This window comes from Camarhynchus parvulus, chromosome 2 (assembly GCF_901933205.1).
Source record: "Camarhynchus parvulus chromosome 2, STF_HiC, whole genome shotgun sequence".
In the NCBI taxonomy this organism is placed as follows: domain Eukaryota; kingdom Metazoa; phylum Chordata; class Aves; order Passeriformes; family Thraupidae; genus Camarhynchus; species Camarhynchus parvulus.
Window position 1 is genome coordinate 81878223 of NC_044572.1, and position 288358 is coordinate 82166580.

The 288358-nt window shown below is 36.6% G+C and overlaps 1 protein-coding gene across 1 annotated transcript; it reads left to right on the forward strand.

Annotated features, from left to right (window-relative positions):
- Positions 1–6447: 6447 nt before the first annotated feature.
- On the forward strand, positions 6448–176404 carry ABCA13 (ATP binding cassette subfamily A member 13). Its single transcript, XM_030964165.1, is given in 60 exon segments — positions 6448–6516; positions 10860–10953; positions 12708–12831; positions 12911–12980; positions 13214–13247; positions 21441–21548; positions 22231–22277; positions 23555–23718; positions 25857–25972; positions 27023–27156; positions 28937–29101; positions 30588–30787; positions 32598–34525; positions 35096–36967; positions 40434–40552; positions 41820–41992; positions 43178–43254; positions 43465–43586; positions 46106–46300; positions 48094–48258; positions 53806–53983; positions 56154–56293; positions 60526–60639; positions 61256–61346; positions 67003–67179; positions 69603–69903; positions 70726–70840; positions 72025–72354; positions 73311–73380; positions 74408–74542; positions 75928–76065; positions 78785–78974; positions 79817–80035; positions 82160–82356; positions 83099–83256; positions 83652–83882; positions 89369–89422; positions 97826–97852; positions 99189–99212; positions 103146–103158; positions 105618–105864; positions 106788–106877; positions 107466–107538; positions 109085–109203; positions 110154–110241; positions 116583–116691; positions 126310–126364; positions 126994–127171; positions 129776–129891; positions 134225–134381; positions 135303–135556; positions 135843–136035; positions 137232–137341; positions 147290–147440; positions 155175–155309; positions 157700–157803; positions 160333–160425; positions 173739–173844; positions 174708–174845; positions 176315–176404. Coding segments are annotated over 60 exon segments (11484 nt in total).
- Positions 176405–288358: the final 111954 nt, after the last annotated feature.

Below are 288358 nucleotides of genomic sequence, written 5' to 3' on the forward strand. Positions count from 1 at the left end.
TAATTTTAAAGCCACATTTTCTTATTTATGATCAGGATATACAGAGAAGGTAATTTTTCACAGAAAATATTTTTTTCCCTAAGCTTAAGGCAAGGAAAGAAGTGGGAATGGCTCCACATTTTGTTTGAACAGTTTCTCCTTTATTAAAAAAAAAAATAAAATCTGTGTTTAACTATGCTTGATGCTTGCCTAGGCATTGTGTGAAGTCTGTGAGGCCCTTTGGGAAGCATGCAACAAAGCACAACTTTTCTCTTCAAGGTCCTGTTCTCAAAACAGCAACAAGGAGACAAAAATGAGATCATGTCAGTGCGCGCTGCACTTTATGATGAAGGAAGTCTTACAGCAGATTGACTGGCATGGGTTTGGATGAGACAGTTTGCTGTTGTATAAGAAATTCTTAATAAGAAGTACCTAAAGAGACAAAAAAAGATGCTTTATCTAGAAAACAAACACTTAATGTCACTCTGTGAAGGTCTGGGGAAGCATATTACTACAGTTGTCCTGGAGGTATGAATTTAAAATTATGTGATCTGTCTTTTTAAAGGAAGGACAGAATGAATCTGGAAACTTGTTTAAAAGAATTATTTTAATAGTGTGTGCTGTCAAATGAAACTAAAAAGTTTTTGTATTTACAGTCAAATAATGTAGGCACTTCTATTCTGAGAACTCATATGAAAACTCTTACGTACTAGCTGCTAAAATATAAACGGTGTTGTGGCCTGGCCGAGGTGGAGATAAGGGTCATGCATTCATGGGATGAGGCAACTATTGTATTAAATCAATAGCCAGACCCTGGCAGAAGCCTCTGAAAGATGAGCCATTAACCTTTTGCCTGTATGTCCTTCCTCCTTCCCACTGTTCCTTAGGACACTGTACATTTCTTTCTGCTAAAATATTTACTTCTGGGCTTCCCATCCTGACCAGATGGAGTAAAGGGGCATATGAAAGCTTAAAATTAGAAGTCAAAGGATACCAAGTATCCTCCTGTTCCTGCCGTTTCCCCTCCTCTGATGCTGTGTTCCTAATGCAAGAGGTCACTCTACAGACACATCTGACGTGCAATAAAATACCTTTTCTGACTTCAGAGGAAAGTTTCCTGACTTCTGAATGTTACCCTGATAAGAACAACTGTATTTTCCGTTATGACTGCAACTGGACAGGGAGATAAAGAAGTGAGTCACTTGTGTGCATCCGGCCGAGAAGTTACCTTCCTGTAGGTTTTACAGAGAGTTATGCAATATTTAGAGGTTTTATATGCAAGTCAATTGTTCAATATACCCATTATCATTCTTTCTGTAGAACATGAATCAGGATTCGGAGTGGTGATATTTTAAAAACGTATATGGCATTACATATATGTTCAATATTACATATTGCAGTGTCTCCTAGTAGATTTACAAATCCTGCAAATTCCAGAGACCCATTTCAAATCAAGGGCCTGCTGTGGTTCTCTGTGCCATCCTGTACCTAGCAAAATACTATACAATCCATTTAATCCAGAGGTCAGAAGGCATAAAAGCAAAGAAGGAATGGATAAGATATGAATAGAGTGGAAGCAGGAAGGGAGAAAAAACTGGTTCCTACCAATGGTTTGCTCTGTGATTCATAGTGTTCTGCCCTATTCCTACCATTTTATTAAAGAAATGGATGAGATCATAATGAAGACAGGCTATAATGCAATGGTTTTACATTTGCAAGAGACTGAAAAAGAGCAGGAACTCAGACAGTGACTTGAAGGAGTGGATTTTTATTTTTGGCATCTCGATATATTTCCGAGAAGGATTTTATTTAAAGGAAGGTGTGAGAAATCCTGAAAAGAAACATTATGGAATGACTTATGTCTAGAAGTGGTTAGACAACAAATTTTTTTATCTGTCCTTTAAAAACCAAGTGAAATAATTTGATAATTTCAGTATTTCTTGAAAATATATGTATGTAATAAGCAGCATTTTTTAACATTCTTCTTTGTAAAGGATTTTCAGTGCATTGTGTAACAGAACTGGATTTTTTTCAAGTCGGAATCTCAATAGATACTCCTAAATAAAATGTTATATGGTTGAATCAGGGGTGGTTTTAATTTCCATTGACAAGACAGGTGAAAGAAAACCAAAGCAGCAAATTGGGCTTTGGAGATTGGATCTGCATTCAACAACTGAACACAAGAAGGCACAGTATTGTGATTTGATGTTACTGTTATGGTTTGCTATAAAATGTTGAGGTCTGCTTTTCCTGAAAGTTTCTCAGTCTTTGAGTGACTAAAAATCATGTTTTATCTTTCTAAAATAATTACCATTTAATATTATACTCCAGAGTATGGATTTAATTACAAGTCCAGAAAGTCTTCTGCTGAAGAGGAAGGAGGTTGCTGAGCAGAGCAATATTAAATCTGAAACTCTGTGGTACAATAATAGAAGAAAGAGTAATGCTGACAGGAACAGTGCTTTTGCTTGGGCTACAAACAAAGTGAAGCAGCAGCAAAAGAGACAAGAGCTGGTTTTACACGAGATGTGAGCCTGATTCCAGACGCTTCTTCTTGGTGCTGAGCTCATAGCTGTGAGAAAATTTTCAATTTCCTATCAGTCTGCCATTTTATGAGAGTAAACTTCTTAGCGCTCCCTAGAAGCTCAAACAAACTACCAGCCTCCTTGGGAGATTGGGTCTGTTTTGTTGGTTTAACACATAGCTCCATTTTAATTAGCCCCATTATTTGACCTGGCCCACAACTAACATTTTTCACCAGGCCCTAACTTTGCACACACAAAGCATCTCTCAGGAAAGATGCTACTAATTGATGTCATCCTGCAGGCACTTTGTCTGATCACAGGCCTGGCCCATGTAAATATTTACAAGTAGTACTCCTATTAATGTTAAAAGGAAAGCCTTGTGATCACTTAATAAACCTTGTGAAAGAAGTGGTGGGTGGTTATAGGAAAATAGGTTCATTTGCCAGATTCCCAGCCATCATTCTCACATGATTTGACTGCATTCCTGTCCCTACCAAACAGTATTGTTGGCTCCCAGGCTTCAACCTATTTAACATATAAAATTTTGTTTCTTTGAAAGTGCTTGCCAGCCTACTCTAATTACATTGTATTAAAACTCTAGGCTAGACGTGGTGTGTTGATGGTATGATATAAAGCAGTCAAGTTTTAAAACCAAAGCTGGATGCTGGCAGGAGCTTTTCTGCCTTTTCAGTCCCAGTGATTTTGGATAACTTGTACATTATAAAAGAAAAGTTTTGAGTTAAAACTGAGGCAAAACCTGCTAAAGCTAAGCAGAAGCAAAAAAAAAGGGCAGGTCACCCTGTCTGTCCTTACTCAAAGACCCAGTTCTGAGCCTGTTTTTGTTTCCATTCCAGAAGGAGTGAGTGGAGCACATGATGAAATCCATGCCTTTCTAATTTGCCCTGCAATACTCAAGATGTTGCTGTTGACTACAGCCAATTTGTCAATGAACCCTGAGAACATTCAATTAATTTACCTGTTGTTTATAGCAAAATAATTATATTGTTAATATAGATATTTAAGGCTGGTAGCTGCACAGGATACTGCTTGATGCTCTCCTGATGAAACCTAGGGCCTCAAAAGAGCTTCCAGGATGGCAGCAATGTAGCTGATGCATCTTTCCAAAAATATTCATTACTCCTTTGATTTTCCTGCCTCTGTGTTTCATTTTCATATTATATCTTTTGTGCCAAGGATTTAGTTTGGGGTTGGGGGGTGATGGTTTGATTTAATAATTCTCATATTTCTATGGCATTCAAAATAATACAATCAAGCTCATAGAATCTGTGTCTTCTAAAATTACTTTCAGAAGTAATTTCCCAGAATATCACTGCAGAGATTGTTCTTGGTGGAATGGATATCTTTTACTTTCCTAAATTTAATTCTAGAAAAAACAGCTCTGCCACTGGAGGACACCAAAAGAGGCAAGATTGAATTTCTATAGGAAGTGAGAGACTTCTCTAATGAAGTAAGAGATAAATGAAGTCACCGTAATTTGATGGTGAAAGGTGTTTGTTGAGTGTCTTATATAGCAGAATGGGGAGTCAGTAGTTCATTAGTACTGGATACTAATTGCATACAAAATAGTTGGTTCTGTGAAAATGGTATGTCACATTTATGAGAACGTAATTATATAAAGCATAATAAATTAACACATCACAGTTGGATGGGCAGAGATTTTGCAGAAAGCCTTGTTCAAAATAATCTGGCAGATGGTTCATGCGAGCTGCTTTAGCTCACACACAGACAGGAATTTTCTTCCATATCAGGTGCTTTGATAAGTAATTTGCTTGTAATTCATTATGCTGAGTAATTTATAACTTCCTACAAATCACATTGTATAGATTCTGCTCCCTGGCTTCCCAGAATGGCTGTGTGATCCCACACATATAAACAATTAACAGTATTTCAATTTTAGTTTCTGAAAAATATTTGTTTAAAAATGCATACTTCTGCTGTGCACAGAATCTACATCACTGCTATCACAGAATGTCACATTTTATCCTAGCGAGAAGAATGACTGTCCATGGTCTGAAATAGCAGGCATTTTAGCACTGCTTGACTGGAAGCAGAAGTGCCATCCAAGTGTGAAGTGGAGCTCCTTGGTAAGGTATTAGTTAATCCTGACTCAAAGGTACATATGTGCTTAACGTCATTCAGGTAAACATTAAACTATTTAGATTTTTAGTATGTCCTGAGGACTTTCACATTTCTACTTGAACTAAGTTATTACTTCAGTAATTTTTCAGTCTCAGAGCAGAGAATATAAAAGGAAATCCCACCATATTTGAGAAATGAAGATGTTGTATTCTGCCACGACTTCATCTGTGATTTCTGCTTTTTTGGGAGGGGAATTTTACCAGTATGTAAAATTGATGAATTCAGGACACCTACTTTAGTCTGTTTTTTTCTCTATTCCTTGAACCATGGAAAAGGAAAAATTAAACCAGAAATTTGCACCATTTCAAATACAGACATTTTAACAGACTAATCAGTCAGTTTCCCAGGAAGCGGAGTAACTAAGTTTAGAATGTGCTCTGAAAGGCCAAAACTGATGCTGGGTAACCCAAATCCAAAGCCTGGGAAAGGGAAGCTAAGGTACCTAACACTAGCTGATCCTCATCCCATAGAAACTGGCACAACTAATTAGACCTGCAGATGTGCAGTTGTTCATTGCAGAAGTAGCAGATTTATTAACTTTTAAAATTGCTGCCTTGGCTTAAATCTAATGGAAGTTTGTTTCCTCTTTGATGGCTTCTGTATCCAAAAAGTTTTTATATTTTGGGGGATTTTACTCTTAATGGGGAAAAATAGCTGTGGATGTTAGGGTGTGTCTTTCACTCAATAGCAATACATTTGTAGAAAGTGCAATGATGCAATTTATTAAGCAATAATAAGAAATAAAGAATATTTGTTCAGGCATCATGCTGTCCTCTGTGTGTGTGTGTGTGTGAATTGTTACTGAGATTATAGGTGGTTTGAATTACCTTATATAATAGCTGTATTATGTGTCTCTATTGTCCATAAGAGAGAGCTTGTGGGGATCAGATTCTTAGGCAATTCATTTGTGTAGAACAAAAAAACCCCCAAAAGTTTACTCCTCTGCTCACAGTGTCATTCCTGGTGGGTAGGGTGGTCATCCTCTGCACCACCAGATTCCTGGTGGGTCTCCCACTGGCTCTGTTACCACAGGTCTGCACATGCTCCCCTTCTGCAGAAGGAATTGCTCTCCCACCTCTTTGCTGAAGGAACTGCTGCTGTAAGACAGATTTTCATCCCAGGTGGCATGTGGCAATTAATTAACAGAGTTTTATTGTTGGAATATTCCCCCTCTATGTAGGTAAAGGAGAATGACATGTCAGACATACACCCTCCACAAGAATAAATTCAACAGTCATCTGATGATGCACTGGGACCACTACAGTGCTAGATGTGTACTTATAAGGATGTTCTAGAAGCAAACTGACATTTTTAGGGCTACATCATGAAACAGAGATATTTTCCTATTTATTTTCCTCCTATTTTTTTTTCAAAAATACAAGCATCTGCAAACAAGCAGACATAAACACTTTGCAAAAAGATAAATGTGTGTTACATATTCTTTCCCCACCGTTTCATTTTTTGCATCCATTTTTATTCCAGAAAAGTAGAAACAAGTGCAGAATGTATGCTGTGGAGTAAAGCAGCCTGAAGGCATTTCTATGAACCCATCCCCTTACTGTTCATTGCACTGAGAAGAAAAACAGAAAGATGAGATTCCTCAACGAAAGCAAAACAAGAGGCAGAAACATAATCTCATCTTTTTTGAGGAAGCAGGCAAATCTCCTGCACTATTCAGTAGTGGAATTAATCAGCTTCTTAATAACACGTTTGGACTGCTTGGTGAGATGATTCTGAGTTAGAAAGTCCACTCTGCAAGTGGGTGAAGGAAAGAAAAGAAGATATGGGGCACGCTCTACATCAATTTAAGGCTCTGTTCTGGAAAAATTGGCTCTGCCGTGTGAGGCAACCGGTGAGTGCTTGGAAATAATTAAAAAAGGAATATTTAAATTTTTTAGTACCTGGAAATATTATTATTAGTATTTAGTATTGGAGAGAGTGTGTCTATTGATTTTCCTTTTTCACTGCAGATTGTTAAGGACAGGCTGGCTGCAAGTGGTTCTTGTTTTGCCTTTTGTCACCTAAAAACCCAAGTAGAGAATGTGTTGTTTTAGTTCTAAAATGGCTGAATACAGCAATGCTCCAATTTAAAAATGAGACAAATGTCATAAAAGTTTTGAAGAGCCACTTCTTATCTTTTAATTAACATTAGATACTAGCAGGGCTGGTTAGCAATGGCAAGGGAGAAAATCAATTTTCTTCACACTACAGGCGCTTATAGGTAATGTAAGAAAGCTTGCATGACTGTGATCAAAGCTTAGATACAGGGAATGCATTGTGTATTAAAAATTGTATAAAATTCTTCATTTCCTTTCTTATCCACTCTCCAAAGCCTAATTTAACCTTTCAAATTCCAACATGCAAAATAATCTGGCAGCTGCTTCAACAGAAGTAAAAATTAAAATTATGAAAATTAGATATGTCTTTTACCTTTACTGTGATGGAAACTATTTTTTAGGATAGAAGGAAGTGAATTTTCTCAAGTGAGAGAACATTTTTGTGGGGAAAAAAGGTCACTTCAATTAATAGTTTCGCACAGATTTCACTTGTCTATAATGATCTGGGGATTTGCAGTGAAGCATGTTGGCTGCTTTGAATAGGATTATTTCAATTAAATAAGCACACAGCTTTCAGTTTCAGAAATATTTAGCCTTAATAAAATAGTGATTTGGAGAGGAATTTCTTCCCCAAATTAAAGAAAGTGATGTTTTCTAATATAAAATATACTTTTGGGGGAAGGATGCTGTTGGTCATATTCTTCTCCATGCCTGAAGAGTTCTTATGTTCAGTCAGGGTGCATCAAGTAGCTTCTCTGTATCTCCTGTTTTCCTGCATGTGGATCTATTTCTTCTCTTGCTCTGTGTGGTGTTCCCTCATATATTTCTGAAAGGAAAAAAAATCTTAATTTATGTAAATTGTAAGTTTGTCTAATTGGTAGATTTCCTGAATAGAGAACTCACTGAGAAGCAGACTTCTCCAAGCCAGGAGTTACAAAGGTGATCCAAAGCAAACTTTGTTCTGCCTGTTGGAAGGCAGAAGCTGCCCTGGGGAACTTGCAAAACCTCCTTGTGCGCTGTTGTGCAAGCACTGAGCTGTGAAGGAGCTCCATCTGCAGTACGGGAGGAGAAATCCAGGTGCATGGTCCACCTGTGCAGAGGTGGTAATACCCTTGTGAATCTGAAGAGAGAAGCACCTCCTGAAAGATCTGATGTGCTTCAGCTCTGTTCCATATCATGTAGATCTGTCTGTATAAGACAATTTTCTCCTCATGGCTATTTATCAGCAGTTAGGGCTAGAAGAAAAGAGAGGGGTGTTGAACCAGCAAAGTCCCCTGAGTGCCATGTGACATAAGTCAATATTACACAGTGAAGGGTGCAGGGGCTGTGACAGATGTGAGAGTTCTGTAAGGAACATGTCTTGTGACTGAAATTCAGGTTGGCATCCACCTTCTATCAACATGATTCAAAGGCGGGACAGGTTCTTTTGTACATTTTCACTTGCTGGAGTTTGAAACTGCAGTTGTGCCATAGACATTCTCATTTCTTTTTTCAGAGTTTTTACTTCAGGACTACAGATTCTAGATGCTTAGGATATACACACTACCAGGCTACTTTAGTTTTCCATCACTGCATTTCTTAACTATCATTTAAATAATGTTTATTACCATTCAAATTTGTAGCTAAGTAAAGGATGAAATGTGATTCCCAAATTCTGATGTCCTAATTTAGAGGACAATTGGAATTAAAATCAGCTGATTTTAATCAGCTCTGTTACCAAAACTCACCACTCCTGCAAGGTGCATCTCCCAAGAATGTCATGAGCTCTCAGGCTCCAGCTCCCCTCAGGGCCTGGGCAAAGCAGCGGTGCAAGGACTGCAATCCTGCAATGTTGCAAATACTCTTTCCTTGGACCTTCTGTGGGTACTTGTTCTATTTGAACACAAGTAAGCTTTATACAGCAGCACTATTTTGCCATGTTTGCAACAAATAACTTAATTGTTAAGATCAGTTTTGCATGCTTAATGCCTGCAGCACGCTATCCTTCAACCTGTTGTTTCCTCTGCAGCAGTCTTCTCAGTTCTTATCCCAAATTCCTGTCAGCAGGAGCAGCAGTCCCTATCCAAGCTGAACCCTCCTCACATGGACTACGCCAGAGATGGCAGGGCTGTGTTTGACCCTCATTCCTGGCTCAGCCTTAGCCGTGGCTCACCTGGAGATCTGGATCCCAGCAGAACCTGCTGCCTTCCCGGGGCACTGCCGGCCAGGCCCTTCCTGACAGGGGCCCTGCTGCCCTGGCACCCTCCTGGCTCCCTGCCCTTCAGGGAGCAGCTGGCTCCTGCTGTGCCCTGCCAGCTGGGCTTGTCCTCAGCCCTGAGGTGGCACCAGGGAGCCCAGCCTGGGCTGGGCCCTTCCCCTATAAACCGAACTTCTTGTGGGACCTTCCCCTGCCCACTGACTGTGGGCTCTTATGGTGGTGGTGTGTGCCCCCAGTCACAGCTGGACCCTTTCCAGCCCCTCCTGGGCAGCCTGGTGACATTCCCTCCCAAGTCTCCTCTGCAGTGCCCCTTACCTCAGCAGCTGCAGCTGGCTCCATTCCCCACAGAGAGCCCAGAGATACTCTGCAGCAATGGCTCTGCTCCACAGCAAGGCCCTCCATCTGACCCCAGGCAGGAGGAATGGGGATCAATATGCCAAGGAGGAGAGGATGCTGTCAGGCTTCTGGGCCTCTGCTAAGTTTAATGACTCTGAGCAGCCCAAGCCAAAATTGGGTTTCTGTGCCCTCCTGCCTGGGAGAAGTCAGAGTCATACTGCTCTCTGGCTCAGCCCTTGTGCTTGGCCACTCTTTGGCTTGACCTGCTGTGACTTTGACCAAGGATCTGGGCTCCTGGCTGAGGCTGGCTGTGATAGCAGGCCTTGCCCTGCTCCCCTTCTGGGCTCCCTGGGATGGGTCCCCTGCCCTGCTGGGTGGCACTGTTACACACAGATCACTGCACCCTGGGGAGCAGCTGGCCCTTGATGATCCCTAAAAGATTGAAATAACCATCCCCACTTTTTATTAGATTGGCTTCTGTACTGTTTTGAGTGTGATCAGTTTAAATAAATGGCGATTTCCCTAAATTTCAGGAAACCTTTAGTTCCTTGTCTCATGTCCAGCACAGATGTCCTGCTGCACAGGGAAGACTGGATTTTGTTCTTATGTTATGGTTCTTAGGCATTTTTCTGACATGCCCAAGTTTACTTCTGTGATGGATTTGGTTCAATTGACAGTTTAGAAATAAAATCCCCTGTATGCTCCAGAGAAGTTAACAGCCCCTAGTGGGAGACCTTCAGTGTGCCTGTAATTTCTACTGTGTTTCTGTCCCTATTCACACTTTCCTAATGCTGTTATCAGTGAGTCTAGGAGCCTTTTGAAACTTGGATGAATGGCTTTTGCTTCCTTTCTGCTGCTGAAAACTGTCACAATTGCTTTTCTTGGTGTTTCTTTTTCTTCCTTCCAACCCATTTGAGAGTTTGTGCCCTCTGCAGAGGCATGAATGTGCTCTGTGTATGTGCAATCTGCTCAGAGAAGACATACTCAAAATCTGAGTCCCACTGCATGTTAGCTTGTGTGTCTGGTCCTTGTGGCCCTGGAAATGGGAACACTGGGATATGAGAAGTGTGGCTGGGGGCAGCCTCAGGCCTGTTAGCTTGGTCTCACTAGGTCTTCCCTCCTGGAGATGGCAAGGGTGGCTTTTGGAGAGCATTTGAGTGCAGGTGACAGAAAGGGTGTAATGGCAGCAGCCAGGGAGTCAGGGAAGGACAAGGAGGTGTGCCACCAGGAAGGGCTCAGGGGAGCATGAAGAATTTCACCAAGGTGCAGAATGCTGCTGGCTTCTTAGGAGGCTCAGGTATGGGAAAGTTGAAGGTCACTATCATTACCTTGTCAGTCTTTGTCTTGACCTGAGGAAAATATCTACAAACAGTAGAAATTGAAATGAAAACTACTTTTCTGTTCTGAAAGAAGTGTATTTCACAAAGTTATAAGGATTTAAAATAGAAGCATCAGTTGTTAGCTTGCTTTAACGGTCTTGTTTTTCCTTAAATAGTTGTAGGGAGGATACTTAATATTTTTATTTTAAATTAAAAGACATATGAATTTTAATGGTTTTTTCCCAAACCCTATGTTCTAGACTGATGTTCTGATTTCCTTTTTCAGGTCCTCTCTCTCACTGAAATACTGTGGCCATGTGTACTTTTCTTGATTCTAGCTGCCATCCGCTTCCAGGAGCCCCCAAAATACAAGGAAAACTGTATGTTTTGGGGTTTTTTTTGTGTTCTATTTTGGTTGCCTCTACTTGTAGAAGTATTTAGCAAACACTAAACACATCCTAGAAGGGGGGACTTAAATGTAGTGGAGTCAATGGAAAGAGTCCTACAGTAGGATTCAATCTTGTCCAGCTACAGATCTGAGGAAGCTGTATTTATGTGGGAAAGAAATGCTAAGTTTGGCAAGACAACTTTTAAACATAAGCTTTGGAGTAAGGGAGATTATTTGGGTTTTAGTTGTATTTATTGCTTTCTATTGAGTAATGGAGTTTAGATGACTGCCTCAGAGGTGGATATTTACAATTAGACAAGATGAAGCTTACCCCTACTCACTTCCTGGGATTGAGAATTTATATTTTGTTAAATTCTTACATTTCTTTTAACACTTCAAAACTTATGACTCCCTCTACCTTATAAAGCTATTTTTGCTTTTATCTTGTCAAAATATAACTTCATTTAGAAAAGAATTATTTATGATATTATAATCTATTCAGTTTATTATTATGTTATTCACCAATGCCAGTAAAATGGGGATAAACCAGCTTTAGCTATATTAAAAATCAGTTTGGTAAAACAATTCTAGATCTGTAGAGTGAACTACCTGGAGAGAATGTAGCCTGCATTATATCTATTTACTTTATGGAGAGCTGTGGATAATTCCAGAGATATGGAAAAACGGCTGTTTAAAGAGTCTTGATTGAGGTGTGTCCAGACATTGCTGAACACCAGTTCCTTCATTTTTTGAAAGCCTGTGAGAAAAGAGGAAATGTGGGAACTCTGCACATCACTCCGGATGTGAGGAGTCCCCTGAGACCACGTCGAGAGCCGAAACCCCGTCAGGGGGCTCGGAGATCTTGGCATGATGCCCAGAACACTTGGTGGCTAGATTTCGATCCTGCAAATGAATTGCCAGTTTGGTATGAGGGCTGGAAAGTGTCACAGGTTTAAAGGGTGTTTTTATAAGGTGTACACAAGGTGAAAATATAAGTTTTAAAAATTTTTGTATAAAGGTAATGGGGACAAGATAGAAGGAACAGAGCGTGTCTCATCCTTCTTCCTTCTTCTTCTTGTTCTCCATCTTCTGCTGTGGTGTTGGCACTCAGGGATTAGTTTGGAGAAGGAGTGCACTGTCCAACATAAGTGATAGATATTGGAAGGTAAAGTAAATATGATATACGTAATTTGTAGTATAAGAGACAGAGCAGCCTTGGGGGCAGTCGGAGAGCGTCGTAGCTGCCTTGCTAGTCAGACCTCTGTCTGCCAGAGAGAAAATTTTGTAGATAAGACTTAATAAACAACCTGAAGACCAAACAACAGAGAGTCCAGTCTCATTCTTCAGAGCCTGGGGTCGTTCCCTAGACCACCCAACTCACCTCGGGGGCAGAGAACAAGCAGCCGACCCCGACAAGGAAATACCACTTTGTGCAGAAGTCGATATTTCAATCCAGGTCGCATGATTTTGGGGCTAGCAACCACATGATACTGCAATAATGTTACTACCAGGAAAATCAGCTTTTCAAAGATTGCTCTCAAATATCACATGTATGTTGTTGTCACAATCTGACGCAGAGGCTACTCATTTTCTGTGATGACTGAGTTTTTCTTAAATGAGACACTTGATACAACTTCATTGCTTGCAGGTGACAAAGAGGCTTTTTAGGATAAGGGAGCACAATGTGATGGTACAGTTTGCAAATGCGATATTACTGGTCCTATTTCTGCTGCTGCTTGGTTTCAGGTTACTTAGAAGCTCGTGATTTACCGAGTCGGGGCCTTTATCCCTTCCTGCGGAGCCTCTTCTGTAACGCTGGCTCGAGGTGCAGGAATGCCAGTTACACAGCACAGAGACACGGCCGCTCTGGGTGAGTTATGTGAGTTTGACAGAGATGTCACCACCACAATGCTTCTTCTTTTACAGAAAAGGTTCTTGTTGCCTTGTAGACTGGAAAAATATAAGCAATGTTACTCTGTGCTAAAAGTTTCCTTCAGTGTTCTTATGATTGCAAAAGGTGTAAGGCCTTAGTTGTACCTCTTGCTAATTTTTGTTTACATTTCTTGGGCATTTCATGCTGGTTTTGGATACTGAATGCTCTGTGGGGTGAAATTGTAGAGGTACCTTGGCATATTACTTCCCTTTGGCCGCTACCATGTCAGAGCATACTTTTATCCTTTACCAGAGGGTCTTTTATTACATGTGAGTGAAGCAGAGCACTGAAATTATATGCAGATTTAAACATTGAATAGTTTGGGAGTGTAAGTGAACCCAGAAAAGTGAACAAGAGTAACTTTTGTGTAAGACCCACAAAGAGCCAACAAGGAATAGCAGAAGTTCTGTAATAAGAAAGAAGTAATAAGAACTTGGAAGGAATAAGAACTTGGAAGAAGTTGCCCATTAGAGGCCCTTGTCACAGGATCCTAGCATGCAGAAAGAAAAAAGATTGACTTGAATTTGGAATTTTTCTTTAAGAAATTAAGTAATTTCATCTACTCCAAAAATGGTTGAGATGCAAAGACGCTTATGCAAACTGGCTGAAGGGTATAGTCATAAACAGACTTTTGAAATATATAACAATAAAGTCAAATTAGGATCAGCTAATCAGAATATATACATTTACATCTGTATGTTTATTCCTAGAAATTTGATAATATCTACCGAAAGATCTTAGAAGGCTGAGCCAAGTGTGTCAGATCATTAAATATTTATGGTTTATTATTGTAGAGGTTTATAGGTAGCAATAAATTCAGCATACAGCAATTTGGAAAGCTTCAGTATCACAGTAACAGGCCCTAATGCTCATCTATTGATCTATATGGTCCGCTTCAGTTATTTGTACATTACAGAACTGTTCATTGAACATAAGACCGTACAAAATAAACTCTGTTTATGGGCAAACATGTTGTACATAAAGTAGAATTTGTTTCTAGAATTGAAATCTTAACAATTTAAGCCAGCATTAGTCAAGATGCATTATTACACAAGATACTTACAGACAAAAATACCCCTATTAAAAGTCTCTTCCACCTCCTCCTCCTCCCACTAATACAGTTAAAACTGTTACATGACCACTGAGTTTCCAGTCTTTTCTCTGGGGTTATGCTCACCTTTCCACTGGCACTCTGGGTCATGTAAACAGCTGCAGATGGATGAAGATGGGGTTATTATGGCTAGTCATGATATACACTACTTTACCTGGAGGAATGTGGTGTTGATGGCTTCTTTTTTCACTTGAGGGTGCACTTGGGGTCACTTGTGTTTGCTAGTGTGCTTTTATACTTTTCTTGTTTCCATTGGTCTGCAGCTCTGGGATACATTCAAATTTATGTGGTACACCAGAATGTATATGGTATATTTTACAAACGTTAGCTACGTGCTGTTTTTTCTCAGTGCTTAGAAATTGGCTTTGTCCAGCTACAGTTCTAAAAATTTGTGAGTGCCAACCTGTGCCCCACCTCTTATCAACTCAGATACTTCAGTATTATATTTCAGCGCAGTTCATCTCTGTCCCCACATCTCAAGGCCTCACCTATCATACTGGGCCTGTGTTGTTCTGCACTGCCTTGTTAGCCATAAATATCTCATTTTGCCCTGAATGGTCAATTGCTAGTTCTATCTGTATAAAACTATGATGGTATTATGCAATCACAAGTGAAAATATAGCAAATTGCCAGAGTTGTCTGGCCAGGAAAATTAAACAAAGCTAAAGTGAACCCATGTCAAAATGAAAACAAGTTCAGGCAAAGCAAAGGTGGCAAGCCCCTGTGGTCTTTCAAACACAGTATAAAACCTGTAGCCTCTTACTTGCAGTAGAAATTCTATATTACTGGGTTAGAGAGTTACCATAACTGTAGCCTTTAAAAAAAATCCCTAGAAGTATAGCTTTTATTTACATCACTAGTTCAGATGCCATCTAAATGTGTTAAATCTCTAGAAACTATGAACTATATTGACTGCTCTGCTTGATTATTTACACTGTTTTGACTGAACTGCCCAAATTATGTTCCAGCTCAATAGAAAATCAGGAAAGAATTTCCTAGAGGCAATCTTAGACCTACTTAAGAATCGGGGAAATGATTCAGTGGCTTTCAATTATTCAACTGAAAAATAAAATGCATGCATGTATCCATATTTATGCACTCAATGGGCTGCACTGAGTAGCATATAGCCTTGGTAAGGAAAAAGACTAAAAAGGTAGGATGAAGTTCGTTCTGAGGTCAGCCTGCTCCACCAGGTCCATCAGTATAAATTACATCAACCTCAGGGCTGCTCTGACTTATGCTGGCTGCCAACAGCCTTAGGAATATAGACTGTCAGTCTGATCAGTCAAACATAACTGAATCCAGTCCCTGTTGACTGGAGAGATGGGGTATCATAGGAACAGTAATAGCAATTATCTTCCCTTCAAGGATTTATATCAATCCATAAGTCTGATAAATGAATAGTTTTTATGTCAATAATATTGTGTTTATTAAGAGTGAGTCAGAGACAGCATAGTTTGCATGGACACTTGACCATTTTTTTCACAGTATGTAACATTTTGGTGCTATCACTTTGAAATGTAGTAGCTGTCTTTGGGAGGAAGTAGTTCTATGACTACTGTTGGAACCTCCATGGAATCCATAAGCCACAAATAGCCATTTGTCAGTGAGTAGCATCCCCCATGGGGGGGCTGAGCCCAGGGTGAGGTTATTCTGGCACAGGCTGTGCCCTCACAGATGTGTCCCTGTCCCTTCAGACAACAGCCTGTGATATGGTGAGAAGATGAGCCTACAACCACATTAAATTTGATTTGCAGCAAGGTCTTCCACCTCCTCTGATGCTTTGGACAGCATCCAGTTGCAAGAGCTCTGTGGCTTCCTCCTTGATCCTCTTTTCAATCCACTGCAAAAGCTGCTGGCTGGCAACAGCTGATGAGGTTCCCTAGCTTGATACACCCACTGGTATCTCAGAGCAGAGGAACAAGGAAGTGTTCAGGAGCTCTCATGGCAAAGGACATTTTTCCCTGCTCTTCCCAGAGTGTTCCACTCCCCACCTCATCTTAGTGGAGCACAGCGTAAAACTGAGAGCATGAAAATAAGATAAAAGCCACACAGCTCAGGAGTCCTGTAGCCTTATACCCACACATCCTATGAATGCGCGTGGAAACATCATGATTTCCTGGTACTCTGGGATTCCCTGGCAAATCTTGCAGAACATGGTGGGATTTGCCCTTGCAGTCTAGACTCCTAGATCTATGTTAGTTAGACCTAAAAGAAAATTAAGCCATTCTCAGACTTAGAATCACAAATATCATTAAAGCAAGACTCTAAAATGACATTTCTAAGCACATTAGTTTATTTCTCTTTATTAGTTTATTTCTCTAAGCACATTAGTGTATTTGGCTACAAGTGGGAGCAGCCTGAACAGCCTCATCCTGTAGACCTCACCGGGGTCTGTCTCTGGCACTTCTGCTGGATGTGCCACTCATACCCATGTGATAGCTCTGTCTCCTTTTGCATCTGACTGGACTCCTGGGCTCCCTGCCTTGTTGGGGCTGTCCCTGGAGCCTGTAACACACCCCTGTGTCTGCCTGAATGCTGGGGTCCTGGGGGACACTGTCCCATTGGTGAGGGCATGGCCTGTTCCATGGTTGTCCCAGCTCCTAGATTGGCCTCCTCCTGGAGCAGCCCTGCTCATGCCAGCCCCTTTCCTCTTACTGTTCTAAACCTTTTGCTTTATCAATACCTGGCTTGGGCTCTCCAGTGGAGGAGCATCAGAAGAACTTACATACAACAGCAGGTGTGGAAGAATAAAATCAAGTAAGGTCTAAGCACCAGCAGAAGTCCTTGTGTAAGGATTGCTTAAAGGGTCAGATTTTTCTTTAGTGGCATATATCTTCAAATGAGAAATAATTCTTCAAGAGAGCTTATGGCTGCAGCAACCTTCTGCAATATTAACTCTGTGGTCTGGGCCAACTTTTGTAGTTGCAGGTTGTGTAGCTGAAGAGCAGAAGCAGTTTTTGTGACCTTGCTTATAGATTGCCAGAGTTGGGGAGAAAAGGAAAATTAAACATGGGTTTTCTTAATTTAAGAGCAAATTAAGAAGAATATCTATTTTTTTAGTTTGTTATATATTTTAGTCCATTGCATTTTAGGAAGGTTATAATTGTATCAACATGGAAGAGAAAGATCTTTCTGTGAGAGACACACGGTATGTTATTGTCCAGCATGTGTATTGGTATTGATGTCTCCAGGCTTATAATCCTGATATAGTGCAGAATGGAAGCCAGCTGGGGCTTTGCAATTTTAGAGAGAAATTATTAATGTGGTGACAGGGGTGAGGTTGAGACGAGTTTGCTGAGATGCTTATGAAAATCACGAGTCTAAAAGGCATTTCACATCATAGCTGAGTTCTCAGATGAACTCTGAAATGTTCTTATTGTTATCCTGAGTAACTGAGTAAATTGGACAGAATTAATGTTTCTGAGTCATGGCTTTAGGAAATGACAATTGCTTTTCCATGCTCAAAGAGATGCAAGCTTTTTGCTCTTTTGCAGTATTTTGTCACAATCAAAGCTTGCACCAATGTGTGTCTTTAGTTTAATTTCTGTTGTCATGAACTTTGTGGAAACGTACAGTTGAGAGAAGAGCTACCATGGACAAAAATGCAATTTTATATATACATTCCCCAACACTTCTTCTAACACCCCAGTTCTAATTATGTATGTCCTCTCCTACAAATTACTGGCTTCCTCCTTTTGTCCTTTTTATTATCCCTTGCTTCCTCTCTTTTCTGTTCCTAGCAACTGCTGCTAGGAATTTCCTTGGAATGACTGCTGGGCTTCCTGTACACATTCACACACAAATGAGTTAGTGCTGCCTTCTGCTCCAGAAAGCACACTTTGAAGGCTCTTTGGGAGAGTAGCAGTAACACAATTAAGTACTTTTATTGGCACACTCACTGAAAATTGTTTGCTTTGACTGTCTCTGTAGCTGGTTTTAAAGTGTAGTTTTCTTATCTTTCTGGCAAGATGCTGACATCTTCCTGCAATTTTGTGTAACCTGTGCTGAATTAAGAGCTCAGTAGTAACTTGTAGCACTCTTATTAGGAGCTAAATGTAGTCCTCTATTACCATGCTGAAAATATATAAAATCCTTTAATCTTAGCACAGATATTCAGCAATTAAGACCTCTGTAACAATTTAATCTGTTTCGTAGAACTGAGGCTGATAACCAGTGTCATGCCTGTTGCCATTTCCACTTCAAAAAGAGTCTGTGCTCAGATCCAAGAATGATGAGAGGCAGGTCTGTGGCGATGATGGCAAAAGAGTGTCACAAATGGCAGCTGACCTGGAAATCCCCACAAAGCTAATAGTTCACACAGCTCACAGCCAGCATGTCCAAACAGCTGCTCTTGGACTGCTGAGAGGCTTGTGCTTAGGAAAGTGGCGTTTCTGTGGGTCTTTCGTGTGCTTGAGAAGGCACATGTGCCTTCTCTTCTCTAAAAGCTGGCCCTTATGCCTTGGATTTGCTCCTTTTGCCATGCCCCAAATATCTACATCCCCCTGAAGTTTCCCAGCTCCCTCTCCACTTTCACCATCAACATGATTTCCCTGCACTTTGCCCTGTAGCTCTTCAGAGCTGCCATGCTCCAAGTGCTGTCTGCTGTTTTCTTTAATATTTCTAGCCTGTATCTTCCTAGTCTCCTTTCCCTGGCCCCATGTGCTCTGTGGGACCTTGTGGGGGTACCAGTTTTCAGTTTTTCTGGGTCTGGATTGAAGGCACTTGAGACAATGATTTGTGTTCAGACTCAGGTGTTTATTATTTTTTATCAGTAAAACAGTCTCAGTACTGTGAGTTCAGCAGCTTTTCATTAGAAGGCACAAAATGGCTAACAATGTCTTGTTACAAGGTCTTTTAAGACTAAACTATCCAATTAAGAACTGACACCTAGATTATTTTCCCTTTTAACCCAATAACTGATCCCACAGAGCCCACAATGCGGACGTTTCTGCCCAATTACAAAATGCCACCCAAACCAATGAAGAAGAAGGAAGAAGGAGCAGGAAGAAGAAACCCAGGACAACACCCCATGCCCTCCATCTTGCTTCCATCCAGAACATACTAAAAATCCCAAAACATAAATTTCTCACCAAGTGATATGTCTGTGTTATCCAATGTACTTTTGCTGTGCATCAAACAAGCGGCTTATGCACACAAAATTACGTGCCAAGAGGATGCTTTCATATTGTTTCCCTGCTGTTTATCAACCCAAGCTTTGCAGATCCAAGGTGCAGCAGAGTTGGTGATGGGGATAGAGTGGAAAGAATTACTGATTGCTTCCATCACTGCTATCTGGGCCCCCTGCAGCTGGCAGGGAGGCCAGGCAGCCCCTGGAGACAACATTGAGTCCTGCTATGTGCTCCTATGTGATTAAGGCCTTTTTCCCCAGTGCATTTTTGTTTGCAATGTTTCTAAAACCAGGAGGTTTGTGCATGGGGATGCAAGGCTTGGGTCTAGTTTGGAGGGCAAACAATGTGGGTTGAAATACTGCGCTCCTCTGAACACCTTTTATTTTAAATGATCTTCTTTGGAGAGTTTAGTTTTCAATTTTATGTTCAGCAACTATTGGGAAAAAACCCAACAAAACCCAACACCACTGCTCTCTCCAAACCCCACCAAAAAACCCAAAGACAACTAAAACCTGCGAAAAATCCCATGGAAACTGAGCTAGAGTTTTGGGTTTTTTTTAATGTTCTGACTGTGGCTGCTGTTATTCTGGTCAAGTGCTGGCTTCTTGTTCATCTCAAAAAGCAGAATGCTAGGAAAATTTCAGTATGTAGATAACGTTTCAGTTCTTTGCCAAACACGAGTATTCTCAGCTGTCTGAAATTTTGGGCACTGGGAGTTTCAGTAATATTGAAATTTATGAGGTGGTTTTCAGAGACAACAGCTAAAGTGCAACTTCTAGTCACCCAAAAAGCTACCTTCTGAACAACAGAAAGCTCCTTTTTACAACTCCATTTAAAAGGGAAATATATATGTTGAGGAATTGTTCTGCCTTTAGCCCATGGAAGTTTGAGGATGGTGAAAGAGTTTTTCAAAACCCTGCTGTCTGTTGGCCAATTTGGGATCAAAATAAGCTGTACTGAAACAATTAAGAACTTGATTGTTTTAAGATGAAATTTTCTTTGTTTCCCTTAATCTGAAGTTGCAGACAGCTCTGTGAGTGTCTGAACAAATGAGGATCAGGGAGGGATTGAAAGAGAAATAAGAGAATGAGAAAGTGGTGACTGATAGCTTTCTTTGGTTTGTGAATTGATCTCATTAGTCTTTTTTTTCAACAAGTAAAAATTGTGCTGAAAGCAAGTATTGGCATATAAGGTCGATGGGAAAGGAATGTAACTATCATGTTTTTGTAAATGGGACAGGACAAGAGGCAATGGGCAGAACCGACAGACAAGAAGTTGCACCGGAATATGAGGAAGAACTTCTTTACTCTTTGCAGGGCACTGAGCACTGGGACAGGTTGCCCAGAGAGGGTGTGGAGTCTCCCTCACTGGAGATATTCAAGAACCATCTGGACATAGTCCTGGGCCATGTGCTCTAGGATGATCCTGCTTGAGTAGGGAAGTTGGACCAGATGACCGCTGTGGTCTCTTCCAGCTTGACCCATTCTGTGATTCTGTGACAGCTAAGTGTGTTTTTGATGCAAAATAGCAATGTTTTTGCTAGAGAGGTTGTAGCTCTTAAAATAATTTGAATCTCCTATTAAAAAAAACAGAATGCAATTGCCTAGTAACATGCTAAATATAATTATTCCCTTGTTTATGGTGTTTCAGGAGGGTCTAAGTAATTTTGTCCTGAAAAGAGGCATTTAATGACTCTGGCTCCTGGTTTCATTTAAAAGTATTGTTAGAAAATTGTGTTGTTGATTAGTCACCAGATAGCAATGCGATAGAGATAACAGAGATAACATTTGATTTTCTGACCAGGGGTATGTCTGCCAGGTAAAATAAGGAAAAAGCCAGTAGTAAGAATAAAATACTCTTCTTATCCATTGCTGTGTGTATTTGAGAAAACAAATTGTTACTTTAGATGCAATAGGAAAGCTTGAACTTTCTCATCAAAGAGCTGCCACCAGGACATGATTATCCAGGGGAGAAAAGTTGAGTGTGTTCAGAAATATTAAAGACATTTTGGACGTGTCTGTTGTTGGCTGCTGCCAGAATTGGCATAGATGACCTCAGCAATTTTTCATTGTCCACTTTCCTGAGGTTTTGAGACCCAGTGCTGCAACTTTCATGTTAAAGAATTGAACTAAATAGAAATTGTATAAATACGCAATTGTTAAAAAATTTATCAGAATACTGCTGTGAATATATACATATTTTTCAGCTATTTGATTTCAATGTGTTACCTCACCTGTCCCTCTTTTTTCTGTCAAAAAATAGTGCAAGCCCCCAAAATGGTCCAGAGAGAGCCACTGGACCTGATCTGGACTTCATGGAAGAGATAGAAGAACTTGCGAAGGAATTTATTGATACTACAGAGAAAGCCATGGCCTTAGAAAAGCTATGGGAAGAAAACTCAAGGCTCTCAGGTAAGCTGTGATTTTTCTAAAAATTAATTTCTTTGCCTATTGGTTATTGACAGCCATCAAACAAAAGGATAGCTTGATCTTAAAAATAAGACTAGATAACTAAAATTTTAGCTGATCTAAAAAAAGCCACTTTTATCATTACCAACACTGTGGCCACCAAAATTATCATAGAAAAAAATTAGCTTTCTAGAACTGTGCCACTTGAGAGTTACGAAAACACTGAGAGGAAAGCTTAAAAAATAAGGATTATAATCAGGGAACAAGGTTACTTGTTCTAACATGCATTCAAAAGAATTTTATGAGGATTTAGCTCTCCCTCTCTATATTTTTCTGTTGTACTAAAGAGTATAGGAATGGAAAACAGCAGTATCTCACATCTGGTGGCCTTAGGTGACCTTCAGTCTTGCACAGAAAGAGTGAGACTGGAAATAGCAGGGTCTGAGTCTCCTGTTCCATTTCCACCCACACTGCACAGCCTTGTTGCTGTACTAGGGGGCACTGAGCACCTCCCACTATGCTGTGTCTCTGGCTGAGTGTTCAAGCATAAAGATTTAGGCGAAATCACAGTTTGCATGCCTGGCTTCTGATAGCTAGGACATTCATGTAGTATTGGCATGATGCTTTTGCCTCATAAAAAATTGAACTGTAAGAAATGTCTTTTAAATTGTTTTTGTGATTTCAGTAAAAGTATTGGGAAGCACAGAAAATCAAATGGACCACTATCTTTGGGTATTAATTTCTTCATGTGCCTTTACTTTTCTAGAAACTTCTTTGTGAACTGCTTGCTCTTGCTTATAATATTGATCTTTCTAAAGCTAATAATGTTTCTATTTAAAGGAAAATATTTAATTTTACAGGGCTCCATAACATCACCACTTTTCTTACTGTAAGTATTTTTACAGTCTATTTCTAGATTACAGTTCTGGGATTTGAGGATTTTTATTATAATGGTTAGAAATTAGTCTACTTAAACTTGACAGGATACAATCTTATAAAAAAAAGTGTTTGAAGGGAAAACTGGTGTCTTGTAAATTTGATAGATGTTCAATGGTTTCTAGATTACTTATTTAAACCAGTCTAGGTTGTTAGTAGCTAAAATCCACAACTATTTGAAGGGTCTTTGTTTATTAGGAGCAATTTAAAAGTACATCTATCAGATGTATTTTTTTCCGTATTTGATTGATTGTTACTGCTACTTCATGAAACAGATTTCCAGTTTATAACTTGAAATGAGATGGCAATTTTTAATTGCTCATAAGATCTTATTGATTGAAAGGAGCCATATAAATATGAAATTTCATTTCTGGAATGCAATATAGAATAGAAAGAATGTATTTCTCAACATTAAGAAAATATTAGACTTGCTAGTGGATGATCCTTGTTAGAAACAGAGCTTGTTTATACACAAGATTCTGTTTGTATAAGTCATGCCCATGTCACCATTGGGCAAAAAAGACCTAGTGAGACATTAATTTAGAGTAGCAAAGACCACATAATAAAAAAATGTGATAAAAGCCTGTTTTGCATAGGCATCATATTGTGTAGTCCTATGAAAGAAGTTGTTTTACCCCAGGCAATTCACCTTTAAAGAGCCATTCTTATAAGTTGTTATTTGAGACCCCCAGAAGCCCTGCAAAGAGCTGTGAGGCAAGAATGGCAAGGCCTGGGCAGTCCCATTCATTGCAGAGCTTAAGAGCTCCAAGATAACCCTTCCCTTGGTTACACCCCTGAGCAGAAAGAGATGCCTTAGCTTTACTTCCAGCTCCATTTTTCCATCAGAGCAGAGAGACATATCAGAAACAAGGTTTCTGTGAGTTCAAAATATCACCAAAATAATGTGGTATATTGCCAAATCTAGAGGTATGTTTCTATTTCAGAAAAATATAATGAATGTTTTAAACTTCAAGAGGGTCAGAGAAATAACAGGCGCCTGATTTTTTTTCTTTTTATTTTTCCCTCTGTTATTGGAAGTGTTGCATGTAATTTTTCTTTTTTTCCACCTAAAGATGGATTTGAATGAAGCAGAGAAAATTATTTCTAGAGCAGAAAATCTGTACAAGCAACCATATTTCTGGAACTTTCTGCATTCACTCCCTCATCTTGAACTGAACAGCTTTTATACAGAAGATGAGTTAGCTACCATAACACAGTTTCTAAAAGTTGTTCAAAAGTAAGTACTTTCACAGTCTTGAAAGTGCTCTGTTTTAAAATTTTATGTGCAATTCTTGTTCTTCTCACTGTCTACTTAATAAAATAGGCATCCTTTAAAGTGTAAAGAGGCTAAAATTTTCTTCTCCTTATCAGATTTTGCTTTTATAAAGCTGTGTTAGGATTTTTCACCCACACTTATTCCTTTGTAACCGTATTTTATATCTCTGCTAAACTCAACAGAGATGCCCTAGGAGTCTTTGTTAAGCAGCTCTATGTTAGCAATGCCTGAAATTAGCCCATCGCATAACATGGCTTTGAACTTTGTAATGTATTTTGGGGGTCTTTGAAAGACAGAACATATACATATGAATATAAGAAAATAATAGTTTTGATTCTAATCAGATCTGAATGTATGTAGCACTTGGTCAGTATCAGGAAAATTATTCAATTTTGTTTCTTCAGCCTCTTGCTATCAAAATAGCTTTAGGTGCTCTTTTGCAAGAAATTAAGCAGAAAGGAAAACATCCCAGAGACTGTGTTCTGAATCAGGTAAAGGGAAGTTGGATTCAGAGGAAGACACAGAATTAAAGCATAGACCAAGACATATATCTGCAGAAATTTTCAGTAAAATAAGGTAATTATTAGGTGACAGTTAGATATGTGTTTGCCAGAGTAAGCAGTTTGCTGTAGTAGGTTGATATGCAATTGTCACTGTAGTCAAATAACACAGTCATAAAGCAAGAGAAGCCCTCTGAACCTGGGTGCCTGTGCTAGACTGGCCATGTACCTCGCCAGCCTTAGGCCATGGGGAAGCAGGAGCCCAAATATCATGAATGAGAAATTACTGTGCTGTTCTGCAATCCTTTATCATCCCACTGTCCTTTTATTAAATTAAAAACAAACCCAAATCAAAGAAAATCCACAAAAACAGCTCTCCGCCCAGATAAGAAGGATATGTTGACATAACTTTTTTCAAACTGGGAAATAAGCTTCTCTTACAATATGTGGATTGCACCTATGTTGCTGCTTGATTTTTAAAATTTATTTATTTTTCCCTTATGCCTGGGTAGTTTGTAACCTTATTTCAGCTTGTTCTCTGAGCTATTAACATGCAAAACTACATAGGAGACTCAGATGTTTACATATAGGCTTTGGTGTTTTCATTTGCTTAGGGTTTTTTAAGATTTCTGCGCTTTTCAGTGACCAAATTTACCCTCATTAATGCAATTTGGAAAGCAAACCACAAAACCAAATGCTTGTTTCTTGACTAGTTTTATAATACTATAGTGCATTCTAGTGGTCCTTTCTAAGGAAGAATTAAGCCAGTAGAAAGGTTCTGAATTTACATTTCCCACTTTCAGGTCTGTACCATGTTTTGCTGTGTCTCTCAGAGGTACTTAACAAAACTTTTCACATCTATGTGACTGGCTTTGGGTTTTTGTGGTAGGGGTGGTTTTTTTTTTTTTTTTTTGTTTGTTTGTTTGTTTTCTTCTTTTCATGGATGCTGGAAATTGATGATCCACTCTGGAAAACTGGATTCTTATTTGCATAATAAGAAAGGATTACTTGGTAGGAAATAACTGGCAAATTCAACATAAATTTTAAGTTATATTAATGGAGAAATTTTTTTCACAGCTAAGGTGACAGAGACTTGTTAGAAATTCAATAGATATATTTTTATCAATGCATTCTGTAACACGCTTTGTTTAACTTCTTCTTAGAATAAGTATTATGTTGCTTTAATTTTTTCTTTTCCCTGCAAATTGATGGGAAGTAAAATGTAAGTATTCTGTGTTGATTCTACCTTCTTGTGAGGATAACAGAGAATGTTTGCAGTAGTTCTGCTTTTATTTTTTCTTTTTTTTTTTTTTTTTTTACAGGGCATTGGTCCTCTCAGGACACATTTCCTTAATTCCTTAATGGAAATTGACTGATACACTAACTGTAGAATTTCAATTTGTGTTTGAGATACTCTAAATGTAAAATCTCAATTGGTTAATTGTTCAATTAAACTCTAATTTCATAAAGCATCAATTTTTCAACAGTAAAAAAGTGTTTTATTATTCAGTTGCTTGAAGGTTATCTCTTTCCAGCAAATCCTTTCAGGTTTTTGGGTGTATAGAGACCTTGACTTTTTGTTTTATTTTCCACTTTCAGTACCTTAGCATCACTGAAGGATTTAGCTATGATGCCACTGGGCAAAAGTTTCTATGAAGTGATGAAAATGGCACTGAATTTGACTGCTGCATCAGTACAGGATAGGAGCTTCGAAGGTAAGAAATTTGCTTCAGATTTTCTTTGAACTACCTAATAAGCATGCTGGAAATATATGACAGTAACTGCTGCACCTTCTGCTGAGTTCCTGATGTGCACAGACTAAACTATATTGCTGTACTGCTAACCTACTTTACTGATCTGCTTTTTAAATACCAATACCGATTACTACATTTTATCAGACTCTGGCAATTATCAGATAAACAAAGTGTCAGATAAACTGGTCTAATACATAGTGTTTAGAATGGTCATGGTTTAGCAATGAATTTTGGAGACGGACAAAACCAATTCAAGGGACAATTTCTTCCATTTGATAGAAGGACAGCAATTTTTTTTGGACATGCATGTTAAGCATTATGACTGGTTTACTTTAAGCTTTATTCTTCTGTTCTCATAAATTCTGCTGTCAGTTGAATGGTTACATTTCTCCATCTGTTGCTTCACCATGGAAGATGAGTTTAATTGGAGAAGGTAGGCTGGCCCCAGGAAAACCAGAAAAGTTCAGGAGCAAGTTTCACTGGCAAACTGAAGCACACATGGTATAGGTGCAGCTGTCTGCTTGGTGAGAAAGAACAGGCTAAGAGTAATATGCAGTCTAAATCCCACTTCACCTGCAAAAGTGAAGGCTGATGTGGGACAAAGCTGATGTGCTGGAGCCCTTGTACAGAGGATGAACTTAATTTCTCTGGAATTTCTGCTGTTCTTCCATTGCTCTCACTCTGACTAGTGATTCACATCCAGTCCATACACACACCTTGCATGCCTCTGTGCAGTTCAGAATGGCACTCTACTGAGTTTGCTGACAATTGCTATGCAGGGGCATCCCACCATCAGCATATCAACTGCTAAAATGCCATCACACTAATTGGCTTTACCACTAGTGCAGTCATGGGTTTTATCCTCTGTAAATTTGTGTTCAGGTGCACACATCCTGCTGTCCCCAAAAAGGCTGGAGACATGGTACTTGGATCTCAACAAGTGAGATCCACCAAGAAACAACATGAATAAAAAGAATTAATTACATAAACATAAGCTTTCATTTCCTTCAGGTTTTCAATACAATCTTTCTTTTGGGGATGTTTTGTGGAATCCGCTTGCTGTGAAAGCAGAACTTCAATCCCGGTTTGGTTTTGATGGCCCTCATGTTGAGAAGCTGCTAAGTTATACAGCACAATTAACAGAGGTAAATCAGTTGAAAATTTCAGTGTCTAACTCTTCAATATTTTTTTATTTGTACCCTGAATGTATTTTCCTGGTTACAGAAGCTTAGTTTTGTGAAGCAGTTACAAGGTTGTTAAATATCCTGGCTTCACTCCCATCAAACAAATGTCTAGCTTTAGCTGAAAACTCTGCACATAAAGATACTAATAGGTCTTGTTTTATACACTAATGAATTTATGCCTCTCTGAAGTCATAACTGTGTATGGTAGAGCCCTGTGTTTATTATCCTGTAGAGAATTCTGAGGGTTGCTCCACTAAGCTTTTAAACCAAATCCTTGATTTGAATGTGACAGGATTATCTTGTCTGGGAGCACTTTTCATCTCATTTGCTGGATCAAGAATGCCTGTCTCTTCTGTGCATAAATTAAGGGAGACCAAGAGTCCTTTCTTCTCAGTTGTGGAATCTTGATATGAATATACTAGAATGAGTTTTCTCAGTGGTGCTTAATCAAATGTCCTGGAGAGGCATCACATCTAGAAGAAAATCTCTTTCTTCAGACAGAGCATTCTAACCTATCCGCTAGACCAAAGTTGTGGTGGTTTGGTTTGACTGCTGAAAACTGGAAACAACTTTTGAATTTGTGCTTAAGTCCACAGTTGCTTTAATAGAACATGTTGGCATTTATGTGAAATATGTTTGTTCTTTGTAGAGCAGTACAGTTTAGAGTTATACCCCAGAAGAGCTCATTGTAAAAATAGCTTATTTAAACAAGTGGATAAATTATATTTAAAAAAACCCAAAACCTTGAGTTTTGAATGGCCTTTTAATGAAATATCAGTGATGGCCTGTTTAACCAAATGAACTGCATTCAACTGCAGCTTGGTAGCTGTGGTTGACTGTGAAATCCCAGGCTACTCATTTGGTAACTATTTAAACTAGTATCTCAATATTTTGTGCTTGTGTTAGAACATTGAAAACCATCAAAAACTATGAAAGAAGAAGCCTGGATGGAAGCCTGGATAATGTTTGTTTGGAGCCCTTCAATTCTGTATCTAATGCCCCGTTTTGTTTGGTGTCAAAACACCTGCAAAACTTTTTATGAATTCTCTGGTTAAAGTTGAAAGGAGCAAGGGTATAAAGTATCTCAGAAAAGCAATACCAGAATTAAAATGTGTGGCATTATTTTTGTAAGCTTTAATAATTATTGGCTTAGGAATATTTAATTATTCATCACAATTTATTGGCTTGGGAATATTAAATCATTCATCACAGAATTTAAAAATTAGTCTATGAGGTAAAAATTCTGTTGTCTTGGCCACTCTCTTGAAACCCACCAACATCTATTTAAAACTAGTCTGCTGTATGTAATGACTGGTTGAGACCCATCATTGTACTACGTGCTTTTTATATCAGTAATTTTTATACTTGTGACGTTGTTTGAATATAGTTATTCTACTGTAAGGGTACTGTATCATAATCCAGTTATTTCAGTGCCAGCCGGCAAATTACTGTAGAAGTAGCAATACAAGTGTAGCTACAAGGTGAAAATTCCTTGCATATACAAGTCTCATCATTCTGCATGCTGTATGAGCACCTTAATGGGGCCACTGGTTTTTTATGCAGCAACCTGCAAGGGGAGTACTTTGATGTGCCTGGGAATGGGAGGCTGGGCTAAATGGGCTTGGTTCTTGCTCAAGAGGCTATGTGTTATTCTTGTTTTCACTAGATAAGTAAGTTGATAGGAGAGCTAACACTCAGCAATGCTCCTGAAATACTCATCAATTCCTTGTGTCCTTGCCAGATTCCCACAGGAGAGACACTGGAGCAGTTTGTGTGCTCTGCTCTGGCTATTGTCCCAGAAGATGAAGCAAACAAGGAGAATAATGGAGAGGGCTGTAATTCTGCCCAGCATGAGGCCAAACTGTATCTTGTTCATGCTGTCAGCAAGTTCAAACTCTATGCACAGGTAACTTTAATAAGTTAATAGTTTGAATTCCTAATTTTTGGATGTAGGTTGTCAGCAGTAACTCAGTTAAAAAATCTAAGTTATCTATAAAATTGTTTTATTGAAATTTCTTGCTAATAAAATGAAATAATCCTTATAAAGGATCATTATAGTGGAAGTGTAATCTATCATCATGTGTCCACTTAATCAGATTTTCTCATTAATGGAGATTCAGATTTGAAATGCAATAGGGAATGTGATGAAATATGCTGCAATGCAGAGACCTGTCTGAGGAAACTGTTTACTGTTCCACTTGAGATTGAATGTTGAACAAAACTGAAAATTGACTTGACACCTACACTGGTATATAATTAATTAATTTATTTTTTCCCCTCACTGACTCTGGCAATGGTGGCTGAAGCAAGATAAAAGTAAACCTCCAGTAAAGCATCTTAAATTTCTCATCTGGCAGAATAGCTTGCCATGCATTCTCTGTAATGATGTATATGTAGTTGCATGGACAAAAGAATTAAATATCAGATGTTTCCTAAGAAAAACACCTAGCTACCGTAACACTGGTATTTGTTTTTATACTGAAACATCATATTTTTCTCCATTCAAAAAAGAAGAAGAATGTATCAAGCTGCTCTGGAGATGTTTGCAATATTATGTAAAGAAAAAATGTCGATCTTCCTGTGTATTTCCTCAAAAATGTGATCTTTGAGGTTTCCCTGCTATATGATGAAGTATGAAGTAGGAGGTAATAATTCAATGTGACTGCCAAAACTAATGCACTAATTTCTGTGTAGGAAAACCCAGTAATAATTGCAGTCATGATTTTAAAACTCTTAGCATGGGTTGATGTTCTTATTATGGGAAACAGAAATATGTAAGCTGCTGGCCACTGTGAATTATCTTGGTGAAGAGAATATCTCAGAATATCTCTTAGAGTAAATCAGTTATATTCACTTGACATTGAAAAGAAAGGTAATGGTGAAGGAAAGGAGAGCAGTCAGTAGTTTTGGCCAGGCCTTTTTACGCTTATTTCTGGACCATGCATTGGGAGCATGCAGGCTTCTTCATCATCATTGTGTTATGGGGCTCCAAAAATGTTAAGGCTGCTGTCTTCCATCTTATTGGCAGTGTAGGCAGAAGTCTGGTAAAAGAAGACTGAGTAATCAGCTGTGGAGGTCAGCTTTTGGTTGATTTCAGCCTCAGTCCATCTTTTTTCCTTTCCTGGGTCTTTAGGCAAGGTCAGCACCACATAGGATGTCAGTTGTTTGTGTGCTGTAGCCCTTTACATTGCCAACTTGCATGTCAGTCAAAACTGTATTGAAAATCAACCTTTGTCACATCAGTAATTTCAGAGTCTAGACAGGTTGTAAGGGAGAAATTTTGGTATCGTTGTTGATTGTGTGAATTTTTTAAAGACATGCAAATGTTGTGTACTGCCTAAGTAAGAAAGCTTTGATTAATGAGATGTTCTGTTTTGCATTCAATGCACTAGGTACTTGAGCAATGGCTTGACAGCAGCAATCTCTCTCAAAATTTCCTTTTGGAACTTAGAAGAATTGTGGCTGGTTTAATGTCTCAATTTTTAGATGACAGGGAAGACAGGAAACTTTTTTCAGAGATAAATACCCTGATCCAGCAATGGAATGAGAAATCAGATGCCTATTTTTCAGAAGGATATGTTCCATCTCATTGGTAAGTTATACTTATCTTTCTGAAACTTGTCTTATAAAATTAGATCGACCTGAATATTGGTTTTACTTTAATTGATTTCTGTTTTTGTCTGTTTTGCAATTTTCTTTTTATTCTGTAGTTCAAAACCTTGTATACAGTCAAATAATTGTGCTGATGCTTACATATTCTGGAAAAGAAATTAAGTTCATGCTTCAGAATATAGCTTCCTACAGGTTCAACAGAGGACATGACTACTACATGATCAGGACTCACAGGAATCAGCAGCTGTGGATAATTGGCATTTTGAACTAGGACATGAATTCGTTATCTTGTTCTGCAAACAAAGTTGAATTCCCACAAGTAGTTGGTGTGAGTCAGTAATACTTCTCATGTATAGCAAGTCCAGAGCATGTGAAATATTTAGAATTTTTATTGTAGAGGTTAGCTCAGTTGCACAGGAGATCTTGTAACAGATGCCTTCATCAACAGCTACAGCCTATATGAAACAGATTTTTAAACACATAGAATTAGTTGTACATATGAAATTTGCAATCTCATCTACGGCACTCTGAGTCTGTGATTTCTTTTGATGTTTTTGAGCTTTCATTACAGTTTCAAGTTCTCTGTTTGGTTCATGACTTAATGCAAATGTAGACACTTTATGTGAAGATTTGACTATAAGCCCTGGACTTATTAAGAATGATATGTTTTGTCAAGCTGTTCAAATATTCCTGCTCTGGAAGGTTCTACAGAAGAGTTAAGCTGTACATAAAGGGATTTAATATTTGTCAGAGGAAGACTTGCATCGCTTCTGGGAGATGTAGTATTGGCCTCAGTTTCTCATTACTTGTAATTACTTGTCAACTAGTAAGAGAGTGATTCCATTATCAACTAGTAAGAGGGAGATTGCAGTCAAATTGTTTAAAAATTTAGTAGTGTGTTTTGAAATTTGGTTCTAATTTATAAAAGGAAACTGCTGTGCTGCTGCAGTTGTAAGCAACAACAAAGTAATTTTTTAGCAGTTTTATCCTTTTGTTTGCAACGCACAATATTTTTGTGCTCTACCTCTGTTGATTGCAGAGTCTGGAGAGAAAGAAAATATATTTAAGGTGAAGATATTTTTCAGCTTGAGGCCTCTACATTCAAAGACTCTTTTTTCCATGCACCTCCTGTTGACCAATCTTACAGAGCTAGTAGTTGTTTTTTCTTTTGATAAATAATACTGACACAATAGAAACATCAGAGGGTGCATTCCAATTTTCACTGTGATTTCATGTTTTTGTAGATACTGAAATAGCAGTGTTCAGTTATCAGGCAGTCAATTAGAATGTTTTAACTTTCAATAATTATGAGAAAGCAAAAAATTCTTTAGAATTCATGGAAAATTAGATGTTTTGATCAATTTTATTGCTACATTCCTTTCTGTAAAATAGTTAGTCTGTGGAACATAAAATATTTGTTCTTTTAAGCAGCTGAAAATGTTATGTACTCAAAGGTGTTGTACTCTGTGGCTTCCAAGCTTGATTATAAGTACTGATAAATGCACAATTCTTTAACTGCTGTCTACATTCAGGTTTTGATTTGAATGAGGTTGTGACTTTCCAGTAGGGTTTTTTTTCCACATTTTTTGAAACCCAAAACAATTGTCAAGTTTTGCTAATTCAGATTTTGTGGTGATTAATTTGCGACTGCTATTTAAATTATATTTGGAATTTCCTTGAATTAAGTAAATAAACCTAGATTCTAAAATTTAAATAGTATATAGTTAGAAATTCTTGCTGCCTGCTAGATGACTAACAAGAAAATAACTTACGATTGATTAATTTTTCAGGATTTTGAAGTCTTTCAAAGAGTTTTTGAAGACAGAAGAAAACTTAAGGATTTCTGGTGAAAACAAAATGGATCATCTTTTTCACCTTGTAGAAGTCATAGAAAAAATTATAACGTTTGATTTCTCAGTTTCTTCAAACAAGTCTCTAATTGAAAATGCCTTGAATAATGCAATTATATGGATAAAAAATTTTGCTGAGGGGGAGGAATCTGCCACCAATTTCTTACTTGCAGTTTCTGAACTCCATAATGACCTACAAAAAAATTTCCAGCCTCTTCAGAGCATCTGGACAAAAAAGAAGGCAGAACTTTTCTGGCGTATAGTGGAAATTGCATTCCATGAGCTAGATTCTAAGCTTTCTCTCTTGAGTCAAGTAGAGCAGGAAGAGGTAATTGAGACCTTATCTAGAATTTTATCTTCCATTACAGAAAATAAAATCTATAACAGAAGTATGGTGTTGCTCAAAAAGATCCTGACTGATTGGCCAGAGTTAAATATTACTGCTTTGGACCGTTTAAAACATTTTAGTGAACACTTCCAAAGAAATCTCTATGAAGTTGGATCATTGTCTGGTGATCATGTCAATGTCTCATTTAGCACAATACCTGGAGTGAGTAATACCTCTTCTTTATTGCTCTCCAATGCAACTTTTATGTATAAGGTACAAGAATTAGGAGAAATTGTGCATGATTTCCTCAAAAATATTCAAAAATTAAACAGTACTATTGTGGCCTCACTTGTTCCAAAAATTTTCTCTCTGTACCAGAATGATGATCTGGTTTTAAATATTAAGAGCAATAACACTGTGTTAAAACTTCTTTATGAGGCTTCAAAAAGTATGTCATCTTCTCAAGTATGGCATGATTTGCAAAATAAGGAACTAGTTTTTGATTTTCTGTTTGAAACTTTTGATCTTCTCTGGAATCTCACCAGTAAGTCTCTCTGTGAAAAATTACTATTAATTTACAACTATACAGAGTTTCAAGCACAGTTTCTTGCACAGAATGGAAAAAAAGATATACAAATTGTTTATGACATTCTGAGCAGCCTTAAAACTTTATTTATAGATGAAGAGCTCCAAACAGCTGTCTTATGTTATTTGGAAGAGTTTCTTGATCTCCCTCCAGAATGCCTCGTAAATAATGGGTGCACTGATTTCTATCTAGCAAACACGAGTTCAGTAGAGTATTCAGTAGAGGTTTATGACTTACTTCTACTTCCATTGGACAGTGTCCTGTCTGATGTAACAAACTGGGGAGATGAGGTAAGTGTGCCTTCTGCTTTGCACTGCACTTTTACATGGCTTCAGGCATGGACAGAGATTTTTGAAGAAGCATCGGAAATCTTAAATTTGAATTCAACCTTTTTTGTCTGCCTAAGAGATGATTTGGCATATCTCTCTGAAAACCTTTTAAATGTAACTCAAGATGAACTGTGCAATAATACAGCTATGGCTATTGTTGAAGCTACAGGAGCAGCAATGAAGCTTTTGAGAGCTGTTTTTCAGGAACATGGCAATTTAAATGACTTGAAAGATTTTGAGGCTTTACTTGTTAATTTTCAAAGTGTAATTAACAATGCATTTGAAGTCACAAACTTGCTTAAAGATAGCAGTTTAGAAAGTGTTTTAGAGATAATAGGAGATGTGATAACTAAAATGCAGAAATCTATACTGAAAATTGTTAATGAAGAGTTTTTGAATTCTCAGCTTGATGCTTTCATCTCAGGAGCATCTGAGGGAGAAGATAAGGGTCCTGGTGTATTTTCCATTGAAAATTCCCTTTCTACTATTCTTAAGCTCTCCCAAGAGGAACTTGAAATTATTCTCACTGAGATAAATGCCACATCTGCTTCTTTAAAAGGTGTACCTCGAGACAAATATATGGTTTGTATCAGCATTTTCCAGAATATTACCAAACTAATTTTGGGTAATAGTCTGAAAGACATAAGAGACTTGCAAACAAATTTTTCATCTCATCTTAACTCCTTTCTAAACTTTCATAGTACAATGGATGAAGCAGAGGATTGTAACACGTGGTTATATGGATTAAGTAATCCCACTGAAAAAAACAAGTCACCTTCCCACCTTGAAAGTGCAAAACATATTTTATTTCTTCTGCAGTCGCTGGGAAATGCTGAGACAGATGCTAAGCTAATGAATGTGATGGACTTCATTAATTTGGTTTTTAATTTGACACTCCCTGAATGTTCCCTAGGTGGTTCTAATGTGATTTGTGCAAGTGTTTATTTCAATATCATAGCAAAAACTTTTAAATTTGTTCTCCCTGAACTTTATGTCAAACATGACATAAATGTGCTTGAATTTATTTTTAAACTTTTAAATAATTCTGGAGACCAAATGCGAACCATTATTAGTGATTTAGTTGGGAGCTCATTGTATATGTCAAATAAGACCCATTTTAGTCAGTTGACCCCTGGTTTCAACAGAACTTCAAGAATGCTCCTTAATCCTTTTCACCACGTTTCTCTTATATCAGTGGAACTCTTGTCAGAAATCCAAAGTCTTCTGAAAAATAAAACTTTTGACTTCCAAGAAAACAGCTCCTCTCATTTGGACAATGAGAATGAACCTTTCTTGCATGGGAAAAATATCAGTTTGCTGATGGAATTCTTTCAATATATGATTGGAAAACTTGACTCAAACTTGCAGAATGAACATAAAACATTTCCTCAGAAACTGATAGAAACAGCAGGTCTGAATATTGAACTGGTAAGGATGGCACTTGAACTTTTCAAGTCTCCTACTTATGTTGACTTTCCATTAAGAGATGAAAATGAGCTTCTAAATCATATGATTGCCTTGGTGCAAATCGTGAGAAACATGGATGTTGAGTTTTTGATAAGTAGATTCAAACAGGTCCAGGAGAACCTAGAAAGTTTCTTTAAAAATATCAAACCTTTTAACCTTGAGAACTCTGGGTTAGGTACCTTAACAGACTGGTGGGATGCATTTGAGAACATATCATGTTACTGGAACCTGACTGGTGTACGCCAAATAACACAACTTTTTGAACACGATGAGCTCTACAATACAGAAGATGTGTTCAACCTCCTTTTTGATGTCATCAGCCTTACAGAAAGATTGGCTCATGGAAATGTTACAGAAGCACTAGCTGAAATATATGCTTTCATACTGACTCAGGAAGAAAAAATGCCAATGTTTACTGATGAGGAGTTCTCTAACCAAGTAGAAGATCTTCTAACGTTGCTGGAGATGTTGGCAGACATCTCTGATGAACCTGGAGATGCTTTTGTTTGTTTTTCTGCAGCATTCTGCTGGACTCTCACAACAGCAACACCTCAGAGTGATGCCACTGTTAAACCTTGTGATTTGGTGCACACCAATTCTACTCTTCATTACAACGCAGTCATTGAAGTCATTAAGGAGCTTAAACTCATCACTTTGGATGACAGTTTCGCTTGTTCTATGGAGGACATTCAGATGGATATAATTCGTAATCTGACTTGCTTTTTTCATCAGATTAAAGAATGGAACTCTATAATTTTGAAGTTTTCTGAGCTCCATCATATAAATAGCTCAGTTCTTGAAGAGCTGCTTGATTTTTGGAATGAGCTATCCCTTTATGCTGTGCCACTGCAGGTGAATAATACACATGCAATCAATTGTTCGTCCACACCAAAGAGCCAAATGGCTTTACAAATCATCGAAACTCTGGGCAGCATTTCAGTGTCAGAAATGGAGATGGCCAAAAGACTTCTTGAACAGCTGGATAATCTTTATGGTGGCCTAAGCTGGAACAGAGAGTCAAGAACATCACTTAAGAGTGTTCTTACTAATGTTAAGAATATGACCAGTGAAGTTTCCGGACTTCTGAATGCTGAAGCTGTTCTTTCTTTTCTTTCTGTAATTCAGCCTTTAATGACGCTCTCATCTGTTGGAAACCAGACACACGCAATGCTTATGAAAATCTCAGCTTTAAGTGGGAACATCAATATAACTGATAACTTTGAGAACTTCTTGTTTCCTGTAGTTACAAGCATAGAAAATTTATTCGTGAATTTTAGTGTTAGACACTTACTTGTGGTGATAGATCAAGAGTTTCAATTACTAAAGTTGGCCACTGGACAGTCCTCTTCAATGGCTCCTGATGTTTTACTAGAGCAGTTTAAGACATCATCTGTAGATGCCATATCAAGAAATTTTGAAGATCTACAAGACATTGTGAATATTATATGCAAGTGTAATGATAAAAATGATTCTAAAATAATGCATGCTCTAATTCTCCTTATGACTAATGAAAATCCATCAAATGACCTACTGCTGGCTGTCAAAAATATTATTGCCTTTCTGGAGCTATTCCAAAATAAGTCTAAGAAGGACTATACTGGTATGTGGTTTGGGGACAGTCATTTTAGCAGAGAGAAATTGAATGATACTCACCCTGCTTTTTCAGTTTTGCTAAACAGCCTCCTTCACATAATTGCTGATCATGATGTTGTAGAAGAAGCTTTGCATACAAACAATACTGAGCTTCATAAAGTTGACTTTATTGATTCATTTTTTTATAATGCACCATATAGAGACACTTCTACTCAGTCCCAAAGCAGAACTCTGGAGATCATGGAAGAGATTTTGCAAGTATTATTTCAGTCCACTGCAGAACATGACAGGAATAAAATAAAACTCTTACTAATGAATTTGCATAAGGATGTAATGGCAGAACTGAGGTAAGTGTTTTCCATGTACTCGTTTTGGGAAGTGTGCTGACAATGACAGAAGGGCTATCTGTTTATGAACAGCTCAATCAAAACTTTTATTAAGTTAATTAGTGTTTCATTTCAGATTTGTTCCAACTTATGTTGTTCGGACTAGCTGTATTTGGTATCAGAACATTTGTATGGATAGATTATTGTGGTTAATTTATGTTTACAATACGTGTTTAGTCATATGTATTGATACTTGAATTGGTTTCTTTGGAACTATTATAGAAATAATTATTTGAAGATACTTGTGTTTTAAAATCCTTGCAAGTCTGAATACTGAGCCCCCACTAATTGGCAGGCAACAGTCATTTTTGCCTTTGGAGCTAAATGTTAAGGAATGCTTGGGCCTAATTCTTTGTAGCGTGAGTGGAGGTTTTTTTCTATATCCAAATGCAGCTATACAAAATTTCTTTAACTCAAATTTGTTGATGTCTAATGGCTATTGAGTTAAGTTGGTCAGTTTAATAAATGCAGTGTCTGAAGGAATCTTGAGCCCACAATCATATTTGCCTGATTGATCAGATGTAATTCAGAAGCAGAGGAAACTGCTTCAGATTTACTGATGGTTTACTTAATAAAAAGGCTGCTGGTCTGGAGTTGCTGCATTTAAACAAAATTGAATGAGACACAGGTTGGTTGCTCCAAACAGCTCTAGGGTATCTTGCTGGTGGATCTACTGGCCCTACTGACATAAACCAGCTGAGAAATGGTGTTGTAAAGTTGATGCTGTGATGTGGCATTTTGACCTTTATGATTAATTTTATGTAAATACATGAAACCATTGTCTATCAGGGCCAAGTATTAACCTAATCTGTTGAAAAATATCAAAAACAAGTACTAGAAAAGTGGTTTATTTTCCCTACATGCTGATTATCTGCTCTTTACCATCAAGGCAACATATTCTGTGGCCTCTTAGTATTTCTGAAGCTATTATAATTTTGTTTATTTTGTGAAGGTATTTTCTAGTACTTCTACGGTATATTTTTTAACATGGAAGTATTCTGACTTTGAAATAGTTCAAACAAATGTAATAACTGTTAATACTGAAATCCTTGTGTGGTTCATTGAAGACTGTATTTGTGCATTGTCACTTGAAATTTTTCTGTGGTACCCTTGGAATGAAAATAATGTTTTCTTATTGATATTTCTACAGAGCATCTAAAATCTGCAACATTCTTCAGGAACGTTTATACCCTGATAGTGTCATACTATTGCAGAAATTGCAATTTACCATTTTGAATACTCTCAAAATCTTTTCAGGTTGGTTATCACAGTAGTGACTCTGGGACCCATGTGTTAGTGCTGTTAAGTTAAGGCTTTACTCTGAGCAAACTTTTGTTCAAATAAGGTAATTTGGGTGATGCCAAGCACAGCAAGCATACTGATGCCTGGAAATTAAACCAACAGAGGCATACGAAGAAATCTGATACAGATCACACAAAGGAATTATTTCTTTCTGGAGTGTTCATGTGGACTTAAAATCCCAGGGAAAGCAGGAGACCTTGTTGCCCCTCCTCAGCTAGTGAGCTGAGTCAGGTCACAGGTTTTTTTTAATGAGCCAGACTTGCCACAGGGCAGTGTGTATTTGACAATAAGGAAAAACAGGGCAAGTATTTAAAGGAAGTAGCATCTCTCACTTCTGGCCTTCTCACACCAGTGAATTGACTACCTGTAGCTGAAAAACTTCACATTCAACAAATTGTTCAAATTTTAATGTGTTACCTTGTTTTATTCCTTATGTATATGCTCCCAAGTTGTGCACTTTAAGAAAGGCTAAAACCTTTCAATATAGATATTGACCTGAGTATTAATTCATATTATTATTTCTTTGGGAAACAAAAGCCAGTGCTTTTCAGAGCTCATATTTTAGCCAACTATGCCCAGAATTGTTTGCAAAGAGCAATCAGGAGACATTAACCTGCTCTTCTAGGGCAAGGGACAAAATCTGTAGTGTCTTATGCCTAATTAATTTCCAAAAGAGTGTAAGATGTGATTACAACCCAGTTTTGACTGTCTTCTCCACTCCCCTGTGAGGGATGTAGTTCCAAAGAGTAAAACAGTAGTGCTGTTGAGCTAGGCTAAGTGATACTGCAATTGTGTAGCCAGGTACCTGTGTTCTGTCCTTGACCTCTGAAGAACAGTCTGTTTATTGAGAGAACTGAGATTAGGCAACTAAATTTCTGTCATTCTCAATTCAATCCTCTTTTGTGGGAATGTTTCATAATGTTTCATTTGTTACAGAAAATATTATGAAACCTAATGAGAAAAAATGAAAACTGCTGGATTTGGTTTGATTTGAGGAATAGTAATATTACTTCTATGAGCAAGATCAAGGTTTGCTTGTTTTAGAAGCAGTGTTTAATGTTTATTATTCTTCCTATTTGACTTAAGAAACAAACTTAAGGAAAACAAAACATAGTTCAAAAAATTGCCTTGATACTGAATGAGAGTACAGCAGTCAAGTCAAATTCCTTCACTACTATCCCATGTACAAACCCACTGCAGACAGCAGAAAGGAGGCTTTTTCCAAGGATATGGTGGCTGCAAGCTTGGGCAGAAACAGTTTCCATGGATGACCAGGGGGATAATACTATCACCCTATATGGGTTCATTATCCCAAGATATGGAAAATACCTATGTAATGCTGTTTTCCTCCACTAGTAGTTTGGGTTTGAGAGTTACTGCTCACTGGAGGGTTACTCACACCCAGGTGTTCCTAGAGGGAAATAGCATCAGGGGAGGCTGCCTGAGGAAAAGGTAGATGTGGTTAATATACTCAGCTTCTCACAGTTATGTGCTGTTGCTCATGAAGAACAAAAAGGAAATGGTCCTCTCTGGTTCTGTAGCAGGTAGGGATGCTCTTATTACTGATCATAAAAATGTAATGGAGAAGAGTAACTGAAATTGAACCAAACCAGCCTTTCTTGTCCTCTGAAATGATACATAAATTTAGTTAGAAATATTTCTCTGTGCCTGAACACATGAGATGTTCCTTCATTTTAAAAATGTTCCCTTACTTGTTGGCTAACTTTAAATTTGATTTCAAGTTGGTTTTTTTATCTGATTAAATCTGGACATTTTCTCTTACAGAAGAACCCATTGTCTTTAGCAACATTTTCTGTGCCATTACTAAGTGTAAAGAGGGATTAATGAGTCACTTGCTCTTCGCTGTCTTTGAAGGGATTGCTGTGGTTCAAGATCATTATCAGGTCTGAATGATTCCCTCACCTACAAGTGTACTTTACAGCGTGCATTAAACTTTGGAAGCTAATGAAAGTTTCCTTTTTTTCCCCACTGTCTGAATGACAAGTCTCCACAATGGCTATACAAACCTGAAGTTTAAATAGGTATAGATCTGATAATTCTGATAGAGGTACCCAGAAGAAATTCCTTAAATAAACATTGGTGAGCTTCACAAGCTGAAAGTATGACTTTGAATTATTAGAAATCCTATAACTAAGATAATTGGATTGTCAACCAATGTCAAAAAGCAGCCCATTTTTAATTTCTTTAAATTCCATCATTCTGCGAATTTAATGAGTTATAGTACATTTATACCTTAAAATCTTCACAGGAACATTTGTGAAATTAAAGTAGGAACAAATAAACTTCTTAGCCAGAATAATTAAGGCTAAAATAACAGTTATGATTACCGGTTGGGTTCAGTCTGTTTTTCTTTAACATGAAATTGCCAGCAGATGAGGGTAATATTTGGCATATAGAGATTCATCCAGAGATGGAAGCAGGCCTTTGGATAGCACACATGTGTGTACACAGAAAAAATACTACAGTAATTTAGTTTTTAGTATAGAATCTGTCTTCTCTTTATTAAATAGCTCTGCTGCTTTGGCTACCTGGACAATTTTCTGATACTAACAGCAATGTGTTAAACAAATGACAAGTGGCATCACTCAAAGCAGACTTTTGCAGGCTAAATACATTGTGTAGTCACCACCCTTCTATGACCTACTTCTGCAAATATTAAAATCTTTGCAAAATTAAAATTGTAAATATTCAGGAGAAAACATAGAAGCGCATACTATACTGAGCATAATACATGAAAAAGTTTGGATATGAGGATCCAGGTATTTTGGTTTGTTGAATCAAAACAGATGTTCAAAACAAGCTTTTTGGAAAAAGATAAAATGGTCAGACTAAAAAAAAAAGGGAAAAGAACAGCTCATTTAATTTTGAAACAAATTTTTAAAGGTTGGCATTTCTATCAGTGGATGACTGTCCTTGACAGGCTAGTTCAAATTCCCAATCTGATTGTTTCCAAAACTCAAATATTTGAAAATTCCTCGCTTCTTGAAAACATTTATTCCAGTTTCAGTTAATCATACAATGACTACGAGAATGTTATCTTACCCAAATTCTCATTTGAAGCTACAAATCATCTAGTTGCTGAGAACTGCTACTTCTAGCTGTAACACAGTTTCATGAATTTACTAACCATGTGATCACTGTGTTCTGCAGGATGTTGGAAGATACTTGACCACTTTCAACAAGGGAGATTGTGAGAGTATGGCATATATAAACCAAAAACTTTCCAATGCTTTGGAGAGCTTTGTGGGAGCCTTGCAGAATACCAGCAGTGACAGCTGTGAATGCCAGCTGATGTTGGGGAATGTCCAGAGACGACTGCAAATGTAAAGCATTTCACATTTTGGTACCTCAAATGGTTCCTCATCATTAATGATGTTATTCTGTGCATATGCCTGTGTTCTAAACTAAGTGATTACAGGAGAGATACTGTCTTTTTAAGCTTTGTTCATTTAACTTCAAACTGAGTAGATAAAATATAGAAATCATTTAAGTAATTTAGAATAACTGAATACTCCTAAAAACCTTCAATTTTTTGCCAAGCACTTGCAGCAGATCTTGCTGCTCTGCCAGCTGAGTGCTTTGGATCACATCTAAGAAAATTTTCAATTTCCTCTGACTCAAGTTAGGTCAAAATTTTGATATCCAATTTTTTAATTTATAGCTCTTTTGATATGTCTTTTCCTCTCAATAGCTGAATATCTTTTTGTGAAATATTAAGCATTCAAATCAGTTCAGCAGTTCTAAGAGTTAGAAACACAGTAGGCTGATCGCAAACTGATGGGATTCAAGTCATCCAAACAAATTCTGATAGTTATTTGCATGGGGAAAGCTATTAGATTTTAAGTAAAGCTGCTACTACAGAGTGTTTCAAATTTGCAATCAGCTAGATGTAGACATTGTTATAATTGTTGCTATACTGGTTTGACTGTTGGATTGTTTTCATAACAGGCTTGAATGGTGTCTGTGAATTACAGTAATAATACAGAAGAACTTGAGCCTAGATTCTGTTCCTAACCACCATGGGCTCATGTCCATTTTTGAGGAGAAAATAATATCTAATGTGTGCATAATCTTTATTACTTAAATTATAATTAGATGGACTTATTTTCATCTCGAACTTCAGTGATTTGTTTTAAAAATGTGTGTTCAGTGAGAAACATGGAAGTGAGATATTGCTAGACTGGTCCTTCTCTATAAGTTGCTGTTTGCTAGGGCCCTTAGTCATTATGGGAATCTATCTCTACATATGTATATATGTAGAGTTGCACATGTGTATCTCTTCATATGCAGTCTCATTTAGGCATGAAATATGATGACCACTGCACCAGGTAAATACTGCATGAGAAGGTCTGTAGAGGTGCTGACTGTGTGCGCAGTGTGTGCACACAGAGCACAGTGGGACACTGTTGCCTCTTTTAGTCCTGTTTCACTGTTCATGTTTGTCTTTATACATCGAAGTGCCAATGACTTGGTTCTGATAACTTGTGACACTAAGGCTATCATTCCAGGGTGACTGAATATTTGGAGCTACAATTGTCGGAAAACCCAGCGGCAGCTTTCCTCAACAATTTTAATCCTGTGAATGGTGGGTTCCAGTTTTCTTCACTTTTACTATAAGTGCAATTTTGTAGGACAATAACAGTTTCTTTGTTCTTTCAACTTCAAAGGGCCACTGTTAATTACTACACTACTACTATTGACATAAGGCAATTTTGTGAATTGAATGAAAAGGATACCATCTGTTCTAAATCTAATTAATAAATTTGGTGCGGTTGGTATTTTCTTTCTCTTCCAGATATGAAAGTCAAAGATTTTGTGCAGAATATTACTCAGTTGAGGCTGGACATTGGTTCTTCTGTCAATATTTCTGAAGAAACTGTCAATACTCTTTTGGAAGCCAGTGTCTCTCATTCAGAGGTAAAAAAAATCAAAAAGAGGTGTCAAATTAGTGGGTTAATCTATAGCATGGTGTGCCAGCTGAAGCAAAACAAATCATGTTTGTGTGGAATCTTATATTTCCACATGAAATACTTTGGGAGTTTTAGGACTTTAAAGTAATAATGTGATGCATTAAGAGATCAGTTTATAGTAGCACTATTCCTCTGGTCTAAATGGCACTGCTTCCATTACTTCCAGCAATGTTTTACCCTCTTGTGCTGATGCAGAATTGAAGCTTTACTGTCTTGGTATTGTAGAAAAGATGAGGGTTTCTGGAGATATCATTTTGTATCTTACCACTCTGCTCCTTGTGATATGGAGTTGTCTTATGTATATATTTTTTTAAAATTTCTTTGTCTGTTTCTCACTGTTCTTACATTATCTTACCACTGTCTTGCTTTACTTTCCCTTTGAGGTGTTGACTTTTGAGTAAGTTTTCTGAGGGAAAGTCTGTGTGTTACCATTGCTTTTTCCTGTGATCCCAGTGATCAGTCCAAATCATGAGAAATGCCAGCTGCCTAAAAGGTTCTCTCTGCTGCAAGTGTCTGTTGAAGAGCTGAGGGTGCATTTGGTGAAAATTGATCAGCTCAGTCAAGCAGCCACTGGGTGTCAGTGATGCTCCGCTTGCAGAAACTGCCGCAAGCTCTGTTTTTGAAAAGTGCAGCATTAAAAAGGCATTTCAGACCATCATAACTGCTTATAGATGATTTGTTCTTCTGCTTCTGTGGCAGCGTGACTGCCTTTATTGTTAGCTTGTTATTGTGATACCACTAAATGGTAATGAGAAAAATCATCTGAAAGCAATTCAGTTAAATGGGATTCAGTGCACCTTTGATCCTTTGGAATAATAATGCTAATTGGCTGAATTGTCAAATTACTTTTCCATCATTACTTTTTGCCAGTCTTATGTAGAGCTTAGATATATACACACATCTCACATTTGGATAATGATACAGAACTTTTTGTTTGCTTAGTGCTTAAATCCTCCCCCGGTCCAGCTGGAGCATTAAAGGCCCGTGTCTCTTACTAATTATGAAAGCTGCACAAGTACTTTCTAGAGCTATATTTTAGGCGTGCCCATTATATTTATTGTCTATAAAGCCACTGTCTGATAACCTAATGATAGCTATAGGCCCATTGTACCCAATATTTCTGTGATTATATACTACTACTGTGCTTTCCTCTGGAACAGTAAGAAGTAACCCTGGGAATTGTTTGTGCTTATTTTATTTACCCATAATTTCTGCCACGATGTTTTGTGCTGGTCATGCTCATTGCCAAGTGATGAAATGACTTGAAATCATTTAAAACCTGTAACCTGAAGACTATAAGCATTCATTTACTGAGTGTGGATTAGCACTGGCACTCAGAAAGCTGCAAGGAAATTTCAGAGGAACTTAACCTCAGGGATAAAACATAGAATGTGTTAAAACTGCACTGAAATGGTGATATACATTTGAGGCACATTTGAAATAAATTTCCAAGTGCATCACAGTCAAATTTCCTCCCTAGCAAGAAGTCCAAATCAGTATCATCTTACACTGCTCACAGAATTATACTTTCATTCTCTTCCTGGAATGCACACACAAAAAAGTGAATCTTTAAATATGTAGAAAACCTTGTAGAATCACAAAGGAAAAATTCTGTTTCAGAATAAAAATCAAAAAAATCTAATCATTAAGTTGAAAAATAAAATGTTTGTGGCAATTAAAGAGTTGAATTGTGTATCCTGTCTGTCTTGCAGATCCTCTCCCTGACTGGGTACTATTAGCAGCAAGAGATGCATTCAATGGAGGCAGTAGAGGCAGATTTTGTCCTAAGCAGTACAATGGAGCCTTTTTCTTTGGCTCCTACAAAACTTGTATTTTTTCTGGACTTGTTGAATGGGTAGCTAAGAGCTCCTGAGACACCTGGGCTTCAAGCACTTCAAACCATTATCCGAGAATGTTTTATTATAGCCTCACCCAGGGTCTACTTAGGCATTTGTCCCTTTATCTGCTATTAAATAATACTTTGAAGCAGTGTTTAACTGAGAAATATGAGCTGGCTCAGAGTAGACATTATGCCATATAGGCATCCCAAGTGTTAATTTGTGTCCTTTGAAAGAAGGAAGGACCATATTGTTTGATGTTAGTGATTTACACACCCAGATTTTGATCCTCAGGTGTTCCTGCGGCAGAGGTGTATATCTGCTAGAAGGAGTATGCTCAGCATTGTAAATATGCCTGCTTATGGTATGAATGCTCAAGAATGAATGATTGACCTGTGAAAAATGAAAGCAAATCCTTATAAGAAATATACTTCATCTTTTTATATGTACAAGAAGTATAAAGTAGGAACATAGCAATCTGATATAAAGCTGTATGGTTTATTATTTCAGGTCTGTTGGTGCCTGTAAATTGTCAAGTTACTGTGGTACAAATTTTCACCTTATTGACTATAAAAAAAGGTGATGCATTTCAGAGAGAAAAATTTCTAATACACATATATTGTGATAGGTTCTTTACAGTGCCTTTGTGGTAGCTTTAACTGGAAGATGTGATGAAGAAGTACTTAGCCTGCTGCTAAAGCTCCCTGAAAACAATAGAACTTCCCTGGAAGTGGAAGAATTATGCTCTTTACCAGCACTGGACTTGTATACCATGTTTGTATTGACTATACAAAATTTGAATGTCCGTCACATCATTTACAAGGTAAGATGTTTTATTGGAAGGTAATATGACACACAGGTAGATAGATTAATAATTATGTTTTTTCTTCAGATGTTCTTTCTCCATGAAAGCAAACAGAAGACATACAGCATTTTTTGTCTTTGGCTCCCCAAATAGAATAGTTGAAAAATGGGGCTGATAGATTGTTCCTTAAGAAAATTATCACTGAGGAGTAATTACAAAAGCTTTGCAGAAAACACAGGAGGTCAATGATGTATTTTTAATAATCTTTAGCAGAGTTTGCAGTTCATGCAATTAGTCACTTCATTATTTGTAAGAGTGGAAGACTTGATCTAACAATATTTGAACTAAAAGCAGTATAGGTACTCACATCACAAGAATGACAAAACTATTTTCTAGGAAGAATTTATAGCACTGTGGATGCAAATGTCTACGGCACAACTGTATTTTCTGTATAACTGTAGATAATCTGGAATCTAGTGTGGGTATTCAGTGAGATAATGGTTTTATCTGTAAGAGCAGAACTATTGAATGGGATAGTTAGAAGAAATTTAGTTCAGTTCTTTTGGGGGTAATTGATTGACAGAACATAAAATGTGAGCATGAATATCTGAAATATCCTTATAACATTGTGAGGAGCAATAGTTTGTTCTAAAGCCATAGGACTCTGGTTGTATTCTGGATGGTTCATGTTTTATTCTGGATGCTGCATGCTCAGTTAAGCAGATAAATATAGAATTTTAAAAACAAGACAATTTCCCACTGTGGGTAAAGATGGCTGAGGGGAAAGAAAAGACTTTACTTCCTGAATTGTCTGCAAACCTAGGGAAAAAATAATAGAATAAAATAAACCAGTGCTTATTCTGATAAGTGTTTCTACTGAACTCTACAGAAACCTAATAAAATTCTAGCAAAGAGTAAAAAATGTTGTCACCTCATCCTAAATTATAATGGAAGTTCACTACTTTTTTAGCAAAAAAAGATTTTTTTAATGGGTGTCTTTCAATTTTATTTTTTCTAACTGTGTAAGGCTGAGAAAAAAATCAAGCACAGACATTATAGTAGGAAGACAAAGGTGGATAAAATAGATAATCAGAGGAAGCACTGAAACTATATAATGAGATTATAGTGGTTTTATTATTTTGCATAGACAGGTAACAATGAATTAGTTTGTATTATCATATCATCTAACTAATCCCCAAAAGCAAAGGGAACAGAGAGAAAATCCATAATGACAAATTTGCATGGTGGAAATAGTAAACAGCCAATTGAACTTAGGTCAAGTAGGTAATAAAATGCACACAATTATTTTCAGTGTGAAAAATTCAAAGAGAAAGAGTGTGGCAGGAAAGTTAGTTACTTTAGGGGTCATATGAAGCAATTAAAGTGGTTTCTAAATTTAATTTAACTTACAAATTATTTTTAATATATGAAATCATTGCATTGAACATTTTTAAAGTGGTGAAGAAAAAGTTTATATTTACACTGAATTCTAAAAGGATAGAATGTTGCAGATCCCATTAGCATCTTGGGTTGGAAAGCTCTCTTCAACTTGGCAGTTGTAAATATGTTTTGAATATTAATTTCTGTTTTGTCATAAACCAGATCTAACATGAAATTATGGAGAGCTTCTCTTCAGCTTAATCTGAGAGTAACCAGGGTTATATCAAAAGGAGTTTTGTTAAACATGCTTGTAGGATCATTGTAGAATCAGTTTTAGAAAAAGACTGAATAATTTTGCATGCTTCATTGGAAGGTTAACATTTATTTCTAACTGGAATTTCCTGTTGTGTTTTTTTTCCTCCTTTTCCAAGGTCCAGATACCACCTGAGGTAGGCAATGTATTAAATCTGCTGCTGGATGTGGTTTCTAGTATCAGTTCACTTCTCAATAAAGTCCAACATGTCATGGAAAAGCTTCCAGTGTTCCTCCAAGGAATTCAAAATATTGGTGTGCTTGACATCTCTACATTGCAGCAGGTATGTGTAGGATTTCAATATGAAAAATTAATTCCCCTTGTGAGGTGATTAGGTAAGGATATGTGCTTAGTAAGAAGGCACGCTACTAGAAATGATTTCCTAGAAAGTAGGGAATGCTGAGAAGAGTCCATAAACCCTAGGAAGGTTCATTTGGTCTCTTTCAAGCAGTCTGGTAATTCTAAAACTAGTGTTGTGTTGTTTCTGTCATCTCTTTTTTCATTAAATTATGAGATTATGTCTAAGTTACCTCAGTGTTTGTCAGCTGACTAACATTTTCTATCATCTGTGATTTGGAGATGGCTAGCCAGGATAGTGTGTTTTTGTTTGTTTTTTTAAGAGCAGACCATTACTTTTTAAACAAGAAATATCTTTGCTTTTTTAAGGAATATGAGTTCAAGACAGCCTATGCAGTTCTTCTTTCTGCCTTGTGTTTCTGTTCGTGTCACCTAAGGGGTTTGCGTGATAATTCTGGTTGACATTATAAAAAAGTGGCATGAGGTGTGAGTGAGGGTATTTCTTTTGTCTCTGCCTTTAAGGGCAATTGCTGAATGCATATCTGCACAGCTAGCTCAGTGGTGGATCTAGTGTTAAATGAATCATCAGCAAGTTCCAATTCCATAGGAAGACATGCTGACCCTCATGGCATTACTTTTTGGGTTTGTTGTCCTTTGTGGAAACCTGAGGATTGAATCTGTTTTAAAATTGCAAACCTCTGAAAGATCCCACAGTGATAGATGGTGCAATCTGGTTTATTGCTAGAGTACAGAGTAAACACTGCCTAAGTACTATTTTCCTTAGTGATGCATTTTTCAATATCTTCTAATCTGTGTGATAGAGACATGTTGAAAAATGCTGTTCTGGTGCATCTAGCAGTTTTGAGCCTCTCTTTTTGGGGTAACTCTTTGGCTGCTGCAATTAATGGTGACTTTCACCAGACATTTCACATTTTTTCCTGCTTTCCTTAAACTAGCTCCATTTGGGTCAGACTTTCCTTCCAGCAAATGAAATATTCCTTATGGACTAAAATCCCAAGGTTCCTTATTTGATAGAAGAACCTCTCAAAAGGTGCTGCTTAAAAAGTGTTTGCAAATGAACAAATGGGACAGCAGAGGGCCATCTGCTCACAGTTTTAAGCTTTGCTCGATGGCTGCCCCTATTATCCCATAATTTACCATAGATTTAACCTTGGAATTTTTTTTATTTTTTCACTTCTAACCTTTTTTGATCACATTGTTCCCACAATCTTTATTTTCTAATGTTTTGCTAAATCCCTTTTACTTTTGAAATTGCTGGGGCTTATTGGTCACCTAATAATTTGTGGACGATTAAAATAATCAGTGCCTATTTCTTTTATTAATAAGTTACCTTTTTAGATTTCAAGGGCTCTTCTGTCTCCATAACGTTTTTTTTTTCATTTTGAAGACTAATAAAAGTATAAGTTTCCTTTTTCTTTGGTTTAAATTGATTTTTTTATCCTTTCCAATGAGTTTTAATTATTGATTATTTTTGTTTCTTTTCTGTGGTGGCCAAACTTGTACTACTGAATAAATGCTCCACTGAAGTGCATATATTGCTTATACACTTCCCTCCTTAAATGTTTTCTTCAATTTCCAAAAGAGCCCATCCTTATGGATTTTTGTTTTCATGATTACCAAGAGCAAAGTAGTTCAGTGACATTGAAAGGTTATCACATAAAGAATGTAAATGTTTTTGGGGTAAAATGTGTGGACCTTTGTCAGAAAGACGTTGAAATTAATTAAAAAAAAACACTTTATAAAGAAAAAGATAATAAAGTAATTGTCAACTATGCATACTTATCAACATGGATTTCTGTCTGAAAGAAAAACTGGAAAGCAAGAAATAGCTTTAATATATCTGTAAAATGTGAAGTTGAATTGAAAAGGTACATGTATTTTAATAAAAGATGATGTAAAACCTATCAGAATTAACTGGAATATGGTGCCAGATTCTACTGTTAAAAACATTGAGTGAGTGGATAACTCCCTGAAGAAAAACACTGCTGATTTCAATAATGATTTTTGCTTGTGTTTTGCTGTTTGAAATTATTCTGTTATATTTTCATACACATTTTTTTGCATGCTTGTCGCTCATCAATAGGTAAGCTGCAGGGGACTTCCTGAGTTGCTAAATGCTGTTAATTGTGAGAGGTGGCCTCACTCTGTAATCCTTCCACTAACTTGAACAAATTCTCTGTTAAACCTCATTGTAGAACAACCTGTTGGGGTTTTAAATAAATAAATTCTAACTTATGTTTATTTGTGGCTACTATGTTTATTCATGTATCAAAAATGTTCTGTAGCATTTCTAACTTCTCTGGCTTGCCCATATATGTGTGGAAGGCCATTTGCAGTCCTTTTCTGTTTTGATAGTTGAAGTGACCTTTATTCTAGCATTTGGTTTTTGCTTTAGCTTTTTCTATCAGACTCTGAGCTGCTTAAGACAGTCTAGCATTATTTTATTGTTTTTGCATGCTGGTTTAAGGCTAATCCTGAATGTCTGGAAGAAGAAATGTGTGCATTGTTTGAGGGGAATTACAACTGATGACCCTTGTAGCCTGCTTATTCTTGTTTATGCCTACTAAAATGACTTTCCTAAACTTGTATTCAACTTTTTCATAAACTGCACACAGTTTTGTGTCTTAGATGATTAAGGATGAGTGATATACTGAGATGACCTCCATTTTATAGCAACATCTTATGATTTCAGTTGATAAATAAGATTTTGCACTTGTTATCTTTCTATTCAACTTGCTTAGAATTAGGCATTTGTTTTTTTGCCATATTGGGTTCTCATCTTCTTTTCTCTTGCAATGCCTTCCAATATTAAATGATAGGCAAATTTAGGCAATTTGCTTCTTTCAGGGCTCACAGGAAAAACACTAACTTCTTTGTAATCCTGTGCTTTCTTTCCTGTTAACAGGCTCCCTGCAATATTGTCTTAATGCCATTTTCTTCACCACTTTTAATAAGCAATTGGATTAATTGATGATTAATATTTTCTGGAGCATGAACATTAATTGGTCGCTAGAGTTCACCTAAACTTGAGTCAACTTGTAACATTTTATTGAGAAAGGAATTGCCCTCCCACGTAAACATGTAATGTTGGTCAGGCATGATAACTTGAGAATGCATTAAATTTTACTTCTCAAATACTTTTTTGTCTTTAATGTTCTCCCCTTAAATTTCACTGTATATCTTGCTCTAATAAACATCAGAACCAAATATCCATTATTTCCTGGATCATTATACTTCTCATTCTTGAGTATACATGATTTTTCTACTTTTCAAATAGCTCCATCTAAATTTGAAAGGCTACTGAAAACTGTTTAATCAAATCAGCAATCTTGCTATTATTCCCCTGATTCTGTCAATTTCAGGATGAAAAAGGCTTTGTTCTGTTTATGTTTTTTCCCAAGAATTAGGATTATCCATTTGTCTGAATTTATTGCCTTTACCCCTATGGTTTCATCAAATTTTGAATTATCTTTAGGCTCCTTGTAGTTTTCCAGGAAAATTGCATTATTTTTCTCTCTCATTCTTTCTCTCTAATGTAATGATTCAGAATGTATTTTAGATTTATTTTTTGCAAGCTCTGTAGCCCAGTATGACTTTGAAGTCTCTTTTTATGAATCATTGGTATTTCTATTCCATGTGAATTTGTTTTTATTAATAACATTTTTTGGCATACAGCTGTTCTGTTGGGTCAGAAGCTCCTATGCTATGAGGTTTTTGCCTCCATTTGAAAATCCAGTTCCAGATAACCTTTTAATCTTCCATACCAGCTTTCCTCTTCCATGACTTTGCTACAGTGGCTTGCTGAACTGATTAGTTAGTAGGAGGCTGGTTGTTTGGATTCATCAGTCTTGATTACAACCCTAATTTATACAGTTTAAACTAGATCAAAGATAACTCTTTTTTTTTTTTTTTTTTTTTTGGTGAGAGCCATACTATATATTCCTCATACTTTATCAAAGCCAAATTTTAAGAAACATATCTTTTTGAGTCAGTGGATATTTAGTTGAAAGACAGTAAGTAGATTCAGCCTGTTAGTGGCAGCTTACCACATAAATATTCATTATTTCAATTTCAAATTATTTTGATTGGAACTGGAATTAATTAGCACGTTTGTGCTCTTTGACTGAAATAAGCCCCATTTATCCCTCTAGTGCAAATAGTCACTAATAAAGATTCATAACCAATTTTAAACAGCATTGTGCATAAATAAAGTTTATTTCTCCAGTGAAGTCCATGCCAGCAGATTTATTCAAGGGCTGTGGATGATTTTATTATGAAATAGGGGTATTACTTATTTACTTTTTTCTGTGCTGAAACTGTATGCTAAAAGTAAGATTTTGGGAGCAGCTATCACTGAGTTTTAAATGACGCTTACTAATATTCCTCCAGGATTACTAAAGAAGCACCTGGCACTTCAATAAATGCATTGATCAGGATAAACTGTTTCTAACAGCACAATTTCCAAACTGTCTGTGATTATGTCTTTATGTAAAGTGCTGTATTACTTTGAAAATTGACTCTTCTGTTTAAAAAAATTCCAGCAATAAAATGCTAATTTTTTCTTGTGCTGAATGCGTGTGTTTGACATACCACAGGTTTTTTTCTACTTGCCAGTTGTGAAGTCTTCAAATGATGTCTGATAGTCTAGTTATGCCTTTCTTGATGAGCATCTGCTACAGTAATGAGTATCAGGCAAGCCAGTGCACTCTTCATTTGCACCACAGCATCAAGATGCCTTGCAGTTGTGTCCTCTTAGAGCTGTGCACCTGTACAGACTTCCATGAGATATCACTTACAATCCAAGCCCATTATTTGAAAAGTGGAGCTGCACATAGGATGAGACTATTGTTGTTCTTCTTCCTTTTTGAATGTGGTGAATGATGGTGCTTAAGCCATAAAAGCAGTCAGATTGCTCTCTCTCCTGATTAGATGTATGCTAGTCATGAACAAATGGCAATAATAAATGCTGGTATGACTCAAGATGTGCAAAAACTGTAAGCACATCTAACAAGTTAAAAGATGCACTTGAAAAATAGACTTTTAGGGCATCTGAAATTTTTTTTTATTAGCAACTGTCTTCACTGTAAATGTTCATAGCAAAATGGCTTTGGTTGTTTCTGCTGCCTTTGTGACACAAGAATAATCTACCAGAGGAGCACATTTTGTGAAAACTGGCATTGGAATCAGATTATCTGTCATCTACTTGTCTCAATGCTTTCAGTCCTTTTCTGCCTAACTGCTACACAGCATTTTTCCTATTTTCAGTGTGGTACATTATGCTGCTGTCTGTCATTGAGTATCCTGACAATTAAAACTACATTACCTTTCCCCACAATAATGGTGATCAGAAGAATAGAAATGAACGCAGCAGGACCTCATCCTAACAGGCTCTTTCAACAGCCTAATTTTGTCAATCTCCTTAGACGCCAATATTGACAGAACGGCAGGGCTACTCCTTGAAGCTATTTAAAGCAACTTTGATTCATCTGTGTTTTTTGTTCATTTGTTCTAGTTTTTGCAGGGTGGGCAGTTCAGAAGTTCAGCTGTCGGATCCCTGGGTTCTGTAATCAAGGCAGTATGTAAAGAAGAATCTTCATTTTTCAACAATGCAAACCTGTTCATAGACATGCCCAGAATCATGGGACTTTTAGAAGAAAATATGGCAAAATATGGAATTCCTGAAGACTCAAGTAAGAAAAAAAAAATCTGACAAGTTGTAGAATTCAGGTTAAGAGTGGTTTTATCCACTTAAGTGGAAATGTATATAAAGTGTTGATCAATAAAATTTAAGTGGATATGAGATAATTGTGGGTGAGACAGAAGAGATTCTGTTTTTTCTATCTTTGCAGATAGTAAATAAGAGTGTTCCTGTCTTTGAGACATTTTTATTATCATTTTTAAAGCACTTGGTATTAAAAACATATCTTTGAGATACAGGATTGAGAATTTATTGCTGCTTACCTTTCCTTGGCAAACACAAAGCTGTGGTATTATTGAGCAGTAAAATATACAAACCTTCTGGATAGAATGAGTTTTTTAATGGTTGATATTCCTATTCTGTTTGTCAAGTGCTCAGAAAAATCCCTTAGCTCTCATATAGTTTCACCTTTGCTCCCTTTCTTCAATACACATTTGACTGATCCTGATTAATTTTAATATTGTTAATAACCTTGTTAGTGCCTCAGGTGGCCCTGTGCAAGAGAAGAATACAGTGATAGAGGGTCACTAGGGAAGCCTCTGTCATCTATTGGTTTCTACAGGCAGAAATTGCTCTTGGCTTGGCTGAGACCCTTGGGAGGGAGCCAGAGCTCTGCTTTGGCCTTTTCACTTACATGTGTGGCATGTAGTGGTAAGCAGGCAGCTCTGCTTTTCTTTCCTGTTGGGAGAATGAAGTCAGCTGGATGGCTGATTAGACAGATTGTTGGAATTTAGTCTCTTTAAAAGATGTTTAGGCCAGAAGCACTCTTTTTTGATTTTTTTTTTCAAGTTGTCACAACTCTTCTGTGCTTTTTACCATGGGATTCTGCAATATTTAAGGCATCAGTTAGTTCCAGCTTTTCCATAAGTGAATTAATACTGTTGCCCATATTTTACCAATTTGTAAATGGGACAATGGAAAATGAAAATTAAAAAAAAAAAATGAAGCCACAGAAACTTGTTTCATACTGCCTCACAGTGATTAACAGTGATGTATTTTGTATATACTAAACATTTCCTAATGGCTTTCTGAAGATCACAGCAAACCCAGATTCGCAAATGTTCTGTGTCCTTAGTCTATTGACATTTACATCTGGCCAACTTCCAGCTTCTTAACCCTTTGCTATTATTTAGCAAGGATCATGTTTACTAATGATTGCTTCATTCAAGAAAGTAAAAATTTTGGCAAAGAACTGTTTCTTGATGATAGGAAACTTTCTTGATGAAACATTTCTGACACTTCTCTCTTTAAACTTTGTCAGGAGTTTAAATGGTTTTGGCCTAGGTTTTCCATCACGTAGAAAGATTTGTCTTCCTTGAGAATTTTATTGGTATTATTTAATATTTCTTCAGAGCACTAGAAACAGGATATTTTGAAAACATTTGTAATAAGTATTAAAACCCCCAAAAACATGGGTTGGGCATGAAAATCTAAATGTTTCTTATAGGAACTCATTGCCTTTATATGAGTACAAATGCAGTGGGACATCTTGGAAACTACTCCTTAGATCTTAATGCCCTAATGTATTAGTAGCCCCATGTGATGTTGGAATATGGTTTTTTTATTAAGGAATGGAAAAGACAATTGATTAGATTTTTCAAATCAAGAAGTTAAGTGTCATGATAATTTTTTGCCTGTTTTTTGGGCAGGTTCTTGTAAGATTATACAAAAATGAAAGTCTGTATTTCTGAAGGATTTTGTATATTCCTACTTCTTTCTTATATAGGAATCCAAAGCTGCAGAACAATGGAGGGTGTGGAAGGATTTTTTTTTTCTCTTTTAAGGTGACTTTTCCCTCTGAATTCACTTGTATGGGCAGAGGTTTTGCATATGTCCTTCTGCTCTAAAATGCACTAATGTAACACTTAGGACAAATGGGATTCACAGGCGGCTTTTGAGAAATGTGAGGAACTCTTTAGATTCTGCTTTTTTTCATATTCAGTGTTTAGAGTTCTGCATCCTCAACACTGTCATAGACTGTGTTTAAACAATTTCTATAGGAACCTCTAATGATTACTTAGTGGCAGTTGTATGGTGTTGTTACCAAAACACTCATAACAGTTTTTGGCATGGTGCTGTGGTAGACTCTAAAACAAGACTCAAGCTTTAATTTGAAAAAAAAAAAGTCAATCTTAAATGTGAATCTGTCTTTGTTTTTGCAGCTCCTTTTTGCTTGAAGCTTTATCAAGAGATTTTGCAGGCTCCTAATGGGGCTTTGCTATGGACTTTCCTGAAACCTTTACTACATGGGAAGATACTGTACAATTCAAACATCAGCATGATTGACCTGGTGATGGAGAAGGTGAGTAACAAAAAATGCCACTATTTCTGTGTATTGATTTTGTCTTTGCAATTCATTTTAAAGGTCCACTTCTTTCAGGGTAGGCAGAAGCAATTGGATAATTGCCTTTCAGAAAAATAGATCCAGCCTGCCCCCTGAGCCCTCACCTGTTTCCCACTTTAAACTTAATGCTTCTCTTAACTTTTATCCTACTTGTTACAGTGGTTCAAACTCAGTGTGAGAAGCACACTTTTGTTCAAAGTTCTTTAAAGCACGTGTAGAAAGATTAAAAAGAACACCGTAGCAGAAGTGTGATGTGAGTCATGCTGAATCGAGGTGTAGGGTGCACATATTCTGGGAAAGCTTTTGCCTTTAACATTTTCTTATCATGGGAACTGTAATGGGGCTGCATAAAGACCTGTGGGAAGGGATAGCCCCAGGGGGAAAAAAAGCTTGTCCTTGGGGAATCACTGAGCTGAATTAAAAAGAAAAAAACTTAAGTAATCAGTAGTTCATCCTCATTGTTTCTAGCACCAGTAGTTGAGTGACCAGTCTTAACTGAGGTGCTGTGTATGTGGATGCTGATAATGGTATTCAAGAGTTTTACTATCTCTGCAGTTTTGCTATGGTTGGCATTCTTTCTTGAGTGGGATTATTGACAATGACATGTTTCTACATGCCTAGCTTAGAGGAACTTCTGTAAGAGAAGGGTTTATGACTCGTTTTAGATTTCTCTGCAGATTTTGCATTGATCTTCTGAATATATGATTTTAACCTGCAATATTAGTTATTGCAAGAATAGGAATTTGGAAAAAAAATGCTGCTTGTAAGTGGTACACAAAAAGACCATAATAACTTTAAACTGAAAACTTTGTGGTATTATGAATTGCATTTTAAAAATATAGCAAAAAACTAAGCCAAAAACCCCACTGTAGATAGCAGATACTATGTAGCTTTATAGTTTCTGCTCTGAATTGGAAAAAAGGATTGAGTGATTTCATGCTTTGCAGTTAAATAACTTAATTTGGGGAGCATAAGTTATCGCTCTGGAGCACAGTATAATCAATTTAAAATTTCTAGTCAGTTAAAATAAAGCTGTTCTTGATGTTTCTAGATGGAAATTCTGTAAAGAATGAGTTGTGAAAAATGATAAATATTACTTATATTTTTGAACTTATATTCTATGTTACAATGACATTTAGAATATACCACTTAAAATATTTCCACATTATTTTGCCAATTAATATGCTAAACCTCCATTCTTAAAAACATCTGTAGGAAAGATGAATGTCATCACATACAGTATATTTCCCCACAGACATTTTAGTGGAATCAGGACTGAGTAATACAGTTCAGAAAAAAGCTGGCTTTGGGGTTGGTTTTTTGTTTTTTTTTTGGTTGATTGGGTTTTTTTGTGGGGGTGGGATTTAGTGCGCTGGAACAATACAAAGATTCTGGTAGAAACTCTTATTCTGCTCATATATTCTTAGGCTTGCAGGTTTCATGAGCTTATTCAGAAATCTCTGTAAATACACTCTTGCCCCTCTTTCCAGTCCTGTAAATCTAACATGCTGTTATGAATGGGTATCTGTTTATGTGTAAATATGAAACTAGTAGAAAATTTTCTTGTTTTTATTACAGAAATCTCTCAGCTATTGCTTGAACACAAGCAAAATCTAAATTCAAAATACTGTCCCCAGTGTCTCAAATGCTCAATTGTTGCTACTAAACCCCAGCCCTGTAGCCCTTACAAGCCTGATCTCCTACTGAAATGGAATAGTTCTGGCTTCCTTTATACTGTGTGGCCACATGTCATCTATTCACTAGAAGAAAAAAGTATCAGATTACAGCTTTGAAGAATACTGATGTTTGTATATTCTGACATATTCTCTAAGTTTTCCACATGGACTATTAAATTTGAGAGCATGTAATTGACCATTCATTGATTAATTGTGAGGTTGCTGGATTTGAGTTTCAGAGAAGGCAGCAATTCTACTGTGTGGAGTGATGGTGGTGACAGCCACAGAAGCAGGCTGTGGTGATGACTGAGGGTAAAGCAGTTCAGTGCTAACTGGCATCCAGGAGTTCAAAGGCCTCGTGTGATGTGTTTGATCTTCGCTTTCACAACTAAGTTTTTTTGCCACTGATGAACTGATCTTATGGAAGTATTTCTTGTTTCATAAGATTTTCAGAGTTGATCTTATATTCAACAATCATTTTTAATAATTTTTTGCTGCTTCCAAAAAATGTTGGGGGGCTTGCCAGGACTTTGCTACTATAATTTGCCTACTTGCTTTTTGGGTTATATGAATTCCTAGTATTTATTGTGCGTATGGTGAGTTCTTCATCAACCACTTCTTGCCAACTTGCTTGCTCTTCTGCTTCAGACTGTGGCACCTTCTATTTTAATACTCTATGTTTTTATCTCCCAGCTGTAGTTATTTCTATTCTTTATTTACCACTACTCTTTATGGTAATTTATTATTAGTATAAAAAATTAAAACTTACTTAGATTTCAGAATTATTAGTCTGCATTAGTAGCATCTTTATAAATAACTTTGCATTTGTTATTTTCCACTTCCCTCATAAAAAGGGAATTTTAATCAGGAGGTTACACTACAGTGAGTAGTTCAGCTGTTTAATCCTCGAGTGCTTTTGAAATTCTTGGCTGGACATTATCTTTTCCTGGAAACTTCTTATGGTTCACTTTGTAAAGTTGTAGGACTTTATTTCTTATTGCTGCTTTGATAAGAGACAGATTCTCCAAAGTGTTCTGTGTGGGGAAGGCTTCTGACGCAAGAACTTCCCAAATGCCTATGATCATCAATGAATGAATGAAAAAGCAAAACTACTTTAAAGTGAACTCCTATTATTATTATTATTATTATTATTATTATTATTATTATTATTATTATTATTATTATTATTATTATTATTATTATTATTATATTCCTTTGTGCTGTTCAGAATCAAGTTAAGAAGCACTAAGCTCTACTGAGCCCAGTTCTTTCAAGCTGCTTGGTACAATAATTTCTAGTAGTGTCTGAAAGTTTGATTTCCTTGTGTTCTGGTGAGAACTGTAGTTGCTCTCTCCTGGGGAGAAAACAATCTCCCAGACTGCCTGTTTGCCACCCTTGCAGCCTTCCTGGTCTCCTTGATCTTGTCACCAGCGTGCCTGGTCTTGGGGTTTCAATCTATGAGGTTTCTGTGTTACTTCTGATCAGAAGAACTTATTTAGCCTGCTTGTCAGCAGGATTAATTTTAACATTTAGGATCGCTTTGTCTTTAAAGTGGAATAGGGATTCTCATAGAATTTAAATGCATAATGTTTTTCAAGTAAACAAAATTATGTGCAAGGTCTCTTTAGGGTGTTCTGTGTTACAAAGAGGAAGAAAGAGCCACCAGAAATTGTTTTCTCATGTTGTGCTAAGAGTGAGCTTTTGAAAAAGGCACTTAAAATAATATGGTAGAAATTGTATGCTTTCAACAGGAATTATTGCAAAAAGTGTGGTCCCAAATTGGAGTTTACAACTCACTGCAGACATTCTTTGCTGGAAAATGTCACAATTTTTATCATAACAACTATGCTGGATTGTTCTTAAATGCACTTCTGTGACTGATAACACCAATTTAAACAAAAAGATACTGCAATATTTTCTAGTCTTGAGTATACTTATGATCTGTTTAAAACAGGCTGGTAAAAAATTGCTGGTTGTTTACTAAGAGAGAAATTGTAACCTGTGTTTGACTGGGACAGAAAATATTTTGCTTTACTCAAGTCTTTCCCTGTGAGAGTATTTTTAAAGAGATTGATTGATCAGTTATATTTATTGTCCAAACTGTGCTTCCAAATTTCAGTTTTATTATGTACTCAGTCAAACTAGTTTGAATAAAAGATCCACAACTGAGAGGCTTTCTTTTGAATATGTCCCAACTTTATTTATTTTTTCTGTCTTTCTCAAGCACCCCCATGATACTCTCTATGAAAGAGGCACTATAAAATAGTCTCTGTTGATGCTTCAGGTGGGAAACCTACAAAGCACAGGAAAACTTTGATTTGCTTGGTATAGAAAAAAATATGTTTGATTTCTTAGGTAAAAAAAAAGAAAACATGGATATTCTTACTGCTGACTATCAAAATGGAATGGAAAGGAGTTGCACAAGATCTAAAGCATGACAGTTTTTTCTGTTTCTTAAAATTTACTATGCACATGTTTCACTTCATCTGTTTCCATGTATTTTTTTTTTCCTAGGCTAATTTCACTTTTGGTTTTGTGGAAAACTTGAAGAGTTATTCTGAGACATGGCTTAGAATGTCTGAGGTTTTCAAAACCAGTGGAAATGTCCTCACAGTCTCACGACTGCAGGTTGGTGAACTGTGAGGGATCTTTCAATTTTCCAACTTCTTGCAGTTTGATCTAGACAGTATTTCTATACATGCAAAACCACCCATATATCTGACTTCAGATTTAAAAAGAGCTGAAAAAGAGGCAGATTAGCTTTAGGTTATGAACCTAGAAACTGATGCTGAGAAACTTCTGACATGAAAATACATAAAAGGACTGTTGCCTCACTATCTCCAGTATTGCTCCAGTACCAATGAAAAACAGGGGAAATAAAATGGTCTTGGTACTTGTTTGTTCATTGCTTATGTTTGCCAGGAAGATGTCAAACCGATGAAAAAAACTGATGAGGGAAATATGAACTTTAAAAGAAAAGCATTCTTCTTACTGAGGTTTTTCCATTGTACATGTTTGTGCCTTCCTCTGTCACCTCTCCTAAATCTCTTCCCTGTCCCCCTGCCATTTATTTGAAATGTGTGGTGTTAACCTGTTAAGAGGGAAAGACATGGACGAGCTAAATGACTTCTGCAGTGTCATGCAGGAAATCTTGGTAATGGAATTGAACATTAATACAAATGTATATTTTGTATTTTCTTAGAGAAGATAAGCCTGAGGTAACATCTATCACTTTTCATTTCAGGAAGCACTGCAAAACAATTTTGTAAAGCATTTCATCGAAAGTAATTTGGATATCAACATGGAAAAACTCCTCAAAAAAATGAAAGCGTATGGTGCGTATATGAAAGTACATGTAATGGTTAGCCTTGTTAGACTTCAAGTTAGAACTACATTTAGTTGAAATTGAATATTTTACTTACATCAGTGATACTTGAGTAAAGTAATAAGAGACTTTACCCTCTTGAGTTAGTCTCAAATGTAATTGTCTGTTTTCTTTTGAGTGACTGGATAATTTGAATTTCAAATACTGAAACAATATTAGTAACAAGTCAGAAGTGGAAAAGTGTCACGGGAGAGTCTCAAACATATCATCCATACTTAAAAGGCCATACTAGCCACAGTTCCATTAGGTAGAAGTATATTTTTGTAGTACATTTTGAAGGAAATAAATAGAAAATGAGATTGGATACAGAGTGTTTGATAAACAACTCTCCATATTTATGTTTTCTGTTTATTCACGATCAGTTGCATGGGGTGTCCTTTGAGCCTCAGAAAAGCTCCCTGGGTTATAACCAGGGAGCCACCCTGTCAGTAGGAAGCAACCTGGGTCAGTGTCAGCCCTGGGATAGCCCAGTGGGGCTGTGGGGATGATGCTGAGGGCAGAACATCTCTCTGTGGGAAGCAGTGTGGGCCCAGGTCCACAACCAGCTGTGAAATGGTGGGAGCTGCAGCCTGGAGCAGGACCAGGCCCAGTGCCAGCTCTGTGCAGCTCTGGTGGGAAAGGGTGGCCCTGGTTCATTGGTCTGCTTGGCAGCCTTCCCCTGGGCACAGCCATCCCTGGCTGCTCCCTTTCTGCCTCGGTAGTGACCCCTGGCAGGCAAACAGAGAGCCTCCAGGGTTAGATAGACAGCCCAAGGGGGATGACTCCCAATGGAGGAGAAGGAGAATTATTATTTTTGGCTAATTTGGGATATTCAAGGATTTAAGTAGGAGAAGAGAAAGGATTATGTTGTAAATTTATGTTACTTAATGATTTTACAAGAATTTGATAACTGAAAAAAAATCAGTATATCCAGGTTTTAGCAAAGTAGGTGCATGATCATTAAAATGCTCGCCAGCATGTTCCAGAAGGAAAACTCTGTACTGAAGCAGATTCCAGTGTCATTTGAGAAAAGTTCATGATTTTGAGAATCAGAATGAGACAAAAGTGGGATAAAATGCAATAACAGACAGTGTGACATCACAGATAAAGGGAGTAGAGTACTTCCCAGGGGAGGATTGTGGTAGAAAGGACAGATCTGTGTGGTTTCAGGTCAGTGCCTGGATCATTATGAGCCAGACAGAAATCTGTACCAGTCGCTTTCTGGAGGAGGGCAGTGATGAGCCCTCAGGTACCCTCACAGAGGAACTTTGTGACACTCATTGCTTTGAAAAAACTGACTTTACAGAAATATAAGTCATTAAGTCTACTTTACAGTCAAAAAGACTACAGCTAAAATAAATAAATGCACCTGAAATACACTTTTATTGGTTTCCAGAATCTGCCTCTAGGCAGGAGATGGACAAAATCCATGGAGGCTCCTGAGAGCTTGTAAATGAAGTGTGCTCTCAGTCTTGTACTACTGCCCTGAGCTGGTGCAGCCACAGTTGGTGTGAGCTGGTGTGGCTTTTCTTTAGCAGACAGGTTGTGAGATTTAGTAGAAATTGGCCTTGGTTTGAAGGCTTTCTTTGAAGACTGGGACTTCCTGTGAACTCTTTCAGTAAGAAAAATGGCAAATGGCATCTGGAATTCAAACTGGAAAGAATCTGGGCTCTGTGTCCTCCTTAGGCAAGGAACTCGAATTCAAATCTGCTTTCTCTTCAGATGGTTTTCTTGACCAGTGAACAGCTGGCTAGTCTGAGTTGGGCACAGCTCACCACTTGAGGTGAAGATGGACCATAATACAGCTAAAAACCAAGCTCACACTATCACGATGTTGGAAAGATAGGATGGAGGAAGGAACAAGTCTCTTAAGCTTCAGGGAGCGCTGGAAACATAGCTATCTAAATCTATTAGTTCAATAATAGCTGGATTGTGTTTGTGTGGACCTAACACTGAGAACTGCAAGATAGGTTATGGACAAACAATATTCATTAAATAGATATCATGATATCTGGAATTATCAGATCCGTTTTCACTGATGCAGACAACACCAAAGAAATCTGTACCTGTGTTTCTCAAACTATAGTTTTTTTAACAGAACTAAGGACATTTAATAATATGTAATAAATGGTTAATAGTTTGGATGGTCAAGACGAAGTATGGTTTGAGTGGCTTGTGAAACTAGGATTTCCTTATTTTAAGGGACTACAGTTGGTAAAATTAGCATCATATAAAAACTGAAAATCAATAGGGGCTATAGATCACAAGAGCATATATGCCTCTGTGAAACTGATCTCTGCAAAGCACCAGAGCACTCCTCTGCATTTATTATGCCTCTTTGTATAGATTCATTTGGTTGTTTTACTTCTTGAAAAATGATATGCACTCTTATTTTTATCTTAGCTTGTGTACTCTTTGTTTATTTTATTGGACCATAATCATGTGTAACTTAACTGTAAACCTGTTCTTATGTTTGTTTTTTAAAATTTTCATTAATCTTATATTGCATCAGCTGTTCAGTCCTGTAATTACCTTGCTTGCATCCAATTAAAGCCTTGAATATATCCATGTTAATGGTTTTACCACTCACAATCTTTTTAATTTTCATCCAAAGCTCCAGCTTTCTAAAATCTCCTGATCTCTGTGATTATGTCTTCTAACTAAATCAAATATCTTTTATCACATCTATGCTCACATAGAGATGACTTTTCATTATCCTCAAATACAAGGTGCTTGTCTTGGTATAGTTTTTTATTTCTCTACAATGATATAAAAAATGTTAACAGACTTAGTGATGTTTTTTTCTGTGCTACTCCTGCTGTAAAGTGTCATGGACAGAGTGGATAGATGTAGACCTCTTCAAATGTCTCTATAAAATCATCATGCTGCAAGACCTCACAAGGTTATCAATTTCTAAAACTGTTTAGCAGGAGTACTGTGTCATATTTACTCAGGTGGAGCAAGGTAAATATTTAGGCTGAGGACTAAAAAGCTTGTAGCTTTGTTTTTAATCCCTTTACTTTTCAAACTAGCTGAGTGTGGGCAAAGCAATTGTTCTCCTCTATGCTTACTTTGCAGCCCAGCAACTTGGAATAATTTCCTACTGATCTTATAGAAACCCTGACCCACTAGTGCTTGTGAGCTCCTTGTTGGGCACAAACCCACAGGAAGCACTGGAGACGATTGTGCTGCAAGCTCCTCTTTTAAATTCTTACTTGCTGAGTCCCTCTCTTGTCCTTCTTCTGCGATTTCTTCCAGATATGAATTTTCTTTTTTCACTATCAAGGGCTCTGCTTACAGAGGGCTACATGAGACGCTGTGTGTAACAGCCAGGGCAATAAAAAACAAGGCCAAAACAAGCAGCTTTCCTTTGTGCTTATTCCCTCTGCTGCCCTCATTGTAATGATATGTTTGTATCTATAAGGCAGGGAACAAATAGCTGCAGTGCCATTACTGAAGACCATGTCACTGCCCAAATCTTCTGATTAGAAACTTTCTTCTAATTTCTGACCTAAATTTATTTATTCCTGATTTAATCTAATTTATTCTTCCGGCAACTTTTTATTTTTACTTAAACAGCACTTTTACCCAATGGTTTTACATAAATAATTTGTATTTTCTTCCAGTTACTTAATGATAGGTTAAACAAGCTGAGTGGAAGATGAGTGCTGACTTGATATTTTTAATGAAATATGAAGATAATAGTGAACACAGATTTACTAAGTTTTTCATTCATAATTGCTACATTTATAAATGGGAAAAAACAAGGTCTTCAACTCTATAGATCTTGATTTTAAAATGTTCATGTAGATTGCATTTTTTCATATATGTGGTATTTCTATGATGGAGTACAGAAGTTCATTAAGACAATTAAGCACATTAAGACAGTATTTTTTCCAGATATATTTATGTATACCACACTCCAAGTCAACAGCAATATAGATGTTATTTCCTATGCTAAACTATTCAACAATTTAACTCATGAGAGAAGCTTTTCTTAGCTAATTATTGATTTCAAATTAGTGTCTTGTGTTTGCATATATATATCAATGTTAGAATGCTTTCAGTAGGAGGGAACCTTAAGGATGATACAGTTCCAATCCCTCTGCCATGGGGCCACCTTCTGCTTGACCAGGTTGATCCAGCCTTACCTTGAACACTTCCAGGCTTGGGGCATTCACAGCTTCTCTGGTCAACCTGTTCCAATCTGAACCTATTCTCTTACAGTTTAAAGCCATTCCCTCTTGTCCGACTAGTATTTGCCCTTGTAAAAAGCCTTTTTTGTAGGCCCCTTCAGGCCTCAATAAGATCTGTCTGGAGTTTTCACTTCTCCAGGTTGAGCAACCCCAACCCTCTCAGCTTGTCTTCATACAAAATAATGCATATAGGGTTCTGTATAAATACATACACATATATAAAGATGTATATGAAAACCCTGCCACTCAGGCTTAATGTTAGAAATATTCTCTTCTCTCTTAGGCTGTAAAAAAAAAAAAAAAAAGGGGGAGCAGCATGGGTGTTTCCTTTCTTGTCCTGCTCAAGGACAGCCATAAATAAGACATTTATTATCTCTATTCTGTTATGGTTTCTCTCAACCTATGAATTCACCTTGTCATTGTTTGCCTATCTTTTGAATTCTAGACTGTCAGTTCCTCTGCTTTTTCTCCTGGTACACTTTACCCTTCTCACTGTTAATCATGCTTCTTCTTCAGACTGCTTCATACATTTTCCACTTATCTGCCTTCCTCTTGTAATATTTCCTGTGCTGATGCTGAGTAATGTCTATGATCCAGGATTTGTCTGTCACCACTCTTATCACAAGAGGTCATCGCCTATCCTTTTTTAAAGATTATATTATCAGGCGAGTGTTGAAAAAATTAAGATGGAAAATTGTGTTGAATGTTTTATAGCCTTGTTTATTACCTGAGAAATTCAGATGTTTTATTAAATCTAGATAGCACGTTTCTAGCTCATTGCTATCGTTTCTGATTGTTCTCTCAAACATAAGGATATAGCATTATCCCTACATTCTCTACCAATGGATGAAGATCTGAATTCCTCCAAAGGTTGAGTTTTTTAGAAACCAGATTTTGATTGAGGTATATGTTGCTCCTGGATCCATAGATAAAGTAAAAATTAAGAGACTAGTAGGCTTTTTTCAGATTCTTTTAAATGTAGGACTCCTGTCAAAATGCTTACGCTCTATTTAATATGGTTCTTGAAATATTCACGCTATCAAGGAGAAAAGAACTGGATAATATGTTGCTAAATGAGAGATTAATATCTATTATGATATCTGAAGTACAGTAATTCCCTTGTATTTGTGGAAGTAGTTATGGAAACATAAGAAAAAGTCCAAGGGTGTGGGCTCTTTCTAGAACTTTGCTAGAATTTGTTACATTTTTATTCCCCTGAAATGGAAGAAAAGAGTAGCTGAGGGCTTGTAAAAGCCACTGGAATATGAACTGCACTTCCCCAAGTTCACACTAAAATTTATATGTCTTTTAAAATTCTTTTTTTCTTTTAAATACAATGAGGATTTACTCTTATAGGATGTGCAAGTGACAACACACCTTTCTGTTCTGATCATTAAAACTAAGCAAGTCCAATTTGTTTCCTCATCTTAGAAACTATGACGAACAAGATGCTTAACAGCTCAGCAAGTAAACAGATTGACCTGTTGACACAGCTTGTTGTAAATATCTCTTCCTGTGTGTTACTGGACCGTTTCCAACCTTTTGACTCTATAGAGAAATTGGAGAAGAGGGCTCATGAGCTCATGCAGGAAAATAATCTTTTAGCTAGTAAGTACCTTATGTAAAATGTATTTTTACAGAAAATTTCAGACTTTGTATTTGTTGTCTGTGTTTATGATAAGGTAGGTAAAGGTTACACAGTTTCAAAGTGTGCATTAAATACAGTCAACATAAAGCACACTTGAATGCTCTAATGTAAGCTGGAAAGACTGTTTTAACTGTGGAATGGTCAAATGAATGAGTCCTTGGAGTCTCTTATTTCTATCAAAATGTTTAAAAGAATGGTCATAACTATTTAAAGAAAAAGATAAAAAATGTGGAATACTGAGGAAACTTAACAAGATGACAAGGTCATCTAGTTTACATCCTTTCAAAATTTATCTTTTATATCCTGGACTTTTCAAAAAGGAGGAAAGAAAGGGGATTTTTTAAGATTTACTCTTAAACCCCTCAGAGAAATTAGCTTGTTTATTAAGAGTAAATAAGTTCTTAAGGAATTTATTTTCTTCCTTGGGATTACACTTTTTCTCTTTTTCCTGCATTATATGCTTATTGCTGAGAATCAATTAATTTTACAAAAGATTAAAAGGCAAGAATATTTTCCCTTAACATACACACTTATCTTGCAGAAAATGCTGTAGGTTGCATGCAGTGTTTCCAAGAAAGGCCCTTAAGTCTATAAAAAATGCTCCACAATATTTTCCCTCTGTCTTTTTGGGTTTTTTTGTCACCCTTATGCCTCAAAGTGTATAACAGAAGATACGAGAAAGCAGTTAAGAAGGAAACTGCTCAGTCTGGAATCTCATGCTTGTTTGTGATCTGCACGGTACCCTGGCAATTGCCACCCTCTATCAATATGAAACAAACATGCTATACCTTGAGACAAGGAAAATTGTCTCAAGGTATAGCTTTGTACCTCAAGGTATTGTCAGGAGTACTTTGGAGAAGGCTAACCGTTTGTCTCTTTAAGGAAAGAAAAGGACAGATAAGTCTTGGCCCTCAGAAAACTGGATGATCAAATTATAGTTTCATTTTTCTTCCACTTACCAGGGAAGGGTCATATGCTAATATAAATCAAGACATTTTGTGTGAGTATTTTTCAGTACTTTGGCCTTATTATCTCCTCACGTTATTAGAGAGCAAGAAGATGACGTTCTAAGGAATGTAGTGTGTCCAACATGTCAACGTTACATGCTCTGATGTAGGCATACATTCCTTTTTATAGAAAGATGTTAAACTGGAATAGAATTTTCCTTTCTTTTTTTGTGGTCTTCAGAGCCTTCATATCTTCATGGAATGTCTTAGAAAATCAACTGTTTGTGTAAATGAAAAAATGAGATTGGCCAGTTGAAAGAAATCAGGTTTGCAGTAAAGTATTCTGTTGAATTTGCAGGCAACCCCGACATGGGAAGAGATGAGAATTTTGACTTCATTTTTCAGAAGGCTGATTTATTATTTTATGATATATATTAAATTAAAAGAAAATTATATATTAAAACTAACTAAAAGAATAGAAGAAAAGATTTCAGCAGAAGGCTAGCAAGGAATAGAAAGGAATGATAATAAAATCTAGTGACTGCTCACAGCCTCAACACAGGTGGCTGTCATTGGTCATCAAGTAAAAACAATTTCACATGCTGGGTGAACAATTCTCCAAATCACATTCCAAAACAGCAAAACATGGAGAAGCTGAAGCTTCTCAGCTTCTCAGGAGAAAAGGTCCTAACGAAAGGATTTTTCATAAAATATGTCTGTGACAGTATTCTGTATTTTATTATCTTTCAGAGAACCACCTGGTAGGTAAGGTATCTTCTTTTCCCAAGGAAGTAACATTTAGCATTTATCTGGAATTCCTAAAAAGTCTGGATCACACAAAAAGAGAACACAAGCAGTTTCATGTATTTGGCTTCACCTTTATAGCTACATATTAAGCTTTCATCTGTTTGGTTGGGGTTTCTTTTCCTTTATACAGAGCTCAAGAAAACAAACATGCAAATTCTGCTGTGCTAAACTAGAACTTCTGCAACTGACTTGAAGATTAACATCAGAATAAATTTTAGTGGGTTTGGCGCTGTTTACTTTGTCATCTGCTTATGAAAGCTGTTGATGCTTTGATGGAGAAATTTTATGGCTGCTGCTTTTACTGTGAAACTGATATCAGTCCCCCAAAAAGGTCTCAATGTGGATGCAAAGAGAAAACTGCAGCTCAAAAAAAGAGAAATCACCTCAGATAAAAATGTTTTTTACGAACCCATTTATCATGTGAATCATCTTTTACATTTCATATTCATGAACGTGAAAAATGTGTCTCTGAAACCTGCCATTTTTGGGCTTGGAATCAAGAAAGTTTGGAGGCCTGCCCTGACAGATTAATGCATCCTATATCATATGGTAATTAGCCATGAGTTAGCTATGGAAGTAGCATAAATTATATAAGCTTAGTTATGAAGCTTCCTTTCTTCTTGTGTCAGGTATCATCTTCAGTACACCAGAGGACAAGAAACAAGATTCTAGCAATCTCCTTCCAAGGCACATTTCATATACAATTAGAACCAGTGTTCTCTACAGCATGAGAACAGATCTGATTAAAAATCCAACATGGAAATCCCATCCCCACAAGTTGCCAGCTGATGGGTTTAAATACAACCATGTCTTTATTCCTCTTCAAGATATGATTGAAAGGGCAATTATTTCAGCACAGACTGGGACAGACACCTCAGAGACAGCAATTCAGGTGCAGGCCATGCCTTACCCTTGCCATACCAGTGATCTGTAAGTAAAATTTCAGCTTTTTCATTTGATGTATTATCCTTGTTAGATTAGTTCTAGAGAACAAATCTAACAAGGGAAATTTTTAGTGGGTGAATGTATATCTCTGCACAGTCTTGAACAAGTACATCCCATACCAGAGTATTACAGCATAGCAATTATTGCCCAGCAGCTGTGTTTAACATAACATGTTGCGCAACATTTGTCTGGCAAACAACCCCTTACAAAATGTTTGCAGCCATAGTGTGGTGTAGTCTGCTGGACAGTGGCTGTGTCAACATAGTATGCAATTAGCTTAAATTATTGTAAGAAATCTCTTTTAAATCTTTAGTTGTCTTGTACACAAACTGTTAATTGGTCACTTGAAGGGTGAAGTTGATGAAGCAAAAGTGTAGGGTTGTTCTCTGTAAAACCATCAAAACATCCCAACTATTAGATTTTAAAATTAGTCAGTGGTAACAAATTTGTTGGAGTGGAGTGAAAATTGACTGGGTCACATTATTCCTCGTTGTCCAAATATATTAATTTGCCATTGACACAAATCTGAATTTTGTTTGGCTTTGAATGGAGCCCTAAAGAGTAATTATATCAGCTGTTTGGTTTAAAATACTATAATATATAAAATTAGTATAATAATATTGTAATAGTATATACATTTAGCTTGTTACATAAAAAATAAGTAATTCTAACCAGATCAGGAATAAATCTTATTGTTCATGTCAGATCTTATTTTGAGAACAGTTCCAGTATTAGCCTATTAACATTCTGCTAGAAAATAGTTTACCTTTGTGGGCTGACAAATCTTCATATTTTGTTCTTTCATAGATTCTTGAACAACATAGGTTTTTTTTTCCCACTTATGATGATGTTAACATGGATGGTTTCAGTTGCTGGTATGGTTCGCAAGCTGGTTTATGAAAGAGAAATTCATCTTGAAGAGGTAAGAGGCAGATTAACCTCTGAAAAGAAAATGTATTAATTTAGGTGCACTGAAATACAAAAGTTATGAGGTACTTTTAAGTACTCATAATCCAGATGGCTTTGTTTTCACTTGTTTCCTCTGGGCAGTAGGCTCTAGCTCTAGCTGCCAACTGAGTTTCAAAACATTGTTTGAGCATCAGTATGCAAATATTGTCCATGAGACAAAAAGCAATAAGCAAAAGTTGAAGCTAGAAAGTGTTATTTGGGAAGGCTGTGTGATTAGAATGATTTTTGTTTTGGATTCTTTTTCATATTTTGCTCTATGTAGTCAGCAATGATAAAACTACCTAAAATAAGTTAAGAATTTGTTATGAACCGTGTAATTATCAGAAATAAAAGGGAAATTGCATACCAAAAAAAAGGAGCCAATTATTTGCTTCTTTCAACAGCTAGTCTTCGCAGGTGCTAAGCATTTGGAAGGACAAAGTCTTTGTGATACATTTTCTGTATGGATAAATACATTTTTTAAAGAATTACACTGATTTCATTGTATCAGCACAATTACTGCTTGAGTACAATTTTTAATTTGGGGAATTATTAAGGAATTATCTAATTTCTCTAATCATTCTGTTGTAAAGTAAACTTTTTTAATGCTCCAAAATATTAAATCACCTTTATTTTGAAGGTCTTATGAGAACTGCTTCAAAAGTTTTATTAGCTTGTATCCAAAAGCATATTTTTAGAAAAAGAGAGATGTACTTCATACCTGGCTAAATTGTTATTTGCCTGGTAATACATAAAGGTTATAAATTCTTTCAGAAGGGCAACAGGCTGAGAAAAAAATATTTGTTTATATATTGCTGTGGATATTCTCAGTACTTTTTAAAGTATAAAAAGGCAAAATCCTAGCTGGAAGAACCAGTAATCTGACATCTGTTTTTGAAACCCTATGCAAAAGAGAGTTTTGCTGAGCATGGTGATTCCTTGTGCTCATGCGTGATCTCAGAGCCTGCCCTGCTCAATAACATGTCTGATCCAGGAGAGAGCACAGCACAAGGGCAAAGAAACAAGAAATTTAAGGGGAAGATGACATCCTTTGGCAAGTTGGTAGTGTCTTGGTGACAAAATGCTTTGCTTAAAAAGGAAAAGGGAAAAGAAAAATTGTTTCCTGACTTTAACTCTCTTTGTTCTGTTGTCTTGCAGTATATGAAGACAATGGGTGTGTATCCAGCCATTCACTTCTTTGCTTGGTTTTTGGAGAACGTCATTGTGCTCACAGTAAGCAGCTGTGCTCTGGCCATCATTTTAAAAGCAAGTGGTATCTTTGCTTATAGCAATGGCTTCCTTATCTTCCTTTTTCTCCTGCTATTTGGAGTTACAGTCATCATGTTAAGCTACTTTTTGGGAGCATTTTTCAGCAGTGCCGATACAGCAGCTCTGTGTGCCAGCCTTGTCTACATGATCAGCTTTTTACCCTACATAGTTTTGTTGGTCTTGCAGAACCAGCTGAGTTTCACCAACCAGATTATAATGGTAAATATTTGTTCTTTTCTAATTTTTCTCCTCCAACTATGCTGTGAATTTCTATAGTTTCAAATCTTCAGACCATAATGTATTTCTTTTTTCCCATGTTTCTGTTTGCTTTTGTGATTATTGGCAATAAATCACACTAATAAATCTCCAACTGAGAAAATATTTAGAAGGTAGAAAGGAATGAAAAATAATGTGCCAGGGCAATTTTGTAAATCTACAGAAAATATCAGGAAGTTGCATTCCTCATACTCATGAGTTCTCTTAATGTCTTGACTTCAAAATATTTGTAACATTAGGGAATTTTCAAGATCAGCTGATGACATTTCACTTCTCAAAGTCATTATTTGTTTGGAAAAAACTAGTGATTGATTTTCTGTTATTATAACTGGAGAATAGATCAGAAATTTGTCCAACCATATAATCTGAGATATGTGTTTCTTTGGTGTAAGTTCTTTCAGGTCCTTTCCTGTTCTATGTATTCCATAGTCTGTTTTATGTCTTTGTACTGTCCTAAAATATCGCATCCCTGAATGTGACATCAAGTATCACCATCATATAAAGAAAACCATATTTCACACATTATGGCTTCACTATTTCAAAATAACTCACTAAATTAGGCTGGTGGAATAATTCATACATTGTTAAAAAATGCTCATTTTTTCAGTGTCAGTTGGTCAGATAAAATAACACTTTCCAGTAATAATAACTAGGTCAGTGGAGCTCTGTTCGGTGGAGCAAATACTACTAAGGTTTGTGGGGAAGTATGGTTAAAACATAAATGAAATAGCAACCATTAGCCGGTGTGGAGGGAAAAAAAGGTCTATTTAGTTTGTGCTTGATTTTAGTTTCACAGTATATTTTATTTCATGGAACTTGTTAAGAGCATGTTTTGATTTCACATGTTTTTATTTTCATTTTATTTATTATGTTCACATATTCTTTCTCTGATATTGCAGTGTCTTCTTTCTACAACTGCCTTTGGGCAAGGAATATTTTTCATTACATATTTTGAGGGCCAAGAAATAGGTAAGGTCTTTGGCTAGGAGAAAAGCTTTGTAATTATTATTTCAAAAACTACAGTTGGAAATGTTTTTCAATCTGTTCTGAAAAAATCTCTAATAAATTAATAAGCTGGATCAAGTTCAGGTATATTAATGGATGTAATCCTTTTTTTTTGACTATTATGGCTAGAACAATATTCATGACAGTGGATGTTTCAAATTATTGAAAAATTTTCATAATGGTACCACAGTTTGTAAGAGTGGAAGAGACAATTGCAGAATATATTACTTAAGTTTCCCACCAGACGCTTCATCAAAATGACTCATCTTTATTGAAGGAAGGGCAAAATGTGTTTTGGGAGAAGCTACTTTCCTTGACAATTGTGGAAAAAGAATTGTAGAAGCAATTTCATGATCCACTGTACTGCAAACAAAGTGGCATTTGCAGTTTAAAAAATACAATATTTTTAATAAATTTACTACTTTCTTACTTTTGTTTTCCATTTAGCAGTATGGTAGCTTTCTGTAGCACTAGTGTTCACACCTTCTTTTTTCCTTTCTGCAATGTAATAATTTTATGAAGCAATTATTCAGTGAGTTCATTCATGTTTAAATTCAGTCAATATACACAATGCTTCTTAGTTAGAATTCACAGACTTAAATCTTCAGATTTAGCATTATAGAAATGATATTAAACTTTATGTAATCGTTTTCTTTATATCAGCAGAGTGGCTTAAAGCCTGATTCATTTTGCCAGTGTTGTAGTTCTTTTTCTTTTTCCAAATTAAGGGCCAGCTAAAACTTCATAAACACCCTTTTCTACAACATCTTCTCTACATTTTCCCAGCAGCAGTGTCACCTGCTGTTCTAAACACAGGCTTGTAGAGGCATAGAAATTTTTTTCTGTTCATTAGGATTACTATTAATAACTATGGCTTGTCTTGTGCCAGTGCTTAAATGCCCAGAAGTGTGTGATGTTGATGTGTTTGTGATCTTTAATGCTGTGTTGATCTAGCTTTGACCTTTAAAAAAATCATTATTATTACTACCAGGAATTCAATGGGATAATGTGCACCAGTCAATGGCACAAGGAGGATACATGACCTTTGGATGGATGTGCTGGATGATGTTCTTTGACTCCATTTTATATTTTGTTGGCGGCTGGTATTTCAGCAATATTATTCCTGGTAAGACCGTGAGCTTGTTCTTATTTCATGTTTTTGAAGTTATTTAATATTATTCATCCATTAATATCTTCACAATGTAAACATTCAGTCACCATAGGAAACATTTATTGTGGCATTGTCTTTCTTGGTTTTATGCAAATAAAACAAAAATATGTATTTTTCTGAGTTATGGTTCTGTTGTGCAAAACTGTCTGACTTTCTTTAGGGACTGGGAAACAACATCTTCCTAAATACATAAATACTAACTAGTGCTAACACATGGACTAGAATTTGTAGCCAGGGATGAAATATCTTTTGTTTGATGATGGGTATGACAAATATTTGATAGAATTAGGAATTTATTGGATCTTCGCGGTAAGAGAGCTTAGTCTACAAGCAAAATTTCCTGGAAAAAGGGTGAATCTCCTCTCAGTATCTGGGCTGAAACCCATGGACAACAGCATGTTTTCAGATCAAAAAATCTTCAGACAGCACAGTAACTGTATCTTGTTCCCAATCAGTCCACAATCCAGTGTATAGAGAAAACAAATTGATTTTCAAGTATATTTTCAGAAAGTAGTGGTGAGTTTATTTAAATTTTTTCATGAACCAAGTTTTATAATTCTTATTGAGTTGGTTGATGTATTTTTAATCATGGCCTCACGCCTCACTGTATGTTTTACCTTTCCTCTGATGATTTACCTTTCCTCTGATTTGCGTATGTTGCTTTTTCTTCTGGCTACTTTGTATTTCTTTGTTTAATAAATTAAAATTAATTTTGCCTTGAAAGATAGGGGTGGGTGGAATATGCAACTGAATTTAAAAATCTTTATTTTCAATTGGCACTTACCCTTCAGAGTCAACGTAAGGACACTCCAAACAGAGAGAGTGTGTATTGTGTGATGGGTAAGTAATGCCTGAAAAGATCAGGCACTGCCAAAGATTAGTTTGTACATAGGACTGTGGTTTTGCCCTTTTTGTTTATGTGCCATAGTAAGTGTTTCTTTTGGTGGCTGATTTGTTTGCATTTTGCCGATATTAATGGAAGAACTGGTGAAATGGACTATTTTTATGATAAAAAAATACGCTCTTCCTCTTGGCAGGCTATTTGGTGCATTTTCTTCCCTATGGGCTGCAAGATTGTGTTAGATCTATGATTCTGTTACACTTTGAAGCTGATTTGGAGACAGGGTAAAGCATCACTGAGGCTTGATTATTTTATGGAAGGACCTGGTTTATGAGCAAATGACATTCTTTACACTTTATTAAAATTTTTAAGTAAAGTATTTGGGCTAATTAAATGGTGTAACCAACTCATTGTAAGCAATAAAAGGACATTTTAGTCTACAAACAGATGCAAAATGACTATAAATTTTTCAACAGTTTATATCATAATTCTAACATAGGAAAATTTGGATTGAAGAACCGGTGGTACTTTCCCTTTACTGTTTCCTACTGGAAGAACCTGTGTGGTACAGAGAGAAGCAAGAGACATTATCTGAATTCTAATATGTTTTTCTTCAATGAAAACTTCCAAGAAAAAGGTTTGTAGTAATAGAATTTGAACAATGTTTTTTTTTCCTCAGTGGCGTACTAGTCATAGTCAATCTGCTTTTATCATTGTTTGGTTCTGTATTATATGTTTAGATCTTACCCCTTTCTCTCTTTCATAATGTAGTATATACTATGAATATCATATAATAACGGTTTCATTTTGCTACTCTCCATAATGATTGATTAATTCTGTGAAAAGTATTGTACAGAAATACTTAAGAAAACTCTTTGAAAGATGTAAAATAAGTATCTCTTGGGTCTTTGGAAGCCACTGAACCCTTTCATACTCTTAATGAATCTGAAACCTGTTGGGTTTTATTAACTTTTAAAAAATTTGCTTCTTGTTTCAGTGGAAAAATGAACTTTGTTAATTTCTTTCCCTTCTGTTTCTAATTTCCCTCTTCTATAATCACTGTTCTTTCTGTCTCTGCTTCTTAGCCTTTTGTCTAGAAAGCTGTTATTGTAACTAATTTTTTATAGGCCTCCAGATTTCTCTGTTCTTCTATGTATGTTCACTTGCTTACAATTAATTCAGATTTTTTTTACCTTTTTGCCCCTCTTCAGTCCTTTTAAGGACGTTCCCACATTGAGTTTAGGTTTTGGAAATGAAGGAGTAAGTCACTCTCGCTTGTATTCCATCTTGGGCCTCAGAACAACATGATGGGTTGTTGTGCTTATTTTGGGAGTTACAATGTCTTAGAAATGATCCAGTTGTCTGTAGCATAGGTGAAGAAGCTGAACAACTCAGCAGTTTTACATACAGGTGTCTCCTAGATTGGAGCAGACTTCAAAATGTTTTGAGGTTCCTTTCAAACACTCGTGGAAAAATGATTTATATGAGTTTTGTCTGAATTTCTGCGATTTGGAACAACTCCATTTTGTTAAGACAATTGTGTTTGGTCCTTACATAAAATGAAGATTTCCAGCGTTTCCTTCTGGATTCAGCACATAATGTGTGCTGGTCAGGCAGAGAAGACATAAACTTCTCTTCCTGACCAGTTTTAGTGTGTTTTCTGGCTCAAGTTATTTCAGTGATTTCCTCATGTCATGTGGTTGATAGCAAATTGTGTGTGAATAGTAACACTGTCTGCAGCAAAGGATCTTGCTGTCCTTTACAAGAATTGTGTGCCGTTGTACTGACAATGGGATAAATGCAGCCATGAAGAATTTTCTAGGAAGAGCAAAGTGACCTGCTGCTGGGCAATTTCATCACTTGTTCCATACAGCCCAGGTAAGGGCTGGTCTCAGAGGCATGGAGAGCATTTAGGAAATCAGAGGTGTGTGAGGGAGGAGCTGGGAGTGTACGTTGCTGGAACTACAGCTGCAGCAGGGCTGGCAGTGACCCAGGGCACTGTGTACCCACCTGGAGCTCCCCTTTGGAGAAGTCCCAGGGTAATCAGTTTAGTGCTTGCAAGTAACTTGGAGCTCTCCCTCCGAGTCTTTCCTGAGCTACATTGTCTGAGGCCCCTCTGCACTTGAATGCTTTTTTGTTAATTTAAAGGATGCAAATTTAGGAAACAGCAGAAAGGTTCCTAGAAGAGAGGTGCATGGGTAGGAGATCTCAGTAGTGTCACAACTGCTGGTAGTATCTTGCTAGCGAATGACCTCAAGTTTAGAATGGATTTTTGACAGGAGCTAAAAATTGAGTGTGAAAACAGCAAAACAACTTCTTCATTCGCAGTGTAAACACACCAATCTTTGAAATAATTATATATTTTTTAAATTTATAATTTGATTTATATTATTCAAGCTTTTTATGTAGAGAATAATTCTCTGTTCTTGTAATGTTTGCATTTTATTTACGTAAAATGATTGCAAAGAATATAACTATAAACCATAAATATCTTATGTGTATGTATATGCATAGAATAATTCTCTCTTCTCATAATTCTCAGGCATAAAAGTTTGTTTCTTTGGACTAACATTCCAATCTGGTTTGCCTTTCCTTAAAAATAAAATAAACCGGAGAATAAATAAATAAAAATAGAGATCTCACTGCCAGATCTCTAACTAGTAAAGAGTCAATAAAATATTGCACATGAATAATGTAATGGGGCTGCTGGTAGACTCTGCTCATGTTTGGAAAGTAGTGCAAACCTGACATGGAAAGGAAGGCAACTTCGTTGGTGTCATACGGCATTTCAATTTCCTGAGGATGTTACCTCACAGCAAGAAGACTGCTGGATATCTGCTTGCCTTGAGCACCTTGAATTATGCTTGGGCTGGGCTGCTGCTCTGAATCGTTTCAGAGATCTGCTTTGCTTAGTTGACTGAGGGGAATTGAGAAGATTAACTGCCTGTGCCTGTGAATGTTATGTCAATATTGTGTGCCTGAAACTGGATGACATATATGAAGCGGCTTACACAGTTAGAATATTCTAATGCTTATGGGCATAAAAAATGATTCAAGTAGTGTTATTATAAGTATTTTTTACTAGAAAAAAATATAGCAACTATTTTATGACTTTATCAAGACATATGTAGACATGCACATAACTCAGCGTAACAAATGGGCCAAATTCTTAGCGAATATTAATTGGTATGGTATCTTTCATTTCAGTGTAGTTTGTGTCAGTTCAGTCAATTTGAACGTCTGTTCTAGGCCTTGGTAAATGGTGGGAGAAATTAAGTTATTTTGTTATTCTTTTTATGCATAAACACATGTTGAGATTTAGCAACATGCTCATTCTGCTACTCTTCCCCACACAGACCCAGCATCTCAGGGCTGGAAAGTCCCTTGCACTGAAGGAACCACCACCATTGGTGTTGTGCTGCTGTCCCTCACCAAGGAGCACGTGAATGGTCAGAAGGCCGCTGTTAAAGATCTCAACCTCACTTTCCATAAGGGCCAGATAACAGCACTCCTGGGACCTAATGGAGCTGGAAAGACAACAGTTATGTAAGCCTGACTTTTAATGCTATTACTGTCCCCTCTGATCTCTGCTATGCTTTTTCAGTTTAAAATTTTGTGAACTGTTTGCTATGCTTTTTTTTTCCCCTCAAATAAATATTTGATAAACTCCCCAAAGAACATGGAAAGTGAAGGTTGTATATCTATGACAAAAGGAATGTAATGAGTAGAGAACTGAGTCCTCTGTGCCACTAGAACCATAATGTGATATCCCAGGAACTTTTAAGTAGGGCTTCGGCATGTCTGGTTGGGGAGTTGAACACATCTTGAAGGAGTGTTCTTTTTTGGCATTTTATGGTATTTTTGTCCCTAGAAGTTGCAGGGGACTTTTTTCTTGGCAGTTGACCAAAAATGAAAGTAATAAAATGAAAAATGACCTTAAAAAAAGTCTCAACTAAGAAGCTTATGTTTCTACCTTTCTGTTAGCTATAATCAGCTTTCATCAAGCCAGTGACACAGGATGGGACCTAACTGGGAAATACTCCTCACAGAATACCCATGTGGGGAAGGAAACAACCACCTGTTAGATTTGGTTGGGGAAAAAAAAATCTTTCTCTGGAAGAAGGGAAATTAAGAACTCTTGAGATCATGTTGAAAAAACAAAAAACACACCAACAAACAAACCAACCAAAAAATCCCCAAACCCAAACAGCCACCACAAGAAAAAAGTAGTTAAATCCAAACCCAAAACATTAGTGATATCTCTATAACTATACTTGACTGAATTGGTGTTACTCTGAGGATGTTAAAACATGCCTCAGGATATCTAAGCGATGAGCTCATTGCATGTTATCTTGCCAAATTTTTTTTTTTTTCTTTTCTTATATCAGATCCCTCTTGACTGGTCTCTATCCACCGAGCTCTGGCACCATTATTGTTGATGGGAAGGACATACGGACGGAGCTGGCTGCCATCAGGACAGAGCTGGGTGTTTGTCCCCAGTACGACGTCCTGTTCAACACGCTGACAGTGAGAGAGCATCTCCTGCTTTATGGGTCAGTGAAGGCACCCGGGTGGACAAAAGAACAGTTGGATGAGCAAGTCAGTGGGTGAGTTTTCCTTCCTTTTCTTGAAAGCTGTCAAGTAAATTGGTAATGACTGTTGCAAGCCACCCAAATAAAAAAGAGAAAATGCAAAACTTACAAGGGATAAACAATGGAAACTGCAGGGTTTTGTGAGGTTTTGTCACATTTCATGTTCTGAAATCATGACTTGAAAATAAATTTCCTAGTGTCTAACTATTACTTGAAAATATTTGTAGAGGGAACTGTCACTCTTTAAAAACCTGGTATACAGAACCATCAAATAATGATGTTTGCACTGGAGTGGAGGTGCTTAGCCTAGTGAAAGTTGCAGGGGTTCCACCACATGCTGTCTGCCTTACCTCTATCCTTGATGGAGAAGCAGATAGAAAGAAAACTGCTATGCTTACACCGAGTTTTTAAATAAATCAACAAAATTACTTTATACATTTCTTATCCTGTATTCCTTCACTTGCAGCAGAAGGAAGGTTAGAAAACCAGGAAATCCAGGTAAAGGCAGTGACGGCTACAATATTTTTACATAAGCCACCTCATTTTCCTTTGCCAAATACAGCCTTGAAATGTTTTTAATAAATGACGAGGTTTAAAAATGAAAAATACAATGGCAAAAATAGGTCAGAGTTCTGATGTGAACTCAGAGGATTTGCCACTTGTCAGGTAAAAAACATTTGCTAGTGTTTTTGTGCTGATACTTCTTCAATATAGGACTAGATCTTAATTTTTCCTAGTGTATATTAAACTAACTAGAAAACTCTACAAGCTGAGATCTGATTCATTAATAGCAAACTGCATTTATTCTACTTCAGAAATAAAAGGTATGCTTTTCAAACAATGTGGCAGTGTAAATAGTTTGTGTTTACCTTCTGATTCATGCTAGACTCTGTGAAGGCCTGGGCATTTCCATGCTTCAATGGAAAAAAATGTCAAGTTGATGAGACTCTTCCTTAAGTGCACAATCAGGCATATGCAGAGGCATTTGTGACAAAGTGTCTTTCCTTTTTGGTAGCAGTCATAAAAGCCTGTTACTTTTAAATTTGGATCTGAACAAACTCAGGTGTGGACACCCTGTTCTCTCCAGAAACAACAGAAGGAATTCTCTAGAACTACAGAGACAAAACAAACTCAGTAAATGGTTTAAAATTGATGCAAAGTAATATTCTGTGTCTTAATGTACTTAGACTGCTGAATTGTAATTCTAACAGCAGCCTGTCATACTAATGACACATGAGAACACTCAGAACTCTGCAGGCCTTGCTACTAAGAAAAATTATTTTTAAAGGAAACAAATGCTTTAAAAGACTTCAGAGAAATTAGGAAAGCAACAAAAGAATTAAGCAAAAGCTTTTTATTAACTAAAAAAGCAGGCTTCTAAAGAGATTAAGAACAATTTTTCTCACTATATATCTATAGAACAGCAATTGAAATGTATTTTCTTAAAAATGAGAAATTCTGTCAGGGTAAATGGCGTTGCTTAGAGATTGCATATTCACTGAAATTAGTCAGGAGTTTAGCTTAGGACTGTTGAGCCTCCTATCAGCTTGCCAAGCTAATAGCAGCTGAAAGCTCTTAGGTCAGTGACTGTATTCTCAGTGTGATGAAAAATAAGTTAAAGGTCTTACAGGGTTGCCTTTATTAATCATGTTTCCATACCATGCCAGATGCAAGACCAGCATCTGAGCATCTTGCAAGGGCAAGGGCTGAATTGGAAAGATCTATAAGGTATCTCCCAGTTCTTAACATAGGAATTAGAATAACTTTGATTAGATAGTATTATTCCACCCAAGGATCTCTAATCAGTTTATTTCCCAAAACTAGCAGTCTTTGTCATTATTTAGAGGGGCTGTAATCTGTAGTTTGCTGAAGTTGTTGGACAAATTATTATTAATTTTATTATCTTTAATTTAAAAATTTCCTTTACAATATTATTTAAAATCTGTGCATCTGAGGATGATAAGCATTTATGCTTTGTAGGTAGAGATTTTTTTTTTCTATTTGTTTTTGATACCAGACTATATAGTGATTTTATTGCTTTCCATTTACAATGAATTTTCAGTACTTGTTCTCTGAGTGAACAGAATGTAACTAGAAAAGCATTTTCAAATTGGTCCTGTTTCTGTATTCCTATTTCAGAGCTCTGGAAGATGTGGATTTATCCCAGCATCAGTACAAACCTGTTGGGGCCCTTTCTGGGGGAATGAAAAGGAGATTGTCGATTGCCATCTCCTTTATTGGAAACTCAAAGACAGTTGTTCTAGATGAGCCCACCAGTGGAGTAGATCCGTGTTCTCGCCGTAGTATCTGGGATGTTCTTCTGAAGTACAAAGCCGGTACAAAGTTTATGCGCATAGTTTGCTTCTTATTTTCTTTTCTGTTTTTTTTTTTTCCAATAAATTTAAACTGGTTAGTCAAAAGTATGGTCAAAACATTATCAGAAGCTAAATAAATTAATTTTTGAGGAAACATTAAGTTGATCTTGGTAGCTTTAAGGCAAGTCAAATGATATTACAATAATTATCCACTATTGCACAGAAAGATACCCAATCTTAAAAAAGACTGAGCTTAGTCCTAAGTCCTGTCCTGAAGCTTCTCCCCTTTCTTCAGCTTCCCAAAATTACTTTCTGGTTTCCATTTCCTATTTTGCATATACCTGTACATAGATGCTTATATATTTCTAATTAAAATATATTCATCGTGAGTCTGCTACACTAATTCTAAAATTGATTGTGGGAAGCAAACTCTTCAGCTAGTGAGCACTCAATTAGCTGTAATAACTCGCATTGAGTGATCCATTGAAAGACACACTGCTGTTGTATCATTTTAAGGAATTTCTTAAGCTTTTAAAACAGCTGGAAGTTCTAAAGCCTTAATACTCTTTGCTATGGATAAAAGAGGGCAAAGTAAGTTTAGAACTGAATCTAACTCAATTTCTAGTTCTGAGAGCACATTTTGTTTGTGTAGTTAAGATTTCAAAGAGTCCTGAAAAGATGTTTCCCTATGGCTAAAGGACCCTTGTGAGGGGTTGCTCTAGAAACCAGGTTTTGTGGACATGTACCAATCTTTGTCATGCAGGTTGCACTCTGATCTTTACCACTCACCATCTTGATGAGGCTGAGGTGCTCAGTGATCGCATTGCCATCCTGCAACGAGGCCAGCTGAGGTGCTGTGGCTCTCCCTCTTATCTGAGGGAGACTTATGGCCAGGGACACAGTCTAACACTCATAAAAAAGGTAAGTTAAAAATGTGCTGTGCTGAACTGGAGAGTGTCTGCCAAGTACATTTTAAGGGAGATGTGTGTCCCTGCCAGGAAGTAATATGTTTAGTAATATGATTATTAGAGAACCGGTAAAACATGTTTTTATTGGCTTCCTTGGTTGTTTTGGGTGGATGGTATTATTATTATTGCTATTTAGCTGAACACAATGGCATCTTTGAAATTGGTGAGTATCAGTATTTAGCTGAAAATGGACTTGTCTCACTGTCCTTTATTCCTGGGAGGTAGTCTCTGTATCCCAGCTTTGATGCAGTTTCATCAGTGGAATTTTTCCTGCATGAATTCTAATTTAAGACTATCACGTCTGGTACTATTAATTTTTTCTGCATTATTATCTTTCTTTCTTCATAGCCCTCTGTGTTTGAAATCCAGGACCCTAAGCATATTGTTCAGGTCACTTCTCTGGTACAGACCCACATTCCAGAAGCCTTCTTGAAAGATAACAGTGGAACTGAGCTGACCTATGTGATCCCAGAAAGGGCAGATAAGACCTCTTTTAAAGGTCTTTTCCAAGCTTTAGATCAAAGCCTTCAGCATCTACATGTGACTGGCTATGGCATTTCTGACACAACTTTGGAAGAGGTACTTGTAGTTTTTCTGTGTAATGACATTTTCTTGGTTAGAGAATCTTGATTGTATCTTTTATGTTGCATAATTTCTTGTGAGAAGCATGTTTTCAAAAAAAACCCAAAAACAAGTACAAGTAAGCAAACAAACAAAACCTCTCAAATCAGGTAAAATCTATACTGTATAATTTTGCTTTGTTGTTAATTTCAGCACCCACTCTACTATGTAATATTTTTTTTTCTTTTAAGAATCTAATGTGAGGACTGATGAACTGTGTAACCCTGAAATGTTTTTTTCTGCATTAACTTAAGGGAAATGTAATGTGTCATTGACTTTGAGAAGCAGTGTTGTCCTAAGCTCATAACATTGGAACAAACTTTGGGCTTTCAAGTCTGGTGATTCAGCTCAGGTGGATCTTTGGACTGAAAAAAAAATATTAAGAATACATTTCTACTTACTAGTTCTGAAGCTTAGGACTAAGCCAAACTGTGTGATGAAATACCTAAAGAATATTTTCTGTATGTACCGGTGGACTAAGTCTTTGATATATGTATACATCAACATATATACAGACATACATGTACACGTATGTGTGTGTATATGCACTAAATGGATCAGAGGAAGTGAGTCTGTTATGCATCTTCATAATTCTGAACTTAGCTCTGTGTAAATAGCCATGTCAGCAAGAGGTTGTTTCCCTTGGACTCTTTACCCCATCTATAATTTCTAAATTACAAGATTCCCTAAACCACCACTATCCAGGTACTGTACTATAGATCATTTAGAAATAATTTTTTTTCACTTCAAGTGATGCTAGGAGACTAATGTCTCCTATCATACATAATTTACAAGTTTAATAAACATTTTATTTAATGTTATGAAGTAAATTAGATTCCTGTGATACAATTCTATGTGGCAAGTAAAAAAAAATATTGAAAAGTTTTTATTTTCTTATAGAAGATAGATGATTAAGATGGTATAAGTAATAATATTGTTCACTGCTAAACATTCTAGATTTGGAGGTAATGTATATTAAGAAGACTTTTGGGTTACATCCCCATGAGATAACACAGGACTTTCCAGAACTGACATGTATAAAGTAAATGTGAAGTTTTCATGATATGAGGAAGATTCCTCAGTAAGCTGAATCTGTGACTCAGTGGAGTGCTTGCTTTTGGCTGTTTTGTGAAGGGGAAGTTTAAAACATCTTTAAATGTGGTATTAGATATTAATTCTTCATTCTTCAGCTTGAAGATTTAATGCATTAATTTGGGTTGATTTCTGTCATCTCTGCATCTCATCATTAGTTGTCATTACAACCTCAATTCTCTATTATCTTATCAAAAGCCACTTTGCATTGGTAGCTAAAAGGACAGCACGTAATAGCACTATTTAATCTATTCAAGCAATTCAATCTGGAAACAAAGAACCTTGGCCGTAAAGGAAGAAATGTATTGTCATTTTTTTTGTCCTTTCTTTTTGTTCTCTTATACACTCACCATTATTGTTTTTAATTCTGAGGGACACTCACACTCTCTAAAAATTGTATTCACTCAGGGAAAATGAACTTCCATTCATATTTCAAAGGAATCTTGAAGTGCTAACAAATCAGTTTCTGACACTTTTAAATCTCACTAATATTAAATTTACTCAAATTTAGGCTTTAGATGTCTTTTCCAACCATTTGTATATTTTATAATATTTGTATTCCAAAGTGTTGATAGAACCACAAGGAGAGTAGAACAGTAGTTAATTAAATTAAGCTTATACTAAGAGCTCTCTAGAGGATGCTGTTTCACTTTCTGGCAACTCTGGCGATTTCAAAGCTTATTGCTTTCTTGTTTTTCTTTGAGGGGAGAACAAAACAATTGTAACATCTTTTCAAAATAAGATGTGTCAAAATTTGTTAATTGAGTACTGTTTTAAAATTATTTTCTTTGAAGTGACAGGAGAGTTTGCATCAAAACTTTCCAGGGAAAGCCATATACCTCCTTGAAATGATGTGCACCCTCTAGTGAGATGCAGGCTGCTCCAACACATTTTGGCAGTGGCACAATCACAATAATCTATTTCACTGCAATATTGACATTTGGCCACACTTGTCTCCTCAAGGACAAAAAGCACTTTTTGTCCTTGACAAGGACAAGTCCTTAGTCACATATAGATTTGCTAGTCAAAACAGAAATTAAACAGAATTTCACAGAATTACAGAATTTCACAGAATATTTTGAGTTGGAAGAGACCCAGAAGGGTCATAAAATCCAGGTCTTAAGTGAATGGCCCATACAGGGATTGAACCCACATTCTTGCTGTCATTAACACCATGCTCTGAACAAGCAGGAATTGCTAAGGCATATTGGGGAAAAGACGCTCTGCTGAGGTCTAGAATACACCTTCATTTAGATGTAGCAAGAACATACCATCTCTGTCATGGTGCCTAATCCTGCCTTTTCCATACCTGTGCGTTTCAGAAGGTACTCACTCTGTTGATAACATTGTTAGGCTAATACCACTTCTGTTCACAATATCTGATGCAACATGAGATAAATTATCATACCTTCTGTACAATGTAGTCCCTAATGATTCCCATTCTGAAGAGGATGTTTGAAAACTGGATACCCTGGGAAGGACTGGGCAATGCAGGTGGCCTTCTGCCTTTATAGCTGTATGAGAGTATGTGTCAATGAAGCTACAACAGACATAGGATGTATTAGAAAAGCATTTGGTGGGTTTGTTTATTTTTTTTAAGGTATAACTACATCCTCTCTACAGTGACTTAATGAGATTAAATAAGAAAATGTGTCTGCAGCTATTTTGGCACTGAAGTAAACATATGCAGGCAACATTTTGTAGTGTAGGCACTGTCCTAGCCACAGATGTGTAGTTATTTTGTGGTTTCACTAAGTGGTTGACACACCTGAAGGACAGGATGCCATCTGGAGGGAGCTAGACAGGATCAGCAATTGGGTCTGTGGGAATCTCTTGAGGTTTAACAAGACTGAGTTCAAGGTGCTGCCCCTGGGTTGGGGCAACCCCCAGTACCAACACAGGCTGGGGAAGAACAGGTCAGAGCAGCCCTGCCCAGAAGGATTTCAGTGCTGGTGGATGAGAGACTGGACATGGCCCAGTCATGGGCACTCACAGCCCAGAAAGCCAAAGGTGTCCTGGGCTGCATCCAAAGCAGCGTGGCCAGCAGGGCCAGGGAGGGGATTCTGCCCCCCTTCTCTGCTCTGTTGAAACCCCACCTGCAGGGCTACATCCAGCTCTGGGGTCCCCAGCACATGAGGGACAGGAACCTGTTGGAGTGAGTGCAGAGGAGACCACCAAGGTGAATAGATGGACGGAGAACCTCTCCCATAAGGAAAGGCTGAGAGAGTTATATTGTTCAGCTGAGGGAGGAGAGGGCTTTGAGGTGACCTAATTGTGACCTTCTGTACCTAAAGGGAGCCTTTGAGACAGAGGGAGACTTTTCACAAGTGTGTGCGGTGACAGGACAAGGGGGAGTAGGTTTAAATTAGACATTAGGAAGAAGTTCTATTTTGTGAGGGTGGTGAGGCAGTGTATTGGGTTGTCCAGAAAAGCTCTGGATGTCCCATCCTTGGAACTGTTCAAGACTAGGCTGCATGTAGTTCTGAGGAATCTGGTCCAATGGAATACGTTCTTGTCCATGGCAGAAGAGTTGAAAATAGACAATCTTAAAGGTCCCTTCAAACACAGGGCATTCAGTGATGCTATGATTCAGTTGTTGCAGTTTAGTTTGGTTTGCTTGATAGAATTGGTGTTCATAGCCATCAGCAAGCAGGTCCAAGAAAACAAATTAGAATGTGGCTTTAGACTGTCAGGATCTGCCTCCAGGGTCTAATACAGAAATATCAGGCCAGAAATTTCTGGCCTTGCAGTTGTTAATGGCCAAAGTTGTTCCCTGAAAGCTGGCAGGTAACAAATGCAATCAACAGCCATTGTTAAATGGCAATTATATTGACTAAGCAAAATATGGTTTTTGTAACAGTCAGACCTTAGAAAGTCAAGAAATATCTTTCAAGAGCTATAAAGTACTTCACATTGACTGGTTTTTATTGTCTATTGTATGAGCTCCTTGGAAACAAGGAATGTTTTGTTATAGCTGAGATCAGATTCTTTTGTGGGAAGAAATAAATGGTTTCTTAATGATTTCTGAAAGTTGCACTGTGGGTATAATCTGTCTTGCAGCTCAACCCAAACAGAGAGGAAAGAGCAAAAGAAAACTTTCATCAAGACAAAGAAAAAATTTGATTGCTCTTTTTCTGTTTTATTTGAGATGCTCATGGTACCTGTATTTTCTGCAAATTTTTCTTTTTTTTCTTTTTACTTGAGGTTTTAAGATCACTATTTAAATTGCAGTTTAGGTTAAGATAAGAGAATGTTAATTGTGTTTTTAGCTTGAGCTTACAAGAAGTGGGGAGTGTGTGAATAAGGCTCACTATGAAAGCTTCTGCAAGGCTGAGGTACAGATAAATTAAATGTATGTCTGTGAAATTCAAAGGGCTTTATGTGAAACAGGTTTAAGGAAGAAATAGTAGGTTGGACACATATCTGTTAGGGAAAGTGTATATACCATTTAAACAGATCTCATGATTATGAAGTTGGTGAGTCCTGCTGGGTTTTTATAATTTTAACTAGAAGTCCCTTCTGACATGCATTCCCCTACTTTAGGAAAATCAATCCTTTCAATTTCAAGCTAGTGCATATTTTTAGATTGTTGTTTTTATAGAAAAGTAATTTCAGTTTTTCTCATGGCAATTTTAGGTACAGGATCCTATAATCTCTATCCAATTTGGGGTATGCATGCTAATGTTTTGCTACCAAACACACATTGTTGCCCAGTCTCCTCTGCAGTATTAGTTTTACAAGACTTTGTTCACCTTGGCTGTCTCTGATGATTGCCTTGTCCTTTACATGTCTTTCAGTAACGTTATGTCCATGTGCTTGCACATATCTAGGAACGTTTTCTGACTGTCCCTAGACACTGTGAATTCCCTGGAATCTGTAGGTTCTCAGCTCTGTAGGATTTTGTACATTAGATTTAGATGCTCTAGTACAACTAGAACTCTTTGGTAACAGTTCTAGTTGTGCCCATAGATTTCTAGCTGCAGCATCAGAAGAGAGTTAAGCTGTTTCTTTGGTAGAAACTTCAGTAACTGAGTTCCAAAACAGACCAAGGCTTAGGAGCATAAAAAGTCTATCAAGGGCAGACAGTCTATTGAAAAATCTTTGCAGATAGTAGTGTTCATAGGTCAGCAATGTTTTGCATGGATTTTTGCATCTATTGACATTTATTTCATTTTCCTGAAACCCAAGATTTTAACTGGAGAGCTTGACTAATTTTATAGTCATATTCCAGCAAGGTGTTTACAGCAGTCAGTAGTAATTTCTGGCAGTCTGGATGGTTTAGGATATATCTATACATATAAAATAGCTTTAGAAAATTGATTCTAAATTACTTTTTTCTACTTTCATGAAAGGTTTTTCTGAAGCTGCTGCAGGACTCAGAGAAGATGCCCTATGTTCCACAGGCAGTACACCTGGACCATACAAATGGTGCTGAATCAGTCTGTAAGTACAAAACGATGTGCCTTCTGAAGCAACTAGATCTATAAAGATCAAAAACACAAATGTAAGCATGCACGAAGTTCCCAAAGGTGAAGAATGCACAAGCAAATGCAGAATACTTCTTCCTACCATCTGGTAATTTCTTTTTTGTGTGTCTGCCTCAGGAAGTAGTTTTTATATGTCTGCTGTGATTTACCTCTACCCCTTCACAGTCATCTTCCCACCTTTTTGTGTACACATGCATTCTCTCACTGCAGCAGCATTGACTTACTGCTTTGTACCAGTCCCTGAAAACTAATCATCCTCTTTGTCTCATACTGAAAATGGATAAATATTACAGACATATACCACAGATATAAAATCTCTACCCTCTAAGAAAAGTACATTCATGTTCACTCACATACAATTCAAAGGAAGAAATAAAAAGCTGGTTCCCCTTGGAGTAGATAATTCGTATTCTTAAGTGCCATGTTATTTTAGGTTCCTTTACATCTTGTTTTAAGGAAAAACCTTTCATACTTTCTCTTTTTTTGCCCTGCAAGCCTGGAGGAGGTCCTTCCAAATGCTTCTGAAAACGCAGGAAGATTTTTCTCTTTTAAAAATTCCCTTCATTAGAAGAATCACTAATCATCTCTAATGATCATAAGGTGATGCCATTACAAAATCCAAGACTCAGATTTTCTAATGTCAGTGCCCATCAGGTTGATGAATGTTTTCACATAGGTTCTGGGAATTTCATGCTTCTATACTTACAATGTTTCTTTCTAGTTGAAGATTGACATTTAGATTACAGTTTTCTTTGGTTAGCTGTCAAGCACTTTGTTCTATGTGCAGTACTTTTCATTATGTTTTTATAAAGTACAGGCACAGGGAAGTCCTGATCTGTGGACCTTTAATGTTACTGTAACAGAAATAACAATTTTCAGCCAAACTTTCTTTATTTGTTAGGATAAATTCAATTGAATCTGCCAGTAATAAGTAATCATTGCCAATAATGGTGGTCTAAGGTGAGACCTTTTCTCACGAAGTGCAAGCTTGAATAGATGACTTTTTCCAGAGGGTGTGTTTGCTGGGCTATTCCATCTTAAATCAGTGAAGATGTAAGTGTATAAAACTCAAACAACCTCACTAAGCAAATAAAATTGCTGCTTTTTTAGTGGCGAGAATGAGACTTCTATTCAAAACACAGTTTTGAATATCCCTTTTTTTATAGGAGTCAATTTATTTATTCAAGACTCAGCTAGGACATCTAAACTAGTTTCAAATCATAACAATCTGTCTTCTCCACATTGCATTTTCATTAGAGTAAGATTTACAGTTCCTAAAGTAATGAAGACAGTATATTCTACTGAAGAACTTGATATTCTTTCTCATCTGCATCTCAAAATGTATAAAGTAGTATTTGTTTAAGTTATTACGCTAATAAAGAATTGAGTAATTAGAGACTGTATTTTTTCACTATGATAAATTATAGCAAGAATATGTGATGATAATGCCATTTCTTTGGGGATGAGAGTACTGGAAAATTGTCATTCATTGCAGATGACTGTCATTCATCATTAAGGACAGTTGTGAAATGTAGGCATAAGGGATCTGGGAAATGGTCATGAAAGGTATCCATCATTGTCAAAGTTAACCAGAATACTTCATGGGCAATAGCTTGACTTGTATAACTTTGTCTTTGAAAGCAGGTTCAAAGGCAGTCAAACTTTCTTTTTTCAGAGTAGTCAAATGAATTTTCAAAACCCTTTAGAGCAAGCAGCTGGGATTATTGAGGAGATCACAGGATGCTGCTATTTGATTTGTAAAAGAATTTAGTCTAGAGAGATGCTTTCACAAAGCACAGATCTGAGCTCAAGCAGGGGTGTTGTCTATCCTTTAATGCTGCTGAGCTCTTGAGGTGTCAGGATTGTGCAGAAATCCAAATGTTGTCTAATGTCTGCTGGACTGGGGGGCTTAGCAGAGAGGTGTGTATGTCTCTTCTTAAATAAAACCGCAGAAATTCAGTACTTGACTTAGGCTGACCACCAATGCCAAAAACACTCAAAAGCCATTATTTCAGCAAAATATGACAGTATCTCACTAAAGACAGAGACGAGATAATTTCTAGTTATGTTTTACAGTATCTTAGTGTACTGTGTTTGATTGGAATTGAGTTAAATTTCTTCATAGCAGCCTCTATGATGCAGTGTTTTGGATTTGTGGCTGAAACAGTATTGATAACGTGCCAGTGTTTTGGCTGTCACTGAGTAGTATTAGTGGTGCCAAGGCTCTCTTCCTGTGTCCCTGCTATGAGTAAGCTGAGGATGAGAAAGAGGGGACACGAGCTGGACAGAGAAGCTAAACTCACCAGAGAGTTATTTAATGTTGCAGAGTGCCATTCTTGGCAACAAAAGCTTTTTTGGGGAGTTAGTTGTTGCTACCAGTGGCTGAGCATGCCTACTTGTGGGAGGTGGTGAGTGATTGCCTTTGCATTATCTATTATTTTTTTGGTTTTAGCTTGTTTCTTTCTTTTGGGTATATTTTTCTTTCTTTTTCCTTTACTGCTGAAACTGCCTGTGTCCTGACCAATGATTTTTCTTGCTTTCTCTTTTCCTATTCTCTTCCCCATCCTGCTGGAGGAGGGGGAGTATGGGCAAGCAACTGTTTGGTGCTTGGCTGCTGCTTAAGGTCAGCAATGAAAAGAATGTAAAATAAACTCAGTATTATTTGTGCATTTTTAAATGAAAATGTTACAGTTAATTAGCAGTCCATTAATTAAATTAATTGTAACAGCTTTAACATTGGTAATTTTAAAGATGCAAAGCACACTGTAATATATAGTAGTTTGTTTCCATTGTGAATGGTTTTCTCAAAATTTTTAGTTTTATTCCAATGTAAAAACCTTAGGCTAAAACTCACCTTTTTGTGAAAACAGTTAGAATTTTTTTAAATCAGGGATTACTGTGTGTGCAGACATAGTACATGGATATATTATAGTACAGTCATGCATTATTAATTTATACACAGTTGGAACACACAGTAATTATTGTTTTGTAGATGTATACAGAGCATGCAGAAAAATGGTTAGACTGAGCTTGCAATGACTGTTTGACAAGACCATTGAAGCCAAATAGCCTAGAGAAATGGAGAAACCAACTCTATGGAGGCCAATAAAATTATCATAATCCACAGCAGGCAGTATATATACAGAAATAATCAGGAGAGCTTAGAGCAAGTCCAAAAGGTGAGTAGTTAACCATGGATGAATGACAAAAGAATCTGAACATATGCAAAAGCAGGTAATAGGCTAGCGAGAGGTCTCATTGGCTCATTCAGGGACCAATATTGTTGAATTAAGATACTCAGATGTTTTGCTGAAGAGCCAAATTATTTAATTTTGTAGCATTTATTGTCTTAGAAATTTCTGGGAGATACCAACTTTGGATCTAGTCCCTTCTGGCAGTAAACTACAGTTGGAACCCTTGAGGTAAAATGAAACTAAACCGTAGAAAATTCAAAAAAGCCAAAGAATGGTTATTAATGGATGTATAATATGAACAGCTATAGTAACAGGAGTTCTATTAAGGCTTATATGCCTCTGGATTTCTTGGTTAAGTTAGCCTCTGAAAGTGTGGGTGTGGAAGCAGGTTGATGCATAACTACTTTTCAACGTTGCTTAACCCTTTCTCTGAAGCAGCTGGTGTTTTAGCCAGTTTGAACCATATTGGGCCAAATGTGATGTTGCTCCTGTTAGGATTGGTGAGATCAACAGTACTCATAAAACTCAGCTAAAAGCTAATTTACTAAGAAATTGTAGCTAACAAAAATCAGTTGTTAATAGTGAAATATCAAAACGAAGAGCTTTTGTGAATTTCAGCTGGGTTTCAACTCTGCCTTTTAATTATCTTCGTGACTAACGCTGAAGTAAACATAACCTTGCTGATGAAAAAGAAAGACAACCGCTAAAAGGTGATAAGTGAGACCAGTCCTAAGGACTGAGTTAGATCACTTGAAAAGCTGAATCCATTTTAAATAAAGGGTATTTTAATTAAGCCCAATGCTAGGCATGTCTGTGTGATGGGGAGTAGTATTCTGGAAAACACTGACTGAGTTATCTGCTGATCCTGGTTGAGAAGCATTTTAAGACAGCTAAGGTGATTTATATTTGAGCTGAATGTACAAAATGCTGCGAAGAGGTCATTTTGACTATCCATTCAAAATTGATGAGACTGATGCTACAATGCTAGTACAACCTTTTTGTCCACATTTTTAAGTTTTAATGACTTTAGGAAGAAATTGAGAATCAGAAAGTGAGCAGAGAAGAATTAATATTTGGAGGTTGGCAGTGAAGTCCTTATAAAGGCACCATCAGGGCTCCTTTAACATAGTTTATCAAAAATAAGATAGAGATGTGGCTTGCTTAAAGATCCTATTTTTTTTAATGCATGGAGAATACATCTGTTAAAGTATAATTCTACCTTTTATTTAAGCAGAAGAGAGAAATTAAATAAAGGAAGCAAAAAGTAAGCAAATAGCTGTAATCTAAAGACAGGCAAGAGTTAATTAGCAGTTGGAGTTATTCTACCAGGGAAGTGTGTTGCTTCTCCTGGTGCATTTGGCGCAAGACTTGGGTCTTTGCAGAAAATATGCTACAGTAAAGGGTGTTATTGATTTCTGCACATGAACAGCAGAGTGGAATTTGATGTCTTTTGGTAGATGATCAAGTGGTTTCTTCTATTCTTAAACAGGACCTTTTAATCCAATATGACTAATTGAGTTCACTGTAATTAAAAATAAAAAGACTTGACAGTGATTTTTACAATATCCTTGAAGTTATATTTTAACATTCATTTTTAAATGGAGATAACTACTTTCAATTCCCTCTAAAATTTGCATAAAAGAACCTAGGAATTACTTCAGTACTCCATATTGCAAAATGTAATTTGATTTATGAGATGAATATTGTAGACATGAAGCATCAGTGTCTCTGTTTATAACTAACTATTTCAGAGACATGAAGTTAGGTTAACCCTACCTGCCTTCCTCACACCTCAAATTCCACATAAGCTATTATTTCTCTCCCCCGTAATATGGGGCCTATGTGTTGGACAAAATTTTCACTTAGATAATCAACGGAAAGTCAAACATATGGTGTCAGAAAGTATTTGTTGCTAATAGCTAGTCTTAAGGTTTTATATGGAAAGTAAATTCTGATGGTGTCTTGCCTTGCTTGAGCTTACAAGTGGAGTGTATATTTTATAGATCTTTTTGTGTATTTATATTTTTACAGATGAAGAAAGTGTGTGTGTATGTACACACATGCATACAAGTATTTTAAAACAGTTTTGCTTTATTAATGCTGTTGCGCTAGCAACACAGGTATTTTAACTTCAATTATGTAAGTAATGTAAATGACCAATTTTTTAAAGAAATGCTTATCAAGAGTAAGATGCTTACTTTTCATTCTGAAACAGAACATTGCTTAGGGAAGGGGTTTCAGGAAATCTTCCTAACATCTTGCCTCATTTATTGAGTAAATACCGTAGATATGTAGAAGGTGTGCTCTGCATCTTAGTTGTGCTAGTAAGACTCTCTTTGAGGCTGATGCTTCTACATGAAACTAGATTTTCAACTGTCCAGTTCCTTCTCAAAAGTATCTCCTTTGGTGAAATTGTTATCTCTGCTCTATTGCTAAAACATTGCTTTTGTGCACCAAAAGCCCACAAAGACTTCAGCAATATTCACACTTTTTTTTTCAATACTAGCAACATTCTGCAGTACTACATGGGGTTTTTTGTTGTCGGGTTTTTTTTGTTTGTTGTTTTTTTTTTTGCTTTTTTTTTTTTTTTTTTTTTTTTTCCTCAAAACTAAAAAAAAAACTTATTTAGAAGTTACAGGGACAACATGTAAAGTAGCTTCAGTGAAGGGCAGTATGTGGAGCACTTAGGACTACCCTTTTTTTGCCAACTTTTCATATGGTACACTTTTTACAGGGTGATACAAGATGCTTATTACACTGTTGCTAGCCAATTCCTCATTTGAAATATAAGTGGGACGTCATTATAATAGACCTGGTGTTGGACTTCTGTATAGGTGGAAATTTTTAGCCATGTAATTTTTTTCTATCTGTCTCTAAATCTATTTTACAGTTTATTTAGGTTACCATATTCATTGGAGACATTAGAAAAAAATGAAGCTGTCATTTCTGCTAATCCAGATCCTTGAAGTTGTTTAATACTACTATTTATGAGATACCTGAATGCCTGAGGAATGAGATTATTCATCAAACACATTTTTTCAATAGTTTGCTATACCTTCAGGTCTGAATAAAACATGCCTCCTGCAGAACTTTAAGTTCTGAATTGTTTCCCTGCACAAACTTTGATATGATTTTTGTATTAATAGAATAACTCCAGTAGAGATATGGTCTAAAATATTCCTGATAATAAGAGCTGCAGTATTTTAGACCAAGTACTTTGTTTGTATTAAGATAATACTTACAAAAATTATGAAAGTTAAAGTGAGTCAGAATGTCCTTGTCTGTCATGCGAAATCTGAGCCCTGCTGAAGTTGTTTCCTCTGTTTAATGTCTGAGTTTTCTCTGAGCAATTCCAAAAGGCTTCTTCCAGAGTGCTGTACACAGTGTTTTCAAAGGCCACTCATGGCAAACTGAGCAGCTGCATGACAGAAGCCATCTGTAGTACAACAATAGACAATTGCTGTCTAAAAGTTCCCTTTCTGGCAGTAACCAGTGGGAAGTGTTTGAGAACACCTGGTTAGAATACATAGTTGTTTCTTCTGTTGCTCTGTTTAATCTGTCTAGTTGGAAATGCTATGGTACTTAGCATTGAGTCTCACACATAATGTTATGGGAAGTGGTTGAGCAAAGTTCAGATTTTATTGCTGTCCTGCCTTTCCACCAGCTTTTCACCAAACACAGCAAAAGTACCGTGAGTTGTAGCCCTATGGGCTGCATTGGATTCAATCTTGAAATGTTGTAACTTGAGTCTATAGGTTGAATTCAGTGGGTTAAATTCTAACAACTGAGTATTGATTTACAGAAAGAAGAGGAACCAACCTCAATAAGTGTGCTGCTTATAAGGGGGTATATTCTAGTGCACAAGATTTATCTGATGGTTGTTTGCCTGTGCATGCACAAATGTATTCTTTCTCTTGGCCAAGTCTGACATAGATATTATATATATTAAATGGATTGGGATATGTTTTTGCAATTCTAACAGTCTATGCTTCTGTTCTACTGCTGTACCTTCAAAGAGTACAAACAGAAGGTGAAACTAGGCTTCCATGTTGTAGCCACAGTCTGTGCTTGTTTTTCAGCTCTTCCTTTACTTGTCTCCTCCTCCATGTGGCAATTCATTGCAGGTGCATCACGGCAGAGGAGATAGTACTGCAATAAAAGGGTATCTATTTGCAAAATTATGTCCTGGAAATTGAAATTAGCATAGTTGTTAATGTTGCAAGTTAACCATACAGAAACTCAAAATCAGAGACTTCGGGGTTTCAAATCTGTAGTAATTTTCTTTTCCAAGACATGATAGCCTGTCTACCTGACTGAATATTTGGGTTTTTTGTTTTGTGTTTTCATTTTTGGTTTGGTTTGTGGTTTTTTTTTTTTTTCTTTTGTTTTATTTCCAAAGAATATTCCCATCCCATAATGATGAAGTTGTCCTGGCCACAGTAGAGTTCACCACACAAGTCTAATAAAAATACTTGGTGTTTAATTCCAACTTCTTTTTCAGTGTGGTTTAAGATGACAAAAATCCCAACTAGGATGAAGAGATATAAATATGGCAAAGCAGGAAAAAAACATGAAAATGGATCAAAATAGGTCGTTTTAGGCATCAAAAATGTAGAAACAGTTGAAACCCTATATTTATGAATTATTGGAACAGTGCATTCAGTAGTGTGCCCTCCTCTGCCGCCAGCCCAGACTAGCTTAGGTGGCCTAATTCACCAGATTAGCTTGCCTGTCAGTGTACCAACTGTATTTGTCTCTCCACGGCATCTGTAGGGTGATGAATGGGAAGACACCACCATTGTTTCCCATTTCTTTATGCTCATGTACTGTCTGTGTTCTTACGGCTGGAGAGGGCAAAGAAACAAAGTATTCTGCGCTAGAAAATTAATTCCCTTCATTAAAAGTAATGACAGTGCTTTTATAACCTGGAAGTGTTACATTCCCAAATAAATATATGCTCAGTCAAGTTTCTGCTATGGCTACATCCCTGCCCATTTCCACACTAGTAAAAACAACAAGGGGTGTTTTGACACCAGCTCACACTTGAGCAGCAACAAAAAACAACAACACAAGGGTGTTGTTTTTTCCTAGATTTTTCTTAGTGGTACCTATTGTTTATTGTATGAAGCACGGTGCCTTGGAAACCCAATCTAAAGTCATGCCCTGTTGTTCCAGCCGCCCCACAGACTAATAGTAAGAATAAAAAACCCAGGTCCTTACCACCTCTGACAGCTTGCAGTCTAGTTTTAAGACTGAATGCAATGAGTAGATAAAAGAGAAAAATAGGTTTGGGAAGGCATGAGTATAAAGCAGATCTGCAGCAGAGGTCTCAGATCATTGTCTTTCTGACTATTTTATTTATTTGCTAAATTTATTTGCTAAATGCCATTTGGACTTTCTTGCTTCCTCAAATTTACATTTAGAGTGTGATTGTGATGCACATCTGTTTTAAAGTTTTTATCTACTACCCCACATGTGGTGCATGGTGTGGCACTTTTAGAAGATATTCTGCTATTTAATATGAGTGATGACAAAGCTTAATTTTTTTTGCATTGATATGAGATTGAATATTCTTGCATTAAATAGAGGGTTAAAACAGTCAGGAAATTCTGTAGGCATATATTAGTTGTGTATTAATTAAAGAGGCTGGCTAACCTTCTTTCTGTCTTGAATGGGTGTTTCAGATACTTAAATTCACATTTCATATAATAGAATTATAATGTCGACTATAAGTAGTTGTGATTGTGAACATATAAAGGAAGGGAAAACTAGAATCTAATTTTTAGTTTTAATCTACTTTGTATAATTGTGAAGAAATATTTTCCTTGCATTCAGTGGTGCTTCTCTCTTTATCTATTGTTCATACCTCTAGTATGCTCTACCTTTGAGAAAACACAAGTTCTTGAAATTAAAGGATGATATTCATAATGTGAATGAGGCTATGCTATGCCTGGAGACAAAATAAAGACTTTGAGTTGTATTCTTTTTTACACTTAAAATGTGTTCTGACTATTTTGTAGATCCTTTGCAGCAGCATAGTGTGATGGTGGTTGGATGTTGAAAACGTAGATTCAGGTAGGGACTCTGATCAAATTCACTTAGTGCACTCTACAAAAGCTGGAGAGTTTGGGGGATAGGTATAGTCATTTGCTGTATTTAATGAGCTCTTGAGAATCTAGGTGATGTACTCTATTTAGGTTATTTAGAGTTATCTCATTGTATATCCTAATGTATTCTTTTCAATTGGGTTATTCAGTACTCAAAAATTAGTCCTAATTGTAATTATTTCCCAGTCTGCTAGTTACCTATCTGAAAACTATCCCATGGTAGGGTTAAGGTTCAAGAGGAGTATTTTAGATTGGTGCTTGAAGTGTTTGTATGGGTCATGCTTCATGTGAAACTTTAAGCTGAAAATTCCTTGTTTTAGCAGTTCCTCCTCTCCCAACAAAATAGTATGAGTGGAGCTCATGTTTTGGTTAAAAAATTTACAGAATCAGAATCACAGAATCACTTAGGTAGGAAAAGACCTTTGAGATCATGAAATCCAATCTGTGACCTAACACCACCATATCAAATAGACCATGGCTCTGAGTGCCACATCCAGTCTTTTATTAAACACCTCCAGGGCAGTCACTCCACAACCTCCTTGGGCAGCCCATTCCAACGTTGCATCACAATTTTTGAGAAGAAATTCTTACTAGTGTCCAATCTAAACCTCCCCTACTGCAGTTTAGGACTCCTCTTGTCCTGTCACTGGTTTCCTGGGAGAAGAGACTGACCCCAACCTGGCTACAGCCTCCTTTAATGGAGTTGTAGAGAATGATAAGGTCCCCCCTGAGCCTCCTTTTCTGCAGGCTAAGCAACCCCAGATCCCTCAGCCACTTTGCATAAGACTTGTGCTCCAGGCCCTTCATCAGATTCATTGTCCTTCTTTGGACATGTATTTTCCACTGGCACTTAATTGTGTGCCTTATGTTATTTGTACAATGTGTTTACACCCTATGACAAACCTGGATTAAAATCTTGGCTGCAGAGTGATGTCCAGGATCAAATGCTTTTGCTTAGATACACCTCTGTCACTGCTTGAATAACAATGCAGCAAGTCAGAGTAAAGAAAATTATTTTATGGATGAAGGCTCTTTGCTCTCTAACACTTGGATGTTTTAACTTTTCTTTTGCACCAACTCACTTTACACTTCTGTCTTTCATTTAACTAGTGAAAGTCAGATATATCTCCTCTCCAATGTGTCAAGTGTGAGGGTACTGTAAAGCATTTCTCCCTCTCAGATTTAAGTGCAATTGTATCCTACCAGTTCTTCACCCCCTTACACATGGCTGGGAGTAGATCATTCCTACTGTGTTTAGGTCTGATTTTAGGATGCATTTCATTTAAATAAAGTGATCAGTTTGAATGAAGTTTGCCCCATTCTTTTCCTAAGCTTTTTGTGTACAAATGAACTTTTGTTCATATTCCTTATTATTCTAGGAAATAAAAAATAATAAAGAGCTTAAAGAGGTTCCTCTATGAGTTTGCTAGTAGTTTTTCTAGGGACAGGGTTTTAGATTGTGAGATTTGGGTGTTGGGGTTTCTTCAGTGAGAGTATGCAGCACATTTTTCTGGTTATGCTGGTTCTTGATTTTTCAATAGGAACCAGATGTATTGTTCAAGCTATCCTTTCACTGGTCTTCAGTGTGATAAAATATTAAGCGTGTCAGATCTTGAACAAGAATAATATCTTAGATAAAGGAAGGAAATTGTCTAATCAGTCAACTGTCTGGCTTGAGGAAAAGGGCTTGGGAGATCTGAGTTGTGGAGGGAGTTCTTTATAAGATTGGGGAGTGACAGACACCAATTCCTTGGCTTTAAAACATGTTAATTCTACTGATGAACTCTACAGTTGCCTAGATTTCTATTATTCTGTCTCAAAGGTCTTCAGACCTATGGCGAATAGTATTTTTGGATCTGGCACTCAGAATGTAAAGCTAAATTTTAAATTAAAGCCCTACATATTTTGCCTTCAAAAATGTTACCTAATTGGATTAATCAATATGTATGGAGCAGGGAGAAAATCTTCGTCAGGAAATTCTTAAGATGGAAACAATTTGAATCAACGTTTTAGAAAAAATATTCACAATGCCTAAAATTAAAAATAGCCTGAGGGGAGGAATAGGAGGATTTATATCTAAAAATGCCCCAAGGGAACTTCTCTTGTGAAATTCTTCCCCAAAGTAAATATTTTTCTGATCAGCTTTGGATAGAGAGAACTCATTACTCTATTAGATATAAGCGTGGATCTGTCACTGTATGAAAGATGCCTTCCCTTTACACTTTGCACCATCAAAGTGCCTTTTATTCATATTCTCCACATGAAAATTGGTCTTCAAAATCCTCCTGGAAAGAAAATCAATACAATAATAATTTTTTTTGTAACGAGTAAAAAAATGTGCAAGAAGAGGAAGGACATTTTTATATCTTCTAATGAAAGGCTGAGCACAGATTGGTGGGCTAGCATTGCCTCTGGGCCAGTATGGCGTGTGCTGAAATGCAGAGTGATTTCAGTTCACTTGCTCAGCTTAGAACTATTTATTGGCACAAAACTTCTGATAAACCAATAAATACGTGCGGCCTCCGAATGCAACCAGCTTCATGTGAGCTAGCTCACCTGTTTTGCCAGGGTATTGCAGCTCCTGGTATTACTTTCCTAAAATCTGGACCTCCTCTAATTGACTTGCCTAAATGCCAAAGTGACAGAAGTAGAATTGAAAATGTATGCTCCTCGCTATTAATTTATCTATTGCATAGCCCATCTTTCCTTCTGCACCTTGAAAAAACATTAGAATTACATTTTTTTCTAGAAATGAAAAATAAAGGAGAAAAGGATCATCTAATACCAAGTTAGAGACTTTTACAATAATTGTTTCTTCTCCTAATTCTAGAATAGTCTATAGGCAGGGATTTTGATAATTTTTGTTTCTGGATTTAAGGCCTTGTTCTGTTTCCCTGTACCTCATATTAACCTACATATATTGGTAACTAGCATAAGTCTTGTCTGTAATACGAAGGAGAGTCTGGATGAATTGGGAAGTACAAGTTAATTGTGAACATAATTGCACTTCTGGTGGATAATTGCAATTGTAAGTCAAGCAAGACAGCTCCTAACACTTGGGTCAGGTTTTTAATTCTGTGATCTAAATTATTAATGAGGATATTTTCATAAGCTTTCTGCATAAAAATTGACTTCATAACAGAGAGGTCAGCTGGTCTTGTCTTCTAGCCTTTATCATTCTCGGTGATAATCAGAAGCTGTTTTCCCATAAATGTATGCTGTTTTTATGCATCCTGACATACATAGCAGATGTTGGTGGTGAATTACTTAGAAGCTTTATGAAGCAAAAATTAATGCTGTAGGTTCTAGTTGAAAGAGTGATTTAATACCTTGGGAATCTTGAAAGCCATATTGAGTCTATTATGGAAAGCCCAATGCAGGCTACTATTCGCAGTGTGGCTGCAGTCAGATGAAGTGATATGATGCATAAAGAAAACAAGTTGACCAGTACAAGCATATATAATAATAACATATAAATCAGTAGTGTTTCCACATCTGATAGACAGCTGAATTGAACACATTATATCTTCAGACTGACACAGTGTCAATATAAGAGGATTTGAGACAAGCAGCAAGGTTGATTAGGAGTATAAAGATTTTTATTAGAGGAGAATGAAAGGATGGGATTATTTATGCAGAAAATGGATTGAAAACTTCTATAACCTGTCTCCTAAAACAAGATTTAAGAGCCTATCCAGTATCATCAAATAGAAAAAATTCAAAACAAGTATACAAGAATTTTGTTTTGTACCTGAGACACAAAGAAATGATGGAAGTCAAGGTCACAAATATGGAAATTTAAGATATTTCAGAAAGATATTTGACACCCTTTTCAATTCGAATTTTAACCAATAAACATATGATGTTTTAGAAAAGATAAATCACTTTAAAGTGCCTCAGTTAAACGGTCAAACATATACTTCCACTATAATGTTTTATTGCATCTTCTTGGGATGTGTCCTAGCTCATTGGCATTATGAATATTGAGTAAGAGTCAGGATATTGAACAAAATGGACAATTATTTATATTCATGGTGACAGTTTCCGTTCCTTTGGCAATCTGAATTAAGTTGTTATAATTTATCTCTGCTCTGTTTGTCAAGAAAAAAAGAATGGTTGACAGCTTTGATTTCCCTTTCTGTCCCCAGAAAGTAGATGTCATAGTTGCCTTTCAGAGATGCAAAGGGTCAAATATTTTGAAGACTCTTTCATTCACATATCATGTTAGTGTGGTCTGGGACTACAGAAAATATTGAATTCTGTGCTTCTTTTCTGGCATTTTTCTACATAGATGAATGAGAGATGGTATACTTTACAATTTCAGGGATGTTGAGCTGGAAGCACTTACTTGGGTGTGTGCTAGTCTAAAAACACTACTACCTTGAAAATTTTTCTGCCTCTGAGTGTCTCAATTTCTGTATCGTGACAACTATTGAGAGTCTTACCATGATAATATGAAGAACTTAATGCATTTCTAAGAAGTTTTCTTAAAAAAATTCTTAACAAGTGTGTCTCCTACTCCAATTTACAGAACAAAAAATTCCAAGCCTAAAATGTAACCCTTCTTGATCAGAGCACTTGTAAGCTGAATCAGAATCTGAATTCAGAAGCTACTTTTTCTCTCCACAGATTCAAAACCTTAAATCCCATTTGTGTTAGCTGCCAAATTAGCAAGCTATGGCAGTGATTAGAATGTCTTAAAGAGAGAATTTCCGCTCAGTGGGATTTTCTGGGGAAAACAGAAATAAAATTCAGTTGTGGAGTTAAAGGAATAAATACTGGAATTTCCCCCCTTGCCCTCCCCCCAAAATAACTGCCAAATTAATTAATTATAGTCTGTTAAAATCACAGAATATTGTTGTTGAAAATGCAGGTCAAGCATGTTAAGAGCAGGTTACTTAGTGCCATGTCAAGGCCAGTCTTGAGTTTTGATTGTTTTCTTCACAGTGGAATTTCTTTTCCTGACTTATGATATCAGAATTTTCCAGGTACCAGCTGGTGCCTGTTGTAGCTTGTCCTTTCCCTAAGCAGAGATTTTGCTCCCTGATGCCACTAGGGTTCTTAGGCGCTGCCAGAGAGCTGCTCCTGCTGCCAGGAGGCTCTCCTTGTCCCCAGTGCCTCACAGAAAGATGACTCCAAACAGGGTGGATCTCCTCCAGGTGCAGGTATGCACACACATCTGTGTTAAAAGGTACTGTTAGCCAGTGCTTTGTTCATCTTTGCCCATAGAGACACCCCAGCTATCAGCTGCTCCTCAGTTGGATCCAGTATCCCTGTTCCCAACCTGCAGGGTGGTGCCTGTCAGTCCAACCAGTGGGCCTTGTCCTCCACAGCCTATTCAACTATGGGAGACCACATCACAGGCTTTGTTAAATCAAAATAAACAGCATACACTGCTCATCCTTCATTCACCAAACCAGTCCTGTATTCATGCTGAGCTCTCAGGTGACACAGTTCAAATGTATCAAGTTTATTCCTGGTCATTTCTTGTTTTTCATGTCCTGGGAGTAATTTTCTGGAGAATTTGACATATGAGTTCCCAGGCACTGAGGGTGATTAACCTGTATTTACCTAGAGTAATGAGTGCAGAATTTGAGCTGTTTGTTTGATGACCATGGTCAGAAGTTTGGCTTATTATCTGATTAATTTTTCTCCCTCTTTACCTCACTCCTTGGCTAAAAATACTCTGTTAGAACAATGCAAAGGGTCTGGGATTAAAATTCTGTTAACTCGGAAAAAAAAAACTGTTCTAAGGACAATTAATTTGAAGTTATTTGAGAACTTCCATACACGTAACTGTTTAAACATGGAATGTGGAAATGCTGCTTAGAGTGCTGTCAATAAGCAGAAGGGAAGGAAATAAAGAGGCAAATCATAAGTGTTGATAAAATATAGCATGACTTTGAGCGCTGTAATGAACAGGCTATTCAGTCTTGCTACGGTACAAATACCTGTGGTGGTAAATCTGTCAGACACTCTGCTATGCTGTGAGAAGGGAAAGAGGTTGAAGGACATTCAATTGGGCAAGGCCACAGGCAAGAGAGTTTAATAAGAACCTGCACGTATCTAGAAGGCATTAGGGCTAAAATGGATGCAGAGTGATTGGTGTGATTCACAAATGTCTGACAGAGAATGATCAAATAAAATTAAGGGCGAGTCTATCGGGAAACTGATTGATTGAATAAGCTGTGGACACACTCCCATGTGAATCTGAAGGACAGCCCATGAGCTCTGAAAGCTGAATTGACTAACAAATATGAAAATTTTATCAGTCCCATATGAGCAGGGAAATAAAGGGAATGTTTTTATGAGAATCCATATACCTATCAACTGTGATGCTCTGACGAGGATCCATTGAAATTTCTGTGGAAAAGTTGCCGTTGATTCCAGTCAAGGTGGATCAAGACATTAGTGTGAATACAGGCCATGTTTGTCAGAGCAATTTGTCCAGGAACAAAGGTGACAATGCACAAGGAATGGTTGAACCACAGGAAATGGCAGGACCACAGGAAAATTTCCACCTAGGGAAAATAGTATTCAGTAAGCCATTACCTGTGAAGGGAACCTATAAAGATATGTTAACTGAATATCTGTTTTCCCTCACAGGAAGAGTTAATTAGTTAATTGCTTATGCTTGGAAGTGATGTAGTATGGGGCTACACTATTCCACTCAGGAGAGCATGCTAGGCTTATGTAGTTTGATTTCATTAGAGCTAAATTGACTGTCATGTTCTACATTTGACAAGGTAACATGTGAAAGTTCAGTTTGGTTTTCTTTGTTTGTCAAGAGGTTGTTTTCTTTGTCTCACTTAGATATTTCACTTGCGGGAGCCTCGAGCGTGCGTGGAGCCCGCCTTGTTCTCACACAGATTGTTGCCCTTGTGATTAAGAGGTTTCACCACACAAGGCGAGACTGGAGAGGAAGTCTGTCAAATGTGCTGCTGCCCGTCCTCTTTGTTGCACTGGCAATGGCCTTGTTTAGTGTGAAGCCGCTGGCTATTGATTATCCTTCTCTCCAGCTGACACCAAGACTTTATGACAATGCAGAATCCTTCTTTAGGTAAAGGGTTCATCCATCATCATCAATATCCAGGGCTCTGGGACCTTTACCCTTGAGTTCTCCTATTGTAAAGACCTTCTTGTATTCTAGAAGGAATGATAGATTACTTTCTACAATAGTTATGTGGTAGTTTTTAAAGTTGTTTGGTACACTTTTATATATTATTATAAGTGAAAGATAAATTTAGAAAACTTTGTGTGAAGGATTTTCTGGACGAAAGGGCAAAGACTTTGGAGAAGATTGAACTCAAATCAATACCAGACATGACCATTTATATGTAAATGAACAAGCATATTTAAACAAGCCTTTGCATGCTTCATTTTAAAAAAATTGCTTATGTCTGAAGTTATTTTCTTGAAACAATTCTTGGGTGTGAAAATACCACGCAGTATTTACAAAGCTTGCTACTCTACTTACTCAACCTAATTTCTCTATGTTCAGCTTCAAAACCAACTAGATTATTTGTTTATTTATTTATATTTAATGTGCAGTATCTGTAGAATCAATCAATATAGAGTGCTAATCACACATACAGGTGCAAATATACAGATGAAGATAGCAAGATGCTGTTTGAATTTATAGATATAAATTTATTTTATAAGCATAAAAACACTTTAGCAATGCCAATAGTTAGAAATGCATGACTATAAGGTGAAGGACGCCCATGGGTAGTTGCTGAGATTTGTTTAGCCATAATTGTAATGAATTTTCTTTACATGTTCACATAGAGTATTTTGAAATGAGATTATTGTGGTATGTTTCCTGTGCATGGATTTTGTAGTCCTTTAATTTCTTGGAAAATACATAGGACCTTGAGACTGAAGGCTAATAGAGCTAGACATATTAACATGTCTTTATTTCTTTTCTTTTTTTATTTTTCTTTCCCCTTCACTCCTTATACCCCTATGGTCCTCTCTGAACAGCACTGAAGATGATAACCTAGGAAAACTTTCTCAGGTTCTACTGGGATATTTCTCTGATTGGGACCACAGATGCATGCATTCACAACATGGGTAATTGTAACTAATGCAACTATTTCCTTAATTTAAATATCGAACATTTAATTTTTTTTTTTTCTTTCTGTGTAATGGATTATCTTAGCCTTTTTTTTGGCAGCATGGAGTTAGTGACAAATCATTTCTGATAAAGGAGCTGGCATCCAGGTGAAGAACAAAGTAAGCTTTACTGTTAAAGGTCTGATCCATGCATCTTAAAAGTCAGTGGCAGTTTTCCGATTAATTTCAGGATGATTTTGATCAAGCCTGGTGTCCATATGAAGGATGAATAGATAATAAAGAAAATATTTGTTAGGAAGCATTCTAGATTTCCAAATTCAGGAATGAAGTGGTGACAATGCTTTAATAATTGCTGTAAATATGATACATGAAGCTCATTTGATGCCTATATAAATATTTTTAATAAATAAACTTTGATAAAAGTGAGTAAAATTGGAATCACTCTAGACACAGCTGCTGTTGTGATCAAATGCTAAGAAGGTGTTAGCATGCCAGGTCTGCTCATTACTCTCTGGATTTCTTCTGTTAAGTGACATATTCCTCTCATTTCCTAGTTATAATTTTTATTATATTTATTCCTATTAGAAAAAATAATTCATGCTGGCAGACAGAATCTATGTCACCTCAGGATTCATGCAGATGTGTGTCTGAACAAGAGGTATGTAATTTTTTTATTTACTTACATATGTAAAAAATGTATGTGTGTATATTACTTCTAATTCCTTGGCTGCTGTTTTTGAAGGGCTGGTGAAAGTCATGAGGCAATAAATCCTCACAGGTCTGACTTTGTTATGATTGGAGGTTTACTTCTGTTTCACTGAATGAAATTGTACACAATATTCTTGTTTTTATATATATATATGAACACATATGTGTGCTAGAAATGGCTATAGATTGATCTGAAATAACATGATCAGAGACAGCTGAACTATTTTCAGCAGATGTGCAACTTTAAATATGTTATATGATTCTGATTAAGAAAAACCTCCATGTAAAACAGGGTTAAAACATAACACTTCCATAACATCTGGAGGACTACCTACTTTCAAAGGCAATGGTGGGTGAACCTAGCTTGTAGAACCCACCAGGGAATTTACACATGAATGAAGTTTAATTGTTAGAGTTTGCTTGTGGTTTGGATTTTGGATTTCAAAATACAACAGGCTTCAAGAAATGAAGGATTTTGGAAAACATAATGAATTTCTGACCTTCTTAACAAATTATTTTTCCTGCTGACTTGCTCCAAGTTGAGCAATAAACAAAAATATGAAACTGTGTCTGAGGTGACAAATGTATTTCCCCAAAAAGGAATATCTTATGAAAAAAATTCTTTTATTTATAAGAAACTTTATAAGAGTTGCATATGAAATATAGCAATGCAGTTTTGGGAAAAATTGAAGGAGGAAACTTATTTTTTACTTTTCTGGATGAGGAATAAGCTTGCCTCTAATACCCGAGACTTCAAATACAAGTAGGTTGAAAAAAATACAAATGGAAACTTTCACAGTGAGAGGTCTGTTAGCCATGAAAACTGAAAGTCACTTGACAGTGGAGGCAGAACTTCTTTCTGTGAGCTATGTAAGAGCAATCTTTGAGAGTGAATTTTTATTTTTTGTAGGTTTGAGATGTCAAATAAGCATTAAAATTTTTCAGTTGATTGGCATAAAGTACTTTGTAAAGCTTCTGAGATAATTGAGTATAGTATCTGTCACCTTTTCTTTGGTTGTGAGAATGTCCCACTGAATCATTAGAAGACATCTTCCTTTATTCTTCTCTTCAGCTCATCAATGAAATTTTTAGACGCTTATAACATTAATTAGGATTTGGCTTTCATCTCATATTTATCTGGTGCCTATTTTGTGTTTCTTCTCAGGAAAAACAAATAAAAAAGCAGTCTTGCCTTTTTCAGTGCTGTAAACATTCCTAAGCTTATATACAAGTTTTGATGTTTTCAAAACAAACTGACTGACAGGGCTGCAAGAGAAATCAAAGAGATTTCTAATGTGTAGGTGGCACAGTCATTTGAGTTGCCTTATAAACAGAAAAATATTCATGATTTATTGAAAATCTGTTAAAGCTGGGAAAGGCAAATAGAGTTAAAAAGAAATGCTATAAAATCTACATCAAAATCCAAAAATAAGGCTAAATGTAGTGCCACTGCTTTTAAAAAGTGCTTTACTTACTTTAAGTATACTTTTTTTCAGATGTGCCCAACTTTCAATACCCCTGCTCCCTATGTGAAGAATAAGAAAGGACATATTTTGTATAATCTTTCAGGGTTCCCTGTGGAAGAGTATTTAGTGAGGTCTTCCAACAAAACAAGGTAACCTTAAAATGTCTAGCTTTTGTTCATCCTTTGTGTATAAACCCCTCAGTCCTTCTTGATCAAAAGCATAGACATTTGTCACTGAGAATATAAAGGGTCATTGTCTTTATCTGGTGATTGTTATCAAGGTGTAGAGTTAGGCTGCAATTCAAGGTAACATGAAACACCATCAATGGTCACATCTCAGAATTTCCTCCAGCAGCTGCATGATGATCACCTCTAGGCATACTCTGGAGTTTCTTCCAGGTAGTGAGTTATTTCAGCATCTCAGAGATGCATATCTAAACCAGGTGAACAAAATAATTTCCAATCCTCAGAGACTCAATCAAACAGAGGTGGATATGCTCCAATTAATATTTTCTTTGAAGCAAAAAGTGCTGGTGTGCCCCCGGCAATACTTCATATCCTGTGATATCTGCAACAGAAGTTATCTGCTGTATTTTGAAGTTTATTTATGTGCCTGTACAACTCAACCACTGCTGATAATGTAAGTGGAAATATTAGACCATGTATGATTTTATCGAGGGGAAGAAAGTGTTAGCCATTTATATATTAAAAGAAGGTGCATCTGATTTGATATAAATAGAGGTAAGCATCTTTGGATGAAAGATTTGAGCTAATATATGAATGATGTAGGAAGAAATAAAGCTGTTTAAGATGCTTCTCACTTGCTCACAACCCTTGCTGCTGCTCAAAGATTTCAGCTTTCAGAAAGAAAAAATTCTTATCTAAGGGAATACCTTTGCTGGAAAAAAGCCAATAATATTCACCTGATTAAAAACTACATTGTCCCTCTTCTTTTTAAAAAGGAAGGCATTTGTGAGGGATGAAGTTTTACTTTCAGTTGAAAAATAAAGCATTATTGCAGCTATCTCAACTTTACCCTTGCAAGAAAACTGCAGAGCTTAAGGCAGATAACTTTTTGTTACTTTAATTTCTACTATCAGATATGGTGGTTGGTCTTTTGGAGGGATGAAAACATTTGAACTTCAAGATAAAAAATTGAATAACACCAAATCTCAGCCTCTGGCTAAGGTAAGAGTTGCATGTACATGTGCACATCTATATGTATGTATTGATTACTTTTTCAGGCTTCAGACATCATAGCACTTAGCAAATAAAAAATCATTACATGAAATCCTTGCACTTGAATAATTGGGAAAAAAATTCTTTGTCTTTTATCATCTAACTCTGTTCATAATCCTTGAAGTAATCTCCTGTGTTTGATAAACTGTTTTAAATGAGTCAAATGATATACCTTTTTGTTTTCTCCAAGTGAACTCATTTTAGAATCTAAGTTTAAAACTTGCTTTTAGATAGTCAGCCAAATAATATTTTTTTTTGTATTCTGCAAAAAGCCAATGTCAGAATTGGCCAAAGTGCATTGAACTTCACGATAGTGGGTTGCTGTTGATGCTTTTCATGCCTACAAGGGATACTTTACTTTGCTTCATTTCTCTCACCACACTCCTCCTAAGAGTAAAGACATCTTCCAGGACCAGCTCCTTCTGCATAACAAACACACTATTCTTTTCTCAAAAGAACCTTTCTAAAATCTTCTAAGGGAAATAAAATCCCCTGCATTGGTAAGTGCGTGTTAGCCTCCAGGTCTCATCCCAAGTTTTCACAATATGGAGATACTGTACCTCTCATGGCCACTGCATACCAAAAGGCCTTAAGGAAAAGCCCTTTATTCTAATTGTGCTTAGAATAATCCTTCTTTGATTTTTGGGATTCATTCAAATGTAGATGCATTACAAGTAGGGAAGGAGCAGTCTTGGAGAAGTACTGATGCATATCAGTAAGAGGCCTCTGGTTTTGAATTTGAGGCAAAAAGATTTGTTAAGAGGAAGCTGTGCATTTTCCAGATTCTAGATTAGGATATGAAAGAAAGATGTTTCTGCCTTTAAATATTTTAATGTAAATATAGATTTTATTTGGTCTTTAAAAAAAGAAAACAAGGAACAACATAAGTAAGCTCCATCCCAAATTCCATTTTGAGAGAAAGTGTAAGGAAAAAATACAGATTTTCTCCAGTCCAATGTAATTTCATGCTTAGTTTTGCAAAATAACTTCCTGTTTCTAATGCTTTTTCCATGCAATTTGTTAGAAATCTTCCTATTTTATACACAAATCTGAGCATATACAGATTTTCATTTTGGTCATTTGTAATATCTCTTTTATTCCCATATATTTTATAGGTTTGAACTCCAGTTCCATCATTCCTTCATGAGAAAGCTGAAAGTTTTCAGCAGTATTTTTTTTCTGACTTCCAATTTTTCCTGTGTATCTTTAATCATTTTAGATTCTTGTTTTGACATGCTTGCACTGTGGTCCTTTTTTTTTTAGTGTGTTTGGTATAGAGCACCACCTGCCATCAGGACAGGGATAAATTATAGTTATATTCTTAGTAAGTAAGCTTCATATTTCAGACCCAAAGCATATAGTGGAGTAAATTTATAAAGGGCACTGTGTTATCTAAAGCATCTCCTGCAAATGTCTTTCAAGGGATGCAATGTCAAGTTATTGCATTAACCTTTCAGTAACTAATGACCAGATTTTTACTTTGACCTTTCAGGTCTGTTCATGAGACAATGAATGTACCATTTACATAGCCTGGTATGAAAGAAAATGAGAAATTTGCATTTGAAGAGAATTACTGTATGATTCACTTCATTTTAGAAAATTTCTGAATCTTTATACCTTCTTTTCCAGCACTTGAAAAGCCAACAATTTTCCTTGTTCAAATTAAAAATATTTATTTAGTAACAATTTTACTGTACCTAATCATACTGTGCTGTATCTACTACCTTCATGGTATATGCATGCACATGAAGAATGTGTATATGTGCATACAAGAGGGAGAATATATCCACAGCATGACAAATAGGGCTGATTAAATGCCAATTGATTATTGGCATTCATTGATGATCGGTGCTATGTAACAACAGCACAACTTCTCAAATTTTTTGTGTTTTCTCGACTGTATGTTCTTTGGCTTCCTTTGATATTATGGCCAAAAAATTGTTCCATAATAGCTTCAGAGTTGCTGTTTTTTATAGCATAATGAAATGTGGTAATTTTAAATACTGCCAAAAGGCAAATTGTTCTGTTCACATGTCATTTGGAAGTGTATATTTTTCCAATCCCAAAGGTTGGGACTTGGGGCTTTACAGTACAGTAATTGTATAAGTGTCCAGAGGAAAAAATTACAACTTTCTAGTTTAATATCAATCATTAATCTGGTCCAGCAATGCTGAGGGACTTCTCCGCTCCTTCTTATCCTTTTTTCTTGATAGGCCATATGTTATCTGAAATGTCAGTCTAGCTTTATTCTGGAATATTAATGGCAAGTAAAAGATTATGTAATAATGTAAAGCATGAATTCACAGAACTTCAGTCTGATGTGGTGAGAGGTTGTGTTTTTCCTTGGGAAAGTATTTTCCTAACTATGAATAAATTAAAAATTAATTATATTGATGTATATAGTTTTCTATTCCTCAGCTCTTTTCTGCCCTCTGTAAATAATTACCTGTGTGGCACAAAAGAAATATGAAAGGTATTTCAGCTAGAGCTAGTACATTTTCTTTTTTTATATTTTGCCTTTGCTGATAATTTTGAATAAGAAACAAGTCTTTAGCAAAAAGACCTTAAATATAACTTCTGGTGAAATGCACAGCCTTAAATGTCTCTTTTTCCTGTTTATAATAAATTAATATCCATTTGGTTATTTCCTCGTGGTTTGATTCAGTTACATAATGCAGCTTGGAGGGTAATTCCAGTTAACATGTTGGATATTGAAATGTATTGTTACACACAATGCCCTATTGTGGCATTAATTTCAATACTGGTTGCATTAATTTATTTCAGAGGTGCTCTTTGAACATTTGAGGCTTTTCCCTTGCCTAAATTAAATGAGGATGTATTGTCAGAATTTTACTTTGGGTTTTTTTTTTAATTGCCTTTTTTTTCCCAATGCAACAGACACAATTGCAGTGGAGTTTCATTATGTATGTATGTAAAACTTTGTATTCTGTGAAAACCTTTCAAAAAATGATAGAATTGGATATGGGTGTATGGGGCTGCGAAAAAGACAGGTTACCCTTGATCACTTGTTTCTGTCTTTTTGTCCTGATTGCACTGCAGGATCTCCTGTGCAAGTAGCAAAGATTTTCAGTTTTCCTCATGAATCTTAAGTTTTCTTTCACTACCTTTTGTTAAAGAACACTCTTGTTGATTAATGAATGGGAGACTTAGTTTATAGAATAATTTGCATGAACTGAACTGGAGAAGAACAAAGGAATTTCATGACTTTGCAAAGAGGAGAAGACGTTAGGTTTTTGTTCTTTTTTCTTTTCTTTAAATGTGGGGACATAGGGCTTTGAGACATTTGCATACCATGTGCCATTACATTACATGGCACATGGAAGGTATCCAGGGGATAAGGCACAGCCTATGTAGATTTATGAAAGGCAGGTCCTGTGTGACCAACCTGCCCTTCAATGACAAAGTGATCTGCTTACCAGATGAGGGGAAGGCTGTGGATGTTGTCTATCCAGATTTCAGAAAGGCATTTGGCACTCTCTCTTACAGCATGCTCCTTGTAAAACCGGCTTCTTGTGGCTTGGATAACTGACTCTTTGATGGCTAAAAAACTGTCTGTATGTCTGGGCAAGAGAGCTGTGGTCCTGCATCCTCTTGGTGGCTGATCACTAGCCATGTTCCCTGGGACTCCATTTTGGGGCTGGTCCTACTTAGCATCCTTGCTGATGATCTGGATGTGGAGATTGGGCGCATCCTCAGTAAATATGCAGATGACACTAAGCTGTATGGAGGTGCTGATATGCTTGAAGGTAGGAAGGCTTTTCAGAGAGACTTGGACAGACTCAGTCATTGGACGGACGACAGCTGCACAAGGTTCCATAAGGTGAAATGCTGTGTCCAGCACCTGTGTCCCAGAAGCCCCATGCAGTGCTACAGGCGGGAGGAAAAGTGGCTTGAGAGATTTTTGGCAGAAAAGGGACCTGAGGGTCCTGTTTGACCACCAGCTGAATATGAGCCAATGTGTGTCCAGGTAGTGACATCTTGGCCTGTATCAAGAGTAGCATAGCCAGGAGGACCAGGGCAGTGATTTTCACCTTATATTCAGCATTGGTGAGGCTGTACTGCACTTGAAAATCACACTGAGGTGCTGAAGCGTATCCAAAGAAGGGTAGCAAAGCTTGTGAAAAGTCTAGAGAAAATGTCTTATGAGAAATGGGTTTGTTAAGTCTTGAGAACAAGAAGCTCAGGGGGCACCTCATTCCTCTCTACAACTCCCTGAAGGAATGCTGAAGTGAAGTAGTGGCTGGTCTCTTCTGCTGCACCTGCAGAGAGAATGAAAGAAAATTGTCTTGAGCTGAAACAGGTGAGATTGAGATTAGATATCAAAATCTCTGTTATGGGGGTCAGAAATTGGAATCGTTTTCCCAGGGAGTTGGTGGAGTCATCCCTGGAGGTGTTTAAGAAGTGTTTGGATCTGAGGTTGGGTGATGTTGTTTAGTGTTCTAGGAGTTACAGTGGTAGTGCTGGGTTAGTGGTTGGACTTGGTGATGTTAAAGGTCTCTTCCAACCTTGATGATTTGATGATACTGTTGAGATTTCAAGCAGTTGGGAATGCCACATAAAGAAGAGTAGAAAATGTGAAAGATAATTCAGACAAGCATAATGGCAGGTCAAAGTTGTTAATTTTTTACAAAATGGCTAACAGAGCTTGTGGCAAAGAAGATTAAAGAATGAGAGAAGAAATGACAGTGGACCTCAGAGTGGTTCTTGGAATTATGATCTTGGATAGATAGGAGGAAATAAAACAGACTGTGAGGTGAGGTTTACAGAGTACTGTAAACCTCACCTCACAAAAATGTGGAGATTCAAACAAGTAAGTAGTCAGGAGAATTAATCAGAAGAAAATTATTAAGAGAGGGAAACAGAACTGAAGATAAGGCAGCCTACACTGGGAAATATAGAGGAGAGTGTGTCACAAAAACAATCAGAGTCTGGAACTAGGGTCCGAGTAAGGATTGTGGTTGGATAGTATAAGAAAAAAGGAAAAAAAAAGGCAGAATCATCTGCAAGTAAATGATAAAAGCATCAAGGAATGATAAGAGAATCTTTAGGGAAGTTCCTAAGATGTAACTGTATAGATGGCAATTCTAGAAATGATGAAATTAAGAAAACTGCAGCCTTAGAAGAGAAGCGTTAAGTCAAAAAAGATGCATATTAAACCCTGTTTGCTTTGCATTATTATTCAGAGTCCAGAGAGACAATGAGAATTGCCCTACCTAGGATGTACAAAATACAGAGTACAAACAGTTGATATCAAAGACAGAAAGGTTAGGAGGTTTTCAACTGTTTAAAAAAAAGGGGAGAAGAAAGGGTGCTATGATATGAGAAATGGATAGTAATCATATGGTTTTAAATATCACTGAGACTGAAAATAAGCATCCATAATAATTTGACTTAGTTTTCATTATGGATAATATAGATTCTACGATTAACAGTAATGGCTGATAAGAATCAGTTTCTAACTGCAGAGGAAACTCAAACCTCAGTATATTTGGGTTTGGGACACATCAAGCTCTCAGCAATGGTTTTAGCAAGTAGAAGTGTGGATTAAGAGTACTTTATCAAGTCAGGATGAATCTGCATGATCTGAAGATAAAGTATATGTTACAACAGAATTGTTTTCCTGTTCCTCAGATAGACTGGCTTGTCTTGTCTGCCTTAAGGTTTGTCTGCATCAATTTCCTCCATGTTTAACAAGCCACTGATGCTGAATTCTGAATCACAATGCAAAGTGAACAGCTCTGTCTGTGGAACAGCTTCATCCCTTGTAAACAGTGCTTCCTTGATTCTTTCTTTCCCCCTCTTTCTAGAATATTCTGTTCCTAGATACTTTATGCTGTGTGTCATATGTAGGTATTATTTAGAAAAGTCTCTTTGGAATTTCAATTATTCCTCCAACTTAAGCAATACTTTTACTCATCTTTTTGCATTTTTAATCAAAGTAGCAGGTGTTATTTTCACATTTTTATCCCTCTCTTTGTTCAACCACATGTGTGTAGAGGAAGGGAGACATAGTGTTCCATTAAATCAGAGAATCTCAATTTAGTAATAAACATATGTGTACAGCTCCAACAATAGAAAACTACTGCATGCTGTTGAAAGACTTACGCAAATCAACCAATTCTGTTGTGCCTGGTTGACTTTTTCTATAAATAAATGTCATAACAAAAGAATTAGATATCCTTCATGCAATTCTTAAAGGTATGTGAACTTTCAGATCAGCATGAAGATTGAACTAATTTTTGATTGACATTTTCTATTCTTTCTTCCAGGTGTGGTATAACCAAAAAGGTTTCCATTCACTGCCATCCTACTTAAATGAACTCAATAACTTCATTCTGTGGCTGAATTTACCTTCTAATGTGGATTGGAGACAGTATGGTAATAGTTTTTCTTTGTATATATTCGTATGTTTTGGAAAATAGTTTTAAAATAAAGTATAATAATTATAAGTATGAAAATTTTTTGGTTTACAGTAGGATTTCAGAGTTCAATTTCTCTGGAGGACTGTAAAATGAAAATTTTACAAAGAAAGTTTTTGTGGAGAATATAGCACACAGGAAGGTAAAATTTTAATTTAAATCTCAACATGTCATGTGAGTTCCTTACAGAGACATTCCTGCGGAATAAGCAAGTGTAAATTAGTTTGGGATGTTAGTCCCTCTGAAACTGCTGCTAGGGCTTACTTAAATAGCATGACTAAGGCACAACAGATTATGAATTTATAATTTCTTTGACACTTTGCTATATCTCCTTATATAAATATCTAGAGTAAATCCAGATTAGCCTATAAATTCACACAACAATGTGGTGTTTCACATTATTCTGTTACTCAAGGATACTGTATATCATTATTTTACAAAACAAAAGAGCAATTAATATATCTGGCATGTGAATTCTCTGAATCAGATATACTCAACTTTATAAAAATTTGTTAAAGTAAAAATTTTATGAACTGACATCTAAAAAAATGACTGCTCCCAAAGACTCAGCTGTTAACACAGATGATGTGGGTGTGGAAATCTAGTTTGAAATCAGGGCTTGATTAACTTCACAAATTTGTGTTAACTTCTATTAATTCTAGTTCCTTTCATTCTTAAAAATTCTGTTAAATAGGAATTTGGTTTAGGGAAACTTAAAAAGAGCTTTTTACCATTTTTAAGAGTTCTTGTAAAATTAGGATGGTTTTCTGTAGTGGAAAAATGATTTTAAGTGTTTTTGTAATGAAGAAAGAAGACAAAATCAATGAAAATGGGGAAGGAATCCTGAGAATCTAAAACCAGAGATTCATTAAGAAAACTTTCTGGCATGTCCAAGAAAAAAGAGTAATGGCTTGGTTTCACGATGGCTGGGGTTTCATTTTTCTAAAGGAATTATGAGAATGGATCAAAGGTAATATGTTTACACAGAAACTTTGAATGGAATGAAATCAGATATTTTAACGAAAATTTTTAATAGAAATCAATTTTTAATGAACTTTCCCTGCACTTCATGAGTCTTACTGATGCTGGCTTCTTTTTCTATACCATTAGATATCTCATTCTGGAACTTAAATGTTTGTGTACCCTTACTTTTATATCTATCATGGAGAATCAGGGTTTGCTGTCCTGCTTACACTCAGAGAAAATGATAGCTATCCCAAAGATTGTGGGAATGATTTATTTTTTGGTATTGCATGACACAGAAACACAACAAGCACAACTGTGCTTAAGAAATGCAAGTCTGGTACTGGCATCTGTACAAGTATGGGTTCATTGTATAATTGTAGCAGAATATCTTAGCTGCCTGCAGAAGTAGAGCTTAAGAACTAGAAAGTCATTTATTTATTTCTTCATCTATTGGAGAAGTGCAATGAAGATGGACTGATCATGCTCTGGAGGTATAATGCAGAGGGAAGTGTGACAGAAATCTTGGGAAGATAGGTCAAGTTACCTACCTAGATGTCTGTATATATGTATTTGTTTGTGTACTCATGTTTGTGTGTGTACACACATGTATATGTGTGTATTATTTGTGGAGACCAATATATATGTATATTCTATTTCTAAACAACAGTTTTCCAGTGCTGTGTGGATCACCTGAACTCAGTTCACTTTGATGTTTAACTTTCTCTTATTTAAGGATACTGTTCTAACAAAGAAGAGCTATTCATATGCTTTTGTTATTCAAATTGTTATGTGCAGTCCTGTAAGTCAGCAGTCAGAAGACCACATATGTGCTCCAAGACTGAAATCTATTCTTTTTGATTTTTTTTTCTTCTTCCAAACTCTGTTTATTGGCAAGGTCAGTTCTAGAATATTGCTGGAAATTGCTGTGAAGAAGCTTGTTAAGATGTTGCAGAGACATGGCTTTGTAGTTCTGCCTTGCATTAATGACATGTTATTTCACAAAACAAATTTTTTCCTGTCAACAGAATGCTTCTACATTACTTTTAAGTGATATAAAAATAATTTGGTCTTTAAAAGGGACTGCAAGGACAAAGTCCGTTCTTCCTTCACAAAAAAAAAATAATATTACTTTACAGAAAGAAGCTTACTACAGTAGAGTAGAATATTGCTATGGATGCAAACAATAGCAGCAACTATGATATTGAAACAACTTTGAGCAAGGTCAACAAGATCAACCACTTGTTTAAGTGCTCGTACAAAAGCTTTAGAAACCCTTTCACTTTGCAGTGATATCCTGTGCGTATTTCTTGAACATGAACCCAGTAGGAGTTCTCCCAAGATCTTTAGAGGAGGGAAGAGCCATTACAGACCACATGCTGAGTTCTACCTGCTTTGCCCACAAGGACAGATCCAGTAACTTTCAATGGAGATCAGTGGCACTAGTCCAAGTTTGTGAAAGGTTTTGATACAAAGGAGCTGAGCAGGAGGCTAATTGCTTTTATCTAATGTGTTTTCTGCAGTCATGAGGATACAGAGAATATAGACTTATGATTTGGTATGAAAGTTTGAAGGAAAAAATTTACCCAAGAGCATAGAGGACATATGCTGCCTTGCCCTGGTTTATATCTCTAGGGATTTATATATGTTCAAAAAGCTTTGAAAAGATATATTACTTTTTGTTCTGTCAGTCCAAGATACTGAATCTTCAGCATGCAGCAGCAGGAAATTATATCTATTTAGTGATTAAAAATCAGTCTTTTTTGCTATTGTGTAATCTGATCTTCAAATACTTTCTCTGCAAGTATAGAGATTTCTCCCGTCTCTTAACAATTTGGGATTATTGGTAAATTTCTCTGTGAGGATGCTTGGAAAGTTACAATGTTTGTTTCTTGTAGTTTTCATGTAAATAGTGATGTGTCTGTTGAAGAAAATGTGTGTGCCCAGCTGGAGGTGCTCATAACTAGATAGAGAAACAGAAATTGGCCCAATCAGTTTATGTCAGTTTAGTGTCGTAGGTGGATCAGATGTCTCTTTTGGAACAGCAGTTCAGTAATACTTCTTGTATAAAAATATATAATTTTCTCTGTCATGTGGATATTCACCCCTACCTTCATCATCATGAAAGTCTCATCCCATTGTGGGAAAAAGTCATCTGTCTCAACTGTGGAAGAAATCAAATGCATTCTGTTTTCTAGAGGGTTATAAATTCAGTGACAGATGATAAAAATGAATATGTTAATAGACAGTTTTAAAAAAAAATTAGTAAAACTCTTCAACAATGAAAGTAAGATATGCTGGATTTTTGTCCAAACTCTTCACCTTTGACTGTTATTCAAGCTTATATAAATGATGTTTTCTAATCTTTTTCTGAAATGCTGCATTCTTGCAACTAAGTAATGTAATTGTGAGCACATAAAAATGCAATAATGAAGTAAGAAGAATAAAAAACTTAAAGGCAATATTTTTTGCTTAAGCTTAAGAAAGAAATTTTGATCAAGTAAAAATGTTATTTTTCACACCTAGTTGTATAATATTGAGTCAGAATGTGGTTATTATGCTGGAGTATAGGAGAAGGACTATAATCTCACTCTTAGGGTAAGACTATATAAAGAAAAAAGGAGTGGTTGTCATCTATAATTTTGCCTGTAAAGTAGAGCGGTCAAAAAAGTTCTTACATCATTGTTCAAAGAACAAAATATCTCAGTATAGAAGGGCCTTTTGCAATGCAGCTGCCCCGTCATAGGATTCATACCGAAGTCATTGATTTCTTAAAAAAGCTTTCCTACTAGGATTCATTGTAGCTTTCATGTAGCATCCTCATTTATTTCAGATTCAAATCTTCAAAAGAGCAGAAGGGATCAAGGCAGTCATTTTCAACTGAATTTTTGGTGGAAAGTGGCTGTAAAGTTTCCTGAATGCTTTGCAAATTATAACTTTAAACCTTATTACAAAGAAAACTGTGAAATGGCCTTTAGATGTAACCTTCTTAACCATGTCTAGTTAGTGGGGGAAACTAAAATAGAAACCATTAATGATGGTGCTGCCTGTGAAATCCTCCATATCAATTGTAATTTTATATATATATATATATATATATATATATATATATATATATATATACTACCTCAATTTTTCTAATACATAATATTTTATTTAATCTGAAATAAAATGTCTTGAATAAGGAAAGCTAGATTGGTCTTCTATTCAAGTCTGCCACAATCAGGGTATTTAGAATCAGTAGCACAGATCTAAGCTGATTTATGTATGCAAGATTCAGCTTGATGTTACAGACAGTTTACAAAGGAGTGCAAAGAGACACACCCAAAATACATTGCAGAACCAGAAAATATACCTAAGGACAACTCTGACTAATCTACAGTGATGGCATACAAGCTTGAAGACCTTTAAGGTTTTTTCAATCTAGATTTCTCCAACTGATATTGAAAAAGTATTGCTGGGTTCATATCACTTTCCTCATTTTTACTGAAAAAATGCAGATTTTGAAGTATATTTATATGGAAAGTTGCACCCAAGTGGGATGGACTGGACTACCAATGTCTTCTGTTCCTTATCATGTACAGTATGGAAACATCCAACTCTAAAGTTATGCCAAATTGTGCATGCCTTTATTTTCTGACAGAGGCTCAGTGTGTGTAGATGTGAGGTAAAAGATCTGGAGCACTTTCTCTTGAAGGCACAGATTGAAGACTATTAGTAAGATGTTGATATAGGGGAAGGTGTCCTGAGTTGTGCAGCTCCTGAATGGCAACAGGGCAGGATGCAGAATGTTTACAGCAAGCTTGTCGAATGTGAATTCATTTTCCTTTTTCCTATGAGCTTTCCTATCCAGAATGAAGAGGTATAGTATTTTATTGTACAAGATGTTACAATCCTTCTAATATTTTATGACGAATTTATTTCACTAGGTTAGGAATGTCTTTTTAACAAGTTAGAATCTAAAATTTGTTTAATCAAGAACAAGGTAAGGAAAGGAGTAGGATTGTTCCACCTGGAAGAGAGAATACAAAAGGGAAATCATACAGGAGCTAATGGAGGTACAATAAATAGTTTACTGCTTCTTCTACTATTAAGCATGTAGCATGGGGCTCCTAGTGTCATTTTCAAAGTAAATACACTCTCCTGCTTAGGTCCCAGCTGTGCTACTCCTGAAATTTATAGTTAAACTGTAAAGTTCTGACTACCTCCCACCTCTTTTTTCCATAGTAATGTGACTTGCAGGACTGATAAAAATGCCTTTGTTCTCAGTTGTATAAAAAAAACAAAGTCTTTTGTCAAGCAATACAAGAGATGACAACTGAGCCCTTTAATGAATTACAAAAGTGAGGGAGAAAAAAAGACACACCAAAAATGTAGTTAACTATAGGCAAAACAACAGAGAAAAGAAAGAAAGAGAAGCTTCATAGCTGAAAAAAAAGCTGAGAAAATATATTCCCATTCCTGAATTGCTTTTGCTTGGTTTTGGAAAGGTTGGAAGGAGTGTCTGTTACAATTTTTCACCTCTGCCCATAAAAAAGCCTAAGTGATCACTGTAAAAAGAATGTGACCAACTGCATGCTGAGGACATAGATGAAGGATGTTTTAAGGATGATAAAGAAAGTTTTTGTTGTGATTAAGCCAGGAGAATATAAGGGCAATCTGCAGATGTGGAAGACATAATTTTTATACTGAGAAATTTCTGAAAAGGAGCAGAGAGAGTTAGTGCTGAATCATATCATATTTGGTGTTATTGCCTAACTTGCTTTTCCCTAGTGAATACAGATATGGTAAAATTTGCCCTGAGGGCTGTTCACACAAGGCTTGTAAGTACAGTCCTTAAAAAAAATCCTTGCATAAACACCAGAAGCATCTGTTTAATAGTAGCTTTATAATTTAGAACTTCTTAGTTTATCTCTCATTTATAGTTTTTAAGTCCTCAAACGTGGCAGATAGTTTTCAACTTCATGAGCCTCATTATAGCAGCTTTGCATAGTAAGAAGGCATATAAAGGCAAGAAAGTATCAATAAGTACATTTTGCATCATTTTAACTGCTGTATTGGGACAGAGATATGTGTAAAAAAGGATGGTCTAGGTGGTTAGAAGAAATGTAGGAAGGGATAGAGGTTATAAAAGTACATGGAATCGTTTTTTAAATAAAAAAATACATATACTAGCAAATACCATATATTAATTCTGTCGGTTTGTTCTGGCATTTGAAAATAAATTATAACTTATTTCTGGAGTTCAAGGGAACTATTTTCCTCCATGAGTTACAGGCCAGTTTGTTGGCTCTATCCAAAAATCATCTTTTTTTTTGCCAGTGGGGTGAAGAAATCATTATACTAATAAAGTATCAAATTCAGAGATTGTCATGCCCCAGACTAATTGAAGAAACTTAAAATACTGAATGAAAGACAAGAATTACATTTAATGCAGTGGCAGAATTTTGAATTCTAAACACAACTGAACTTATTTTAGCAGTCATACTTTTCTTACTTGTAGCCACAACCTTGTGAAATTTAATTTCAGTTGTGAGTGTAAATTAAAAGAAAATGTAATCCTTTGTTTCATCTACATGATTTGAATGGAAATTGACTGTCAAAAATGTTTGCTGCTCTTAAGATGTGTGATTAGTTTTTGTGATTATTCCATAGAAGGAAGTTAATTCAGTGTAACAGACTTTTGATTTGTATTGTATGATACAATACTGCAAGGAGCATTATACTATTTAATGTCATGAGTTTTTATTTTCCCCTGCAATTATCTTTTTTTCACGGTTTCCCTTTATTCTGCATGTTAATAGAAAAGAAAGTTAAAGCAGTGCAGTTCTGCATATGGAACCCAAGTCAACTGCTGTAGATTTTTGTTTAATAACAATGCAGTAATCTGAAAGTTTTGTTAGCTCCCCCCGAGATCTTGCTGCCAGGCAAGGAAGGGAATTGTCCTGCTCTGCTCTGCACTGGAGTGGCCTCACCTTAAACACTATATACAGTTTTGGATGCCACAATACAAAAAGACATTAAGCTATTAGAGAGCACCCAAAGGAAGTCCACAAGGATGGTGAAGGGCTTGGAGGGGATGTGTTATGAGAACCAGATGAGGTCACTTGGTTTGCTCAGCCTGGAGAAGGAGAAATTAAAGGGAGACCTCATTGCAGTCTTCAGCATACTCACAGGGGGAAGTGGAGAGGCAGGTACTGATTCCTTCACTCTTGTGACCAGTGACAGGACTTGAGGAATTGCCTGAAATTGACCCAGGAGAGGTTTAGGTTTGATATCCTAAAGGAAAATAGGGTGGGTGGGCACTGAAGAGGATCACCAGGGAAGTGGTCAGAGCAGCAGCCTGACAGAGTTCAAGAAGGGTTTGGACAATGCTCTCAGGAACCTGGTGTGGCTCTTGGGGTGCCCTGTACAGGGCCAGGAGTTGGATCTAATGATCCTGGTGGGTCCCATCCAATTCTGCATATTTTATGATTATTTCTTCTAATATGCCCACTTTTATTCAATCATTCGAGAAGCCTAGAAAAACTTTCTGGGAACTAAGCAAAACTTTTTTTCTGTCATGCTACTTCTCCTTTACATAAATGGAAATTCCATGGTTCCAGTGGGGAAAAAATTTTCTTTGATATGCCTGTTTTGCTTCAGAACAAATAGCAGCAATAGTTTAAAAAATTAATGCTTTAAAAGAAAAACAAAGGAAAATTTTAAACAGTCCCTGAAGGTGCATGACATGAAAGACTTCTACAAATAGCAAGGTATCTACTAGTGATACATCAAAATGTTATTGGCTTGAATCTTCTTTTGTTTTTCTAACTACCATTGGGCTTCAGTGTACTGCATTTAGCTGTTATTTGAAAAATCTTTACCTTGTACAAATTTTGTGTGAGCTAATCATCATCCTGTTTTTCAGCTTTTTACCATGCAGTGACTTAGGGATGTTTAGATTACTTTGGCTTGAAGATGAGAAATGAAAAATTAAAAGGGCAAAATAAATGTGTGCTTAGTCAAATTTCACCTGTTACTAGAATGAAGATTTTTTGTCGTCTTTATGCAACTGGACTTTAATAAATTCAATTAAATGGTGCCCCTCAGAGTCAATGTAAGGCTACCAATAATTTATATCTTTTCCAAACTTACTGGAAAAATTATAATTGCTGTTAGGACTAAGCTTTGTTGTTAGGACTTCTTTGTTTTAATTTGGAACAGCATAGATTTATTTAGACACTAATCAAATAATGCTGATGTCATGGTTTAACTTCAGGCCCACTTACACAGCCACATCCTGCCCCAGTGGTGTGTGAGAGAGAATATTAGAAGTGATAAAACTCATGGGTTAGGATAAAGGCAGTTTAATAAGTAGGAAAAAAGCCACACACACACAAGCAAAGCAAAGCAAGGGATTCATTCACCCTTTCCTGTGGTCAGGAAGGTGCTCAGCCATTCCCAGGAGAGCAGAGCCCCATCATGCCTAACACTGATTGAGGAAGGGAAGCATCATCACTCCACACATCCCTCCCATTCCTCATTCTTCCCCTGTGCTACAGGCTGAGCAGGATGCCATATGGTATGGAGTGTCCCTTTGGTCAGTCAGGGTCAGCTGTCCCACTGTGACCCCTCCCGACTCCCTGTGCACCCCTATTCTCCTCACTGGTGGAGTGGCGGAGGAGCAGAAAATATCTTGGCTCCAAGGGCTGCTCAGCAATAGCAGCACAAACATCCCTGTGTTATCTACATTTTTTCCAGCACAAATCTAAAATGTACCCCCACACCAGCTACTGTGGAGAAAATTAATTCCATCCAGCACAAAACCAGCACAGCTGGCACATCTGTCAGGCACACCTGCAGAGATAAGTCACAAACAGCATCAAGTCCGGTGGAATGGCAACTTTTGCAGCAACAATGTTTTTGCATCTTCACCCCCCCACAAATTTTCTTCTTTTGCTTGGAAAGAAAAGAAGCAAAAAGACACAGTGTTTGTTCATAAACTACCTTCCAATTCCAAAGTTAATTTTGCTAGATTGCTACAGGTTGGTTGCACCAAGAACCAAAATAAGCCTAAGATTTCATTGCCTGCTCAGGATTTTTCAAGGTCTCCCAAACTAGGCACATTTTTAATGTAGAGCTCTACAGTTTCAATCAAAGGTGTGACTTTTTTTCCTTTTGTGAGCTTAGCTTAACAGTTTTTCTCAGCAAAACATCTGTTATCTAAAAATTGCTGAAAGATCTAATCTAAAATCTAAATCAAGTGTATAAATTGCAGTAACAATCTACCTTACTCCAGAAGATTAGGTATATGAACAAATTCTACTTTAGGTTTTGTATTTGGTCTCTTCTGTGATGTAGATTCTGTAGCAATATACCGCATTTTTGAATCAATTTCCCAAATTCAGAACACAGAAAAGCACTACTACTTATGTTTATTCATTAGTTTTTAGTGCTTCCAGACTCTGGAAATCACTCAGTGGGAGACAGTGTTTGGTATTTGACCTCTTTCTTTTGATTACTAAATATTTAGCCTTTTTATTCATACATGTAACGAGTGTTAACAGTGTACTCCAGAACTTGAAGTCCTTATTAAGATTTACTATTTCATGATTTATTTTTCTTTTCACAGGGATAACACTCTACAGCCAACCATATGGAGGAGCCTTGTTGGATGAGGACAAAATGTGAGCAAACCCTTGAAAGGTTTCACAGCAGCAATCAGCAGACAATCAAAACCATCAATTAAATAAGACTATATGTTTCCTGGAATAGATGCTGTGAATTGAAAGACACAATTCAGTTGTACTGAGTGAAGCATTTTTTAGCGTGGTCTGTCTGTAAAGTCCACTGTTTATACCAAAAATAGTTGCAGTATTTTGTAAAGAAAAATACTGAATTTATGCTGGTTGTGTCATAAGTTTTAAACAGGGTAGCTTTTTCAAATGATTTTGAGGGTTTAAATTATAGTTTTCTGTAAAGGGGATATATTTGCATAAGCTTCACTTTACAACTCAGACACATGCTGTGCTTTGTAACTCATCTATAGTTTTGTAACTTAACGCATCTTGTTCCTATTCTTTAATTAGATGTTGACAGTGGAGAGACATTGTGTCCCTGCTCATTGCAGGGTGTTGGAACTAGAGGACCTTTAAGGTTCCTTCCAACCCAAACCATTCTGTGATTCTGTGGTGTTTGCCGTCAGGATTAAGGTCCTAATGTCTAGTGTTTGGTGAGAGGTTGGCCTGAAAAATGCTAGCATTTGAGGGGTTTTCCCCATTGTGTTTTCATTGCACTATTTTGCATTTTACCCTAGAATGGAGAATGTTCGTCAGTGTGGGGTAGCACTGTGTATCATGCTGGGTTTCTCCATCCTTACTGCATCCATTGGAACTGCCATAGTGAAGGACAGAGTATCTGGGACAAAACGCTTGCAACACATTACAGGCCTGGGTTACAAAACTTACTGGCTTGCGAACTTCTGCTGTGATATGGTATGTATTGTGTGAGGCAGCATGTGCTCAGGTATGCACTTTAGGATACTTTCTTATAAATGAGCAAAAGGAGTTATGGTCACAAGACAATGAATGAGATTGAATTGTGCACTGACAGCTCTTGGCTGACATGCTGACAAACATTAAGACACCATTCCTACTTTAATGTGGCAGGGATTGTGTTCCTTGCTTCCCAAAGTTGAATTGTAAATTATTTTTTTTATTTGCTGGCTTTAACTATGTGCACTATTTTACAAATAAAAGGAAATTGGCTAATAAGCCTAGACAGAAAGAGGCTTCCACATAGCAGCTCATAGCAGGAAGTTCTATGCTTTGAATTTTGCCATGCACCGGCAAAACCTCACAATTTAGTGGAGAAAACTGACAATACTAGTCATCTTCTTTAAGGGATAATTATGTTATGTGTTGTTGTGAATAATATGAGAGATAGTTATGATTAGTACCTTTTATTTGTGTCAAACACTGGAAGAGGCAGCTGAAGGAAGTGGTGGAGTCACCATCCCTGGAAGTATTTAAAAGCCATATAGATATGGCACTGAGGGACATGGTTTAGTGGTGGACTTGGCAGTGCTGGATTAATGGTTGGACCTGATGTTCTTAAGGTCCTTTCCAACATTTAGGTTGGATTCTATGACACCCTGGTCAGGAACAGAAATTTTTGGAACACCGTTTTCATTTAGACCGTTCTAATTCTGAAGCATTAGATCTTCACCCATCCATGCTTGAAATCAGAATTTTCACACTTGAGCAATCTTGGGGTAAGAGCACATTTTTCCAAACGTTATTTACTTGGGCAGTCAATCTTTTTGCTGCTGCTTCAGATAAGAAGGCTTGGTTAAAAACAGTCCTTCATCATTTGGTTTCTCCTTGTGAGCAAAGTCAACTCCTCATTATTTTCTGCCAATCTCTCAAAATGTTCTTACAAATTCAACACAGTACTGCATGATCAATCATGATGTGGGAAAGAATAGACATTACTTGAAATGCTAATTGTGCTACAGATCATTAAAGGAACACTGAACACATGAATATATGAACTGTCAAATTTTAAATCCCTCCACATATTTTAAATATTACAGGCTGTGTCCTGTATTACTGGTAGCAGAATCTTTACTAGGCCTGCAGAAGTATTTGATTTATGAAATTGCTCTCATGAGAATCAGGCTGTTCTTACTGTATTTATAGGCATGAATGATATTCATTACTATGTTCAACAAATGGAAAAAGTGTAAGTGCTAGGAAAATTCAAAGAGAAATAAAGACATTTTGTTCAGATTAAGCTTGTGTCACTGGGGTGTGGAATTAAAGCTGTTTAAAACTGTTTTGTTGTACATGCACAACTTCTGTAATATACCATGATTTCAGGGTAAGATTTCCAATAGAATTTGATTTTAACATTATTGATTTATTTCTAGACAGAAGCTCCAGGTCTATTGAAAAATACTGGGACTCAAATGCATTGTGACTTTTCTAAAATATTTTTAAACAGCTTCAGGATAACTGAATCATATATCTATAGGTGGTATGCTATGATACTTGTATATGGCAAAGAAAAGGTACACTGTGAATGAGAACATTGCATCCATCTACATTTTACTCCATTGCCCTTCTCTAAAAAAAAAGTATGTTTTCCCAGTAGCAAAGACATGGTGGCCTCTGGTTTAATTTGGAACAGGTTTTCCCTGTACTTCAGTATGAAAGCCTAATTTTAACAGTATGTTGTTCTTCTACACTGAATATTTAGCTAGACCTTGATTTGTAGCCTCTATTGCAGTTGTATCTCAGAATCTCAGTTCTATTAGGTTAAAGCTAAAATTACATAAGCAGAAATGGAGGCAGTCAGCGCCTAGTGAGTGAGCTCAGGTTCAGTGCACAGAGCAGGCAGACACTGAGAATGGAGCTGAGCACAGGTCTCCACATTCTGATGTTGTTATTTGCAAGCAGAACCCCTCTCTCTTAAATACTTGGATATGAATCTCCTGTACCAATCCCACCTTGCAACCCTTAAGTATTGGTTGCCATTATGTCAAGAGACTAAAGAGAGAAACTGCTTTCTCTGTTGCCTAATGGCTGTAATGCTTTTACATATTTTTAATATTTGCAATAAAAGATGTAATTTGCTGCATCAGCACACATGGTCCTTCATTAAAATCTCTTTTAAAATTGCATCATTATTATTCTCCCACATGAATGCCACACCAATCAGTGAAACTGATGTTTCTGAAACCAAGTCTCTGTATTCACAGTGTAATTTGATGTTTTGGAGCAATGGCCCCACACGGACTCATTATCTGGAAGAGTCAGCTTGTTAAATGCATGTATTGGAAAGGTCAATAAAAATAGGATTAAGGGGGATATTCTGTAGTCAGATTTTATCTTGTCAGGTTGTTTCATGTGTAGGGGGCAGTTTCACTGCAAGTGCAGACTATCAAATCTCCAAGCTCTTCTGCCTATTTCCTCCTAATTTATAGTATAATTGTATTGAATGTATGGAGAAGTTAATTTGTAAAACCCTCCTATGCAATTTAGGTAAGACCAGTAAGAGATGCTCACCTGTTCAATTTTTTTCCCTTCTGTTTCTAGCTGTTTTACATGATTCCAGTCACCCTGTGTGTTGGTGTTATTAGTGCCTTCCAGCTATCAGCCTTCACTTTCCGAAAGAACTTGGCAGCCACTGTTCTCCTGCTGATACTCTTTGGGTATGTGATTGGAAATGCTACTATGGAATTACAGGTTCCAAGAAACAAACAGAAATCTTTAGATGTAGCTTGCACCTGCTGCTGGATACATGGTTTTCTGTCTTTGTAACTGATTATGATTCACCAAAGCATAGTGAGAAAACAGGCTGAAATGTGAGTTTGAAAATTAAACACAAAAAGTGGAGGAAGATTTACTCACACATTTAAAAAAGAAAAAGGAGTGCAAACCTCTTAGAAGATACTCAGCCTGTATAACAGTAGTTTACTGTTAGGAATTGATTGTATGTTATCTTCCAGAAAATGAGGGAATATTAACATAGGTCAGAATTTCAGTGCTTAGCTGTGCAGAATGTCATCAAGAAGGTAAGCAACAGCTTTTATTACAGCTCTAACAATTTTCTGTAATTCTACATAGCTCCAGGAGTTTATATTTCCAATGAGAAGTCTGTCCAATGTGAAGTACTGGGGTGGATGGAGTTTTGTCTCCCAATAGTACTGTGAGAGAGGAAAGTTCTACCATGCTTTCTTGCTTAGTTTCACATGAAAAACAACAGCAAGAAAAAAACAAACAAAACAAAAAAAACCACCAAAAAACCACAAAAACCAAAAAACAACAACAGAAAAAACCCTGAAAAAAGCCCCAAGCAAACAAGCAACAAACAGGGATAAAAAAAACAAAAACAAAAAACAACCAAAAGCAATCCTGTAATAGAAGGTTAAAATAATGGGTTCAATAAAAAATTGATATGTCTATAAAAGTAAGTCTGTTCAGCCCTGGGATCAATTATATTAATAGTCTGTTCTGTTGTGTCACTTGAGGGGCAGAATTAAAGTTGTTTTGCTGTACATGTACTGCTTCTGTAATACACCATGATTTCAGGGTAAGATTTCTGACAGAGTTTTGTTTTGAAGTTATTTATTTATATAAAGACAGAAGCCTCAGGTCTGTTGAAACATACTGGAACTCAACTCAGAGTGGGACTCATAACTCTTCCCATGTGCTGACTTAGGTGATGTTAGAAATGCTGAAGATGAATTGTTAAAGGAAAAGGCTTCTGAGAATTTTATTACTTATTTCAAGCAACTGAGTGTTGCTACCCTTGTAGGGAAGAGTGCATATCTTACAGGACAGATGTTTAGACAATGAAGTATAGGTACTTAATGAGAGAATGGTAGGCAAGGAAAGAAGAAAGGACCTTCTACGAGATCAGGTCATGTTCTATTCCAGTAAGAGTCTCAGATGAACCCTTCAAAAAACCCCCCAATTTACTATATTGCTCCTTGAAAACAAGGAGCAATATAGTAAATTTTTCAAGGTTTTCAAGGTTTTGTGCCTCCAGCAACTCATTTTTTAGAAACTGTTTAGGTATCCTCAAATCCTGATGTTTTCTTGGAAATTCTAGCCTAAGTTTATTCAGAACCATACTTCATAATTGTCCTTCATCAAATGCCTTTTGCAAGCCAAAACAAGCCAAATCCTTTCTTGTGAAACCTTAAAACCTCCAAAATTCCTTGCATAATTCTATTTATCATTTTTCCTTATCATTCCCATTTGAGCTCCTATTTCCTGGATGAGAATAGCCAAACTAGCACGAACTATTCTAGAGGTCATGGTGCTAGGATTTTGTAAATAGCTTGTATGAAACATACAAAGTTCATAATTTCCTGCTCTCTGTATCTTTCTTGCATACCACCCTCACTTCCTTCCTTCTGCACTTCCATCAAGTGATTCCTTCAAGTTAAGGGCACAAATTCTAACCAGTCTTAGTGCAAAAATTTCACACTATGAAATCTTACACCTTTTATTAGCTTTACAACCACTGAATCCTTCTTGTGATCCAGTTGCTGTCATATAGCGAGGCATAGGCTTCTATAGAAACCCTAGCCAAGCGGCAATTGAAGCACACAGTACAGAGCTGTATATCTACTGAAGTCATGACAGGTTTTTTTCTGGTGTGCTATGGGCTTTGGCCCTGCCCACAGTGTACTATCAAGTGCCAATTATATTGGCATTATTTTAATCAAAGCATTGAGTTAAACTTTGAAAATTTCAGAAAAAAAAGTCATTGAATGAAAATTGGTCTTATTTTGTTGACTGCAGATGCAGCTCAATCGGCTCAATATAATCCCTCCTGTACTGTTCAGCTTTGGCTGACATAACAGATGTTGCAGTGATTTTTAACAAGAAAATCTGTGTATTCAATGTGCATTAACATATATTAAAGATCCAATAGCTGTCTGTAAGTTTAGAATGTCTCAAGGACATTGATAAACTTCACAGTTTCCACTCTTCCTAATCTATCCTTTATTCAGCCTAACTACACCAAAAATGTGATGAAACCTAATGTGGCCATTTTATTCCCCAGTACTGTGCATATAATCCTCATTCATCTGCAGGCCATCATCATCTCTGTTTTTTTCCTTTAAAATTTTCTTTTTCTCTTCAGGATACACTTGTGTGGATTTTCTGATCTAGAACGAAGATAAAAATAGCCCAGTTATACTAAAAAGTTAAAGAGAAGAGGGTGTGTTCGAAAGAACAATCGAGTTTCTTAGTGTGCTACTTTAAAGATGACTTCCTTTAAAAATAAAATGAAACTGCATCTTTCTCTCTTTTAGATGATTGGAGAGGTGTTTTCTAGTCCAAATGCTTAAGCAGTCCAAACTGTTCTGTCTTTTATACTTAGAAAATACTAAATTGCAACTGCAGCTGAGGGAAGAGAAAGAGGACAGAAATGTAGGTGTAACTGGCCCCAGCTTTAAAGACTGCATTTGAACGTCATATAACTTTAGGAGTCTGAAAGTCTTACTCGTTTCTTAGCAGCTATAAGCAAAAAAATCAAATTTTGCTTTCATTTACAGCAGAGCAGCAGCACTGTAAATCATGTCTCTTTCCTGAGCTGTTTCCAAGGATGAACTTGTATTTATGATATTGTTATTCTGAGAACAGTGATTTTGGTATGTGCATCAAGGGAAGGAAAGATTGTGTGATTAAGACTGGCAAAAGGATGCTGAAAAGTATAGTGGGATCTTGAATACTTACAATTTTATTTGAGACCCAAACATTGAGTCATTTAACCTTTATCTTCTTGTAAACTGAAGATAACATTACATTACTTCCCAGCAGAGTTTGCAAGTTTGTTTTTTAAGGTAAAGGATTTTGGCATTCTTCAATGCAAAAGATTAATCTATAAAGTACAGAATACTGATTTCAAAAGGGAGTGACTTAATTTAGTATTCTAAAATCATTTTATAAAATTACTTTTATGACTTAGTTTAGTAATCTAAACTACACTTTAGGGCAATGAAGAAGTGAATTCACAGACTTTTGGCTAGCTGCACTTGCATTGAGCTCACTATTAAACCAGTTACATATTAATATTATACAGGAAGTATTTATATATACACTACATATATACTTATTGTTGTGCAATAGTGTATGCTGATACATATGCTCCTGCAGTCTATATACTGCTTGTTTGACAGATATATCTTGCACTATGTTGAATGGAAAATAAATTTTCTTTACATGGCATTCACATGCTGATTGCCTAGGCCTTATTTTAATGTTTATAAACATCTCTTTATAAATAAAAAGTGTGTGTGTGCTCCATTCTGGATAGGCATCGTTTGATTTGTCATGATGGAGGTGCCTTCCTCCTTCCTTTAAAGATTGAAGATGATGTAACCATGGACATGCTGTCTTATCCTCATAGTGTTATGCACTCATTTTTGACAGCTATTACTCTACTGACAACATGCTTAATGTAATAACATGGTCTGTAGGATTTTTCAATTCTCACATATCACCAGCACAAATACTAGTTCCAGTTCAAAAATTATTGTTTTTTACTTATTTTTCTTCTTTTTCTTTGCTCACTACTTCCTTCTTTTTTTTTTTCTTCCTGTGAAAGACTCTCAGAAAAGATAACTGCTCAGCATCCACAATTTAAACTTTAAATATTTGGTTTTAATTCTATATCTGTGTAAGAGACTTGGTAAGATGCATGGATTTGCAATTATCCAGAAATCAGGATTGCGAGCTCTCTGGAACAGTCAAAGTAAATATCTACACCTCATATGTGTAAAAATGGATCATATCTGCACATAACATGGCAGTAAATATGTGTACATCTATGGAAGTATAAGCTAGTTTTTTAAAGAATATGTATCCCAAATTTCTCCCTTTTTTAAATCACTTGTTCTGAAGAGTTGTTTACCTGCCTTAAAAATATGGAACAGTAATTATGGTTTTTTTCTAGTGTGATAACTGACTTTTTGGGGATCAAAAGCATAACTTATTTGTGACAGTTTTGTTTCTTTAAACTTTCAGATATGCAACTTTACCTTGGATGTATCTTGCATCCAGATCCTTCTCAACTTCAGATGTAGCTTTTATTTCCTACATCTCCTTAAATTTTGTGTTTGGCCTGTGTACCATGCTGGTGACGCTCTTACCTCGCTTGTTAGCTATAATTTCCAAAGTGCAGGTCAGTATCAAGTCTTTGGTTTGCCTTTTTCAAAACTGACATGTATACACACACATACATGCATATATATATTTGAGAATGTTCATGTGTGTTTATATATTTATACAGATAAGATTTCTCCTGAAGAAAAACATACGGTTCTTATATATATTCATGATTTTTCTATATTGACTGTTACCATCTTGAATTTTAACTTGTCTATAACCCAAAAAAGCATGCTGTAATAATGAAAAACAGTGTTAATTGAAACTTTGACATTTTCAAGACCATTAAGTTGTAATTGGCACATAATGGGAGCTGTTCTGGTCGATTAAATAGATTATATGCATTGTAAAATGTGTTTGAATAATATTGACATAAGAGATAAGCTGCATATCCCTAGGATCACTAATGCAATGTATGAATAGTAATTTATACAGCACATTCTCACTCTATGTATGTATTTTTAATTAGTCATAACGGTATTTAAACAACTTGATGGGAAGGGCTTCTAGAATGAGTATGACTCTATTCATGTACAGGTCAAAAACTTGATGTTTAAAGTCAAATCTGGATAATCTGTCATGCAAGAATGTAAGCAAATTCTGTATTGACTTGGGTTTAAGTTTGTGACGTAAATTTGATATTATTCAAATATTGAAATGTTAAGGAAATAGAAGAATCATGCTTACATGTATTTTGATACTGTCTATGAACTTCAACTAAGATTAGAATGTCATGGCTGTAGAAAGTCTAAAATGCAATATTATATAACCCTGAACCCCAAAATAGTTCACAACATGCACTTTAGAGTTCAGTTTACCATGAGTGAGATTTGAATGCAGTATCCAGTTTTGCAAGTCTGCTCATTAGGCTTTTGGAGGAAACTAATTTTTTCCCTTTTATCTTTATTCTCCTTCATCCTTCCGTGTCTTAATACAGAGTTTTCAGAACATCTACAATATCCTCAAATGGGCATTCATCATATTCCCACAATTCTGCCTAGGCCAGGGCTTAATAGAGCTTTCATACAATCAGATCAAGTTTGACCTGACCAGGAACTTTGGAATAGATTCTTATGTGAGCCCCTTTGAGATGGATTTCCTGGGCTGGATTTTTGTGGCAATGTCCCTCCAGGGAACACTACTACATCTGTTACGTCTTTTCCTTCATTGGGATCTCCTCTGGAAATCAAGGTTTGTTATCAATTGTATTCTGCCACAGTGGGCACCGAACTAATTTTTGGAGAGAGAAAATGGTGTGTTCCTTTGAAAAACTGAGGGTAAATACTTCTGATAACATGGTGTACCTGAATTAATGCAAACTTCAAAAACAGTACAAATAGTTGTTTTTCCCTTGAATTCTGATGAGAATTGGTCACCAAGTGCTAAGGGATTGCAACTAGAAAAATAAGAGTTATGCAGAGTGCAGCAAATTATGACCACTTTTCCATGTATCACTTATTATCATCTTCTGTTGTAGGGGTCATTGCTCAGTTAACAGCACGGACAGCCCTTCAGAGGATGTCGATGTAGAAATGGAGCGACAGAGACTCTTTGGTGGAAGAACTGGTAATGATGTCCTACTTCTGTACAACCTCAGCAAGTGTTATGGAGGTTTCAGTAAGAAGAACACAGCTGTGGAAAACATAAGCTTGGGCATACCAAGGGGAGAGGTAAAGGAGTATTTCTTTTTCCCCTTTTATAAAGTAACACTTTATTCTGAGCAATTGTTGAGACATACTCAGTGTGTCTACAGTGAAGGGTGTGTAGATAGCAGCAGAAAAGATTCAGCTGTAGTATTTCTTAAAATCAGTAACTGGATGAAAGCAGAAACTCTGATGGTGCTAAAGAAGCAACTATTGATTTATTTTTCAGTTAAGCATTCATCAGTATTAATTTTTTTTTACTTCTTGCTTATCTTTACCAAATTACTGTACTTTAGGCTAACATAAAAAGCAAGTAAGGCAGCATAGCAGTTTAATGTTCAAAGAGAAAACAGAATACCCAACTCAAAAACAAACTATGGACTGCATCCTTAACATCCAGCACAATTTTGGTTCCCATGCTTAAATCATCACAGTACATTTGAATACAGTATATATAAATAAACTATTTCAATAAATCAGAATGCAGTGCTGAACATGTTTGTGTTTGGGAGCTTTATTCATTATTTGGATGGTTTGAGGAATTGCAGATATTAATTTCTAAACTACTGAGGAAGAAAATGCTTTTCTTGGCTGCTAATACAAAGTTGGAAGATCTGAGAAACTTGCACTTGGCAGTACAGGCGCAGTGATGTTCCTGCTACTTACTGATCAGCTGTTGGGTAACTGAGGTAACCAGGAGGATAGCATTGATGATTAAAGCCTATAAATCAATAAGAAAGTTCATGAAAAAAGTATTTAGGAATCATAAAGGGCTATGTGTAGGCTTAATATGAATCCTATCCTAGCTTAAGCATTAAGTTATTGCAGCTAGGAGCCTGAAATAAGTGTTCAAAATGAATGTGCCTCTTGGATGTTTGGTGTTCAGCTGTACAGAATGAAGCAGCTCATGACAAGTTTGGAAATATTCACTCTATGGACTGATATCCAGGGTGTGGAAGCAGGACCTAAAATCCTCCTGTTCAAATGTAGCATTTACTGATAATATGGATAAATAATGGGTTTGATTCTTGGGCAGGGTTTTCAAAGGAGGGCTAGAATGCTAAATAAGTCACTTCTGGTAATTAGCACATGCATTATATCCATATATAGTTTCTTACTGACATATAATTGGAAATGTAGAAAAGGGAGAAATTTGAAGTGGTAATATTTCTTATTTTTTCAGTACAGCATATTGATTTTTTTTCCCCCAATATCTCTGATAGTGTTTTGGACTCCTGGGAACAAATGGAGCTGGGAAAAGCACAACATTTAAGATGCTGACTGGAGACATCATCCCATCTGCAGGACGTGCTGTTATCAGGACTCCTACTGGGTAAATAACACAGGGTTTGATCAGAATAGTGCTAATTGATAATGCACATGATCAAAGACTCAGCATGTCTTCAGTCCTTTATACTGTACTCTAGGGACCTATTTTGTTCTCTTTTAAATGTATATTGCTTTGTTGCTGTTAAATCTCTGTGGAAAAGCTTTTTAGCATTATTTAATTCTGTTTGACAGCTGTGTTAATTGAGAATAAACTTGTCTACTAGCAAAAGAGAAACTCTAAGACTTAATATACATCCTTTTAAAACTTTTAAAAAAAGCTTAACATATGTTAAAATCCATGGACATATATCCCCCTACAAGTTCTGCACTTGAGTTTTCCAGGCTTAGGTAGATGACCAGTGCTTCAAGTGGGTAATTTTAAAATATTTTCTTACACTAATGTACTTCAGAGTCATAAATTAATTACTTGATCAATATGCTATATATTAGAATAAGAGGTAGTGTTGGTGAGATTTATCATTCTGATGGACTGATAAAAGAATAATGGACTTTAGGTTAGATGTAACCAATAATTTCATTTTTCCCAGCAAAATTGAAGGGAAAAGAAAGTTATTTTTTTCAGTCAGTAATAAATATGCATATACACATATGTAAATGGCTTTTGGGCTCTTTTCTTTTCCTAAATGATGTAAATTCCAAAATCTTTTTTGGACAAGGACAAGTCAAGAGTTTAATTAAGAAATTTTTAGAGGAAGCATTTTTGAATTTTCAAAATGGCAAGTTACATTTCTTTGGTCTAGAAATCAAATGCTTTCATAGATCAGTGTTTCCTTACTTCTTTACAGAGATAATGATCATCAGATTTAACTTCAAAGATAAGTAGCTTCAGTCATTGCAAATTTTTGTTTTCTGGAAAATTTGCACTTTTGAAATGGACAATATCACCAATATCTAACATAATTTTAATTCAAAGTGTTTTCACATTATCTTTCATAGCAAGTCATACAAAGTGTAGATCATAAAGAAGAAATGTTTTTAAAAACATTTTTAAAATGGATTTTGGGAAAATTATACTTAAGAGAAGAAGTGGTGTGAGTGAGACTTTACAATGGTTAGACAGACTTTTAGATGGTTGTTTTCACTTATAATTTTCCAGACTTTTTTAAAAATAATTTTTTGTCTTAAAAAGAAGACAAAATTTTTCAGAGATTGATCAAAATTAAAAATAAGAGAAGTGATTTAAAATTAGATAAAAATCAACATTTGTTATTCTTTGGAACTGATGAATGGTATTTTACCTCCCGGTACACGATATGATGGAAGCCAGAAGTTTACAGCATGAGTCTGAAGAGGATTTGGGATTTGGAAAAATAAAATTATCTGTAATATATCTTTTTAAAATAAAATATCTCCATTAGGGCATCAGGACATTTAAGCTCCCATGTTTTGTTTTGATTCTGAGCAGTATTTTGCTGTAGATTTTAATGGGACTTGTCTTGGGTCTCACCTGTGCATTCATGGATCACATGTGACTGACTATCCCTGCGCAATGTCGTTGCAGGTCTGTATTTGGGCAAATGATTTGATCCAGCAGGAAAATTCCAAAATTTTAACATCTACTTGCAAGCAAATATAAAGTTATAAGAATACAATTCATTGTTATATATATTGACACTTACAGTATGTTTGCTGACTACTACATGTTTTTTTAGAACCCCCTAAAATAATTTCAAAAAATTACAAAACACTTCACCAATGCCTGGATTCCTTTTATCAGTTGTGTTGCTATGTACCTGTGGTTAAATGGCTAAAAATGCTTCTGAGGTCAGCTAGCCAGCTACTGGCTTTTGACAATAGGCTAAATGGTGTCCCTGGAAACTGTGTGTGTCACTTTCATTTCCCATACTGTGTTTTATAAATCCAACATGAAAGCATGTATTAAGATGCAATGTTATTTACCATATACTAAAACATAGGTAATGAAATTTGACACACTTTAGGAGGCTTGAGAGAAAGCCTCAGACAATTGAATTTCAGTGTACAAAATACCCTTGACAACAATAATTATCGCCTTGTATTATGGTGGTGTCAGTCGAGTTTATGGATTTTTTGTGTTTGCAGGGGCTGAAGTGAGTGTAAATCCTGTATTCCCAAGATTTCAAAACTTAATGCTAATTCAAGAAGGCAACCTTAAGTAAGAGCTGCTATTACACAGTAGCTAAACTTAGAGAAACAAACGATTTGAGGCTGTGAGAAGAAATTAATGTCCCTCCTGACTTTGTTCCTTGCTTCATTATTTTGGAAACTGCTGTTGAGCAGATCATGGTGCATTGTGTTGCTGTACTCCTGAAAATCATGAAGAGGAAAGTTTGCTGGCTCTTCCAGAGATGTGATGGTAACCACAACAGGTCTGGAGAGCTATTCCTCAGCAGCTAAGAATGACCAAAATTACTAATTGCAGGGAATTTTAGGTGGATTAATTTTCATTTATGTCTCAGATAAATGAAGGAAGGTATGGTAAGAAGGCTTCTCCTTTTCTTACTCTGGTAGTGTACTCAGAAACCTGGTGTTCCTGGCACAAAGCCCACAGTCAGCAGAAGAAAGCAGCTGCTGATCACAGCTGCAAAACATTTCTTGGTCAGCAGAATTAGTTTTTGCTTAAAATTTACATCATGAAGGAGATTCCATAAAAACATTATCTCTGATACCTGTTCCTGATGAATAATACAGCTTAGATGTAGATCCCACCTCTTTTGGGTTTGACTGGAAAATACACATCTTTTGTCCTCTGTCACTGTGAGAGGATGAAACATTGTACTTTGATGGATCCTTCACAGAATCATAAAATGGTTTGGGTTGGAAGGCACCTTTAAGGTCATGTAGTTCCAACCCCTCTCCCTGGGCAGGGACACTTTCCGCTAGACCAGCTTGATCAAAGCTACATCTAACCTTGAACACTTCCAGGGATGCAGCATCCATGGCTTCCCAGGGCAACCTGTTCCTGTGACTCACCACCCCCATAGTAAAGAATTTCTTCCTAACATCTAGTCTAACCCTACTTTGATGATGTATTCTTCATGATCAAATAATTAAATGAGTATGTAAAATTACTATCATAAACATTGGAGAACCTAACTAATTTTATTCCATGCAGAAAATCCTTAATTCATAACAGATTTCATTTCCTTGAATGGAATGCTTCAAGGCTTTTGGTTTAAAAACAAATTAAAAAACAAAGAAACCAAATAAAAGCCAAACAAATCCATGCATACCTTTTCCTTCTTGATACTGAATTTGAAATGAAGTCAGGAGTGCCTTTTGAGGCAAGTGCGGTGATAATGACATTGAATTTTATTAGACAGCAGTTGCACCTTGGAAGAACATGAATTCTAGAAACAGAAGATGGGATTTTTCAAAGGTATAAGTTGAACGCAAAGTAGAATTTTTGAAAGGTAGACCTAAAACATCTTGGAAGTATAGGGGTTTATAGAGAAAGAGCCTCAAACACCAGTAATTAACTTATATTCAAGGAATTTCTGCTACAGTCTCAAAGAAATTTTTAAAATATGCTTCTGAGAAATAGCTTCCTTTTTTAACAGGACATAAGAGCAGATTCACAACATCTTTAAGTACTTTCAAAAGATTCATTGTCCTCTAGGTTGGTTGTTTGCTAAATGCTTAATAACACACAAAAAAAAAAAAAAAAAAAGCTTATTCATAAGAATCTGAGAGAGATCTATGTCTGTTTTCATAACAAAAGCTAATAAAATCCATAGAGGATAGGTATTAGGTATGTTATTTTTCAGTACCACTGGGATTCATAAGTCAGGGTGTCATTAAGTGGGAATATTTATGAAATACTAAAGCCAACTTCATCTTTTCTGCAAATTGGTTTTTACAGGGCTTCTTTGGTGGCAAAATGATTTTGAGGGAGGGAAAGGATTCTGATCTGTTTTAATTGGGGTTTTCTCTTTTTGACACACTACAAATTAAGTAGATATTTTAAATGCACTATATGCCTGAACGGTGTATCTTACAATTTGTGTGACCAACGCACGTTTATAGTATACAAGCTGAGCAGTCTACAAAAAACCTGTTTTTTTAAAATGTTCATATGCCTCTGCAGAAAACATTTTTGGCAACTTATATAACCTTTGTAGGTCCATTCTAATTGTTACTGTTATGTGATTAAAATAGTCAGAGAATTAATAGGAATTTATGACCAACCACAGCCAATCATGTGAATATTATGCCTTTCACAGGGGATTTTACTTTTTAATTGTTTTGCATACCTCATTATTATCACTGTTATCAGTGACATATCTGTGGAAAAGAATCAGAAAAGTAATTAGCTTCTAGAGAGTGCGTCTCCATATTCAGGATATTTGCCACCTCAATATTGAAGAGCGACAAAGAAACAAGCAGCATTGAAACAGTTACTTCAGAAGGCTTGGAAACAAAACAATGATAGCAAGGTATCAGGAGTACCTCTCATAAAGGGCAGAAATATCAAAAGCAAAACCAATAATTACTAGAAAGTAGACTATTTGAATAAGGTTTGTTTAATTGTACTTAGAAAGTATGGTTTTATAAGACATTAAGAGACTGACAGGCTTTTAAAGAGTTGCAGAGCTTAAATATGTTTAATAATTAACTGCATGATCTGCTTGACAATTAGAAGAGTTCTTTGTGTTTTCTGTAGCACAGCTGTTGCTCTACAAGAGTAAAAATGGACTAAAATTATCTCATGCTTGGCTCTACTGCCATAACTAGATTGCCACCAGTGCGGGAGCTGTCTAAATGAAAGGTAGTGAATGAAACTGTAAACATTTTTGTAGTTACTTTTTCTGTCAAACTGCTTGAAGAAGTAAGGTCTGCATTAAATATGTACAAAGAAAAGCTGACACTTAACAAAGTGGTATAACAAAGGAGAACAAAGTGAATCTTCATAGTCTTTGAATGTCTGTTGGGCTAATGTATCAGCAGATACTGTACATCTGTTCCACTTTTTTGTGTTTGTGTTCTTTGGCCAAGCTTTATTTTCTTTCCCTTTCTATAATTGTGTTTAAACCCTCCTTAGTGACACTGTCATAAAACCTCGCTAAAGTGAAGAGCACAAAACACAGCTTTGAAGAGAAAGTGTCAAAATCCTTTTAAGTGTCGTGACAAAGTCAATGTAAAATAATGAATAATGTGACTGGTGGTTTGTTTGCGTTTTTGGTGCCCTCTATTTTGCAATCTTTTCTGTTGTACTTTGCTGTATAGAGATGACTTCAAGTTCATACTTAGAGTGCAGTGGGATGCATATGCAAAAAAATAGATAAACCAAGTAACATCTTATTCATAAGTTGCGCCATCAAAGACTGAAGCATTTGACAGTCTTCCTTGTGTAATTAATTTATCTCCCATGAATTTCCATCTTCCTTCTGCACAGAGATCCTCCATGACAGCAATTCCCCATCCTATTTGAATTGTGTCAGTCATCTCAGCTGTTGGATTACAAAGTCATAGGAGCAAAGAACTGCTCTACAAAGAGGGAAAAGTAAAATATTTCTTTATAGCTAGAACTTCAACTCTTTTGATAGGTATGATATTCAGCTTGATAAATAATTAAAATGTAGTTCAAATAGCTTAACTTGAAAGGAAGAATAAATTTACATAAATATAATGGCTGAAATGGCTGTTTTTACACTGTATATCAGTATAATTAGTCTAATTATAATGAAGCTATAGTTACATTAATTATATTTTAACCTTGATTTTCTGTAATGTTAATTGAGCATTAGTATGCACTGAATTGAATGTGCAGTTATGAGTACAATGAAATGTCTAAGTACTTTTGCAATTTGTAAATTTATATTTCATTTTGACTAATTAATGGAATTTATCTCTCTGTAGAAACAGATATATATATGTGGTATTGTAAGTACCAAATATATCACTGCTTTTAATTGCATTGAAAAACTGCAGAAAAGGCATATAAAAGTGAAACAAAGTGCACAGCAGAGCCAAAAGTGAAAGAATTTTTCCAAAACCAGCCATAAGACTGATTTCAGGATACTGAGTTGTCTCTGGAAACCCAACACTGGGGCTTACCTTTGAATTACAGCCCACAACCACCTATAAGCAATGTTAGTAATGGTAGTAACCATTGTAAAAAACAAGATCCAAATCTAGTTCTACAATAGCTACTCCTGCCTTCTCGAAACTGCAGGTCCTGTTTATACAGGAGAAGGAAACAGGTTTTGTCCAAGATCATATTCACTCCTCCCAGTGGTTATGTCTCCTTTCAGTGTCAGCAAAGGCTTTCTGACCGTAGTGCCCCATGCCTCCCCCATATAACCTGTAATCAGATTTCAGGGCTTTCTTTAAGCACTCAGAATAAATAGATCAATGTAAAAAGCCTTGCAATGGTCTGGGGAAGAACAATTTTGAATCAAAAAATTTCTATACTCTGATTTTGGTTTATGATATTCCCAGTATCTTGAAAATCTGGCAAGTTTCTTTCCTCAATAATATAAACCTATAAGGTAAACACTCCATAGTGAGGAAAGTCTTATTGAGTACCGAATATTTTCTCAGGATGTTTTGCACCAAGATATCATGATTCTCACCAAAATACTTAGACAGGGATGGAATAGAAAATCTTCCATGCTTCAAGTGCTAGACTCCACTATATTTCTTGAGTATGCCAGATGTTCTGTTGACCATTTCTAAAGGAGTTCTAGAAATGCAATTCTGCAACTTTAAAACTATATTTAAAATATAAAGATTTCTGGAAATATTCTGGTGATGTAATTTGTTGCAGCTGTTCACTCTAAAGGAAAGCTTAACTAACGAGGGGAAGTATTGACTGAACATAAGGATGTAGTCTAAAAATGAAGAAGAAAAATTAAGAAGAAAATATGTTTTATATCTTAACTTGATCAGCTGATGTAATCAAAATTACTAACAGAATTTATAGATAACAAGTATGCTGTGTTATTATAAAGATACCGAAAATTGTGTAGTAGTGTAAAAGCTTAGTGTAAAAGTGTTTTACTCCCCATAGTTTTAGATATTACATTAGATTTCATTGTGTCTATTGTACTATGGACAAAAGCCTGAGAGGGGTTGGAATTCATACTTGCATGTTCTTTCTCTCTATAAAATGAGCTGTTTTTTTTCCTCCTGTATGTCTTGGTTTTAATGTGAATAGTTTAGTGAAAAATTATGGCATCCTGATAATGGCTGTTTTTCTCTGGCTTGAGAATAAAAAGAATCAGCATTTTTCTGCATGCCAATATATATTTTAGAAAATATTAAAAATATATCTTTTGAATTTGATTCTGATAATAGCATATATGATGATGTTTGTTAAGGAAGAAAAGGATTACAATTAGTTTAATTAATCAAATCAGAAATTTATTGAAAAAAGGGAAAAATATTTACAGTATATAATTTACTGAGAAGATTTTTCTGGTATCAAGCCATATCTACTTGTAATGTTCATTTAATTCAGACCCATAAAAAGGAAATCTGAGAGATTAATTGAATTTCAAGGAAAATCAATTTGCTAAGACAGGAGCTTGTTTTCTGTTGTACAATACCTACTAGAATTAAAAATGATAATGTGTTTTCTTTTCATCTATTTTTTATTTATATTGTTTATACCTTCAGAAAAAATGTAGGACCTGGCTAAACAAAACTGAATGATAATGTCCAGAATTTTGGTTTGGAAATCTACTCTGTGATATTGATGAGGGAAGATGAGGTATTATACTGCACATTAAAAAAAAAAATTATCCTAATATGTCTTTTTTTTTTTTTTGGTCTTCTGGTCGGATTGTTTTTGAGTTGACAGATACAGAGATGAGGGGGAGGAGTGAGGTGGAAAGGTCCACGAGTTCTTTAGTGAATGCCATAGAATCTCTGCATTAATGGGAAGTCTTGAAGCGTTCAGGGTCAGCACTAATGGATAAAGTTGCAAGATAAGGGACCAAACTGAGTAAGAATATTAAATGATGCATTCTCACTTTGCCCTCATTTTATGAAAGCTAAAGGTCAGTGACTGGGATGCTGTTCACCTAAGACTGGGTGCATTAGATGGGCAGAGCACTAGAATCCTGTGTGTACAATTAGCACTGAGGACACTTTTCATTTCCTGATGCAAACTGGGTAAGGATGCTCTAATATAGTTCTGGCTAAAGAACATTAGATGTCTGTTGTTTTTTTGCAGCTGTCCACATTTAACTTTTTGTTCTTCATGGTAGGGGCCCATTGCAGACAAGATGTTTCTATCCAGCTCCAGGGTTCATGCTGAGTAAATGTCCCTGAAATTACCCCGAGTGTGATTTGTTCTCTTCTGACTGAACTTGGCATATTATCAAAAGCCCAGTCTCTTTTTTCTCAAAAGACAGCAGCTGCACCAAAAGAATACCCTGTGCCTGAATCTTCCTAGCAAAACAAACCTCAGACACGTCTCTCTATGTTCAACAGCATCTAGTTAACATTTCACTGTGAATAGTATTTCGCTATGTTAGAATTAACTAAATAAGGAATCCACTGCTTCTGACTGGTTATATAAAATGATCAGCATTATTCAATCCATATATTATGGTAAACATGACTATAGAAAAAGGTTTTAATTTTTCATATGTATGATTGGAAATTGAGACAGTAAAAATTCTGGATATACATCATTGAAAATGTCCTATAGGTGGATATAAGTTAATGAGGAACACTCCTATTATCCTCTTTCCCCTATCACCTTCTATTTTTTGCTCTTTATTTAGAGAGGTGTCTACAGGCAGATACCTTCTGTAGCACCATCCAAAACCAGCCAAGATACCACGATTTTATAATTTTTGCCATTAACAGCAAAGGACCATTCTAATTAGTCTATGGCAAGGTTTGTCATAATCATGTTAATTTATCTTTTGATAGCATTAAAATATATTTTCATGCTGTGGTTCATTATGAAAAATGCAGAATTTTTTTTCTCCCCAGACTCCTGAATCTTGTTAACAGGAGATACATATTTATATTTTCACTAGTGCTAGTATTTGTAGATCCTGCAGTTAACAGATTTACTTTGTGTCTAAATGATTAATCATATATTTAGTTCTTTTAATCAGAAATGTAAAAAACCACTTAGAGGAAAAACATTCTGTTACTCAGAATCTTTTGAAAACTTTTTTCCTTCAAAGCTCAGATTTTTTTATTATTAAGTATCTTCATTTTGATAGGTCTTTCTGTACATGTAAATCAGCATCGTTGAGTGTTGAATTAGATGTTGGAATAAATAGGATAGATTTAGTGTCATTATGGGTAATGAGACACCCTTGCAATCAAGCTTGCTTCTTAGCAATGAATGTAATTTCAAGTAATGCTGTAAATCTACAAAGTGAAGACCAAAGTCTCTTAAATCAGGATAATTTTAAACCTTTTCCTGTATTGTCTTTTAAGTTACAAGGCTTTAATATCCTGTTTTTTGTTTTGCTCTTATTGTTTAGAGAATGCACGCGTGCGTATGTATTGTCACAGACACACAAAGAATACCCAGCAAAATTTCCCTCTCTCTCAAGTCCTTCCTCTTCAATATTCAATGAGATTGATATGAATATGATATTCTATATAGTATAACATCTAGTATGAGCAATGCATGGTTTGAAATTTACTACCAATACTAAATTTGGTAGTATTTGGAGGCAGATACTACCAAAAAGAGAAGTAAAACTGGTGAGCATCAATTCTCATGGATGTGTTGGTCTGTTGACCTTGACACACATGCTCTCACAACAGTCTCAACATGCTGGTGGCAGTGTTAACCCAAAAGGGACAAAAAGTGTGCATCCTGTATGGATGGTGCTGCACTAAGTAACCACGGCAAAGAGACTCAAACTCCTTTATCTGCAGAGTTCAGGTTATGTGTTTTTGTCTTGTATCCCAAGTGTGGAACCCAGGGCCATGGGATTTGTTCAACAACATTCAAATATTTTTCTTTGAACAGGTCTGAAATGGACATACTCTCTGCTAGCTCTGAAGGTATTCTTATTGGATATTGTCCACAACAAGATGCCCTGGATGAACTTTTAACAGGTTGGGAGCATCTTTATTATTACTGCACACTGCGTGGAATTCCAAAGCAAGATATCCATAAGGTAACTATCCAGAACAGATTTGCAGGGGGAGCTATTGCCTGGCTAGTCTGTGGGTTTATAGAACAATTGTACCTTTTGAACATGAGAAACTAGCTAATATTTAATCTTAATGACTTCAGTAATAAGGTTTTTCACTACCACAATTTTATTTAAATAATGTGGATTCTTTCTGTCTGTTATGCCAGTTCAAAACACAATAACATCACTGCAGATAGTAAAATAACATTATTGCAAATGAAATCTCGGACACAAAACCCCTAAAAGAAGTTAAATTTATGAGTGGTTCAATGCCTTCACTATCACACATGAGGAACTGTGAGAGAACACCACGCTTTGAGTCTTGTACGTCTGACAAACTCTTTTCTTCAGAGATACCATTTAACTTTGAAGGAACTAAAAATTGTTGTATGATTCTGTATAAATAAATGAAATACCTGGGTGCTGGGATAGGAGCTGTCAGCATTCTGCTGTCTTAAACTTCACAAGATGGGAGCAGTCTCTTAAAAGCTCCAGCTGCTACACAAAGTTTGGGTTGTTTAGGGAGAAAAGGCCACAGAAAATGCTTAGAGAACTTGCTAGCATACAAGTTGACAATATCTGGGAATATCACTGGGAACTTGGATTTGAAGATGGAGGTGTAGCTGTGTGACAGTGGTCACAAGGGTTTTTGGGTGAAGGAAGAGACGAGATCTTTGACTCTATGATCAGAAAGTTTGATTTATTATTTTATGATATATATATACTACATTATAACTATACTACAAAGAAAAAGCAAAAGAGCTTTTCAGAAGCTTGCTAAGCTAAGAATAAAAAAGTAAAGAATGATAACACACGATCTGGCTTTGACAGACTGCGAGAGCTAGCTCTGCTGTGACTAGTCACTGAACTAAAACATCTACACCAGACCAATCACGAGTCACCCTGTTGCATTCCACAGCAGCAGATAATTATTGTTTACTTTTTGTTTCTAAGGCTTCAGCTTCTCAGAAAGAAAAAATCCTAAAGAAAAATTTTTAGTAAAAAAGATGTCTGTGACATAGCTGTGCTGATCAGCAGACTGAACTTTTTTCTGTAGCGAGGCAACAAATCAGCGGATACCAGAAATTAAGTACGAAACAGATACAGTGTAAAATATGTTTTTTTTTCTGTATCAGAAGATGGAAGTTTACAATATGGCCTCACTTGAGCTGCTCAGTCTTGTTTGCTTAATTGCATCTCTATTAACATGAGAAAACATGTAGTGTGACATGAAATCATTATCTCTCAATTCCTGCTGTATAGATTGGTCCCAAGCACTGGCTAATTGCTGTAGCACTGCCCTCATAACCTCCAAAATAGTGCCTGTTGTTTTCCTTTCGTTTTTCCAGAAGCAAAACTGCATGAACTGAAATGGCTTTTTTTTTCCTACTACTCAGTGCATTTCTGGCTGTTGCCTCAGGGTCTAATAAGTGGTTTGCAACCAGTTCTTTGACTGTATGTGAGAGGGCTGCTTTCTGATTCTCTGAAGCCTGTTTTCTTTTTCCTCAGCAGAAAGGTGCTATTTCAGAAAAAATATCATTCATGTAAAGGACATTAAGCATTCATCAGGACAGCCAATATTTTGAATTTTTCCTGTTTCAAGCTAATAATTTGGTTATTTCTGGGGAAAATAAGTGATTCTTGCAAGTCTTTGCCCCTTGTCTTTGGCAGTATCCATTGTCCAGGACAAAGCCTGGACTTCTACATGTTTTAACATGTTATTTGCAGACTACTCAGAAATTATCATACAGTCTTTGTTTGATTGTTTACCCTTCATATCTTATTGGTGTTAATTTTTACTTCAGACTACTACCAGACTATTGAAAACTTGCATATATTTCCTTCGATTTAAAAGAAATTTATTAAAGGATGGTTGTTATTGCAGTAAAGCCCTCAACTATAATTAATTACCTGCTTTCTCCATGAAGTGTCAGTTCCTCCATAGCAGTTAGGGAAGAGTTCCTCAAGTGGTATGGTACATCACATACGCTTCCCTCTTCAAATGGATGAAAATCATTCATTTAGATATGAGTTATGTTACTATGTGCACTGAAAGAAGACAAACATTAACCTTCCTGGACCTCAGATGATCTAGGATTAGGCTTAGACTATTCTTTATGGTTAGCCTTCTGTGCCTTAGCATCCCATTTGTGAAAGAAAGATCATAGTTCTTTTCAGTTGTCTTAATTTTTTGTCTACATGGATTGCAGAGCAGACTTTGTTGCCATATGCTTGCGATCAAGGCATCAAAGCGCTCCTGCAAATAATATTTAGCTGCTCTGGTTTTCCTCCACCAAAAAATGAAATGCAGCTATCTCAGAGGAAAACAAATGTTTTTGTCAGTGGGCCCTTCTGACTGTGTGGCACGGCTGTCAAGCACTCAACAGCTGCTGTGTTTCAACTCAGAAATGGCTGGTGCCTGGAGAAAGTGAGCATTTTAGCTGCCTATAAAGAAAACAAGGCTTTGGAATGCTTTAGAGGAGCAGCTGTATGGAAACATAAGCTGTTATTTTCTCATCATTCCCTCCTGCCTATGATACAGCACTCCAAACCTGCCTCTGAATATTTACCAGTGACTAATTACACTAATAGGCACAGACACATATAGTCTAGAGAGTACATTGGTTTGATAACGAAAGAAACATATATTCACTTTGTTTTTTAAGAAATTGGTGAGCAGGCAGGTGACTCACAGGTTGTGTTGCTGCTGAAGTTGTCTATTGAAGCACTAACGTCAAGGACCAAATCCTGTGCTAGACAAATTTATCAGCAGCAGGAGTTAAGTGCCTGACATAAAGTTGAGTGCACTTAATGCTCCAAAACAGTAATTAAATTAATGGGAAAGGAGGAGAAAAATGGGTCATTTACTATCAGTGTTAAGCTTCACATGTAATGTGAAGTTTTTATACTTCACAAAACTGCTCTGAAAGTTTCTTTTTGTTCAAAATTGGAAAAATTAGAGTAAAGCTTTTAGGTTATTTAGAAGGATATAGATTAAGCATAGTACTTTTAATTTTTATTTCCTTAATATATCAACTTCCTAGATCTCAATTTATTCCAAAATACAGCATTCATCTTGTTAAAAATTTTAAATTATTAGTATAGCATCAAATGGCATCCCTCATTAGCATTAAAACTTCTGTTGCAAATCTCAAAAGAAGCTTTATCAAGTCTTCTGAGGTAACTTTTTTGGAGTGCCAGTATGCTTTCTCTTTTCATAACTCTCCATGAAGACTTTGCTCTGATTCTAGAATCTCAATGATTTCCTTAGATATTATATTCTATAGGTGCTGGAAATGGGAATCTGTAAATTCGTACATTCTTTGTATGTTTACTTATTTTCGGACCCCAAGCAGAATTAGTGTGTACAGTTTTATGAGATTTTGGGATAAAAAATACTCCTCCCCAGAAACTCGACCATGGATATACACTTTCCAAATGTAAGAAATCGAACAATTCTAAGTTTACTTGAAAGCCAGATAAATACTGTTTTGTGTGGAATTGATGAATGATTGCTGTTTAGGATGTTCAAACTACACTGTATCCACTCACTCAGAACCTCAAACTTTGAATTACTGCTTTGGACATGTAAAGTTATTTTTCAGATGACTCTAGAATTCAATCCATGTTTATTATAATTTCAACTGGGTATGATACACATTTCCAGTATTGGATCAGATTTGCTTTACAAGGATTTGTTTAAATAAAACAAGAAGTTATGCATTTTATTTATTGTGTCAGAAATGATTAAAACTAATACACTGATGGATACAGCCTTTCAAGTCAAGATAGACACACCTTGATGTTTCTTCTAGTCTTTGAATAGATTGATTCTGGTCTTTCAATAGATTGATAACTCCCAGTTTTTCTGGAAGACACACACACTGAAAGTCCTTAGCACCACTTAATATTTTGCTTGAGTATTGGAGGTAATTTTTAAAGGAAGTGGAAGCCCGTAGGCATTAGTGGTTACACAATTACTGCTTTTCAGTGTTATGGATTTCTTAGCTCCCTGGTGGATGGAGAAGGCCATGGCTGTTTTGACCATTACTCCCACAGATATTGGCATGTGTGTAAAAAGCTTTCTTATTGCCTCTTCTGGAATGAATGTTGTCTTTAAGAACTCCACAAAGTATTGGGGGATTTTGTTTAGATGCTACAGATTGAAGGGCTCATTCCAATGCCTGTTCTAAAACTAGGTGGACTAGCCCAAATTAATTTTGGGGAAAATCTTTTGCTAAATATATTATAACTGATGAGAAAAAGAAATGGATAGTTTTAAGAGATATTGGGAAACAGGGAAATAGCTAGCTGATAGATGTGAAGTCTGTCATAATTCTTACTGCTGGTGTGGGGAGGAAGGAAGGAAAATGTTTAAATACATTATTACAGCCATGAATAGACATTAAATATTTTCACGATTCAAGTGTGCTTACAATGTATATATTTGCATATAACTCTGTAGCTTTTGATTTGGCCTCAATGTTACTAGTTTACTAAATAAATTGATGTATTTCCTCACTCTGGTGCTGAAGGTCAATGAAATATTGTTCAAATAGAGCATCATGGTGAATATGACAAGGGGGGAGAGAAGGTGCTTGTGTATATATCTCACATTCACAAGAAGGAAGTCATTAGAACTGTAATTCTCTTGTGTATCTGTATCTGCACATTGATCACATGCTCAATTCTGACTTTCATTTAAAGTCGTTTAAGAGGGATTTTTGTATTTACTTTACAATGTACTATGATCAAAACCACTAGCTACAGAGACAAATGGAGTTCTAATGGAGATATTCAGGCTCCTCTACAATATAGCTAATATATAATATTTCTAATTTCATTCAAATTACTATTTTGTTGTTGCTTAGATATTATGATGAACCTGAAAAAATACTGGAAATCTTATAATATGCTTTAAAGAAAAAAGTCTTGGGGTCATCTCTTGAAAGAAGATTGAGCTCTATATTCTTATATTTGCTGAACCATACCCTGCAGTGCTTTTTGAAATATAAGCGTTTAGGGGAGTAGCAGGAATAGGGGAGTTTTTTAGGTGAAACTGGGAAATATTTAGGAATAAGGAAGTTCACTCTTCCTTCTACCTTTTTGTTGCTGATGTGATTCAGTTCTAAGTCAGTTCTAATTTGATATGTTTTGCACGAAAGAAGTGTATCTAGATATCAGGTCAGATTTTGCTGTGTACTGTGATGATCTGCAAGGTTTGTCTTGGAAGTTCTCCACATTTAAAGCAGCAGCAAAGTGGATACTATGAAATTATTCCCACTCCTCTCCTTTTACCTATTTAGCTTTTAAACCTTGTCTTGAAAATTTCTGTAGCAGGGTGCTTGCCAGGCTTTACCTCCTTGGAGGAAACAGGAGATTGTGAGATTGTGGAGTCATGCTGAATGCTTGAGCACACACCAGAGAGAGGAGAATTCAATGTGAGGAATTACAAATTTTGCAAAGTTAGTTCTTTTTAATGCTGCTCCCTACAAAGAGCTTTATGTTCATACCTGACATGATTGACTCTCCTTGGGGACTGCAGACTACAAGAAGCCCATCTAACTTGAATAGTTACTTTCTTCTCTCTCTGGCACTATTCCTTGACCTTCCAAATTCTTCCCCATGCAGCATTCATTGTCTCTAAAAAAAAAAAAAAAAAAAAAAAAGGCATTTTGCTGACTTTACATGACACTTCAAAGCAGTCAGAAAGAATGATTCTAGTCATAGCTAAAGAATAGTCTTGACTACGTTTCAGCTGCTACCCTTGAAGCTTATTGTAATTTAAAATGTATATTGTAAACATGGGGTTGCATATTTTTTCACTTTCTGGTCTTAAATTCTTATGAGATCTTCTGTGTAATTTGTGTGGCTGTTGGTGAATATGTAGGAGGATAATCCTGTAGTCAGTAATATTCATGCATTCTCAATGATAGTCATCAAGTCAGTTTCATAGACAGGATAAGGTGTCTACCACATAATTTAGAAGACTTCATGTTGTGTGTTGCTTTGGTGTATAATGTGAAAAAAATCCACATAACGAAACAAAGCTCAGCTGTTTTATCTTAGAATACAACTTAGGTGACTAACCATTTTTAAAGCCACAGCTATAACCTCTAATTGGAAGTAAGTTACTGTGAATTAACTTTGATACAGCAGAAGCCTTGAACTTTTCAGTATAATATTACCTGTGACTAATTTAACAGTTGTTATGTTTGTTTTTTTTTTTTTTAAAAACCCTCTCTGCCTCTAAAGTAGACAGAGCAATATTTCTGAAATGTGGGTTTTGTATGAGAACATGCACTACTGTCAGGTTGTACATCCAGGTACCCCAAACACAGTGACTATGGATACCAGTCCGAGGATCATCACAAGAATATTGCAGATTCTCACCTCTGAAGCACTGTTGCTTCTTACAGACAGCTTGCTATCAGAGACGTCTCTTACTTTTATAAGTATCACTTGAAAAATCTTGCTAAAACGGTCATGAATATCTTGATAGTTTCCAAAGGTGCATGCATAAAAATCTTCTATGGAAAGTATTATTATGCTTGTGGCAGTTTGTTTATGATGGATAGTGACTATTAATTCACAATATTTTTTTAAATTTTTTTTTTCAATTGGAATTTTGAATTAAGTGGAGATTGTCCATGTGATATAATTAAGATTTCAAGTCCCACCTTGCTTTTTGCTGAAGGTAATGTAGAGGAAGCAAAGAGAATGAGCCATACTGCTGGGTCTGCTCCAGCAATTAATGTTGGGCAAAAACAGCACCATGCAACTTCTTGTTTTACAAGAATCTTCCAGCTGTCCTACATGCAGGTAGAAGACACGCTTGCTCTGTTACAAAGTTGATCACTCCTTGATGACAGCCTCTCAGGAATCTATGCCAAACACCTGCTGCTTTGCAAGATGCATTTGGCCGCAGCAAGCAGAAAAGTTTCTGCAATGTCCCTCATGGTTTTGAGCTGTATCTCCATGGCCAGTCTAGCAGTAGTAGCTGATACGGCTGGATTAAGATTATTGCTACATTTAATATTCTCTAGCACCAGTATTTTAGGGAACCTTGTATGTCAAGGTTGTATCTGACACGGTAAAGAAAAAGGTCATGGGGACAGCACGAGTGTTGTCTCTAGCTGTGCTCACATGCCTTCCCAGCTTGCTCAGATCATAAATTCTTGTTAAAGCAATTAAAACCAATCCAGCTAGGATCAACTTACCCCTCCCAGTTATTAAAAAGTTATATTAATTTAATCCTGTTACATTTTGTCTTAAAGAAGCTCTAAATCCACAGCTGTGACTTGGTTTTCTGACATTTTCATCTCTTTTTGTAGCTGGTGGAGATCTTCTTTTTCTTGAATTTTCAATTACTCAGGTATTTGATCAAATAAATAGTAGAGAATAAGTTGAAATGAGAGACATTTTAGATCATTGACCCATGAACACAAACCAAATGCAAATGACTGTGCTGAGCAGTCACAAAGCCAGACTTCTATGTGAGCAAATCCTTATCATTTTTGAAGAACGAAAGGGCCTCAGAGCAGTTTTTTGCCTGTGTTTAAGGTTCAAAAGTAATAATGTGCAGCAAGTGTGGATAAATAAGGAAGCAACATGTACATTTTCTTAACATGCATGAACAGAATGTTCTTTTAATCTATGCACAAACGCTATCTAATCTGGCTCATCTTTTTTGGCCTTCAAATTTACAAACTACAGGTTGCAGAGGACCTTGTTAACAGGTTACACCTCAACGCCCATGCTGACAAACTGGTGAGAACGTACAGTGCTGGCACAAAGAGGAAGCTCTCTACTGCTGTGGCTTTAGTTGGTAAACCCCAAATACTTTTACTGGTGAGTAATATTGTGGTTAAGAAAAATGGGCAACATTGAATTTTGTTGCTCTAAATTTGTGCTCAACATACACAGTGCTCTACATTGTGTATGTTGCTCTAAAGAAAATCAGGTGTTTTCCTGATCAGTGGGTGAATAATTGATGTACAACTGTCTTCTTTGTTCTGCTGTATTAATGGCTTTAATTTTATTCTCCAGTGCTCCCAAAAATAGAAAGTGAAATTGTTTTTCTTTTCCTATTTTTTTCTTCCTTGGAGCAATTGGGTGAGCAGAAGAAAAAAAGCCATCAACACAAATACAATTATAGTATTCCATGGTGCAAATACGTGTTTAATTGACCCATGTTCTTTCAGGATACTCCTAATTCTTACTAGGTTGTATTTATTTCATAAATCTGGCTAGTTCTTACATTTTGTTGCATTTACAAGTCACCCAATCAAGCAATACTTCTGAATTATATTAATTTGAATTACTTATCCCAGGTTGTTTTGGTTCTTGCATACTACTGCCCTTTTAGGCCTGACACTGGCCACTCCAGTGTGAACAATGCCTTCTGTATTGAAGATCAGGGAGCTACAAAACTTTGAGAACTGCATCATTACAACACTGCATTCTCTTTCATACCATTGCCTATTGTTTCACTAGAGAATATTGAACCTAACTTTCTTAAAACTTGGCTGGGAAGAGCTAAACCAGTGCAATAAACCTTTCAAAACAGTCAGGGGTAGGAAAGCTGCTCTCCAGAGTTCAGGGGGATTCCTGGGCTTCCAGGAAAAGATCACAGGTAAACCAGAACCAGATAAAATAGTTGTTCTCTAGGGTTTGTGTTTCAGAAGATTAGACATATTTTGCTGCTTCTAACTGCCTATTGTTGCCTCACTTCTAAGAGAAGACATTTTATTTGTGTTTTATGCTTTAACTGGCCCTTGTTCAGCTAGTAAAAGGAGGAGATTATCTTAAATCAGTGGTTTTTTCCTGATCTTAGGAAATGCTCCAACTGGTTTTGAATGTCTTTATGATAGTGTACTACTGCAAGAATCCATTTCAGCCTACTTTTTGCTGCAGGGCACAGACTGTTGCATATAGAATGAAAAGAGGAAAGAAAGATATCTAAACATGTAAAATTCTTTAAAACATTTGCTGGCTTTAGAAAGCTAAAGGAGTTTTTCAGTATTTTAAAAGGAGGATTTTTTTTTTATTATTTTGTCTGAAAGCAAAGACAGCAATATAAACTACTGAATCTGCTTTTAAATTGCACCCAGGATCATAGCTATTAATTTGGGCAACATTGTAGGTTGCTTTATGTTTATCGCATTTTATGTTTTCTTTGTTAGCAATCCACAGATAATGGGAGACTGAACTAAATTCTTTAACCTCTGACATTGGTAGTGAAGCACTAAAATTAGCTTCAAACTGGATGTTTTGTTTGCTTTATTTCTTGAAAACTTTGCTTCCAGGTTTCAGCTGGGATTCCTTGCCAAAAATACTCTGGGCAAAGCAATACTTGTCTAACAGGGGCTGACACTCCCCATGGAATTCTGCTGGATAAAAAGCAACTGGAAGAGTTTCCTTCTTCCTAGTTTTGTAGTGACAGACACTGGATTTATCAATCAAATATAATTCCTTTTGTTTCTATGAATGGATGAAGTTAAAAATTTGATTTAGGGAGGAAAGGGGGAATAGATAAAAAGGGGCAATGTGGATTTTGTAGCAGCATGTCTTTCTCCATGAAAGCCATCCAAGTGGGAAAGGGGTTTGCCAGTTTCTTTGCACTGAGTTAATGTTATTTTATCCTGTGACTTCTCTCCTCTGTGGTTGAAATAGCTCTTAAAAGGGCTGTGGGAGTAACTGGTATAAGACGTCAAATCCAAACATCTTATCAAACACTTCGATATGGGATGGGCAGTGTAAACATCTGGGAGCTATAGGACTTCTCCAGTTGTTTGTGCTCATGGCAGATGTGTATGCAGATCAGAAACAGTCACCAAATCCTTCCAGAGAATGAGAAGAGCCACTTCCAAGTCTCTCTTATCAAAAAGAGTGTATGCATATAATTAAACAGATATAATAAATACTTATAGCTATACATATTTGATATATAAAAATTTATATACAAGAGAAGCATTTATAAGTACACGTAGATTATATTTAAATATTGTTTATATATATATGCTTCTTTACTAAAATGCGCCTTCCATAAATTTAGACATTAAATTGTATGTGTTAAAGCAAAACATTGATCAGGGTGTCACTTAAGGGGCCCTCTGAAAATGTGACATTTAAAGAGAAAAATATACAATTTTATTGTGAATTGTGTTAATTCTTCATGCTGGGCAGAACCCGTGGTATGCTTTTTCCATGCTGCTGTGTCACTTTCATTTTTCCTGTAGGATGAGCCCAGCTCTGGGATGGATCCCTGCTCTAAACGATACCTTTGGAAAGCTATCCTGAAGGAAGTTCAGGATGGCTGTGCAGCTGTGCTGACATCCCACAGGTAAGACCCTTATCCCAGCAGCCAGCATATTCCTGTGCTGCAGAAGAGTATATTCTGAAAACCTGCTCAGTCTGTTGTGAAACACAGATTAATTCTTGGAATTTTATGGTAATTCTTTCCTATTCATGAAAAAGGAACCTATTTAGATCCCAAATATTTTTCATAGTTAATTTTTAAAAAATGGAGTGTTGCTCAAGGGGCTGCAGGCACAGCAAATATGATGTAAGTAATTCTTCTTTTTCCATGCTCTTTTTACTCAGTGTTGTAGTGTCTCTTCCTGCTTGGAACATCAGGTTACTTTTTTGTATTTGGCTACCTTAAAAATCCTTACAAAAGGAGGCGTGAGTGAAAAACCTTCTGATTTTATTAATTTTCTGATTTGCATCAGTATGTCAGAAGAGTAAGCTATGGCATCCTGAAGATGGATGCATCAGCAATTCTCTTATGCATTACTGGAAATGGTAGGAGAGATCCCAACCTCTTAGAAGAGTCCATCTACATTAAATACCTTGTCAGTTCTCTGATATGTTCACTGGTATATTGGTTTAATGGAGGAAACATCAATACTGTTTTGTAACATCTATAGTGAAATGAAATAAATTAAATGTTCCCTCAGGTAATGTATATATATGGTACGTATAATTATATAAAAAATTCCTTTAAATGAGGGAAAGATCATGAAAACATGTCCAGAGAAGAGAAAATTCAATAACCAGAACAGCAATCAAACATTTGACAAATGAGATTTGAAGTACAGATGAATTAATAAAGGAATGTGGCCAAACTTCCTCCAATGTTTTCTATTTTCATAATTTTTTTTAGATATTGTTAAGATGAATTTGTTGTCCCAGTCCATTTTTGATGGAACAATTCTCCAAAAGTTTTTTAGTGTTTTATTTGTGGAAGCTGAATTTTAAAATTCATGTACCTGTGTTTGATGGCCAAGTGCTTACCAGCATGCTCATTTAGGGAAAGTGGGTTATACACTGTGAGTTCAGCTCAGTGATTTTCAGGAAAAAACATGCTTTGACTTTTCAGCCCAGTATAAGAACCTTTAGTTGTCAAATGCCAGCTAAATAGAAGAGACCTGTGATCTCATTACTAATATAATGTAAACAAACAAAATCCATCAAATTGTACTAACCACACATTTAGCTCTACAAATGAATGACTTGAAGAAGACAATAAGTACAGTGTTACTGTTCATATTATTGTGCCAGGGTGAAGAAGGAGAAATTATTTTAAGCTATTTATACTATTTTCTGAAGGCCACTGGGGCTTTGAGATTATTTACTTATACAAGTACAGGAATTTTACATATGAAGTGAACTTTCATACATGTCAGCAAGTACATGTGTAAGGTATGGAGAGGGTTTACTGTGTAAAAAACGGGTTTTGAGGGCTGTTTACCTACTTTCCCGAGACAATTTTTTTACTTACAAATCTGAGACAAAACTTCTGTTTTTACTGGGCAGGAGTGAAGCTTTATCAACTGTCCCTAGAGCCCTAAATTTGTGTAATTTTGCCACAGCTGGGGAGCATTATGCCAAGAGGAGCATTAGGAGTTATTCAGTGAATTTCCTGATTTGTGGGAAGATGTGTCAGCTCTCTCCCTGTCAGTCTCAGACATCACAGTTCTCACCACAGCCCTGTCTCATTATAAAGAAATTGTTCCTAGGGCAGTACTTAATTGCCAATGTTTTTTCAGTCAAAGCACTTTGATTTGGACTGTCCAATGGCTGAGGCACATGAGACATCTCTTGTTTAGCTGTCTCAGAAGGGCTGGGGAGGGCACACAGAGAATTATTGGAACACCAAGCATCTTTGAGTCCTCTTTGGGATGATGGGTGTGTCCTGACTGGTTCCTTATGTCTAAAATGCTCCTGTGAAAGAGCTGCTTACACAATTCTGCATAATATGAAGGGTAACAGCCCATCTGCCATAAGTTTTACAAGTCAAAGCTATTATTTATCATCTGAAGCAGTCACATATAGGAGGACCCTGCTTTTCTATTGAGATGCATTTCCATTTCCTGAATTCTGTTTGGATTGTAGCAGTTTGGATTGGCTTCTGTCCTGCAATCAGGCTAAGGGTAAATTTTTCAAGGCCATGTGCTATACAAAAGAAAGGCTGAGCAAGCTTTTCCTTCTTCTCCCTTTATCCTTTAGCTTAGAATAACCATGAGCACGTATTAAAGAGAATAACAGAGTTCATGACTCCATCAGGGGCATTCCTGAGATTGCTTATGAGGCATTTGCCTGTGGTAATGATACCTTTATATTCTGATCAGAATTGTCCAATAAGGTATGGACTAAAATATAAATGATGGTTTAAGGCTCTCTTCTAGCTGTCATGTGGTAACAGCTTTTGGTTCATACTGATTAGGGTTATAACTTTGACTATCGCCCTTTGAAGCTGAAGGTTTTGCATCTGCCCAGATTATTCCACTTTAACTAAAGCTAGGTATAAATAATGTTCTCTGTTTTCACTACTAATTGTTTGGTTTTTTCCCCTTGATTTATTTCGCAGTATGGAAGAATGTGAAGCTCTCTGCACAAGGCTTGCTATTATGGTCAATGGAGCTTTCAAGTGTCTTGGCTCTCCCCAGCACATTAAAAACAGGTATTATGCATCAACATCAAATCTTCTGCATCTTTATTCAGTCTAAGAGCTGGCTAGATGCTTTAGTAGTGCTAAGGCATAAGCACTTATGACTGCTAGGAACATCTTTTTCCTGCTGTCACTGAATTTAAAAAAGAGCCAATTAGGATAACTTAGCAAGCTAAATTGACATATGACATTGCTGAAATGCTTTGTAGTCTGCATTGATAATTGAAAGAGACAGATCTGCATCTAAAATGAAGCACTTCACATAATCTAAAGAATACATTGTGAGACTACGACATGGCAATGAAATACCATTTGGTTCCTTCTGAGGGTTTTTCATAGCAGAAAGAAGCATTTTTAACGGGTCAGCAGCCAGTACGAACATCTACTTTGAACTCTCTCTGCTCCCTACCAAATTCACTGACAATTGCAGATATTTATGCTGTTTTCTGCATCCTTTTCCTGGTGTGCATAAGCCTCTTTTCTGTTTGAACTCTGCTCATGAGTTGATTTAATATCTATTAATGAGAATGTTTAATTCTGAGGATGTGCTCAAACCACAATAAAGGAAACAGGATTGGAAGCTGAGGGGAAAGTCGCTGCAACTTATAGCTAGGACATTTACATTCAGTTGTAAATGTAATTGTTAGGACACGCAGACAGTCAGCTGTGTAAGATGATACAGCTCATTTACAAGCAGCAAAGCTACACTGCTTTGTACTTGCTCAGCACTTAGCTCTCTTAAGTGCAGATGCACTTGCTATTGGGAACAAGCTCTACAGAAATGCTTTGGAATTGTCTGCCATGCTTATAAGGCAGAAGTTATGTGCTTGGGACAACTTCTTGAGCTGTGGCAACCCTTTTGGTTTTCTGGCCTTCCCTTTGGGTAGAACCATAGATCCTTGCTTCATAGCTGCATTAGCAAGATGGGCCTGACCCACACTAGCTCCCTCCTTACAAGTTTTTTTCATGAAGGTAAACTTTCAGTTAGAGATATTACAATCCAGATAGAGGAAAAAACATTGGTATCTGCATCTCTAATTCTGATGATTCTGTGTGATTGTATCCTTCTTTTCATGTTTGCACACATTTCAGTGCCTATTTGCTTCAGTTTCTGGAGGCATGAGAAGTCAATTGATTGGCAGCAGTTTCTTCGTCTTTCATATCTCGGTCTTTGCCTTTGCCATCTTGTCCCTTCCCAAATTTCCTAGGGCAGAATGGCCGGTTGTCTCGCTGGCTGGAGTAGATTAGTGAGTGTGGAGGCATCCTTTATTTCTTTTTTTATGAGAAACAGATCATATATAAAGGACAGTGTAACTCAGTATGTAGAGGACAGTGCAGATCTTAGACAGGTGAAAATGCTTTTTGAAGATGTGTGTCCCCCCCACTCAGGAAAATTGGTATTACTTGGGCACTTCAGTTGAGTGTATAAAGTTAGCTGGGATGAATGTGAGTCTTCACTTTTTATGTTTCAGATCCTCTGGATTGAGTACATGTCTCTGTCTTGTCAGCTTGACCTTGAGAGGGCAAAATCAGACAGTCCACGAAGGCTACCTTTCCCTTTATCTTATCAGTGACTTTGTAATTTTTTTGACACTTCTGAAGCTTCCTTTAGCAGCATCTTTCTATCTTCCCTCTCATGGAAACAAGACATCAAAAGCATACTCATAAGCATGCACCGTATTCATATAAATAAGGCAGTCATTTCTCAATTTGCTGCAGTGCCTCTGTAGATAAACTTCTTTCAGATCACAGTTAGTAAATCAGTGCAGAAGTATCCTGCTGGAAATGTCATAGTACTTCTTATTGAGATGATACTAGTACTGTTAGGACTATAGAGATAGTCACAGATCAGCCATCCTGGAATCAAGGCTTTATGAATGCCTCTTTCAAACTCTCTAAAGCAAGGTCATAGTAAGAATATTTGACAGTCATGTTCATAACAATTATTTATTTTAATTGTTGTAACTTTGTAAAAAGTGCACCTTTTCTGTATTAAGAATATTTCATACTGTCAGCAGGCTTGTGTTCCATGGCAGTTTTTTAATATATGTCCATCAGTGACCTTCACATGGGAAAATATATTCACTTGAGATCAATATTGCTGAGACTTTCTATACAAACTGTGTAGTTCAAGCTGCATGAAGATTTTTCATTTAAGACAGAACTAAAATCCCTTTAACTCCTAGCTTATTGATTGACTTGGTCTCCAAATTCTCCATGCTAACTGTTCAGGAACCTATTGAATGTTTTTAAAACTTTAGAACCCTCTGTTAAGAAAAAATAGCCATGAGCTTTATCAAAGGATTTAATTAAAATAATACCGTTTTCTGAATTTTCTCTCACTGCTGATACATTTTCTTGGCTGGAAAAACAAAACCACTGTAGAGAGCACAGTCTTAAAGCATGACAGACACACCTGCTAAAGCTTTCAGAAAAGACATTTCAATGTTTTCATTGGAAATCTTTTGACAAGTGCTAGGAAGATGTCAAAAACTGTTCTTGTACTCCTGTTATTTTGTTGCTTAGTCTAGCTTCCAAACATCTCTCCAATGCTTGCCAATATGATCCTTTATCATAAAACCCAGTCTATCACACACCTAACACTTAAAGTAATTGTTAGGAGATTAAAAAGCATTGTAGATTCTGTGCCAATAAAGTTCCAAACTTGCTTGAAGACATTTCCTGGTACACTACCTTGTACCATATGGAGGATGCCTCCATCTACATGAGGCGGGGAAGGGGCAGAGAAGCAGAATTCCAAAGAAATCCATTGAAACAATGAAGCTTTAAATAATTTTAAAATCTTCATCTTCTCACTTTCTGCTCTACCTGTGAACTTCCTGAAAAGATTCCAGGACTTGGAAGAGTATTGAGTGATTCCTTCCTTCCAGTTTTCCTATGATTTAATAGCCCTGTCATTCTCATTGCCATACAGAGCAAAATACTGTTTCTTCTAAAGTGGTAGACCACAAGGATTAGTAAATCTAAGCTGCTATTAAGAAATATCTACCTGGAAGGATGGATGTTTTCCTCAACAGCCACCACTACCGATATAATCAACAATAATTTCCTGATGTTTCAGGGTTTTCCTGCAATTATCTCTCTTTACTATATTCGTCCCATGCACCATCTCACAGTAAAACACTCATCACCTCTTACATTTTGTTTAAAAAAAAATTGTTTCATGAAGTAATATAAGGAAAAGCATAAACAAAATTGATTTTGTTGCATCTGATTTAATCTAAATACCAATACTCTAAAAGTTTGTATTTTTGGATGGTGTTTTTTTTGTGCTGTGTGTGAATGAATCAGGCTAGTAATATACACATTCATATTAAAGGAAAGAATGGTACTAAAATATATTAATGGGGTGATAGTTGTAGATTATCATTGGTTTTTTGTTAGATTTTACAGCTTGTTTTTTAAAAATTGTTCTTATTTATAAGCAGTTCTTGATATCCTTAAGTGTGTTTTCAATTTGTATTTACAAATCAAATTGAACAAATATTTTAAAATCAACAAGTGTCCTGATCTGACTTTGAAGATTGCAAGGAGATAAATCTAACCACTATATGAATACTTAAACCAAAGAAAACTTTCATACAGATTTTATTTATAAAAGACTAAATCCTGTACTGTAAGAAATAGAAGCATATTTACATATGATTTCATATGTAAAATCATACTACATGTGATTTTATTAGTATGTCTCAAGAATTTTCTTCCTCTTCTAAATGTAGGCACCTGTACTAAAATGTCATTCTTTCTTCCCTTCTTGTTGAATTCTGTCTTGATGGAAGTCCTCAAAATTGTTTCATTTGTTTATTCTTCAGTACCACTCCAGCCTATAGAGTCCAGATTATGATCACCTTTTTGATGGATATGTGATGAAGGTTTAATAGGTCTTCTTTGGGGCCCTGTTAAATTTGCTTCTTTGCTGTGCTGGAGAGTTCAAGGATTCAGCTCTTTCTCTCTGGCTACACTTTCAGCCCTTGGCAGATGTGAAAGATCATAATTGTGGACTGAGTACAGCTTTGTCAGATGGCAGGACAAAATTCTGCTGTGAAGGGTATGGGTGAACTCCAGGAAATGCTAATGTGAAACATAAATGCTTCATAGGGATATAAAAAGTGATGCTGCTTCTAACGTGCGAGACTTGTTCCATTTTTCCAGACCTTCTGCAAGCCTGTCAGAAAATGCTGTTCCCAAAATGTCTTCTCACTACAAATGTCAGTGTTTGGGTTTCTGCTCTCAGCTGCTGAACCTTGACTATATTTATATATGTTTAAACAGATTTAAAGTATCTACAGATGTTTATCAGCAGATTAATAACGGTTAAACTTCTATATAAAGACTTTTTTATTGTAGGTGGCAAATTTATAAACAATATCAAGAAATGTATTGGGTAGAAGAACAAACTGAAGGGCAATTTTCAAAAAGTTAGCATCTTAGTTCTAGATGTAGTTTGTCTGAGATTGATGTGTTAACAGTTGTGCCCATTAAAGCCTAATTTCAGACAACTCCTGCCAACGGAGTCAATTACTCTAAATTGTGAATGGATTACATTTAAATGCTCTCTTCAGTATTCTCCATTATACTTAATGCTTTTTTTAAAAATTCACAAAAGCATTTTCATGCGAGATACAGCTGGCCAGTTCTCTGAGAACAACATTTTGAATATTATCCTTCATTCTAGGGCCATCTGGACAGACATCTCATATCAGAAAAACCCATACCAATTTGTCAGGTGCTGGACATCAAGTCTTCTCTCAAATTTTATCAGCAAGCCATCTGATTAAATTACTCAACAATTAATTCATTTGCTATAGCTGGGTAGTGGTTTTGATTTGCCAATTTGAGATTTCCTGGCCAATGCACCAATTAATGTGGTGGGTTCGGTGCTGGCCAAACAACAGTGCACTCACTAGAATACACTTATTCATTTCCTACTGTGAGATAGGATTAGGAAGAAGGCAAAGCAGGACCAAAACTTTAAAAAGATACAAAGAAAACTTTATAAACAGAAATAAGAATTAGAATAAAATCTTCAGAACACTTCCCCTCCTCCCTGGCCCCCAACTTATTTCTTTCCTTCTAATGATGTACAGAAGAAATTCAGTCAGTTTATCATCTCTAGAATAGTTTTTATTCAGCTTGGAGTCCCAAGTGAAGAGGGAGTGGAGTCACTCTTGTCAATTTATGGAGACTTCTCCACAAGAAAACAGTTTTCTCATGGCTTTTAATTTCCATGAATAGCAGCTGCACGGAAATCTGAAATTGTGAAGTTCGTCCCATCTTTCACAGCTTTCCCACAGCTGCATTTATGGGCCATGTCAACTTATGGGGTTCTATTTTAAGTATGAGCTGTTCAAGAGCAAAGGTTCTCTTTATCTATTTCTGAGATCATCTTTATCTCTGAGAACAGAGATCTTTCCCTGGGGGCAAAGGATCTTCAGCACTCTTCTTGCTCTCTCTGTTCAAACTTCTCATGGGATCACAGCTACGTCAACATCAGCTTACTTTAGCACAGATGCCTTTTCTCATATCTACAATTTGAACACTTCATCTCCCCATACTTTCAATGAGTTACAGGGGAAAAGAGTCTGATGTGTCAGTTACATTCTTCTCATAGCTTTACAAGAGGATTTCAGCCCCAAAGTCAAGGCATCTCCTCATCCCTCCTATATGGGACTTGACTCTTTCTTCACTGACCTTGGTGTCTTCATGTTGTTCCTCTATGTATTCTCACTCTGTCCTTTTCTCTCAGCCCAGGGAGGATTAAAGGGGTCTGCAAGTCTTATCTGTGCACTTAAAGATGTATAATGGAAAATATGTTGGTAGACCATTCATATTTTACTCTTTTTTTTAAAGGCTGATTGAGAATATTTTATTGCTTTCCTCAAACCTACATGTGTAGTTTTCTTATATGGAAAAGAGAGGATTAAAATTAAAGTTCTTATCAATATTTCAGCCTTTAGTGGACGCAGTGTTATTAATTGACATACTAGCAATAAGCTCCTTACATGCTATACAATATAAAAAATTTAAATAATTTTCATTCTTCTTGACCAATAGAAAGCCTTCCTTTTGTACATGAAAAATGCATTAAGGCAGTGGATATGTAATCATGTAACATAGCTATTAGTTTGTCTTTCAAGAGGAAAATTTGAAGAAAAAAAGTTCTTAAAACTTAAAAAGCCACACAGATTAAGAGTTCAGGAATGAACAATATCTTTTGACCTCTCCTAAAACTTTGTACAATATTTATTCAGCCCTACTGTGCATGTGCATTAGAATGCCTTTTTTTTGGTCATTTTTATACTGTTTTTGACAGGATGCTGTATTGTATCTCTAAATAAATCATTAAATCAGCAGCAGCTGCTTAATAGTATGTGTTTTACTAGGAGTTTTTCAAACCTGTTCTTAAATATAGTATTATCAGCATTTATTGGATCAGGGCTTCACAAACATCAACATCTTTGTTTTCCACAGCAAGTTCTGGGAAACTTGATTTGAAATAATTACTTCCATTTTATAGAGGAGTAACCAAAGATTGGTGCTAAGTTAAAAAGGTTTGGGTAGTCCATCTGAGCAGTTTATGACTAAATATTTTACATTTGTTCAACATTGCATTCAAAGCAAAACTTCAGTTAACTTCAGCTGTAGCTGTGGGTGTTCCAGAAGGTACTGTGAGTTCCCCCTGCCAACTGGAGCCCTTGGTTTCCAGGCAGGCCCTTAAAAAGACAGGAAAGCACTAAAGAAAGTGAGTCACCACAGACCACACAGGTGTATGAAGATGAAAAGTTAAGATTTGGTTCCCCAGGGTGTTCCAGAATCATGAAGCACTCTCTTCCCTTTCTTGTCCCTTCTCTCATCAATTTGTGGTCTCATTTGCAACATTTTCTAGGCATTGCAGTAAATAAAGCCACTTGTCTGAGCAGGTACATCCAGTGTATCTTGTAAGGCATTCACAATAGGAATTTCATTACAAGGTGCTGTGTGATGATGTAATTGATGTTCATTGCATAAAGCAAATATAACTGTGGTTTAATTTTTAATTTTACATCTTGTCTCTATTAAACACTTTTTAGCTTGAGATTTGACCTTGAGGTGTTGATAAGGTCTTTTAGTAGAGATTTTAGTGTGTAATATATTGATTATTATGCTATTAAAAATCAGTACAGGCAAACCCAGTCATAGTAACACAGTGATAATGTTACTTACTCCTGCTTTTTTCACTGCTGAGCCCAAGAAGTTGATTTGAGGAAATAGTTTGGGTTTTTTATAGGCTGTACCATCAGCTTTACACAGGATTACTGCACGGCTGCTCCTGTTTCTCTGGGAGTGAAATATATAAATAATGCAAGAATAAAAAAAAACCTGATACTTGGCAGTATGTGCAGAAAAACAAGCACAAATATGGAGAGATTTTTATGTGTTACCTGTTTAAACAATTATTGAGATTTTTTTAGGGTTTCACCACATATTTGGAAATCACACCTAAGAATTTACAAGTGCACAGAGAGCAAGGCAAATTTGTACCCTCACTGCTTATAATCTGGGACTGTCTCTGTAATGACAATTAAAATATTGAATACAGAAATTAACTTTAGATGGTTTGATATGAAAGCCTGAGTGTGTGTGAACAAATAGTTCATGTACAATATACCTGAACAAGTGTTAGTCATCATTTTAATAACTGTTTTTTTATTTCTATTATTACCTTGGAAAAGTCATGATTACTTAAAAAATGATGAAACAAACTCTATGAATAGTACATGGAAGAGAGACGTTATAATTTATTTATGTCTGTTTGTTTGCATCTAATCAAGTTTATCTGTTCAGCAAGGTTGAGGTTCTGAATAAATGCAAAAGGAAATCCCATTTAAAAAGTGACAGGGTATTTGCATTTGATTTTAGCATTTAAAAATACAAGTATTAGCATTGTATTCTAAATGAATTGCAAATACAATTTTTAGCATTAAGAATACAAGTTTTTAAAAAAAATTAACTTTTTTTCCTTGGTATTGACTTGCTTTTTTTTAATGGATGAAACAATTAAATACATTGTGTGATTTAAAATTGTCTTAAAGTGTGATTAATTTGTTTTAATAATTTTATTTAAATTTTATTTTCTTTTTTCCCAATGTTTTTCAAAGTGTTTTGTTTTCAACGTTGTTCAGGATTTGTTCTGTTTGTAAATTGTATTTGTGTCTAAAGCTGTGAGAGGAATGACCTGGATCTGTATCCCATGCTTCAGCAATTAAACTGGTGTAACTAAGTTACCTTGCCTAGATGAGGCTTATTTTAGCTTAAATGATTCCGTGATTCTATTCACTTAGGGAAAGTAGAACCATGTCTGCCTGCAAATGAATGTAAACCAAAGCAGAGGGATAAACAGCACAGTACAATATTATTCCCTCTCTTTGATTTATGGCACATATTCTAAAAGATGCAATTCCTTGCAGACATTAAGTGCCAATGTTCTCTTTACTATTTCTATTTTTTTATCCAATAATGTTATTTTGAAGCAGTCTTTTGATTGAACTAGTGCATACACAAAGTATGCACATTATATTTCAATCAGTAAACTTTCTGTGAGCTGCAGTTTTTTGATGTGAATATATGTATAAATATAGCACAACATTGTCCAGGAAATGTACTCTTTAATTAGTGGGGAAGAAAAGCATATGGGTGATTAGATGCTCTTCTTATTCCTCAAAGTTTAGGAAATGGGGCCATGTTCTTCATTTCCTGAGTCTACATTCAGCAAATTTCACTGGGGGATAGAAGAGTTGGTAAATAGGCTTTGGGAAGAGTGTGATTTGATGAGCTGTTTATGCTGGACCTGCTGCAACTTAAAACAGTGGTTTCAAAGTTTAGTTTTGTTCATTTGAGCAAACTCTTAAGCCTTTTAAATGAAAATACAGATTTTTTATTTTTAAGCAAATAGAAGTCTGATGATAATGTACTTTTTCACCCTTCACATAAAACAGGTTTTCATGGCTCAAGCTTAAGAAAATCTATTGGGTTAACTCCTCCAGGGACTCCTTGTGACCAAATGCAGGCTCAGCTGTGTTTCAGCAGGGGCTCCTGTCCCCATTCAAAACTCTGAGCCAGGACCCCCAAGGAATGGGCAGAAGGGAACATTGAGAAGCTACCCTGCCCCAAGTGGCAGCTCCTTTCCTTGGTATTCATGAGAATTTTCAGCCTTTGGGCCACTAAATCCACTTCCATTACACTGCAAGGTTAAAAGAGGATCAGGAAAGTATCCAGAGGACTTCCTCAGTTTAGATTTGGTTACACTTTATTTCAGTGTGTGACTTGGAGCTTGTGTAGACACATATATGAAGTCAATTTACATAAACTATTTTTGTACTGCTGGAAGTGTGGCTGTGGGGCTGCAAAACTTCCAAGAGCTGTGGAACCATTCGGGTGATTTACCCTGGCTGACTTCCTCTTGGGGGTATTTATGCCAAAAGAAGCCTGAGATCAGATCATACACCTGCTAGCACAGTATTCTCTCTCTGAAAGTGATCAAAAGGGAAAAGTACAGGAACAAGATAAACAAGATACTTCACCACATTACTCAACTGCCTCCAGCAGTTTCTTTTTTAGAGGGTTCTTAAGTCAGAAGTGATTTTAGTGGATCCCCACCATGAGTTTTTCTGGTCTCTCATTCAGCTTATGTCAAGTTCTGACATCTAGCACATTCCATGTCAATGCGTTGTACAGGTTCTCTACATAGTGTAAGGAAGATTATTTCATCTTACTGAATTGGCATTTCTTTTCCTGTAATTTAACTCTATGACCCCTGCTCTTGCTTGAGAAACACGTGAGTGAAGAGTTATTTCTTATTTTTGTTGTTAAGTCATGATTCTGGGCTCCCTAAAAATATCTTTTGACTGCCTCATCATCTTTCTTTCATGGTGAAAAGTTTTAGCCTATTTAGTAATTCCTGGCATGGAAATATTTCCATTTCTTGCTACCTTTTTATGTTCCTTTTGCTTCCTTGTTACCCGAGTGCTCAGATACCTTGAGGACCTATGTAAATTAGAAGTGTGGACTTATAGTTTTTGCTAAGCTCCGTCTTCTGCAGCTGTTGCTGTCTTTAAATAGTCAAGTTAATTAGTTTACAGTTAATTTGAGAATTTATATTTTAGCTTCAGTCTCATGTTGGCATTTTAACAGAAAAAACACTCAATAAGATGTACTCCCAGAACCACTAATGAGGTGAAAGTCGAGCATGAACTAGGAGTTTGACTGAGGAAGAAGTGGAAGGATATGGAGAAGAAAAATATTTCATTTTGTTAGAATATTTGGTTTTGTGTGTTTGTTTATACAAAAATAGAAGTGCAGGTGTAGTTAAAGTAACATGGTAGTGCATGAAGTGTTCTCTGTTGAATCGCTATGAAGAAATGAAGAATCTTTTGCAGCAGATGGCTGCTGAATGAGTCTGCTGGCTCAACTTAGGCCATTCTAATGATTATGTCTTCCTCTTTAGGTCTTGAGGTCTCAGGTGCTAAAGGTTTGATGCTAACAGTGCTAATCAAACCAGATTGTGGTTTCCTCTGTAATTCCACTTTGTGTTTCTGAATTAATTGAATTGTCTGAAAGAGAGGAAAACAGAATGAACAAAATGGTCAACTCAGTTTCCATTTCCTCAGTGCACTGCCAAAAGCAGCTTGCTGATTATAGCAGGGGGAAATGTTTATTGTTGATCAGCTCACTCGATATGGGGAACTCTTGTACTAAAATGAAGTATAAAATCAAGGTATAGAAGCATCATAACTCGACTAGCCAAAAGAAGAAAATCTTTTAAAGTTTTTTATTGGTGCTATGCTGGCACTTATGCCATTTACAATTTAGAACTAAACCAAAGCTGCACAGACTCCTCTGTCTTTGCTAATCAGAATTTTGATTCATTTTCTTTGGAAACTTCATTGCATACAGCAATTTCATTTTATGAGACTGTTGAATGTCTCCATAAACCACCATTTTTCAAACTGTAATTCAATGGCCATTGTATAGAAATGCCAAAAAAAATGATCAGAATCAATGATCTCTTGTAAAATGTTGCCTCAGGTTAGCTGTCAACTAAATTGAATACCCTTGTTAACTATATCCATCTTTGTAACAACTTTTTTTATTGTCGCATGTATTTTTTTCAGGGATGATGCTATGCATTTAAAATATTTAATTAGAGATCTATTTAAAACTTAGTAAATCATTGCAAAGCAAATCTGCCAGACACTGCTTTGGATTCCACCTAATTCTGGATCTCTGATGAATCAGCATTGTTTGTCTGTCAGGCTACACTCTCCAGTAAATATTTAGTACCCTGCTGTCTGGACTCAATACAATTTAGTTCATGAGACATCCTTCAGGAACCAACAGACAGGTCACTGCATCAGGACGTTTCTTACACCATTTCAAGTAGTTCAGTGGTTGCATTTGACTACAATAAAAAATAAACAAACCAAAGAAATGAACCCAACCAAAGAAAAAACCCAACAACAGCAACAAAACAAAAAACAACAAACCAACACCCCAAAAACCCCACAAACAACCAAAGGCTAAAAACCTTACTCTCATTTATCTGTGATGGGTTTTTTCATCTTTGTGCAGAAGCTGCCACTGTTTTGTGCTACATAAAAAGTTGGAATTTTTGTTTGAGATCATTGGAAATTGTATTTTGAATTCATGTGAAATTCTTAATAGAATCAAATCTGCAGTCTATTTTTTCCTTGTGGAAACTTGCATTGCTCTTAAATCGATGCCGATTTTTACTTTATAACAACAGAGTTTCTGACTCAATGCAAAATAAAAGTTAAAGCACTTACATTGCTGTATACTTATTATAGGTGAGGAACATGTGGCGTTTCATGTGAAATATTTGGCTGGGAATCATTCATGCACTGGTTAAACTGGACATATATCTCAAAATAGTTCTTTCTAGCTTTTGATTGATAATCTGTAGACTTTTTTAATGTATTGAAATAGGGCAGCATTGTAGAGTGTGCTGTGATATATGCTCTGCTTTGATGACATGAAAATGTGCCTCTCACCAGTCAGACCCAATTAAGCCAGCTGCTGCCCTGAATCATGAGCTGCACACAGGAAAGATACGAGAGAGGAGGGTTTTAGCACAAGGGCTTGTCACAGTGGTAATCACTAGGAACCAAACCACCGGAATAAAGGGTTTGGCAATGAGCAATTGCCACCCTGGAGAAGGAAGAAAAGGGAGTTATGCTGGAATGAAGGATGTGGGACTAGTGGTCAGTGGAAAGAGAGAGGAGGTGACAGATTTCTGAGGAGACATGGGCAGTGCTGTCCAAGCTCCCTGTCCCCCTTTCAGCTCTGTCTTTCCCTTGCTTACTGGCAACAGGGAAGAGCAGTGGCAGTGGAAAGCTCTTCTGATGTGGCTTCCCGCTGGTGTTTTTCCCTAGCAATTAGCCAAGAAGGAGAACCCAAAGGAAGGGGGACATGTAGCTGCAAAGGAGGGAAGGGATGCAGCACAGCGCCTTTGTGTCCCGTGTCTCTGCTGAGCTCTGTCTGCGCACCCCAGTCTGGGGACTGGTGCAACACAACCTCCATTGCTTAAGAGATGTGCATAAGAACATAATTGTTATTTCAATATTCACTGGTTTATTGCAACTTTTCCAAGTAAGCATCAGCAGTGAGTAAAGCTAATAAAAAAGATAGTGTTGGTTAGATTGCCTGTACTTAACTTTTATCACACTTGTGTTGAGAAAGAGAAGTTAATTTCCTAAATTATTCTGAGAGAGATTGCACGGTCATAGCAGTCAAAGAAAATTTGTTAACTTTTCCATCTCCCTAAATATCCCTGCACTTGCCTTTGCATATCTTTAAAACAGGATTGTACTTACACTGCTGAAATCTTCTTTTGAAGGTGCAGCTTTGTTAACAGATTTGAAAAATAGCACTTCATGCCCATTTTTCTCATTAGAAAAGTTGAAGGATTTTTTTTCTTTTTCTGTATATGTGATTGGTAATCTTCATAGTTTTATACTGACCACTCAAAGCAATCTAGCAATTAAAGCATAGTTTACTTAACAAAAGTTCAGGTATATTAAGTAGTGAAACACACTAGTAACTAAAATTTGGCATAACATGTTTATTGTCTCTGTTATTATTAATTTTAAATAATTAATGTTGTTCAATAGCATGATAGTAAAATCACAGTGATAATGCAGTAGGCATGCATGCTATTTCATATAATTATAAGAAAATCAATTGAACCAAGTGTTCTCCTTGTCTTCATGGTGTCTTCATGAATTTATGTTTCTGTGTCTCGTTCCCAGGTTTGGAGAGGGTTATTCTGTCAAGGTTTGGCTTAGCAAAGAAATAAATTGTGCAAGAATGATTTTGGACTGTCTACAAATGCATTTTCCTGGAACACAGTTTAAGGTACAGATAAAACTCCATGTTGTAGTATATGGCAAGATTAATTTGGGGCTTGTAAGAACAGTATGTACATGTTTGAATATTTAAGTGTTCGGATATATTCCTCTTCTTGGGAAAAGTACATATGAATATACCTTTCTTTTTTCTATTAAGAAATTCATAAAAATTTGACTTGTGATGTTGGTTGAATCAACTCCAAACAGGCATTTAGGCAATGTAAATAAAAAGGCCTTTTCTCTGACTGAAAATTTCCTTTTGCTTTTGTTATTGAAGTTGAACTCAAATCTGTGTTCACCTGAAGTAGGACTACAGTGTAGTTACTAAGAGTATTTGCTTTGATTGCTTTCAAAGCCCAGAGTTGATAAGTCTCAGCCTTTACTGCGATTCTTTGATTTAATACAAAGCCGTATAAAAGACTTAGAGCAATTGCATTTCAATAAACACTCTCAAAGGCTTTTACTTTAACTGTGTTTAGGAAAAGAATCATGGGAAACAATGTCTATCTTAGATATGAACCTCTTTGTGGGTATAAGTCTGTATTAGGCTCAGACAGCTGTGTGTCTGTGTATGTTCAGCCTTTTCCCAGACTGCATTGTAACAGCACTAGTCTGCTAGTTTCAAATTGCCCTAAAGTTTTATATCTTTTATGATATTAACAAGCCGTCACCTCACAAAATCTGTACTCTCAGTATGAACTGCTCCTTGTTCTATGAATGTAGACAAAATATGTTATTTTTAAGAGCTCATATTTTCCAGATTAATCTGAAATAAGAGCCTATTGAGGGTAGACTGATTGTAAGCAAGTGTAGTTACATCACAAAGTACGTTCACTTTTATCTGTTTTTATAATTTTTGCTTGTTTTCAGGGACAACATCTTAATCTGCTTGAGTACCATGTACCAAGAAGTCAGGGATGCTTAGCAGAGCTCTTCAGAGTCCTAGAGAATCACAAAACTTTTCTCGAAATCAAACACTACTCCATTAGCCAAACCACATTAGAGCAGGTATTTAATAATTTCTCTTTCTTCTCTTTCCCAGCCTTCTTTTTTTTTTTTTTGCCTAAATGTGCTGTGTATTGTAGTTATTGCTGTAGTAGAATATTCTATCATTTGCTGGGTTACCCGAATGTATGCAATACTTCTGCAGTTCCAGGCCATGTCAGGTCACACAGCAATTCCATGTCCCACACTGCTTTTATGCTGGAGGTGAGCATAGTAAAAACATCACAGCAAGCCACATACTTGTAGTGTGCACAAACATAATCTGTACTTAGATGAATCTGGAACTTTGTGGGATGACAAGGTGGGACTGTGAACCGCCACCTCCGCAGTCCAAAAGTTGGGATCTTACCAATGTCCTTGAAAAGACTGAACTGGTCTCTGTAAATCGTGGTCAACCTTAGACCTTCAGAACATTTTCTTGTGAGAATTTTAAACACACAAACAGACAGAAAAGACCCAAACGCTAAAGACCATGGAATCTTATTGTGAGAAAAAGAAGAACACATTGATGGCAAGCATAGGATTTCTGTGTGATTGTGATGTGTCACAGCATCTTCATATGCAACTGCTTGTTATTCATTCTGCAAACTGAGAGGCACATCTGGTCAAAATATTAATTTTCTGTGATTGATGGTGTGAATTTGTTCTTTTTTCCCATGTGCAAATCATTATTGAAGTATTCTCCTTTGTGCTGGTCTACTAACTACTTGTAAATGATCTATTCACTGAGTGACTGCATATAAGGTAATTTCAGCCTGTTTCTTCAGGCATTGTTCACTCAGGTTTACTTCCTCTTCATTTTTCATGGTGATGCATCACCTCAGTCACCTACCACCACTTCCTCTCCCTGACTGAGTGTCAGTTTTAAACAGGAAAATAGTTCTTCATAGTAAGAAATACACTTTAAATGCACCCCAAGTTTGCTTGCATATGAAGAGGACATTTGGATAAAGAGCCATTTTTCCCTCTACATGCCTTACTGTGAAATAGTTGTGTGGTTAAAAATGAAACAAGCCTTTATATAGTAAGATCTGTGTTTTAAAAAACCCAAACCAATTCAAGGAAGCACATTAGTTTTTGAATCAGGTGTGCTTTCACCTTGAAATATTTGCACCCTCATTTATAATATTTATTGAAACAACAGATTCAGATTCTTTATGTATGTAATTCAAAGACAATTAAAACCATTGTTTCATATTTACTTGTGCGTAAAATGCATTTTTCATATCCTGCTAACTTATTTTACCATAATTTTTATAAGTTATCAACCACTGTCTTAGCTGGATAGGGGAAGAGGATTATTTCTAGAGTTTATAAAATATGTTTTTAGAGGAGTTCCCTCAACATGAGTTACTAATTATTTTGTAAAAAAAAGCTAAGGACAGCAGCTAAGAATGCCATCACCTATATCCCCAAAGTCTGAATTTAAGTAGTTCTATTTTTAAAATCCTACTTTTTATCATGTCTTACAGGTATTCATTAATTTTGCGACACAGCAACAAGGAGTCCCGCATTCTTCACAAGGATCTCCTGTTGTTTATCATGATCGTCTCCCAGTCTAGGGTCAGAGCAGCATACAGCTAAACAGCTTCAACATAACATATGTGTGTGTGTGTTTGCATATATGTACACACAAGCTACATGCAATAACTTTTCAACTGTGAGCAATTGGTGTATGAGAAACAAATAGTAGAAGCAGAGGTGAGTTTTCATCTGTAGGCCAGAAGGAATGATGCCAGTTCTTGGTTAAGCAAGAAACTCATTATGTGGACCAAAAAAAATCTGCCAAAAAGTAAGGTTTTCTTAATTTAACTGAAATTTTAAAATACAGATGGCCTAGTTAAGGTAGGGGAAAAAAAAGGCTGATCTGAAATGTCAGTGTGTAGTAGATTTTTTTTTGTGGTAGCTCTGCATTCATTTGACTATAGTACTTTCTTGCATGCACACTTAAAAGCTAATTTTTACATGATAAGGCAAGAAAGAACAATTGAATTGTAGCAATAGCTTGGCTATCACCCAGCATTTTTATTTAATCGCAAAAATTGAGAGTCTTTCAATTTCCCTGTTAATTCAGTTCTGTGTTGTGACAAGCTAAATTAACCTTTGTATTGAAAAAAGGATGCACTGTATTCCATAAGGCTTTATGTTAAAGAGGTTATTAGTGTACTAGCCTAGTCTGCCTCCCAGTTATCTTAAGTAAATTTAACAAGTTTTCATAAATCATACTTGACAATGAACCTAAGCCTGCGGGTTGCTGCTGGAAGTATTCTCAAGTACATTTTTAATGACCTAGTTTGTTTTTCTCATCTTTTTGTTTCCTTTTTCTTCAAAAAGAATGTCAAAATGCTGTTTAATGGGAATGCTTAATGAAAATAAGATAAAAATTCAGACTGTGATCAATAAACTTCTCAATAAATATGTTATGATGCTAGATACTTCAGACAAGGCCACAGTCTTCAGCCTGTACTTGTGTAAAATTAGTGAACATTTAATGGATAAAAACTCCTTGTATACTGTGCTTGGAGAAAAAACGTGTGAGTTTTTTTTTGTAGTAATTGGCTGCCTCATCCAAAACAAATCTTTGAAGCTTCTATGAATTTAGCTCATGCCAATTTATTGGACTACACTGTCAAATAGCTGAAATTGTAGAACCAGTGACTTAGAAGTTAGTTGCTGCAGTATGATTTGGGTGTGCAGTGGTGAGGGAAGTTCACTTTGAGATGGGAGAATTTGATTTTAAATGGCCAATATTGCAGAGCTGCTGCTATAATCTCCTGCTGTACAATGATAAAATATTAAAAAAATATATATTTGTGTTTTATGCTTTGCAAGCTGACTCAGAAGACTGTTTATTGAGGCTTGATTAGTTCATGTTGCTTTAGCCCATTATGCTTTCTTAAAATCAGGAATTCAGGTTGCCTATTTAAAAAGATGAAATTAGGTCCTTGAAAAATAAATAAAATCCTAAATATTTACAGGCTCTTTCTGCATGTGTATATGGGTCAGAGTGAGTAAGCTTATGAAAGTGCTTTATCATTAGAATGGATTGGTATAATATCAGAACTCTGCCAAGCTACTCAGGACTCAAAGGACCTAGGAGCCATTAAACCCCAACAGCCATCACCCTGGTAGAAGTGCCACAGCACAATGGGATGTCCATATTTGATGTGAAAACAGTTATCTTTAATTCTTCATGAGGCTGGGAGTAGAATGTTTCTAAGGTCCCCAATTAGAACAAAAAACAGTCGATTTTACAAAGCAGAGCATGAGAGAAGTAGTGGACATGAAGGGAAAAGGAAGGCAGATGCAGGAAATTTGGGCAGAAATAGAAATATTTAATCATTGAAGTAGCCTGCTTCATTTCAGCACCTCAGGATGGAAGAAACTGAGCATTCAAGGAACAGCAAAGCATCTCTGAGCCATAGTCTGAAGCCACTCAACAGAATATTTCTGTTGCTCTTAACTGAAAAAAGTAGAAGGGAAAGTATGGCAGTCACGAGCACAGCACTTTTGGCTTTTTTCTTTTATTTTTGTTGGTGTGTCTAGACCTGTAAATCACTGATATTATTACTGATTGATTTGCTTTGGGTTTTTTTGTTTTGTTTTTTTTTTTTAATAAATATCTCTGTCTCAACCACCACAAGTCCCTGAACAAATGATGAAATGTACTGAAGGAAATTTAAGGATTTGGGAAAGTAGATGGTTCCAATCCTCGTAGTGTAAGGCAGTTGAGCCAAAAGATGTGATTTGTATGAAATTGTGAAAAGAGCACTTATTCCTGCTGAGGAAGGGTGTCAGGCATCTGAATTAATAAAACAGTCCTGCAGTTTGCTTTGACCAAGGGAAGCATAAAAGCACAAGACTCACTGTGGTGAGACTGAAAAATGATAGCCTAGCTGAATGCTCAGATAGGGGAGCTTCTTCAAGTCTTAGCTGTGTAACACTAATTAAATGTCACTTTTTTCTGATTAAAATATGAAAGATTATGTTAGTTTAATAGATGAATACAGTAAATAAGGTTTGCTTCAGACCAATGGTTGAGTAAATTCAGTTAACAGTGGTTTTCTTTTTTTAAATTACCTCATATGCATCTCAGGAGACCCAATTTAATTCAGGCAAGTAGCAAACAATGTCTGTCTACCAATCCTTTATGGGTAAAGAAGGTCAAAATCTAATTGAGTGGCAGTGTACCAGGTTCTGTCTCAGAGGATATTTTCCTTTTCTTTGACTTGTGGAATTCCTAATGCATGCAAGTTTCAACAAAAGTATTTTGAAGATTTTTGTTTCATTCATTTATTTATTTATCAAAATAAATCACTAAACTAGGAGTCTGGACAGAAAAGGTCAATTATACATTAATGATGAAAGAATCCTTGAATTCATAATTCATGAAGAAATATCTCTTAACACCTCTGGATTTGGAATCAAACACAGCTGAGGATTTTAACAATACTTCTCTTGTGTGATTCTTGTTAGGAAAGTTTCATTTTATTTCAGCTGGAAATTTCTCTGACTGTGAAAGCAGGCCCTTCACCCTGAGCAATAAACTAGAATTAAGCTCAAAGTTATGAAATCAACTGAATAACTGAAATACTCAACACTAAAACTGGGAAGATGATAGTCATATTTTTAAGGGACTGTTCCACAGCCCAAGTCAAAAGAAGGGCTTTGACCAACCTTTGAGCAGATTGTTTCAGGCCCTCTTTTTATTTTCATACCTTAATAGAATGATGTGACCAAAATAAACAGTAGGTCTGAACTTTAACTCAAATTATCACAAATTCAGTAGGGGTGGGAGGGTTATAGTATTAGTGGACAGGATGTCAAAACTCACAAGTTACCTCTTTGAATATGGCTGTACAGATTTTTTTCTTCTGGAAAGAAAGAACTTATTTTTCTGGTTTGGTTCAGTCATGACTCTCAGGGTCTCTAGTTGGTCAGAGTGACCCTGAGAAAAGTTAGAAAGTCTCTTTTCCCAGCCCAGTAGTCGAAGAAGGAGTCAGAGCTCTTAATTTCTTGGTCTCAAGGTTGTTCATTGTATCTTATCTATAAAATTCTTTCTCCTGTCCAGCTGAGGTCTGCTCAGCAAGACAGTCCAAGGCATTCTGCCTCCCCTGGGGTGGTGTTATGTCTTTAAAAACTATGTGTACAATATTTACAATTACTTTCCAATACCTATCACCTATGTTAGACAGTGAGCTTCTACTAAACCAATCTAAAAATGCCAGCATCACAGCAGAAGATGGAGGCCAAGAAGAAGAAGGAGAAAGGCTGGACATGCCCAGATTCCTCCATCTTGCCCCCTGAACCCTCATTCTAAAAATGCCAAAAATCTCTTTTTCCACTCTGTGATAAATTCATTATCCTTCTACTTAAACTTTCGTGGCTTGTAATTCTTCATAGAAGGCTGGTAATTGTTTTTTCCAAGGGCTAAATCAAAGGCACAGGGGTCTTGGGCTCCGTGCCAAGTTCTCTGAGCCCCCTGACAGGGTCTCGAGTCCTCCAGGGCAGCCAGAGGAATTTCCTGGCTTCCCACACATGACCACGGATGATAAATTTTGCCCAGGGGTAGTGAAAGACATATAACATGATTTTCAGGAAAGGAATTGGGTGCCTTTTGAACTTGCTTGTCCTTGTGAAATTTGAATCACTGGGGTCTGAAATCACATAAATTTGGAAGCAGAATTGAATGTTTACTGGAACTGCTCAACTTCTAGATCTGTCTAAAACCAGTTTAGGTAAGGATATTGCTTTCCTGGTCTTTTCCTAGTAAGTACTAAAGCTGACACTTTCTTTGATTGAGTTTAATATGATCTAATCTTTTTATGTCAGCACTTTCAATTTTTCTTTCTTAAGAATAGGGAGATCAAAGCTAGCAGCAAAAAGATCTTAAAGTGATTGAGAGCTGACTGGCTCAGACCTACAACAGCTAAAGAGAAAATGTTTCCTGAGTTGTGTATTAGATCCTTACATTACAAGTAGAACTGATGCTGTTGCAGGTGCAATGTGGGTGGGCAGCAGGTACAGAGCAGAAATCACAGCTGTCTAATTCTTGCACAGAAAGCAGCAATCTGCTGCTATCAACGGGCCAGCTACTGCTGAATGTTTTAGCAGATGAGTTCTCCATGCTGAATATTGATATGGGTCACTGAAACAAATCAAAGCATCTTTCTTCTTTATTAAATTTTTCTATCACATACTAATATTGTTCCAGCAGTGCTCTCATGCTTACTGCTACATGGAGCTATGTGCTGGGATAAATTCTGACTCCTTTCACCGTGGCCCTGTAAAAGCCATGATCAGAGTCTGCACTGTAGAGGTTTATGCACATCTTTAGCTTAGGCTGATCAAAGCACCATGGTTCATATCCGCTTTCTATGATATACAAGTGGAGAAAGAGGAACTATAAGCTAGATAGGCAAAAGCCAATAAATGAGATTTCCATGTGCAACTGACTTATTCCAGCTATAGAACACCACACATACATAATTTTACTGCCTGTGCATGCCATGGGCAATTTAAAAAAGTGCCTAGGGGTTAATGGTCTATGAGGTGCCCAGCAGAAAAATGTAGGATCCTCTAATGTGCAGTGGTATAAGGTAAGATCGAACAGGAATCTTTTAACTCTCTTATTGAGGCAATAAATGCTGGTTAATGGTAAAGTGTAATGCATGTAATTTGAGAAAAGTATCAGAAACACTTTTATCCTTAGCATGTGCTGAAACAGGGAAAGGCAAACTTTATTCCATATATCATTTTTACATCATTCTTATTTTCTGTTCTACTTATGTTACTATATGCAATAACCAGACCCCCAAAAAACTTCAGTGCTTCCCTCAGACTAAAATATTTTGAAATGTGATTCAACTTCCACAAAATGTGAAAACTTGTGGAGTTTTTTACCTTAGATTTTTATTGAGAACTGGTCTTTAAGATTGATGTAATTATAGCTGAGTGTGTGAGTGAAGGAGCATGTCATTTATGCTGAACCAAATGGAATATGCATGTAATGCTCTTGCTGAGGAGTTGTAGTCCTGATACTTTGTAGCTAATGATAATTGTCTAATAAGAAGAAACTGAAATTGTTTTCTTAGAAGTCTGCTATCATAAATAATTCTGTTAGCAATGTGTGAATACAAAACAGATTGAGTCTAGCTAAAAGAGTATTCGCAGTATGTGAAAGGTAAGAATCAAGGTCATACACAGCATGTTAAAGTGTTTTATTGTTGGGGTTTATTTTCCCTTTCAAAGTTAACTAAGTGATTAGAAGTGGCACTTGTCAGTGGCCAGCTACACGCTGAAAATGCTTATTTGTGGCCCAGAGCTGAGGCTGTTTACATGCTGATCAATTAGTAGTCTCTTATTTTTTTTACTACCTGCATGTTGTAGACTAACTGGCAATTAAATTTAATGCATAAATTATATTCTGAGGTCTTTGCAAGCTGCACAATTAAAAATAGATTTTCTGGGTTTCCAGCAACTGAGTAAAATAGAAGTATTTAAGTATTTCTATATATAAAATGTTAAGTAAATATTGAGAAGAGTCTTTGCAGAAATGTTTGAGAATATTGAAGGGTTTTTTGCATATACTATATAGATTTCTACTTTAAATCTAAGTGCAAATAAAAGTGTCCATAATTATATGCTTCTAATTGTGAAATGGATAGATTTAGCTTTAACCTGCAACCTTGAGCTGAGAAGAGTGGGAGCACTGAAGATCTACTATGTGTCTGAACTCAGGGATGGAGACTGACAACAGACTGTAACTCTGTACCTGGAGGGTGCATGTCTCTACCAAGTGTGAAGGGCCCTCTTTTTAACCACCTCATGCTAGTGACTGCAGGAAGAACTGAAAAATTTCTTGTTGCAAGCCTTGCTTCCTTATAAGTACTTGTGACTGCACATCCATCCATCCCATCTATATGCAGCAGAGAAACTGCCACAAGTTTTCAGGAAGGATGAGATTTTTTTCTGTACCAAGGTTCCATTTGCTATGACTTTGCTCAAGATTATTCTTCTTTTAGTAGATTTTAGTGTTCTTAGTTAGCAATCAGTGTTTTCAGGCTTTGGCTTTTACCCTATGTTGTAAAGTAACAGCTGACTTTGTGGGTTTTTTGATACTGTGGTGTCATACAGGTCTTTAAATAGATCCCAGCAGAAAAAGTTTTAGTGTCTGAGGAAAATGTTTTCCCTTGGTAGATGTTTTGCCTTTTGCTCACTGTATTTGTTGACAGATCTTGGATGTGAAAAGCTTCCCCAAAACTGTCACTTTAGGGAGTACTGAAAAGCTGGGAATTTTTCTGTTTCACTTCTGCTAAAACATCACAGCAATTTCTCTAAATAAATGTACTATTCTCAGAGAGTTCAAAGACACCAACAATGTCTTGCCTCTATTCTGCTCAGTACCAGAACTCACACTTGCACTTACCTGGCATCTTAGAATCATAGAATGGTTTGGAAGAGACCTTAAATATCATCTAGTTCCAGCCTCCCTGCCAAGGACAGGGACACCTTTCACTAGACCAGATGGCTCAGAGCCCTATCCAACCTGGCCTTGAACACTTGCAGGGATCTGTGGCTTTGGGCAATATATTCCAGTGCTTCGCCACCCTCACGGTAAAGAATTTCTTCTGAATATCTAATCTAAACTTATTCTTTCAGTCTGAAAACATTCCCTCTTGGTCCATCATTACACTTCCTGATGAAGAGTAGCCCCTTTTAGGCCCCTTCAGATACTGGAAGGTTGCTATGAGGTCTCCACACAACTTCCTCTACTCCAGGCTGAACAGCTTGTCTTTGTAGGGGAAATTCTCTGGTCCTTTAAACAACTTTGTGAATCTCCTCTGGACTTGGTCCAACAGTTCCATGTCTTCCATCAGAGAATGCATCAGTAGGTGTCAGGTAAAAAACACCTGGTTCAGAGAGACCTTAAGGAAAATAGACACTCTTTACCACTTACAAAAATATGTGTGGGGGGTCTATGTATTAAAGAATGTTTCCTAGCAGCTGTGTTCACAAGAACAACTGCTTAAAACATTAGATAATAATCAAGAAAGCAATTTTTTATTCTATTTGGGCCAACATTCAGAATTCAAGGGTGGGAGTGAGATTTTCTTTATGTGCCTAATCAGTTTTTGAACAGGTTTGAACATCCTTCTTCAATAATTGCAGAAAGTTATGGAGGGCTTTTGGCAACTAATTTTCATTGACTCTACAAATTAGAGGTTTTAGTTGGTTTCATGCTCTAGAGAAAAATATTAGCTTGACTACCACGTCCACTGAAGAAAACTTTACCACTTTCTTCATGTCATTTTGAAAGTGGTGAAAAATATTGACACAATCCTTGTTGACACAATCAAGGGTCCAAAGAGTAAAACTGTCTCAAAAGCAATGGTCAGGTTTTAGGGCTTTTTCAGTGGGTCCAAACTGACTTGGGAAATCTATACATTTATTTTTTTCTGTTCAATGTTTGAATCTTCTGATACTAGTATAGTAAGGCTGCAGTTGCCAGTCTGACTTCTGACTGGTGTCCTCAGGTCCACTCTTTCCTTCTGAACTGAATGGGACATGGAGACATGTACAAAATTCTGCAAGGTGACCCCAGTTGCTGAAGTTCCTGCCTCTGTTGCCGAGAAGCATACAAACCAGTTATGACACTAATTTAGATCACAATAATATAAAGTGACATAAAAGCAGATAGTATGTTTACATCTTGCCCTTTGACATTAATGAAGCCCAGAATGGGTGCAGCAGTCCAAGTCAATTATGTTATGAAAGAAAAGTTGATGGCAAGAGCCATCTCAAAGACAATACCTGCCCAGAAAAGCCACTCTGGTAGGTGTAGCATAGACAGAGGAATGCCTGAGAACAATGGCAGTGTACCAGAGAGCATGAGAAACCAAGGACCTGGCCTTTCATCCAGTTTCTTCCAGCAGAAGCATTTATGTCAGCTGGCAGCATTGCAAAGATAGTACTATAACTGAGGATACAACAGAGCTTTTTGCCTATTGTTTGGTTTGGGGAAACAAAAAATCCTTAGGCGGACTTTCCATCTATTAAAGTAAGTTCTTTTTATAGGGACATCTTGTCTGCCATTGAGGAATTTTATCTACTCAAAAGCATCAACAGTTATCTTTTACTAAGAATAGCAAATAGTCTTTGATAAGAGACCAGGGAAATACAAGCAATTCTTCTTGGTTTTGCTTGTTATTCCTCTTTCCATTTTTTGGGGTTTCTTGAGTGTGTGTGTATTTTTCTTGATCATTTATTTTGTTTTGATTTGTGGTTTTTTAATGTTTGGTGTTTTTTTTTAATTGGGTGGTAGCAAAATATTTTGTTTTGTGTAAGATTTGTGTAGAATTTTTTATCTTCTTTTTTTCATGTGGAAAAGTTAATAGGCAGGAGCAGAAGTGGATGAAGAAAATACTTATGGCTCTGAAATTTTTCAAATTAAATAGTAGATCTTTTAAAATTATCTTAAGACTATACTTTTCTTTTTTCAGCCTCCAAAATGACATTTAGTCACTTAGATTGAATGTAGATTCTTTTGAAAATTTTGTTATTTTTTACCATACAAATCTTGATCAATTAAGTATAAGCATTTATTTTGGTGGCAGATATGTTAATGATTGTTCTAACTTATTTACTTACCTCTGTAGAGATTTTAGATATTTTGATATAAGTGCAGATAAAGGAATTACTAAATTTAAATAAAACTTCATTTTCCTCAAACGTGTTGTATTCCATTTTCTTGCCAAAACACAATAAAACAAAATATATGACATATTATGCAATAGGTAAAAGGAAATATATTTTAATCAGATATGAATAACAGATTAGAAGAATCTTTAATTCACTTTTATCTTGCTTTGATCTGAAACCAAACTCTGAGCAGCCAGAAACATTAAAGTCTTAGAGAAAACAAGGATGACTCATTTTCTTCGTTCACATTGAATTGATTTTCTAAAGTAAGGAATATGACTTTGAATTATATGTACCATTTAAAATGTTTTGAGCTGATTTCTCAAAAAGTACACCTGTGGCAGATGCTCAAATGCATCTGCCATTGTATCAGCATTAGACATGTAACGAACCTTCTCCAGTATTCATTGCTATATTTTATTTTTTTCTTCTACATAGCAGTTGGCTTAAGTCTTCCTTCAAGGACTTGGGCACATTGCATAGTGAAGGAGACAGAACTTCAATTGAAGTGATGCAAGCAAAACATGTTGGCCTCCTGATGTTTAATTAAAGTATATGACAGTTTATTTGACATGGAAACTTGAAGGAATATTTATATATTAAGACCATTGTCGTCTATGGCAAGCTTGACACAGTAATCTGTAGATATTTTAAAAAAAGAAAATGTTTTATTTTAATATAGTTCTGACCCATTCTATTCCTGTGTGTAGCCAAAATATCTTTAAAAATGTCTTTAATAACTAAGAGAATCAAGGCCTTTGCTGTTCCCCATCTCTAATTTACACAGTGGCAGGAGGATTGTGCTGGTGCAGCAGAAGATTTGGTCTCTTTATGCTTTATTGCCATGAGGACATTTCCAGCTTGCTGGCAAAAGTCAGACTGGAAAAACTAGAAGTAGCAGTTTTCTAGGCTCTGCCCATGTCTAGATCACAGAACAATGTTTTCTACAGCAGGTTGTGTAGATGCCTATACTGTAAGTACTTCTACTCCTTTGGAAGATAATTATCTCTGTCTTGTCTTGCTAACCTGGCATTTCAGACTTTAACTTGCTCCACTGAGGTGCCTGGAAGCAGCATTGTCTTAGGCCAATTGCAGTTATGGGCAGTAAGTGTGTTGTGCTGTGCTCATGTTTCAGATCCAAACTTTATAACTTCTCTCTGAAATAAAAAAATAAAAAAGGTGAACTTAAAATGTAGAAGCAGTGGTGTTTGGGGAATAGGATGAATTTGCTGCCTGCTGTCCTGTGCAAATGTAGCAGTGGTGCTTCTCATGTATAATCAAGTAGTTCAGGCTTGTTGCCAGCTCTAGAAGTCTGTAGGGTGGCAAATGTTAATGGTGACAGCTAGTAGAGGCTGGCTTTTCCTTTAAGCATAAAAACTTATTTCACTTGTTTGCTTGAAGCTGAGAGTGGCTACCTTTATGGCTCTGCACCCTGATGCAGATGAGTTCCTAAGTACAACATGCAGACAATTTTTTTCCCTTTCGTTATAGGAAAGTTTAATTGATGATCACAACTTGGGTCTATGCCATCAACATTAAAAAGTGTTCAAAAGCAATTGTAGGGATGTGCATATTTGTACTTCTTGCCTCAAACCTGAATATTGCTTTGTCTGCAAACAATAAACCATAATAATTTGAGCAATGGAAAGGACCTTACAACAATTTGGATTGCATAGCAGCATGCCAAGTGAAGGCTTGTATTTAAAATTATTGCCAAAATAAATTCAATCTTGGTCCTTTCCTATCAAGTTGCTTTGGTTGCTTGTGATGGGAAAGGAAATAATGAGGAAAATATTCTTGTTAGAACTATGTAAAATTATGCAGGGTTTCTTGGAGCACTAGAGGGAGCAAGAAGGTAAAAGTTCTCGAAAAGGCAACTGCTTACTTGGAGGTTGAATCCTTAGGATAGAAGTCTACCCTACCATGCAGATAAATAAAACTAATACACCATTAAAAATCCCACAACAAAGCACAAACCATAATCAAAACTGAAGTGATATTTTACATTGGTTTTAGGAGTTCAGTCTGTTTGTAGTGTTGTGTCCTATTATTGTTTTTTACTCCCACATACACACGCTAACATCATTCTTCTCCTTCCCCTCCCCACCCCCTTCCCTTTTTGTTTGTTGTTTTGAGGCGATGGTTTTGTTTTCATATCTCTGAATGCCGAGTGTGTGTTGATCTAAGCTACTGCTAAGGGCTGGCTCTGACGGAACCACAAGTCCTTGTTTCTCCTCATCAGAGACCCCTTTAGGCAAATGTTAACCTGCCAAGAGCATGTGCCTTCCAAGGAGGATTTGCAAATGAACTAGTTGTTTTCCACGAAAAATATTTCCTGACCTAAATCTTTCTGTCCTAAGGAAAAAAAAAAAAAAAAAAAAAAAAAGAAATTATATGCAATAAGTACTATTGCAGATGAGAGAATATACTCCCTAGTGTCCCCCCTGCCCAGTCATATTAACTATTTCTAGAATAAAATACATTCTGGTGAGCACAGCATTTCATTTTGGTTATTCGCAGAACTGACCCCAAGACAATAAATAGGTGTTTTACCCAAGTGGATTAGCCCACTTGCATGTTTGTCTCAATTATAATCTGCCCGTAGCTTTGGAAAATCAAAGACATTTGGGGGAATATTCTCATCGTATTGTGTTGGATATTACTGGCTGACTCCTCCTGGGATTTGTGAACAACAATGCCAGTACAATGAATTTTAAATACAATTCTACAGTGCTGAAAAAGCCTGTTTTTCATGAGGCACCACAAGCATCACGGTGGTAAATAATTTAAATGCTCTCTTCCCTGCTCTCCTTTGTGTTTCTTGGAAACTTTAAGCACTGCTTTGGATAAATGAAGAGCAGGACAAGTTTGGAGATGCTTGGCCTAGGTCTTGTGCCAACTCATGCACAGTCTGAGGACAGTGTGAGGTGATACCTGCCCCTAAGGCTTAGGGGGAGCTGTGGACGGGCAGGTGGCAGCAGCCCTTGCTAGAGGAATGCTCTTAGAGGCAGAGCATGTGTAGCAGGAGGTTCCCAGTACAGAGAGCTGGACTTCTGTCTCTCCCAGCTTGCCAAGAGAGGCTTTGTTTGCACTTTATAACACTGTCAGCAAGCGGCAGGGCAAGTTCCAATATGCAGTTGCCTCTTCTGAAGGTGAAGTGGGAAGGAACTCAGTGCCTGCTTTCTTTCACCTGGTTTATGTATGCAGGCGTAGCCGCTTCAAGACTTCCATGTTGACTGTTTTGGCCCTTGCCTTGCAATATTTCTTCTAAATATCCAACAAGGTGTCAGGCAGCAGTGGTACCTCCCAACCACAGGTACAATGGTGGCATGAAAAACCAGTGAGATGTGGAGCTTTCTTTAATAGTTCCCTCTTCCAAGTAGATAGCACATTTTACTTCAATATTTGGGCACCTTTTGTAGTTTTGTTATAATATCTTCTGCCTTGCAATAATATTCTCCATTGACAATTAAAGAAGTGCCAACCCTTTGTAAAAAATCAGTTTATTTGTGGATTATATTTGCTGATATCTCTGTTTTATCCCAGTTTTCTTTGCTGTTGTTACAACAACAACAACAACAAAAATAGGTACATTTATACCAGTGCTCTGATTTTTCTGTAGCTCACCCCATTTAGGTGAGCAGTGATATTATGAATAGGGTTCAGACATGTGCTCAGTGACTCCTGCTGCAAAGTGAGAGCGGCTATACTGATAGGACCATCCCTGTAAACAGAGTTTTTCCCTTGAACTGGAAATTCAGTCCGCAGGACTTTTCCTGATGCCCAGACTTGGTGGACATCCTTAACAACTTTCTTCTATTTACACTTCAATATTTATTTCTTAGTACCCTTATATATGAAAACGAAACTTTATTCCAAAATCAAATCTGTGGTATCTGTGGCAGGTTAGGTGCCAAGAAGGTTTTTGAAGCTTAATTTGAGACTTAAACTATTCTGGAATTAGGGTTGTTTTCCTGAGAAGATAAGGTCCAAATAATTACTGGTGCTACTTATCCGAAGTGCGTTACTGTTAACACTTAACAAAAGTTTTGCACAGAAGCATATTCCTCTGCAGTGTATCTAGTAATACAACACTGCCTCCAAAGATTAACTTAGTGTTGTGGTTTAGGAACTGTATTCTCCAATTTAGTGTTCCCACTGAAGCCACTTTAAACCACACACTGCTCGCTCACTCCGCCCCATCCCTCTCACCTCATGCCTCCACACCACTCCCTTGTGGCAGGATGGAGAGGAGAACTGGGGGCACAAAAGGTAAGAGCAATTTACTGGAAACAGCAATGAGATAAGAAAATGAACAGTAACAGCAACAATACTCATGACTGAGTGTAGAAAATAAATATTATTTCTCACTCTGCAGAAACCACTGACAGTACCTGACCACTTGCTCTGCCACGCTGTCCTGAACCAAAGTGACCCTTTCCCTCCTTCCTGGAAAATGAATGAGGGAGGATGGAAAACCCCTGTGTCCTTGCCATGCCCCCATCCTGGTTACTGCAAAAAATTAATCCTCTCCTGGCCAGAACCAGGACACTTGGTCACTTCATATCCCAGGTTAGGAAAATGTCCCTCCTGAAGACAGCACTGAAAGTAATATTCAATAATAATCCTAAATCTCGCTGAGATCAATGAGAATTTCATGCATGCCTGGAATTTAACATGTACTTAAAATGTTTCCATGAATGAGGAAGGCTACCATCCATCTTTGGATGGTTATCTAGCTGGATGCAAGATTCTAGAGATATTAACTCCCATCCTTTGTCTCCTTCTGAAGCCAAACTCTCCTCAGAGTAAGAGACCAAAGCTGCCCCAGGTTTGTAGTCTGTGGGCTGGTTTTTAGACTGTAATCATATCATCTAGCTTCTCTAGGTCAGAGCTCAACTTTCACCCCAAGCCCATAGTAATTCTTTGAGTCAGAGAAGGGCATAGGTTAAAGAAGTTGTCTGACTGTCCCGTGATTAGGAGTAAAGGATCAGCCAAGCTGTTGAGCTTTCTCCATCTTGAATTACCATCTGTGTTCAAACGACCAGCTTAACATAGGCTCTGAATTTGTCTAACTTTTCTGCTGGTTTGGGGGATTTTTTTGCCGCTTTCCATTCTTTCTGGAATGGACAGCAGCAATCTTGATGCAGCTAAAATGATAAGAATTTTCATTTGCAATATTTTTGTTTCTTTTTCACTTTTGTGAAGGTTTCTGGAATTCCAGCCATTCTAGGAGGCAACCTCTATAAATACTTGTATACTGCATATGTTTTTGCTATAAAATATATCTTAGCTTCCCAGAAGTTTTCCAAATGAAATGATTGAAATCATTGGATGAGAAGCAGCCTTAGATGAAATAGGTCTCAATATTTGTGTATTATCCAGGGTAATAATGAATGGCACCCTACTTGAATATACTTACAGACTCATACTTTGTTCAAAGCCAGAGAATACATTTTCTTTATGTGTTTTCATTATAATTTTAATTGCCTATTTTTTCATAACTGCAGAGCTTTTAAAATTATATATTTCTTATATAGGAAAAAAAGAACTACATTTTAATTTCATATGTTCTGATTATAAAAGAAAAACAGAAAAGTTTTCAGTTATCCTGATACGAACTCATAGCTACTAACTCTGGAGTAATTCTGCATTTACATAAAGTTGAAGAATGGAAAAGTCTGAAAATAAAAGAAGAATTGTTGTGAGAAGAATTTTTTTTTATTGAAAGTTGTGGAAATTGCTCACATGCCTTCAATTTATTGCTTCCCTGCTTGGGCTAAGGAGCAATAAGTGAAATGAATCTACTGGGTAAATAACATCTCGATTTTTGTAATCCTTTTATGTACTTACAGAGCACTGATTAAGTGAATGTGGCTTCTTAAAATTGGGTAGTGTTTTAGCTCATCATATTCATATGCCAGATATGCTGCTGTTTTGATAATTATGCATCTATTGTCAGAGACAATCTCCATTTGTATAAAAGCTGCAGGTGTTTAGCACTTATTAAGATCAGGCAATTCATCTGTGGTCAAAAAAAGTACATGCTCAGAGTTTTTACCACTATGTGATATTGAATAAAGTTTTGCAACAGACTTCAAAGATCCAGCCCAGTGCCCTTTCTTTTAACTTATTGAAAGAGAAAGGACTAGCTCTTGATTTCTTTTGTATGAATATAGGTAGCTGTAGATAGCATTAGCTTAGTTCTGCTTGAATATTTGCTGTCAGAAATAGTGCCTTCTTCTGGCAGTTGCTTTTGACAAGCTGGAAAATGGATACATTTTACTTAAGGAAGATCCTCAAGGTAAGTATTCTAGAAGCTCTCTTGTTGTTTGAGGCAACAGCTGAGCATATCTTTTAAAAATTTTACTTTACTTGCTGTCCCTCTTTTTGATATATGAAGGGAGTGAGTAGAAGTGAGTGAGAGGCTGAGGTGTTCAGCATACAGCACCCTGGAGAGAGAGCTTTGCTTCTCATTTGAAATGCAGAGACCTCTCTGGTCAGCTGAGCTCATGGAAATTGAATACATGGCTCATCTGTACCAGTCACAGGATAATGTGGGCTGTAGTGTTTAAGCTATTCACAAAGTGTCAAAAGAACATTTTGTCTATGCAATACCCACATTATAAAGCATGGAACTACTTTGGCTTTCAGATGCTGTGTCAGCCATTACTGCAGATTTGTACTATTTATCATAGGAAACAGTTGAGCTTTGGGGTTATTTGGATCACCTTTCAGGTGTTTTATATATTTTTAAGCCTCTAAGCTCTGCCAGAATGCCCAAGTGGAATGAGATGTTCAAGGCCCAAGTGCAAATGGACATACCCCGGTGAAAAGCTTCTGCAAAGTGGGAGTGAAGTGTTTCAGCTGCACAAGAATAACTTTACCTCCCCAGCTGGACCTCTAAGTGAGTCAGGTCTCGGTGCTGTGTTTTTCCAGTAGCTATGAAGATTTGTAGGTGTAGGCAGGGATTTTGATATATTATACTTCTTTTGCTGTTGTGTAATAGCCTATTATTTATCTAGTGCCAACACAACTCCTTGAAATTTCTGGTAGTGTATATTATATTTTGCATTTTCTCTCTCTCATGATGGTACACTGAACAGTGGAAGCATTGATAAATATTTTGTAAACAATATGTACAAATTACCTTGACAAAAAAGGCAACTAGCAATTTTTTCCTGAACTCTGATTTTGACATCAAATAAGGCACAGTCTGAAGTGTTTTTTACTAAAATAAAAGTTTCAATTCTACCAGGATTGTTAATGGGGTTTTTTCCAATTTTGCTAAAGATAGTTGCTAATACCTTTGATCTGTTAATGTTCATCACAGAGTTCCAAAGCCTCATCAAGTTGGAATAATTTGAGTTTACTTTAATGATTGCAATGAAAATGACAGCCCAGAGTGTGAGGGTTTTTTTAAAATATTTTCATGCATGATTTTAAAAAACGGCCTTCTCAAAAAAGAAGATGCCTGGAATCTTAAGATTATAGTTGAAGGCAAAAGTTTGCTTTGCCTATAATTGATTAGCAGCCCAGCTGTAATTGAAAAAGGATGTCTTTTATAAATTTGCAGAAAAGAATTGATAGTATTGCTGCTTGTAGATAGCTTAAAGTGACATCAGTGTTCTTGGAATGTGATTTTGTGCTTATTTTTACCATAGTTTGTAGTGGACTGCCCTCCAATAGAAAGTGAAACCATATTTTCTTTTTTTTTCCCAGTGGTTTAGTAAATCATATCAGAGTTTCCAATACTGTCTTTTTTCCTCTCTCCAGTTATTCAAGCAAGGGTCGCAGTAGTTACACTGAAGTCACGTGAGTAACTAGAAGAATAAATCCTTCCTGGTTTTTCACCAGCATATCAGAACAAATCTGAAATTCTTTGTGCCCTCACTGACCAGTAGCAACACATTTGCATCTGCTACAATGAAATGTGGGACTTAATTAAAGCTAAAGTGAGCATCTTGAATTTGGATGATGAAATACATGTGAATTTTGATAATCAAGTATCAACTTGCTGCCTAGAGACTGTGCCTAGAAAAGGCTTTTCAGATGGGCTGGAGTGATGAATTTGATAATCACTCCCTGATGATTTTAAGAGCAAGAATCATATTCTGAAGATACTAAACATAACCACAGATTTCAATCAACCTTAAAAAAGTGCCATGGAGTGCCCAGATATGAAGACCAGATTCCTGGCTCCCCTCCTGTAAGCTTTCTCTGACTCACTACTTTATCTGTTAAGGATTTGTACAATTAAGGGTTTTGGTGCATTCAACACGTATGAAGAGGTATGAAGAATTCAGGTCTACGTAGGAGAGATGAGTATGGACTCACAATTACTTATTTTTGCTTGCCTGTGCTTAGAGTTTTAGAGATTAAAAAATGACTTCACACCTTTAAAAGATACATTGATCCCTCTGTTAAATAATCTGCAATAGTTATCGACACAATTCTTTTTTGTGTTTCCGTATGTGAATTAGTTGGATAAAAGACATGAGCTGTTTCTTTGCTTTTATTACCTTTATTTCAGAGAATAGTCATCCTCATACCTAGATATGTCTTGAAACAAAAATATCTTCCTGGGATTAGCAGCGTTTTGAAAAATTTCTACAACATTGTGGAAGTATTCAGATGGGTTAATTCCCTCCAACTAAAACACTTGAATTCAGACTACCTACATACTCCATCCAAGCACCTTCCTTTTCTCTTCAAATCTTAGATTTCACATCTTAGAATCTGAAATGTGCTGAAGTTGCTCAACAATGTATGGCATGGAAATCCCCCATGATTTTTTTATTTTGCAACAGCTATCTGGAATTTGTGAAACTTTGCCATCAAACTTTAACACTTATGCTGTGTAGATGATGAAGATATTTTTGCTGCATCTCTAAAGTCTTTGTCAAGGGTATGATACAGACATAGTGAAGGAGCAACTAAGTGAACTGTATTGCAACATGCAACATAGAAAACACCCTGATCTCAGAGATGATCAAATGAACTATTCTACTTTTAAGAGTATTTTTCTTGTTGTTATTGTAAAAAAAAGAAACCTTAGAAGTGCAATTCAAACTTTTTATAAGAGAACTTTATTGATCATAATTTCAAGACAGAATAATTGAAAAACCTCAGAGATGAATTGAAGAAAAGTGGAGTGGGAGCTTGGAAGAGCTTTTTGGGATAAACCATTACAATTTCAATTTAAAAAGTTATCTGTTTTTATAGTAAACAGAATATTGTGAAGTTTTTTATAGAAGTTGGTATGTAGAAGTGATTTGAAAATAAATAAAGAAATAAACTTTTGAAAGACTAGAAATTAAACCATCCCAGTATAGGAAAGAGAAAATGTAGGATAATACCAAAAAAGATCCAATAACACGAAGATAGTTGCAAGATATGAAATTGCTTTCCCTGTAAAAGTGTTTTTCAAGTATCTTGCCTCCATAATGGGACAAGATGGCTAAGAAAAGAGTAATTTTCTGTCCTTTCTGGAAAGTACTGATTCTGACAGGCATGGATGCACTGTTGCATGTCCATTTCAAGAGGGTTATTGCTGTTCTCTGTAAGCAAAGTATTTTAAGAGAGATGGCACTCACAAAAATTCTATGAAGCCTGACTGATGCTGCATGAGTCCTTGCAGGGTTAAGTCTGATAGCATTGTCCTGTCCTCCAGTGTGTGAGACAGACATGAGCAGGGATGATCCCAAGGGCCATCCTTTCACTTGGGACCTTCATGGCTCCAGCAGAGTCCAGCTCTGCATGCAATGGGGTGCAATAAGAAGAGCATTCCCCACAGGTAAAGAGCAATGATCCTGCCCCTCTTCCCAGCACCCACGAGGCCATATATGGAGCGCTGTGTCCAGTTCTGGGCTCCTCAGGACAAGAGAGGCATGGAGTTCATTGAATCGGTCCAGCAGAGGACTACAAAGACGAATCGGGGACTGGAGGATCCCTTTTCTGAGGAGAGCCTGAGGGAGCTTGGGCTGTGCAGTCTCAAGAAGAGATGACTGTGAGGGGACCTCATCAGTGTCTGTCAGTATCTGAGGGGTAGATAGGTCAAGAGGGTGGATCCAGGCTCTGCTCAGTGGTGCCAAGCAATAGGAAAGGAGGCAACAAGCAGAAAATGATGCACAGGAAGTTTCATCTGAAGATAAGGAAGAATTTTTTTACTGTGCAGATGACCGAGCACTGGAGCAGACTGTCCAGAGAGGTTGTAGAGTCTCCCTCACTGGAGATGTTCAAGAACTGGATCCAATTCTGTGCCACGTGTGTTGGGATGACCCTGCTTGAGCAGGGAGGCTGGACCACAGATCTCATGGTGGTCCTTCCCAACCTGATTGATTCTGTGACTTTGTGTATATTCCACATTTGAAACAGTTTTATGATTGCAAAGCAAAGCACTGAGGATTTAAAGGACAGCTCCTTTGTGACAGCAATTTCACTTGCATGTATGAATTGAGTTAACAGAGATCAAACCTCAAAAAGGTAAGGCTTGGAAGCACTGCTCAGGTCTAATGCCTTAAAGCTGTTTTTCTTATAGTAGCTTTATGTGTAATTGATTTGCTGCCTGTCCTATGCACGATCTTGCAGAATAGTTATGAAGGGATTGTGTAATGAAATATTTGGAAAGACAGTTCCTACTATAATGAGAAACTTAACTTTTGATAAAATTACTGATTTGTGCATATCAGTAGGAAGACTCAATTTTTCAGTAAGAATCACAACTGTTAGGCTCTCTGTAATCCTTTGATTGTCAAGAGGGCATCCCTGATAGTGGAAGAAGGAAGGTTTGGGAGGGGGAAGCCTTTCATGTGTGCAAGAGAGAAACCTTTGAAACATGGCCTATGAAGATGAGAGTCGTATGCCTGACTTCTAAAGAATGTCTAATAAATGCCTTCTTGGCTATATTTTCACTGCTCTAACTTTGCATTATTTTGACATGCAATTCCTCATATCCTGCTTTGTCTATTCTTGTTTTTCTGCATCCATATTTCAGGACCCAATTTGTGTTGAAAAAGACCTCAGGACATCTCCAGCCCAATCTCCTGATCAAAGCACAACCAGGTAGGTTGGGCCAGGTTACTTAAGACTGTTTTGGTCAGGACTTGAAAACCTCCAGGGATGAAGTTTGAAAAGCCTCTCTTTACACCCTGCTCTAACATCTGAGTGTTCTCACTGTGAAAAAGCTTTTCCTTATGGGCAGTTTGAGCCTTTCTTATTTAAATTTGTGCCTGATGTGTCTTTTCCTTGCAGTACACACTGTCATCAAGAGCCTGGGTTCATTTCCTGGATGACCTCCCTGTAGATACTGGGATATCCTCCTCACTGAAGCCAGATGGTGGTTTAACACCAACAGGAAATTAAACTCCAAGTAAGCTGCTTCCTGTTTCCTTCTGATATGGGAGGGACAAAAGCAGAGACTATGGGTTGGGGTAAAAATTTACTGAAAACAAAAACCAGTGGAATAAGAAATGTACAATAACAACAAAAATAATGCCAAAAGTTTGCAATGAGAGGTGTTTTATCCCCAGAAAAGTGTTCACCACTGGGAACAAAAACAATATGGTGTATGGTCCCTGCAGGTCATGTCCAGTGGTTTCCCCAGACAAAGAAAATAGGGTTCCCATGTGTCACCTATGTGACAGTAGAGAGCAAAGGCAAGATGGCAAGGGGGCTTCCATAGATAGTGTTTCCCACCCCAGTAGCCAAAACCAGTGAAAAATCAGTGATAAACAAACTCCACAAATGCTGCTCGTCTGATTGGATCCCATTACCACTCCACTGGGCTCTGGTCTGCACAGTCCTCAGCTGCTGTTTCTATGGCTCTGCTGTGCTGGAGGTCAGTCCTGCTGGTGCTGCTTTCCATTCTGCTGCATTCCTTTTGGTCAGTTCAGCTGAGTTCAGCTGAGCTTCCTTCCGCTGGGATCCACAGTTTTCGCCAGGTTGGTGCCATCCCCAGCTGTTCCTTTCCCCGTGGCAGCGTCTGCATAGGAGCTGTCTGTTCAGCACTGCAGCCAATTCACATTTTCACTGCTTTCCTTTCAGCACCACATCCCATAGCCACAGCCCAGAGCTGTGTGAACATGACCAATACCCTGATGTTATTCTATGCCATCTTACATCATTGCCAGGGACAGGGAAAAGGATTCTTTACTTTTCAGAAAGAAAGGGTGACCCTTTCCCATTGAAGAGAAAGCATGGAGAGCAGAGAGTCTGTCCATCATTATTTTTTATTGTTCTGGGATTGGTGAGCATTTTGCATGCAAATCACCCTCTCTTTGTACACTTTTGCTATTAGTATTGTTGCTGTTACTGTTTGTTCTCTCATCTCATTGCTATTCCAAATAAATTCTTATCTCCACCTGTGATCTTTAACTTTTTGCTTCCAACTGTAGGGCAAATGAAGAGTGAGTGCTGGAGCAGTTTCAGTGGCAGCACTAAGTTGGGAGATACTATTCCTAAACCATGATAACTTTTTTCTGGCCTTCAGGCTCCATATCATCCATTAACCATGGTACTCTAAGTCTGATCACTTAGACATTTTTTTATAGATCCACTAGTTCACTCAGCTGGTTTGAAAGCAAACCAGTGGGAGATATAAAGTTAGAACTATAATTTAATAGGAAGATTAAATTAAAATGCAGAATTACCAAAACACTGACAGAGTCAGAATACAACTTGACACCCTATAGGTGTCAGGGTGTTGGTAGCAGTCCGATTAAATGATGGCTGCAGCGATTTTAACACAGAAGACAACCAGGCTGGTCAGGTGCCATTTGCACTTGGTAAATCCATGGTGCTTGTTTTGAGTCACCTTCTCATTCACAGGCATGAGAATGTACACCTGTAATGATGAAAGTGAACCTTTTGAATCTTTTGAATCCTTTTGAAACTTGGGCTGGCCTTCCACCAAGTCAGTGAAACTGGATGGCATTTTCATTCCTGTGAAGCACAAGATACCAAATGTTTCAAGTCAGTGGGAATTTTAGCAGCTATTTCAGTGGAAACAGCTCCTAGCCATAGACTAGAAATGGGGGATTTTTTTTGTTAATAAAAGGTCTCTCTGAGTTAATCATAGTTTAAGACTGAGGACAGGATTGTTTGTTTCATTGTTTTTTTAGGCAGAACCCATAGACCAAACAATAATAAAGAAGGATGTCTTGCCCTGGGAGCTGCTATCACCCAGACAAATTTGAATTGAAGTTTGTGTGATGTGGAATGCATTATGAACTAACCATAAAGAGCTCTGCCTTTAGTGCATAATAGCTAGGAGGATAGCTCTATCTTGAAACTCAGACTAGGGGATTTTACCTCAGTAGGTAGGAGACAGCTTGAGGGTCAAACCTGACCTAACCTTCAAGATGACTTCAGCAGGAGTCCTGAAAGAATTGTATATGTTTACTCTGTCTTTTTTGTTTTACTGAAATTTTCAGTCCTTGAATAATGAATTTGAGAGTGCATAGCCTAATGCAAGAGCAAAAAGGAGTGTGATACATCAGTAAGGTAAATACGTACTTTGTTTTGTTGACTGATAAAGTAGTCCTTTCTTTTTGTTGTGTATTCTCTTTTCCCTGTTGTTTAAATTTGATTCTCATATGCTGTTTCAAATTAGATTTAAACTTTGTGCTAACACATTCCTAAAAAGACATGCTCCTTCAGTACATGACCGAGGAGTTTTGTGTAATTTTCAGTGCAAAGAAAAGGGTAAATTCACCCTACACAAGCTTATGTATTCCACAACAGGCACAGCTTTAAATCACCAAAAGCTTGCTCATTACCAGGAGCAGAGCCTAGGCTCCACATGACTACACACATCAGAAACATTTGATATGGATTTCTACCTGCCTCTTGATTGTCTACTAATCTGGTGATATTAGAAAACCTGACATCTTCCCTTACTCTGCCACAGATTCCCCTAATCTAATTTGACACACTCAGCTGCAAAACTTGAGTTAGAAGTGTGGTCACCTCAGTGTCTTGCAATTAGTATGAAGAGATATGCACATCCCAGGAATGATTCAGCCCACCTCTGCTTGTCTGTCTGTTGCTAGTATATGGAATTTGGGACAGTTAGGCTCCTACACTGCTGTCTCACTAAAGTAAACGTGTCTGTCCATGTTGTCATCCAATCTTGGGCAAACATTGTTCCAAATAGAGTGTTACAAATTATTTCACCCACTTTCAGACCCTTGAAAAATCCATTCCTTTTAGTGTGTTCATGAAAGAAGTGTGATGGGGGGAGTTATATTTTGATAGGCAAAAGGTTCATTGAGCAAGTTTAAATTTTCTTTTATTTTAATGAATTTCTAGATGGAAGTCATTCAATACTCAAAAATTTCAAAAATATGCAAAACCAAGAGCTATTGCACAGCTATGATTGGCCAAAAAGTGATATCAGGAGCCCCAAAGGTACCACTTCAGCACACCAAATTCAGCAAACCTCCTTGGCTTCCCATTGCTTTGCTTTGGTCTTCAGAGCTGAGTGGAAACAGATAACAACTGAAGATGGACCAATGGACCTTCAGGTATAGTTTGGTTCTGCAGACAGCCAGACTTATTCAGACATAGGCCCTTTTTAGAGGTATATAATTTCTATTTGCATGGCCATTTAATGCAGGAACCAATGACAGCCAGGAATGGGTAAGATATTTATTACAAAAGACTAGTGAATACAACTGGAGGGAAATGCTTTAAGAGGGGGCCTGCAGAAAAAGAAAGTTGTCTTACAACCTGCCCCAGGCAAGGAAAAATCACAGCACTTGCATGCAGAAAATTTTACCTGAGAAGGCTTTAGGTGGAGAGCAAACATCTCCTGAACTGGCAAAGTTATCTTTGGCATGTGTGCTCATCTTTTCATGCTTGGTGTATCGTAGAAGGGCAAGGCTGATATTAACTGCAGTCTCTGGGTGTTACTTGTTTTGCAAGTAATTACAGACAGGACAGGTCTGTTCAAATGTAGGAATAAAGGAAACAGGAGATGTAAAAGAATATCCAGGATTCAGCACATTATCACCCAGCATTCAGCTCTCATATCTTTGTGAGGTACAGAAGTGCTGTTATTTTCAAGATATTGATGGTACATGTATTAAAGTCTAGCAGTATTAAGCTGTTTATGATAAATCCCACACAGAATCTGCAGAAAAGCATGAACAGAATTCATAAGGTCATCTCTGTGCCTTCATTCTCAGATGCTGCGTCTCTTTACTCAACTACTAATAGTGAATTTTTCCCAACCTAATGCAAGGTTTTTTTCCTCTAATTTGGTTCCATTTCTTTTTCCTATCCAGTCCTCCTAATGCTGTGATAAGCTGCGCTTCTGAATTCAAAAGGAATTCAAAAAGAAAGCAAGAGCATGTTAAATGTCGTATACAGTATGCTTTCGTGGGACTGTTAACTGAAATGCAGTAAATAGTTCTCTTTCTCCTCTTGCTAGTTTAAGCCACAGCTATAATGTAATTTGTGATATTTATCTATAGAGTAACTTTTGTTGTCATGTAAAGACAAAATAATGGCTTTTATGGAACAAGATCTGACACTGCCCTATACTTTCATAGAACACAAGTGAATCTAATATACATGCTGTTTCTCTATTTGCTGCTGCATATCTCTGAATTACTTCGACCAAAAAAAAGAAAAATCAAGTCCCTACAGAAACCTTTTGTCATCCTTGCATAAGCCCCAACAATTTTCAGTGCAAGTATACTTGATTAGTAGTCCTTTCAGCAGTGCTATCTTCTTAACAGAATTTCTGTGTTATCCCTTAGTGGAAGAACACAAGAGATGCTGCAAACAGCTGTCCCCTTGCGAACATAGGATAGCTTTTCACAAAAATATTTGTGATAGTAACATACCAGTTGCTACCACTGGGCATTATTAGTTTTTTATACCTGAACTCCAAGATATGCCTAAAAAATTCTAAATTTTAACAAATTCCATAGCACTACTTGAAAGCATAATATTTCTCATAAAGTGCACCAGTAGCGTCAGGCTACATACCCACAACATGACAAAGAAAGTCTCTTAATTTAAAACTGAATGAGTTCAGCTTAGCTTTAGTGGTGGTAATTTTTTTCACTCAGCTAATCATCCTCCCTCTGGGCTAATTTTGAATATTGCTCTTTATTTTCTCTTTACAGCTGTACTTAGGAAAGGAAGAGACACTAAGACATAGTTGTATTTTCCTCATTTATTCCTTTAAATGAAGTTAAAGAAACTCTAATGTTAAGGAGTGAAAAATCTCAGGAAATGTTTTCATTAGAACTCTGCTGGCAGCAGCTATGCCTCTAGCATTAAGGGTTGCCTGTGTGTTCCTCTGTTCTCAGTTGCTCTGTTAAATGGTATAATTTCTTCCTCTTGAAGTGATTCAATGTGAGAAAGCAACTTTTTTTTTTTTTTGCTATATTCTGATGTTAAATAAATTATTATTTTTAAATATAATGCTTTTAAGGCCTTATCCCAGTATTGCCAATAGTGTATTTAGAAACTATGAGAGTACTAAGGCAAGGAAAGAGATGTTGCTAAGACTTTAATTGTAAATTCATTTTGTGCTTGCCTTCCATACTTTTCTGCAAATGGAAATATTTCTGAATCTTTGCTACCTCTGACATGGAGGGATGCTCCTATAATGGAAATTGCTGTTTCCTTTTTGCCTAAGCATCTGATTTTGAAAAGGGCACTTGAGAGGTCATCATAAAAGAGAGGGAAGAAACCATTGACATCAGGTTGGACCACAAAGTTATAAGATAGAATATGGATGAATATCCTATTTCTCCTGCTAGCTTTTCTGACAAATGCATAAATTGATAAACATTTAGCTAGCTTTCTTGTCAGTTTAGGTGCTTTTATATGTTCTCAAGAAACCTCATAGTAACAGAAGAATCCTCCTTTATTTCTCTTATACATCTTTCTTTCAGTCCAGTGAAAAGTCCATCTACATATAATGAGAGCCCTTATCTTTTAGACCATTTCTTCAATTCTTTGTCATATGGCATACAATCCTATCCTACAACTGGCAGGTTTTATTGCATTGGGGTTTTTTGGCATGGTCTATGAGTAATTCTTAGGCATAGGGACATTTTCTACTTCAGATTTTCTGTCTGTTAGTGGAACACTACTTAAGGTAGTTAATAACAGGTTTTTATAAGTTTAATTCTTTGCATATGCAAAAACCAGTGGCAATTAGTTCTGAACATTTAAAGAATACGTTACAGAGCTGTTGGCATATTCAGGGTACACAGTAATTGGCTGAATTTAATCAGATCCATAAAATGCTATTGTGATAGATAACATGGCAAGGGAAACTGTCTCTGTGACTGCAGAGTTTCTGCATGCAGCTTGCTGTTCGCTATAACTTATATTTTTTAGTCAGCAACAGAACAGAAATTCTGTAGTGTGTGCTGGCTTTCTATGGGTTTTTTATCTTGAAACTATGTTTTGAGCAGCAACATCACCATTGGACAAAAGGGGAAGTGGAAAGCTTTTATCCAGTACACAGAGACAAACATCATATTGTCTTGTCTTGTTTGCCAAACAAACAGAGAAGATGTGAAGACTCAGGAAGACAGAACTGATAGTAGGAGGTGAGACCCAAAGAAAACCTGTGAAGGCACAGCAGTTTGAGACCCAGTTTTGATTGATTATTGCTATATTGCTATCTTTACTTTGGGAAAATCTAAAGAAAACTAAAGACAGAATACAAAGACTTTTCAGGAACCTAAAAAGGGAAGGGTCTGAGAATGCTGTTTCTCTTTGCTACTCATTCCTGATGCATTTCATGATCTGTAGAGGTCACAACTCCTCTCTTTCTCTAGGTAGAAGCCTTGCCATGCAGCATGGGGAGCCTAGAGTGAGCAGTACTGTAGGTTGGGGGCTTTTCTTTGTAGGAGAGAACTGTATGTACAAAGCCTTTGTGTAATTTTCATATATATATACATGTTTACACATTACGTAAGTAACGAGCATGAGAAAGGGAAGATATAATAGGTTCTGAAATGTGTCAAGGGAAGTTTAGATTGGATATTAGAAAAAGGTTCTTCCTTCAGAGGATGGTTGGGCACTGGGACAGGCTCTCCAGGGAAGTGGTCACAGCACCAGCCTGACAGAGTTCAATAAACATTTGGACAATGCTCTTGGGCACATGATATGACTTTTGAGGATGGTGCTGTGCAAGGCCAGGAGTTGGACTTTATGATCCTTGAGATTTCAAATCAGCTTATTCTGTGGTTCTGTAATATATTAAAAAGCATAGAGATATGCAAAAATCTTTACCTTCTGTATTGTGGGATTTAATAAGAGGGTCCACGACGGCTTAAATTCAAAGGTTGATAAATACAGCATAACCTGAATACAGCATCTAATTTTAGCATCATAGGCAATATTTCTAACTAATAACAAACAGAAAACCTAAAATTCATTTCAAATATCAAGTCTATTGAGTTTTTCAGAGTTAGACCAGAAAAGTGCTTGTGTAACTATGCCCACATTTGTGCCCCAGACATGCATACATGCATACCACTAAAACTCCTCAGTATTTCAGTGATCCCTTGAAAAGTCTGGTATAATACGCTGATGACAAAGACACTTCTTGTTTGTCAGATATGCATAGCTGTATAAAAACTTTGCTGGTATATCTGAAGAACATTTGACAAGCTGACTGCTGTAATTTACAGCTAAGATGGAAGAGAACAGACTATGTCCCCAGGGAAGCAAAGCACTCTTAATATTTTAACTTTCTTATATGCCTTTCAAAGCAAATTTTCACGCAGAGCTTTGTTAGAGTACACAAAATCACAGCTAGTTGTAAATATGGGTGACAATGCTTTATTCTTGTAAATGCAGTTACAAGTATTTCATGAATGCCAACAGCTGACCATGGAACTATTTCTATTTCCTGATACACAGATTCATACCCTCTTATGTTCTTCAAGTAAAATAGTTCCTACTGTAGAAATTTTATAAGGACAGGTTGAGAGCCAAAATGTTTGCACAGTAATTTGCTTGTAAAGATTATTTGGCAGTGTAGCATTTTGCTTCCTCCAGTTTTAAGGTGCATCATACTGAAGTGTACAATTGTTCTTCAGTAAATATTCCTGGCATTGAAACAGCAACATAAAATTCCAGAGTGTCCCATGAAAGTACAGTAGTAGTCATGCCAGGGTTCAAAAAGGACAGGGAGATTAGGGGTTATGGGAATCAGCTGAAGAAAAGTCTGTACAGATTTGATCAAGTATGAACTTGTACTCTGCATGGCTCCCCGAAGGAAAGTATGCTTTTCTGCTTTTAGGTTTCAGTCTATACCCTTCCTTAGGTTTCAGTCTATACCCTGAGCTCTTTCATGCGACAGTTTACTAATGATGTTGAAACATTTGTCCCTGCTCTTCAGCATTTTCTGAATGAGGTCCATTTGTTTATTTTCCAAGGAATAGACATTGCATCTTCATGTTCTCTACTTTAGTTAAAATCCCTTAGTTTCTGTCTCCCATCTGCTCTAATTTTTCCTTTGATTGTAAATTTTATTAAGCAAACATCCTACTAGTGTAAATTAATGAAGTCTTATTGACTTTAATGGGAAAATGACGGTTTATAACAGCTGATGATTTTGCGTTATGTGTTAAATGAATATGCAAACAAAAATTGGGATGTTGTTATTGGCTATGCCATATTCCAAGAATACTATTAAAGTTATTTATTTTTCCCATGGGTGTTGTTGCATTGGGGCTTTTTTTGTGTGTTTGTTGTTTCAGCCAGTATAATCTATGGATATCTCCCTTTTATTTGCCTTATTTTCTGAATATGCAAATTCTTTTAGTCACATTATTTTTCTCTGTAATAAATTGTATCTCTAGATGCCTTCTTCCCATCATAAAACAGAGAAGATTAATCAACTTCTAGAAAGGTGCAGAGTGTTTCTGTCATCTCCAAAGGCAGCCTAAATGATTAATTTAGACTGGAAAGGGAAAACTGACTTAACCAAATTCTCTCTGTAGTGACTATCTACCTTTATTAACTTTGTAAAATGTTTGGGGTTTTTTGAGCACATATTAAGATTTCTGAACTCTGAAAAAGAAACTCTGTGGTTTAAAATTTCAATGATATGGGAAAGAAAAATAAAAACAAGGCATCCATTATGAAAAGTACCATTCAGCATCTACCACTACTCCTGGCTCTTTAGGCTAATGTCTCTTTTTAGATGCTTCGGGACATTTCACACTATCAGAGGTGTACTGAACAACTTGCCCACAGTATTCCATTTGATTAAGCATTTGGTTATTTGGTTATTCCATTTGGTCCACTCCTTTCCTTTTGAAATAGGATATTAAAGGGAATTATTTCTGTTGTGCCTTGATATCTAAATCTTCAGACTTGTCAGCTGTATATTTTCTGTTCCTGTTTGATAGACTGTTACAGGGCTGTCCTGTTCTGGATTTGCTGTTATTCACTAGCCTAAGCAGCATGATTTTTTGTCATAACAGGTAGGGAAGTGTCAAAGTAATCAAATCTGGAAAGGTCAGTAGTGGAGCATTGTTCCCATAAATGAGGCATTTTCAAACAGGAAATGGAAGGCATCAAGTGGCAGTCCTGTCAATAGGAACATAATCAAAAGTGCAGATGCAAAGAAATAAAGGAAAGTAGGTCAGGGATGATTCTACTGATGCAGCCAGAGAATAACTGATGCATGTACTAAAGGCTCTGTCATTCCCATGAAGAGCTTTATCCTACAAAGCCAACAAAAAATAGAGCTGAAAGTGGAAGAAGCATTGAGTGGTTCGGAGCCTGTTTGTATTTCAGAGAGATAAACAAGGGCAATATGTGCTGCAGTAAAGAGTCTGAAACTGCAACAAGAGGAAATATTCAGAGTATAGCTTGTTGGACCATAGCTTGTTGGACCATTTGTTCCCCTCTAGTCTTTCCCATATATATGATGAAAAAAGTGCAATTGTGTTGGTGTTTGTCCACAAATAGCTGATCTGGTCATCTGTAAAATGAGTTTTATTAGGATGATGCAATTCGTATGGTGTGGTAGTTCTGCTGCAGATTTTGAAAATCTTTTCCTCAAAGCTGCTGGTGGCTTCTGTTTTTAGCTAGAACAGACAGGGATGACTCATGGGTGTTAATTTGGGTTTAAGGCTATATTTTTAAAACTCATTCTCAAGTTTGCAAGCATTTAGAATCTGTGCCAGAACCCAGACCTGCTGCTATGTAGGGATTATTTGTATTCACGGCCTATTGTTTGAAAGGACAACATCAGTCAGAGCATTGTGTTAAGTGGTCATGCATCAGTTTGACAGAAATTGTCCTAATCTGCACATTCACCACTTGAACAGTTTCAGTGATTCTAGTTTAAGCTTCTCTCCATGTGCATTCAGATGTCATTACTTGTTTATATTGTCTCTGATAGATGTTTGCTTAACATACTTATACTTTTTCTTTGGGTATGGAAGTCAAGGCAGTTCCCCCTCTTTATGGTTGCAGTTGCTTAGAGCTACTTCAGTAATGCAAAATGACAGTACATTTTTCTGGGACAGATCTTAGTCCTCAGAGTTCCCTTTGTACAGGAAAATATGTTGGAAGGATGGTGTTTGCCCAATAGGACCAGTGAACTACAGGTGGTCAAAGATATCAAAAAACTCATGAAAATATCACTGAAGAGCTCTAAAGTCTTCTGAGTCTAAAAATATCTAGCTAATGTCTGTATGTATGCACTCTTCTTGGATAATTTACATTCAGACAGAAACTTTCATTAATTCTGAATACATTATTCAGGATGAATAATACCCATTGCCACCCTTCTGTTACAGCACTCATCTAAACTTAATACTTAAAGCTTATTTTTCTAATTAAGCTTTTGTTTATTGTCCATATTTAGTCAGTAATGAACTTGTATTTCCATCACCTAAGAAATAGACATTTCTGAAATTCATGTGCTCTGTCTTTTCTTCTCTGTTTCCCCTTCCAGTCTCCAATCAATACCATGTCTTTCTTCCTGAACTCATTATTTTAACATTTTACTTAATTGTCACTCCAGATAATTTGATAAGTAGGGTTGAAATTGTTCAGAATCGATGAGCACTGTAGCTCTGATTAGCACTTAAAAGTTCAATCATTGATTCTAACCTGTGTCTCTTCAATTACAGTGACTGTCACCTTGAGTTGCCAGTGAAGTTTGTATCTGTTGTAGACAGGCTTGTGGTAGCTTTGAAAGTCCTTTTATATAGGAATTTTTTTCTGTCCAGACTATTATTTTTTTCCTCTCTATATCATGAAGTTGGATTATTATAGGAATCCTATCTTGTTCTTGGGCAAAATATGAAGCCTATCTTCTCAGTAAGCATAGAATTATTGGGCCTAGCTCACTTGGGGAGAAGAAAGTATGCATCATTTTAAATAATTTTAATCATTAGAGCCTCTGAAAGCTACTGGAGACCCTGCTTGTGCCTTCACCATTTCTGTTCACTGTAAGCTTTCTCCTTTTGTCACAAGCCAATTCTGTTTGCTACAAAGAATTTCTCCTGAATGTCCAGTAAAGAACAGCACTTCTTTTCACTGCTATGAATAGTGTCTTTCAATGAGTAGCAACAGCTACTGAGAGAATTTTCTGTTTAAAGTGAAAGTTGAGAACAGTCTTTAAAGTCTTTACTTCCCCTTCTGTCTTCCAGTTAGCAATAGAGCTCACAATGGATGTATGCATGTATGTGCATGCTTGTGTGCATAAATCAAAAATGTTTGTATAATGCTAGAGAGAACAGACAACCTTTAGGGTTTTGACTCAGCATGGCACAATGCTGAAATATAACCTAAAGTTAATAATCAGACTTATTTTTCTGAACAAGGGACATTTTGGTAATCTCTGGCTAATTCATGTATTTCCATTTTAAACAAAACATGGAAGGTGAAAATTATTCACTGGATTCTTTTTCTCACAATTCTTAAATGTTAAGTCCTGAAATCTTGATTTAATATCCATAGGTATCTGAGTTCAAATTGCATTACAGGTAAGTACTGGAGTAAACTATAGAAACAATTTTAATAATCAACCAAATATAATTAATTGATTGATTACTCTTGTTAAGATTAATTCCTAAGGCAAAAAAGTAGCACTGTTTTAATCTAGATCTCGAACATGTGTAAAGCAAAATTATGTGTAAAATTAAAATATATAAAACCCCAAACATGATGAACCACTGTTAAAAATAAGCAGGAAAAAGCAAAATAATTTGTGTGCTTTCTGGAAAATTGCTTACGTACAGTGTATGAAAATTATACAGGCCTAACTTCTCATTAGTGTTCTATTTTTTCTGTAACTAATGGTGTTCCTCTGAAAATTATTGTCATGGGATTGATCTGAAAATTGTAAAGTTTTTCACTGTCTCCCCTAATGTTTGAAATTGAAGTACTAAAGGAATCCTCAACAAAAAAAAAACCAAAACAAAAAACAAACAAACAAAAAAAAAAAAAAACAAACAAAAAACCCCACCAAAACAGTGTTATATGTTGCAAAGATGACCAGCTCCCCACTTCTTCCCCCTTCCCGTTGCACCAGTTTTGGAGAGGAAATATTTCATTTCCTGATGAATACAAAAGAGAGGTGAAAGGTATAATGGAAGCAGTAGAGATATATTTTGAATAGTGGAAAATTTACAAAAGCAAATAGCTTCCGAAGACATGGAGTTAGGTATAAACCTTGTATCTCAGACACTCCTTCCCTAAATGTAATTTTCCCGTACTTTTAAATGCAGGAAAATTAGGTAAACTGACTTGCTGTTGTTCTCACACTACATGTTCAACTCCATGGTACTTGGAGTTGGAATAATAACAAAAAAAGCCCCAAAAACAAAACAAAAAACAAACAAAAAAGCCCCCCAAAAAACCATAGCACAAAAGTGTTCTTTGTTTCCCTTCCATGGCTTGACATCCTCTGAGCTGCATCCTGCTCCCTGCAAGCTCACCTAATCTCCAGGAAGGCATTTGGAGTTGTGAGGCAAAGTGCCTGGCTTTCCCTATGAAAGCTGAGATGGTCATCATCAGAGAATGGAGCACAGTGCAAATTCTGAGCTTGAAACAGGGATCAAACAATAATCCCCTGCACAGTCCTTTCAAATATTCTTTTGGTGTTGATGCCAAAGGGCAGCTTGGAAATTAGATTTGTTGCCAATACAACTGTATATCCCCATCTCTTTTGTTTTAAAATTCAGTTTGTGCTTTGTTCAACACAAGATGAAGACATCTTTTAAGCTCGAAGGCTTTGTTTTTTATTGCATCATCAACGCTGACTTCCCAAACTAGCAGTTCAAAACAATGATATAAAAGAAGGGATTTTTTTGTCATTTTTAAAATAGAAATTTTATCCCCATTGTGCTTCTTATTCCTGAAAATGACAGCTCTTACTCTTTGAATACAAAAGGTACAAAAACAAAACAAAATCAGACATTCCCTATCTTTCTCAAATTAATTCAAAGCAAGCAAAAATGTGCAGTATTGATCAGTGTGTCGTTAGTGTTATCTTTTGAAACACAAAGGGGACAAGTAATGAAATTCCAGTACAAACACTGATGAGTTTCTTCTGAGTTTTGGGGATGAGCAGTTGGGAGGATGTGTCTGAAGACTAGCCATGAACAGGTTGAAAGCTTGTGGATAAGAATCAGGGACTGATACAACAAAGGGAACCTCCTGACTGGTGTCTGCTGCAGGCTGCCGATGAAGGGGACCTATTGACGAAGCCATCCTGCTCCAGCTACAGGAGGTACTGCACTCGCAGGCTCCTGTCCTCCTGGGGGAATACAACCATCCTGATATCCACTGGAAAAGTGTCATGGTAAGCTGTAGGCAGTCCAGGATCCTCCTGATATGTGTGGGGGGTGTAGGAATCCATAAAGTTAGAGGGTTTCAGGTTTGTGGGAAAACAGACAGGCCTCAGTGCAGCAGAGCTATGGATATTGCTGATGCATCTTGTTAAGCTGTAGCGAAGACGTGAGGAATAGAACAATAGAGCTATGTATTAGCGATTCGGAATAACTTTCTAAGTTGCAAAAAGTTTCTATAGCAAGGTTGAAATTATGAATAGGGTTTTATGCTTTGTCTTCTTATAAATGAACAAGCAAGTATTGTTTTAACCCCAGCTACATGTGTTTATGTTGATTGGATAGAATCACTGTCAATATGCTTTCTCTCTGTGTAATTGGCTAGGATGAGTATTTGGTGACTTGTAACAAGTAAGTTTCTTTGGCTTGCTGCCTGGATGCGAACTGTCAGGATCTTTGCATAGACAAAACTATGTATTATAAAGATTCTGGAAAATAAACGGTTCCGACACATCCACAGTAGTCCCGTCCCGTTCGTGCTTGTATATAAACTGCCGGCGCAGGGGGTAAGTTCCTGAGCATCAGTAAGTTCCTAGGGGATCAACAGCAGCCCTGCTGAGAAGGACTCAGGGCTGCTGGTGGATGAGAGGCTGGACATCAGCCAGCAAAGCGCACTTAGAAGCAGTGAGGCCTAGCCTGATTGCCTAAATATACAGGTGCATGGCTTCTCAGGAGGGCTTCACAGCTTCTGCTGTACCACTCTCCTTTCCTTACCCAAAACTGCACATCTAAACGTTCAGACGTGTTATACATGCCCAGGCTGCAGTCCCACCTTGGGCGGCCTAGAGGACAGATGCACTCTTGTGCACAGGGCAATTGGACTCAACCTGTACGAGTTTGGTGCCTAAACATAACGAAAGCAACAGGTAAAAATCAGACTGGTAGGCTGCCATTATGCAAATCATTGGCAGGATTGCCCTCCTGCAGCTGCTGCCTTCTGTAACAGTCCTTCTTAAAAATGAGGGAAAGCATAATAAACAAAAACATTAGTAATACAGGAATTTGAAAACCAGACATTTAAAAAAAAACACCCCAAACCCAGAGGAAACCTACTGTGTTAGAAAAGATTGAAAATCCCAGGACCATGCAGTTAGAGATGAAACATGAATGTCTCCATTGGTGACGAAATCAGGAGTAACGAGTGATATGATACCTAGAAGGGGAATCAGATGTTCTGATTAATCATCTCTCAGGATGATGTTTTATGCCATTACCACCTCTGAAACAGCTTTGGGCTTGCATGTCTCTAGGGATCATGTAACAGGGGATGTTATATGACAAATATATTTTCCAATTTGTAGATATCAACAATTTTTGTATATCTTTATCTCTGTCTGAAGATACCACCTGCTTCAATTTCACAGTAATAAACACTGCAGCTAAAACAGTTTTGAACTCGGACATAGCACAGATCTGACTGTTCAAAACAACCTTCTAAATAATCTCAGGTTTATGTTCCTGATCTGACATTTTATTATTCAATTGAGTCTTTGCTTGCAGACTCATACCTTAGATACAGATGTTCCAGTGCATTAAGAAGCAAAAAGAAAGGCATGATTTGCATTTTTACAAGAACTTTTCTTTCTTTCAATGAAGCAGTTAAAGGGCCTCAGCAAACTGCAACCATTATGCATGCATCAGCTCACTGCAGGTTTCTCTGGTTTTTATTTTGCTTGGTTTATGTCGACTATGGAGCTCATGGCCTTGAATATTCACACCATTGTTTTCTGGAGTGTGTCTAAACTCGATTTTGAGTTTTGAAATTGTGAAAGCAAAGGAGAATCAAACCTCTACATCAAAAGGGAGGGTGGAATAATTTATACACAAAGAAACAGTTTTAACAGCACCTTAGTCTTTCATAAAAGAAGAGTTGCAAGCCTGAAAGTCAGCAATGCACAGCCCCTGTGCTTTCTTTTTGGCAATTATGATCATTATTAACATAGAATTTATGGAGTGTGAGATGAGAGAGAGCTGGCTTATTCTGAGCAGGAACAAATGTCACTGTTGGTTTTTCAGAATTTTGAAGGGTAGTTTGAACTCTGGACATCCTCAGTTTGATGAATTAACAAAACTTTTAAATCTAAAAGAATGTTGGTGAAGCAGTAGAGTTTTATCAGAGCATTTTCACATATTGTGTTCTTGCATAAGTGAGTTACACAGGAAAGAAAACGTTCTTCAATAACTATCAGCAGTTTCCCAAGGGCACATTAAAAAAATTCCACTTTTATAACTTAAAAATTCACAGCTAAATATGGCTCATGTTTTCAACTTGCCCCTATCTCTTTCAGCTGGATGGCTTGACATCTCCATGAAGCTAGATCTGATTTCAGTTCTTTGAAAATTTTCAATAGCTATTAATCTTTTTTCCCACCATGGTTTTGTTTTCAGTGAGAGCATGCCAATTCATGCACAACTGAGCAGATTCATGTCACTAGGGTTTTCTTTTTTATCCTCTGGTGAAATAGAATCTGAGGGTTTCTGAATTTACATGGAATTTGTTGGGGGTTTTGTTGCATTCTCTGTCCTCCAAGTGCAGGTCCAACTGTAGCTGTCTACAGCTTGAAAAGAGAATTTGAGAAGCTTCTTTTGCGATTCTTTGCTTTCTCATGGGAGGGAGTGAGCACTTTGCAGTGGCTTCCTGTTTCTTTTCAGCAACTTTATGAGCTGGTGATTAATTTAAGGCAGACAACCTCTAAGGGCTGTCATACACCACACATAAAGGTTAAGGGGAAGTACTGGATTTTCAACACTTATTGCAATTGAAAGCGGCAGAAATGCTTCTTAAGCTAATGTCCTTCTTGGCTCCTAATCTCTTCAGTGTCCGGGTTGTCTTGAAGTGCCTTATTGCAAGTGTAATGTCAGGTACTACTGGCCTAGAAACTCATACTGAACACTGAATTTTTAGCAGCAGTTATGTTTGATGCTTCTCCCATATATGATTAAAGTAGAAATATTAAATTGGTCACTTGTGCCTTGTGGTTTGTATAACAGAGGTTATGAAAATACTGCATCAAAAGGTATGTAAGGTAATGTAAGGTTCTCTATGTAAAGTCAAAAAAGTTGAAAAAAAAATGCTCCCAACAGAAGAAGGACATGGAACTGCAGGAGGAGATTGAGAGAAGGGCCATGAAGTTGACCAGAGCACTGGAGCACCTCCACTATGAAAACAGGTTGAGAAAGTAGGGCCTCTTCAGCCTGGAGAAGAGAAGGTTTTGTGGAGACCTCATAGCAATCTTTCAGTACTCAAAGAGAGCCTGCAGGGGAGTTGGAGAGAGACACTTCATCAAAAACAGAAGTGAAAGGACAGGGAGTAATGGGTACAAACTAAAAGAGGAGACATTTAGGTTAGATAAGGAAGAAATTTTTTTACTGTGAGGGTGATGGAACACTGGAACAAGTTTCCCTGGTTGTAAATGTCCCAGATCTGGGAGTGATCAAAACCAGATTGGATAAGGCCAAACTGGTCCAGTAAGTGTGTCTCAGTCTATTGCAGGGAATTTGGGACTAAATGATCCTTAAGATCCCTTCCAACCTATTAACATTCTCTGGTTCTGTGAAATTATCCAGGCCAGAGCTTTACTTTCATGTGCCAGAAACAATTCAGCTAATAGTTGAAAAATGTTTTTGTAGACAATTTAAGTGGTTTTTATCCATACAAGATACTTAATCATTTTAGTGGGTTATCTTTAAAGGAAATTTTTATAAGATTTTCACAGGAGGCTATTCAGTCAAAAGAATGCTCTTTTCCACATGGGACAACATTCATGAAAATCACTACATCTCCCAGTAGATGATGTCTGCAAGCAATCAGAGTAGTTGTTAAACTTCACTAGTTGCTGGTTCAAAAATTTGTCATAAAAGTGAACCGGAAAGATCAAATAAAAGTGTTGTTAATTCCAGATTTATGTTCTTGAAGACACTGCTGTTCAATTTTTCAGGCTCTATGTTACAGATTTTTTTTTAACTTTTAAATGGAAGTTATTTCTCTTGTGTCATCTATCAAAAATTATATTGCATTTTTATCTCACTAAAAATATGTCAAAATATACTTTTTTTTGTGGTAGCACAAATTGCAAAGGTTATTTTGTTTAACTGAGATCTGACAGCGATGTTTGAGAATAATCTCCTTGAAAGAGAAAATGCCAGTAATACTTTTCAGTAAAGAAAAGGGATTTCATAGGGATAAGTGGTAAAAGATGACATATATTTCTGTACTAATCCTGTTGTAAGTAGTAGGAGAGGGCACAAATCTCTGAAGTAAAATACTTTGATATCAGATTTGAGAGTACTGAATGAAAGAAGTCTGGACACCTACATGTTTAACATCAGGTAAAAAAAAGAGGAATGATGGAGATGGTGACTATTCTCTCTTAAATCTTTGTCTATAAATATCTGAAAGGAGAGCAACCTAGAAGGTCATCTAGTTCCACCCTCCCTGCTCTTGGCAGGTACAACTTCCACTAGACCAGGCTGCTCAAAGCCCCATCCAGCTTGTTCTTGAGCACTCCCAGGGATTGATATGCAATGTAAAAATTCATGTGAAATCTACAGCAGTAGTGTTTTCAGGATAGTGGTGATATTCAGTGGTATGTTTGCCTTGCATAGAGGATCAGTCCCAGAGTAAATAGCTCAGGTTTATTTACAAAGCTTTTGAAAGGGTTGAGGTTGAGCTGGCTGACTCTGATTCCTACCTGTATGAATTGTTGGAGTCTGCTAGAAGAGGTGACTCTAAATTCAAATGATTAGATGTATCTATCCCTTTAGCCTCCAGTATGTGTTCCTAAAGTAAGGTGGAATGGAGTGATAATGCTGATGTTGGAGATAAGGGAAAGCATGTTCTCATCCAATCAGTTAGGAGTATGCACAAAGTATTTTATTGTTGCCTGACTGGATTGATGATATCTCCAGGAACTTCTTCACCTAACTCATGTCTAAGAATGAGTTTCTTGTTTACTAAACTGCTTTATTAAGCAGTAGATAGTAAAGAGGGGTGTTCAGAAAAGGTAGTAGTTTAAGCTTTAGTGAACTTGTAAAGGGAGGTAACAGGGAACAGTGCATCCTACTATACTGCTGTGTGGGTCTAATAGTATTTCTGTATTTCTCCATTTTTTAAAAAAGAAGAAAAAAGACAAGTAGATCTTCTTCCCCCTAACTAGCAGATAAAGTTAGCCTTTCTCTATGCAGCTGTAGATTTCTATCTAAATATACAAGCATTTTATTTATAATAAAAAGAATAATAAAAGGCCTTGCATGAATATGCATGATTTAATACTATCTGATAAATATGAAAAACTGGATGGATTCATCAATGATGATGGTATGAGAAGTCCCAGTTTTATTTGAGATCAAAATTTATGGCTGATTTTGCTACTAGATAAAAAATTGTGCCTCAAAGCCATGCATTGTCTTCCTATCTTCACTTTGATTTCACTTTATCATGATTTGTTACCATTTTCAGTCAATGTTTTCTTTTGCAAAAAAGTTCTCATGTAGCATGTATAAATCAGGTTTTAACCTAACAGATATTAATCATCCAAAAGGAGGCAGGAGTTCTACTCATGGTATTGGTATCAGATTATACCAATACCCTGGTTATTGGTACGTTTTTTGGTGTAAATTTTTACCATGCTTCTATACCTTCCTACAGCAGCATAGATCAAAGAAGGCTGTGTTGGAGACACTGCAGAGCATTTTGGAATCAGGGCTGCAGGTGTAATCAGAGCAAACAGTAGGTTGTGGTAGTCCTGCAGTTCCTCTAATGGATGACAGCACATAGCTACGGCACAAAAATCTTTGTGATTCCCAACCAAATAAGCACATTACCATCTATCCCTGGGGTACAGTTTCTTCACTGCAACGAAGTTTCTAAGAGGTTGCTGACAGGAACAAACTGTTAAGCAATCAAGATATATCAAAGACATTTTTCTGCTTGTTTTCTTTGTTCCCTATCTAGTAGAACAAATCTGACATCTGGCAATAGCAAGTCAGCAGTATTTCTACATTTGTTGCTCCCTTTTTTTTCTGTATTATTTATATATTGATGTTCAGGAAAGTCAGTACTGCAATCTTCCATCGAAAAGAGAGCAGGGGCTGTTGCAAATATTCTTGAGTCTTTTCTTAGGTTTCTGTGGACAGATACATTCAGTGAAGATTGTTTCTGTAATTGAACTGTGGGAGAGTTTTATTGTTTTCAAAGATCTGTTTATAGAACTTAGAGAGGTATCTGGTTATTACCTTCTCTGCCCTTTTAAGAAGCTATGAGTATACCCTGTAATTCTTTTGCATGATAGCACAGAATAGCTGCAAAGAAAAATTCTAAGTTCTGTTAGTGTGGCTATTATATTTTGTCAGTAGTGTAGCTGACTATGGGACAAGTTAACCACAAAAGCTAATGTCCTGGAGCAGGTGAGATAGAATATTGCAGCTGGGACCAGAACTTGCATATTGTCATTAGTTTATATGGAAATGACAAAGAAAATCATCCTCTCAAAAAAATATTCACTGTTAGGGTGGTCAGGTATTGGAGCAGGTTTCCAGGTAGGTGGTGGAGTTCCTGTTCCTGGTTTAAGAGACATTTGAGGGGCTGGATGATGTGGTTTGGTGATTTAGGGGTAACGGTGCTGGTGCTGGCTTGGTGGTTGGATTTGATGATCTTAAAGGTCTCTTCCAACCTGTACTATTCTTTGATTATACTCTATTATTATATTCTATGATTCTGGGAGCCCACATGTTCTACTGATGCATGGATCCAATATCTGGTACCATTAAAAGCCTTAGTGAGTCCTGTTGCAAATATAGAATGGTATCCATCCCTATGACTCACAGTGTGGCTGGAGCACTGATTTCCTGCTGAATATTCAACACACCTAGCAGCCTTAACTGAAATTGTCAATCAACAGAAATGCTCGATGTTTCCTCCTCTCTCTGTGGTTCAGCCTTTGGCTCAGCAGGAGACTTCTGTTTGCTTTTTTATGCTCTGCCTGTTCTAATCACAAAATTTTCCCAGTTGATGGAAGGCGATAGCATGAAGCCAACTTCCCAAGACCTGTGTTACCAGTGTGTGCTTTGGGTGGGAAAGGGAACAAACTAACTGCAAAAAGGAGACCCTAGTAAGGTACTAGCCTTTCCCAGCCTGAGACATGCAAAGGAAAGACCTTTAGAAGTGCACAATGTGCAGAGGTAAATTAAGGTCCTCCTTGCTCTTCTTTGGGAGCAGAGAAACCCTTACACTGGCTAAGACCAGATACTGACATGTTCGTTTCAATGCAAGATGATTTTAAGCACTTTAAATCATCATCTACATACCCTTTTCTTCTGAATACCCTGCATGAGACAGCAGTGAGTAGCCAGTTCAATTGTCCTTTGTATAGGGTATCCTAAAGGATGTACTAGCTGGGTATTTAAACTGCAAAATCTGTGATAGCTGTAGAAATTAAAAGGGCAAGGGATGGATAAAACCCCAAGAATGGAAGCTTTCATAAACAAAAAAGGTGTACTTGTGTTTATATTGCTAAGAAGTAATAAAATTGCCTGAAATGAAAGCTTATTTGGCAAGAGGAAGTTATGAGGGTCATTACCTACAGATCATTAAAGATCCATAATTTAGGTCTTAAGTTCAGGTCACATGATATTTCAAAAAGACAGAATACAACAGGGAAACAAAGCCTCATAATATTCATTAGATGTGTATAATTAAAACAGCAAAGTGAATGAAACTATTATGGCTCACATTACAGCAGAAAAGGACTAATGGTCAACATCAAATATTAGCCTGAAGGACTCTAAACTGTTATAATTTACAGTTTACATAAAATCTTCCCTCAAGGCCTGATCCATTGTTCTTTTAAAAACCTTTTATTCTGGCTGTGCAGAGAATAATTCTAGACATGGAGCATCTTTGTTGGCTCCAAGTTCCCCATAATCATGCCCGTGGCAGAAAAGGCAGAACAAACATTTGAATTGTTACAAATCTCCTGCTCCCTGCATCCTATATTAGAGATTTGAGCTTATGTCAGAGACACTTCTGAAGGCTACTTGTCCTGCCTGGCTCATCCAAAGGGCACAATATTGCTATTTATCCCTCTTGGAGATGATGCAACAATAAATGTTGAAAAAATTTTAAATTAGTTTAGAGTAGAAAGTGAAATGATGACTACTAAGAAAACAGAATTGGGGTGAGGAAGATGGGACATCTAGATAATTTGCTGGATTCAAGGCATTAGTATTCTTCCTTTACTTCCTTTACATAACAAGCACCTGAAAGTTCTTATTGGTCTGAAATGAACTTGAGTGAAATATGAAGGACTCAGTAATAAATATCCTAGTTTATATAAATATCTATTCAGCATAAGAAAAATCCTGACTAAATATAGTATAAAATCACTAGACCGATTTAGACAAGAATAAAAGTCAACAGCTATGTGAAAAGTGTAAGCAACAACAGAAGACATAAATAATGAAAATAATTTAAACAAAATACTGAATGCTATAAAAAGAAGAATGCATTAGAAGAGAACTATAATTAGACTTAAAGAAACATAGACAAGACTATTTTTTAGGTGAAAAAGCCCTCAGAATTCACTGAAGAAAGAAATTAAAACATCACAGGAGTGAATTAGAAAAGAGGATGGAAGGAATGATAAAATATACCATTACATGGATGCTTCTCCCAGTGTATTTACTTGAGAGATCAGGAAAAGTACACCATATGTCACTTCTGTGTGCAGTCCTGTGAATGATTTTGTGGCCAGTGAGGTGGAAGCATTTAGTAATTTAGTACTAATTAAAAATATCAAGGCTTCAGGACTAAGATGGTATTTCTGCTAAGGTTTTATGAAGGAGGCCATGGTAAAAAAGTAGACAGGGCAGTGAAATCAGCATAGAACAACTGTGAGGGTACAGTGGGTTAAGAGAAAAAAAATTACAGGGAAAACAGGCCAAATATTGTAGACTTAATTTATGGTCCTTTTGCAGGTGTTAATAAGATAGAGCTCTAAACATACATCATACTGGAGTGCTGCTTTAGTTAGGATGTCTAGTGGATTTGATAAGGAGTCTGAACCCATGGTTTACATGTGAGAGTAAGGCTCTAATCTGGTCGTTATAGCAAAGCTTGAGGGTGGCTTTTTGATCTCTCTTGCTGAGAGAATTCCACTGATAAAAATAAATGCATTTTCAGAGGACAAGAAAGGAGAAGAAATAGATTTAGTCAATATCCTGGCTTCATCCTGTGACAAACAAAAAATCCATTTTCCTTATGGAGTAAGTTTAAAAGATTGGTCAGAGTAGGAATGAAGAGGACTGAAATACCTGTTCTTCTGATGAAAAGCACAGAGAGAGAAAGTAAAAGGAAAAAAGCTGCATGATTTACTTGAGGAAGCAGAGCTGACTCGCCTAACCTCTCATGCATTGATCTTGGAAAATGTTTTCTCTTGCTTTCTGTGCACAAAACACCTCCTCATGAGAGAAGATCTCTTTGTGCCCTATGTTGCTCCTGTTCATCAAGCTGATGGAAAACTGTAAGTGTCCTTCACCACCCTAGATTTTAAATCCAAAATGTTCAGAGCATTACCTCTGCTTTACATCAGCTGCTCATTACCCTGTGGCAAATTATACAAAAGGAGAACAGGACCCGAGCTGCTTTTCTTTCAAGCAACTAATAAACAAATACTCACATTTCTCATGTTACTTGGTGTCTCCAGACGACCCTCCATAGACTTCCAACACCTTTCAGATTTGTGGCAGGTATGTATGTTCAAACTGGAGTTTTTGAGGACTAAAAAACTCAGATATATCACTTTCTCTTACTCTTTGACCATCTAAGGTTTTTATTTTCAGGTAAATATTTTCTTGCCAGGTTGAAGCTGACATCTTGTGGTTTGTGACTACACACCTTCACTGATAAAACAGAATGAGCTGTTTTACAGAGGAATTCCTTCAGCACTGTCCAAAGGTAACATGTCTGCTTATAATTTTGTTAATTTAATTTTTACATGTAAAGAGTGCAATTAAGAAAATACAACACTATCTAATACATGTAATTGAGACCAGACAGTCATATATCCATTTTTCTCTCTTGCTTCCATATTTTTCCATGTTCATTCAGTTGAGTAAATGTATTGTTGAGACAATGTATTGGAAACTTTCTCTTTTTCATTCAATTTTTTAACATATTAGCCTGGGAGTGATACTGGAGCAAGAAAAAAGTAGTTTAAATGCCACATCCCAGACTGAATTTGCAGGTCAAACAGCTTCATGGAATCACATTTTGAATTCAAATTAAAGCAGGTTTTTTCACTACTTGAGAGATAATATGCAACTATGTTTTTTATGTGGGCATTCACAGGCAAACATTACCATCTTCCATGGCAAAAGTGAGAAGGAATAAATGTTAAAGGGGACCTATGCCTCTAAATTGCTTAATTTTGTATATGAGTTCTTTTTTTTAAATAAGGCCTGATCTCCTGTCTTTTATTCGTCTTGTATCCTGAGAGTCCAAGATGACTGTGAGGCAGGGGGATATTGCAAATATTCATACAGTATCTTTCTTTTGGGGACTGTACATTATGGGCTGGCAAGAACTGCAGTAATACATATTGCAGCACAGATGAGGTCTCCTTAAGTTCATATAAAAGTGGTAAATATTTTCCAGGCCCTGTGTTTGAGATTGTCAGAATTTAACAAATGTTTCCTTGAGCAGGAGGCCAAGTGGGATGTTGAACTGTGCCAACAACCTAACTTTATGTACAGCTCTAAACCTCTAGACACAATGGTCATGTATTTACTCCTGAGGCAAAGCAGCATTATTTTATAGGTGTATGTCTTTTATTATTATAAAACTCTGATTTATGAATTTCAATATTAAGCAAATCAGTGCTTTCAAGAGAGTTGATCTTAAAATAAGCAAATACATTGTCATTTAACCATATGCTTAATGGTATGCTACTCATAATTGTAATGATTGTTTGCCAAGCATAGTTTCAAATAAAGAAAGAAATGCACAGATGGTTTTCTTATTTAAGTGCATTAAAATGCGTACAGAATGTTTAGAAATGCAAATCCTTTAAATCAACTACTTGACAAAATCAGGCTTTGTTCCAAGTAGTTGTAATAGAGTCTCTTGCATATAAATAAAAGATTGTGTTACAGAAAGAGAGAGAATAAGTCATCTGTAGAACAGCAGTCAAGAACCGACTCTGAAAGGGGTGAAAACACAGGGCTTTTATACTAAGGAGTTAGAAGAGTGGAGAAGTAAATTGTCTGCAGTTATTTCTGTGGGTGATTGTACAGTAGAAGAAAGATTATGTTGATGCATTTGCCCCATTATAGCGACTTACAGGGAATTTACTGCTTTTAATGCCTCAGTGTCAAAGTCAGCATTGCATTATTTTGATTTGTAGCATTATTAGTACAGTTCATATTTCAGTGCCCCCTTTTAATCCTCCTGTTCATAGTGTTCTACCAGTTTCTCTTGGCATTCAGGAGTGTCTTCAGAAATAGTTTTCTAGGGGAATAGATGTTAAACCAACACAAACTGTGGTTTATGATGATCAAAACATGCTGGGGTATATGGGTAGCTGGACCTGTGATGGAAAGCTTGGCACTTACTGTGCTGGAGTTATTATTTTTCTTTGAAATTCAGAACAACATCATGATTGTATCAAAATCTCAGTAACTATGAATGGCAGATAAAAGGAAGATTTAAGGATGCCTGTAAGGAAGGACTCAGCAAAAGTCTGAGAAAATAGTAAGTTCTTCCCTATGATTGTAGAAGTTTAAATTAATCTAGGAAAACTAACGAGCAACTCAGGAAATATTGATGAAGTCAAACAAAAAGAAGATGGGAGTTATAGTTTGGTTTTCATGCAAATGAGACACTTGACACAAAGTATTTTCAGTCATGGTGTGGAAGGATGTATTATTTCCTAGCTCAGTGGCCTGTCTGTGTGAGGTTGTGCTTTAGAAGATTTTGGTTTAATGAGTTTAATGGTTTGGTGGTTTTTTTTGTTTTTTTTGGTTTTTTTTTTTATGCTAAAGATGATTGAACATGTGCATACTCATGGGAAGCAGTGAATTCCTTGATTTGGGTTACTTGTGTAGGGATGTTGCTTTCCCTATTAACCTGTTAGTTATCTGCTGTTATATGTCAGTTCACTGCCATTATCTCAATCCACAAGTTCTCAAACTTTTCCCTTTCTGATTCTCTCCCCAGTGCCACAGGTAGGGGAGTGAGTGAGCAGCTAAGTGGGCCTTGGTTGCTGGCTGGGGTTAAACAACAGTGCTTTGGCTTGTGACCATAATAATATTTGGTGTCAACATTTTGTGCTTCTGCAACCCTTATAGATAATACTATTTACCTAAATATATGGGACCTAGAGACTATAAAAAGCATGCTTGATGTCTCTTTTAGTGACTCATTTATGGGAGTCGCTTATATAGTCAGTAAAATTAAACAATCAGTCTCTGACAGGATAATTGTATCATTGCTGCTATTTAATCCTAAAATAAGAGACAAATAATTTTGCACAAAGCTCATATATTACAATTAAAAAAAAAAAGAGTAGATTTTAACAACTCCTTTCTGATTCATACGGCCTTCAGAGGATCAAATTTCTTTTATTTCCTTCAAAGATCTGAGCTATTGTGTGGAATGCCCAATAGTGTAATAAACACTGATTTTGCTAAATCAGGTGTAGGTTAAATAGGCTCAGGAAGAGAGAAGACAAGTACTGTCACTTGGTTCTATATTCCAGTTTTCTTTTGTCTAGTGATAATAAATTAATTTTAATACAAATGAAAATGACATTTATTTCTGACTGTTTTATTTTTCACCCTCTTTGCTGTCATGGAGTAGGTTTCAGAGGAATAGAAATGGATCAAAATGTCAACAGAATAAGACTTTCTTAAAAACAATTACACATGCCAGAGGTGCATAAACTTATTTCTTTTCTCATTGTGGGCACATCTGTTCCTTCTGAGACCTCTTTTTTGCTTATAGTAATGTATGCATGTATATTTGCAGTCATACTTGAACTGTAGCTTAAAAGCAGACTTCATAAGGTTTAACTTTTTACCCCTTCAGGTTTGAATCATATCTGCTAAGTAGAGGCAATACCCTCTGTGAGGTGAATGATGAAGAACACATAGCAAGTACCTAATTGTGAATAAAATATTCCTCAAATCACAGTTGGAAAAATAGCTCTACTAGACTGCACCAAATGATCATGTCCCTCTGCCCCACTGTTAGAATACTCTACCAGTGTATTCTGAGGTCATGAACATCTCAGAGAGGAAAAGTAAGATTAGGCATGCATGTTTCATTTAATAGGCATCTGGATTGATTACCTTGTTGTAATCTGTATCTATACAGTAGTGATTAATAATTTATTTCTGTGAACATGAGCCTACATATTCTCTATCTAACATCCTGTTGCATTAAGCATTTAATCTTTCTGCTAGATTTGAACCTGGCTGCTAGCTTGCTCTCAATTCTTGTCCTTCAAGAGGGCACAAACAGTTGGCTCATCCTATAGCATGCTTTCTACCTCTTCTGACTGTGCAAAACTCTGTTGTTACTTGTCCAATTTAAAGAGTCCCAATTTACTTCTTTCTCATCCAGCAGCCACTCTGTATCTTGCAGCCCTTATCTAATTTTAACCTTAGATGTGAGTAGGTGTATAAAGCAGCACAAAGATACACTCTGTCCTCATGCCATAATAGGAACAGCCTTTTAAAGATATGGGGTTCCATCACCAGCACAGACTACTCTCTCAATTTTCTTGTACTTTGATTATTTCTGAGTGACAGTGTTTATATTCCACCAAGTTTCCAGCATGCTTATTCATTCTCAGCTTTCCTTTTCTGCTATCTTATTTCCTAGATTTTTAGCAATGCTGTAAAATCGTGTTTTGGTCCCCTGAGCATCCCATTTAGATGTCATTCTCTCATTTCTTAATGGACTGTTTCTTATCCTTCATGAGTCATACGACTTGTATGGTGTTCTGTGTGAAAGACATGCTCCTTTATACATCTCAGCTTTTCCCCAGTCTTCAGTTTAAAAGTTCACTTGTAAAATTTTTGTCTTTAAAGGCCAGCAGTCCAGTTCACTTAAAGTTCAAATTAAATACATCCTTCCTCTTTGGCATTCTTTTAATCCAGAAGCATTCCATCAGAATCATTGGTGAGGAATTAATCTCTGGAATTAATCTCTTAATATGTTTCAACCAAAAGCAGTAAAAATGGTTTCAAAATATAGCAGAAAAAAGAAATTTGATACTACTTTTAAAAACGTTGTTACTAGTTTTTAGATATTCTGGATTATATTGCAAACTTAAATGAGAAAATTAACATACCTTTTATCTAACTAGTTCTGAACAGTTGTAATTTTTCAAGTGAGATCAAGACTGAAGCTAACTGCAAACTCAATTATCTCAAAAAAGAGTCAAGAACATTAGGCTCTAAAATATTCACTACTGCATTTATATATAATAATGTTGTTCTCATGAATCATCCAAATAATATGTTAAAGTTCTGCCTTTTGAAGGAATATAGATTCTAACTATAAGAAGAACTATTTTAATTGAATTGAGTCTGGCAATATTTAAAAAGAATTTTTTAAAATATACTGAATAACCTTCTTTTTATGGAAGAAGCCCATCTTGCATCAATGCTCATGAAAGGTCGCCCAATTTGACAGTGTGCTAGAGTTTACAGAAAGTGTCCACCAAATGTTGTGCTCACACATTTAAAAGCAACGGTTTTTTCCTTGTTTAATGAATTTTCAAAGCTATATTCTCAGAAATGAATGGTTAGTCTTTTGCTTAAAAAAAGACAAACAAAAAGCCCAAAACACAATAAAGTTGAAACTGAACCAGGTTTCAACAAATCTTTCCCCTTAACAGCATTGTTAATTGGATTATTTTCATTGTCTAATCAAAGTAGTACCAGGAATTTTTTTTTTGAGGCTCTAGTTGACAGAGAGAACAAAAACTATACTCATGACTTAGATTAGGAATTGAACATTGTCTGATTTTCTCACTCAAGGCTACTGCTCTTGTGTAAAGAATGAAATTAGAGTGTTGATGTAAGATGTGTAAAGCCAATAACACTATGTTCACAGAAGTTTTTCCTGATGAGCTTTATGAGATTTTCTCAAATATTGTTCACCCTTTGATCTGTATCTGCACTAATAACAGCAATATTTGGACCAAAAAAAATGACTGGGTATAAAGGGTGTTTGAAGTTAGGAAATATGATTTTGTATGTGGAATGAGCATTTCTCAGTGGGGAAATCAATTGGTGGGAGGTAATAAACAAGGAAACCAATAAACAGGATTTATTTTTGATTTTCAAAGGAGAGTTGTAATTAAAATAGATAATCTTTAATTTTATTCTAGAATTACAATGAAAACAAATAATCTTTACTTCTATTAGATAAGATTTATTAATATCTTGTTATCTTATTACATTCTAATTTCTCTAGGAAATATATTCTCTTATCTTTCCCTCATTATGTTCTAGATGTTATTCAGGAACAATCTACAGGACTGTTCCCAGGTAAACAATACATGCTTTCTGCTTTTGTTCTTTTCTTATAATTAATATAAAATCATGTAAGCATAGAAATGAAAATTAACACCATATCTAAATATTCTTTACATCACATGGTCATACTCTTAGAGAAACCTATAAAAAAGTGACTCCAAATGTGAGGTACAATATGCTAAACATAAATTCTGAAAAAATATAGAATCTAAACTGATATATAATAAAAATGCACATAATTTCTATCTAGTTTGGGTTTGCTTTTGACAAGACTTACAAGAAAATTGATCTGTTTTTTCAGAATTGTGAAATCTGAGATTTAGAAAATCTGCAGCACGGTCCTACTCTTCAGTGTTACAAAATAGTAGATAATTTGTTTGAGAATGCAAAATGTGACATATTTTGTTTCTGATTCTAATTTGTTATACTTTGATATCAAGTGTTCTTGAATCAAGCTTCATTTCCCATTTTGTTATAGCGGTAGACAACTGGTAGAATGAATCCTCGAAAATCTGTGTAGTTTGTATATATTATATTGTTTTTTACATGAGAGATAATAAGAGCATAATTGTAATACTCCTTACAATGACTGTTTGGAATAAAAATTAAAAATTATTCTAGCTTTGATGAAATATTTTTTCACTCTGTCCTTAGAAAGAGACACATTTTCCCTGCCCCCAAACTATTCACTCATTTCCCTTCAGATTTCTTCTTGGCATTGCTATACAGCAAGTACATGACAGAAGATCATATAGCTCAGCTATAATACTATTTTTATTATCAAATCCCCTTGCCATTGTTTCTCAGCAGTAATATCTGAAAATTTTTATAACTGTACAAGGAAAATTAAGGTGTTATTAAAGGTAGGTAACACTTTCACAGAATTCCACTGCTTGCTTAAATCATATAAATAGTAACTGTATTTCCTGTTATTCTGTTTAATGAGCTGTATATAAAATAATTGTGTTTTTTGATTCAGGCCCATGAGATCTAAAATATTTAAAGAGTTTGCATAAATGATGACATTATAAGAATCATAAAATATTACTATTTTTAAAAGAACAACAGAGATGTGGTTTCTATTACTTGTTCTGCAGTTTTGGTGAAAAAACATATTTTTAGATTAAAGAAATCTTGACTTTTGACCATGGTAACTTCAAAATGGGAGCTAGGCTTTAATAAAAATATTCACATGTCGTGGCAAATTACCTAATTTAAAGCATATCTCTTGAGTTAGACTTGGCCACTGGTCAGTTTGTTCTGAGTGGGAGTTAGTGACCTGTGAGTTTACAGCAAGGTGTCATATTATTGGATTTCTGGAAGTAGAGTCAGTAATTAAGGTCCTGTTGTATTTACAACTGCTTGAGACTTTTTGTTTATGTAACATGAACAGATGTTTCTCCTTTTTCCAGATGAAAGAACCAGACTTCTTCTGAAGAGACTTGAAGGCACTGGAAGGCAGGAGAGAAAAAAAATGTACATCAGAAACTGAAATGCACAAGATTTTTAATTCACTAAGAGAGCTACTAGACAGGATCTTTGTTGCTGCCCTTGGCAAAAAGACGTCCATCAATACAAAACTGCCAAAAGACCCTGCCTCTGTGGCTTGAAAATGCTCAAGGTACTGCCCATTAGTCCTGTGAAGGCTACACAGGGCAAAGCAGCTTAGGTCCCATTAACAGGAAAACCCCATTAATGTACACTGGCTTAAAAAATTAACAGGTTAATAGATTTACCAGATCACAGATATGTTTAAAGTGTTTTGTCACAGATGGACTGCTATAGTAGCATTGGTCAACCTAAAATTAATGTCTCTGTATCCTGCTGCCACATGGTGGTCACAAGCGTGACTTAAGGACAGCCCCTCGTGAGAACCCTTAGGTTCTCAAACAAACATGCATCTCAGATGCTTCACTGTTTGCCTGTTTTTATAGAACAGTTTTAAAATTCAAAAATCTTAAAATATGTTTTAAATAGCCACTCCTACTCAAAAAGGTATGCTTCCCTTATACTGCTTCAACTGAGTTTATATCATAAACAATACTCATGCAAACTTCTTCCATAAAGAACAGCCTTTCCATCAATATAAGTGATTTTTCCCTGGGCTGTATTTCTACCAAATGTACATCTTACCTCTGAAAGAAACAGATATCCAAGAAGATTTTTTGCTCATTTCTGAGAAAAATGCATGTCAGCCACCCCCGGATGATGGACAACCATGTAGATACAGCACTAGTAAAATGTTGGCAAAGAAAATATTGCAAGAAACCAAGAACTAAAATAATTTGCTTGGGTATTTACACTGCATTGCTTATCTGAATTTTTCAAAGGCAGGTGAACCATGCCTGTGTTTAACAGTAGAAAACGGAGTCAGCATAAAGAAATTCTTGTCACAAAAATTGCAGAAGGCTGATATGGACTGGCACAGCTGTGGAATGGCCCTAGTGACAAGATCCCTATCCATCATAGATGATGTCCCCATGGTTGCTTGAGAAGTCTGGCACAGACTCGTGTCTTGAAACAGAGAACCTCCTGTTTCCTCACCTCATAATCTACTTTTGAACTGAAAAAGGGTATTGCCAACAGTTCTTTATTTGAAAGGCACTATAACACAATATAGATATGTTTCTTTAGTAGAGATTTGTGAAGAGTTTATTGAAATATACAAAGAAAAGTTTGTGAAAAAGAGCAGTATGTATTGACAATAGGTATAATGAAGATGATATTGAATTACAAAATTGTTGTTTCTAAAAATGAACTGCCAATGCCACAGTTGAAACTTCCGTTTTGGTCTGATACGAAATGAAGGTGATGAAGTAAAAGAAGCCCATTTTACCGGGAAAGGAAGCAAAATGTTAAGGTAACTGAACAAATATTTACAGAAGAAAAAATACTTATTTAGTTCTGCCAAGCTGAGGGTCTTCCTCCCTGTAATACAACATTTTGTAAGGAACAAATGGCAGAAGCAAGCCAAAGCTGAATTAGTTTTATACATAACTGTTTCTTGGAGCAATAACCAAACCTATTAAGCAGAAAACTAGGGTGGGCGGAATGTATGTGGAAAGAGAAAATTAGACTAGGTCTTGTATTTTCTGTTATTACTTCCTTTAAGTCACTAAGGTCTTTGTCATTATAACCACTGGTGATAAACTGGAATGCAAATGAGTTGAAGACATAAACATTTTCAGCTTTCCTAAACAGGATACAGGTCTGCTCTCCCTAGATTTTCACTTGTAATTATTATGTGTCCGTGGTTATCATGTCTCTCAGACTAACAATTGATTTACAGTCCTACTTCAAAGCATTTTTCTTTTCCCTAGTAGCAATGAGTAATGACAATGGGCAAGACACCCAGATACAGGATGCTATTTTGCACACCTGAAAAGTATTTCCTTTTTCTGCATTTCTGTGATTGTGTGGGTAGAAAAAGCACTCTGTTATGACTGGTTCACAATATTTTTGATGTTACACCTTTAACATTTTGTTCTAGCAATTGCCATCTATTTTCAAATGCCTAATAAATGTTGATTAAAGTTATATTTCACCGTAATTCTGTTTTCCCGCACACCCTTTATCTCAATAAACATCTCTTCATCTTGTCCCTGGGCATTGGAGATCCTATCACATTGCTGAAGGAAGCACCAATGATAAATGATGGGAATGCTATTCAGCAAGTATTTGCATTTTTCATCTCTCATTAAATAAGAAGAAAAGTCTTATTGAGAGATTTGAGTGTAAGTGCAACTGCCACATGCGATATCTGTTAAAACATGATAAATTAACAGTTTTACCCTGGCCTCTTAACTCTTTGGACTGAACAACTGGAGAAGGGCCTTGGTTTTTTTCATGAATTACCATCACATTCATGAGGTAAAGCGGGCTAACCATAATTCCTTTCGCTGAGGTTTAAGGTAAGGGCAGTGTCAGAAGCCACTATTTAGCGTTTTAGCTCCAGAAGTTTTCTGACAAATCTTCTTAACATTGCACTGGGCTGAAATGAATTTTTGCTCTATGATAAGTAGCATAGCCATTCAATGTATAGAGGGAAATTCCCAGGCATCTGTGTCTCTGCTGTGCTCTGCCCTACAAAGCTTTGCTGACTCCAAATTCTACTGATTTCTCAGGTCTTGCTCAGAATGCATCAGTAAGGAAAATGTATCCCTTATGCTTGTAATTTTCCTCATCTGTGTTAACATTTTGAATGCTTTCCTAAATTGGAGAAAACTGTACTTGATGAATAATCAAATATTTTCAGGTGGAATCTGTTTACTCATGAGGTGTTCAGTCCTTAGAAATGTGTGAATTGCCTGTTTCCCAAATATTGGTTGAAAGAGCTTAAGCGAAGAAGTGAAGATAAATATCAGACATTTGAAACTGCATGGGGAATTGTAGGCAGGGAAAATGAAACAGATTACATAGTTGATTGAGGTGCTGGAGGCCTTTTTTAAGTCTTTATGCTGTATCATTCTTCCATTAAGTGTAATTTATATTTTCTCTCTTGAACCTTTGCAGATAGATTTATTACAACACTGAATCTATTCTGAAATATGTACACATTTAACTGCAGTAAAATTGCATTTGCCATACAGTAGCCCAGGCAGTTAATATAGATGACATAGTCCTGGTTTTTACTTAGACAACCCAAGTAATTTGCAGTGTTGATGTGGTAATTACAATTTTGAAGTTTTAAATTTTTTTGGTGTAAAACTTTTTTTTTACTTATTGAAAATAAGTTAATTCTTTAAAATTACCCCATACATAACTTTCTGTGAAATGGAAGTGGAATAGTTAGGAACTGCATATATGACTCTAACTGCAGTAAGTGGTATAACTTTTAGGAGAGGTTAGTTACCAATAAATATACAGCCTCATGTTAATTGTTTAAATATCCTATGCTAAGCTGGTGATCAGTACCCTATTTTACTCTTGAGGTATCTAAAATTGCAAAATTAAATCTCAGTCTAGTCTTAGCTTCAAAGGGACTGAGAGCTCATCCAAACACATACAGTATCCAGAATGTAAAAAAGTAATACTCTACCCTAACTCAGCCTATGGTGAAAATACCTTCTAGGGAGCACAGAGTCAGTGGAGACTCATGATCAGTAGTAGAGTAGCTAATGATGCTGGCATTTTCCTTCTTCTTAGGGGGCTTTTAATAAAATATATATAAAATACTTTAGGGAATCTGATACTTCAATGAGTTACATATTCACTGCCAGATGAAGTAGGAAATGTGCTATTCATTGAGTCATTAGCCAATTTCTCTAAACTTATTGGAATTTCTGCAGTGAAAAAGGACAGCATGAATTCATCAACTGCTTCCTCCCTTTACTTGCAAGGCCATTCAAGAATCAGACTGCTTTAGATACACCTTGCTAAACTTTTGGATTTTAATTAATATTATGTATTCACATCAAAAAGATGGTATTCTTGCAATATATAAAGCTATTTTATAAATTTTCTTAGAACTAAGTATTCTGAATGTATCCTCCCTCACTTTGCTGTATACAAATGGGATATAGCACTAACACATTCTGCCTTTACAGTGGTTATAGCTGCTGGTAACTGTTATGGGTTGGCTGGAAACACACCAGAGTCTCTAAACTAGCATCATATTTCTCTGGTGCCCCCAGTTCTCTTCAAGATATCAAGATAATCTGCAGAAATACTTCTACTATCCTGACTGACTGAACTTTTGACAGTGAGCTGAAGATGGAGTTCAAATTCAGGCTATATATCTGTGGATTTCTCTGTAATTTCCTTTTATCTTCAATTTATCTTACATTCAATTTAGAATGAAACTATACTTCAGTTTATAAGGCCTGCAAGCTTGTGGTTTAAGCCAATGCTAATTTTGCAGCAGCAGAAATCTGGACAGCAAGACAATGGGAGATCCGAGGATCCTAGATTTATAAAGTACAACCAGATCCTGAACTAGTAAAATATTTGCTAAACTGACTGGTAAGCAGCATAAATTGTCACCCTGGGCACCTATTTGGTGAAATACAACCTAAGATACTTCTGGTTCTGCACCAAAGGTTTGGAACACACATGGTTTTAAAGCAGAATCAACTGTACCTCTTTTATTTCATTAATATAATTTTCTTACATAATTATCAAAATTGTGTGCCCTAATGTTTTACAGATTTTACTTTAAGAACATGTAATTGGAAAGAGTGGCTGCTTAATAAGTTTTTCTTGTCCCGCATACCCTGAGGAGGTAAGAAATGCCTCACTTCATGAGGGAAAATTATTTCTTTGTGAGAGAAATGCTGCTTAGGGAGAGCACATCAGCATCAATGCTTTCTGTGCCCTTGTACTTCACTAGCACCCAGTTCTCTTAGAGTTTACATGCCAAATTCTGCAATCCCTTAAAGAGCTTGGTCCTTTTGTTATCTGCTTGTGGGTTCATATATTTCTCTCATCCTCCTTTCAAAGTGCAGCTGACAGGTGCCTCCTCAGTCTCCTGTGGCATAAAGTTCCAGAAGGTCACTGCCTGTTGTATAAAGTACTTATTTTTATTAATATTGAATTTCTCCTACTAATTTAATCTTATTTTCCCTTTTTCTGCACGATTTTATGGAAAAGCGTTGTGCATTTGCTTTATGATGGATTATTATACTTGTGATAGGTATGATAATTTTAAAGTTTTCTCCCTTTCTTTCCTGTAGTTTGAATGCTTCAGGACTGTAATGACTTGTATATTTATTTTGTCTTTCAAAAATACTGGTGGCAATACTTTCCCTTCTTCTGATTAATTTTTCAGTTCTGTTCTGCTTGTACAAACACAAAGCTTTGTATCTGGCCTGAAACAAAGCCTCCATGCTTGAAGCCATTCCAATGTGGAATGAAGCAGAAGGCTCCCTCCATGCCTCTCCCTCTGTCCTTCTGCCTCAGCCCATTTGCCCGGCCTGTCTTACACTTCAGCTGCCCTGGGAAGTTTGAGTTCCACAATCTAGAAATATCATCAAAATTATTTTTTCAGAAAACCACCTTGAGGCAGTTTCAAAACCTTTAGTTGAGATTTATGGTTTCTCCACTGTCTGCAAAAGAAGCAAATAGTTTGGCTTGACATGAGTTCTTTATTACTGTGATACTTATCACACATTTCTTGCTTTTTTTCCCAAATACTCACAAATTGCTTCAAAATTTTCTCAGATTTATCAAAATGGATAATTTTTATTCAATTAAATAATGACATACTTATGGTTTGGGTTAATTGCCCCAGAATTATAGGTGAGAAAACATGTAAATTTCTTATCATTGCCAGGAAATTAGTCTGTTTTTTCTTCTATTTGCCTACTGGTCTATGTAAAGGAAAGTTTAAGCGCACGCAAAAGTGTGGATTTAATACTGCTTTCCTGGTAGAAATACAGCATCATTCTTCAGCAGTGTCCTGCAGCATCAGCAGATCTGGCTGTATTTGAGCATCATCACAGAGACAAGGACAGAGAGCAAAGACCTCAAATTCACTGGTAGCTATCAGCAGCAGATCCCCACTTTTTCCTCTCCTCAAGAGCAAGGAGGTGCCTCTTCAGAAACACCCCTGTGCCCCTGTTCTCAGTTGCTACTCCACATCTGGTGGTTTGGCATAACTTTCCCATAACTGATGTAAGACTGGAACAAGACACTGCTTAAGGACACAACTGTCCTGTGTTTTTAACAGAGCAAGAAAATCACTGTCTGATTACCAGACACTGTTCTCCCTATTTAAACAGTTTTTTCCATATCAAGGGGAATGGTTCCAAACAAACAACTGGATAAAAAAGGGAGTGAAAAATGATCTCACTAATGCTAAGCTGAAATGTTTTAAGATGGAAAGTTCCATCCTATAAAGTGGAAATATACACATGAAATTTTTATAGTTATATCACTTCTCTTCTAGTTCTCAAAATAAAGCCAATCAGTGCATTTGATGAGAGTCTCAAAGCAAAAAGAAGCATAAGGGAAAAGTGGAAATATTCATGCTGAGCATCATTTGTAAGTGTTATATAAAAGACTGTAATGTTACTGAGATTTTCTTCTAGACTACAGACTAAAGAAAGAAATCAGGACTCAGATGCCATGATGCTCTTCGATCTTTTATCATTGTTCAGTTACAAGTAATTTTTAGAAAATCTTTGAAAACAGCAATGGTCATGTTTCAAATATTCAAATGTATTCAAATAAAATCCTGGTTATTTTTGTAATGCTGAAACAATATTTTTTATGCCATATTTTTGTGGAAAAATTCACTATGAGGTAATGTAATAAAAATCTACAGAAAACAAACAAACAGATCAGCATAAGAAACTTCAAACATCCCAGAACTTCAAGAAGAAAATGCAAATAAATTTTAGCAAAAATCTACTGAGATCAAACTGTGAATGCTTAAATTTATAGCAGCTTACTTGTGGTCCTCTGAAAAGTACTGTCTGGAGGTCAATGCAGAAAAGTGGACAGAAGTGCTGTCTCCTCAGAAATTTTGTCTTGTTTTGAGAGTATTTTTGGGATGAGGGAAATATTCTCTCTGATTGGGCCAAAAAAGATTGTTCTAACAATGTACATTGGTGCAAGTTTATTATTTGAGCTTCTCAGATAAAGATGCTTTTTTGTTGCCAGTTTATGTAAAAGAATACACAATATTTTTACAAAATACCAAGAAAGTAACTTGTCATTTCGCTAAGAAAAGTCTTGTGTTTGCTTTTAAATAAGAACTTGTCTGAACTATCTGAAAGGGACCATCATTGCAAAAACCATTCCTACAAAAATGAACATTAGTTTTCAAATATATCTGTCTTTCTCTGGTATCTCCTTTCCTCTTGCTAAAGGCTATATTACACTGGAATTTATCCAGTGCGCTGTGTCTTAAATTTGTCCATTATCTTCACTAATATTGTTCTTGCAACTCTTTCTGCCATAAGTTGTGCCAAGATTTCAGTACAGAGCAAATGTGTGGCCACAGAGGTTTCTCCCCTGGTGATTTTAACTGGCACAAGTTACAACTTATGCTGTGATTTTTTAATGGTGTGATTTTTAGTTCTGTAAAGATCAAATGTGGGTCTGCTGGAATAACAACTTCTCTCTCTTGTATATTCAGTTTGTAAATTTTGATTCCATACCTTGTGGATTGCCTAAGTGAAATTCCAGTTGGTATTTTATGTGATGGCACCTTTCTCCACAGAACTATAGAAAAACTCTAATGCAACTTCTTCAAAGTAGGTGCAGTTGTGAAATCAGATCAAATTGCTCAGGGTTTTAATCTCTCTTCCCTCATTGAAAAAATTATTTCAATAGATTTCAGTAATTATTTTTTTCATTTCCCAGGAAATCTTAATCTAATTTTTGGCTTTAAAGTTTGAATATTGGGTATCATTAACTGTAATTAACCAATTGTTCAAAAGAGTTTTAGCTAGAAGACTGTTTTCTGATGGACTGTTGCTTACATTGCTCTGTTCACTTATTGCTTAGTCATGTAAGCTCTTTCTGTGTGTGAGTAATCCTATCATTTGGATTGCTTTTTCTGTGCAGAACAGGAAAACTGAAAGGTACCATAGCAAAGTGATTGCAATTTGAAGAGTATGTGACTATTCAAAAGCACAAAATGAAACATGTAAATCAAAAGCTGACGCATGAATGGGCACAAAAATGTCCTGTCTTATAGTATTACACCAAAGAAATTCTCATCTATTTTTCACTATAAAGAGTTGTGCATGTTTAATAAAAGATAATTCCAACCATGAGTTAAATTGGTTATTGTGATCCCACATAAATTATGGATGGAAGAGGTACTGTTCTCAGCAAGAAGGAGAAAGGAGGAAGAAACCTGACTTCTAACCCAGTTGTTGAGTTACTTGCTACTAACAAGGGTCACATTTTTATACAAATGAATGTTTAGCCTATAAGAAGTATAGCAGTCCAGCGTATGAATTGAAGGAAAAAAAATCACTGGTGGGTTGCTTTTTCCTGATCAGATGGCTTTTATTTCATGACAGTAAAGGAAACAAAGACATGTTTCCATCCACTCTGTTCTATCTCATGTAGTTCTGAAAGATAGGAAAAAAAAATTGTCTTCTTTTGTGTTTGGGTTTTTTCCTTTCAGTTTTAGATGGAGTCCTTTATACAGAAAAGCTTTTATTTCCAAGCTGTGTTATGAATCCCTTGGAATGGGTCTTAGTGATGAAAGTGCTGAGCCACATTTGCAGATTGCCAGAATGGCACATCTGTCACTATAAAAGCTGTACTGTGAAGTGGCAAAAGAAAACCAACATATAATATGATTATTTTTTTTAATGGTAACTATAATGCAGAACAAAGACAGGGCATTTGCAAATTAAACTTGTCATGATCTAATCCTGGTTTTGCAGTGTTTAATTTTTAGGTGTCTGAGCTATGTAACACACAAGTTAGGAAGCCCTCTACTAACACAAATTGCAGTAACTGAAGGAGGCATTAGTTCCTGCCCCTTTTAAATTTTGTTTTTCTCTCTTTATGCAGGGCCTCCCTGGATCACTTACAATGCATTATAATTATTGTTTAGTGACATTGCAGGGAGTAAAGCTGTTAGAACAGAAATATGCTTATTCAATCTCTCTCCTTAAGTGGTGCCTCTTGATAGCTCATTTCAAAATGGGAACTGACACCTCATCTCTTTGTCTCTCATAATCAAATTCTCTTCTTCTTTCATAGGCTGCTGTTCAGAGGAAATTGCATTTTGCTGTAGTTTTGATGTTCTGTGAATCTGTGTTACAGGTAAAGGGATAGTTGAAGGTACAGAGTCTCAGTTGTGCCCTCATAAAAAGGCAGTGTCAATTTTGTTTGTATTAAATTGAGCTGAGTAGCAGTTCCATGAGGGCAAATAGAACTGAAGCTGAGCTGATTTTAATTTTAGTTGCTCAGATGTTCAGATGTTGATAGTGATATTTTGTACAAAAAGAAAACTTTTTGCTGCAGATTTGGATAAAACAAAAGTTAATGAGACCTCTTCTAGTGGCATTCTCTCCTTTGTGTCCTGATTTTCCATAGCCCTGCTTATTTTCCAACCCAAATTTAGCACCCCAAAATATGCACCGCAACTTATCATTCCAACTTGAAAAATAATCATACCTCAAAAATTTTAAGCCAAATATATATATAGATATATTCAATGCAGAGAAATGAGCTGTTATTTTAAGTAAGTAAATAAACTGTTTGCATCAGGCCTGCACAGCTGAAGTACTATAGTTAGGTGTGTAGTCACTGTGGGTGTTCTCTCTAGTCAATGGGGAGGAAGTGGCTCATGAGGAAGAGCTTTTCATCCTCTTCATAGTGGAACTTCCTTTGTGTACTTGTCTCCATCTACAGACAAGAGGTGATCCCATTTTCAGTGACATCCCCAAATTTGCAATCCATATGATGAACTTCTGTCACATTTTAGACCTGACTACAGAACTGCAGAGGAAAGGGAGAAAGTGTTTGGCAGAAACAAATACTAACCTGGAAAAAGAGGAATCCAAATTGGGCTAAGGTAATTTCAGTGTGTATTTTCACAAGTGATGTTTTCCTCTCTAGTGTTTGATTCAAACTGTGTGTGAAAGATCTTAGTAAAGATCAGTGTAGATTCTTATCTAGAATGCTTCCCTCTTGATCATATTTACAAATCTCTGTGAAAAGCAGAATAAGGAGCTGCTGGTGTTGGAACACTTATGACCTCCTCTGTGAGGACCTATTCAATGTAGAAGTAAAAATTGGTTATATATTCTGTTCTTTTTGAAACAAGTTTTTTCTTTACCAGTTCTGATATCAGTGGGGGAGGGGGGGTTCAATGCCATGTCCTAGAGCAGCTGCAGAGGTGGGTTTTATTTGTTAGGGTTTTTTTACCTTAATGTTAAATGAAAAAAAAATATTTTAAATACTACATTTGTTTATTATAAAATTTACTCTCATGAAGTTGAAAACAAATAACTCCTTCATTGCCTGTGTAGCCACAAAGCCCTGTGCTGGGTTCAGCGTAAGCTGATACTGATGATATGTGTTTCCAAGGATTTGGATTCTTCAATCAGATATCTGCTTGGTTTAGTATCCTCAGGAAAGGGTCTTTGGTAGGGATAACTGTAGAATAAGTCTGTGAAGGCTGTGACAATTTGAGAGTACTCCCTAACCCTTCCCTATTGCCAATGAACCTTCCTTTCATTCAACTGAATTAGACACTATGCAGGGAAGTACTGATTATACTTCTCTGTCCTACTAAGAAAAAAAAATCTGTTCTCTTTAAACTGGGCAAATAAAAAGGGTGAGTTCTACACAGTGCAAAGCCAAACACAAGTCTCTATCCTGCTATATTTACATTGGGGAAAGAATTCCACTAGAGATAGACTCCACTGAGATTGCAAAAGCCTTCGCCAAACTTGAAAGACACATGCCATTTACAGCAGTATAATTAATATGCATTATTATTTTTAATAGCACAATTACTCCTGTTTCCTTTCAAGGCTGGTTGTTTTTGTCTTCACTATGGCCCACACATGTGTGCGGTTTTGATCTTCAGTACAGAGCAAGATTGTTTCTCACTGCCAGCAGAGATGTAGGATGACTCATCAGATCTCCTGTGTACACAAAGGGACCGATTGCTGCAGACTGTGAAAGCTGAACTCCCTCTGAAGGAAAAGGCTCCCTTTTTATTTACTTTTTCCCCCACATCTTATAGCCAATTTACCTGATCTCTTGCCAGCATGGTTTCTTTTAAGGATGTTGCTTCCAAATATGCATAAAGTGTCCTGTGCTTCCACATTCCCTCCAGCTCAATAAGAGAGGCTCATAAGTTATTATGGACAACTTATAGAGCGTGGTAGGGTGTGGACATCATGTTATGCTCCTATTTTATACAGTGGAACTACTTTTAAGAGATATAATTTTTTCCCCAATTATAATTTTCTGCACTCTTTCATAGTTCAATGGAAGAATCTTTTTTTATCAGAGGAGAGAACAATATATGACTGATGTGAAAAATAGGTGGAGCTCAGATGCTGTGATAATGGTGTCACATTAATATCTGCAGATACAAGACAATATGTCATTATTGCTCTGTCTTTATTTTTCCTTTAAGTTAGATGTTGATATTTAGTTATATTTTTACAGTGTAACAGAGGATTTAGGTATGATTTTTCATCCTACATTTACCAAGAAAATTAAATCTATTTCATTTGCAGAAGTATAAATTAGGGATTTATACTAAAAAAATTCTGCTAAATTCAAACAGAGAATATGTTCAGGAAAATGATCTGTGGAATTGGAGAAAATTGTAATTAGCAGTGGTCAAACAGCATAGGGAGAAAATGCAAGAAACCAATGATGAAATTTCTCATTTGTTGCAGGGATAATACCCTTGTATGCAACAATTTCCTGGAAGGTCAAGAGTTCTGTATTTTTTCTGTAAGACGTGGATTCAGAATAGGCCTGTTGGGACTTTGCTCAGTTTAGATTTTCAATGATTAGTAATTAGCTTTGTGTTGCTTTTTTGACTTATCTCTCTCTGAGACTGATGACTTTTGTTTATATACTAAGAAAGGTGTCCTCCTCCTACAGTTCATGCCTGCTATACTTTTTCTGCTGTAGCTCATAAACCTAAATTGTTTTAGGTTTATCTTCATTCTTGGTTTTCTTTAATTTCTTCCTGTATTACTTTCTATTTTGCAACATAGTGTGTTTGATTTTTATTTCTTCCAAACTCTTTCTTACTGTTTTCTGCAAACTAGGCAACAAAATTTATATTCAACAGATCACACAAAAAGTAATTGAATATCATAGATCCAGCAGTCCTTACACAGATAAAGTACAGTTTGCTTATACTTTCTAGTTTATGTAATTCCACCTAAACACAGCAAAATGAATTGTGTCTAATTTTCCATTTTTTCCTCTTAGAAGAGAGTTGCTGAGCCACAAAACAATGTAGGTCACAAAACCTTGTTTATATACTTAAATTTTAACTCCTAGAGGAGAGAGCAGGAAGGAAAGGGACTCTTCCAGCTGAAATGGCAGCTTTTTCTTTCCTTCTCCCTTGCTAGTCATAGCATCCCTGTGGAATGGAGAGCAACAGCGGCAATGGAGCACTTCCTTATCTACTCAGAGCTTTTCTGCAGTGCTTAGAAAATTCAAACATAAAATCACTGGTTAGAAAATAATAGACAGCACCTCAGCAAAGCAAGTAAATGAACATTTAATAAAGTTATGCCCCAGAATACAGTTACAGTTCAACATTAAAGAATGAAATCTACAATGGATAGATCAATAAATCATAACAAGGAATCTGTAACTTCTTTTAAAATAAGAAGTTTTGGTAGAAATAATTTCCAAGTAATCTAAGATAACATATTCAGCTCTGTAATGTGGAAAACAAGGTCTGATGAAGACCATTGCATGTATTCTGGCTTTATTTTTTCACTAAAGAAATGTTTCAAATATGCTAGAATCTGCTTAGACTCAGTGTTTTAATTTAAATTTTGATAAGAATAGCCTAATCGAAAATGAAAATAAAACTAGTAAAAAAATTAGAGAAAATTACTGGAGGAATTGTGAAAAATTTAAGAAGGCTAAAAAAGCTCAGAAAATATTCTCCTGGCTCAACAGGCTTTTGAAATGTTCATTGCATGCACTCTGACCCAATCACATGTAACACCATAATCATTATTTATTTTGAGACATCTCACAATCATAATCATTGGTTAATTGTGTCATGCCCGTATACAGCTAAGGATGACATCTGCCCAAATTACAGTGTATTAATTGTCAATACCTGCTATGCCTCTTTGAGATCTTCAGTGTGTGGGGCTTATTTTTTCTTAGATTTAATTCTAAAATTTCAGCACAATAAACACTGCTCTAGCTTTGGAACATTTCAGTATGGGAACACTATAATACTCATGCCTTAGGGGTTTCAGTTGCTACTGCAGCAAAGTTTTCTGGTTTTCAATAACTGCCAGAGGCAGAGGGAATAAAGGTCATATTTAGTTTTGATAACCCTCATCATCATCCTCCTATGGCTACAAGGATATTTTTATTTATATGTGCTCCACTTTTTTCTCTCCTCCATGCCAAGTTTTACTCCTCAAAAGAGCCATTTCATTTTCAAAGAGAGATCTCAGGAAATCAAAACCTTTTTTAATAGTTGACCTACAGTGCTTATAAATCACAATCACCCAGGCAATGGAGAAGAAAGAGAAATGTATACATTAAAAATGGAACTATATAAAAATAGAGCTGAGAGCATCTGTCAGTACAAAAAGTCCTTCAAATATGAGAATCATGAATCATGTAATTCTTTATTGGACTCAATATGCCCCAAACAGAGGGCAGGCACATTTTGCCAGTACCACAGGTCAGGAAGCTAGGGAAGAACATAAAAGAAATTATTTCTTCCTTTTCAGTCAGCAAGGCAGTGACAGAACTTGCTCAATTTTGAATTTTTCACATATATCATGATTGATGTAGAGTTGACTGTAAGACAATAAAGTTCAATGGAGAAATTGGTTTAATGGAGAATATTCAAGTCCAGCAAGTCCTGTTTTGTATCCTGGTCTTGCTGCTGATCAACACCCTGCTATGCTTGGAGCATCATACCCTCTTGCTTGTTCTGGCACTTGCTCACCCTGTGGCATTATTTTTTCTCAGTTTAGCAGGTAATAGCACCCACCTTTGCAGAGCTCAACATAGAAATGTGATTTTGTGCTTGAAATCTGTCAATAAACATATGCTTGTTTGAAGGAATTCATCCTATTCCTATAAGCCTACCACACTCCAAGATTCCTTTTCCCTTTTCCTCAGTCCCTAGACAACTGCAGGAGGTGATTTTGGCACTGTGCAGCTGTCCTCATTGGGAGCATTGCTGTGCCATGAGGGTGACTGTGCTTTTTTCTGCTGAGGTTAGGTGTACTTCCCTTCTACAAGATGGATTTATGTCTTGGTCAAGCCAGGCTAGAGTTTGTCCACTTAGCAGATTGGGCTTTAATTGGCTTGGGCTAGGGTCACTGGTGCCACCACAACAGCAAAGGATTCAATCTCTCCTTAGGGTCTGGTGACCTTTTTTCTGAAACTGCTGCAGCTGAGGTGTGCTGTGGCAGTAAGTACAACATGCAACAGGACCGAGTGTTGCTAGCTCTCCTTCTGCAGCTGCCTGGGAGCGAGTGAGAATCGTTCTCTTAACTGGCTTGTCTGTGTCAAACTGGAGAGGAATGCCAGTGTTGCCCAGGACCTGTCATTCCCAACGACTCAATGCTTGGACGCTGCTTCTGAATTCAGAATTACACAATTGTTCTTGGACTCCCTCCCCTTTTAGCATTCCATTACTAGAAGAATAACATCAAGAGTGAGCTCCAAATAATTGCACGGATTTGGTAAGACCTTTAGTGGAGTGGGCTGATTTTGGCTGCAGGAAGACTGCCCTTCCTTCCATTTACATGGCAGTGCCCCTTTTATCACACACTGACTCCAGAGCCAGGACATGCATAGCAGATAATTGAGTTTTGAGAGAGTGTTATGTCTGTAACAGGTATATGATGGCAGGCCAAAAGGTCATATATTTAAGGCTTTCATAGTTGGCAAAAGAAAAAGAACCAAATTTCAAGACTCTCATTTTAGCAGAACCTCTAGAAATTAACTTTGGCAGTAAGTCATTTTATTGGAATAATCAGTGTGAGACTGGATGGCACTAATAATAATATTACCTGTGTGAATTTAAAATCAAGTACTCATGACTTATTTTGAGGAAGACTTAATGCCTAATGCTTCAATTCACTCTCATCAGAAAATGAGATAATTATCTCTAATTCTCTCCTTTGATGTAATGATTTTTTTATTGTGTAGCGACTATGTATTCTTAAAGCAAGTAATTTTTAAGTGCTAATCAGACCACATATGACAGTTTCCATGACAGTCTAATCGAACACTAGCTTTTAAGTCAGAAATATGAAATAATTTAGACTCTTTATTTTGCCTGTATGTTAATTAATCAAATACCTTTCCCAAGGTTGTGATTATTTTACTCAATATTCGTCTTTCATGTAAGCACACACATCCATACAGATTAGCTTTTTAATACAGTTCAACTTCTCCCATGAATATCGTCAGAGTAAAAAAACTCCAACTTTGTCACGCAATATTATTTTGGCCTGAGCATTTAGTTACCCATTTCCACAAAATAGGAATTATTTCTTAAATTATAAGTATCTTCAAGTTATCTTTTATAATGTGTATCCTAATGTGTACCCATTTAAATAATTTTAAAAATTGAATAATTAAAAATAAAAACTTTTAATTTCATAATAACCCTAATATATACCAATTAATTATTATTCATAGTTTTTGGTTCTGAAGTTGACTCCTGCAGTGATATTGCATACTGCAATGATAAGCATGTAGCAAAAAATTGGGGAAAAAGCCATTAATTAAAGAACATTATACATTCTACTCTTAAGTGATTAATGTTTGGTCGCATTCTGGATTTACTGTTGCAATAGACATTATTTAAGGAGAGATTGGATTTATCACTGTTATCACATGATGCAGATTTAAAAAATTAAACCATTTAAAGTCCTTTATTTCTCATAAAGGTGGGGAAAAGGGTTTATGGGAAAAACTTTAAATTTTGTTGACAGCCTAAGGCAAACTTTCTCATAGAGCATCCTGATCTCACATCATATCTTTTTCATAGCTAGTTCACCTCACATAGCAGAACTTGCATCATCATGGGGTCTGGCAGTGGATAAATTGGAATGATGCAGGAAAAAAACAGCCTTCTTTTGCTTACAACAGTTTAAAGAATATCCTTCATAAGTGGGAACATTTAGAGACAGCATAATCCTCTTTGAAGGAAAATTCAGTGTGTTTTGGAAAAGTCTTCATTTCACAACACTCAGAAAGGAAAAATCCATTCAAACTTTACAGAGTACTTCAGGAGGAAGTTTGATGTTGTAAATTAATTCTGAAAGTTTTTGGATCGGGGCTCCAAATCCTTTGATATATACATTGGTTTTTCTTGCTGTCACAGTTTTATGTTTAAGACTCATTGGTGTGATAGACTGCAGCCAAAATGCTGTTAGTTATTCCTGGTTTTTCTTTAAATAACATGGGGTCTAACTGCATGAAGCAAGATCAAATGACAGTCTTCTTTGGCTAGGGATAGCAGAAAGTCTACTGGTGCAAGTAGACTTTATTGCATTGTTTCTGCAGCAGTTTTTGCTGCAGAAACAATGCAATAAAAATAGAAAATAAATTAATAGACTTACAGAATCACTAAGGTTGGAAAAGAACTCTGGAAATCATCTAGTCCAGCTTGCTTTCTCTCTTCAGGCAGTGTCAGCCAGAGCAGATTGCTCAGGACTCTGGTCAGGTTTCGGCTCTTAAATAAAACAGTTATATTAATTTTGGAAGTATCAGATTGTCACAGGAACCTGCATTTTTTGGGAATAAAAAAACAAAATAAACCACAAAAAAGAAACAACAGCAATGTGCAGAAAGATTTTGACATCTTTGTTGCTTTTGCTTTCCATATTTGACTGAATCCTGACTAGTGTCATCCATTGCCACCTACAGAAATTCATTGTTTGACCTATAAATCAAAATTTAATAAGCAAAAAGCTGTGTAGCAGCATTTTATTTTCAATTTTATGCTTTTGTGGTAGGTTGACCCAGGCTGGATGCCAGGTGCCCACCAAAGCTTCTCTGTCTCCCCTCCTCAACTAGAGAGGGATAAGAAAATATAACAAAAGTCTTGTGAACTGGCATACAACAGGGAGAGATCATTCACCAGTTATCACCACAGGCAAAAAAGCCTGACTTCAGCAAAAAAATAGGGGTCTTTTGACAAAAACATCACAGAAATATTCAGTACCTTGGTTACAGAAGTATAACCCTCCATTGAAGTATTTTTCGACTCTGAGAACCACAAAAATTTCTGGTCACTCTCCTGCTGGATATGTGGTTCAATACTTGCAAAGAAACCACACAGTTTTTAGTGCAAGTTCTGAGAGGCAGTCTGGACAGGCTGAAACATTAGAAGGAATGAGTTTAGCAAAGCACAGAATCCCATATTCAGCTCTGTTATGGGTAATGTGTTGCCTCTGGCAGCATTTTCAATAGCTCAATGACTAACACCTTCAGAGCAGATCACTCCTAATTTATACATGCACTCATAACAACAGGTATTCTGCTTCAACCATCTCTGCTTCTGTAGGCAATGAAACGACTTTTTTTTTCCAAAAATACTTTTAAACACAAGACAAATGACCTATTTCAGAGCTAAGTGTCCTCTTTGTACTTGTGTAAGTGTCTTAATATGCATTAAGGCTTACTCAGAAACCATTGATGGTTAGCTCATTCATTGTATTGATTGACAGTAAAACATCAAGAAAAGCATCTATCTGTGACCACTTTGTCAAGAGAAGTACTGTCTGAATGCTGCTGTCACTGTGTATGTTGGCATTTTGGCACAACATCTAAATCACTAACAAACAAAATGCCATTCTAACGAGCACATTTGTTCTGACAAAGAATTTAAAAACAAGCAGAGGATCAGAGAACCCCTGCTCAAGGAGAGCATTGGATCAAGTTTTATCTGCAGAATTTTTCTTTTTTTTGCCTTTGTCATCCCACCCATAGTTTCCATTCTGTATATGTCCTTTCCACTCCCCCCTCTCCCCTCCTTCTCTCTGATATCTCTTTATATTTCAAATCTCTTGGAGAAACAATGACAGAATTAACTTTTTTTTCTTTTTAAATGTGTTGAATATTTATGCATCTAGAAGACTTTCAGAGCTTCATTTTTGTTAAGATTTTTATTTTGATTTGTTTTTCCAGCAGGAACTATAATTAGCCAGGAGCTGTACTCAGAATTGTAGGATTTCAGGTGGGGTGAAGCAGATGATGTTATATAGGATAAGTAACGCTGCAGTGAAACTAGTTAAAAAGCAAACTTGTCAACATGAGGGCTTACAAAATCATATGTGAAGGTATTCAGTTAATAAGATAGAGCAAACAGTTTCTTCACTGGCTTAAGAAAATGAGGCAAAGCAGCTTCCAGAGGATAATTTTCATTTCATTGAAATCTAGAATTGCTCAACTTCACCATTCATTAGGAAAAAACATCATGGCATTATCTATGAAAGCTCTACCAGCCAGATGAATACAGTCCTTTACATTGGGCAATTGACCAAAATTAGAATTGACAATTTAAGTCATGGCTCCATAAATTTGCAAACAATAAGTGGATTGCATGGAACTGTAGAATCACAGAAATTACCTCTATTTGTTGAGTGATCTGGATGGACTATGGTGATCCCTTTATTAAATCTATGATGCATCTGGGTGCACAGTCGATTGACATTATCCTTACATTTCCATTCATGTTGAGAATGATACTTGCCATGGATATCACAGGTCTCATGGGACTCCATGTCAGCTGGTTTTGAACCATTCTTCAATACAAGTAAGTCTTTCTGTAGAGTTTGATGTGATAATTCTGTGACAGTTCAAGAAAGAAATAGCAGCTAACAACCCAGAGAAGTTCAGTGTTGATGTAGATCAATATATGTTACTTGCTTGTACTTGTGAGCCAAATTTTAGAAGGCTATGTGTGCAGGTTCTGGATTTATCTGCATATGCTGTTGTTTCATGTTTATTCATTAAAAAAAAAGTAGAATTTAGGAGAAAACAACATTTGATTTGTACTCAGCCTTGGGGAAGGAAATATTCAAAAATAAAAGAGCAAGTCTTCTGCAAAGGCAATTTTGTACACGGGATTGTAATTTCAAAAGTTGCCAATGAGAGTAATCAAGCTCTTCAGATGAAAGTCAAATTTAATAATAGGCCATAGTTTAAATGATTCTTAATGCACTCATTTCCTAAACGGGAAGATAATCTTTTTTTGGAGGCACTTGTGGATTATTTTTGGAGCCACTTTTTCTGACTTTGTAATTCTTTTGCACAGACATTTAAAATTCTGCCGTACATATATGCTGAGAGACAAAACATTCTGAAAAGAACATCCCAGATGAGAACTTTGAAAAACAGGAGATAAAAAAAAAGCTCCACTACAATGATACAATTCCTTCCTTGCATCCTTGTTTTCTATCTTCCAAAGCTTTTCTTATCCGTGTGTAGTTATTTTTCTATGTATATATACGTATGTATATTTATCTTTCAAAATAAATTCTCTCTCTCTCAGCACTCTTCATAAGCAGTATATGAACTGAATCCAAGTTAATGTCAAATTGAATTTTGGGGTACTTTAAGCCTCTTGTATCTATTTCCATGTAGAATGTTGTCACTCACATCCAGATCAGCTAGACTTCCAAAGTCCCCAGTGGAGATACTCTCCACTTTATTTGTGGTCTCTACTACACAGTGGTGGAAACAGAAAATTACTTGTCTTGGCATCATGCAGGGCTAGCCTAACTCAGAAGAGACATGAGTCAGGCTCAGTGTGATGTATTCAAATCACAGGGAGTCCAAAAACAAGTGCCCATCCCAGAAAACAGTGCAAAGTAGACAAGGTGGCATTGAATTTGTGACCTCCACTACCAATGAACAGACTTTGGAGGCGGAGAAGATCATCTAAAATTTCCATTTAATGGGTTTTGTCAGCCAAGAAACACACAAAATATGTAACCCTCTTGTTCTGCTGCTTGGTTGCTGATGTCAGATGAGGGGAAAAAAAAGGTCTAATTTTTCTTCTGTTATTTTGTACAAAGAAACCAAAAGTTTAAGTGGGAAACAAGATGAAAATTATTCAAGAGTCATTAGTTTAGAAGCCTTTGTTGGCAGTTAAAATTGTAAATATATTATCTGTTTATTACAATGTCATTAGCTCTTTGAAGTTGCAACAGAAGGTTTGAATGAATAAAAGATCACAGTTAAAGCCCTTGATGTGGCATAAAGGAACATACTCTCCCTGAAATATCAATGAGTAGCCATAACTCTTCATACAAACTGAAAAATCACCTGGACATGCTTTGTGCAGAAGAACAAATTAAACACTTCCTGGGCTAGATGCTATATAGAGCACAGTCCATCTGTATCCAAATGTTAGTTAAGGACAACATGGTTAAAAAAAAGGAGAGAGGTAAACTATTTCATATCAGCCAAAATATTTCTTCTGTTCACTGAGGTGTGTTTCAGGACACAGCTCTGGACAGTAGGTAGCAATAAAGCAAAGGACAGTCGAACTTGGTAGTAAAACTCCAGTAGCCCTGATTCCTTGCCTCCAACAATGATTTCAGGCTACATCTTCAGTTGAAGTGATTTGACGTAGTTCTACTGCATAATTCTGTTTAAATTTTGTGATGTATTATTTGCTCTACTGCATAATTCTGTTTAAATCTTGTGATGTATTATTTGCAACTAACATTTTTCATAAGTATAAGCCTTGCCTGTAAACAGGATAAGGTTCCCATGGCACCTGACAAGCCTGTCCTAGCAAAAAATAATTGAAGTGAAGTCAGATGCCATGATACATATAACAATAGCCTGAGGAAATGCTATTGGGATGCAAACTCTTGGATGACAGCCTTCTACTTCCCACCTATGGGCAAGGCACAAATTTAAAGCTTATTTCTCTAAGCTTGGGACTCAAGGCTTATCCAAAGAATTTATTGAAGTTAAAGAATGTAATTTAGAAGAACCCTATGAAATATCTAAGACCAGGACAAAAAGTTGATTTTAGATAGAGACCACATAATAAACATACAGCTAAAATGATATTTTATTAGAGATATGCCAACTCTTCTGCTTTTAATTAAAATTGAAGACACAGTGCTGTCAGAATGGTCAGGAGAATTTCATTGCAAAATATTAAATTTTTATAAGTTCCATCCCTCCAATAACTGATTTGGTGTAAATGCAAAAGTTACCACTGAACTATTTCATAAATAATTGCTTTCATTTTGGTTAACTCTTACTAAAATTTCAGTAGCAGTAAAATAGGAAATCTGACAATTAATCATATACCAGTCAATTATCAATCACATAAAAGCAAATCTTCAACTTCAGAGTTGTCTGTAAGCAGCAAATACAATTGACATTGACTTCTGATCCTCTGTGTATTCCTTAGGTTTCATTAATTTTAATTATGTTTATCTTGCTCTATGAGCAGTTTCAATAAATGCTGAGCAATGAATATAACAAATTATTAATGTCACATCATAATTCAAAGGCAGCTGGAAATGTGCATACATTTGTTCTTTTAATTTTCATGCTCTATTGTCAAAATGTAGATTATGCTAAGTGTTCTTTTGGGAATTATTAATTAGTTCAAATTCCGTCAGTAATAATGAAGTCAAAAGTATCTAATTGTATGAGTACTTTGGGATGATTACATTATACTAAAAATGCAGTGGATTGTGGAGAGTGATAGTGGGGACTGTTGGTTAGGAGCAAAACACTGAAGAACAGACTACCTGAATTCTAATCATGTGTCTTGAAGTGTAATTGATGTACCATCTTTTCTAAGGGTGATGTTTGGTTTTTTGTTGTCTGTCAAATAAGTAAATATTTAGCTTAGAAGGGTATCAAGGTTCTTTAATACTTGCCATTTTACTATCAGCAGCACTTTTATACATGTAGAAGACAAAATCAACAAAGTTTGCCTGAAAACATGAATGTCTGGGACCATTTTATATTATTATTTGAAGCATGTCCTGAAAATAAATTAATATTCTAGAATATTCGCATTCAGCAGAAGTGTGACAGGTAAAAGGCATAAGTCCTGAACTTCATAGTCTCAGTTGTGTGCATCAACATATTCAGTAGTTGTACAAAGTCATGGCCACTGTGCTCTTACACAGACAACAGACTTGCAAGTGCATTTTGCTCAGCTTTTCAAACAAGCCAAAGAAGGGTCTTACACCGAACAGTTTACATCTCAAAATTCAGTTACAAGTCTGAGAAATTTTGTAGGTGAGTCCTTCAGGTCAGTTGTGTTTTCTACCCCTGCTGATTGAGATCTTTTTAGAAAATGAGAAAACTCAAACCTGGAAGCTATTTGCATCCAAAGGAGATGGTGTGACATCTTCCGCAAATGAGGATACCAGACAAAGATAGGACAGGACTAGGTAATTATTGAAAATTTGGATGCTTTTGTACTAGAACAAATAATGTGTTTCTGGTTTTGTTTGGGGCTGGGTGGGGCTGGTTGGGTTTTCTTATGAGTTTTGTTTTGAGGGTATTTGGATTTTTTGTTTTGTTTTTTTAACAAGAGAAAATACTAAGAGCTGTGTAATATTGTGCACAACAACCATAACTGAGGTGTAGTCATAGTAACTGCTGTAGAGAATTCCCCTCACTACTTCTACCTTGTTTCTACTGACCCTTGAGAAAGCAGACCAGCTCCCTATCTTGTCTCATATTGGATTTGGTGGAGGTACAAGTGTTATTCAGTCTGAACATCTGGCCACATATATTTAATCTTAGCCCTTATTTATATTTTCCAAGACTTTGAAAAAATCATGTATGTATACTTTGAGCACATGTTCATTATATATGGAGACATAGCTTGTTATATGTCAGCCTGACCTGCTTTTGACTTAAATGCTAATTGGACCATGTAGAAGCAAAAGAGTAGAAAGCAAAAGAGTAGAAAGAAATGTTTAATTTCCAGAAAGTATATTCAACTTGAGAAGGGGAGGACATTGCTAAAAAAAGCAGCCTCTGTTTCACTGTGTAGCTCTATTTCCTGTTGAAACTCTTAGTCCTTTGGTGTAATGCCAGATTTAGCTCCAGAAATTTATATATTTTCCTCTCTTTATTTTATTTTCAATTTCTTTGTTTGTTCATGCTTTTAGTTGTGATGCCCTCTGGATTTCAAGATGAGATTGCTTTTTGTCTACAGAGATAGTCTCCACAGACTAATGCAAACACAAGAACATTCTGTGAAGCTTCTGTACAATTGAAATCTCAAAGTTTTGAAGGTGGAGTATGAATGAATGCACATCTTCACCACCGCTGTTGCTGCAGCTGTTACAGCAGCACATAAAAAAAAGATTTTTCCCATTACGGTTTCAGTAAGGAAAGGCCACAATCTTCACTTTGAATTGACACTGCAAAGTCTGTCTATGGAGAGATGAAGAACAATAGGCATTTGCTGGTTGATAATAATTTGCAACAAAATTTGAATTTGAATAGATACTTGGCTCTCTGTTAAAACAGAGAAACAAAACAACTTTTCCAACTGAAATGCAACAGGTATAGAAATTACTATATATATATTCTTAAAAAAAAATCAAAAATTGAAAGAAAGCATTAAAAAAGAGACTAAAAAAGACCTAAAAATGAGCTGAGTGTTTTGATAAATAATCTTGCTCCCTGTTATGGCTGTACTTTTTTTTTTCAGGGAATTATTCTATTTCAGGGTAACTTTTTTTCCCTATTTTCAAATATGACTTTTTAGCAATGTCAATGTTTTTCTTTTTTTGTGTAAAAACATATATGGAGAATTAACAATGTGCTAATGAAATGTTTCCAGGTAGCTCTGGTTACTATAAGTCAAATCACAATCCTAATTGGCAAGCTGAGCTACCTAAATTATTGTAGCTACTTGCAGCAGGGCAGATAAAGGTGATACCAGTGATGTTGCAGGGAATTTGTGCAGGAATCAGATCAAGAAACTTCAAATTGACTTTTTTTTTTTAATTTACATTTGATTTTGGATAGAATCTTGAATAAACTTCTGTGGGAATATAATCAGTTTTGCATACTGCTACTGTAATTATTTCCCACCTTCTGAGTAGTCTAATCCAAGTATTTGCCCACTCTTTGATTTGCTTTGTAATTTCTTTTAGATTTTTCTTTGGAAAAAGATAGGATTTGAAATTACTCCCTGTTTTGTCTAAGTATATATCTCATGAGACCTCATCATCTGTTGTTGAATTTCTTATGATTTTTAATTTATTGCTGGAATCATAGAAACATAAAATGGCCTACTGTCAAGGTTTGATGCTGGCTAAATGTCCTAGCACCCACAAAACCCTCTCAGTCACACCTCTCCACAACTGGACAGAGGAGAGAAAATTCAATGAAGGGCTCATGAGTTGATAAGGACAGTCTCAACTTAAAGGTATTAAGTGGATTTATTACTAACAAACTCAGAGCAGGATAATGAGAAACAACATAAGACATTAAAAACACTTTTATTTTCCCTCAACCCCTCCCTGTTTCCCACAGACAGCCCCGGGAGAGAGGCAGTGGGGGGTTTTGTCAGTATTTAGTTCCAATTACAGTTATAATATTGTTTTTTAGAGTTTCCTGAAAAACAAAAGACATTGGGGAATTGTGGTGTGTTCTTCAGTGTTGAGGAAAATTTGTTGAAAAAGTTCTGTCTGATGAGGCAAGACAGTGACAGAATCATAAAACAATTCAGCTCAGGTTGTAAGGACATCCAGTCCAACTTTTGTGGGAAAGGGAGCCAGACAAGCTTGTCTGGCACCCTGTCCAACTACATCTTGAAAGCCTCCTGGTGGGTGCTTCACCATGCCCCTGGGGATGTTGTCTGAGTGGGTGATTGCTCTCATAAACATTTTCATTCTTAAACCAAGGTGAAACCTCTCCTTGTGCCTGTTGTCCCTTGTCGGCTCCTTGTGACTGACTTCCTCTGAAGGGAGAGAGTGCTTCTGTCCTTTAAGCACTGAAATACTGCAATGAGTTTTCTTAGGGGTTTTTTTGCCTGTTTATTATTTGATGCATTTTGGTTTGTCAATAAAAATGTCATGTTATAAAGCCAAACTTTTATGTTTTGTTAATAATCTCAGCAAGGAGTCATTATGAGTCTAACCCTGGTCCTGTAGGAATTGGGGGGTGGTTTGCTCTTTGCACTGAAGAGCTGTCATCTGGGCCCACAGCTGCTGAGCCAAGGTGTTTGGTGCGCAAGCAGCTTCTCTTCAGCAGTGCATGGCTGAGCATTGTCTCTTGCTACGAGTTTTGGAATGTTTGCCTCCAAACAAGATCTCATTTCAGATGAGCCCTTCTTTGCACAGCTACCAGTATGAAAGTGAAATGCTTTCCACATTATTTGGCTTAAGTTCATTTGAAAAGCCTTTTGGTAAGCTGTTCTCAATTGCAAGTTTCCTAATAAAGCCTCAGAGGGTCTGAGTTTTGCTTGACGCAGGATTTTGTGACTTGAAAGCCATACAGGATATTATGACCCGTTTAAATGTGTATCTTCAGTTGAAAAATATCCTGAGATGTGTTTGTGTTCCACAAGGGCGTTAGAGGAACATCTTCAGAAGAAAGATCTGCACAATGCCTCAGTGTGCAAGCCAGGCTTTTAACAGGCTGGACATTAAAGCCTTCTTGCATACTATCCAGCTGGGTCTAGATTATAGAGTACATCAACTGCATTTTAAGGAAAACTTGATCAAAATACAGTTTAGTTGGAAGCTTGTCCTTAGGAAGACTCTTAGTAAAATATATTGAAAATATTTTACTTGATAGGTGGATTTGTATTGGATGCTCCATAAACACTTTTAGTCAGAACTAGGCTTCAAAATATTGCTGTAAGCCATCTTAATTCTTGCCTATAATCTTTATATATATATATATATATATATATATATACAAATATTTATATATTTGTATAACTTGTTTGGAATAGTCTAATTCTGCATGCTTAGCAGTATGTCTTATTTTAGGTAATCTAAATTAAGTTTTAAAAGTCTTTCTATTTGCAAGGGATTCAACTTGCTTCCATATTGATAATTAATTGCATTAATTTTGAATGTTTCTTTCTACTTATCTGTCTGTCTACCTATTTATTGAATCAGGTGAGGGTTTTTTTTTTTTTAATTTTGAATAACTTCTCTCAATAGATACAGACAAATCATCATCTCTGGTTGAGGCAGTTTTCAAGGGCAAAAGTATTTCTTCCATTATGAATTCACTATTAATACTAGAGCAGTTTTTTCTTAATACACAAGAGATACACACATATTTATTAATAGGGAGTTAATTTGCTGCTGTGGTACACTGTGAAAGTATTTAAGTTAGTCTATTATATGTTACTATATTAAAATTATCAAACTCTATAATAATTTTAATTCTTTAATAGTGTTTTCTATGGAAATTAAAAAAAACCCCACCTTTTTATAAACTTGTTTCAAAAACCTGCTTCCAAATATATGGATTACACTAAATTCAGAGACACTGTCCTTATTGAAAATTCAATGACACAGCTCCTATTAAAATAAATACAACTTGCTATAGCCATAATCTGTCCCTTCCCAGAAAAGCCCAACAATACTCTGATGTCTCAGGGTTCTGGGTGAAAAAGGACATTTTTAGATTAAAACCTGTTGATATATTTTCGTCTTCCATTCCTCAAGGCAGTATACTTAAATGTTAAAAAATATTGAATTACAAAAATCATAAATATTGAAACAGCATGGTTATACTACACAGAATTTGCAATGAGGCACTTGTAGATGCAGAATTAATTTCTGCCCTTGATTGATGACCTCACAATCATTCATAGCTGTGCTATGCTCTGTCACTCACAAGTTACACATAAGGTCATCAGTAATGACTAGAAATGAATAATGTATTTACAATCACTTCATTCAATATCCTTTATCCACACACATCTCCTTGAAAACAGGTTTCCAATGAGGTCAAGACCTTAAGAAAGACAAAACAGTCATAAGCAATAAAGTAGATATTTAGACAACTGGATTTTTAGGATTATTTATTGCATCTAGTTTTTAATACTTATTTAGTTATGTCATGTTCAGGCAGATACAGATAGTTCTGACTCAGTAGAAAGTCCAAGACTGAATTTAACAAGCTTTCAGCTGAGTTTAGAATCCAGATTTTGACACTTGTTTGCTTTGCTGAATAGGGGATGTGTAGGACTGGAAGTGACTAAGGAATCCATTTAGTTTTCTGTCACTGGGTCAAAAAGTAACAGTGAAATTCTTTCACAAATATACCATCAACCCAATTAAAAAAAAAAACAACCAAAAAGAAAACCCCCAAACAAAAAAAAAACCATAAAAATCCCAAAAAAACCCCAAACATAAAAAAGGGAAGAAAGAAAGACAAACCTTAATGATTTTGCTCTTGTCCATCAACCCCTTCTTCCTCACCTTCCCCAAGCTTATGGCCTCTCTCAGAAAAGTGAGACATGAGGGGGAAAAAAGGGGCTCCTCAATAACTAAATGTCCTTGCTGACTGCGAAGTCAGACCTGATGGATTCTCCAAGAATGACACAGGACAGAAGGAGTTACCTATAAAGGAGGCCAGATTTAGATTGCATAAGATTCAAAAGTTTTCTCATCACATACTTGTTAGAATTTTTTCTGCTTCATCTCTGACCTTCTCTATTCCCAAGGGCTGCATTGTAACAACATTTTCCTTCTTTCAGTATGATTTACATTCAGTGAGCTGATGCAGCATCTATTTTTCTTCCATACTACTATTGCAAAAAATTCAACTGAAGAGCTCAGTGTGACTAACAGCCTTTCAGCTGCCTTGTTGTACACCACCTCAAAATGGTCTCTCAAGCCTAGCTACAAGTACCATTAGTGAACATAAAGGACGAAAGGACCATCTGTAATCTCTGCTTACCTGCTAATAATGATTGTTCTTTATATGCAGAATAATTCCAGATTTCAGGTTTTTTTGAGTGGGGCTCTGGGGAAGAAGGAGTGTGGTGAAGAAGGGGAGGATTGGCACATACTTAACTCTAGGCAATATAATCAGCATGAAAAAATGTCATCTTATTTCCTTTCAGAAAGTTTGTCACTATCTTAAAACGTATTTGTACAGGGCCAACACACTTATTAAAATTCATAAGGTCTTTACTTACCTGGCTATGCCATTAACTGACAGGCTGTTTTTCTATCTGTCTCCATTTCTAATCTCACTCTCACATGAAAATGGGTTATTTTTAAACGTGGTAAATAGAAAAATGATGTCAATTTGAATTCTCTGTCCTTTGTTTGGCTTATTCTTTGTCAATCACTTAATCAGTGTTAGGTATCTGGAGCCCTTCAATTGCCTCCTTTTGTTCCTCTTATCGTTCCCACCTTGTACATACACGTCCCACCCCTACACCCACGAGCACACACCTATAAAGTCTTGACAAGCAGCACTGACAGGCCCCTTAGATTACCACATGCAGATAAATAGATGTGACACTAAATATGTCATCGCTCCTCTATTCAAATAGTTCTTTAGCTTCAATGCCAAGATAAAATAAAATTTGTCTTTTTATTTTCTCCGGTCTCATTATATGTGCAAGGGACTTGATGCATAAAATCTTTTCATTTCTTAGTCATAGAAACTCCTTTTTATACTCCATAATGAGATGCTTTGTTGTTGTTGTTTTAAAACTTCTTTTCTGTACTCATTTGAAAGGTATGAAGTTAGAAAATATTCAGAAGTTGACAGTAGTGTTAATTTAACCCCCCTTGACATGATAAAAGCATATTACAGGAAAGAACTTATTCTCAGCCATGGCCTAGATCAATACCTGCAAAGCCAACCTTCCTAAATGTAAGCCTTCTCCAGAGCTTAGTAACTTTGAATTTGGTCTTTAAGTACTGATTTCTTCACCTAATTAAAGTCAGTGCAAACTTTGGCATTGACATTATCAGGAACACTATTTGAAAAAAACCCATATTTAGATCATGCCATTTCTGCATACCTCTCTCTCTTTACTTGAAACTGTGGATTGCATTGGTGAGTATCCTGAAAGTATTGCAAGTTGATGAAAACAAACATAGGGAAGATTGTCCTTCAAAAGTAGCTGTACACCGCTATAGACCAAGCTGTAAAACAACGTGGTGAAGCAGGTTTTATAACTTTTTACCTGTAAGTAAAGTTAGCAGGGGTTTATTCTAAAATGTTTGCACAATTCTCGAATATTCTGTTTTGTTTTCTTGTTATTACAGGGGAATCTCTGACATTGTCACCAGACTCATTCCCAGCTGGCCAGCTTTTTCTATAATTTACCTCTGCTCAGATGTTTTGTTGCCTAGGCAGCATACTCCGTTCAATTCTGCTTTTGTTCTAAAACAACCACAAGCCCCTCTTTAGTATATATCTGTGTCCCTGGAGATGGACTAAGGTTGTTTGTTTGTTTGTTTGTTTAAAAGGCCAGGAGTCAGCTTTTTTCCTTACGTGAAACTAATGCTTTTCTAAAGTGACCCAACCAAACTTACCATGGCATACAACTTCCAGTGTAAGCACAGATACTCTTACACTACATTATTTTAGGATTCAGTAAGAAAATGTAGACAAACAGAGGTTTATTTCCTACTTTTTCTGTATACTTAGAAATAAAAAGTGAAACAAATATTTTCAATAGCAAATAAAGTAAACTTGAGAGGCTGTTTTCCTAGCCTGGGTGAATGTTTGAGAAATAAAAGTAAAGTCTCATTCAGAAGAGAGGGAAAGAGGACCAAAAGAAACTACAAAAACAGAATTGAAATAAAGCTGAAACAAAAATAAATAAGGAAACAAATGTACCATTAAGTGGAAAAGTGAATAATGAAATTTTATAAATAATTGATTTGCTTAGAGGTCTTAAATAACTTAAAAGAGCAAAAAAACTTAGTGAAAAATCTTTTTGTCACTCCAAGTTCATATTACTAATATTCAAAACATACAATTCAAGAATAACAAAATTTTTTTCTGAAAATGTTTCAAAATGAGAAATGTAATGTAACCTGCCTTTTTCTTTCAACCTAGCCCTTTTGCTGTTGGTAGTGTCAGAAACATTTGCTTCTAAGTCCTACATTGCATGTGGTAGAAGGAACAACTCATATATCTGCTTCCAAACTCTATCTTTTGTTCCTTCTTTGTAGCCCAGCTGCACAAAACACAGCTACATCTAAGACTTTGGGAGAAAAGCTCAAATGTTTGATAGGAATATTATTAAGGGTTTGGACTTTCCCTTGTAAGGCAGGTGAACACTTTCTTTTCTTTGTTCCTTTATTTCTTTTTCTTTCACACACTCAAAGAGATTTTAATTTTACTCTTTGTCTTACACTGTGGCTGTATCATTCCTTGAAGATTTAGCTACAGAGATATCATGGTTACAGAAAATTTTGTAAGTTTTTAGCATTTAGAACACTGTTTAAGTCTTAGACTCTGTATCCAGCGCCTACATCTTGTCATTGCATTTAAATAATTATTTGGACGTATAGGACACTTAAACAAAACTTTCCAATCTTCCTTTATTGAAAGCAAATACATAGTGTTAAAAATTCACCAAGAATTCAGCAACAATGAATTAATGTGCCTGCAGAAACAAGAACAGTGCAACTGTAGTCACATTCTTTTCACCTTTGTCTAAAGATTAACTATTGAAGAAATAGCTAAAACAAGTCTTTTAGAGCAATGAAAAATACTGTGATTTATTGTATGGTATTGCTCATATCCTTTAAACAAGCCTCTTTTACTACTACATATTGCACACCACATATTTTATTGGAACATAGTAATTCCATATTAATTGGAGTATAATCTATGATTTGAAAAGCCAGTTCTCTTCATAAGATAAAGCCTTTGGATTTTTATATGAGAATAGTAAAAAATTAGTATTACTTTATGAGGCTAATAAAGCAAAGCAGAAAGATTATTCTGCTGTATTTTAAATTCCTTTTTCTTGTCTGTTAGTGTATGTACTGCAAGCGGCAGTTGCATGAATTAGAGAAGAGCTAGGTTGAAAAGGTGACATTTTGACATGAATTGTGGTTAGGTTGACTTCAGGGCCCTCTGATTACTACTGCCCAGCTTGAAGTACCATGGAAGAGCTTGATTTTCAGACATGGTCATCATGAAATCAAATCTCTTATCACAGCTTGACTACCTGATAGCAAGGCATGTAAATTATGCCTTGATTTTGAAATTGTTGGCCACTATGCCAATTTCCCCAGTTTCTGAGATGCAGGGATCTTCCTTCAGACTCATTACCAGGAACTGGTGCAGTTCAGCTGAACAGCTTGTCAGATGCCCACAGGAAGTTTATGCTATTTCTTTAGTGCAGATCTGCAGAGATATCACTGGTATATTTCAGCTGGCTAGAGTGTATGCTATTTTTTGTCAGAAAATTACGTTGAGTCTCTGTCAAAAATATGAAAAGGATTTTTGACTCAGTGGCCCCACAGCCTTGTTATTTCACTGCTCCAGCATGCTGTGGAGCAGGGAGGGCAGCCCTGCTGTCCCGGCTACAGAAGCACAGGACACCTGCCTCCAGCCTTAGCTGTTCCCTGCTGTCGGTGCAAAGCCACGAGGTGGAGAGCATTATTCCCTCCGGACAGGAGGAAAGAGAGAGGTGGGCATCACCTCGCTCACCCTTTGGCGAGTTAAATGTTGATGCATGCCTATATAAACACACAGGACCTGTTCCCACCTCAGCTCTTTGAGCACTTCTGTCAGCAGCAGTAGGAAAAAGGGTGTTATTTACTGACATTTCTAAAGGTGCTGGTGGCAGGTGGTGCCAAGCACTGCGCGGTGAAGTGCTGTGGCGAGCACTGCACAGCTCAGCCCAGAGCTGCTGTTTAGAGGAATTAGTCTGTCAGCATGGTTCAGCTCTTACAAATTGCTAATGGATTTTGTGCATGTGTTATCTTGAGCTCCAGTCCTGCTGGTTTTGTGTGAATGTACTTCTGGAAAACTATGTCGTTATAACTAATAGCTTAATGTCATGCAAAATTGGGAGGAAAATTCATTTCAGATTTCTGTCAGGTTTGTTTTCCTTTTACTCCAGATGGCACAAGGTCCCAGATCCTCATTTTTCAAGTCCCTTTTGTTCTTCAGTTCTTTTGTTACATGTAAAGGCAATATTTAATTTATGTTTTTCAGCCTTTCAGCTTTGTACTAAAATCATAGAACCTTAGAATTTTTGAGTTGGACGTGATCTTAAAGGTTGTCTATTTCTAACTCCCCTGAATTGGGCAGGAACAACTTCCACTAGACCAGATTGTTTAAAGCTCCGTCCAACCTTGAACCTTGAACCAACCTTGGCTCCGGGAATGGAGCATCCACGACTTCTCTGGGCAACCTGTTCCAGTGCCTCAGCACCTTCAGAGGGAAAAAAAATTCTACTATCTAACCTAAACCTACCCCTTATCAATTAAAAGTCAAGCTAGGCAGACCAAAGGTATACAGAATCCTGCACCCTATGACAGCAGACAGAAGAGGATGCTGTGGGAAGAGTATGAGAACAGCGCACATCTAGATCTGTCCCTATTACCTTCTCATCTTTCATTTTGCATTCGAAATAGAGAGGGCAGATGATGACAGGAAGAAAAATTAATTGCCATTTTTTCACAGACAATTACAAGATGAGGAAAAAATGGATGGAAATTTTCACCCAGGCATCTAAACCAATAACTGAATTTATTTGTCTTAAGCCTTTCCCAATAAAGCAGCAAGACATCAGAGTCAAACAATATCTGATGTCCATGTAAAAAATTATTTTCTTATTCATAGCGTCACTCATTCTGCTAGACTTGGACTAGATTCAGGACTGAAACCTGTATTCTGACTTGAAGCTGAAGCATTTACTTAAATACAAGGAATCTACTACAGAGTCAGTTCCTAAAGTAAGAACTTCTCAATGACTATGTAATTCCCAGGTGCAGGGCTACCATAGGAAAAGCTGGTCACATTCTTGAGACCTAAATTAGTGTAATGGGAGCTTTCTATGTGCAAAACAAGGACAGCACAAACCTTGGGCTACTGTGCATGGAATTTTCTGGGCAATCCAAATGGTGATTAGGTAAGATTTTATGAAAAATGGCAATTCTTTTATAGGTGTTAAAGTTTTAATCCCTATATTTTTTATGGTAATTTGTTTTGTAATTAACCTGTTTAGTATTAATAAAGATGTACTATGTGAGATGAAATTCCAATTAATTTTGTTGTTAAAAAGCCATTCAATTTTTATGCTGCAGCATCAGGCCATGGAGATTATAGTGTCACAAAACCAGGTAGACATAGCGGGAATACTATTTCAGCAATCTACAATACTGAAAAAATCTCTCCTTTACACAACCTCACTCCTCAGCTGATGTGAGGCCCAACATGACAAGCACAATTTGGTGAATTTATACTAGTCAGATACCTTCTAAATTCTAAGTGAAAATTATAAAAGCCTGATGTTTCTTTTTTTATTTTTTTACCTCTCTACCCTTTATCTAGCCTCTCCTCTCAGGGGATCTGCAACCTGTAAAAGCAATAGCCACATTTTCTTAATAATAATGCGTCAGGTTAGAGTACCTAGCCCAAGTCCTTCATTAGAATCTTGGGCTATTGTCAAGAATTGATTTTTTTTCTTTCTATAGGAACCCATTAAGCTGTGCATGGGGATTTTTACTGAAAAAATAGATTGCTTGACCTGCACCTTGGTTTGGCTCAGAGCTACACACCTTACAGTGCAAAGGAGTACTGTTTTTTTTTTTTTTTAATTTTCTGTCTGTTTGGTTGTTTTTCGGTTTTTTAAAAGATAGACCTGCCTGGCTGCATAATAACTCCAGTGTTAGGAGTAAGAGAGTCATGTGTTATGTGTTTCTAACCCAGCACAATGAGGAAGTGAGGCAATGCTGTTCCAGAGGAGCAAGGCCCAAGGCCCTTTCAGTCTGATGCCCATTTTTCATCATCTCTTTGAAAGTACTAGATGTTTTGCTTAGTAGCATCCTCTTTGCTCTTGTTCTGTAAGGAGGTTTTGCACCACATTGATTTACTTTCTGGTTTACAACATCAATGTCCAGAGATATGAAATTTCCATGAATCGCTTCATAAATTTGAAAACATCTGTGATCTACCCCCCTCCTCTGATGTTTCCCAAACTGGTCATTGTTCCAAAGGCCACAGCAGAGATAGGAAAGACACAACAAGGTTTTGGTAAGTGATATCTTTCTGAAAATTTTTCATTTGTTTTTACCAGAAATCAAGCAATTTATTTTAAAACTTAAATTTGTTAAAGCCCCAGCTCAGGCAAGCTCTGTTCAAGGTCAGTGAAGCTGCATAAATGCTTTTCTTTTCGCTTAGCTTAATCAAAAACAAGGGAAGGATTTTGTTTTGGTTTTGTATAAAAATATTTATTCTTGGTAGGCAATGCTACAGAGGTAATTTATTCATATCTGTTATAAAATATGCCTGCAATAACTTTTAGAATATTAAATTTTCCATCTTTAATGCTAAATAAAAAACACAGTTAATGCTCTCAATATAGTGTCTCATCACTAATATAGTTTTTCTATATCTATTTTAGTGCCAGCATTAAAGGTAATCTTTGTTTAAAAGACACGGTCTCATGTATACTGACATTAATATATGAGTTGACTAGTGAATGCTAAAGCAGTTTGAAGGTAGTTTTTTAAACAAGTGTAGGCATACAGCTGCAACAATACTTATCTGCATTTTATACAAAGAGCTTGTATACACACAGATTATTTATGTTCCAAGTCTATGACTGGCTTTACATACTGAGAACTGAAAGAGCTTAAGATAAAAGGCTGTCTGGAATTGCTCCTTAAAAAGCACTAAAATGTCGTGGGTTTTTTGAGGTTTTTATTTTAATACATATTTTGATAGCTTCCTCTGATTTTAAGGAAAAGCTAAGGAAAAACATGGAGGCTCATCTAGAATTTTCTGATATGAAATATCAGTATATATTTCTGTAACATATTTCTGATAAAATTTTCTGAAAAATATTTTCTGTCTTACACTGAAGGTTGTACACATATTTTTGTTTCATACTGATTTTCTGTATGCCCTACAGTCTTAACCCTGCTAATTTAGCAAAGAGATGAGGCAGACTTAGCAGGAAAAGGTACACACGGCTTGGTTAAATCAAAGCCAACCACAATCCCTGAGTGTGAATATCACAGTAGCACAACAAAGAACCAGTGGTCTCAGATATGCCTGCATGCTAAATATAATTCCCTCTTAATCTTCTTCTCCACCCCCACCCCGCCTTTTTGAAATGATTTATTGCTATGATGCTTAAACGGGACTTTGAGAAACTTATATTATTCTAGCCCTTTGCTACTCCCTGTAGTCACTTCAGGGATCACAGGCTCTCTGTGAGCCTTGGCTGGTTTTCTTGTCCATGTTGCTCTGCAGGAAGGGCTTCAGCAACACCCCCAGCAAACACTCAGGTTCACATCTTCCCATCAGTGTGTTGAGAGAAGATTCAGCAGGCTCCAAAAGGTAACCTAGGATTTTTAGATGTGATATTCTTATCTGAGTGAAATTCCCACAAAGCACTGAACCTCCTCTGCTCTTTATACTCCAAAACCAGTGTTTCTAAACTATAATCACCTGTCTTGGCTCCAAAAGTCCATGGCCCAGTTTTACAGAGTGTGGGCAGGCAAGGACATTTGTAGCTATTTGTTGGTGTGTGTAAGACTGCCCTGAGCTACCTGGATAGCTGACAGAAGGACACAGCAATTTTTGCCTCTCAATCATGTACTTTCTTATTAGAAATTAGCTTAGCAATTGCCTTCTTATGTTTGCAAGACACAGGGAATTAATTGAAACAAGAACTTAATCAAAATAATTTAACAAAGGAACCACTGTTTTTCTACTTATCTGTGAAAGAATTCACATTATTTAACAGCATAAATATTATCCGTGATAAAACTTTACTGTCAAGATTTTGTGTCCTCAGAAAGAAATTCAGTTCATGTTCTGTCCTCTTCTGAGAGATAAATACTGAGGAAAAACATGGCTTATTCCTTTTTTAATTTTGCTGGGTTTGGTCATATAGCAGTTGCAGTTACAGATCCTAATTTTATATCCTGCATGTTTAGGAGGTGTAAAGTTACAAAGTGTATCCACTTGATATATTTCTCTAGCAAAAATATTTATATGGGGCATGCTGCTGATGCCCCAAGTTGTTATGAATTGATTGTTGAGAGGTGTCTCTGCCTGAACTAAGGTGCAAAGAAGACCATATGCTGAAGCCAATAGTACAGATTTTATTTAACAGTAAATGTAAGGTAGAGATGGGAAGAAATAGAATAAAGGAGGGCAGGGAAGACACAGTTAGAGACAAAGTAGAAAGATGTCACTACCTATAAGATGGTCCTTCTTCTGCTGCTCTTCTTGGTGGTAGGGGGTTCTCAGGAGTCATTCTTCTGGAGGTACCACCTTTATACCAAGTTCCCAAGTTCCAGGTATCCACAGGATGGTCACAGATGTTGCCATAATTTAGGGTGCCATGTGTGTAAGCAGTTGCTTCATTTCTCAAAGTTTGCCACAGTGGGATTTTTTGTCAGGATATATTAACTAGGATGTGCTAGCCAAATTTCAGTTCCACTTGGTCTGGAATTATCACTCTCTTGTTGCCAATTCCTCTCTTCTTTGCTTATCTCGAGTTCCTGCTGTTCTGTGCCCTTGACAGTGTTTGAGGAAAATGTGGTGTTTAAATCTCCTACACAAGCTCAAAAATCAGCACAGGTGGGCCAATATGGCTAAATAAATCCTTTCATATCTTCATTCTGTGGATGGGGTTAGCTCTTGAACTGTCATATGTGCATGGGAGTCAGACTGGAGAAGGGAAGCTCCTTCCGTTCTGATGGGGTACCTGTGGTTTGGACCTTGGTCACAGGGCACAGCAGTGTCTGTGAGGAAAGGTGAGCCATGTCTCACTGTTTTTAAGGGGCAGGAGGCAAGCACATAGTTTTCCAAGCTATCTGTGTCAGGTTTATTTGGTATCTAACTTTGGTGTTTTTAGTTACCTACGCAGCAAGTGATGGGAGTCTCTTAGAGATGTCAGAGTGCTGTTAGCTGGTACAGACAGGCCATATATACTCTGCTCAGGGACCTGCTCTGGGTTGTGGGGGCTCCTGGGGTTGCTCCAGAAGCAATACAGAGTTTGGTTGCTATTAAGTGAGTTTATGGTGAAGCCCTTGATATTTTTGCTACTGAGAAATCCATCTTATTCCCCAAACAATGGAAGCACAGCCAACCAAAACAATTTCCCACTAAATAAAGAGTGTGCAACAACAATTTTAAAAAAGTAACTTAGTACAAGCTTCTTTTTTAGACATCCTGCATTTCTATTCCAAGGTCTTTTCTTGTTAATTTAATTAATTTGCCATTTAGAGTGTGGAAGGAGAGATGGTCAGTCTCAAAGCGTCACATTTTCTAGCAAGTTATATCTGAAATTGATTTTTTCCACTGTACACCAAAAATTACACCATCTCAGAATAATAAGAAGCATTTCCAGAATAAATTCTAGAAATTATTTTTCTTCTGTTGCAAGTGAACCAAAGCAAAATTACAACCCCTACTGGTCCTGCATGCTAGCATTTATTTAAGAGCCAGCAGAACTAAATCTTTTACCCCGCTTGCTCATGGCACACCGATTCCCTCACCTTACTCTGGGCTTTATTCCCAGGTCTTGAATTTCCTTTCCCCCAGGTAAGAGTGAAGGTCAGCCCAGAGAGGATGGCCAGAAAGTCATATCAGTTCTTGCTCTGCCACCTGTTCAGTCACCAGTTCTGGTTGTTACTGGGCAAGGTCCTGGGTGCTCAATGACATTGATTTCCACCAAAAATATGATCTCCAGGATCTGCAGGTTATGCATCTTCATCTTTTTAAGACTTTTACCTCTTTTTGGGAACCTTCCTTTTTCATGCCTGCTCTTCTTTCCAGAACTCAAGCCCTTGATTTCCCAAACTAAATAGTCTCTGTGCAGAAGCAGAATATACGACCATCCCTAAGTGTGGTGTTTCTTGTCTCTTATCAATTGACAGACTGGGATATGCCACTTGTCTTTCATCCACGTGTGCATTCACCCACACACATGAAATAATCTGTTACCTGTCAGCATTACCAACTTAAAAGTTTTTTCACCTTAAAACTCCTCCTAATGACAATGATCCTACCATATTTTCTTTTATGCTGCTGTTCAGCTCAGGGTCTATTTCCTTGTAAAGACCAAGGCTGACCGTAGATGTTTATTAACAATAACCTGAGAAGTCAAAGGAAATAAGAGATACCACTTAAGTGTGCTTTTTCATGTAAGAGCTCTTAAGTGTGCTACGTTCATGTGGCATGGACACGGATCAGTCTGTGTCTAACTGCACCTGAGAAAGAATTGTCTGGTTAAAACTTATACCATTGCTTTCCAATATGTTATGCATTACTCCAAAGCAAGTGCTATGAGTAATGAAATTCATTAGGCTATGTGTAAAAACAGAAACTGATTTAATGACAAGAACTTTTAGTCTGCCACAAGAGCAGACTTCCCATCCCTGGAAGTGCTGCTGCAAGTGTTCAAGGTCAGGTTGGATGGAACATTTAGCAACCTGGTCTAGTGGAAGATGTCCCTGCCTATGGTAGATGGCTTGGAACTAGGTAATCTCTAAGGTCTGTTCCAACACAAACCATTCTGTGATTTTGTGACTATGAATTTCAGGGCTTTTATCTGCTAGATGAAGGGCATTTTCTCCAACTTAAGCATGGTTATTTACCTAATCCCTTAGTACGAATATGAAACTGATATTGTGAAAGAGAAGAGGTTGCTTGGGTGATTATGGTGATTTACAGCAGTGACATGAGTCTCTCTTCTCCTCAACTACCAGTAACAGACTTTCTGCTCTCTTTCTAAGTTCATTTTGTGCATTCAGTACACTTTATGCATTCATCATTTTCATGCACTCAGGAAAGTACCCTGCTTCATCCGCTGGGTACAGATTGTTCTGCTTCTGCAGATCTGAGATTTCAAGTCACAAGGGAGAGATAACAAACTTGGAGTAAATATAAGACAATCACTAAAATATATCTGGAAAGTTTGATAGGATAAATAATTTTTTGTTTAGTCAGTATTTGTGTTTTATCCATCCAGTTCAACTTGCAAAGGTTCTAACAGTTATGGTCAACTCCTCATGACTGCAGAATGAGGATCATCCTCTTTCTGCTTAGAAACTGACAAAAGAAAGCATAAAATGAATGTGGTATTATTATGTGACAATTCCACCAACACGTTTGTGAAGGTCCCATAGTACTATTCAAAAACTTGGTTTTGAATGGAAAATGCAAGGGTTCTGGTAATTTTAGGGGGATATAGAGTTTTGAGATTTTTATTGATCTTATTTACCTATGTGTGAAATGTGCAGTTTGAGATATTGATATAAGAAGAAACAGAGTCATTATTATTAAACTACATTTTCCATGAAGTATTTGCTCCTAAAATATGAGAAAATATTTTTTCTTCAGTATGCATGTATATTAAGTATATATAATATATAAATATAAATATTAAGTACATAAATAGATAAACATAAAAACTGAAATATATGTATTTTTGTTTTGTTCTGGATAGAGATAAAACTCCATGTTCTTTCATTTACTGGTCTTTCTGCTGAGGTTTTCCAAAGTGTGGTGGCATGGTTTATGTGGCCAGCTGTCTAGTAGGAAGGGATTGCCATGTTTACCTACATGAAATTTACTTGCTGACAGATGGCTATGAATTTTGTTCACAGTCAGCAGTACCTGAATTATTCAAAGGTAAGAAGATCTATATTGTACTGTGGCTCTATTTTGTATAATTTTGCTGCTGTCTGTAGCCATCTTTATTGGCAACATAATGGAAGAAAATGTGTGAGTAGAAAAGAGGTCAAACCACGTAGTCTAAAGGCACTACTTGATGAAACATATGAAAATATTATCAAGTTTAATATGACTAAGTCCTAGCAGTATTTCAGGGAATGGAATAAATGTTTCTGACTGAACTCATAAAATATTATCACAGGTAACTAATAAGGGATTTCGTATTTATGAGGAAAATAACCTAAAAGGCAGGTAGGTCTAGGGAAATTAATTTGATTATATTCGCTAGAATTGATTTTAAGATGTTTTAGAAGTGTAAACTTTACAACTAGTTAAGGCTCCATTGTTACTTTCCTATTTTTCTTACAAGATGCCTGCTGACAAAAAAAAGCTGTCTGCCCTGCTTTCTATATTTTTGAAGAAAAAACAATGAGATATCTTCCAGGGAAGTACCCCACTGTAAGTGGGGATTCTAAAGAGGACTCAACATCAGGAGCAGAGTGTACACCTGTAATGAGAGGGTAATTCCTCCCATAATGACCAAATGTGCCTTTACCATTTATGAGCAATAACTATCAGAAGGTCACACACTTCTCCATGAAAAAACACACAAAGGAGGAAGTAATAAATTAATCTCTCCTGCCCACATCTAAAAATCCCAATGCCGTTGTACAGATCTAGCGCACTGGGCTTCAGCGCCTATGTCTAAAGTCATGAAGACAAAAACCAAAGGAAATCAGTTGAAAATGTATCAGTTTCTTTTCCCTTATCAACTCTTATAGGAATGGTTTTGTTCTTTCAGTTTATGAGTGAGAATGGCATGTATACATTTTGGGAAGAAAATGGTGCCATTATTCTAAGAGTAGGTTCAACCTTTGCCTTTATCTCCAGTTCTATGGAAGAAGCAGTGTTGTATAAAAGATGTGAGATGTCCAGGAATAGTTTCTGTTATGGTGCTGGCGAGTTGAGACAAAACTGATAGACAAGGTGGGATAACACTGAAGGAGAGGGTGTACATTTCCCCATTGTTGTCCTATTTTGTCTGCATAGTTGCATGAATAATTGTAGTGATCTTCAAGAAATATTCAAGTCATAATTCATAATGAAATGGGATAGGTCTTTGTAAGTTCACATGAGAAATACATTTTAAAAATCCACTAGAACTACATTTTAAAAATCCACTACTCAGAGTTTTTGTAAGAAGCCATACTTTTTTAGTTTACCTAATGATTTATCTTTTCAGCTACCTTTCAAAAAAAATTCATTTCTTAACTTATGACAGTGGTACTATGGAACCATGTTGACAGTTACAATACCACATGCAAGTCCAAATTCAATATAAACACATGGTACTCTTTTTTATTCATAGATGGAAATGCCAAATGCCAATAGAATCAAAACACATCTAATTCACAATGGATAATGCTGATTTCACAAAATAAGATACTTTGATATCAGTTCATACCATTCACTGTTTATCGTATGAGATCTCAAATGTTGAATCCTGGAATATAATTTTCTCATTTTATGTGACCTCTTGATCACTTTTCTTTCTAGTCCCTTTCTTTTAGAATGACTAGCACTGTGGTGGTCTGTGTTGCTTCACTCTGAAGCACTTCAGAGCTGTGGGCTGACCTTTCAGGGAGTTACAGTCATCAGATTTGGCTCAGGCAGGTGCAATCTGAGTGCAGACAGGTTTGAGATGGGAAAATAGCTGCCATAAAGTGGCATAAGGACTGCACAGTAATGAAGGTCCTGAATTTGTTAATCAAGGAGACAAACAAATCATCCCAAGCTTCCATGGTCTTCAGTGCTTACTGTAAGGGTATCCCACACACAGACTGTGTGCTGTGGTTAGGGTTTTTTTTCCCATTTGGAGAGCGTTGACCTTCCTGTGTTGTTGGGCCATACACAATATTAAGGCATCAGTGTTGGTGTCCCATGCTAGTATTGCTCAAGTATATGGAATACTAACTTACAGTTAAAAAATTAGTTTTAGAACAGAAAAAGCTTGATATTGAGAACATAAATCTAATATCTTCTTCACTGTTTTAAGAACAGTACAAACTATGAAAGGTACAAAAAATTGTTCTCTGAGCAAGAAAATAGTGATTTTTTTTTTGTTATGTAAATTGCTTCAGCTGTGAGTTTTATCCAAGCATGGTTCAAAGGGGATGGATTTTGGCAACAGGCAGATGTTGGTTTCCTTTCACACTCAAGCTAACAAACTGGCAAATGTGAATGCTACCAAAATATCTTTGGCACATGGTAAGTCCCTGTACAAATTCTTTTGTACTAGGATACTTTTGGATATAGGAAGATAAGTGCTTTTATCTGACCAAATATCCACATTTTTCTACAGGTAATGAAAAAGAATTTGCTAAATCTGCTATTACTTAGGACTAGCCTCTAGGGGAAAGTCCAAATGACAAAGTAGACCAAAATAGTTATCACTTTTGCCTTGAAGAAGTAACATCAGAATATATATAGAAGGATTACCAATAGTAAATGTGATATTAAATCACTAAACTCTAATATTAATGTAATAAATAACATACCATGTATTCTTATGCCATCATATTCTGATGAATCTTATTAAAACTATAAACAAGGTCTTGAATTAGGAAAAAATAAATCACTTATGATCCAAGTGTGGTTTCTTTCCTCTGTCAAATTAGTTCTTATTGATTTCAAAACTTGCGTGAGACAGAAGGATCTTTGGCACTGTGACATTTGGATGATTCTAAAAATGGTCTGTATTTTCAGATAACATGCAGAAGTGGGGTCTGCCCATAAGACTTGGGGTTTCTTATTAGAACACACAACTCACACAGGTCCACATTTACCAGAGGTGCTTGATTTGAACAGCACTTAACAAACATGTTTCAGTTTTTTATCCCATTATACACTCTTATCCGTTATTCTGAATACATTCTAAACCAATACCAATTATTTGTAAAGCAAAAATAAGTTTTGAATTTCTTAGTTATTAAACAAAAAAAAAGTAGAGAAAGCTTTGTTCTCTTGGCTCTTACATGCTATAATTTTTTTGTGGCCCAGTGACTGAGACATAGTTGGGGCAGTTTCTCTCTAGGAAAAACTCTAAGGAACTGTAAACTTAGATACACTTTCTATATTTAATCTGGGTTACATTTTCAGACATGAAGCATTTCTTGACCAGACCTTTGGAATATGCAGTAAATGTCCTGTAAAGTATTGATATCTACACCAAATTTTTTACAATCACTTATTTACCACAAAAAAGAGTCATGATTTTATTAAAACTTAGTTTTTCAGATGGATTACTAATAAAGTAATTATTGTAAGGAACTAGAATATTATATCTTAACAAAAAATATTGTCTTTCATTCTACCCAGTAAAAAAGAGTAATATAACCTTTTTGTCTTATAGAATGCCTTCCACACAGAATTAGAGCCACCACTCAGAAAAATCTGCATTTAAAAAACTTGAAGGAAATAATTTTGGTGTGCTGGACAAATCCACAAAATTTAATAAATTGTTGAACATAGCAGGATGAGATTGAGGGAAAAATACTTCTACTTCCTTCACATAAAAATCTAACTCTAAAAGTTTTCACTGCGTCATGAAAATACCACTCCAATTTAAGGGACACTATATATCATTAGCACTAGCTTGTTGCTTCATGACTTTGTAGTTCCTTACTTACTGGGTGTTTTTTTCCCAAATTAATCAATTCAAAGATGCCATAAATACCATATGCATATAATTTGTATGATCTTCTGAAAAGATCTTCCGTGTTTCATCCTGGAGCTAGAAATTTATTTTGATAGTAATTCTGCAGTTGCAATTCACTTGTGTTTTCTCCTGGCAGTGCATTATAGCAGAAAAAAATGGATGTGGTTCATTTTACAGTACTGTTCCCATTATACCTTTAAAAATCAGTCCTTCATCTCTCTGGAAGATAGATGTATGATAAGGTGTGGATCTTGCATGTGGACATATGGGAACACCATACTGGTACTTCTGTAAAAATGACAGTTTTTCTTGTTTTATGCTCATTTTTAACAAGTTATCACATGTTAAGCAGGCTTCACTTCAGTTGCATATCCTGGTGCTTAAAGACACCTTTGCTTGTATCCTATTGTGGGAAGATTGCCCGTATTCATATAATATAGCCAACAATATTACAGAATAATTAAAAATCCATGCTAAATTAACAAGAAATTTTATAATCTCTGATGATTTCTGTGGCGGTGAGATTCTCTCCAACTAATCACTTCACCTGACCCTGCAAGAGCCAGCTGAGTATATCCATTCCAGAAGTTGCTAGGTATTAATGAGCAGATTTTGTTGCAGCAGGCCATTGATGATTAAAAAAATATACACAGAAAGTATATCATAATCAAAATGAAACAGTAAAAGACCAAGTAATTATTCTGTATGAGTGGCAGCCCATTTAGACATATTTCAGTTATCCAACAAATCGTTCTCCAGGAAAAACACACATGGACCACCAGTAGTATACTAACCAACCTTCTCATCTTACCTTCCTGCTAAAAAGCTACCCTAGGTGGTTCAACCTGAGAAGGAAGCAAATATAGGTGTGAAGATGTCAAAAGAGATTCAGCTAGCATTTTCTGAACTGCCAGCAGCCTTAGTCAATTCTGTGTGTCCATGTACTTCCCTAGAGATGCGTTGTGTGCCTGTGCCAAAGCTATTTACTTGCTGTATTTTTAAGTAAAGAAGTGAAGTGAATTACTTACTTTTTTTTTGTCTGATATTGGAAAAATAAGGCTGTATAAATCCCTCACTGCATTCAGCTGAGTTCCAATACTTCTGATGTAATTTAATTATAATAACATTCTAATTGAAGGTAAATTAAACAAGAGTATGACCAAGTGCTGTCACACTAAATGAAAATTTAAATTATACCAGCAACAGACAGGTCTGTCCTAGGATTATGAATTAAAGAGTGTGACATTCTGGTTTCAGGTTAATCAATGAATGCTCCACAAATATTCTGAAGCCTTCCTTGATGTATTATAGGGTAAATTAAATCTTAAGTTCTGACAGACACTGAGCAGGAGAGCAAAGTAAGTTCACTTTGGAGTGTAAAAAAATATGAGGCATGGAATGAGGAGATTTTGTTCAGGAGATGTGAGGCCCTCCTCTCCTTCTACCAGTGTATACAGAGTTGCACTTGTCTGGTATCTAACCAGCTGCTATCTGCTCTCCTGAGTTTCTGAAGTGTCAAAGGAAAAAAATTTTTGACAAGAAGAGAACAAGTCTGACAGATCAGTGAAGCTTTCCTTGATTTCTCCTAGGTCTTGTTTTTGACACCCTGTTTACCACAGAATGTGCTGCTACACTTTCCCGAGGGAGCGCAGCCAGTGCCTCAGCCAGCAGGGGGAATGGCAGAGGGAATGGCAGCTGCCGTGTGCGGTGTAATCGCCCCAAGAGCTTGTGCGAATGCGAGGGACTGCACTGGATTTTTTACCTCCTTTCCCTCTGTTTTTGCTCAAAACACAACTGGAATGATATAATTTTATCACATTGACATATCTATCACAATTTTATCTTGCAACAGTTATAACTCCCAGCTCCCTGTGGATCCCTTTTCTTCTGCTTTTGCAGCCTGCTCTGGCCCCCACTCTGACCCAGAAAGAGCTCAGGCAGTTTTACTGACTCGTGCTCTCCTCATGATCACAAACTTGGCTATTTCTTCACTGCCATCCACCCCCTCTAAAACAAAACCACTGATATGAATTTGTTCCACTCTAACTCACCCATCATGTCAATCTCTCCCCTCCTTTCTGCTTCTTCAGATATGTAGAAAACAAACCTCTGAAACAAAAAAAAGCCCTTCATCAATAAAGCTTGTCAGCTGTGGGCTCTGTGACTGAATTTTGCTGCTCTTTCATTGCAGATCTTAATATCTCTAAGAAACTGACTGCACAGCTCACAGCCTGTACTTTTCATCCATCCATAAATGCACAGCTGGCATCCTTATGGGATTTTCTATTACGCATATTCAGCCTAGCATTTTTAAACCTTCAGATGGTCTGTGTCATTTCTCCTTTTGGAGGAAAAGATATTGTAGAAGCAGAGGATTGTTCTCTAAATCCTCTGGATTTATCAAAGGTTAGATTTGGGATTTGAATAGAAAGCTTTTCCATTTTTATTCACTCACATCTTTCTTGGAGGCCCAGAATCCAGGAGGTTGCTAGTAAAGAAAAGATCTTAGACTAGCATTAGGAAGTATGGAGCCTCTCTAGCTAGGTAAGGGTTGTTGAAAACACAGCTCCCAGCCACCAGTTTAATGCTCTGTCCCAACTACCATTTTCTCAACAAGAAAAATTGCTTGACAAATTAAGACCCCTACTAATTCAACCAGAAGGACACACACACACACACACAGACACACAGACACACAAACACAGACACACACACATAAAATGGGAGCAGGTTTATCAGTTTGTTCCAGTTTTAATAGCTTTTGTTTACTCATTCAGGTAACACTGTCAAAATGGTGTCATTTGGAGATGCTTGTGTATTTAATCCTTGTGATTAAATTTTCCTCTTTTGCCCTCCTTCACTCTCAAAGAGGTCTGTTTGGCATCATAATTTCTCATTTTTGGTGGACTTTTCAGAACTAGAGCAAGTCAGAAATGGTCACTAATGCAACTTGTATCAAAACATTTATTTTTTTGTTTAGACAGATAATTCTTTCTTATTGAGGACCTGTCCTCAATTTCATTGATGACTACCAAGAAAAAGGGAATGTCAAAATCTCTCCAACTATATGCAAAACTGTATTTGCTAAAAGCATTATGGGTTACTTAAGAACAGTTTCTAACACTCATGAATCCTACTTTCCTAATTCTGTGTTGCTGCTGCACAGTTTAATGCCAGTGGAATGCAATAACCCACCCAGAAACTAATAATCAATGCAAACATTGCAGCTTAGAAGAAGTTATTAGCCCTTTTCTTTTTCATGCAATAGGATAGATAGTAACCAAATGATTTTATGCAGCTGTTTCCTTTCCACCTCCTGTCCAAATGGAACCAAAATCACTTCATAAGCTTGTGTGTCTGAAAAACAATGATTAATTTTATTATTTTGATTGAAAATTCTGGATGCTCATAGACTGACTGAATTTTGGGAAGATTTTATGGGGTGTAGTAAAATTAGAGCATAATTCTCTTGTCTTTGCACCTGCTGAGAGAAAGAGCACCCAATGGCATTTGGCTTAGGCTGGGAGGACACTGCTAAATGTAAAAGATAACACAGCCATTCTTTCAAATGTCTGACTCAACTAGAGGAATCCAAGTTATCTCCTAGGCCTCATATAACAGATTTGGATGCTTCTAGTGGGATCTCCAAAAGCAATATAACCAGTAGAGCAGCACCTGGTCAGCTCACTTGGTGTATAGTGGTATATGGAGGTATGTGGTGTGAAATAGCATAGAAGCCCAAGGCTGGAGATTTATCTTTTATGTTTTTTGTGTTTTGAATTGATCCTACTGAAGTAGGAAAAATGCCTACTGGAGTAGGAATCTTATCTGCATTTCTGTTAGTATGTTGTAATCTGCGAGTTGCAGTACTGAATCAGGAAACAGTAAAAAATATTTCACTCTTACTCTGCAAAAAGATATTATGAATAAGGTAATGAGAAAACCTGAAGAAACTGTTTTGGCAAGAGGATTTCTCTGTCTCAGCAGAGCTATGTTCTCAGTCTTTCTTAATGTGTACCCTTAAAGGGGGGGTGGGGGGAATCCTACCCGGGTATTTTTACATGAAGTGCAGCCTGCAACAGATTTTCTTTCCCAATTTTGCTTTTGTATGTGCTTGTGTGTTCATACAATATGGAATGAGCTACACGAGGAACAGAGGCAGACAGTCATATGGTTTCTTGATCCTGGTTCAGTAGGTGATAAATTGGAAGGATAGTTTTGACTGTGATGTCTCAGACAGAATAACTTTATTGCAAATAATGAAGATAAAATGGATAGGTATTTATAATTTTCCAGACCTATGTATTGGGTCAGGCTGGGCTGGAGTTCATTTTCCCACAGCAGCCCTCCAAGAGCTGTGCTTGATATTGCTAGCTATAAAAGTGTTGATGACACCCCCGTGTTTGGGCTCCTGCTGAGCAGGGCTGGTACAGCTTTATTGCTGTCTCTCAACATTCCACACTCATCCAAGGACTGTGGGTAGGCAAGATCCTTTGAGGGGACACAATGAGGTCAGCTGACCCAAATTAACCGAAGGGATATTTCATACCTTATGATGACAGCTTAGATGTAAAAGGTAAGGAAAGAAGGAGCATTTTATGTTTACAACGTTTACCTTCTGGAGCAACCTCTACATCTGCTGAAGCCCTGCTGCCTGGAAAGTGGCAGACAGAGCCTGCTGATGAAAAGTAGGGAATAAAATTACTGGCTTTTTCTCTTTGTTTGTGCACACACAAACTTTTGCTTTTGCTTTAGTAAACTACTTTATCTCAACCTACGAGATGTTTTCCATCTTATTTTGTTTCCCTTGTCCTGTTGGGAAGGGGAGTGATAGTGTCAGCTTGGTGGATGTCTGGCATCCAGCTGAGGTCAACCCACCATAGTGACATTTCTATTTTGCAATTTGATTGGTAACTTAAGATCTTCTTCTGCATCACACTGCTGTTCAGAGATTTGTAAAGAAGTATTGCAAATTCATTGTGAGTGTTCTTGATGAGTTCCTATTTTATTATTTTCTCATCATGCAATTTTGAGTTTCAAGTCAGCAAAAAAAGTCACCTGTTATATTGTGTATGGTGATGTTAAACATTAAAGGTCGTTAAAACACTGGTCCCAATTATTTTTGTATTCTGTGTGAATTTATTTTTCTTATTTGTATTTCCTGGGATCACAAGACAGCTATTTACACTCAGTTACAGAGTTGATAATGGTAGACACAATAAAACTGGCTGTGATGCCAAAGTTAGCTCAATTGTTAACAGCAACTTAGAGCCAATGGAAGTTCAGGAGTCTGATTGAGCAATTATTTTGTTTCCTGAAAATATATTGTTTCCTGAAGATTGCCAAGCTTGATGACAAGTGAATGCAACAAACGAAAAATCACTCTCATTAGGGCTCAGGTGTAGCTTCACAGGGCCAGAGTTTTACTGAGATATTTGTATGACCAGGACAGTTTGGTCCAAGGATGTGCAGGCACTTTATAAATGTGCATTTCTAAAAGCTCAGTCTTGTGATCTCTAATTTCTCAGGACTCCTGCAGGAATTGGAGAATTAATGTCATCTATTACTAGCACTTATCTAAGCTTAGTGGATGCCTTTTAGATATTTGCAAATAAATACATCTGTTTTCAAGGGACCAGGTGTCTAATCTTCTCCATTAACATGTACTTAATAGAAACAAATTGCCAACAACCTCCTGATGGGTGTCATAAAACTGTTTTCACAGTATGATTTAGACTTTTCATCAATCTACTCTGTGTAATGGCATTTGCACATTATACATGTGCTAAATGATAACTACATGCCTCATACAATCTGTGCTCTGTATTGCTTAAAGGCCTTGTTGTTCAATAGTTATTAATTCCATTTAATTTTGACCTCTTTGGACAGACTGGGGGAAAAGTCTGTAACCTTGTTTGAGAACAGATTTCCCAAATTTAAGGAACTGCCTGTTTTAGTAATTCTCCTCTCTGTTCCAGGAAACGCCATTGAAGTTTTTTTTTCAATGATGTGTGGAGTGTTAGGCTATGGAATTTTTTTCACAGCTAAAACAACGCATCCACCCCAGTTCTTTGTAAACGCTTCCTGTTTTCCCTTTCTTCTGGGAGAGGAATGAAGCATCTGTCAGCTAGAAGGTAACATCTGTAAGGAGCTGCAAGGGAAAGGGTAGGCAGATGAAGGACTGGACAGCAGAGTGAAGAAATGGATGGAAAGCTCAAACGTGGATGCATTAACAGTATGAGGGGACAGTTTGTTTTCAAAATGGGAGGATAACTTATACACATTCTGGGTTTGTTATTATATCTATTTTATCTGGAACCTGTAGGAATTTTAATAACAGACGAGGATGAGACCAGAACAAGGAAAAGAGATGCATCTCAGTACTATGAGGTTTATCCCAGTTGACAGAAGTAATCTCTCTAATGACAGAGACAATTGCTAGATAGAAAACTACTTCAACTGAGCAACTGCTTTTGTATGATAAGTGACAGTCTCTGTGCAATCAAAACCCCTTTCAGTCTGCTTCCTTATAACGTTCTGTCTCTACATTATGGACATTTAATCACTTTGAATAAAAGAGTGTAACAGCAATAATTTAACAACGTGACTTGTAAAAGCTTATCCAGAATATAAAAAATTATGAAACACTGAAGGACTAACTATACATTTTTTCCTCTAGATTAAATTCCTGACATAGACAAGGTGGCTTCTTTTCAGGGTGGCTTCTTTGGGAAGTCAGTCACTTTTGGAAAATTTTGAGGGGAGGCAATCATCACAAAATAATCATTATCATTATCATATACCACTATAGCCATCAATTTTTTAAAGGAAATCGTGATCCCAGATATTCTAGGTACTGGTATTTCCAAAAAGACTATGGAATTATCTGCCCTGAATGGAAAAATGTACTGAGATACACAACCACATGAACATTGAATGAGAGGTTGAGATTTTAGAAGCCAGTTGGTGGCTAACATGCTTTGCCAGTCAGGATTCATAATATGGGGAAATGATCAATACATATGTGATTATAGTAGCCATAATTACGCCTTTCCTGAAAGTGCTAGGATGCTGCAGTCCAGTAAACCGACTTCTTGTTGTTGTTTAATAGATGGAACGCACCTTTGTGTCGTCGGTTGGACACAAGGTTTTGCGGGGTGAAGGAAGAGACGAGATGGGCTCCATGATCAGAAGGCTTGATTTATTATGTTATGATATATATATATATATTATACTATACTAAAAAGAAAAAGAAAGGGAGAGTTTCCAGAAGCTGCTAGCTACCTAAGAATAGAAAGTAAAGAATGATCAACAAACCTTGCTCTCTCGGACTGTGTCTGAGAGAGCTCAGTTGTGGATTGGCTATTATTTCCAAACACTCAATCTGGGCCAATCCAGCACTGACCTGTTGCATTCCACAGAAGCAGATAACCTATTGTTTATGTCTGGTTGCTGAACTTCTCAGCTTCAGCAGGAAAATCCTAAGAGAGGATTTTTCATAAAAGAAATGTCTGTGACACCTTTGGGTAGACCCCACCTTAGCCAACACTCCCGGGTCCAAGACAAGATAAAGAATTCCTGTCACAGTTTAGAAAGTTGTCTATTCATGGCAATTACAGATGATAGGTCAGGGTTATTTGCATGCTGAGAGAACACTCCTTGGAATAGGCTAAATCCCAGCCAGCACTCAACCAGTCTGCCATTCCTCAGATGCAAAATATATTATGCAAGGACATGAATGCTACATAAAGTTTTGCTGCTATCTTCACAATTTATGAAATAGTAGGGTTAGATTGGGATATAAATGCCAGGTGTTGGATAGATATCTTGGCAATTAAGTATTTAAAGACAGATTTAATGATCTTTTATCTCTAGACTCAGACATTACTAAGAGGCGCAAAAGAGGCCATTATCCACTTTTTTCCCCCTTTGCTTTTCTCCACTGACATCACAGGTTTATCTCCCTCATGCCTTGATAAACAGTGGTTGCATGACCTCTATACAATATTTTGGTTACAAGGCAGCATCTGCACACCCACCTTTCTTCCAAAGGAGGTTAAGACTCTGCTAACAGGTAGGAGAACTTTATAGTACAGCTGTGTTTCTACTTCTCGAATTGTACTGGTGCTGCTTAACAGAGAAGATCTGTAGTCTTCACACTGAGTGTGGTGGCTCATCTTGCAGAAAGTAGAAAGCATGTTGCATGTTTGTACTTTCCTTTAGCTCCCATGTATAGGGGGCATAAGCAAGACAGGACTCAGGCTGATTCTGCAATCATAAAACCAGAAGTAAGCATGTTATAGCAGCAACCTGGAACATTATTATGGCTGAATTTCTCCAAATTGCCATACAAGACATCTGTGGGGTTTACCTCTTTCTTAGATCACAACTTCTAGAAAAATGCATCTGCCACCTGGAAAAAGGAGCATTCAAATGGTTTTTATAGAGGAAGGGAACTTTTTTTTGATTTGGGGTTTTTTTACAAACTTTGAAATTTTACTTTCAGCATATTCTTTTTCTATATACTTAACTTTTCTCCATCATTAATATTATTTCTTCTCTGAAGAAATATTAAATATTATTAGAAAATATTATTAAAAATATTATTTCTTCTCTGAAGGAAAGCATGGAACTTGACAGTTGGAAAAATATAATCTTTGAAATTGTTGTGGCAACAATTTTCTCTTAAAATCTGGTGGATTAACTCATATCCCCCTAGCTGCAGCTATATTTGAGCAAATCGCAGATGGGGATGATGTCAGGGCAAATAATGTCTGCCTCTGATGTTTCTTTCCATAGTTTAGGATAGAACGACAGGTTCTTTTATGGTTAGAGAAATCATCTGGTGCTGCAGAAAGATAGTAATTTATAGTACCACTTAGATGGATAAACAGCATAATGCAAACTTTCTGCAAATTTAAGGAAGGAGCTCTCAATATTTCCTTTTCACTGTGCTCTTGATTTAGAAAAGGACCTATCATTATGAATAGGATAAAAAATATATCTTATGCCATTATCATATATAAAAAAATGTGGCTTTTTGCATATGCATGACGAAACTTCTCTGCCCAGATCAACCTCTGTCTGAAAGAGGATGTTCATAGCACCATTTACAATCCTAGAATAGGACAAATATGACAATTACAACACTGAAACAAAAGTCAAGGAGTTTACCATCAGGAATCTAGAAGGCTATGTGTGCAAATGGTTCTGTATATTGCACGAGTCTTAAATAAAATGTTGAAAACAAATACATAGATATTCTGCAGTTGCAGTTGTTTTCTTCCAGTCAATTGCTGTTTTTCTGTTGTGCAGGAGTAGTTCAGTTGTTATAAGAGAATAAATAGAGAAGAATAAATATTCTAAAGTAGAATAAAGGGAAGCAGGCAAGAAGTAATAGTTTGGAATTTTGGGGATTTTTTTTGTTTGTTTTGTTTAGTTTTGTTTTTTGTTTTTAATAATACGGCAAGCTACATTAAGCCTGTGAAAAACAGATTTTGTTTGCACAATTAACATTAAAGTTGTGGGTTTGGAATATTTTTTGGCCTGCTTTTTTAAGGAAATGTGACATATGGAATTGCAGTGTCCATCTGCCAGCTTTTCAGTCTTCTACCTCTCCTGCAGGGATGCTTATGCCTGCTGGCCGAGTTAAGCCAGGATCAAAAGACACTGAATTCCTTAAGATCACTGAAAATAGCTTGGGAGGGGTGGTGGATAAGGGACAGACATGAGCATCGTTGCAGCCCTCTGGCATGACCACAACACATGCAACATCTTCCCCAGCTGATTACTACCTGACTCAGGCTCATGCCACCTCCATGGAGGGGCTAACAAGACAGAAGGGCTTAGAAAGTAATCAGGCAGTCAGAATTGCCAGTGGTGCTCATAGATAATGCAAAATCTTAAAATCAGTATGCAAACAAACCTCAATTGTTTTGCTGCTTATTACTTTCTGTTGATTTAATAATCTTTTCAGAACTTCTTGGAAAGAGCTGGGCTACAAATGTTAACGGAGACTATATATTTATCGTGCATTTTATTATTTTCCCTTTTGTGTCTCTTGTTGATGGTTTGTGAAAGTTGGAGCTCTTTTAAGTGCTATTAAAAAAATAAGATAATTTTCATCATAAAGAATGCCTGTGCATTGAAGAAGTTTATGTGTGTTTGTAACTAGATTAATTAGAAGAGTATTTGCTGGCTGAGTGGCAAGGAATATCTGCATCCTTTTACAAGAAGTGGAGCAACAGATTGTGACTTCAAAATAGAACAGAATGGCTGGTCCCTACTTTTTTGAAAGTAAAAACTTCAGAGCCATGATTGTCAGCTCGTGTCAGGCACACCTTGGCAATGGTCTCCCAATCTCTTTCCACAGTGTTTTTTAATATCAGTGTTTCCACAGTGTTTTTTAATCACTCCCTGCACTTCTCAGCTAGAATTTAAGGAGTTTTAACTTTCAAATGCTGCAGTTTCATCAGGTTCCTGTTCCTTGTGGTTTCTGTGGTCCTGTCTTAGCTTGGATGCAAGCTCTGACCTTATTACAATTCCTTCCACCTGTCCAAGGGCCCTGCACTGGCTCTTGTTTGTGGCCTTATTTTTCTTCCAAGAATATTCTTTACTGCTTATTTCCTCTGCTCTCCAACCTTTAGCCTGACATGACATTTGCCTTCAACTAATCCTGTTTCATGTAGATTCTCTCAGTTTTCCCAGAGTCCAGATCTGATTACATCCCTAACAAATAATTTGTTTGACAGAATACTCAGTATTCTGAATATGGCTCCTGGCCTGTCCTGATCTCATCTCTCTGGCCTAAGATTTTCATACTGCATCCACATGTTAACATTAAACTGGCAGCTACTCTTGTGACGTGTGTTCTGATTTTCTCTTTGGAGTTTTCCTGGCAATCTGATTTATTTATGAGATATCAACAGAGTTCTTAAATACAATGTATTGTAAATAACAGTGTTATTATTGATGGCAATAGTGGTTTTGATTGTGATAATGTATAGATTTAAGATGCAAATAATAACTACGGAAGGTCATATTGCAATCTTTGATACACAAATGTGTAACAAGGAAACTGGTTTTCCTTTTCTTTAGAATTAATGGCATGGGAAAAAAAATGCCCATTTCTGTCATGTAAATACAAACAGGAGAAAAAAATCAATTATTTCTGCTGATTTTCAAATTGTTGCAGATATCTACCAGTAATGCCTTTAACGGCAAGCAAATGCAATTAAAAGTATTCCAAAAAATAAGACATTCTTCTCTTAATAGACCCGCTAAGGTCATACAGAGGAAGAAGAACTAAGAATTGAACACAACTCTAATTTAATAGTTTTGCAAGTCTTTTTTTTTTCCCAGCAGATGCTGCATTCCTTAAAAGTGCTTTTTAATTCAGTGGGCCAATTGTTTCATTTGGATCTGCAAGTATAACAACTGGGAGATAAGGCAGCTGTGAAACAGTGTCCATGTTTCCCAAATCTTGGCTATAAAGAAAATCAAGTATTACTTTATAATTTCATTTTAAATGTAAAATAACTGCTAAGCCTTGATTGCTTTTAGCATTATAATTAGAATACAGAAATAAGATGTTACATAGTATGAAAGGATTAATTATTTCACTATTAAAAGTTATCCATTCCAGTTTGGGAAAGTAACGTCTGTCATTCCCTTACTTCCACTAGGCAAGTAATATTTTTACATAATTGCAAGAAATAGTGCCTCTGGAAAACACTTCTGTATATGAGGGAACAAATTAGAAGCAGCTGAAACCCCTATTGTGTAGCCGTGACATCTCTGCCAGTTCTGCCTCAAGTGCTACAAGTGGTAAGCAAGAAAACTTACTAAGCAGAGGCAATTAAGACCGAAAGAGAGGAAGGGTGAAAATTATCAGAAAAAAACATTGCAAGGTCAGGACATCAGGGCATCAAGGAATGTTAACAAAGGCAAAGACATCTGAATAATGACTACCAAATTTTGTGGCATTTGAAGCTAATATGTCTAAAAATATGTTGAAGCACTATACAGTTCTTGAGATGTTTTCGTATCTTCTCAGAAAGATTTAGTAAACAATCACCAACAAATGACGTGTAGAAATAAAAGCTGCAGGAAAAGAAAATTATCTGTGTCTACATTGTTTTGAGAATGTTAATAACAGCAAAAGCACAACAGTATGTAATTTTTTTAGGGGAGCATTTTTTGAAGTATGAAGCAGCTTTTGTATGACAACGTGCAAAATTTGGACATTTAAGCTAGAGGTTATTTTTCCTTTTGCTGGAGGAAAAGCTGAGTTAGTTTTGTTTGTTTGTTTTTTTTCCGTCATCATTATTTTCTACTCCACACAAGCCAAACAAAGCCAAACATTTCCCTGAATTCTGCTTACAAGGGTTTTGGTGTTTCTGTGTTTTGATTCCACATGAATCTGTAAATGAGACTTTTCCAATTCTTCTGCCTCACCAGACTGCAGACAGAACCTCTGAACTGTGGAATAACTAAGCACCAAGAGATTAGGGTGCTCTAATGTGTTGAGTGAGAATCCAGTGAAGTTTTCCTTCTAAGACTAATACTCCTATCAATTCATACTCACTTGTTAGCATACAGAGGAGCTGTCCAAACAGACAACATTGTACAAAACCAGTTCTATGGCACAATGACCACAGGTCTTTCCTGGGATTTTTGAGAACTGGGATAGATTTCTTACCATGACACAAATACAACAAGCACTGTCCTCTCAACTGACAAGAAATTTCACTCTCCAGCTGAGGAAAAATTGTGATGCAAGTTCAGTAAAAAAGTTCTGTTTGAGATAGTAATTTCAAGAACAAGAAATTAGCAACATGCCTCAAAAAGCATCCTTTAGATAAGTCCTACTAGCCGTAATCTAGATAAAGATTCAGAAAACATTTTCTCCTTCATATTTTTAATGATGTGAATATGTGTTGTAAATTCAATGATTTATCTAAATTTTTTGAGCCCAGATGACAGGCATGTCATGAGGTATGTGCTGTAACACATTTCAAGAGGCAGGCTTTGATAATAGCAGTTAAACCAGTCAAAGGAATGTAATCAAGTTTGTTAAGAAAATGTCTGATCCTTTCACCTACAAAGAATGCTTTACAACTCCTGTGACCGCCCTAGGTGTGGTCGTGTTGCATTTCAGAAACTGAAAATCTGTGCCTGATGATGCCTTTCATTCACCCCAGGAATGAAAGATTTCCAAAATATATCCAGGATAAAACAAAAAGCCATATAAAATATGTATTAGGCAACATTTCTTTTGATCAGTATTGAGAACAAAACCCAATATATCATTATAGGATACTATGCATATTACCACAGAATTTGATCAAGGAAACAAACAAGCAAACAAGCAAAAAAAACCCTAAACAAAACCTGACCACTTACACTACTAAAAATCCTCTATTTTGAAATTTTAACCACTTTTTCCATTGAATGCTGAATTACTGCAGTCAAAACTAATTCTGTAAGAACTTAGCCATTTCACAGATAGAGTTTTCTAGTATTTAAGATGCTGTCTGTGGTCAAAATTTAAGGAGAAAAGCAGCTGAATTACATGAACACTTGCTTGGTATATGGAATAACCAAGTTTGAATCTGTGGTATCTGCTCTCAATAAAGGAAGTAATTAAAACTGACTCTTACCTCTTACATGTACTTACATGTCGCAGATGAAACTGTTGCCTTTTTTTATTAGATATTTAAGAATTTAGGTATTAGTCATTGGAAAAAATTAAACTACTAAAAAAAGGTAGTTTTGGCATGGTGACAAGGTAGAAATATTTTTCTTAAGGAGTCAGTTTGATCGTAATGCAAAATGAGGGAGCAAATTTTATAAAGCTGCAAAAATATTAGCCTCTCTCCCCCAGAAAATCTTGAGGTATATTCTCCAGTTAATTTATCACATTTTCCTCATATTCAACTTTTTTCAGCTCTTTTATGACATATTAAATATTTCATGAGAATTTTCTGGATTACGTTGTTAGATTTAAGTTGTTGATTTAATTTTGTTATGAATTGTTTAAAGCTACAAAATTCTATCATAGCACCATTGGGTCAGTAACACTTTAGACAAAAAAGGTTATTAATATATTAAATAATGTGTCTTATTAAGAATGCCAGTATTTAAAGATGTAAGAAATTTAAAAGACCAGAAACTACACTTCTTCATTGTACTATAACTTCTTCAGAAATGCAAAAATAAAATAAACATGATGCCCACATGAACAACACAAGAGATCATTGTTCTGTTCTATTCTATTTATTTTATTCTACTTTAACTGAATGTATAAAGACTACTGGCAAATATTCCAAACAAGACATTTAAGTATAAACTGTGTGGGAATCTGTGATCACTGCAGAGGAGTTTGTTAAAAAAAAGAGGAATTGAATTTAATGTGTGCATTGCAAATAGGAAAAAAATATACATCAGAAAAAAACTGTTGGTGCTTGTAACAAGCTGAGCCACTGGTCTGTAATACAAAATTCAGGCACGAGTCATAACAGTTAAAACCAAAGCTATATGACATTTAACCCTAATATCAAAACCCTAGTTTCATCATTAAGTTTTATAGTCAGTCTTGGATGATTTTTTTAAAGAAACCTAATTTGACTCCACTGCTAAAACTTTTTCAAACTTACTGATTTTTCAAGAGATTTAAATTTACATTGAAAGTTGATTTTCCACCAAGACTCTTGTATTTTGAATCATTGTTGTGAAATACAATGGTCAAATGAGCTAAGCATTCCTTGTTTGATAACAAGATGTAAGGATCTTTATTAGGATACCGCTTGTTTCTTGTACTATGAGAAAAATTAAGTTCTAGCTCATTTGAGTTAATGAAGATGGACTTCTATTTATTTCATTTAATAAAATAAAAAAAGAAACAGCAGTGCAATTCTGGGCTTTCATTACAAAGGTTCTGTGTGCAAACCTCTGAACATTACTTTACATAATCCATGCTAATGTGTAGCAAAAGTTTATAGAAATGCAAATGGGCTCTTGTGAGGTGCTCTAGTCAAGAGCCAGCAGTGCAATGCTCCCTGTAAACAGTCTGGCTAGCTGTGGATAAATGAGATGCAGAGCAATGTCACAACATCACATCACAGGGAACTGCAAGTGCCATTATCTTGAAGGCCATTACTCATGTCAGCTGTTCAAAACATTACAGCACAACTCTCTTAGCCTTTACCATGCCTGAGTGAAGCGTGACAATTTCAGGTAGTGCAATAGAAGTGAGAAACTTGAACAAATCTGACTGATAGTTCACAAGATTTCAGCACGCATTGCCCTTAGTGCCACGCTCACTAATGCATTCACAGTGCAGAGCATTAATCGCATTAGGTTAGGCATCAGTCCAAATCTACTGCCTCAAAAACTTCTTTTCACAGGAGACTTTTTGAAAGGGGCTAATGACCTTCTTTAGCTTCATCCAGAAATATTGTCACAAGGCAAAGATTGGTATTATGTGACTATCAGCATCAGAACTCACTCCCTGATATTACAAATGGGGTTGGAAAAAAGATATCTCTGACTGACATAAAATCATAGCATCATAGAATAGTTTGGGTGGAAAAGGACCCTGAAGTTTATTTAGGGACACCTCCACTAGACTATTGGAGGTTGCTCAAACCTCCATCCATCTTGGCCTTGAACACTTCCAGGCATGGGGCATCGACAGCTTCTCTGAGAAACCTCTTTCACTCCCCTCATGACCAAAGGCAGCTTACTCAGCCTGGCCTCTGGTACTTCTGTGCCATGGCACCTCACCATCCCAAAAGCACTGGACCTGGGCCACACTCCACCTACCAGTGTCTTTCCTGGACTGGAGAGACTGGGAGGGGACAGAGGAGGCAAGATACAGTCACCAAAGTGCCAGATGAGTGGAAAATATTTGTAGTAATTTTCTTGTTTTCTTCTCTTTAAAATTATTCATTGTGTAATTATGAAAAGAACTGCTAATCATGCAGCTAGGAGGGGCCCTGGTGCTGAAGGCCAGCACTTGGGGCTGCAGCGCCAGCGTGACACAAGGAGCCTGTTGGGGTTCTTTGCAAGTGAGCACCTTCAAAAATAATGACAGCTGAGCTCAAGGACAAACAGGAACTGCTGCACATTGCCAAGAGGTATCTTCTAGGGATAGTTGAAGGGGGAGTTATGGGAGGCCACCAGTGTTGATTATTCCTGCCGGCGTGTTACTGGACTAGTTACAGTCCTAATCTAGTTTGACAGCTGAGGTGTGCCCATCTCCTTTTCAATCAACCTCTTCCCTCTCAACTTGTGTTTCACACAGATTGTGCTTTCAGGATTTTCATGATGAGGCTTTCCTGCAGAGACATAAGATTGCCAGTTAATTCAGGAGACTTTGGATAATCTGGTAATAATTTGATAATTTGATAAAACCCAGATTTTTTGTCCTGCACAGACAAAATCTCATTTAAGTAGCTGTCTTCACATCTTCAGACATTTTCCTCAGACTATGAGCTGTCTATGGCTGTGGAAGGGAAGGAGGGGAATCAGTAAATTTGCTGTCCTAATGATCAACTACAAGAGACATCAGTGTGTATGTCTGCTCTGTCCCCTGAAAAGAGCTCAAATGAAGGACTCGAATTTGTGTCTAAGATTGTTCAAATCCTAGGAGCAAAGAACAGCTTTCTTCCTAAGTCCACCTGTAAGAATCTCTTAAAATTGCATTCTGCCTTCAGCATCCCAAAGGAGGTAGTGTATCAGACATATACTACTAGTCTGCTACTGCAAAATACCTTTCTCATCCAAACACCACCCCTGTTTGTGAAGGCAAAAAAATTCTCATAGGAATCAAACTCACAGAACAATATTGTCTTCCACCTTCTTCCCCCTTGGCTGAAAAGAAATCTAACAAAAGTCCCAGGTGCTGTTCCCTCTCACTCTGTCAATCAAAGTCCTCCTTGTAAATACAAACTTGTCAGTCCAATATATTTAACATTTCAGTATGGGTTGTGTTACAATTTTGTGGCTGAATGCCAAAGTTTAGTCTAAGGAAAGCAGAGTAATAATTTTGATTTCACAGAAAGGGCAGCATATTGGAAGTATTCTTCCTAACTAGACTTTGATTTATGCCACTGGCAATGTTATCTTTTCCAGTACTGAGTTATTAGCAAACAGTGGTTAAAAATGTCCTGAAACCAGACAGCTAAATC